The sequence below is a fragment of the Ochotona curzoniae genome, unplaced genomic scaffold, assembly GCF_017591425.1.
Source record: "Ochotona curzoniae isolate NIBS_2020 unplaced genomic scaffold, NIBS_Ocur_1.0 contig_3643, whole genome shotgun sequence".
NCBI classification, from domain to species: domain Eukaryota; kingdom Metazoa; phylum Chordata; class Mammalia; order Lagomorpha; family Ochotonidae; genus Ochotona; species Ochotona curzoniae.
The window spans coordinates 3753643-3967443 of NW_024465933.1; the positions used below are offsets into that span (position 1 = coordinate 3753643).

Sequence of the window (213801 nt, forward strand, 5' to 3'; positions counted from 1 at the left end):
TAGATCTGGCAAACAGATTCCAGTCTGCCGGCCTCTGACGTAGTGTACCATGAGCAAGACTAGACATGGCATTGTAAATCAAGAAGATGGATCGAAAAGGGGCTTATAGGTAAATACAGAATCGGCACAAAGTAACAACTTACAACCATAAGAATGATGAGAGTGTCTCCAGGAAGAGGAGTTAGGCAACTTAAGCAACTGACAAAGGACCTGTGGAAGTAAGAACGCATGTGCTCTTGTTTTTCTTCCAAGGTACTATGACCACCCAAAATAGAACGAAACTAACTTCAGAACGTTCTGGATCATTATCTTCTTTAAAGGCTTCTGTAAGAAAGGCTGCACAGCACTCTTCTGAATGGAAACACAGAAGGAGAAAAGAGAGAAGACTATACCTCCAAAAGAAAAAGAGGAAGATGACCGGTGTTGGAGGGAGGAGGGGAGGGGATGGAAAGGAACTGCAGGGAAAGCTTAACATTGCTGGAGGTCTCGCGAGCCTTAATTCACCTCCCCTCAACAGTTCCCATACCATCCTATTTCTGGATTCTTTTTATTCAAATGACCACATTTTTGGGGTTTTTCTTTTTATACCAAATGTGGTTTCTACAGTCCTAAAGCTATGCAAGATTTAGAGAGTCCTGTATTAAGGTTCTCGGGGAAGGCTCCTTTCCATATTTATGACAGGAATATTACAAACAAAAGCCGCAAAATGTGCCATAGATGCCACATCTCAGATCCCAGTGGTTACCCTTCTGAATGCCAGCATTAAAATGAAATGAGCAACCCAGAGAGCTTGAATTTCAAGGGTATTTTTAAAAAGATACCATCTGCTTTCGAAAAGCAAAACAGAAGCAGAAATAGTTCTCGCTTTTGCTAGTAACAGCAACCCAAAATATTAGATCATCCAGTGGCCAAGGTATCAACAATTTTGTGGTGTTTCTTGTTGGATTTTGTGACACTAGCCAAGTTTTAGTCCATCTGGAATAATTCACTATCCTTACAATAATTTCAAGTCAACTTTAAACACCATCAAAGGGCCTGGTGGAATGGCTCAACAGCTAAATCCTCACCTTGCAAGCACCAGGATGCCATATGGGCACCAGTTTGTGTCCTGGCTGCTCCACTTCTCATCCAACTCCCTGCTTGTGGCCTGGGAAAAGCAGTCAAGGACAGCTCAAAGCCTTGAGCCCCTCCTTCCCTAAGGGAGATCAGGAAGAAGCTCCTGGCTCCTGGCTTCAGATAGGTTCAGCTCCGGCTGTTGCGGCCATTTGGGGAGTGAACCAACAGATGGAAGATCTTTCTGTCTCTCCTACTCTCTGTAAATTTGCCTTTCTAAAAATATATATATATATATATTTTTTTTCTTTAAAAATGATCTAAAAAGGATTCTGGATAAATGCATGATTTACAGAAGCTCTGGCTTTTGAATTAAACTTTCGTTTAGCAATACCCAAGATGTTGCTGTATCCTGCTTTGGGCCAATCACAAAGTGGTCAGAGTTTCAAAGTTTCAATCAATATTATCTCAATAAAATGAAAATCTCTACGCAGAACTCCGTGTTTCCTGCCAAATGACGGAAAGCAGTGCCCGGATGGACTTAACCCGAACCATTCAGTCCAAGAATCCATTTTAGGATTCCTCGCCCTTTTTTGTTTCCTACATAATATTCTGCATTTGCTCTTGCCTCCTTAGTAAATGTGTTCCAGAAATAGTGCCAAATTATCACTAGAAGGATGGGTCACAGTTAGGCTTTTGTAAATATGAACTCCTAAGTGGTTATACAAAGTCCCCTGTAAGCCTAAAACATACATCATCCGTTTCAATAAAGACCAGGAGATAAAAGGAGAGCAAATGAATGATGATGCTATTACTGATCCTAGAAAGTGAAGTTACAGGATAGCACAGTGACAGGAACCACTGTATCAGTCCATGACAGAAGTGCAGTACGATGTGCCTCCCGTGTCGGCAACCGTCGAGAGCTCAGCTATCTGAGTAACTAGAAGCTAGTGAGTCGTCACGCTGCTTTCTCTGTAGGAGCACGCACCAAGAGATGCCAAGGAACAGTTAGTTACCTGAGGGTACAATGGCACACAAGCACACCTACGTGATCATGGCAGGGATGCTACCAGGACTGCACTTAGAAGAATTCTTTCACATAAACTTCTTTTTCTAGTTATTTCTCTTCAGAACCAAGAAAATCTGCAAGTACTTGCACCTCCCTCACTCTGCATTACCTCTCATTATAAATTCACCAATTCAAAGTTCTATCTATCCGCTCAAACTTACTCTTCAGAAAATACACCTTTTAGTTAAAATGGGAACTACATGTAAGACTTCACATGTTTATTGATCAGAAAGCAGCATACTCTTCATGAATGACTGTTGTCAGCAACTTTCTATAGAGGATGCTTGCTCTCTCTCTCTCTCTCTCTCTCTCTCTCTGCAGGTTCCCCCAAGACTAGCGCAACGCCAGTTATAAGGGCCAGGAGGACTACCTACTGCAGCCCTGTGGAAAGCCAACAGTTCATTTACGTTTCCCACAAATTGGCAAATATCACTCTCCATCCTGATGAGTGTTCTTAATCAATCACTGAACGGAAATGGCCCTTCTTGGGCTACCAGAGTGAGGTATACTGGCTGTATCACTTATCTTATTCAACAACTGGCCTTGCAGCTTTGCAGCAAAAAGAAACTACAGCTTCGAGTGGGTAAAAATCTGGGAGAAGAAGGCAAAGCCCTCCCAGACTCTGTGCTGTCACTGCTATAAGAGAAATTCATCGGATGCTTTCATTAGCTGAACATGACAGGGACCAGAAAGAGGTCACTTGACAAAACAAATCTGATAAAAACATGGACAAAATTTCCTACTACAAATAAATTAGCTGAAATTGTATGTTGGAACACAAAAATGAAACATAGGAAAAAGTCTATTTCACCTCACATTTAACAAAATAAAAATGTTAATTGCATCTCCTGGCAAAGTTTTCAAATGAACAAAGTTTAGCTGGCTATTGGTTTGGGGCATTATTTTTCCTTTTTTTTCTTAAGGGTTCAATTCCTGCTTGGATGTTACAGAACAATCCTAAGAGGACCATTCCTGTAGAAACAGCCACTGATTTTTATCAATTTTCCCTAGGCCCCCTCTCGGTGCTGTAATGTTTTTTATCATGTTTTTAGAAGTACTTCAGTAGTATTTGTTTCTTCCAAAGTTGACTCCTGTCATTTTGCTAGATCCTTTCATGTTTACCACGTGGAAGGCAGCAGCTCTCCAACATCTCAATGACCAACTTCATGAGACACTGCACATTGTGCAAAATGTACATTTCCAACATGGAACAAATCTGACAAAGGAACAGTCACCGGTGCTCAACACAGCAAGCTACAAGAAAGGAGGACAACCCTAGTTGTAGGCAACTGCCTATGTTGCCTTGTGCCTAGGTAAGTGGTACGCTGCTGAGAGAAAAGCAGCCAACAGATGGCAGGCACTCGGGGCCTCATTAGTACCAAATTTGTGTTAACTATACCAGCATGCCAGCATAGTTACCTACTCTTTCCTTTTTTTTTTTTTTTTAAGCTATGTGGCAAGGGCAGAGAATGCTGGGCCTGGACATATCCATCCTGGCCCCCAGGCGGTGGGAGGTAGGAAGGGAAGTGGAGCTGTCTGTAGATTTCCCAGCGAAAGGGTTCTGGGGACACACTGGAGTGGAAACAGCGGAGGGAATGTTTGACAAGAGAAGAATGACTTCTGGAATCTTCCACGCACCAGCCCACTGCACTTGCAGGCAGGTAAGGGAACTGAGTCACAGTGGTTTAGAGAGAAGCTAGAGAGCTTGTCTGGGTCAGGCCAAGGCACCTGCCCCCATGGAAAACCTGGGTTAGGCTAAATAGCATCACCCACTGCCCACTGGCACATACAAAACCCAGGGCTGGGGGGCATGCCTGGCAGAGTTTGGCCATCGCACCTATCCATGAATGTTTAAGCCAAGGCTGGGCCACGTCCATCTGGGTCACAGCACCCATCTGAACACGAGAGAACCAGGTGTGGGGCAGATTCTGTAATTTTCTTGTGTGCCTCCGTAGGACTGCAGCACCAAAATAAGCTTGTGCAGAGAACTGGAGACGGTGATGGGCTGAGCTAGGCTAGACCAGAGAACTCACCTTACATCCGAGGGAGGCAGGCTAGAAGGGGGCTAGGTTGGACTAGGTTGTAGCACCCACCAGCAAGACCCAGAATGGGTGTGGGTCAGAGCAGGCCATAGTAGCCACCAGTGAATGCCAAGACTGGGCACAGGTCATGTCAGGCTGGGCTCAGCACCCACTGGTTCAAGAGAGAGCCAGAATGAGGTGAAGGCCAGACTGGCTTGGATGCTGCACTCAGAGGTAAGAGCTGAAACTGGGGCAGGCTGGGCTGAGCCAGGCTGTAGCAACTGCTGAGAAAAGCTCTGCAACATGTTTCTTGGCCTGGGCATGCATTAAGGTGGGTTTGATCAGCAAAGGAAATTGGAAAGATTTTTCTCAACTCTGGTGCAATGAAGTCAACAACTGCTCAGCACTATCAAAACCACTCAAGTAACCCTTGGTATAGGAACAATCTTCCCCACATCAGGGTCCCTAAGGTCTCATCAAAGCACCATCCCCAAACCCAGATGCTGAGGTATATCACAGCAAGAAGTATCCCTCTCCTTCCCCTGAGTTTAGGGACAAGAAAAAAAAAAACTGAAGCACTTGTCCCACCCACCTTTCCCCATGCCTGACCTTACCCCATCCTAACCAGAGACCCACACGAGTGTGCATCCCTCCCAACTATGTACGCAATATAGAATTAAATTATTAAACTTTAAAAAGAAGGGAGAATATTTAGAAGTATTTAGTTCATTAGTGGATATTTTAAAAACTCTTACTTCCCTACTACGTCCTTTAATGGCAGGAACTCGGATCATGAAGATCTCTCCCCAACCTTACCCACCCCCCACGCCACACACAGTGAGTGGGATTTGGTTTCATCAACATGCTAAGTTGCATCCCCCTTGAAAGCAGTGGAGGCAGCCAGAGCAGCCCCAAACAGCCACAATCACAGAATTAACACCTGAGAGCAAATGGCAGGATCAGAAACATTGCTGAAGTTAATTCAGCCATTAAACTTTGCTAGGAAGAAGGTAAAAATCAAGTTTTAAGAACAAACAATAAAAGTCAAAACGAACTCACTCTATTTGACTGATGCCATATGGTTTCACTCAGGGTTTTAAATGTTACCCCCAAATGTTCTGAAATGTAGGTGTAAAGCAGACTAGAATCTAGCATACAGGAAGATTAAAGGATTAAAAGGAACTAATACTGTACTTCCTAAAATATACAGGCTTCCACACAGTGCCAGTCAGCTGGCAGCCAAGTGTTATCAGCACGGCTAAATTTGGACCTCATAACCTCAAAAACACTTAAGATAAAAAGGAGAATTATAATACGTGCAAGTCATAATGAGGGCCAATAAGTGAACAGGTCATGTCAGGCGACTTGGTTTTGGAAAACAAGAAGGACAAACTCAAGAGATTAAAAAATTGGGTAAAATTATGTATGGGCAGAATATTAAGGGTTTAAAACAAGGATGCTATCTCTAAAGGATTTGCTTTAGCTATTCTTTATGGAAGATTGAGATTCAAGCTTAAGGAATCCACGCATATCTGTACTGTAAGGAATGTATCAAGGGTTATCACATATATGGCCAAGCAGCTCACAGAGTCTGGAACTAGAACTAAACCACGTGTAACATTCCAAAAGCTTGGTTTGGTCAGGAAGCATCTCAGGCTGTTGATGAAATCTCCACGAGGAACCCTGCAACATTCCTGGGTGATGCTGAATTCAAATCTACAAAAATCCAGGTCACAGCGGCTTTAGGTACTATGGAAGAGGTCTCTGCTGAAAATGAAGGCGCGCCTATGGGATCCCGGCACATGCAAGACAAAGCCATTAGTCACCAGGCTTCCATCCTTTCTTTATGGTTTTCTGACTCTATACTACATTTGTTTACTTGGTAATAATTTGTCACTTCCATTACACTAATATATACCCAAAAGAAGATAGAAACCCAATATTCTGCCTGACTCGCTCAGTGTCTCTGTCTTCCAAAAACTGTATCTTGGGTAACTGATAAGCTTCCATAGGCAAACATTTGTGAAAATGAGTGGGTAAAAGTATATTTGATGCAATTTAGCCAAATATATTCTATGAAATATTTTTTTTAAATAAACAAGCAATCTCCAGTAAGCCTAAAAGAAATTAAACCAAAGCAAAAGGGCTAACCAAAGACTTAAATGTTCATGGATTACAGACTGCACAAAGTGCTACGTGGTGATACCACTTTGTGGACACCCCTGTATCTGCTAACCTTAAAATCCATTCACTCCTGGCTATTATTAAGCCAACATGGATGCCCTAGGAAATCACCAGGATCTTGATTGTTCCTTAAATTCATCAGCGTTGACTGAGGCAATAGAAACAGAACCCTCTATGATTCATTCTCCAATAACATCATAATACTTGTTTGCCTAACAGGACCTCTTACTTTCAATGTATGCAATGTAACCTTATTTAACATACTTTAACATGGTGTATGCAACTAGACTAATGATGGGATTCCAGAAACTGGTAACAGAATTCTTATTCAATATTATCACCATCACTAAATCACGCTGTGATCATGAATATGCTCCTAAAGTGCAAAGATAATATTCCATGAATTGGACATAGAAATGAGTTATGGGAATGCAGTGCAATGGAAAATAGCCAATCCATCAGACAGAGCTCTGCTGAGGAGTGTCTCTGGCAATGCAAACATGGACAAAGAACACTGAACACAATGGCTTCAAATAATCAGTCATCTTCAAGGAAAAGAAAGTTTAAGCGAGACTTTGAGAAGCATCCTCTGGAAGCAAATTGGTACAAGGAAGATCAGACAAAATCAGCAGGCACTCAGTCCCTATCTAACCACACGCCATCTCTGGTCCTTTCCGTGCAATCACTCAGTCCATGCAGGACAGACCTAGACACACAGGTTTCATTTCAGGCTTCCTAAGAAGGCTCAGGAGACATTTCATTGGGAGTTCTACCCAAAAAGCAGTAGTTTGTCAACATGCTGCTAAAACATCAACGTAGTCAAGCAAAGCTGCCTTTCAGGACTGATAACTGAAAAGACCCTAGTCATTATCTGTTTTTTATCTTTTCTTGTTGTTGTTGTTTATTCTATCATGGAACAGTTATATGGTCTGTAACAATTACTTAAAATCTCAAGTTCTGAATCTGTTTATCTGCAGAAAGAACACATTGAGCTTTCTTGTTGTTCAGAGAACATTCAGCTCTGGCATTTTTCTTAATAAATCCAAGAAACACATACAACTTGCATAATCCTCTCTCTAAGAAGAGAAAAATAGCAAAATAACTATCTCTGGGCAATTGTGAAGCATTAGCTACGGTCAACGGCTCTCTCTAAAATTGTTCTACACCTCCACTTCTCTTCAGCCTTCCTTTTGCCTCTCTTTCTTTTCTAGTTCCATTTTTTTTTTTTTAACGATGTAGTCAAATGAACTGAAACAATTTTGGAATAGAAATGAACACAGTGAGTCATTAAGTAACTGGCTAAGGCCACACATGCCATCACAGGCAAGGGAACCCAACTCTAAACTATTCAGCTGCAGCCACATTGCACCCTATCATCATTGCTTCTCCCCAAAACCTTTGTGATCTTAATAAACACAAATTCAGACCAAAGAGTTCACACTGATGTAGCCAACTTCCTCCAACAAAATAGGGTAAACTCTAAAAGCACATGAAGCACCAGCAACACTCTCCAAGTTATTCTAGAATGGTGAGATGGTTAATAACACCAAGAGGTGTTACTCTTTCTCAATCTTCAAAGGTTCCTTTCATTGACACAAACAGAATGTTGCACTTAGAGTCTGTAACCAACCTCAAAGAGCTGATCTGTTCTATTTACTAAGTGAACAAACAGGTGAGTCATGCTGTTGGCTTCCATCTATCTACCCATCTCTTCAAGATGGTCGCCCTTCTGCTGGTGCAGTTTTGCCACAGAAGTTGAGAGTCAAGAACAGAAATGTTTAGCAACAAGAATTCTGTAGCAAAAAAACATTCAGGGATACCCAGTAATACTTTCATTTCCCTATTTCACATATAATTAAATCCACAGGAACTATAAAATGTATGTGCATGCCTCCTTTTAAAAATACGTATTTCAGCCTTTAATCCTGATTTATACTTAAGCTTGTAAAATAATTTAGTTCACTTGTAGGACTTCATTATTTCTATGCCACGTTAAATACAACCCAGTTTCTTAGAATCTGACAGTACTGCATATTCATGCTCCGTGAACTTGAGTCAACACTGATGCATCTTTTCAGGCACTCAGTCAGAATACACTCTTGCAGCCAGGAAATGTAGGAAGGTGACTCAATTTGAAAAATATTTTTAATAAGGAACATAAACCAAAGCACCCTTGTGCGCTAAGGGAGAAAGGAGAGTTGGTGGGCTTTAACTCAATTCAGTACAAACTGTAGGCTTGAAAGACAATTCAGTTTATACCTGCACATTCCTATTCGCTATCATTCGATCTTGAGCATAACACTATAAGACAGACTGGAAAACACGACTACCTCCTCTCTAGTTTTATAAACCAGAACACCAGCTCAAAGAAGGACAAGTCTCAGGAGGTGGCAGAATAAAACTCAAGGTATACAACTCATATCTGTCTTCTTGTCCATTCTGCCATGGCTCTATTCTGCCATTCAACCCTCCACTTAACCGGCGATCGAGCCTTGCATTACAAAATTTATATAATCGATATCACCCATACACAACAGATAAAGACAAGGCATGATTGACCTGTAGTGTACAATTTTTCTCTTTGCCATGCAAACACAGTAAGCAGAAAATGAAAAGGTCGATGGTGTTGGTGAATCCTCTTCCCTCCTCCTGCCAACACCCCACCTCCTTTGTAAAATTTCTAATCCTCTTAAAAGATGATTACAAGAGATCTTGGGATCAGGAAAGCAGAGCTGAAACCTAAAGCTTATCACACTGATAAGGATACTTAGGCGGGAAGCAATGAGCTACCACTGCTTCCTGTTTTAAGTATTCTTATCTGCAGGACACTAAATTTTTTTTTCACCATAGAACCTTACATTTAGGACACTTCCCAGAATAGCTTCCTGTGATCTTCAGCTGTCAGCTGAAGCTGCTTCATAAATAGCCCAGCATATGTACTCTGGAGGGTTGGTGACACTCAATGTGTAAATATAGTCCAGGAATACCAATTCCTTTTTCTACACTGAAGGCAGTATGGAATGCGCACAATCAAGCAGTCACAGAAATTTGGTAGATGAAAGCGTAAATGCCTGGAGCTAATGACCTCTAGAACTCTCCTTGGACTATTGCTGGAAACTTTGAAGTTAAGGCCATTAGCAGATATACACATTTATCCCTATTTTTAGTATACAGCTCACAATGGAACATATGATTTGTTTGAGGTCCGTTAATGTTTAAACAGTTTGGAAAGCAAAAGCAACCTTAATGCAGAGATTCATTTTGATGAAACAGATGTGTGTGCAAAAACCTCCGGGTGCTCCTCTGAAACAGCTTCTCTGGAGGCTTTCACAGTCAACAAGTACAGACAGCAAAACTGATTATAAGAGAACGTGTTTGAAAAATTACACATGTAACTCAAGGTGAGATATACAGAGAACACACACATCCACAGGTATAAAAGAAGCCAAGCCATAATCTGTATGATCTAGTATGTCAGGAATTTTACTGCCAGAATTACACAACAAGCCGAGACAATTTCAGAGGAGGCAGAAAGAAATCAATGTTGTTTTTAAACGGAAAGAAGACATGGAGTAGGACCAGAGAGCGTCAGAGACCTGAACCTTGCTTTTTTCTTCTGTGTCCCAGGACTTGAACAAAATATGCACATCTTCTTGACCTGCTTCTCCTCCCCAAGCACGTGTACACCAGCAGGGACACAGAAGGGGATCTGCTCTGGGTCTGGGCACCAACCCTGGAGTAACCGAAAGGTTAGCTAACAATCCTGTGCAGCCCACCGAGGAAAGCCCTGTCCTCAGACTATAGATCGGGATGAGGACACAGCTTGTGGCCAACTCACATGTGCCACTTTGTGCCCAGAGCAGGTGGGAGGTCAATGCCAGATTCCTGCTGGATATCCAAAGTAGAAATGACCAAGCTCAAAGGAATTTGACTGACTTGATTCCCTGAGGCCTGGGAGTCCAGTTTGGTAAGGAAGAAGTGCATTACTATAAATATTTATACTAAGTTGAAAAGCATACAGTATGTTCTCAAATTTTTCTCATTTACTTCTTTTCTTTAATTTTACTATTATTGCTATTGAAAATACACAGAGCTGGAGATCTTCCTTTGGCTGGTTCACTCCCCAAGTGGCCACAATGACCAGGGATACGTTGTTTGAATCAGCATTTTACCTGCTTCAAGTTCACACGTGCCTCTTATGCCTTCTTTGTAATTTATTCTTATAGCCTTACAGATACTTCAAATTTATTAAAATTCATTTTCATTTTAATTAAAAGGTAGAAGGAGATCTTTAATCTACTGGCTGATTTCCCCAAAATGCCAGTGACAGCCAGGACTGGGCTAAGCCAAAACCAAAAGCCTGGAACTCAAGCCAGGGCTACCACCCATGGCAGGGAACCCAAGTACTTGAGCCATCACTTGCTGTATCCCGTGATGTGCACTGGCAGCAAGCTGGGTGAGGAGTGGAGCAGAAACACTCTGAGAAGAAATGCAGATGTCCTAGGCTGTGACTCAGTCACTACAAGGATGTGAAACCTCTTAAGGATCATCATTTGCCACCACTACAAAAATCAGAACAAGGAAAATGCTCTCACTGAGGATGGAAAGGCTTGAATTGCCTCACTCTAAGTTTGTGAAATTTCTTCCTCCAACGTACAGATTTAACATGAAGATTCTGAGCTGTAAAATATACAGTGGCATCAAAATTGAATTTTGCTATGTAAGAGCATTTTCAAGATATTTGTTTATCTCCCCTTTTTGTTAGGAAAAATATATATACCAAATATTTGTCTAACAAGAATTTCAAATAAAATTTTGAGATAGAAAGTTTACTACGTACACATTGCTAGTTTTGTCTAGTTGTCTTAAAAGAAGAGCTGTTATCTAGTAAAAATAACTAATATCCAAGGCCGAAAAATAAGCTGTTTTCTACCATATCCACACACACACACACACACAGCGGCCCAATGCATTTCTGGTCAAACTTCTGGAGACACCACGTACTCCCCACACCCTTCCTCCAGTCCCGGTGACCTCCACTCGCAAGGTCTTCACTTACGATACTCTCTCCCTACCAGACCACACTGAGTCAATTTCCACCCATCCTTTTCTTTTACACACTGACCTACTACGTCATTTGTGTGTCACAAGGTCACCTTCACCATGATAAAGCCGCAAGGGGGGCCCATGGCGTACTTCCATCCAAACAGAAGGAGGTCCTGAGTTTTTAGTGAAGTTAAACACAGACATCAGCCTCGGCCCCTTTCAGTCCATGAAGGGGATGAGGAATCTCTCACCACTTCTCTCAGTGGTTCGCATTTGTTCCCTGACCTACTTGGTTATTTATAGTCTTCCCACTTAACCAATTCACAAAACAGGAAGGTCTCGAGGGGCTTGAAATTTTTTTCTAAATCTGTATATGTGAAATATATGAAATTTGCTCATCTTATATAATTTTTTTTCAGAAACAACACCATAAAAATATAAACAAATGGGAAAAATCTAGTTAAAGAAAGAAAAAGAAAACTGCCATGGCTCTGTTCTATGTGACTTGAGATGCTGGTATGTTTCCCATGCTATTCTCTAAAAATGGATGGTCTGGGAGTATGCATTGTGGCAAAACAGGGCAAACCCCAACACGGGACACCCAAACTCCATGCCAGAGTATTTGGGACTGGCACTTACTTTCACATTCCTGTCATTTTCCTGCTATTACACCTGGAAAGAAACAAGATAATCCAAGAATTTGGGTTCTGTCAGCTAACAGGAGACTCAAATGAAGTACCTACCTCCTGGCTTCCATTTAGCCCCAGCCTGGCTGGTTGTAGGATTTAGGGAGTGAACAGCAGAAGGAAGATATATTTCTCTATCTATCCATCCATCTATGCATCATCTATATTTCCCTCTATCTTCTGTATCACTCTTTCAAAAATAAACTAACACAATAGTCCCAGTGTTTACTATATGTAAAACTGCCAGAGTCCTGTTTTAGTTCAACATTCAAAAGAGCAAGAAGAGCTGTAATAGCTGACAAACTAGTTTAGAATGCATTTTTCTATTATTTTGGCTATCCCTCTCGCTCAGTCTAATACAAGTGCAGAACATAAGGGAGTGCAGGTAAAAAAACCTCGAATTTTAGCAATTAGGTTCCATTGTGTAGACCAAGGTAGCATTTTAGCAGAGTAGCTAACAAATACCACACTGGCAAAACTGCCTCATTTCAATTTAATTCCTTTCCCAGACTTTACCCCGCACATCAGTACAAGGGCTAATTAGCAACAAAATACCCAAGAGGAGAAAAAGAAATGAGCAGAGGGACATTTGGGGCGGGAGGGCAGGGGGAGCTCTAGGAATCACAAACTTAATAACTGGCCTCTTTTTAAAAATAGAGGTAAGTATGATATAATTGTTATCTTTCAAATAATTGTTTCATTGCTTTTGATATCTTAAACCTCAGTGCAAATACTGTGCTATGACCCAAATCAGTAAGCTACAATTAACATCAGAAGAGTTATATTTGCAGAGTAAAAGTTGATGAGCTACTGTTGAGAGAAGAGAAATAAATCTTGTCAAAACACAGCAACATTCCTGTCAGTCTTGGAAAGGATGGTTTAGGGGAACAGAGGAAGTATCCAAGACTTACAGGTCCGCTGGTATTTCTGACCAGTGAATGGTAACTGGCTCAATAATTTTATCCAAGTTTTCATGTACAGTTGTACAATATCATGGAAGTTTTTCAATTAATCATGCTTGCTTTTAATATGCCTGATATTATTAAATACACATTTAATTTTTGAAATACTTAATGAAGAAAATGATCAGAGGTACCCAAAATGTGTCCCCAGTATTGTTTGTTTGGGACTTTCCTAAAGGTGTCCTTCATCCGAGGATTTTACACTGAGCTGTTGATAAACACGTTGTTTGCAATGTACCAAGTGTTTTGTGAGCACCAACTGGGAAGACATCCTGTAACCACTCACATTTAGGAAGAAAACAGGTCCCTATGCCGAGGACACAGCTTTCCATCCTCCTTGAGGAAAAGGTGAGCCTTCAGAAGGAAAGACAGCCCAGATCCTCGGAAAACTTCAACCCAGCTAATGAAAGACTCAGGTGTTTTCCTTGGCACTTTTCGTCTATGTATTTTACATTGTAAATACAAAGTTACTTATTTATGCTGGAAACCCATTCAGAACCTTCTAGAGTTGAAAGCGCCTCTTAATTACCCTTTGTCGCATTTTCAAAAACAGCTTTGCCCCTGCTGCAAAAAAAGAGATGAGGGGAAAAAAAATCCCCTAGAGTTCCTATCTAGTGAGTAGCAATAAATCCTTTTGCGGAGGGAGGGGAAGAGACTCTGCTCTTCGAGAGGAGGCATTAATTAAAAATCCACCCAAAAGGAGCCAATGAATTAGATCGAATTGGGTGGCATGGGTTTTTGTTGTGTACTTGATAATGCAAAGACGCTTTCCAAGAGCCCATCTAATACGGCGTGGTGGGAAGCAGGCTTTGAAGGCACAATAACATTCCTCAGGCGAATTTCAAGCTGGAGGCTAAAAGCCCCAGTCATTCATTTTTCCATCCTGAGACACATTCTTCACTCAGTTCAAAGGCCCCGAGAAACAACAAGCCTGCACATTTGCTCAAAGTCGTCCCTTGCAGGGACTTGCGAGGGACCAGAGGCTCAGGCTGCAAAATATTTTTAAAGGCCTAGTTTTAGGAATGTAACCTTTATTGGACTGTAATTTCCACCCCGTAACCCGCCTCCCCAGTACCAAACACACACACACACACACACACACACACACACAGAGTGCTCTCATATGGGAAAGTTTAAGCGAAAGGGAAAGTTTTAATTATACTCCCAATAACTTCCAGGGTACCCTCCTAGTGAAACTAAAATATTTCAGACACTAATTCATTACCCTTTTTTTTTAAATGCAATATTTATATTCCTTAATCTAGCTAGAGAGAACAGGATCCGCTTTGAAAGAAATGTATTGTCTAGCTGTGGTTCAAAGACTGAGCTGGAATTGGGAGGGGGCAGACAGGCAGGTTCTTGTGGGGGGTGGGCATGGACTAGATGGTGGAGGGGAACTGCCAAGATCAAACACAAATATCACTGCTCAACTCGCCTTCCAGAGCCTTTATACAGCATCCCATTTTGTTTTGTTCTGTAATGACAAGGACATTTAAAGCATTTGAGATTCTGGTAAAAGAAAAATGCCATGAGGCTAGCATTGTGGAGCAATAGGTTAAACCACTGCTTGCGATGCCAGCACGCCAAACTCCAGCACTGGCTCATGTCCCAGTTGCCCTGCTTTTAAAAATAAGATGTACTTTTTTTTTTTTTTTTTTTTTTTAGTGGAAAGAATTTAAAGAGAGGAGGGAGATACAGAAAAATTTTTCATCCTCTGGTTCACTCCTCATGTGGCCACATCTGCCAAAAGTGAGCTAATCCAAAGCCAGGAGCTTCTTCCCAGGTCTCCCATGTGGGTTCAGGGTTCCAAGGCTTTGGGCCATCCTCTGCTGTTTTCACTGGCTAGAAGCTGAGAGCTAGATGGGAAGTAGAGCAGCCAGGACTCGAACCAGCACCCATTGGGATGCTAGCACTCCAAGCTGCTGGACTAGCCAATTGAGCTGTCTCCCTGGGCTGGATGCCCTGCTTCTTATACAGCTCCCTACTGTTGTACCTATGAAGCAGCTCAAGTGCTTTGGCCCCTGTCACCTATGTGGGAGACCTGACTTAGGGGAGTAAAATCAGGGCATAGAAGATCTTTATCTCTCTGTCTCACTGTGTCCCGCAGGTAAATAAATAAATCTTATCTGAAAAATGTAAATAACTGGCTGAAAGAGCCAACAAAAAGAACCACCCATTTCAGTTTGGAATGCAGTGTTGCACACCATTGGTGTTAGTTTCCAGTCATCAGCAAGCAGTTGGACTCTGACGATTCCCCTGCAGCACTTGTTTCTGCCTCTCTTGGCTGAAATGTCTCGCAGCCAGACCTCATGGGCCCCACTTGTTGTGCAAAGGGAAGGACAATCACTACGAAGCAGCAATGAGATCACATCCCTGGCTCTGCATTCCCCTCCATGTCTCCTTTGCTCTAGCTGCTACATAAGCCTGAGGATGCTGCAAAGTGTAACCCACCAGCCCATTTACCAGTGGAACAGAAGACACAAACAGCCACTGCTGCTAGCTACCTCAGTTGTAATCATCACTCCGTGTTCAGCTTTGAGATGAGCCTTCAGCCTTCACTCATCCAATACAAGGTATTCTCAAGAAGGTGCTCTAACTCTTCAAAACCTAAGTGGGTACCCAGCACACAGAACATGGAATATAAAAATATTTATCTCCCTTTTGTAAATCCGAATGATAGAATGTTCTTCTATATTCTCGAGTTTTCTGCTCCTACACTTCAAGTGGTTCCCATTATTTCACATTACAGAGACCTCACTTGTCCTTAACCCTTCACTATGCTTTGTAGTAAAATCCTCTGCTGTGTCACAAAGAGAAGATCCCGTCCGTTTCAGTCCCTACAACCTGGCTCACAGTTTGAACTGAACAGAGATGTACTCCCAGGACTCTTAGCATCTATGTTTTTCCAAAAAAAAAAAAAGATGAAAGAAATGATAGCATTCCTGAATGAAGGAGATCACTTGTATGCCAAAGTGTTTTATCCAACCAAGAAGTGGCATCTACTTTTTTTCCTCCTTGCAGATGAACATGACTACGTGAACAGTTTAAGCAGTGTGTTAATAAGAAGATGGGACAGAAGCAGAGACTCATAAACTGAAAAACTTTCATATTCATTGCTTCCCCCTCTCTTTTGCTGAGAACCCACCCAGAACTGTGAAATGTGGGCTAGCTTTCTCAGTCAATGACAAGCACCACGTGAGAGCAATATCATCCACCAGCCACATGAGGAAAGGCACCCTAAACAACCAGTCCCTCGTCGACCCTCCAGCTGACTGCAAACAGATTACATACCCACATAAAACAGGCAGAAGAACCACCCAGCTGAACCCACCTCAAAGCAACAACCCACAGAATTATAATCTAATAAATGCAAGATGCTGTGAAACACAGTTTTTTTTTTCACATCAAAAACAAAGTGATGTGTAAACCTTAGAAACTAGCCACCATATTTCATATATAAAATGGTTTATTAAAAGTTTCTTTAGAATGACAAATTTCATTCTTCCTTGATCTTGATGGTCTAGTAGAAAATGGGTAGTATTGCTTTGGCACATACTTAATGTCAAGTCATAAAAAATAAGCCAACATTGGTCATTTTGATTTAGATATTTATGTTATATTTCATGGAAATTTCTATTTTATAGGAAGAGCTACCCCACTCCAATAACCCTAGGACCTTACAGCCATGTGGAAGAGACCTAGAAGAAGTTCTAGGCTTAGGATCAGTACAGCTCCAGCTGTTGAGGCCGTTTGGGGAGTGAACCAGCAGATGGAAAATCTTTCTCTCCCTTTTTCTGTCTGTAAATTGGCCTTTCCAATAAAAATAAATCTTTTAAGAAGAGAGAAAAAAGAAAGAATGATTCAGGTCAGCAGGGGCTCAGGGAATTCCTGAAGACTGCCATGACTGAACAGAGAAAGACGAAAGAGCAGTGAGGCTAATAGAGGGAGTGTTTGAAAAATTAAATACATCCCCTTCGTTAATGTGCACAAACACTTAGAAACTTGAACTATAAATGATTTCCTAAACAATATTTTTCCCTTCCACTAAATTACTCTGTGGCAACTTTTGAACTCAAGGATTCAAAAGAGGCAAAATATATAGCACTTTTTTTTTTTTTAATGAAAAAGCAGTAACTCTGTTTTATCTGCCCTGCCGCTCCATCTCTGAAACGTGGGATCTGAACACGTTATTCCATAGAAGACTCAAAGCAGTTGGGCATGGAACCAACTTTCTATTACTAACATTCGGAATTTATGATCAGTCCTTCTCTGAAAATATAAGCAACAACCCAGCAATGATGATGGGCTTTGAGAAGGGGCGGCTAGGCAACAACACGGAAACAGCCCTATTTTTTGCTTTGTCACTTTGTGTCTTTAAAAGCACTTGAAAATTTTATCATGTATCACAAAAATGAAGAAAATAACCAGCATAGATACCTCCAAAAATACACAATAAAATTTAGTGGTCTAAACAAATGTCTTTAATATTTCAGAAAAAGCTATTCTAACTTAAAAGCAACTGTAACTGCACATCACCAAAGCAGAGAGAGAAGTGAAGGGGAGGCAATGACGAACTCTCCTTCGAGAGTTCACTGCCCCCAAGCACAGTTAGAACATTTCAAAAACTTAGATTGTCATCGGCGCTGCAATTTAGATGGAACATGGATGCCCGATGGACCACAGGAGGCCCTACGTTCAAGGCGGGTCTCCATGCCCCATTTCAGCTTCCTGGAAAGTACAGTTGACGACTCCACTGGGTCCCTGTCACACACATGAACACCTAGATTGAGTTGCAAGCTCCTGGCTTCCACAGCACCAGCTGTTACAGGCATTTGGGAGTAAATCAATACATGAGATTCTCTTCCGCCCAAGCAGTTGGATCATCTTCCACTGCTCTCCCAGGTATATTTGCAGGAAGTTGAATTGGAAGTGGAGTAGCTGGGATTCAAACCCATTTGGGATTCAGCACTGCTGCCTGTCGCTTCATCTACTGCACCACAGGGTCGGCTCCCTAGATACTACCCTTGCTAAAAGCAAGAATCACGACTTCTGTGCCAAGTATAATTTGTTGGCCACACTACATACATCTGAAAAAAATATTGCTGCTTTGAGCATTTTCATTAACATAACACATCTGTGAACATTTCAAGATCACACGATTCTGGGCAGCAACAAGATCAGAGAACTCAGATACAAGTACTTTTATGTTCAAACAATAAAAAGGGCAGGATTCACAGAAAACATGTAATAGGAAAAACTTAGAACAGTAAAAGAAACATGGCGAATGTCACCCAGCTTAATCAGGGCAGGATTTAAGGTAATGTAACGAAATCCGCACATCTCCTCACCAACTGAAGATAAATACAACCAAAACCATCCTGTGACCCACAGGTTCACCTCCACTGCTACCACGAATGAAGATCCCAAAAAAGGGTTGAACAAAGAAATGGAGCCTTTCCAACATAACAACATCACTGTTACAAGCTCTGTCATCCAGAGAGCACGACTCGTTGAAGGAGCACAAATAACATTTCTCCAACCAAACGTATTTTAAACAGTAGGTTACAGCAGAGCCTGCAGCAAGAATGTTATTAAAATGGAAAGTGTTTTTCCCACTATGGATGGCAGTACTTTATATTGATCTCATCAGTCTTCCTCATTTTTTGGTGAATTAAGAATGGGATATTAAAAATGATACCACCAGTCCATAAGACAAAACAGAACGAAAGTGCACACTAGCCCACCAGCTATACAAGCCTTACAGGAACTTCTGGTAACTATTCCATATCAGTTTTAAGTAAGTATATTAATATCATGATACTAAACTAATACTAAGATGTAATTCTGTTTAACTAAAATTCAATTTTATCACACGTTCTGAACATGTTTCCATAGCATTTTTAAAGGGGTTTTAAAGTCTGTCACATAGCTATTGGCTCATAAATAAAATGATAAGTCAACTACTTAATTATACATCTTAAATGTAAAAAAAAAGTACTAGGATAACAAAAGTTACAGAATCCTGAGCTTTGAACTGACTTCCAAACGAAATTCACAAAATACACATATTTTCCTGTAATACAATTTCCAGTAACTCTCTAACATGAGGAAATAATTGAGGAAATGGTTTTCTTTAAAAACCAAACCAAACCTTAAGATTGTGAAGCGTTCCATTATACTAAATTACCAACCAACCCACCAAGTAAAAGGGACCATTTCATTCGCTTTTCAACTAAGAAGTCTGACCACATAGTAGGAGGACTGGAAGAGGGAAAGTCAATAGAGCCGTGAATGAAAAGTTCTTGGACTATTCTCATGACTTATGCACCTCACATAGAGGTGTGACAACCGCAAGACAACTCCACAGCCATCGTGACACCACGGCAGGAGCGTTCACGGAACTCATCCACATTCCTGAATTACCAAAACGCCAGACAACACTCATTCCATCAGCAAGTGATGCACTCAGCCGTTTACACAGAGGAAAGCAAAACTAAACCAAATATCGTGTAAGACTTCCAATAGTTCTCAGCTGGCTTCTCAGCTTTCCTCTCCCACTAGTGGTATCTTGAGGGACCAACGAGGGACAGGATCCCTGAAGAGACCAGCCAACACAAAGGTGTGAGTTGGAATGCAGTAGACAGAGTAACCCCAGACACGCACTGGTGAGGCCTGCTCTGCCACGTGGGCCGGGATGCTTCTGACAGCTGGCCTCGGGGTGCCAGGGCTGGCAGCAGACACGTATGCACACATGACTTTTATTTTTCACAACTGGGAAGTAGAGAATGAGTCCAAACAGAGGCTGAGCAAGTCAGAAAGGTTTGTCTCGTGGCCTGTTAAAACCAAGAAGCCCCTTCCAAGCAGGATAGTTGAAAACTCAAGATGGTTTTCCTTCCAGATCCCAGTCTGTCCAGAAATACTTTCTGGATCCAGTGGCTCACACTAGGCAAAATGGGAGATTTCCGATGCAGGGTTTTTTTTTTTTTTTTTAATACCAAGCCAGGTCAACAGATTCTTCAGAAAGAATCCTCATTACAACTGACCCATTAAAGCGCACCTGTCATTTTCTCCAAAACATTCCTATGTTTAGAGCTGCAAAGGAGGTTAGAACAATTTAGAACAAAGCTCTCAAGTTACTGAGGAGGAAATAGGTCCAGGGAAACTCAGACACTGGCCCAAGGTCACTGGGTGGGAGAAGGGCACAGGCTGCATTGGAACCCCAGATCTCCTGCTTTTTCCATTGCATCATGCAAGATTGCACAAAGCTGTTTTCCAGGAATTTGATAACACCCTCCTTTTCCTCTCTACCTAGCCCCAGACGTGAAGGCCCTTCCTGGAAGGCAATTCTGTGGGTAGTATTTATTTATGGGGCACTCTGATAAATCATTACCAGGGCTGTATTTTTTTACACATAGAAAAGCTACCTAAACAGTGGCACAAAATTAAGATTGTTAGACGCTCCGAATTTTCTAGATCAAAGGCTCTCCGAGAAAGTCCCAGTTGGCACCCCCAGAAGTAAGCGCCGCCTAGGAAGGTCGGCTGGTTCGAAAGGCTTCTTCCGGCACAAAGGCATGGAGACAGCACGGCCTGAGCAGCAGTTCTGTCCTATTATTTGAAGGGACCAATCCGAACACCTTTTGCATCCCTGGGTAGTAACATCCCTTGCCTAATTTTGGTTATGAGAGGTGTCCAGGCATCAGACAGTGTTTCCTGCCTCCCTGGGGTCTTGGTCGTGGAAGGCTTGGATGTCCAGGGCTGGCAAGCCAAAGCCCTATAGCCCGCCTTTTGACTCGTCTGTAAAGGTCCTCTCGGCCTACGAGGCCCCTGTTTCCCGGGTGTTTATCAAACTGCAGGTGTGCACAAGAAAATTTTAGGAGCCAAGGGTTTTTTGTTTGTTTGTTTGTTTGTTTGTTTGTTTTGGCTAGAAGGACTTCCCAGCCAGCGCTTGGCCTCTTGGCACCTGCGCTGCCACCGTCCTCTCCCTGGTGCAAGCACGTGCTGCTAGCAGACGCAGGGGCAGGGAGAGGAAGGAACGTGGCATCATAGTAAACCCTAGTAGAGACCAGAGGCAAACAAAATGGGGCGCGTCACATGGCCGCGGCCTGGATTTTTCTCAATTAGAAAGCAGAAGTGAGCGTTTCCGGCCTCCGTCAGCAGAGCTGGTTGGGATTTGGTCATTCTTGGGATTCTGCTCCGGAGGCACGAACGGGGCTCCAGTGCACAACATCCTGTCGGGGGGCCGGGCGCGGGGAGGCCTTGGCTCGGGAGGCACCGGGCGCTGCGCCCACCCCGGCCCGCCCACTCCCCGCGCCCATTGGCTCCGGCCGAGGCCAGTCACGGCCCCTCGGCCCCCCGAAAGCTCCGGGGCGGCCGGGCCGGGGGGCTCCCGGGAGGGAGGAATGCAGGAAACGGAGGTGACCCGGAGAAGGAGAACGCGCCAGGGCCGAGAGGGTCTGCGCCAGCTCGGAAAGGCCACAGGGCGAGGGGAAGGGGTAGGTGGTCGTGCACGTCTGGAATGCCCGAGACCGGAGAAGGGAGGCCGGCTCGGGAGCAAGAGACAGGGCCAGATGCCTCTTGTTTTGAAGAGGGGCGGGCATCACAAAAAGAAGGAAAAAAAAAAAAAAAAAAAAGGATGGCTCGGGTCTGTCTTCCAGAGCCTGCTGGATCTATCCCCGCTAGCTGCAGTTTCAAAATTAGAAAGGCAGATTTTGAGATAAATGCTGGTTTACACTAAGCCTGACAGGCCCCCCTTTTCCCTTCCTCCTAAGACTCTCAGCAGCTTACTCCCTTTCAGAGGGTGGACCGTGAGGACTCTGCTGGGGAAACCTTAAAAGAGGGCGGGGGAGCAGCCAGTGCCCGGAAGGAGGGGGAACGAGGTGGAAAACAAAGGGACCAGTGGGGAGCAATCTGGCGCTCAGAGCCAAGTTGGAGGAGACACGCGGAGGCTGGCGGGCAGGAGAGAACCAGAGCAGGCCGGCGGGCAGAGTGCGCACCCCAAGAAGAGGAGAGGCCGGCAGAAGATGGACTCCTCCCGGCGCCCCTTCGGGGTCTGCACGAGGCAAACAGCAATTTGCTAAGGAAGTGAGGGAAATGGTGCTTTTGCAAAGTCACAGTCCTAGCAGAAGCTGCCTGCCAGTGACAGTGGGACCTCTTTCTGTGCCACGTGACAAGCAATCAAAAAACATCTTTACACTCTTCAGGGCAAAGGCCAGCAGGCAGAAGAACTTAAAACACACCCACTGTTTTACAAATACACCTTGTGTTTTTCTGGCACGCAGCCGTCAACGCATGGTCCATTGCTACTCCAGGATTATTAGGAATGTGGTTGTAAGATCACTCCAAAATGTCACATTTCCCCTAAGAAACTGGAAGGCCTGCGATGAGGGCCCAGGGGAAGGTCTGGTTTGGTTTTTGATGTCTTCTCTACATGAGGAAGTGTTTAGTTCAAACCCTTTTACTAGGACAATTCTATGTGGCCATTGGTTTTCTTCACAGCCAACGTGATTCATTCTACACTATAGAAGAAACCTGCGCGGTGTTTAAAAACAGGGAAGAAATGCTTGTTAGTTGCTTCAGTCATCAGACCTTTAATTATGTTAGGTTTGGTTCCTTCAGAGTCTCACAACTTTATAACAAGCACTTTACAATGCAAACGGTTAGTGTCACAAGGATCCCAATCACCAAACATATCATGGACAGTAACGCAAAGCTTTCCTGCTGACATTCACACAAGCAGTGACCTCTCGTGAATGATGAAAGCAAATGTTGACATACTGTTCAAACAGATGCATTTTATAACATAACGACCTAAAAAGCTTAGTATGTGTCCCTTATTCTACAAAGAAAAAGGTAGATGTATTATACCGTTTTATAAATAGAAATCAAGCAGACCATGACCAGATAAACAACAAATGCCTATTGAGAGGAACCCAAGGCACAACTTCATTTCTTATGAATGGACACATAGTAAGAAGAATAAATGCTTTCATAAGCTCATTCTGCAAAGTATATACAAAATTCACAACGAAATCAGTTTGTCAGAATAAAGTATTTCCAAATGCTGGAATCTTCTAGAATGCCAACTCATCACATTATTTGCAAATTGTTCTCGTCTCTTCTTCCCACAGTTAGGAAGACAGGCTCAACGCAAGGAATGACAGGCTAACGTCCTGTGAGGAGTGTTTTTTTTTGTTTTTGAAAGAAGCCTGAGCCGCAGGAGACCTAAAAGCCAACTCTGACCCTTCACTGTGACATCAGCACCGGAACTTCAAGGAATGCAAGGGAAAAGGACAAGGGTTAGCTCCTGCATCTGATTCAAAACAACCCGATCTCCGACCCCTGACGGCACGTGCTTTCTCTTCAACACAAACATGACCATGGAATTGTACAGTAGTACCCAAAGGCACAGCGTCTCAGTGCGAGAGAGGGCGGTAAGGGACATGCTGAGGTGAACTTCTGTAACTCTTAACTCATGATGGGTCCCAGGTGCGTGCATGCACCCACATGAGAGCGGCCGTGGCAGTGAGATGGTGGACCCACGCGTGAACATGGCTGTAGGAGTCCTGCTCCAGGGACAAAAAGAATGCGTCACCCGAAGTTTACCATGAGAAGGACATAAGTCTTTCTCCCCAAACATGCAAGTTCACAAAGTTCTGATTCCTGAGTAGGGCAAAGTGAATTAAAATGTGATGCTTCCTACTGCCGTTTGGACTGCCTGGGTGTTGTGAAACCACAGACCAAAAGCACGCTGAGCCAAGTCGATAAGATCAGCCCCAAGAGCACCGGGGACTCTCTTCAATCTTAGCCCTTACATGAACACATGATTTGTACCACTGCTCCTTGGAGAAGCTGACCCAAACACACAGTCAAAAGCAAATCTCACCCAGGAAGACATGAAAGGTTTTCATATGGATGTCACCAACCTCAGAAGTGGTATTCTAGAACCCTAAGTGTTTAAAACACTACTGGAAGTACTGCCCTTGGGAACTGGCGGCTGGAAAAGCCCTCCTGTGGCTGTTTAGACACATTTGGCTCACTGTGTGCCAGGTGTCACTTGGAGGCGAGCATCTGTGTGCCCTGGTTATCCCTCCCCCGACTCACCCCTCCCTAAAGGGCTTCCCCACCCCCCCAAGGAAACAGTGGGAAGAAACAGCCAAGGGCAGAAGCCAAGAAGAAAATGCAGGTGCAAGAGTCAAAGCCGCTCTGTCTTCTGACTCTGACACCCTGAAACGCACCTGCTATGATGTCCAGTTGAGCTACTGGCGGTCCTCTGGCTGCTTCTGGAAACTGATGCTGGCATAGGTGCTTAAATCCTCACTGGGGCGGCTGGTGGAGCAGTTCTCGCTGCTGCCCGGGCGCTGGTGAGGATGAGGGGGCGCGGGCGGAGGAGGCTGCGGCTGAGGGGGACGCTGCTGAGGCCGCTGCTTGACGTCCTTGACCAAATCCAGGTCTATGTAGTTCAGACCATTCTCCAAGGCCCCTGTGGGCCCACACACTTGGCCTGTCTCCTTGGGGGCTCCCACGAGCTCCCCAGGCCTCAGCCACACATTCTCAAAGGAAGCAGAGCTGTGGCGTTTCACCTCCTCGCTGCCGCTGCCACCACCACTGCCCCCTCCTGCGGCACCCCCTCCGAAGGACACAGTGTTGCCCGCCCTGGTGGCACTAGGTGTAGAGGAGAAGGTCTCGGAGCTGTGCCTCCTCCGGCACCCCTGTGGGTCTGCACGGATCACTTTGGCACTCTGGTTGCGGCTGGGACTGAGGGTTACCCGGGTGAAGGCACTCACGCCCCCAGCTCCTTGAGGCGCCCCCAGCAGGGAAGAGCGGGTCACCACTTCGGCGGCTCCTTGAGGTGCAGTGGGAGAAGAGGCAGCCGAGGCTGGGGAAGGAGCAGCCCCAGGGGCCGGGGGCAGGCTGGCCTCCTGGGCAGCAATGCCTGTCCGCATGTCAGCGTAGCAGACAGGGGCGGCTGGGGAGGTATCCACATAGCTCTGGCGGGAACAGCCCATCTGCATGGTCATATAGTCCCCTCGGCTGCTGGGCACTGCCCGGGTTGGCCTGCACACGCTAGCAGCCCCAGGAGGGGCAGGGCCCACTCTGCCTGTCTCAGCCCCGGCACTCTCCTGCCAAGTGGCCCTCCGGCCAGGCCCCAGATCCATGTTCATGTACTCCTCATTGGCTGTCTCCTCCTGTCTGGGGGCTGGCTGGAACTGCGGAGGGCACCTGATAGAGGGAGAGCTGTGGGGAGCCACAGGCCCTGACAAGTAACCAGGCTGATCACTCCCAAATTCAATATTCACATATTCCCCTGGGCTCTTGGGCTCCGAAGGGTGCAGCAGTGGCTGCTGCTGCTTCTGCTGCTGCTGCTGCGGCTGCTGCTCTCGGACCCGAGGCAAGGTGCTGGCCTTGGGATCCCCCAGGGACAGCCTCGTGGGCCGAGCCAGGCGACTGTTGGTCTGAGCAGCTGTGTCCACCTTTCGGGGCAGGTGGGGCTGCAAGACATGATGGTGGGGATGTGGGAGGCCAGACTGCGGCCTGGCTCCACAGTAGCCACCTCCCAGGCTGTCACTGCTGGTGGAGGATGAAGAATCTTCAGCGGTTGCAGCATAGAGAAGGCGACCAGAGCTGGAGGAAAGGCGGAGATGCTGGGGCCGGGCACTTTCCTCCAGCTCCCCTGGACGCTGGGTGTGCTTAAAGGACCTTGGCAATGAATAGTAGGAGAGGGCTGGCTTGTGCTGGGGGTCCTCGGGGCCGTAGTAGCAGTCGGAGGGGCTGCTGGTGTTGGAGTCACCCACTGGCGACATGTTCATGTATTCACCTGTGCAAGGTAAGAGCTTGCCACCACTGCTCTCCACGGCGGGTTTAGGGGAAGGCAGAGCATGGGGGTGGTGGCCCGCCACCCCATTGGTCCACAGCTTGCCATAGCTGCTCCCAGAAGCAGGAGCACTGGTGTTGCCGGTTCCACCGCCACCACTGCTGCTGCTGCTGCTGCTGGGCCCACCTGCAACATCCGGGGAGCAGCTGCCACTGGGGGACATCATCATGTAACCATTCGGGTCCACTCGCTGGGGATGGCGTCTGATGGCATTGATGATCTGCTGAGGGGCAGACACGCTCTTGGGGCTCATGGGCATGTAGTCTCCGCTGCCCTTGCGGCTGCCCGGCACCGGGGCCACACCAGGGGACATGGGCATGTAGCCATCATCAGTGTCCTGCCGGTGGGGGGGCCCGCGGCGCTCCAGGGGGTGCATTTCCAGACCCTCCTCCGGGTAGGAGTGGGTGGGCACGAAGGCGGAGTGCCGGCAGCCGGGTAGCCGGCCTCCACTGCCACCTCCTGGTGGGTAGGCTGGCATCATCTCCGTGTACTCCTCAATGGAGGCCACCGAGGACTGCGACGGGGTCTTCTGGTGAGAAATGGTAGGGGAGGTGCCCGCCGAGTGGGTTCTCTTCCGGAAGCGATTATCCAGGTCCGCAGCCCCGGCTGTCTCATCCACAGCCAAGGCGGGGCTGGTACCCAGGCCCGTCCCGGGGATGTAGCGGTGGCCATTGCCTCCCCTAGGCAAAATATAGTGGCCATTGGGGGCGGCCAGGGTGGAGGCCCCTTTGCCGCCCATGCAAATGTAGTTGCTGAGCTCCTCCTCGCTGCGGGCCGGTGGGGTGTGGCCCAAGGAATCCGGAGTGACACTGCGGAAAGAACTTCGGAAGTCGCAAGGGCTGGAGCCATACTCGTCCGAGGAGATGAAGCCGCCATCGCTGGGTGAACCGGACACGGAGGCACTCGACCGCCGCGGAAAGAGGCAGTCCGAGGTGGAGCCATGGCCACTGGTACTGCTGGACGACAGGCTGACCGGACTGGTGGCCGAAGGCGAGCAGCGAGAAGAAGGCATGGGTATGGAGCGGCTGTGGTTGAGCGGTGGGTGCAGCCGAGAGCTGCCCCGGTGCCGGTGGGCGTGGGTCCTGTTGGTGCTGGGGCTCACGGGGCTGCCGTCCACCGAGGCCGGGCGTGACATAGTGCCCTCCCCGTCGCTGGAGGCGCGGACCCGGAAGGAGCCTGGTTTGCCGCCCACCATGCTGGCCGGGGAGGTGGCGGTGATGCTCTCGGTGCGTGAGCGGCGCGTCAGCCCCACCTGGCTGGGCGGGGGGTTGTTGAGGTGGTGACGGCGCAGGGGCACGCTGATGGGGTTGGAACAGTTGGACGAGGACTGGCTCTTGCTGCGAGGGCGGAACTCGTCGCTCATGGCCCTCATGGCCTCCAGAATGGTCTCGTGCATGTTCTGGGCCACCACGGAGTCATCCACCTGCATCCAGAACTCGCCTGGCCCAGTCACGGCGGAGCGGCCCACCTCGATGAAGAAGAAGTTCTCGGAGTGGCCGCAACGTCGGATGTTCATGAGCTGGAGCACCACAGCGGCGGCCTCCGAGTTCAGCTTCACGAAGCTGATGGTCTTGCTGGTCAGGCACAGGCGGTAGATGCCGATCAGATTCTTTGTCTGACCCAGACCCTTGGGTTTCAGGATCACTTGCCAGACCTCCTTGAAGGCCGGGGGCATGTCTCCGTAGCTCAGGTCCTCCCCAGCCTCGCCCACGCCAGAGCTGCCGCTGCAACTGCCCCCGGCACCTCCCGCCCCAGAGCCGGAGGCCCCATCGTGGTGGGCCTTGGCACGGCTGTGCAGCTGCAGGAGGGCCTGGTACCAGCTGTCCTGCTCGGCCTCGCTGTCGGCCGCAATGGCAAAGTGCTCGTCCCGGGTGTAGAGAGCCACCAGGTGCTTGTTTTTGGAGTCAGCCCGCTTGTTGATGTTGAAACAGCTCTCCAGGGGGATCGAGCGTTTGGGGGCGCTCGACTTGTGCCGCCACTTCTTTTCGTTCTCGTAGTACTCGAGGCGCGCGGGGCCCCCCGCCTCGCTGGCCGCCCGCAGCACGAAGAAGCGCTTGTGCATGCTCTTGGGTTTGCGCAGGTAGCCCACCTTGCGCACGTCCGAAAAGCCTTCGGTCTCCGTAGGGCTCGCCATGCTGCCGCCGCCACCGCTGCCGCCGCGGAGGAGAGGCAGGCGCGGAAAAACAACTGGGTGGGGGGCGGAGGCTCCTCGCCGCGGCCCCGCACAAGCAAACAGGGCTGGAGGCGCAAAAACCCCCGACTCCGAAATCCACGTCGTCCCCCGCGCCGGGGAGGGGAGGCCAGAGAAGGACGCAGTGGCTGCGCCAAGGAGATAGCCCGACCCGAGTTCACAGGCGTTTCATGCCCAGGGGTGAGGCAGTGAGTCCGGGGTAGGGGTAGCCCTGATCCTCCGAGATCCGAGTGGTCCACTCGGCCCAGCAGCAGCCAAGATGCATCGCTCGCTGGCCGGGCTGAAGTCGGGCGCAGCGAGGCAGCCGCGGCCAGGGGGTCCCTGCCTTGCCCCTGCAGGCGCGCGCGCGCCTTCCCTCCCGAGTTCCCCTCTGGAAGTAGCGATTCCCGAGGCAAATTAAATATCCTTGGGCAGGGGGAGGCGGGCTGCCAAGTCCCAACGTTGCACAGGGTTCTCCCTCCTCCTTCGCCTCCTCCTCCTCCTCCTCCTCCCACCGCTACCCCCCTCCTCCCCAACCGTCCCCGCCGCCACCAGCCGCCCAAATACCAGCTCAGGCGCAGAGACCGCGGCGCTGCGGCTGTTGCTGCTGCTGCCGCTGCCGCCGCCCGCGGACGCGTCCTCTGCAGCCCGCACTCGAGCCCATCCCGGCGGGCGGAGAAAGTGGTTTTTCCACGCCAAGCGCTACCCCGCAGCCGGGGGAGCCGAGGATGGTCCGGAGGGCCGGGCTCATCCCTGCCCCTCGCTCCAGTCTGCAGGGGAGGCTGGGAGGGGACTGGGGCGGGCGGCGAGGCGGGGAGATTTGGGAAGGATTCGGGGGGGCGGGGGGAGCCGCCTGTGCCCTGCGAGGCGCTGTCGCCGCAGTTCTCCCCTCCTCCCTCCTTCCTCCTCCCTCCTCCTCCTCCTCCTCCTCCTCCGAGAGTTGCCGAGAGCCCCAACCAAAACAAGCGGCAGCGTCTGGCTCTGCGCTCCGGCCCCCTCCGACCGCGCCGCCGTCTCCCTCGGAGGAGAAAAAACACGTGACGGAGCCTCCGCGCCCGGCAGCCCGGCCCCGCCGCCGCCACCGCCGGGAGGCTCCCGCCCGGGTCTCTACATTCCGGGCCGAGCCCGCCCCGCGCCCGCCCCTCCCCGCCCCCGGGGCCGTGCCGCAGCGGCGCCCGCGCCCGGCCTCCGCGCTGCGCCCCGCCAGCGCCCGCCAGCGCCCCGCCAGCGCCCCTGCGCGGCCGGCCGCCCCGCCGCTGCGCTCCCCGCCCGCGCGCCGCCCAGGGCGCCCCCGGGCCGCAGGAATCCCCGCGGCGGGCGCGGGCGGGGGGTGTTTGGGTGGCTCCCCGGCCGCGCGCGCGAGGGGAGTCTGGGAAAACGGGAGGGGGGCGAGCTCGGGAAGACGCAGGAGTGAGGGTGGGGGACGGCGGGAGGGGGGGACACTGCGGCTCCCGAGCCCCGCGTGGGAGGGCCGGGGAGGAGGGGGCGCAGGGGCTGGGCTGGATCTTACCTAACAGGTAAGATCGACCCCTTGGGTGGGAGTGGGGGGCGCGCCGGGGGTTGGGAAGGGGAGGGGGTCCTTCGCAAAGCTTTTTCCACACGGGGAATAGAAAGAGCTGGATTTCCATTTCGGGGTGATAGGCCATGGTGATAACATGTGAATTTCTCTAACGTGAGCTGGGGGACTTTGCGGCCAGCCTCCCACCTTGGAATCCCCGGATTGGCTGCTAGGAGGTACCTCGAAAGGACAGAGGGACACCCAATGACAACGAGTAGAGAATTACGGTCACTCCGAAGGGCGAAGGGGTTCCCGGGAAGCACTGCGCCTTCCACTGCGGATCAATTAGGGACAGAAACGTCCGTGCCAGTGTCCCCTGGCCCAGGGGCGGGGAAGGGGGGGGGCATGGTCACACCTGGGGCGAGGAATTGGAGAGGGCGACTGCGGGACTGGGGGGATGCCCTTATACTCTGCAGTTCACTGTGATTAAAAAAAAAATTATTAGGGGCCTTTAGAAGGCTTTCAAGACCAAAACACTGCGGTGCCCTATTGGCTGAAAGGTTTCACACAGTCTTCCACACCCGCTGAACCAACCACCCCATGTGTTTTTCACCTTGACCACAAGAACAATCGGTAGAAAACGAGGATGGTGTCAGTTCAAGTGTACAGGAAAATGGGTAGCTCGGGAGAAAGTAGAGAGCCCTCACTTGGTTAGTGACGGTGCTTGCTTTCCCATAAAGATGACGCTCCCCGAAGTTGGGGGAGGGGGGCGTGTTCCAATCGGACCCACAAGATAGCATTTTGTCCCTCTTTGCCCAGACCTATGAAGATGACGCTTGGCTCTGTTTAATGCCTGCTTGTTTTCCCCCTCTCTTCCTGGCATGTTTGGCGTCCTGCCTCCGTGCTATGCCTGGGACGCTCTGCAGCTTCCAGGTCTCCGGCGCTGCAAGGTGAGCGCAGAAAAACTCAGGGCTCCACCAGCGCGGTGTGCTCAATGGCAGGGACCCGCTGGGCACCGGGGAGGCGCGTCTGGTCCTAATGCGGGAGTGAGAGGCGGGGCGAGTTTCCTGGGGCAATCTGCGGATTGGCGGGGATCCCTGTCTCTCCAGCGGTGGCGGCGAGAGAGGGTGAGGGTACCAAGGTAGGTTGTGAGGCGTAGTTTAAAAAATAAGAAGAAAAAGAACCGCAGGAGCCATTCGGCCGCGTGCGTTCCGTGAATTGGGGGATCTCGCCTCTGCAGAGAAGCTACCCCCAGCCGAAGCCCTGCGCACCTCTACTCTCTCACCTTCGCCTTTCCTGCAGTGGCGCAGCCTCTTCTGCCCTGGTTCATCTATAATTCGAGGACACATGTTGAGCGGAGAGTCCTCCCTTCCTTGCGTCTGACAGCTTGGTGATGTGGGCATACGTGCCCACTACAGCAGAGCTATAAATAGCAGATATTTGGGGAGGGTAAGGAGGCTGCAGTAACAGGCGGAAATCCTGGACCTATCAGGTGTCTCTAGGGGCAGTGAAGGGGACCCCGCAGTTGGTGGGCAAGTGAGAGAGCGGTTCATCCTAGGCCAGAAAATGAAAGATAGCCAGAGGGGTGTTTTTGCAGATTTTGTGCATGAGTTGGGAGGGGGGTGGGAAGAGTCCCACATTTTGTAGGGAAACGGTTCGAATCCACAGGCTTTTCCAAAGGACCACCTTCCTTATTCCCCAGAAGGCCGGACGGATGAACAGCACGTTCAGACAAACAAGCTACTCTTTCCTTTAAGGAAAGGGAAAGAGGCACTGGAAAATCCGTTGAATTTGAAAATATTTTGCAATAATCTTCACAGAAACGTTATGATTTTGATCTATAAAGCTAATTGTTATTGCAACGGCCCTTAAAAAATCTCTCTCTCGGAGGCAAAAGATTTCTGCTTCAAAAACATAACTTAGAAGGCTAAAATATTCTGTAGAAATCATGGATTAAACCGAACTGCTGTTCATCCGTAGACAAATTGTACCTGGGTTTCCTTTGAAAGAACAGTCACTGCTGTTCGGATGCTCCTGCCAGCTTTTGCTTCTGACTGGCATTTTTCTACCAATGTTCTAACTGTAGTGAATACTTATTCAGTTACAGTAAGCCCTCGACTTGTTCTGCTATTGAGTTAACTAGAAATGCAAATTCACGTTTGCTTCATACACAAAATGAAAAAAAAGAGACTTTCCTGGAATCTAGCTGAGAAAAAGCTAATCAGGTGCAGGTATTATCCTGTCATCTTATGCCAAATTAGCTCGTGCTGTATTGTAATAAAATACACAGAACCAAAAAACTCCTCCCTGGCTGAAAATTCACAAGACAGAAAAGCAGCCGACCTCCGAAATATGCTGCTGACTGCTGCCACCTATCGGACGGTTAGAGATTATTTATTCAATACCCACAAGTGCTTTTTTTTTTTTTTTTTTTCCCCCAAGGAATGAAATGGTTTATCAAAACGTTGAGAACGACTGTGTGGCTATCACAGGTAAAGTCATGATTTGAGGCGTTAACGCTCTCCCTTCTAGGCATTCACTTCTGTGCAAGACGTCTGCAATTGTCTTCAAAATGGAAATGTGTGGTGATTTTAGTGAAATCACACAAAATTTAAAAGACAGGACTGGAGACAGAACTGACCCAGCAATTGCAACCACAAGCATAAGCGTAGGCCGATTGGGGCAACGGTCTGTATCGGATCCTCAGACAAAGTCTCTTTGGGGTTCTCCCTGCCAACTAAACTGTTGGACTCGGAACCCCAACCACGATGAGAACTACAGGTTCCATGGTCCGACGGTGGAGTGCGCGTGTCAGTGCTGGGCCTCCTCAGTTACTTAGAGCAGTGGCCAGCATATCCAGGTGCACATGGAAGATCTGGCAGTCCATCGGAAGCTGCAGAGGACACCCTGACAGAGGATAGAACAAACTGATCAACCACGCCAGCCAAGTGTGGGCAGTGCACAACTGGGCAAACGGAGACTCTAAGGTGGACTGTGACAGCGGTGGATTCTGGAGAGATTTCATCATGCTTAGAATAGCGAGATTGGCAGCAATTCAGAACTGCTGAACTATCAAAACCAATTGAGCAATGCCCTCAGAGCATGCCCAACATCTGGGACCCTGGGGTGGTTGGGATGCTGGGTGTGGCTTCTGCCTTTGTCTCCCCACTTCTGCCAGATACAGGAAGGAAAAAAGAGAATGTGGAAGTCATGGTCTTACCCGCTTTCCTGTAGCCCAAGACCCTTTGGTGCCCTAATCAACTATGTAAAGATCATTAAAATAAAATAATAACAATGTAACAATATTTTTCATGTTTTCCAAAAATATAGTACACTGAATTACCACAGAAATGAAATAATTCATTAAAAAATGGTACAATTTGGGATACGTGAGCACAAGTTTGAATAGACACCTATGGCCAAGCTCTCTAGTACCTTCTTGGAACCTGCAGCTTCTCTTTCTGCTCTGTGAACTATCCACAAGTTTTTTAGTGATGATCTCCCACTGTTGCCCCACATGTCAATTTTATGTATGCTAGCTTCATCTGAGTTTTGTAGCTTGCAGTTGCCTGTGTAATCTAATGTAGATAGGTCGATTTTTAACACACAAAAGAGAAGATTCTAAAGGATGTTAAGCAAAGAGATGGGCATGTCGCTTGGATTTTTCTGGAGCAGTTGAGAAAACTGGCTTAGAAAACTGAGTGGTTTGTAAGGACCGTATTTAAATAACTTCTCTGTATTACAACAAGGTAGAAGTACCAATTCTCTCAGCCTCTTCAGAGGTGGTTGAAGCAGAGCTAAGAAATTTCAAATGCATGTGGCACCTAACCCAGTGATTCCATTCCTAGAAATGAATTCTGCAGCAATCCTTATACAAAAATATTCAGTGATAGGCTATTTGTCATATAAAATGAATGCAAGCAACCACTGGGGCTGGTGTTGTGGTGTAACACATAAAGACACCACCTACACGGCCGGTATCCCATGTGGGTTACTGGTTCGAGTTCTGGCTGTTCAACTTCCAATCCAACTCCCTGCTGATGATCCTAGGGAAAGCAACTGAAGGTAGCCCACATACTTGGGCCCTTGCATGCATATGGAAGACCTTGAATAAGTTCCTGGCTCTAGATTCAACCTGGTAACCCAAGATTGCAGCTATCTACCAGAAAGAAAATATCCTTTCTCTCTCTCTCCCTCTCTCTCTCTTTCTCTCCTTCCCCATCCTGTCTCTTTTTGTAACTCTAATTTTCTAATACATACTATTCAAAAAGATGAAAACTTAATAAATAATGTGTGCTACATGTGCATAATAAAGTATTGTATAGCCATTAGAGATGACTCAAGAAATCTCAATGTATTAATAGGGAATAATCCTCACAGGGAAAAGGCGAAAAATGAAGTGCAGAATTCTGTGAAAAGTATTCCCTGTGTTTTTTTTTTAAGATCCATATATATATAGAAAAATCCTATGAGGCTGGCATGCTGGTTATCAAGCTAATCCTCCACCTACACGTGCCAGCATCCCATATGGGTTCCAGTTTGGGTTCTGGTTGCTCCACTTCCATTCCAGCTCCCTGTTAATGGCCTGGGAAAGCAATGAGAATGGCTTAGGATGGCCCAAAGCCTTAGGTCCCTACATCCATATGAGAGACCCACAAGAAGCTCCTGGTTCCCAGATCTGGACCAGCTCAGTTCTGGCCATTGTGGCTACTTGGGGAGTGAGCCAGCAGATGGAAAATTTTTTCTCCTTCCCCTTCTCCCTTTCTCCCTCCGTAACTCTGACTTTCCAATAAAATAGATTCTAGTAATAGAGACTGTGTCCCCCAAGTCTCCCGATCAGGAATTCACTAGGCACATGTGGCCTCTGTACAAAGGGCCCAGGCTCCGGCTGTAGTTATGATATATGGCTTTTTTACAGGAAAAATAAAGTGAATTGAGCCTTTCTTTAAAGAAATTGCTGTGTTAGTGCTGTGTTAAACCCTCTCCATATATCATTTCATTCACTTGTCACCAGCAACTTTAACAGGGAGACATTATCCTCCAATTGCAAGCAAGGCTGCAGCAGATGAGACCACTGAAGCTAAGAGAACAATAATACTAAAATTCCAAAGTCTGGCTCAGAGACTTGGTGTCTAATCGGCCTTCCATTTGCATCCCTGCACTGAACTGACTTGCTGTAATACTCATTAGGAGGAAATTCTGTAGATAAAAGCTAAATTTCCAGGGCTGGTGCCCAGATGTATTAAGCTAAACTTCCGACTGTGGTGTTGATGTCATATGGGTGCGGGTTTGTATCCAGGTTGCTCCACTTCCTATCCAGCCCCCTACTTATGGCCTGGAAAAACAGTGGAGAATGGCTCAAGTCTTTGGGCATCTGAACACAAGCAGGAGACCTGGAAGAAGCTCATGGCTTCTGGCTTCAGATAGGTTCAGTTCCAGCCACTATGGCCAATTGTAGAGTAAGCAAGTGGATGAAAGACTTTGTCTCTCTCTCTCTCTCTCTTTCTTTCCCCCTCTCTCTTTCCTTCTCTTTATAACTGCCTTTCAAATAAAAATAAAACAAATATTTTTAAAAACCTAATTTTCCTTGCAACCATCTATCAGTGACCTCCAACAAAGTATTCTTTTTGTTGTACTCAATAAAGCAAGTCACTAAATAAACTCTTCTTCCTTTATTGGGTACAGGTTGGGTGTAGAAAGTTCTTTAAGTGATGGTGAAGGCAAATACCATCTCTTTAATTCCACAAGAGCCAAGTACCTAGCAGTAGGTTCCCTCTCCAGCAGTGGGAGTCACTGAGTCAGGACAAGGACACAGTTCATGCTTTGGAGATCACACTTGCAGTTCTCAAGGCTGCATTGAGAACAAGGGAGGTTGGAGGCAATGAGGTTTTTGACATGCAAATTTGTGGGACACTTACCCAGCATCCATCTTTTTTCCTGTCTTTTCCTGTGAGTATTCTGATACCCTTTAAGTCAACTCTAGGATGGAGATTAGTTTAGAGCTTCCATTGGCTCTAACACTGCATCATTGTAAATGTAGACAATTTGCGTAATCACCGTCATGCTTCCAATTCAGTATCATGGGAATAATAAACTACTATAATATGAATTAAATGAATTATTGTGGGTTATAATAATAGGAAAAGAATGATGAAACATTACAGTGTGATTTTAAACACAGAACACTTTTATTGACTCTGCTCAATGAATCTTAGCAGTCATCAGCATTATTGAACCCAGCACATGCTTTTGAATGGAGTTAGTCTCATCATTCCTCATCTCTCCTTGGTCTCCCACTCCACTGCAGGACAGGACCTGGTATATAGAGGTAACGATCATTAAACAATTTTATTGAGATTTCATTCCTAAGAAAGGGGCACAATTACCCAACTTATCTCTCCTCTTAACCTACATTCTCTTTCTTTCGTTTAAGCATATCAACAGGTAGGTTTTATATTTACTTGTTCTCTGAGAGTACAGAATTTGTCTGACTTCCTCTCTGCTGTCTTTGAATGAATGATGAACATATGCCAAATAAAGCACATATCTGAAGCCTAACCATGATAGGAAAGAAAAAGAGGGAGAATACACAGGTCTCCCAGGTGTCCAGCGTACAAAGCACATGAAGTTGTAGCTATAAAATGGAGTGAGGTCTTTAAAACCTTCTGTAATTGGGAACCATCATGATAGTCATTACAAGAAGTGATAACTGAAGTACTGCAGAGGAAAGCTGAGAGGCATTCAGACAATCTAACACCACCAGTACTATATCCCAGACACTCAGGATGGCATTATCATTAATAACATGGTTATTAAAGAACTGTGAGCTCCCATGTAGATAACTTTGAATTCAAACAAAAGTTTAGGATTTGTTTTGTCAATAAAGAACAACCTTTGGTATGATCAACACAGGAAGTAACATAAGCCAGTGTGGGAAATATAATCAAACAAAATCTTTGACAAAGTTAAGTTCATTAGGAGTGTGATTCATGAATGTCTCAGACTTATGGCATGGAAATAAAGAGGAAGGAAAATGCCCAGGAAAGGAAGCTGAAAAGAAGACTCAATACACTGTGTAACCAGATTCAGTACTTGGGACAATCAGAAGAGAAAAGTAGAAAATAGTTTAAATTTTTGTCCTGAATAATGGGAAGGCTCATGGGACACCTAATCATGTGTCTCCCCCACCCAGCAAAGGATGGAAGATTTTATTTCATACATTAAAATGTAGGTGTTGGAAGTCAACGTGTTTGGGCAACTCCCTGTCTGAGTCCACAGGGATGATGTAGGGTGCCAATATGGATGCTATAGACACACTGAAGAGTAGTATAGAAAAGGAACCCTGGGCCAGAGGTCCAGCCAACAGCAGACATGGCAGCTAGTCACATGCATCCCTCCACTCAGCTATTCCCTAAGGAGTAGGCAGCTCCCACATATCATGCTGTGACACTAAGACTGAGGTAGTGTCTTCTGTAACCAACTGCAGCAGCTACTCTGTACCGCGAGGTGGATTAGCCTGCACTTTTAGCCAAGAATTTTCAGAGACTGACACTCCTTCTGACACCGTTCTTTTAAAGTTCATGCAGCTGATCACTTTTAAGGTACAACTTATTTGCATTTTGTATCTTTACCTATGTCTAATCTAATGATTTTTTCTTTCCACAAACCTTACTTTTAAGCTTCAGCTGTTTACAAATTCAAGCACATTGATTGTCTTAATGTTATTTCCAACCAGAAATTAAGTGGCAATCTCTGAAATGAGTTTAGTTCACATTACTTTCCTAACATCTACAATATTCAGGCTCCAGTACCATAGTAATAATGAAGAATCTCAACATTTCACTCTCATCAATGAACAGCTGAACAAAGCAACAACAGAGCTAATTTACACTGCTCACCAAATGGACCCAATAAATATGTACAGAACATTCTGCCCCACAGCTATAGAACACACAATCTCTTCCTCAGTGCATGGAACATTTTCTAGTGTAGACCATAGGCTAGGCTATAAAGCAAGTCTCAACCAATTCAAAACAATTAACTTATACCATGTATCTTTTCTGACCACCATGGAATGAAGCTAGAAATGAACAATTTGAAAAGCTCTAGAAAATATTTGAACACATGTCTTTGATTAAACATGCCTCTGAACAAACAGTGGGCCATACTACATATTACAAGGGAAATAAAAAATTCCTAGAAATAACAGTGGCAACACCATATATTAAAACTTAAGGGGTACAGCAAAGTCAATGTTAAGAGGTAAGCTTATCACAGTTAACACCTATATCAAGAAATTGGAAAGTGTTAAATAAATGATCTAACAATGTATCTCAAGTGCCTAGAAAAGCAAGAACAAACCGAATCTAAAATCAGTGGAAGGAAAAAAATAATTAAAATTTGAGGAAAAAAAAGAAACACATTTGTTTTTAAAATCAGTGAAATCAAAGATTTTTTAAAATAAACAAAATTGAAATATTATTGGCCCAATTAACTAAAAAATGGAGAGGTGGAGTAGAGATTCAAATTAATAAAATCAAAGATTTAAAAAGAGATTCAAGAGTTAAGATGGCCAAAAACCAAAAGGTTGATGTAGTGGAGACTGCAGAGAGAGAGGGACAGAATTAAACAGAGGAGCGAACAGGAAGTATAGAATTGCAGGGAAAGATGTCTGAAGATCCGTGCATCCTGCGGAACCAAGAGGATTCACACAACTCAGAACAGCAACCCATCAAAAAGAGAAGGAAAAGCCCCTGAAGACAGCGACCCGCACCCAGAGCTGCCAGAGGGGTATACCACTAGAGAACTCGAAACTTGGTGAGTCACGAATCCAGGCAGAGAAAAAGCCTGCAAGAGCCTCAGCTGACCCACAGGAGATGGAGGGAGCTACAAAGACCTTTAGAACTGCCCAGTGGCCCCAGTAGAGCCTCAGCAGCGGTGGCAATCATAACCACAGGGTGGCCCTGGCGGAGGCCTCGGTGGCTGCAGCAAGAGACCTCAAAGGCTACCCTGGCAGAGGCGACAGCCATGACAGTCCTGACAGCCTTCTCCCAGAGAAGGGAACGGCTTTGGGGAAGGAGTAGCAGGGAAGTGAAACACTCAGGTTAGAGCCCTGGGGAGAGTGCCCCAACCTACTCCCACCTGAGGGCACTCAGGCCTAAGTCCTGTGGAGGGGCGCCCAGGTCCCCTCAGAACAGAGACATGGGACCCCCAGGCTACAAAGTTTCTCTCGTGGACTCGACCCCTGAAGGCGCACTTGGGTCAGTGCCATAGCCAACAGACTACAGGGGAACCCAACCATGCAGGTACACAAAACCACCCAACCCCCATAGAGCATGGAGGATCATGCTGCTGTCCGCACACTGTGTGGCTGTAGCTGGACCATGCCTGCTGTAGACTACTGCCCTGAGATCATAGCCTGTGGACAAGCCGCTGACAGCGAACCTGTGTAAAACCCCTCTCCCATCTGAGGCTGGGAAATGCATCAGCTGAGGAGAGAGAAACCACTGGTTGCCCACAGGGTGGCAGCAGCTGACAAACACCCTGGCAACTGGGCAGACTGACGGCCCCAATAACCCACAGAGTGACAGATAGATACAATGGTCCCAGAAACCCCCAAAACCAAGTGAGAGACTAAGATTCCAAAACGACAAGAAACCACAGTGCAATGAGGAGAAGCATCAGAAAAAGTAAATATTCAGAGGCAAGAACCAGCACTTCCCCTCAAAACTACCAAAAACCAATCTCAATCTCTGAGTTGCAAAATGAAGACATTGAGGAGCTACCAGATAAGGAATATAAAAAAAATCATAAAATTCATCAGAGACAGTAAGAAGCTCTGGGAAGAGCTCAAGGAATTCAAAAATAACGTTATCACATAAATTAAGCAGGTCCAACATGAAATTTAATAGCTGAAAGCACGGTGGAAAGCTTAACAAATAGAATGACCATGGCAGAGGAAAGAATTTCAGACACAGAGGATATCCAAGCCCACAGCAAACCAGCCCAAGAATCATTCCTTGGTAGTAAGCTGAACTCAGAAAAATAGAAGCGGATTGGAAGCAAAATGGCAAAGAGGAAGATCTTCACAATAAATCACACAAAGGAAACGCTATACGGAGACACCAACACACACACACAATCATGACCAGGCTAAATTGCAACCTGTCAACCCTAACTATGAACACAAATGGCCTAAACTCCTCAATCAAAAGATGTAGATTAGCAGAATGGACCAAAAAGCAAGACCCAACTATCTGCTGCCTACAGGAGACACACCTAATCAGCAAAGATGCAAAGAAGCTGAAAGTGAGAGGATGGAAAAAGACATTTCACGTCAGTGGAAAGGAAAAAAAGAACAGGTGTAGCTGTTCTAATCTCAGATGAAACAGATTTCATCGTAAGAGATATCAAGAGGGACAAAAACAGATACTTCATGATGATAAAGGGAGTCATCCACCAACAAGAAATAACGATAATAAATGCTTACACGCCAAGCACAAGAGCACCCAGCTATATGAAGTAATTATTAACTGATTTAATAGAAGACACTGATGCCAACACATTCATTGCAGGAGACTTTAACACCCCATTAACACCCCTACCTAGATAGATCAACAAAACAGAAACTCAAAAAAGAAACAAGAGAACTCACACAGACAGTAGAACAAATGGACTTAATCAATATATATAGAACTCTCCATCCCATGGACACAGAGTACACATTTTTTTTCCTCCTGCTGTGCATGGTACCTTCTCCAGGATTGACCACATGATACGGCATAAAACAAGTCTTACTGAATTCAAGAACATAGAAATCATACCATGCATCTTTTCAGACCATCACGGAATAAAATTGGAAATCAACAAATCAAAACACCCCGGGAAATACATAAGCTCTTGGAAGATGAACAAAATTCTCCTAAATGAACAATGAGTCAGAGAAGAAATTGAAGAAGAAATCAAAAAAATTCCTTGAAATCAACAATGACTCAAGTACAACATACCAAAATTTATATGATACTGCCAAGACAGTATTAAGAGGTGAATTTATTGCAATGGAAGCCCATGTCAAGAAACAGGAGCGACAACAAATATATGAGCTCAATACACACCTGAAGGATTTAGAAGATCAACAATAAAAAAAATCCTCAAAATAACATAAAACTTGAAATTATCAAAATAAGGGAAGAAATTAATCAAATAGAGACCAAAAAAACCATACACATAATCAGTGAATCAAAACGTTGATTCTATGAAGCAATAAACAAAATAGACACCCCAGTGGCCCAACTGATGAAGCAAAAGGGGGAGAAAACAAGAATTAATAGCATCAAAGATGAAAAAGGGAACATCACAACAGAAACCATAGGCATACAAAGAATAATTAGAAGTTACTACACATAACTATGAAATACTTAGGATAAACCTAACAAAGGATGTGGAAGACCTATACGAGGTAAACTACAAAACATTAAAACAGGAAATAGAAAAAGACTCCCAAATGGATGAGCAGAGTAAACATCATCAAAATGGCCATATTACCAAAAGCAATATATACATTCAGTGTGATTTCAGTTAAAATGCCAGAAACATACTTCACAGAGCTGGAAAAATGATGCAAAGGCTCATCTGGAAACACACAAAAAAAAACCATGAATAGCCAGAACTATCCCGAAGAATAAAAACCTAGCAGGAGAGATCACAATCCCAGATCTCCAGACATGTTATAGAGCAGTGGTGATCTAAACAGCCTGGCACTGGTACAGAAACAGAGAGGTAGATCAATGGAGTAAAATAGAAAACCCAGACAGGAACCCACATATATACAACCACCTAATCTCTGACAAGAAAACAGAAAACAATCCTGGAAAAAAGTAAGGTCTCTTCAATTGATGCTGTTGGGACAACTGGCTAATAGCATGTAGAAATAAGAAGCAAGACCCACACCTTTCACCATACACAAAGATCAAATTTAGATGGAGTAAAGATCTAAACCTACACCCAGAGACCATCAAACGTTTGGAAGAAAAAGTTGGACATACTCTGCAAGATATAGGTGTGGGCAAAAACTTCCTAGAAAAAAAACAAAAAGCAAAAGAAGACAAGACCACAATAAACAAATGGGACTACATTAAGTTAAGAAGTTTCTGCACAGCAAATTTGGAAATAATCAACAAAATAAATAACAAACCAATAGAATGGGAGAAGACATTTGCACACTACACAGAAGATAAATGGCTAATTTCCAGAATACACAGAGAGCTCCAGAACAACAATAACATCAAAACAAACCAGTTAAGAAATGGGCACTTTACAAAGGAGCAAACCCAAATGGCTAACAAACACACAGAAAAATGCTCAAGCTCTCTGGAAATAAGGAAAATTCAAACAAAAACAACACCGAGGTTCCACCTAACACCTGAAGAATTGCCAATATACAGAAAACTACCAACAACACCTGCTGGTGAGGTTGCGGAGAAAAGGGACCCCTGCTTCACTGCTGGTGGGAATGCAGGCTAGTGCAGCCACTATGGAAGTCAGTATGGAGAACACTTAGGCAATTACAAATTCACCTATCATATGACCCAGCAATACCACTTCTAAGACTATATCCGAAAAACTTGTTCTATGACAAAGCAACATGCACTCTGATGTTTATTGTGGCACAATCAACAATGGCAAGAACTTGGAAACAACCTAAATGCCCATCAACAGAGGACTGGATAAAGAAAATGTGGTTCATCTACACTATAGAATACTGTTCGGCGATTTAAAAAAAATGCATTAGTAAGGTCCCAGGATACAAGAATTAACCTACAACTAAGTTGTTCTCCTATATGGCTGGGAGACATTCCAATGGAAGCATGATGGACTTGGCAAAATTCACTATGGACATACATTATGAACCTAGAGGGGAGAACGGAGGGGAAGGGAGGGGAGGGAATTTGGGGAAGAGGGAGGGGAGAATACACTGCCAACTAAATTGTATCAAAAAAACAATTTCAAAAGAGATTCTATAATAAATAACACCGGAAAAATATGAAGGATTACTACAAACTGCTATATGCCAACAAACTTGCACATCTAGAAGAAATTAACAAATTTCCGGACAATTACAACCTCCCAAAAGTGAGTCATGAAGACACAGAAAACCTAAATAACCCAAATAACCAAGACAGAGCTGAACTAAGTAATACAGACCCTCCAACAAAGAAAAACTCAGTGCTGGATGGCTTCACTGCTGAGCTCTAACAAACCTTCAAGAACTAACTCTAATGATTCTAAAACTATTCAAAGCCATTGAAAGATGGAAAATCCCCCTCAGACATTTTCTAGAAGGCCAGCATCACCTTAATTCCAAAACCAAAAAAAAAAAAAAAAAAGACACACAGGGAATGCTAGAACAATATTTCTGATGAACATTGATATAGAAGTCCTCAAAAAATTGTTAGCTAATTAGGAGCAGTGAGATGTTCAGCAGCATGACCTTCTGCTCGCTAGTACTGGCACCTCATATGGTGCTGGTTCTAGCCCCGGCTGCTCCACTTCCCATCCAGCTCCCTGTGTACGCACTGCAGCCTCCTGGGGAGTAAAGCTGCCAAAGAAAGACCTCTCTGCATATCTCTACTTCTGTCTGCAAATCTACCTTTCAAATTAAAATATATAAACCCGAAAATACTAGCTAACATAATCCAACAAAAAAGACAGGGTAGTTCAACTTATACAAATAAATAAATGCAATAGATCATATCAAGAAATGAAAAATAAAACAGATATAATTATCTCAATTAATGCAAAGAAAGCATTTGGTAGAAACACAACATCCTTTCACAGTAAAAAAAAAAAAAAAAATCCAAGCAAATGTGGTAAAGAAGGGACATTCCTCAACATGATCCAGGCATTTCAAAAGCTGGCATCATAGTGAATGGGGAAACGTTGAAGCATTTCCACCAAGATTCAGAACCAGACAAGGATGCTCACTTTCACCATTGCTATTCAATACAGAAATTTCACACAAAGGCATTAGACAAGCAAACGAAATGAAAAGTCAAAAGATCAAAAGAATACAAATTGAAAAGGAGGAAGTGAAAGTATCCCTGTTTCCAAAAAGAGACTATAGCAACTCTGTTAAGAGTTAAGAGTTTGTTAAGCTTCCAGGATGCAAAATCAACACGCAAAAATCAATAGCCTGCGAATACATAAACAATGTTGTGGTGCAGAAAGAACTTGTAAGCTCAGTTTCGTTCACAATAACTACCCCAAAATTCGAGAGCCTTGGAATAAATCTAAGCAAGGATGTGAAAGATCTCTACACTGAAAACTATAAAACATTAAAGAAAGTAATTAAAGAAATTAAGTAATCAAGAAATTAAAGAAAAAAACAGAAATGGAAAAATTTTCTATTTTCATTGATTGGAAAATACTATGTCAAAATATCCAAACTATTCAAATGTAATCCCAATCAAAATAGCAAAAGCATTCTTCTCAGTTCTAGATAAAACAATGTTATAATTCATATGAAAATTAAAGAAATCCTGAACAATTTAAGCAAAGCCAGAATCACTGCAATACCATATTTCAAGGCATCCTGCAGAGCAGTTATAATCAAAATAGCCTGTACTGGCACAAAAACAAACATGTGAACCAATGGACCAGAATAGAAACTCCAGAAATTAATCCACACATCTACAACGAATTAATCTTCGACAAATGAGCTAAGATCGATCCCTAAAGAAAGGAGAATCTCTCCATCATAATGAGTTGAGAAAATGCCATCTAAGCTTGCAAAGCTAATGTTTTATTTTATGCAAAAATAAATTCACAATGGATCAACGGTCTAAAATATCCAATGACCAGATAGCCTTATTACCAGATAAAAAAATATATATAAAGAAACTTTGCAAGACATTGAAATAGGCAAAAAATAATTATTGGAAAAGATCCCATAAATATAGGCAGAAAACAGACAAATAAACAATTGGGGGCACAATAAGCTAAGAAGCTCCTTCACTGCAGAGGAAACCCTCAACCAAGTAAACAGAAAACTGACACAACTGGAGAATATGTTTGCAAACTATGAAACTGATAAATGGTCAATATCCAGCATGTATAAAGAGTTAAAGAACATCAGCAACATTAAAACAAATAATTTGGCTAAGAAATCGGTAAAAGACATGAATACACATTTTTCAAATGATGAAATATAAATGACCAACAGACATATGAAAACATGTTCTGATTTACGAGCCACCAGGCAAATGCAAGCCAAAGCCAGTCACAAATGCTATCATCCAAAAATGTAAAAGAGAGAGAAGAGAAAGAAGCAAAAGAAGGAAGGATGGAAGGGAGAAGGGAGGGGAGGAGAAATAAAAGGAGGAAGGGCGGGTGCAAGTGAGGATGTGGATGAGCAGGTACCCTAATATACTATTGGCGGGACTGTAAACTGGCACAGCCATTATGGAAGATAGTATAGAGTCATCCGAAATCTGAAAATAGGTACCTTTGAAGTAGCCTAGTGACTAAATCATCATCTTGCATGCTCCAGGGTCCCCTATAGGTGCCAGTTTATGTCCCAGCCACTCTCCTTCCCATGTAGCTGTTGGCCTGTGGCCTGGGAAAACAGCAGAGGATGGCCCAAAGCCTTGTGACCTTGCCCCTGGAGGAATGTCCAGGCTCCTGGCTTCGGAATGGCTCAGCTCCAGCTATTGTGGCCACTTGAGAAGTGAACCAGTGGATGGAAGATCTTTGTCTCTTCTTCTCTCTGTATATCTGCCTTTCCACTAGTAAATTTAAAAAAAGAAGAAGAAAGAAATCTGATTTACCATGACCCAGCCATCTCATGCATAAGGATTTACTCAAAAGAAATGCAATCTGCATATGAGAGAATTATTTGTACACCCATGTTTATTGCAGCTAAATTCACAATAACTAAGAGATGGAATCAACCCAGAGGTCTGTCAGCCTATGATTGGATTAAAAAGATGTGGGCAATATACACAATAGAATGCTACTCAGCTATAAAACCAAGAATTGCTTAGCAGACTAAACTAGTACACTACAGACAAATGTCATGTGTTTCCTCTGCTATATAGTAGCTCACATACAATATAAAAAATGTACAACAACTAAACAGACAACTTGAGATTTGGTATTTTCAACCCCTTGTGGGGTTATGGTGGAACTGGGGTTTTTGTAAATTTGTCACTTGTTGAATATTATGACACATGAATCCTGTAATTAGAGTGGAATAAAAACTATGTATTTCCAGAAATTAAAACAAGAAGAAACAAGAAGGAGGGAAGGAAGCGTGATTATTGCCTCTTTTCTTACGATTGTGACCTATGAGATACATGAAATCTATTCTCTTTGCACTAATGGAACTTTTCAAAGTTCTATCTTTGTCAGGAAAGTTTTCCTCAAATCTGCCTCTGGAATCTCACTTCTCATCCAGTGTGGAGATTCTTTTTCTAAACTAAAGGTCAGAATATAAAACAATACAGTTACTTCACATTCATCTTAACTTTAAAATGCATGGAATGTTTTTCCTTCTTAATTCCTCTGGTGACACAGAAGTTTTTAGAAAGATTTTTTTATTATATTAATCAAAGCATATGAAAGTTGATGCGTTTCTAAACATCAAAAGAGAAGATTCAAAAGAGAAGGCAAAAGCAAACAATAAAACTGGCACTTGTGAGTCCATCCTATTCATTCTAGCTTCAGCTATATTTGTTAAATATGTACTGTACAGGAAAGAAATACTTCAAGAGTTGTCACTGTTTTTGTTACTAGTTCGAGTCTGTTATTCCAGTTCTTTAACAAATAGAAGACTTCATTTTCCAGAAGTTCTTTAAAGTACAATTTTTTAGAAGGACTCGGAATCTCAAAGGTTAATTCATCTCTGAGTTTATAACGTATTTATGGATCCCTTAGACATTAAAATAAAGGCCAGCAATTTGGAGTTGGGGAGTAGAAAATGAGAAATCATTTATGACTTTCAGTCTTTTTAAAATGAATTTCCCCTTGCTGTGGGTCTCTACTTCGTGACATGTAGCATTAGTGTGCAAGTGGAAAAGTCTTTGTCAAGGCTGCTGGCTTCAATTTACAGCTGGATGCAACAATATTATGCTGACTCGCAGGATACAAGCCCCTGATTAAAGGTCATTGCATCTGGTGCCTGATTTGAAATCAGTAGCTGACCTTCTTTTCACCTTCTTCCCCACGGACTTCATAACTTAGTTTTCCTAAGGATATTATACAGTACCATCTTGCTGACTTAGACCAAGCAGTGACAAATTCAATGTTACTTCTCCTCTGCTAGGACAAATGTAAGAACCATCCCTGTACCCAGAAATCCAGCAGCATATCTAGATATTTCGAATGGTCAGCCCAGTTGCATTGACTAGAACAGTATGTAAATGACAAAACAAGACAACTTTTGCAAAATATTAGCAGTTTACCATACAGGGAAAGTTGTCTCAGAGGTCATACTTTCTTTTATTTAAAGATACTCAGAAAAAAATAAAAGATGCTTGAAACAGCTTAAGAAGTAGTCTATAGCCTAGGTAAAGGCAGGAAAAACATTTTATTCTATGCCCTACATCCAAGACTATTTTGTTTGTGAGGCATGAACACAAGATAGAAAACACTAGTCCAATGCTTTTTACTAATTTTTATATTTTTAAAGAACATCATGTACCTTTAGTTCATTTTTCACTGAAGCAAAATAACAATTTGAATTCCAATTGTGGGGTTTTTCTCCGAGGATATATTTAAGTATGTAGTTGTTTAAACATGTCAGTCTATCAGCATTTTTCCACAGCTCTTGTTTCCTGACTCCTAATTGTGTGTTATGTACACACTATCCATGGTATTGTTCTTTTTTCTTTTTTAAGATTTATTCATTTTTATTGGAAAGGCGGATATACAGAGGAGGAGAGACAGAGAGGAAGATTTTCTGTCCACTGATTCACTCCCCAAGCAACCACAAGGGCTGGAACCCTCTGCCAGTCTGAAGCCAGGAGCTCTTCCAGGCCTCCCACGTGGGTGCAGGGTCCCAAAGCTTTGTGCTGTCCTCACCTGCTTTCCCAGCAGGGAGCTGGATGAGAAGCGGGGCCTCCTCTGGAATTAGAACCGGAGACCATATGGGATCCCAGCGCGAGCAAGGCGAGGACTTTAGCCACCACGCTATAACGCTGGGCCCGATATTGTTCTTTTCTTATATAAGAGTGCATAAGCAGTTTTGTATCCCCAGTGATCGGCTAACTTCATGAATGGAAGAATAAACAACGCCAGAAATTAAATTAGTTATTTGAGGATGGAGTCTTCCAGTCAGTCTTATCAAATAATTTTCTGAAAACTAATAATTAGTCCACTTACTAACCTCACTCAAACACCTGGCTGGTTATAATAAATGATTGTTCAGTTCAGTCACAGACAGTTGATCTTCTAGGCCTGGCTGATGTGTTCAATTTAATGGATTAAGATAGATTATCAAAAATCATTTACTGGACATGATGCTCAGTGGGCAGCCAAGAGGAAATATACTGCTAAGAAATAGCTACACGAATACACATAAAATGGAAGCCAATGAAGTAAGAATCTGTCATCATGAAGTATCAAGATGGGACCTTGTAACTCACCTACACACATAGATGTGTTCTGGATCACTCAACCAAGCAGGTGGCCAAAAGAATCCACAACTTAACCGCTAGCAATCAGAGCTGGCTCTGCCTGGGAGAATACACAGAATACCGAAGCCAAGGCAGCTAAGTAACAAAAAAAAAAAAAAAAAAGAAAAAGGAAGAAATTCAATATTCATATTTGTATTATAATCGTCTAGAAAATGGGGTCATATATACAAAGTCTGATTCTAAAACCCACTAAATGCAAAGTTGGCATGCAGCTTTTTTAACAAGTTCTTCAGCCCATTCTGAATTAGGTGGTACACAGCTTCATACATTGATAAATATCCCCTTTGTTCAGTATATTATAAGTATTTTTTTAAAATCACCTAAAGGATATTTTTGGAGGTAAAATAATTCTGAATGATAAAGGTGATTTTAGGTATCATTTCTTTCTGTCTTATTTCCCTAAACCAGAAATTGTAAAAAGGTGGGTGGCCTGCTGTCCAGATGAGGTTGGACCATGGCTATCTTTTCAAATGATCCGAACCATAATTTTTAAAGATTAACTTCCAGCATTAGGCATTTGAAAATAACATACCAGTACCTAAAATTCTATTTTGTCTTTTAAAATCACAGGATTTGAGAGCAGTACCCCATCTCTCCCCATCATGGCCTAAGTCAGCTAAAACGGAAAAGCAGCAGACCTTTTGAGTGACCAGTTTGCTATAATCCTATGACTTGGCGTCATCTCTCTGACACCACGGCCAAGTGTCAGGTGCCACCGGTCACCAAGAGGTTACAGACGTTCTCTTCTACCTGGCCCACTTGACTCATTTAGATCACCTGCCTCAATATTCCAGGCACTTGAGTTTATGACCCCTGTCTTAAGAGTGCTTCAAAACCAATTGCTTTGGATGATGAAGACAGATATCCCACGTTCAGCTTTGTTCCACTACATTCCCCTGGGATGCCCACACGCTGCTCCTCAGCAGAATCGAGGCTAATTCATTGAAGGAAAGCCCATTAATCAAAAGAAGGCACAACCTAAGTCTCTCTAAAAGCCTGCACAATTTGCCACATCCACGCGATGTGCATATTTTTTCCAGTATTTTCTACACCAAGATCATAGAGATTATTTTTAATCCTCATTTTTTTCTTTACAGAAAGCATAGCTGTTTACAACATTTTATTTTAAAATATAGTCATTTTAAAGCCATCTTAAAGGACTCACCCGTGGGAACTGTTACGTGTCTGGGTAGATTTGTCAATGGTTTAAATGTACCCAATGGTGGGGATATTGATGAAACAGAAAGCTGTGCACACATGAGGGCAAGGAATACACAGGGGAATTTCCACATCTCATCCTGTCCAAGAGGAGCGATGCTTTAAAGTGTTATATCAAACACACATGCTTACTAGTTCAAGAAATTTCAATGGACAAAATAGCCTACATTTCTTCCATTTTACAAAAATACTTCATATAATTTCTCAGCAAAGCTTTGGGAATTAAACAACATAATGCCTTTTGGAAGATCAAATATAACCAGACACTGGAAAAATAAGCCTCTTTCATTGTTTTTACTCTCCTGATTATTTGCACTGAAAATAAACCTTAAAGAAACTCAAGACTAGGGCCCGGCGCGGTGGCACAGTGGTTAAGGTCCTCACCTTGCACGCCCAGGATCCCATATGGGCGCTGGTTCTATCCCGGCAGCCCCGCTTCCCTTCCAGCTCCCTGCCTGTGGCCCGGGAAAGCAGTCGAGGACGGCCCAAAGCTTTGGGACCCTGCACCCGCATGGGAGACCCGGAAGAGGCTCCTGGCTTCGGATCCACATAGCATCGGCCGTTGCGCTCACTTGGGGAGTGAATCATCGGACGGAAGATCTTCCTCTCTGTCTCTCCTCTCTGTATATTCGCCTTTCCAATAAAAAAAATAATAAAAATAAATCTTAAAAAAAAAAAGAAACTCAAGACTAAAAGCCTGCAAACACAACGTAAAGTCAAGATGTAGGTTTGAATACCACACGGTACAGCATTGCATTTCTCCTGCGATTCAGGTCTCCTTTGAAGTGAGGGTCGCTGAACATGTGCGGATAAAGTCACAATGACATATGGTTAGTTTTTAAGGCAATCACTTTTGGGCTGTGTGACCTTCCTCTATACACTGTTTCTGACGTCTGGCTACTAAAATGGGATAATAATTCTGACGCATAGAGTAATTAAGAGGAAATCTGTTTTTTACAGATAAAATGCATAGCATGGATTCAGTAAATGATGCCCCCTTTATTTTGATTGGTGAGGGGTAAATTTCTTAGCTGAACTGACTACGAGGTCATAAGCCTGTCTCTCAGTTTCTGTTCGAGGCATCTCTATTCACCCCGTGGAAAGAGAGGCACACAGATCTCTCCTCCACAACAGAGCACTGTTCGCAGTAGTCACTGCTTTCTAACTGGGAACTTGTCTCACTCAGCCTTAGATGTTATTCTTTCAATTTTATGCAGTAGCAAAACTTTAATAAAATCTATGGATTTTAAATATAAAAATTATAGCAACTTCTTATTTCCACTTCAAAATTTTACCTTTAAATTGGTTCAGGAACTCATTTCTCATGTCATCTTAATACCTAATTGTTCTCTTTGATTTTCTAACTTGCTAGCTACTGCTTCTTCTAAATCTTATAAAAATACTTAAGATAGAAGAGACTTTAGAAATAAGCTCATGTTCTTGCATCATCTTCAGGGGTTTTGAATGACCTATTCAAAGCCACAGAGCTAGCGGTCAAGTTGAAAATCATACTTTTCACTATTCAATTTTTTATGCTTTCTTGCTCATTGTAAACCAAAATTATTAGTAACAAAAAGTTTTATTAGGCTCCCAGTGGCTTTATAGCTTTGGGTAACCCTAAGTTTTATCGTAGCTTATTAGACTCTTATATCTCTTTCATCCAGTTCTATAACTTGTATCCTTTTGACTTAAACTATATTCAACTAATTTGAAGGCTTTGGGCTATTATTTAGTTAAATGACTTCAATTCTATTTGGATGCTTGTTCTTTTGTGCATATGAAGAAAGCCATGTCAGTGGTTCAGCTCAAAGAGTCTGCTTTGATCTGAATGGCTATGTCCTTCCCAAATTGCTCGGTTGAAATCTCATTCCCAATATACTAACGTCAGAGTGAGGTTTTCGAGATGTGACTGAGTCACGAGTGGAGTCCTGTGAATTGGATTAGTGTACATGTACTAAACGCTTCAGGAAACTTCTCTGGCCCTTTCTGCCCTCTGCCACAAGAGGACACAGCAAGAGGATACCAGCTCTGGGGCAGAGAGCCCTCCCTGGGCACTGAGATTGTTGGCACCTTCATCTTGCTCCTAGCTTTTGTTAAATTATCCAGACTAAGATATTTTGTCACACAAATTAAGTCAATTTGTATTTTGTTTTTCAAAATAAAGTTTGTGGGACCATCACCATGGAGTCATATATGGGCCCTGGTTCGCATCCCAGTGATGCCACTTCCATTCCAGCTGCTGTGGGTTGGAAAAGCAGCAGAGGATGGCCCAAGTCCTTTGGACCCTGCAACTGTGTGGGAGCCCAGAAGATTCCGTTCCTGGTTCCCAGCTTCAGACTTGCCCAGCTCCGTCCATTGGGGCCATTTGGGGAGTAAATCAGTGGGTGGAAAATCTCTGTCTCTTTGCCTCTCCTCTCTATGTAAATCTGCTTTTGCAATAAAATTTTAAAAAACAATAAATCTTTTTAAAACTTCAGTTTTATTGTATTTAATATTTGAATGTGTGATCAAGGTTTCCCCATAACTGCCTAGCTTGACACATGGACACTGGCAACTTAAAATGGGTAGAATAGATGAATACCTTTCTGTTAATAATATAATATCTTTGTTCTCTTTACAGAAAATACTAGTACGTACTGAAGTAAAGGGGCATCGTGTATGCAACCTTCAAACGATTCAGAAAAAAAACTGTATGTGTATGTGTGTGTGTGTTCATCCATAGGGAAACTTCAAAAAGTTGATGGACTTTTGCATTTTTCACAAACTGATTGAAGATTTCTTGTATAGTTAGCTCTCATTTAACAGACCCTTAGGGAAATGAATGCTTTTGCCAGAAGCTGGACATATTGAATTAAAACAAGAAAAAGTGAAGTTAACTTGGATTACAGCAGCATCAAAAAGTCTCCATACCTCTACTCTATGGCATGTTTGTATTTTCTCTAGCCCTATTCTAGAAATTTGAGTAGGAGCTGAACAATAATTCAGAAATTTTTTGGTATCATATCTTTTGTGATAGCCTATCTCCACCCAGAATCCTTTGCCTTCAGTTCTTACTAGTCATACTCAGGGCAATCTTTTGTCTGTGGGCCCACTGACTTTGAATTGACACGTGTTCTTTCTTAAGGATTTCCTAATATCCTACATTTTAAATATATTAGATGTAATTGTGGATGGAAAGACCTTTTTAGAGAACCATTCATTAACAGCAAGCAGTGGAAGAGATACAGCTGTATTTATGTGCTCAAATGCTTCAAGGACATCCTACTCTCACTCTCAGATCACATCTACACTCGAAAGTTAAACTTGGCCAATGTCGTAGCCTAGTGGCTGAAGTTCTTACTTTCCATCAGCCAGGCCCTGCCTGTGACCTGGAAAAGCAGTAGGGCATAGCCTGAAACCTTGTAACCCTGCATCCATGTGGGAGACCTGGAGGGAGACCTGGAGGAAGCTCCTGGATCCTGGCTTCTGGCTTTGGATCAGCTTAGTTCCAGCCACTTGAGGAATGGAACCAGCAGACAGAACATCTTTCTCTGTGTTTCTCTCTTTCTCTTTGTAAGTCTGGTTTTCAAAATAATTTAAAACTAAATCTTAAACAATTTTTTAAAAAGAAAGTTAACCTCAAATGCATGAGACTATCATTATGGCTTGATTTCCCAAGCTCTTTTTAAAGCATCTTTTCCTAGGATAACATTCATAGGGCCTGGCACAGTAGCCTAGCAGCTAAAGTCCTCGCCTTGAACGCACCATGATCCCATATGGGTGCTGGTTCTAATCCCAGCAGCCCTGCTTCCCATCCAGCTCCCTGCTTGTGGCCTGGGAAGGCAGTTGAGGATCACCCAAGGCCTTGGGACCCTGCACCCACGTGGGAGACCCAGAGGAGGCTTCTGGCTCCTGACTTCAGACTGGCTCAGCTCCAGCCATTGCATATGAATGAAACGGGCATGTTATTGTGCTCAATTTTTTTTTTCAGACAGAGAAGTTTTATTTGCAATGTTACCAGTTGAATGGGGAGAGAAGAGGAAAGGAGAAAGCACCTCTTAAGAGGGAGCCAGGAGTTGGGGTGCCTCTGAAAAGGAGAGAGGCAGAAACACCAAAAGTTTGAAGAATGATCTTGAGATTTTAAATGTTCTCTGATACCTGCTGCATGGGCAGGAACCTACAGGTAAAAGGTTCCCAACTGGTGGTCTTTTAACCATTTAGGAAATTGGTGGGCAATGCTTGTGCCACCCACTTGAAGGTGTAGTCAAAACTTCACCTGACTTGAATGGTCAGACCACCCTGCCCCTGGGAACCCTACTTCCCACTTCTGTAAGGGTAAAGAGTGAAAATGTCTTCTAGCTGCTTGATGCTGGAATAGGGCATCGTTTGCATTTAGGACCTCTGGAAGTGTGGGACCCACAGAGCGATCAGTGGTCTGGGCCATCCAAGCTGCTGTGAGACAAGTTGATAGTCGTACAATATTGCATGTTTAGGGCCATCTGCAGTCTGAAGATCCCTAATTAGGAAACAAAGAACACAGGGCAATTCAGAGTACAGGGTCCAAATAGAGCAGACTTTTGGATACCATTCCAACTAAGCACTTATACAAGACATTAAGGGTATCTATTCTGGGGAGTGGAAGCTGTCCTCAAATGTGACTGATATATTTGATTGTAGCCCTACAATAAGCAATTCTTGCCCATGGAACCAACATTTTGGTTGTTAAACTTATTTGGCGGGTGCCTTTCTGAAACGCAGCTTCAAATCCTCCAGCGTTCCACAGGTTGGTTCTGGAGAACCTGGTTGAGTGGAAGTGCTGAGAGCAGGCTGTAGAGTCAATATCTACGTCAGAGAGGGAAAACAGCCTTGCACATCGGGGGTAAGACTAAGCCTACAAGGACCTTTGCAATATATCTCATCCCAGTTAAAGGAGCAAGTGTCTCAGGAATAACAAGGAAAGGTTGGTGAAAATGGAGACCTCTCCAAGTGCAAGCCAATGGCTGGGTGAAACACCTTTTGAGAAGCTGGCACAGATGCTTGAATAGTTAACAGGCAAAAAAAAATCAAACACCTGTGTCTAATAAGAAATTGACCTGAGAACCCACGAACAGGGAGACATGAGGCTCCTCAGTATGAACCCGGGTGGTTGGAGACTGGATAGGAGAGCCCAGGACCCATCACTGGGGTTCCTGGGCAGCAGATACTGGCTCCCTCCAGAGCTTGGGGCATTTTGATTTCCAATGATCCCCCTTGCAGATGGGGAATGATCGTCCAAAAAACTCCTGGCCTTTGGTTTCAGGAATTTCCTCCTAAAATGGCCTGGCTCCCCACAGCTGTAGCAGCACCGTGGGGTCTTGTTTTTTTGAGCTGGACGCACTCACTGTGTCCAACGTCTGACTATGTCGCCCACCTTTCTACCTTTCCTTCTTTTAAGTTTTAAACATAGTAAATGGCATTGGCTGCCTGGATCAATTGGTCCAAGGAGGAATTATTAGGGTCTGCCACAAGCATGGAGCTTTCTCCAGATATCTGGGGGCAGACTGTACAAGGAACTTGTCCTTAAGGATAGCTCCATCCTTCACTGTGTCTGAGTCCAAATTAGTGAACTTTACGACCACCCCCTTGAGGAGTTTTAGAAAGGTCATTGGTGGTTTAGTCTCTCCCTACTGAACAGTGGGGAGCTGGCTATATTCAGAGCTTAACTTTTGTCTTTCTTAATCCCTCTGAAGACAAGAAATGAAGTGATTTCATTCCCACTCCTGTCTTTCATGCTTGGGTCCCAGTTGGGATTTTTTGTATACATCACCTCTGCTTCAATGGGGATATTCAGTTTGTCCCTCAGGGTTTTCCCCTGGGCTGTATAATAACTGTACCCAGCCTCACGAGCCTTTCCTGTTTCTAAGGAGGTCAGAGTGTTGTCTACCAGTAACATCACATCATTCCAAGCCAGGTCATATACCGACTGGAGTCATTCAAAGGTTTGTATGTGTTGATCAGGATTGTCAGTATAACTGCTCACATCATTTCTGATTTCTTTTAATTCTCCAGGAGGAAAAGGCTTATAATCAATCTGTGCACCAACTTCCCGTACCCCTGCTGCTTGAAGAGGTAGCATTGCTTCTCTCTGCATGCCAGCATAAGCTTTGGAAGCCTTTTTCTCTGAGGAATTGGGACAAGGAGGGCAGGGCTCCTCTGGGTGAGAGGAGGTCTCAGGTCCCTATGGGGGATGGGGAGCAGAAGGAGGCCTTTCAGGTGATTCCTTCAAAGAGGGAGGAGAGTCTTTTTTGGCTACATGCAAATTATCCTCCTCTTGTGAATCAAAAAGTGCCACCTCCCCAGTTGCCTAAGTTGTTACTACTATTATCATTGTTACTATGATGATGATGCTGCCCTTAAGGTGGGTCCTGAAATGGAAAAACATCTGGGCATAAAGAACTTCTGCCCACTTTCTCCAATGCTTACAGATGGTGAGTATGCAGCTAATTGAAAAATCAGAGCTTAGAAGCCACACATACCCTCTCCCCACCCCACCCTCAAGTATGTGGTCCTTTCTGCCCATCTGTGACATTCACTTATCATTATCAGGAACCTGAGAGGGGGCAGTATTGTGTTGTTGCTTAACTACTCCCCTTGCAAGCCCCCATAAGGCCCATCATAGGGAGGGGCTTTCTCTCTCTTGGCCATGTGCTTCCCTCGCCCTGGAACCCCCAACTCTTGGCCTCCACATATCTCTTTGCTCTCTGGCTTCCCACAGACAGACTCCAATGACATATATCCCCTGAACATGGTCCCTGAATGTTTGTATTCCTCACCCTCTGTTCACTGTTTGGGTGGAATAGTACAGACATTAATGCCAAGATGCTTTGTATCTCTTCTCTCTCTCTAAAAACATTGATGATGTTTACAGTTGGTCAGGGTGGAATGGCTCAAAAAATCAGGGCATAGTTTGATTATATGTTTGCTTCTTCTTCCCATATATGGGGGAGATGGGGTTACAAGAGAAGAAACCATGCCCAGCTTCCGAAATGTCGCGCTACTCCAGGGATTGGGAACTGCCACCTAATGTCATCACAAGTCCCCCAATGTGGAATGTTTTCAGAGGGTTCTGCTCATGTGGTTTTGATAGTATGAGATGCTGTTGATATTGCCACTCCAAGAATGAGGAAATCCTTCCAAGGTCAATTGGCTGACATAGTCCACCTCAGAGTCTCCATTTGTGCCTAAGTTGGGAGTCAAGCTTCACTGGGGTAGTTAATCAATTTGTTCTACCCTCCTTCCTCTGCAAACCAGTGGGTGCTGCAACGCAGCCAAGCCCTGCCCACCACACACTCAGCCCTCATGCACACCAGGGGAAGCTTCAGCCCAGTCAGTGTGACCCATACCATAACCCCCACTGGACCAGCTCCCAGCTCTGGTTCCTGTGCCTGCCAGCATGTGCAGTGGACTGGTCTGGTCTGCCCCACATCCCATTCAAATCTCATATACATCATTAGACATTGAAGCCTAACTCAACCCAACCAGTTCCACTCTCCAGCACACACTCATGCCAGTGGGTGCCACCATCTGTCCAGCCAGGTTCACCCCAGTCCTGGTTCTCGTGCTCACCAGTGGGAGTTGTAACACATCAGAGAGGAATCCACAACTTTCCTATTGGACCCACTCCCTGTCCTGGGTCTTGCACTCTCCAGGTGGTTCTGAGGTCTAGCTTGACAAGACTTGCCCCTTATTTCCAGCACTTTGCCCAGCACATGCTGCGACAAAGCCTAACCCGCCTGTCCTTATTCTGGCTCATGCCTGTACCAGTTGATACAATCGGTCACCCAGCCTGGCTCTTCCCCAACTGAGTTCACATGTAGGCCAACAGGTGTTGTAGCCCTGCCTAGCCTAGTCGGCCCCCAGTCCCAGCTATTTCACTCACCAGCAGGAGCAGTGGCCCAGTACTGGAATCCCTACTACTCCCCTACCAGGCTCACACACCTCTGCCCACCCCCCACTCCTGGTCTCGTGTGTGCTGGTGGGTGCTACAGCTCAGTCTGTCATGGCCCATCTCAACTCAGCATTTGCCGACTGGTGCTGTAGCCTGGCCTGGCCTGGTCTTCCCCTATTCCAGCTTGCACCAGTGGGTGCTGCCACCCAACCCGGTGCAGTCAGCTCCCACTCCTGGCCCTACTGTGGACTGGCTTGTGCAGCAACCTGACCCAGTCTGGCTTCCATGCCATTCTGATTCTCAGATCTGCCGGTGGGTGTTATGAACTGCTCCAGCCTGACCTGCCCCCATACCTGAGTCACACATATGTCTGTGGATACTGTGATCTGACCTGGTTTAGGCTGCTCCTAGGCTTGATTCTTGTGCTCACCTGCAGGGATTGATCCTCTACAAAGGAGTCCTCCAGTCTCCTCTATTGGGTCCCCTCTCAGCTGCAGATCTTGCTCACACCAAGGGTGCTTGTTCCGGGCTGACTTAGTCCATCTCCTGTCCTGGGAGGAATAGTGGCCTGTCCAACTGGTCTATTCCCAATCTGGTTGTTACTGTTGGGTGTTACAGTCCAGCCAGACCTGGTCCATGCTCTAACACAGCTCTCATGTGGCCCAGTGGGAGCAGAAATTAGCCTATCCTCTCCTATACCCACTCTGGCTCTCATGAACACCAGAGGATACTGGAATCTAGCCTAGTCTGGCATTGCCCAGATACAGTCCATGCCCATACCGAGGGACATTGCAGCTATGTCCAACCCAGACCACCACCCCCATTCTGGCTCTCACACTCACCACTGCGTACCACAATCTAGCTTATGTGTCCCTTAAATTCCCCAACAAGGTCTGTTCCGAATCCCAGATGTAGGAGTGTGCCAGTGTTTGCTTTAACTCAGCTCTGCATACCCCATCCCGTGTCTTTGCCTTTGTCATAGGATGCTTCAGCCTTGCCTGTCTTGGCCTACATCTAGTTCCAAAAAACTCACTGACGAGTGCTACTGTATGGCCATGCCCAGTCAATTCCCATCCATGCAGACCAGTAATTTAACAACCTAGCCAGGTATACCCCACATTCCATCCTGGCTCCTGTACTTGCCAGTGAGTTAACATTGGCCTGGCCCTGCCTGGTCCATCCCCTTCTCAAACCACCCCACATGTGTGCGGATGGGTTCCTGCCCAGTCTAATCAACACCCAGGCCTGAGTCGCATGCTCAAGAGCAAGAGCAATGGCCACAGAGAAGTTGCCCTAGTTCCCCACTAGACCCTCTCCCATACACATACTTCACATGTGCCAGGGGGTGCTAGGCCCTTACTGGTCATAGACTACCCCTGCATCCTGCCTATGTATGAGAAGTAGATGCTGTGGCCTGGCACACCCCACACCCTTTTCTTGGGTCTGTCTGCAAGTGTTGCAGCCTCAAACAACCAGCCTGTACCCAACACCAGCACCCATGAGTGTCATGTGGTTCCATAGTCATTGCTAGCTCAGTCTGTCATCACCCTCAGCTGATCATGGGTCATGGATGGGAATTGACTGGGCATGGCCATACTGTAGCACTCATCAGTGAGTTTTCTGGAACTAGACGCAAGCCAAGACAGGCAAGGCTGAAGCATCCTATGGCAAACCAGTTGAAATTGCAGCTCAAAGGGGGTGGGCTCACACATCCCCCAAAATCTGCCATCAGACCCAGTTTTGCATGCTGGTTAGTGCCATGGCCCAGCCCAACATTACCCATCCGCTGTTTCGACTCTTGTTGGCGAGCACTGTGATCTAACCCTGCTAGGTACACCACCAGCCCTGGCTTTACTAGTGGGTGGTATTTGGCATTGGTCAATACTAACTACCCCAGTTCTGTTATCCTTCTAGGGCTGTTCTGTTGGTCTGAACCTTAAAGGTCCATGTAATCCCCCCACTCAAGATCTCAACACTGGGTGGCCTGGGTGCCAAAGGCACTGGGCAATGGCCTCGGGGCAACCTGGCCCGAACCCTGCCGCCTGGGAGTTCATAGCCGAGGTTAGTTGGCCTATTTTATCTCCTAGCAGTTGACAGGTCAATCAGCTCAAGCCTCCCTCCAGACCTTTGACCCACCCCTGGGGTAAATCCATCTGGCCCTGAGCCAGGTAGGCCAACAGATCCAGGTCTCCATCCAGACCCAAGCCACATCCAGGAACAATCCGACCCACCTGGCTGCAAGCCCATGGCTGGCAGAAAGACATGGGCCATCTAACCTGAACCATTTTGGCTGGGAGTTCAGAGCAAGGGGATTGGAGAGGGGCTAGCCAGCCCCCTCCAGCTCCTGCTTTGTATTTCTAATTCATGTATTTCCCAGAGTTTCAGGAGAGATGAAGCTTAGCAGTTATGGAACATGGGCAGAGAATCCAGGAAGCTTTGGGTGTCCAGGTTGTTCGCTGCATGTTTCTTAGGATAACTTATATTGCGAGGGAAGCTGGTACATTGGCATTCAGTGTAATGGATGGACTTCAAGGAAATGACCACTTGTTCCTCTCAGGGTTTGGATTCAGACTGGATTACCATATGAACTGGCTGTTTTCTAGCTTCTAGCTGGCCCTGTTTTCACAAAGCTTGGTTAATAGACTCCTCAATACACCCTAGACTTGTGAAGTTTGATCTCACACCCAGTAGCCCTACAATATAAGTCCAGTTGTAAGACAGTATTCTAATTAAGGCTCCCTGTGGAAGACCAGGTTTCACCATCAGCAAGGGAGTATTTGGACTGGGCTTTCATGTAGAAGATTAAGTCCGTTTAGCTCAAGAGCTGAGCATCAAACAGGTTCCAATTTTTAAGGATACAAGAGCAGCCCAGGAATCCACTCATGAATTCTGAGATCCCATCTAAGTAGCAAAGTAGACACAATGAAGAGGCTACAGAGAAAGACTTGTCCCCTTCTCCATTTTCTAGCCTGGACCCGAAGCTTATGTCAGAACCGGGGGTCAGTCCAGTCTGACCCTGTGCACAGCCATTGCAGGAGTGGCCCTGCTGTCCATCAGGACAGGATCCATGACCACGGGGACTGCCACGATTACCTCTGCCTCACCACCACTTTCCCCTGACCATTGTCGTATCCCATAGGGAGGCTCTGAACTATTGGTAACCCTTACTTTGATGTGATTTTTTTTCTCTGAAAGTTTAAAACAGCCTCTGGAATTACGGAGCATAACTGCTGCTGCTTGGATTTTTGTCTCAGCATGATCAAAACGAGTGGAAAAGGCCCACAGACTTTTGTGTGATCCTAATCTAGCTCGAAATTCAGACATCTACGAGACAGAATCAAGGCAACGTGCCCTGTAACAGGCTTGAGGACGCTCCATTCCAAGGAAAGCCAACTTGCTTCTCAAAATGACTTGGGAAGTGGAAAAGTTTCTTAATTGTTCCCCTAGCTTGTTTGGAGTTCTCTGCTTCCTCAATAATTTATAGGTAAGAATCACCATGAGGGCAGGAACAGAGCGAAGGCCCTAAATACCTCAAAGACTGTAAAAGTCCAAAATGCTCCTCCGTTTTCCATGGCTGCTCTCCGTTTTGGAAGCAGCTAGCCTTTGGGGTGATAGGATTTTGAAAACAGCAACAATGCAGACGGGGACAAAGCCTAACTGCAGGTCTCATCGTAAAGACTCTCCATGGCTCTTGGAGCTTCTAAGGGCCAGGCCCCTGCAGTGCAGCTGCAAACACGCCCCTCTGCTAGGGTCTCGGGCAGAAAACCACGTGGGAATGGAAACAACAGATAAGTATATAAACCATGGGGCTAATAAATTTTAATTACAATTCCATTTTTGATAATAAAAATATAAGCTATTAACATGATTTAGACATGATAAGGATCTTTCCTTTGAGCCTTTATATTAAAATGTGTACTTCAGATCCAGAATCATTTTTCATTGATGTGAAAGAAAACAGATGGATCTTTGGCTTACTGTTGAAGCAGTCTGACAGGGCATCCCATGTTAATGTGTTCCAGTATGAATGCCAGCTCTACTCCCAACTCCACTTACCCAGGACTATCCAGTGTCAGCTCCTCCTAACAATGTTCTCTCTCCAGCTCCAATTAGTTCCCTAGTCCACTAGCTTAATTCAAATTCCTTTAAAATAGTGTAAGGCTGTACTCTTCAAATGACTATTTCTGTTGCAACACCTGTTATTCAATGTTTTTATTTCATTTAGTTCTAAGCACTTTCTAATTTCCTTTGTTACTTCTCTGGTCTAAAAGCAATTGTTTAATTTCAAATATTTACAAGTATTTTAATTTTCAAATGTTTTCATGTTGGTTCCTAGCACTCGTCTCTGGTTCTAGAACTCTCACAGAACACATGACTCTAGTCATTTCTGACTTGTTCTCTGGCTTACATTGCGGATACATGGGACATGCTAGAAAACATACTTCTTGAAAGAATTTAGATTTTGTTGACATTAAGTACAGGGAGTGACGTATTCATATCAGTTCTGTTGATAGTGCTGTCCAAAGATTCTGCTTAGTGACTTTCTGTTAAGTGATTTTCTTCATTAGTAGGCAGAGTACTGAAATATAAAACCACCATTGTTTCATTTGTCAATTTCTGCATCATGAATTTAGGCGGTTGTTGAGTGTATATAAATGGTTATATCTCTCTGAAATATTAATACTCATCACTATTAAGCACCTCTTTGTCTCTAGCAATACCTCTTGGGTCTACTTAGTCTGTTATTATGCAGCTACTACCTGTTTGGCGATCAAAACCTGCACGGTCTATTGCCGTTGTTTCGTTGGCCTCATCATCATCATCACGCACAATGTATAGTTCTTAAGTCATTCTTGAATTAAATTTCAACCTTTTCCATAGCAAGAAAGCTGTAAATTCTTTGATCAGCTATGCATGTCTCTTGGTGCAGTCTGGAGTCTAACAATAAATACGGGATGTGCTGAAGCAATGAGACCACACGCAAGAAGCCCTTCTCTTGAAAGGGGAATCAGGTGTGTTTCTTGCTTGGTGGTGGTACCTGTGTCTCCTTAGCCTCACGCTGAGTTTTGTAAATTGAGAAGGCTTAGCTGTCTGCTTAGCTATTGGTTTCAATCTTGGATTCGTAATACTGCACAGAGCTTGTTGCCACAACGTTTTTGTAGCCAATACCACATGTGAGAAATACCCAGGTAAGCCAAACAGCTGAACCCTGCGTTATACACAATGTGCACAACTCCTATGGTGTGCATTTTGTCATAATAAACACTCACACTTCAGGGTTTGGGGGAGTTCGTTTACAAGGCAATGCTTACATAAGAGTGAAGTATTGATTCTTGGATATTTTTAAGCCTTATTCAGTGAAAGTACATTGCTGACTACCTCATATGTTAAAGATATGCCATCATGGCCCAAGTCACGATTATCACTTTAGATGGGACTTGAGCATAATACAACATGCTCGTTTCAGTAGGAGTTAAAAAAAAATAAACCCACCGTGCACAAAAAATCACTTAGGACAGCAGAGGTCATTTTCAAAAAGGTGTACCTTTTGTCTTTTTAAATGTGAAATTTTCAACTGGTAACATTTGAACCAGAATTATTTGATTATGCTTTTAATCATTATAGATATAATTAAATTTTTGAGATTACTGTATTGTGGCTTTTTGACTAGTGGCGTCCTTAAAATTACCCTGTATTTGATGTATTGATAACGGAGAGAAAACTACGCAATGGCAGAAGGGTGTACTCAGTGGTGGAGAAGTGAAAGGTAGAGTTAGTGTGAACTGAATGCCTGCACAGGATCATGGATCAGCAGGATAAACGGAGATCCCACTGCTTCGGGAGAAAAATGTAAAAGGGCAATTTACTTTTTTTTTAAATTACTCATTTGCTGTTTTCTTTTCCAAGAATACAGTTTCTCACTGCCGGTCAAGCTTAACATATTTGAGATTTCTTCTTTGTCACCGGAGAGTCTGATAATACATACATAGTTGGGTACATATCCTTTCGTCCATGTATTGACTTACACACCCCGTACAGGAGTCAATTTTTCATTTACCTTCCAAATTTCAAAAACACAATGACAAAAGAGCAGCTTTACGCAGCTGCTGTTTGGGTAGCTCCACTGGGGCTGCTGTTGGGAATGGTCAGTAAGTGAGGAACGGCAAGAACCCGCACACTGTGGCCTTCCTGGACAAAGCGCACCTGCCCACAATTAACTGTAAGCACAAGTTTCTCATTCCTGCACGAAATAAACACAGCACTACGATACTTGACTCCTACCACGGGCCACAAATGTTGTTCTAGAATAAAAGGGGAAGCAATGCAGTCCATTCACTGGCAGTATCTGTACTAACACTGAAAGTTAAACGGCTGGTGGGGGAGCCGGGAACACCGAGATAAGCAGGTGTGGCTCCCGGTGGGGAACTCCTTAGGGTGGGCCTCTGTCTCCCCTACCCCTAGGTCAAGGGGCAACTTCTATGATGCAAGTCGCACCCAAAGGCACCTGCTTGCTGCCAGCTGCCCCCACACCCACCCCAGGGCACTCAGGCCGCTGGCTTGCTTTATGCACGGTGGGTGACTAGCGGTTATTTAGCTCAGTCAGGACTGCTGTCCACGTCTCACTCGGGGCCGGAGGAGGGTGCACGCGCTACTCCTCGCGGCCGCGGCCACAGTACAACCCTGGACGCGCACAACCGAGCATGCGCCTCAGCCGGGTCTCCCGACCCACCCCGGTCCGTCCCCGGCTCACCCCGGGCCTTCCGCTGGGCGAGAGCCGCCTCCCCGGCCCGCCCCGGCCCCACGGCCGCCTCCCCGGGCCCACCCCGGCCCCACGGCCGCCTCCCGTCCCCACCGCCGCCTCCCCGGGCCCGCCCTGGCCCCACGGCCGCCTCCCGTCCCCACGGCCGCCTCCCGTCCCCACCGCCGCCTCCCCGGGCCCGCCCTGGCCCCACGGCCGCCTCCCCGCGCCCGCCCCGCTTCCTCCTCCTGGGGACCTGCGAGCGTCCGGGATTGGGCGAGCTGCGTGATGACGTAGAGGCGCACGACGACGTGGGGACGCGGGTCGGCCGCAGAGAGCGTGAGTGTCCGCGTCTGTGAGGCCGCCGAGGCGACGTCTCCGCGGCGCCGGCTTTGTGTCCCTGTAGCCGCGCTGCGGGCGCCGGCGTGTGGGCAGCCGGTCGGGGCGAGGGGCCAGGGGTCCCGGGCCAGGGCGGGATTGAGGCGTGGCCTGCGCACGGTGGGCGCCCGCGCGGCCGGGGCAGCAGAGAGGGCGTTTCCTGCTTCTGCTCTGCCCGGGTTCGTCCTCCTCAGGCCGAGCTGGGCGGCTGGAACCGGCCTTCTCCCGGGGGAAGCGCGTCCCCTGGGGCTGCAGCCGGGAGAGGCGCGTCCCCTCGGGCTTCACCTCGAGGCGGGGCGGCTTTGGCCCCCAGGCAGCTTTGCAGGATTCGTTTTTTTGAAAACGAAAGTGTCGCCGCTTTCGGTTTCCAGAGTTCTTGGAACAGTAACTTTTTTCTCCCCCTTTGAAATTGCTCTTTAAAACATACTTAGCCCCTTAATTTTTCAAGCTTATACGTCTTTTCGGCTGGCACCAATAAACTTGAGAGACGTGTCCTCTTTTTAAAGGCGTTGCTTTAAAGCAGCCGCAGCTGGGGCTGACGGGGGCGGGAAGACGCAGCTATGGCCAGTGATTGGGCAGGCTTTCTCCCGCGTCTGTCTACAGGCTTTGGACCTCACAAGAGCCCGGGATGATGATGCGTAAATCTCATGAAACATTCCCCATGAAAGGGCAGGAGCACCTGCTCACAGAGCAGATAAAGATGCCATGTTATGGGCTTGGTAATACTGCACAAAGTAATAACACTGGAAGGATTGCTTATTGGGTTACATGGGGTTGAAATGCTGGGTGTTTTGACCACTACTCACAGTGTGTGTTTTTATCTTTTTACTTCTGGGTTTTCAACTAAAGAGATGTAGTTAAAAGTTGGGGCAGTATACCTGACACAATGCCATTATGGCTATAGTGTTTTTATAGGAATAGCATTAGTGAGGGTGCGTTTAATTTGGGGTCCTGGTTTCTTCATCGTAGTTACACCCCGTTTGACCCAGCGTCTGTTAAAGACAAAGAGCTAAACGGTAGCTTTAAGAGTTGAGAAACATTGTGAAGCAGTGGTATGTAAACGCAGGCTGAAGGTATTTCTGTCTTTATCTGTGTTTTCCATATGTGACACATTGCGGTGACAACACGAAGGGTCCCCTGTTCGCTCCACACCTCTGCCGGGTGCGGATCTCTGACCTTGTAGGATACAATGTGTTTTTCCTTTTCTGGGCAGGGCTGGGAGTCTGTAGGAGGAGAAGGAAATATTCAGTGTTTGAAGCAGCTGCCATGAAGCCCAGAAGGGCCTTCCATGGAGCCCACTGTGGCGATTCCTGGGACCACTGAGCATCAGCTTCCTTTAAAGAGCCCCACCAGCAGATTCATACTGACTCATTGTGATACATTTTTGGAAAGGGCTGAGTGTTTTCTTGTTCTGTGTGTCATTGAGGCAGGGCTACAACCATGGTTTTGCCTCAGGCAAGTCCTGTAGCATAGTTGCACCCTAGATTTGAAGAAAACACTTGTAGAAAATGAGAACTGTGAACATGATGGGAAAACACTGTTCTTATTTTGTTACCATGTCAGAAAAACTTTGGCAGGTTGCCTGGGGAGTTTCCTAGAAGGCCAGGGTCAGACAGTAATTCAGTATCTTCTTTAGTTTGTTGATGGAGACTACCAGATGTACAAGACAGATTGTATTGGAGATCTTATTGAAAATATACATTTAGGGGCCTGGCGTGGTAGCCACGTCCTCACCCATGTGGATGCTGGTTCCTGTCCTGGCTGCTCCACTTTCCATCCAGCTCCCTGCTTGTGACCTGGGAAAGCAGTGAAGAATGGCCCAAAGCCAGGGACCCTACACCCATGTGGCAGACCCGAAGACGCTCCTGGCTTCTGGCTTCAGATCAGCTTAGCTCTGGCTATTGCAGCCACTTGGGAAGTGAACCAGCAGACAGATCTTTTTCTGTCTCTGCTTCTCTGTAGAACTACCTTTGCAGTGAAAAATAAATCTTCAGCTTTGTGGTATTTTAGGCTAAACTTCCACCTGTGGTACTGGCATCTGAAATGGTGCCTGTTTGAGCCTGGGCCACTCCACTTTCTATCAAGCTCCCTGCTAAGGTACCTGGGAAAGCAACAGAAAATGGTGCTAGTGCTTAGGCCCCTGCAGCCACAAAGGAGACCCAGATGTAACTCCTGGCTTCAGACTGGCTCAGCTGCAGCCGTGTGCCCATCTGAGGAGTGAATGGACAGAATGGAAGAGCTCTCTCCTTCTCTAACTCAAAATAAATCTTTAAAAATATCTACTAAAGAAAATTGGGCCCGGCACGGTGGCGCAAGTGGTTAAAGGTCCTCGCCTTGCACGCCCGGGATCCCATATGGGCACCAGTTCTAATCCCGGCAGCCCCGCTTCCCTTCCAGCTCCCTGCCTGTGGCCTGGGAAAGCAGTCGAGGATGGCCCAAAGCCTTGGGAACCTGCACCCACGTGGGAGACCCGGAAGAGGCTCCTGGCTTCGGATCGGCATAGTATCGGCCCGTTGTGGTCACTTGGGGAGTGAATCATCGGACGGAAGATCTTTCTCTCTGTCTCTCCTCTCTGTATATCCGCCTTTCCAATAAAAAAATAATAAAAATAAATCTTAAAAAAAAAAAAAAGAAAATACTGTTAGTTCTGAAATAGTCATAGTTAATGTTTTCCAACCATTAGTAGCATAGTATAAAACTTTCTTTTGTTTTTTAGGAATAGAATCTTGTGTATTTTATGTATATATTGTGTATGAATATAAACAGAAAATACTTGACAGGATTTATATTAGATGATACTTTGTTTATATGTATTTTGATGCGATGGGGTGAAGTATAAATGGAAATCTTCATTTACGTAAAATTAGGTATGTGCACTTTTGAATATTTTAAAAGGATAGAAGTGATCCCTTAAAGGCATAGATTTTCTCAAGTGCCACTTACAATCTTGAGGGCAGCGGTTCTCGGATGTCTGTAGGCGAGAGTGGCCTTATACAAAATCTTACCTTAAAATCACTGAGCTGAGGAAGTCTCAGTGCTGTGTGGTGGAAGGGCACAGACTCTTGACTCCTGACCTCAAAAATACTGTCGGGACCACTTCGCTGGGCGAGGTTGCCAGCTTGCTCTACAGTCGGTTCCTAGGGTTCTTTGTCTGCAGTGCCCACATTCGCGTGGCTTTTCATCCAGCGGAGTAAGTTAGTAGCAGCCTTCAGTCTCGCCAGCTTTACAAACTCGGATCTGTGCACATCATGAGAACCGATCTTAAAAACAGTCTGAAGTTGTGACAGCTGTGTGACGATTAAAAGCCCTTTAGTGTTTTAACTGACTATTGTTTAGCATTGCAAATGATTCAGGACAAGAGAAACAAAGAGTCAAATATACAGTATTACTTGTGTGTATCATGCTAGGTTTTCTGTTGTATAAAACCAGCTGGCTTGCGTTTGTATGGTAAAGTGTTTTTTTTTTTTTTTTTTAAAGGACTGGTTTTTAGGCAATAACGAGCTTTCGTCGGAAAAATAATTTCAAGTGCTAAACATTTGTTATGTTGTTATTAGTAATGGTAGTGGTGATATTACTTCGTCTTTCTCACACATTGAGGGTTTCCTGGTGACAGCTGGAGTGTCGGGGAGGGGGAGCCACTTTCAACCAGCTGCTCTGTACAGCATCATGATGGTGATATGTCAAAGCCCAAGGATAATTTTGGCTGAATTGAGAAAAGGAAAGGTATCCGATTTCTGGGATGCAATAGATAGTGTGCAAGCGTCCCTTGGGATCTAGATGGCGGCCTGCTGACGATGTGTGCATTCAGGCTTGCATGTCGGTGTTATTTACCATCTAGTTTTTTGGACACTGTTACATGTGCATCATAATTGCAAAGCAATCAAATCTAGGTCCATGGGGATCGCCCAAGGAGGGGGGTTTATTGCTTTATGAAGAGGAGAATGAAAAGCGAACTTCAGCAATATGCTGCAAGCTTTCCTGTAACCTGTGATTTGATTCAGTGTTCACGAGAACTCCAGGAGGCAAGGGGAATTTTCCCCATCCATATGTGAAGAAAGCCCAGCAGAATTGCGTGCATAATTTGCTCAAGCCTATGTACTTACGTGCTACCACATATTCTTCCAGAAATATTGTCCTTATGCCAACAGCTGTTTCTCCATGGTACTGTTACATATTTTTTTAACCCAAAGTTATGATACTATGATAGTAATGAATGAAATTTTTACACATAGTACAGTGACTTCAAAATCAGTGACTTCAAATCATAGTGTGATTTGTGGCTCTGTTATTTGTGTTTTCCACCTTGTGAGAAAAGTCTCTAGAGCCACCTCGTGAGAGAGGTTGCGTCACCATCTTTTGTTAGTACCAGCAAGTTTGCGTTTCCGTGTACTGTAATGCATAAGTTGCATCTGAATTTGAATAAATGTGGAAGTAGATGTTGTGTGCACTGACCATGTAGTCCCTTTCTTCATGTCGGTTTACCAAAGGGGAATTCCTCTTTTTACTTCAAAGCATAAGGAAACCTGTAGGCTTGTAAATTTGCACCAATTGATGACATAGATAAATGTGTCTTGTTTTCAAGGCAGGTAGAACGAACACACGCACACACACGCACACACATGCACACACGGAGAGCCTGTTTGCTGGTTCCTCAGTGCCCGTAAGGCACCCAGTCACTGGCCTGTCACTGCTGCCTCCCCAGTCCTGTGTTAGCGGGAAGCTAGCTTCAGGAGCCAGAGCCAGGAATTGAACCAAGGTACTCCAGTGAGGAAGGCAGACACCTTAACCCCTGGACCGGACGCTTGCCCTGGTTCTCCTGATTCTGAGGATGTGTTGGTTTTTGTTTTTTTTTTTTCTGTTTCATTTTTTAAAATTTTTCATGATACAGTTCCTTAGGCCCAGGGTTTTACCTAGGATGTGATTTCAAGAATCATTTCATCTTCCTCGTTGCCTACAGGCTAATAGCTATTCTGTGGGTTTCTTTCCCTTCTGTTCCCCTACCTCCTACATTCATTACATATAAAACTTTAAAACAATGTATTTGTGTTTAGCTGTTTCCTGAACATCACATGTACCTTTCCATTCAGGCCTCGTACGGTCCCTCGCGTGGTTGTGTTGCTCTTGGTCTTTCTCTTGCTCTCTCTAGGCTACGTCCTCCTTAAAGGACTGACTGTCACGTGGTAGATACATGTTTACTAAATGAAAGATCTAGAAATCATGTGCTTAATGCTAGAGTTTCACATCTATTCATTTACTTCTCTGGACTTTTTTTTGGAGAAACATGATAACATGTTTGTTTAGGAATTGTGTGTTGGTGACAAAATGGAAGGACTGAATTTCACTATAGGAAAGTTTACAGAACATTTTCTTTGTTTTTGCCAACAATAAACAGTTGGAATTTTAACATTATATTTACTATCTGATTTTTTATGTTGATGTGGCATTAATATAAGGAGAACAGAGTCAGGATAGGTCACAGAATTCTGAGAATGTGATATCTTCTCCCTCCCCTCTATTTCTTACTTTCAGAGAACGCTGTCATATTCCTGCCTGGACTGTAAGCATATGACTGAGGGACTTTGCCTTACTTATGCATAACCTTGCTTACACTTATTTCTTTAGGAATAGAGGACTATTGAGACAGACTATATAACCTCCGCATTTGGGTTTTTCTGTGGCCTGCAGCATTGAGCTCAATAGAAAACAGGAGTTGAGTTTGAAAGAAACTGTCAACTCTTTGCAAAGACCCTAGTATTCTTTGTAGGGCTCTTTGATGACGAACAGCAGAAATTATCTACGTTACTAAGTTACCCAGATGACTTAGCAATAAGAAATGTATTGGAAATATACGGACAAGCATGGAGAATCAGCAGAAAGACCAGAGCAGCAGCTGTGAGGAGGGTCAGCAGCTACCTGCATTCTTGAGGCGTGCTACACTTGGTAGGTTAGGATAGATCAGGTCAGTGCTCCGAGCATTGACTCCGGAAGTTGCCGACTGTACTCTCTGTACGTGTTTTGTGTTCTGGGGAGAGGGCTGTACTCTGCCTTCGATCACTTCTGAATCAGTTTTGGAAAGGGCACTTTGCATTGACACTGCTGCTTGGTCCTCCCAGCAGTGGGAGGCAGACCTCTGTTACTGAAGGAATGAGGTACTAGTCACCGGCAAGTAAGAACCACTAAGCTGCCCCCGAGCACCTCGTGTGCTTTGTGGGAACATGACATACCTTAGAAGTCTGCTCTGCTCTTCTCCTTCTTGACCAGTTCTTGTGCAGGGAGGATTTCAGTTACATCAATAATTTACAAACAAGTGAAGCCCAGCACCAAAAGTTATTTTAAATGGGTCGGGGTGGTGGCTCACTTTTACACGGACGGGGTAGACCAATCTGCTGTGGGGCAAGCACACCTGAGGATAGAGTTACTGAAGTCCTGAAGGGAGTGATCCGGGGTGCTGGCCTTGATGCTCCTGTGTGCCTGCTAGTTTAAAAGCCTCAGTCTGAGTGGCTGTCAGTTGGAAGACCTTAATGAGCCCTCATTACACTAACACTGGTGGTCTGGGAGAGGAGGGCCAGGCTTAGCATTGATATTGGAAATCCTAAGTGATGATGGGTCAGAATTGGAATTGACACGTAATTCACTTAGCTGTGGAGTAAAATCCAAGACCACATACCAAGTCTAGTTATTTCATTTTCCTAGCCGTTACCTTTTATGTGTAAAATATGCTTTAATTTATGTTAAGACTGTAACACTTTAGAAAGAAGAGGGAAATCACAATTTTGCCAGCTGACATATTAAGGATTTTTTTTTTTAAACCTGAGATGGGGACTCATTAAATTCTGAAATCCTTAAACACTCTTGAGATTTTACTGTATAATTCATTTCAATTGTAGAAGAAATTTCTGGTTTTATTTTCCTTACACAAACCCCATTTTACTGTTTTTTTTTTAAGTATGACAGTTAAAAATTGCAGGATCATGGGAAATCCTAGAAATGCTAATTTATTACTATGTTATAAAAATGCAACTGTTGGAAGTTTTAACCTCATTTTAATTTGTGTATATGAAAACACTGTCATTTCAGGTTACGATTGTGTGTGTGTGTATAGTTAATCTCATCTAATCCTAAAAAGTAATCAAACAAGCCTGCATCACCTCCCGTTACGGGTGAGGCACCGCGGGTTCACCTCCCTTTGGTTTACTGCATGGTATGTGGTGGAGCACTTAGTGAGGACCAACCCCTGTTCTGTGCGTTATAGTGCAAGGTAATATTGCCAGCCCTGGGTGGGATCTGAACAAAAAGCAATGGGGCATTTCTTTTCCCAGAGCCTATCTGTTTACTGGTAGTTCCCTGACAAGCTCTTTATGTTCTGGAACTACCAAAATGTGTTCTGTTATCCATCATCTTGTGCTTCTGTTGCTGTGAGTGTGGCAACAGCTCCTCTACGGCAACGCTGTGTCCTGGCAAGTCTTTTGTCCTTCGTGTCCTAGTGAAGCCTGACAGCCTTTCATGTTGCATTCAGCGAGACTGCTTTCCATTGAACAGAGCCGAACGTTGCTTTCTAGGTGAAAAATAATTAAATGCTTTTAAAGATGTATTTGATTAACAGGAAGCTGATCTGTGTAAATTAATTGTAACTGTAATGATGTCATAGCCTTGTCTTTTGTTATTAACCAGGTAATTGACCAGAAGTTTAGAAGCTTATTGTGACTGACAGTTAGGAGTTTGACCTTGCATGCTGTCTGGAAGGGAAACATGCAGAATGAATGTAAATGTGTTTTGCTCATTGAGCTGTGTGCTGTCAGGATGTCTGATCTTAGGTTCTGATTCTTATTCTTCCATTGCTTTGTGGAAGTCGGTGATCAGGTTTATATACTTAGACCAAATGCTTGCTGCTTCTGCTTTTAGTCGTCTACGTCCTTGAATCACTAATCAGATGTGATGCCTTGGCACATTTAGCAATGCAAATAAACAAATGCCAAACCAAGATGAATCTTGTTTGTAAAGTCGGTATGAAGGAAATTAAGAAAAAATTTCTATACTAAAGTCATAAAAAAAGGAAAAACAGGGGTGGTTTAATAGGTTGGGAGAGAGTTTATCCTTTCTGGACCCGTTTGTGTGAGAAAGTTGAAGGCGTCAGGTGTCTTGAATAGAAGAAGGACGAGGACCTTTAACTTTGGTAAGTGTAGTTGAAGGCTGCGAGAGTGAAGGTAAGCTAATCACGATGAGTAATTGACAGCTCCCAGGTCGAGGCCGGCCTTCTTCTGTACACTCTATACCTGTGGAAGAGTCAGCCCTAATAAGAGGTGTCATGCACGTGCCTGGAAACCATCACACTGCATAATATGATGGTTTCACCTCAGGGAGACCAGAGCTTTTGGGCAAACACTATGAAAAGCATAGCACCTTTCTGTCAGTGGCACATACAATTATTTTTTTTTAAGTATTTGAAGCTAGTAGCATGGTGACACAGTTTTACACATGTGAAATGGTTAAGTAATGCGTGACTACTACATTAAAAATGGCACGTCACCCTCACAAAGTTTAGACATTTGCTTGGGAAAGTGGCTGTCAGAGCAACTGCAGCTAGTGAATCATTGCCAACTGGCGGAAGGAGGTTTGTCTGAAATTGGGCAGGAAGATGTAATTGCAGGTGTGGGTGGAGGTAGCTCAAATTGTCTGCGCTGATCTGACGATGCAGGCAGATATTTGAAGAGTACATATTTTTCCATACACGTGAGATTTGAAACTTGTGTTATGCTCAAATTGTTCCCTAATATGAGTTGCATTTGAACAAATTTGTTTATTTGGGAATTGGAATTCTAGCAACACTACCCAGACTAAAATACACTTTCCCCAATAGCACTGCATGTTCATGCCTTAACGCCAGCCGTACATGAATCTTCCTCTCTATAAAACTCCTTCCCTTTTCTACACTTTCTGTCTTTTTAAAGCCGGGTTTGGGTGATAAAGTTTTCCCAAGAGCTTCTCTAAATTGCCCTGACTTCATTTTTCTGTATTGACACATTTTTGTAAAGAACTTACCCATTTCTGAAAAAAAAGTTTTACATTATATAAAACACGACTTGTAGTAAAGGGATAAACACCTAAATCCAAGTGACTGGCTAGCTCGGGGCAGAAAAAAGCACTTCCATTTGGTAACTGAGCCTGTTTATGAAGTTCTGACGCGGCTGACACGAGAAACAGTAAGTCTGACTGGTGCTTAAACAACCTTCAAATGATTCTTCGGGTGAGACCTGTATCAAAACCTCCAGTAAAATAAAGGTGCATTTCTGCAGAGGTCATTCTTCAAAGACGAGGTCATGAGAACTGACCACTTGGCTTGTGGTGATCTGACAAAGGGCTGGAAGTTTGGGTGGTAATCCTGTGTATCAGTAGTTCTTGGAAGAGACGCAGTTTCCGCCTCTCCGTGGTTTCCTGCTCAGATCAGGCAGTGCTCAGAGGGTGATATGATAGGTGCCCAACCTCCCCCCGCCTCTGCAGTGGGAACGCTGGCCTGGCCGGAGGGCTAGCCTGCTCCATACCGGACTGCAACTGCACAAAGTCCAAGAAAGCCTGTTCTTCAGCTTCTCTTGTGGAGCATATCTGATAAGACGAGGAAAATGACACGTTGTCATTACCCTTTGTTTTGCACTTCCTTGGTGTGTCTGGCTACTCCTCCACCAGGTGGAATGGTTATATTCCCTGTTGGAAGTACACAGATCTGAATCCCGGCTTTGCCCCTGGTTTCAGCTTCCTGTCGGTGGGGACTCTAGGAGGCAGTGGGTGATGGCCCGAGTCATTGGGTCCATGCCGCTCGTGTAGGAGGACACTGGCTTGTGCCTGGCCAGTCCTGGATGTCATGGACAGTTGGGCAATAAGCTGTGGGAAGGAGCCCCCTCTGCCCTCCCCCGCTTTTTCCTCTACCTCATTTCACTCCCTCTGCCTTTCAAATATGTAAATAAAAATTTAACGATTCTTTTTTTGCAGACTGAGCCACATTTTACTTTGACAGCAGTGACTCTGGACCTAGGTCATTTTGACTAAAAATCCCTGCTGTCTATAGAATGGGCAGTAATAACTGTGTCATGAAGTTCAGAGAATGAGTGGGAAAATTGTACCCTTAAAGGAGCATCACCACGTGAAGCTAAGAGTGTAAGTTTGTAATTATAATGTGACTTTTAAAAAAAAATTCTGTCTTACTTTGATGATTTATTTGAAAGGCAAAACTACAGAAAAGATCTTCCATCTCTTAGTTTAGTCACCGAATAAATACAATAGCCAAGGCTGAACAAGACATAGGAGCCTGGAATTTCATTTAGGTCTCCCTCATGGGTGGCAGTGGCTGAGAATGTGGCCGTCCTTGTGGGCTTCCCGAGGACATTAGCAGGACACAGGACCCTGCATCAGAAGCAGAGAACCTGGGACCTGAATAACAGTGCTCTGTGGGATACCAGCATCACAAGTGGTAAATCCACCTGCTGAGCCACAGCTCCAGCACCTAGAGCTCTAATTTAGAACAATCAGACTGTAGTTAATATCTTTCAGTATTTAAAACCATAGATATGATTGAGTGACCATTTATCATGGGCCTGGTATTATTCTAAGAACTTTATTGTCTTAAGCCAAGGGTGGGGAACATCTTACCTGTGGGCTGTATAAGGTTTGTGAAATCACTGGGCTTGTCTGCCAAGGCAAGTATTGGTTGCATCCAGAATTTAGCTAATGTGTAGCAGGCTAATTTTGAAGTTTTAGTATGGCTGACAAATAATTTTGTAAATATCTAAATGATGCTTGGCAGAAAAATGATTATTCATTGTTGTAAGCCATTTAGTTTTTACAACACCTCTGGAATTGATTTAACTATTATTACCTCATTTTGTGTAACAGACAACTGAGGCCTAGGTTAAAGGACTCGCACAAGGTCACACAACTTTTAACAGCACCAACTGACGTGCCAGAGTGTGTGCTGTCAGACCCCAGTGTATACCTGCAAGTTCTCTGATGACATCTGGTTGGCGCTGCTGGAAGAGGCAATCCTGCAAGCATTTGAAAGATGAGTCAGTGGTGACATGGCCAGGAAGTCTGTGAGCACAGAGGCAGGGCAGGAGGTGGAGGGCATATGAGGGCATATGTCCTGGCACAGGACGGGGAATGCTGGTGGTTGTTCCCGCTGAGGCCTGTCCATGCCCACTGCCCTTGGAGTGTTTCCAGAGCCTATTGCCCACAGTCTCTGCAGTTCTTTGTTTAATTTATTTTTTTAAAGACTTAATTTATCACTTGTATTGCAAAGGCAGATATACAGAGAGAAAGATCTTCCTTCTGCTGGTTCACACCCTCCCTCCCACCCTCCAAGCGGCTGCTACATTCGCAGCTGAGCTAATCTGAAGCCAGGAGCCCGGAGCCTCTTCCTTGTCTCCCATATGGGTACAGGGTCTCAAGGCCTTGGGCTGTCCTTGACTGCTTTCCTAGGCCACAGCAGGATGGGAAGGGAGGAGCTGGGATATGAGCCGGCACCCATATGGGATCCCAGTGCGCGCAAAGTGAGGACTTTAGCCACTAGGCTTCCATACCGGGCCCTATTTTTATTTTTATTTTTATTTTTATTTTTATTTTTGATGTTTATATAGTTGATCAGGGTGGGAAGGATCAAGGGTTGGGGAAGTGGGTGAGATCATTGTTTCCAAATTTTCTTTTTCTTCTTCCTATATCTGTGGGAAGGGGGTGATAAGGGGAGAAGTCACACCCAGCCTCCAACCTGCCCATTACCCATGGGAAACAGCTCTCTGATATCAGTCCAGGGTCCCCGATGTGAAGCATCTTCTGCGGGTTCTGCTTAAGTGGTTTCAGTAGTTCTGAAGTGCTGTCAATCTCGCCAATCCAGTAATGAGGAAATCCTTCCAATGTCTATTGGCTGACACAGTCCACCTTAGCATCTCCGTTTGCCCAGATATTTGCTGTCATTGCTTGATTGTGGTAGTTGTCCAATTTATTCTGCCCTCCTTCCTCTACTGTGGTACCAGATGTCCTCTGCAGGCCCCAATGACCTGTCATATCCTCCATGTGCTTGCCATCTGGGTCTGTCAGAGCCACTGAGGAGGTCCAGTTCTGACACATGCATTTCACAATCAGACCACCAATCCTAGATGTGAGCCCTCACGTCCCTGCACACCCCCACTTGTGTCATCTCCCAGACCCCCTGCAAGCCCAAATACCATGCCTCTGCAAGCACGCTGCTGGACAGCCAGTGGGCCTTTCCCCGTGCCACCACCACCCTGGGCCTTGCCGGAACCCTCACTACTGGGGCTCGTGGACCTGGCACCCACCATACAGACGGGCCTAAAGACCCAGACTGGAATATCTGGGTCCTGCTGCACCCCCTGTCTCCAGGGCTCACATACCCAGCACCCCCTCACGACCCCCCGCAACACACATATCTTTAGAATAAAAAATGGACTAGGTGACTGTGCTGGCACATTGGTATGATTAACACAGATTTGGCATTAACCACACCCAGAATGCCCACCAGCTATTCCTGCTTTTCTTCTGACAGAGTAACAGTTACCTAGGTACAATGCAACCTAGCCATTTGCCCACAGCTGGATTGTTCATTTTCTCTCTTCTCTCTGCCTCTTTCCTTTCCCCTCCCTTCCCCTCACTGAACACTCCCAACCCCAGGGTTTGTGTGTGCCAGTGGGTCGGGGGCTAGGCTATTTAACCCAGCCTAGTTTTCCCACTTGGGCTGGTGCCTTGGCCTGACCCAGACATGCCCTCCAGGGTCCCCCCTCTAAACCACTCTGTCTTAGCTCCCTCACCTATCTGTGAGTGCAGCAACTGGGCCTATGGAAGACCCCAGAAATCATTCCTCCCTTGTCAAAAATATCTTCAGCCACTCCCACTCCAGTATGTCCCTAGACCCCTTCCCCAGGGTGATTTACAGACCCCCTCCCCCACCTAGGACCTGGGATGGAGTGCGCTGGCCAGACATTCCCTGCCTTCCTCACTTTTTTGTAAGATTTATTTTTATTGGAAAGTCAGTCTTACAGAGAAAGATTTTTCATTCGCTGATTCATTCCCCAAGTGATGGCTGGAGCTGAGCTGATCTGAAGCCAGGAATCAGAAGCTTCTTCCAGGTCTCCCACATGAGTGCAGGGTCCCAAGGCTTTGGGTTATCCTCCACTGCTTTCCCAGGCCACAGGCATTGGGGCTGTATGGGAAGTGGAGCAGCTGGGACATGAACTAGCAATGATATGGGATCTCAGTGCATGCAAGGGGAGGATTTAACCACTAGGCTATCACGCAGGGGCCCTTCCTCACATATCTTAAAAAATAGAATAGGCAACTATGCTGGCACACTGGTGTAGTTAACACAAATTTGGCATTAACCAGGTGCAAAATGCCTGCCAAATATTGGCTGCTTTTCTCCCAGCTGTGTAACACTTGCTTAGGAACAAGGCAACTTGGTAGTTGCCTGCAGCTGGGTTTTTGTTTTTTACTTTCGAATGCTTTCTCTGACCCTTGTAGTCCTTGGTGTACTTTGGCAAGGTGGAAGTGAGAGGGAGTTAGCCCTTTGCAGGGAAGGCACTGAGGCCTGCCTGTATCTGTGCCAATTCATACAGTGCTATTAAGTTCCAGGTAGCCACAGTGATGGCTGTACTGATAATACATAAACTTTTTCTGCCTTGCCTTCTCTGTTTTACTTTCCTCTTCCTCTGTCAGTGCATTGATCACCTCCCAGATAAATGACTTCCTTTGATTTAGCATCTGCTTCTGGGTCGAGCTCAAACTCTTAACAGTAATGCACAATAATGTCAGCAGCAAAGTGTTCATGAAGAGAACGTTAATGAAGTTCTGTTCCTCATCATTCTATAGATAGAGAAACAGAAATGAGTTGAGGTCATTTGCCCAAGTAGCTAAAATAACTTACACTTTAGCCAGATGGAGTGGAGTTAAAGAGTGATTTGATCCAACACAGCCTCCTTAACCATCACTTGGCATTGAGTTCACAAGCAAAGGCAAACACAATCCTGGTGGGGCAACAGGAATAGATGAGTAACAAATAAGGCTGTTTACTCCATGTTTTGAGTTTAGTTTCTGGGGAATCAGAAATGACTTTGAATAAAGGAAGGGTCTCTTGTTCTGCTTAAGCTTTCAACTGCTCCCCTCCACCCTCCCCCCCCCCCTTTTTTTTTTAGCAGTTAGTTGGGTTGGATTTATGAAATAAGAATATCCCCCTCCAATCTGTGCTGTTAAATGTCAGGGAGATACAGACGGGAGCAAGCCCTTGCCCCCTTCCAGGTTGGTGTCACCTTCATCTTTCAGGTGGATATACACGACTTGTGGTTGGTGTCTGTAGAGTAGAAGTTCTTTGTACCATGCCCTTCTTGTGCAATCTAATCCCTGGGAAATCCAGGACAAGGTCATTAAAGAAGTACTGTGCCAGTGTATGGTTTTTTGAATACCCTCCCTAAAACGTGTAACAGTATATGAATAAAAATGTCTGTATTCATTAAAGATCACCTGTAGGCTGCAGACACTTCTGTTGTAATTCCTCGGTGGCCATGAGGGACGAGGGAATAGTTATATACTGTTTTAATTGCACACTCTCTCCCTCCCTTCCTTCATCCCTCCCTCCCTCCCTTCCTTCCTTTTTCCTTTCCCCCTTCCTTTCCTTTTTTCTTCCCTTCCCTTCCCTCTTTCCTTCTTTGCTTTTATAAAAAGATTGTTGTATTGATTTGAAAGTCATAGTTACACAGAAAGAAGAAAGTGGAGAGAGAACATGAAAGCATGCGATTGAGAAATAGCATGACAACTTGCATTAAGAAGTTCTGCAATGTCCAGGGCTGGACCAGACCAAAGCTGTCTCAGGGTTCGGGTTGGAGGAAGTTTCCGTCTTCTGATTAGACTTAAGTTTCTTGAGCTTGGTGAGTAGCAAAGAAGTCCCATGATCAACTCGCTCTGAGGAAGTGGCCGTTGAGGGTGTTGAAATTCTTGCCCACCCTGACCGCGGAGCTGGGAACCAACTCAGGATGGGCATCAGGCAAAATCAGAGAAGGAAGCAACACCTGCTGCGGCAGTAGTCGCTCCAGTGTTTTGTATCCCTTTACATTTTTATTTTTATTTATTTGAAAGAAGTACTCAGGGTCGTGAATTTTGTTGAATTTGTGGGATAGCAGTAGTTGATGACCTAGTCATGACTTGACCGTTTCTTTTGATGATTTTTTTTTTTACTACTGTGGACAAATAGAAGAGGTCATTGTATCCTGTGAAGCACCTTTCCCATTTTAAAGTTCTCTCTTCATACCCACCATCTTGATTCTGCCTCAGTAATTTTTGTTTTAAAAATAAATTTTATAAAAATGTCTACATACAATGGAAGGGAGTTCTTTAAATTCAAGAAGATCCAAAGTGATGATACTACAGGGTGGTGGAACTAGCAACTATAGAAGTGATTAGGTCATAAGGCCATTCCATGTGGCTTTAATTGTTCTTGAAGTTAGCGCATGTTCTTTTTTCACAGCTAATCTTGATCATCAGAATGTAATTCACCTGACGTACTTAGATTAGGGCCTGCATAACCACTGTAGGTTTTCTCCTCGCCACCATTATGTTACGGAGTTCTGCTTTGCTTCCACAGGAACTATAGTAGTTTCCTACATTGGTTCTGGAGGAATTACTTCTGTCTGGTTATAAGCCACTTCCTGTAATGTACAGGAGATTAGTGAAATTTTTGACTTGTTTAATCACTTCTTTTCTCATTATAGTTTTTTTTTTTTCCAAGATGTAACTTGAAGAGGCAGAAAAAGGGAGGGGAGAGAGGGAAAGAGAGAAAGAAGAGAGGAGGGGGTAGAGAGAGAGACAGAGAGATCTTTCTTGCACTAGTTTGGCGTTTGCTGCACAAATGCCCGAATGACCAGGGTTGGGCCAGAGGCCAGGATGTAGCGACTCATCTAGATCTTCCACATGGATGGCAGGAGCCCTAGTGCTTAAGCCGTCTTCCACGGCTGTGCTAGGAACATTATCAGGGAGCCGGATTGGAACTGGAGCTGCAGGGACACAGTATTGGGTGGTCCAACATGGGATACCAGTGTTGAAGCCACAGTGTCGTCCTCATTCATGAGGTTGTAACTAAATTTATGCTGTATATTACGAATAGAAATCCTGTATTATGACTAGAGGTTGTGTTTAAAATGAAACATTATTTTGATTCTTTTTAGTACTTTAAAATATTGTCACAAACTTCAGTTTCTCTTTCAATACGCATTTGTGTGGTAGAAAAATAAGTGGTATTTTTTAAGAATTTTAAGCTTAGTCTTATGATATAAGCTTTGAAATAGTAGCTCTGTCTATGCCTGCAATGTCATGATACACCTAACTAGATGGATGATGGGCTTGTGACTTGAAGGACTCTACTGTTGTTAGGATATAGGAGAAAACAGAGAGAGGAGGGATGAAAGAGAAAATCCATGAGCCTAAGGAACTGTATCATGAAAAAAGAAACAAAAGAAGGGAATGTTAGCGTGAAACAGGGTAGATCACAGCTGGGAATTTGAATGTGCGTGTACGTACCACACACATCAGTATCTGCAGCATTTGTTAACCTCTCTAGAAAGGCAGGGAATAGATTTGGGTTTCGATTTGATCTTCTGGAGTGATGAGCGAGGCAGGCTGCTGGGGCCTCTTGCGCACATGGCTGGTAGCTGCGAGAGACATGAGTGGAAGTGCTAGCCCGAAGAGCAGCAGTGTGCAGTAGGAAGCACTGGATCTGAGTTCAGTCATTCCAAATATGGGGATTGTCATCCTGCCAAGAAGAATGAATTTTCTCTCTTACACTTTTACACCAAAGTTGCTGAAAACATATCCATTAGCTGAGGCACTTGTTTGGTATAGTAAACATTAAATATAGGCTTTGTATATAAACAATGAAACTGTGAAATTCACTTTGGTGATCTCTGGTGGTGGGAGAACTGGTGGGACCAACCATTTGTGCAGATGGTCTCGTTAAGTACCTTGGACAGAGAAACCTGGGCCAGGACCTTTCTACATCCTTAGAAATTCTCAAAGGAAGATGTTCCATTAAGTTACTTCTCTTATAGGGAATGCTAGGACATGTTTCAAAGACAGTAACTGGGAAGTTACAGGATTTTCTTGGCACCTACTGCCAGACCAACTTGTACATGAACCAAAACAAATTTTGTCTTCCTAAGATTGTAAAAATTAAATGAAACATTATATATAATTACTTTTAAAAAATGATCCAGTCATTTATCAGGGATCTACTGTATTTTACAGAGACCGAAAGTAATATAAAGTCCCAGTATAAAAAACAAAAATTCCAAATTCATCTTCTTATAGTGCATTGTATAGTTGCAAATGCGTCCCAACCAATTCCTTGGAATCTGTGCTTGGCATCAGCTGAAATAAAAAATATTTTATGGATTGCTTTCAGTTGTTTCAGCTATCTTCCATATTCACTGTTCTTGTTTTTTTAGTATTACAATGAGAATATTTGTTACAAGCTGTCTAAACTTGAGAGCGTACTATTTCTTATTATTTTAAGCATCTCTATTTTGATATAAAATGATTTGATTAAAAAATAAAGAGTCAATATGCAAAACTACTTTTTAGCAATAATTTAGATTTTTTTTTTTTTTTTGGTAAGTCTGATGAGTACCAAGCCTTGATTCTTATGCAAATAGCTTCAAGTTGGTCAGATGATGGCGACCAAGATGTATTGTCAGCCCATGTCTGGCTCTCTCAGGTTCAGGCATTGTTGTCAGGTTTTCTACATAGTCTGATCATCAATAGCCTTTTGAGGCAGGTGTTATTATTACTTTGTGTCTGTTTTATAAATGAGGTCAAGTAGGCACGCATGAGTAGAGGGCTTATCTTATGTTTAACTGTTCCTGAATAATTAAGGATTTGAAACTGGAAGGTGTTTGGCTCTAGAGTTCTTTCCGTATGGACAGTATTCAGTCTTTCGATGATGAAGCATAGAAAGGTGTTTGATGAATTTCAGGAAAAGAGAATAACATAGTGAAAAGGGAAACCACGAGTCAGACATTGTGTGAGTGAATTGGTGTAGAATACCAGGTGTTGAAGGCCTGGAATTGGGTGGGATCCGGGGGTCCATAGCGCATGCCCTTATTCATGGTCTCCCCTATCTGAAGAAGTGTAGTTATGTCTCTTTGCTTGCCTGCAATCCTCTTTCCACAGCTCATATTTCCTGTTTGTGTATGCCTTTTACATGGGTAGCATTGATACTAGAGCAGGCTGTTGTGAAAAGTAGCTGGACATTGTCCTCACTATATTTAATGCTCATTTTAGACAGCGATGGGATGAAGGAATGAGAAATGAAGAACTTTTATGTCTTAGAAATTACTTCAGCTAACTTAAAGCCAGAAAGGGGCCCGGTGTGATAGCCTAGCAGCTAAAGTCCTTGCCTCACATGCACCAGGATCCTATATGGGCTCTGGTCATAATCCAGGCAGCTCTGCTTCCCATCCAGCTCCCTGCATGTGGTCTGGGAAAGCAGTCAAGAACAGCCCAGAGCGTTGGGACCTTTCACCCTCATGGGAGACCTGGAAGAAGCTCTTGGCACCTGGCTTCAGATTGACTCAGCTCTGACCATTGAGGCCTCTTGGGGAGTGAATCATTGGATGGAAGAGCTTCCTTTCTGTCTCTCCTCCTCTCTGTATATCTGACTTTCCAATAAAAATAAAAAAATCTTAAAAAAGAAGAAACCAGAAAGATTTAGTCACTTGGAATCAGAGAAGTAGTCTAGTGGTTATGTTGAGACAGTTTCTTAATATGATTTGTTAAAAATTACTAGTTGTTTTGATGATATTTACATAGTTGATGAGGTGGGTGAGATCACCATTTCCACATTCTCTTTTTTTCCTTCCTGTATCTGGGGGAAAGGGAGAGACAAGGAGAGTAGCCATACTTGCCTCCCAAACTCCTCTGTACCCTAGGGTGGAGAACAGCCACCCGGCAGTCATACCAGGGTTCCTGATGTGGGGCATGTTCTGATGACCCTGCTCAAGAGGTTTTGGCAGTTCAACAGTTCTGCATTAGTGCGATCTTGCCACTCCAAGCACAATGAAAGCTCTCTAGAATCCACTGGCTGACATAGTCCACCTTAAAGTCTCCATTTGACCAGTTATTCACTGCTCACACTTGGCTGGGCTAGTTGATCGATTTGATCTATCCCCCATCCTCTGTTGTGGTTCCAGATGTCCTCTGCAGGTTCTGATGGACTGCCATATTCTCCATGTGCTCCTGGATATGCTGTCCACTGCTCTGTCTGAATCACTGAGAAGGCCCAGCTCTGACACCTACATTCCATGGTCAGACCATGAAACCTGCACTTCTCTCTTCATGGTTGGGGCTCTGAGTCCAGCAATTGAGTTGGGGGGATCCCCATAGAAACTTTGTCTGAGAAGATCCCAGACCTGATTCTTGTGTGTGCTTGTCAATATAGGGTCCAGCACAGTCTGTCACCTGTCAACATATGCATATGCTCGTGGTTGCAATTTCTGGGTCAGTTCTGTCTCCAGCTCTGTCTTCTACACAAACCAATGGGTGTGCAGTCCAGCCCAATCCTGCCTACCAGACACTCTGCCCTCATGCAAACCAATGGGAGCTGCAGCCTAGTCAGAGCAACCCATAGTAACCCCCCACCACTCTTGCCCCCTATCCTGGTTCCCATGCTTGCCAGTATGTACAGCAGATTGATCCAGTCTGTCCCACATCCCATTTCAGCTCTCACACATGTTAATGGGCATTGAAGCCTAATTCAACCCAACCGGCCCCACTATCCAGCCCACACATGTTCCGGTGGGTGCCATTCTGTCTAGTCATGCCTGTCCCCGACATAGTTCTTATGTTTATCAATGGGTATGATAACCCAAGAGGAAGGTTCCCACTATTTCCCTGCTGGACTCACTCCCACTCCCAGATCTAGCACTCTCCAGGTGGTTCTGCAGTTTAACTTGACAGAATTTGCCCCCCATACTGTCATCTGCCAGCTGATGTTGTGGCAAAGCCCAACCAACCCACATTCACTCTGATATGCATGTACCAGTAGAAATAGTCAACGCATCCTTACTTTCTGCAGATCCAGCCCATATGAAGCCAACAGATGTAGCCCTGCCCAGTCTGGTCTGCCCCCATCCCGGTTCATGCTCTCCAGTGGGAGAATCATAATATCATTATAATATTATAATATTATAATATCTCCTCCAGCCCAGATACAGGAAAAAGAAAAAGAAAATGTGTAAGCAAGGGTTTCATCCACTTTCTTCTGATCCTTGACCTGTCCCAACCCAATCAACTATGTAAGCATCATCAAAAATAAAATAAAAAAAAAAACTTTATGGTATTGTTTCATGGTCCGGATACATCACATTTAGCTTCTCCATTCATCATCTGAAAGAAAAAAAGAATATATGCACCTAAGTGCAATTTACCAAAGGTTTAGAACATAGCAATATTGGCATGAGTAGCAATAATCTTCCTCATATATGTAATAATAAATTATTGTTGAGTCTTTAAAGCAAAACTAATGTAGTTTAACAAGATTTTAAAAGACAACTTTAGATTTCAGTGCATTCACAGTAATGGAAGCCTCAGTGTCAGAGCAGCAGTTTTTGGGTTCTGTACACATAGGCAGCATTTTTGGGGTACCATCGAGGCTGCAGTTTCTTTCTTTCTTGTAGAATTAATGTGGTTAATATCACACTCCAAACTGGAAACAAAATTTACCACTGGTATGTGTTCCTGGGAGTTAATGGTCTCAATTCTCATTTAACATTTAAATTTGAAAATTGAGATATGTACTGCTTTGGATTGCTTTGGAAAATGATGATGAAATCATTTTTGCTGTGTAAGTAGAATTTAAAAAATCACTGTAATTATTTTCTTTTTCCATTTTGCTCCATTCTCTTCTCCTTGAGATACATAGGTTTTCTAAGATATGAGTTCTGTTTCTTTTGTTTGTTCTAGCTGCTTAGTTTTTCTTATTACATACCTGTTTAATTTTTAATTTCTCATTAAAAAGAAATATGGCTAATTTTTCTATAAACATTTCAAGAAGTCTTACATTTTTCTCTGCCACAAACTTGATATAATACTGCCTGGCGTATAGTACTACATAATTAAAATGCAATTTTTTGGTAAAGTAGTTCTGGCCATACAAATTATTAGTACATTTTAAATGGTATAGAGATTTACTTTTAAGAAATTGAGATAAATATTGTGAACACTGTTCGGGACCTGAAAATGGAAAGTGGAGAAATAGTTGTTACAATTGTGGGGAAATTGCATAAAGATGGTTATATAATAGTAATCAGGGCTTAATCAGTCTCATTTATGTGTAATGTAGATACATTAAAAACACCAGTCTGGAGTCATTTGGGAATTATTTAGTAAGCACAGACCATATGCTAGCCACTGTGTGTTTAGGCTGCTCAAGCAGAGGCTTGGGGGCATGGTGATTAAAGCAGACAAGGTGATTGCCACTGTCAGCTGGGAGTGCGGCACTCATGGCGCTCCTGATGTGGGGATCATGTGTGTGTCTGGGCATGGGAACTCGGGGAGACCCTGGCATGAGATGAGACTAGGGGTGCTTGCTGGGCACTGTTGAGAGCAAGTGGATCATTATGCTACAAAGTTTGGCTTAGTTCTTACTGCAATGATGCACCATCAGTCTAATACAAGATATGTCGAAGGACTGGTGGAAAATGACGAGTAGGCATCAGAGGAGAGAAGTAGAGAGGCCAGTTAAAGAGTTTATTGCAGTGGGGCCTTTTATGCTGGTGGCTTGCACCACAGTCGTGGCCCTGGGACTTTGAAGTAGATTGATAAGAGCTCAGTTTGGAAGTAGAAATGGAAGAGTTGAACTTGAGTGTATATTTTGGATGTATTCAGTTGAAGAATTTTGTTGCCTGGATAATTGTACTAAAACATACTAAATCCAAGTCAAAATATTATATTGGTCAAAAGAAAATAGTTTTGTTAAATAAAGAGAACATCATATTAGCTGAGGGGAAATTGTATAGATACGTAGTAAAAGGAAATTCAAAGCACTGTTTCCAAACTGATTGTAGGTCATACATTTGGCCAAATATGAGTCTAATGTATTTCATAATCTCAGATTTGTTCCAGCTGATTGCAGTATTTTCATTATGTAAACCAAGAGGTTACATGAAACAGAAGATGGGTTCGTTATGGTCAGCTTGATAATGTCAGAAACCAAGGAGAGAGTGACTGAAGGCAGCCCATGGGTTGGCATGAGTGGTAGAACTGGGATGAACTAAATATTGCAAAATAGGCAGCAAAGTTTTGTTGGAACAGTTACCAACTGCTTCCTAATAACCAATAGCATGTTTTTGGGTAGAACTCCTCATGTGGGGAACTCTTACTTCCCTTGAAACAGCTAAAAACATGCCTGCTTTGGAGGCTAATGTAGGACTCATTGATTAGCAATAGTGACCTGAGATAGCAAATTCACGTGGAGAATGAACAAAACTTGATGTGTAGGATTTGAGCATAACCAGGGTGATGACAAAAGTGAGATACATTTCAAGGACAATTTGCATCTTTGGCTCGACAAACCGGATTAATGGAGATCTTCCATGTCTGGAGATGGGGAATGTGGCAAAGGGATGGATTTGGAGTGTTCATCTTGAGCCTATTGAGCTTGTGGAGAAGGATGTATTTAAGGGGTGTAAGGGTCAGAGTACAGGGACTTTCCCGATTTTTGGGCCCTGGTGACTGGTTAAGGCTTGGACACAAGTTAGAGTACAGAAATCAATATCAAAACCAGACTGTGTAAGTTTAAAGTTCATAGATAAATTGTTATAATTAGTCATGTTTTTGAGACCTTTCATTCAACACAACACTCTAAATATATCTGTGCTGATGGGAAGGACATTAACAGTATTCATTTATAGTCTCTCATTGTGGTCATCTTCCTTGGTGCAGCCTGACCTGCAAGGTCAAGTTACAGATTTGATCTTCACATAGAGCTAGTGAGTTTCAGAGTTACCTTGTGAGTGCTGTCATCCTTCATACAGGATGGCTGCATCAGGAAAGTGATTACCTTGTGAGAACACCTCCCCATGCCAGTGGCCCAAGGAAATCCCTCTTGGCCCATCTCTTGAAGATTCCACCACCTCCTAATGTCACCATGCTGGGCACCAAACCTCTGATCCTGTGACTCTTTGGGATGATGCAATTCAGCTGTATCCAAACTGTAGCAATTATTTATGAGCTGGGATTAAACATTATTTTTTTGCTATAACTCTTTTGCTTGATGTAGGGACTGGCATGTATTTGACACTTGACAGATGTTAAGTATTTCTTGATGAGTGATAGAACGAATGGCTGAATCATCATTCTGTGAGAGAGGATAGTTCAGTTTTTAGAAATCAAGCAAATAGTAGATTGTACCAGTGAGTTATTACCTGGTTAGAGACCAAAACTAAATCCATAGAGAACATAGAAGGCATTCTATGAAAGTTTTAAACCCCCTATGTACTCCCACATTTGCCTAATTACCCATATCTATCCTAAAATGTCTTTCTTCTTTCTGCTATAAGGAAATGGTTCTTCTTTCTAATTACTTGAATCTTAATTTATCTTCTGGATGGTTAGTGTTCTCGTTTCCCTCCTAACTGGCTTCTCTTTATGAGCATAACCCTATCCCTCTGCAAAACGAATGTTTTCTGTAGTAGTCTTTGCTGTGTAATAAATCACTTGGTGAAGTAAATCAAGAGCAATTTATGTACCTCACTCTTCTGCGAATCAGCAAATTATTCTGGACTCAACTGGAATCATTTATGTGCCTGTGGTCAGCTGGACAGGTTTTCTTTTGAGGGATGGGTTAGCCAATGGCTAGGATCATTAAGGTGAATAAAACTGGTGATGGTATTTTTTCATCTAGCAGGCCAACACAGACTTATCTCTATGGTTGGTGGGGGTTTCCTGCAAGTCAACGTGAGTTGATTCCAGTTGAATCCTCCAATTCACCTTTTAAAACTGTAGTTGGAGCCTTGCCATGCTGTAATACACTGGGCCTCTGACTCTTATCCACAATCTTGGCTGTGGGGACCAGTTTGTGTTCCAACTGCTGCGTTTTCTATCTGGCTTCTTGCAAAAATGGCTCATCTCTGGGCCCCTGCATCTGTAGGAGATTTGGAATAAGCTGGTGGCTCCTGCTTCGAAACAGCCCAGTTTAGGCCACTGTAGCCATCTGGGGAGTAGACCAGCAGATAGATGAGCCCCCTCTCTCTGTAACTCTTCAAACAGTTAAAAAAAATTAAATTAAAATAAAAATGACTCTGGTAATATCAGCATCCAGGCCTGATGCCATGTCAGACTTTCTCCCTACTGCATTTAGAGTATTATGTGTCAGTTGTTGGCTTAATTATTGGAAAATGAGATCCTTAAAACCAGGGAATGTGTTTGGCTTTGACATGTAAATAGATCATTTTTAGAAGCTAAAATTTTTGTGAAAATAAAGCATTCAGGCAATCAATATCTGGAAATGTGGCAGTTGAGATTAGAAGATAATGATTATATCTTTTTTTTTTTTTTTTATCCAAGAAGCATTTGCGTTTTCTTCATCCACGTGCTGGTTATTCAGTGGTACATCTTTCAACTCCATGGTGCTGTAAATTTTTTGTTTTAACTTCATACCTGTTGCTGACTTTGTTTTGTGGCTTCTCATTTAAGGGAATGGATAGTGATGGTGTAATAGAGACTACCATATTCAGATGTGAAGATACAATGCAGTATGCATCCCTACTTCCAAATCAAAGATTGACTCCCAATGAAACTGTTGGAATGAATATATTTTTTTTTTATAAAAAGATATTTATTTTTATTGGAAAGGCAGATTTACAACGAGAAGGAGAGACAGAGAGAAAGATCTTCCATATGTTAGTTTACTTCCTAAGTGGCCACAATGGTCAAGACTGAGCTGATCTGAAGCCAGGAGCCAGGAGCTTTGTCCGGGTCCTATGTGGGCACAGGGTCCCAAGGCTTTAGGTCATCCTCTACTGCTTTCCCAGACCACAGGCAGGGAGCTATAAGGAAAGTGGACCAACTGGGATATGAACCAGCACCCATAGGGATTGTGTGGTACATGCAAGGTGAGGACTTGAGCCACTAGGCTACCAGCTATCATGCTGAGCCCAGATAATGTTTACATTTTAAAACTTGTTTATTTTTTCACCCACATCAATGCCAGCAGGTGTTGTTAGTAGATTTCTGAATGTAGGCCAATCTCACTGGAGTTAGGTAGAATCCCAATGCGTTTTTATTTTTATTTCCCTAATAACTAGAGAGCCTGAGTATGTTTTCTTTTAAGACTTATTTTATTTTATTTGAAAGTCGGATATACAGAGAGGAGGAGAGACAAAGAAAAAAGTCTTACGTCAGCTGATTCACTCCCCAAGTAGCCCGCAATGGCTGGAGCTGAGCCAATCCAAAGCCAGGAACCAGGAGCCCCTTCCAGGCCTCCCACTCAGGTGTAGGGCCCCAAGGTTCTGGGCTGTTCTTGACTGCTTTCCCAGAGCACAAGCCGGGAGCTGGGTGGGTGCGGGGCCCTGGGATACAAACCAGTGTTCATATGGGATTGCGATGTGTGCAAGGTGAGAACTTGAGCGGGTTAGGCTCCCAGGCCAGGCCCCTCATCATTCTTTCATGTATCTATTAGCGCTTTGAATTTGTTCTTTCAAAATATGGCTGCTCATTTCCTTTACCCATTTCACAAAAGGGTTATTTGTTTTGCTGTCATTGAGTTTCTGAAGCTCTTTATAAATCCTGGATACTAGTCACCTATTGGCTGTGTAGTGTGCAAATATTTTCTCTCATTCTGTCGCTTCTTGATCATTTCCTTTGCTGTACAAAAAGTTTAGTTTGATGTCATCTCATTTGTTTGTTATTTTTAAGGACCTGCGTTTTTGATAACTTTTCTAAAAAGTCTTTGCCAATGCATGTATCTTATAGAGTATTTCACTCCATTGTTGGTCTGAATATAGGCAAGTACAACAACTGTGGTAGTCAGTATGGGGAATGCTGAGACAATTGAAAACTGATCTATATGACCTGGCTATCTTACTGTTGGGAATGTATGCAAAGGAAATGGGATATGCAGATGAGAAAATGACCTGCAACTCTATATAGCAGCACAATCCACAGCAGTAAAGACAGGGAAACAACCCACATGCCTGTCAGAAGAGGAATGAATAAAGAAATTGTGGTAGATCTACTCTATGGAATACTGCTCAGCCATTAAAAAGGGTAGAATTGCACCATTTACAACAAAATGGTCTCAAGTGAAGAGTGTTATGCTCAGTGAAATAAGCCAATCCAAAAAGGATAAATATCATATGTTCTCTCTGGTATAAGGAAACATATAAGCAAAATATAAAGCAAGTAGATATATAGGTGAATAAGTGTGTGAATAAATGTATATATATAACATATATACATACACATATAAGTTTTATATATATGTATATATATGTATGTTTTTCTCTAAAATAAACTGTGTAATGGAGGCTAGCAATGTGCATTTCTATTCCCGATTAAAGGGAGGACTCCCTATGTTCATTGCAGCACAATCAGTAATTGCAAAAACATGGAAGCAACCAAAATGCCCATCAGCAGAAGATTGGATAAGAAAGCTTTGGTTCATCTACTCCATGGAATACTACTCAGCTATTAAAAAAAAACAAAATGCAGTTCTTTGTGGCTAAATGGGCACAACTGGAAACTATAATGCTAAGGAAAATGAGTGAATCCCAAAAGATTAGATACCACATGTTTGCCTTGATTTAACCTGTAATTTTTTGTTTGGTTGTTTGTTATTTTTTGAACCTGTCATTGATATTGTCTCAACCCAGATGTTTCGAAGAATGGAACTTGCATTATTTTTAACATATTGTTTACCCAATACTATGTCAATTAATTACATAATGTTGTATATTGATACTGAGGCCTTGTTGGGGTTTTTAACTGACCGGATCTTTACTCTGTTAGACCTATCTTCAGACCATAGAAGGTCTCCCCAAGAGGCCACTGAACTTATCTGGACAATAAGACGCTGAACTTTACGCTAGGCATGTGTTTGCAAGCAATGAATCTCAACTGAACTTGAACTATGGTTATGCAACAAGGTGGAGGAATCCACCATGGGGGGAGGGGTATGGGAGGGGTGGGGGGAATCCCCAGCGCCTATAAAACTGTACTACATAATACAATGTAAGCAACAATAAAAAAAAAAAAAGGGAGGACTCTCAATGAAACTGTTAAATATACGTCAGTAACATGATGCTAGATTTTCTGCCTTTGTCTCTACCTGTAATGGCTTGGTGCATGTGGGAAGCAGAGTGCTGGAGTTAGAGCTGCTGCCAGAGGACTGAACTGCCGTGATGGTTGTGGAGGGAGGTAGTGGAAGGGAAGAGGAGGGGGCTGGCATTGTGGGAAATGGTAAAAATGGTTAAAATTTTAAAATTTGTTGATTGATGCTTAAAAACCTGATACATGCTCATTTTACTATATCAAAACTGAATATTTTTCTAAAGAATGAAGAATATAAAAGAAACCTTGTTTGGATTTCAGATATAAACCATTCTTTAATTTTTTTATTACTTCCATAGGTCTCTCATTAGGTTACAGATTTATTTATAAGGAAGGATATTTATAATATCATGACATATTTATCAGAGAAAGCATGCCTGTTCATTAACTGATCTCTTGGGATTTGAGCTAAACTTTGTATTTCAGAATGTGAAGTGAAGCAACAATATCAGCTAGCGTTCTAGATGTTACACCCTGGAAACACTGAGCATGCAGCTTTCTGTTGGAATGGGAAGGGGAATTCAGCCGATGATGGTTCATCTCTGAGTCAGTGTCTTTTCAATGTGCCTCTCCACTTTTGATGGATCCTCTTGTGTCTTTTTTGTTTTAGGCTCAGCTGTCTGCACACCTTGCCGGAGTTGTGAACTTGACCACGCCTTCCCATCAGTGGGCTGTTTTCTTTATACCTAACCATGCAGCGGAGATCACGGGGGATTAATGCTGGGCTTATTCTTCTCTGTTCTCAAATATTCCGTGTTGGACTCAACAATATTCCACCTGTCACCCTCGCCACCTTGGGTCTCAACGTCTGGTTTTTCTTGAACCCCCTGAAGCCTCTGTACAGCTCCTGCATCAGTGTGGAGAGCTGTTACCAGCAGAAGGACTGGCAGCGCTTGCTGCTTTCTCCCCTTCACCATGCCGACGACTGGCATTTGTATTTCAATATGGTGTCCATGCTCTTTAAAGGATTCAATCTGGAAAGAAGACTGGGAAGTAAATGGTTTGCCTACATCATCGCCACATTTTCTGTACTCACAGGAGTGGTGTATATGCTGTTGCAGTTTGTTTTTGCTGAATTAATGAACGAACCTGACCTCAGAAGGAACTGTGCTGTAGGCTTCTCAGGTAAGTCCTGTGTGCTGCTGATGTAGCCTGAGAGGGAGGTGTGCTTTGCGGGTTCATGGTTGGTAAGGGGTCTGAGTTCTGAGAGGGGAGGGCTGCTGCCGCTTGCACCCTGAAGGGGAGCTTCAGGGGGAAATCAGTTTGTGCTCAGGCACATCCAACTCTTTGCTTGCAGGGTGTTTTGGGTGAGACGTAAGCCTGGCCACATGCGCTTTGGCCCCATCGTGGTCAGTCAGTGAGGGATCCATGAGTGTATTTGTGATTAGGAGTTCTTGAAAACAGATGCCTGTGCCGGCGAAGCAACTTCTCCGTGCGCTGGTTGTCAGCGTATCTCAGTCCAGTGGGACCAGACATCCGTCCGTGAAAGATCAGGTGGTCAGCAAGAGAAACAAGAAGCCTGACGTTCATTTTGAATCGATGTCGCAAGGCTCTGAGAGCTACCGGAGGCAGGTGGAGTGCCTGCTTTCCCAGAGGACAGACCCAGAAGACACCCTGCCCTGGGCTATGTCGCCGAGGCTCTCATGAATCCCTGCGCAGAGCTTTGAGGGACAGCCCATTCCAGGACGAGCAGAGCACAGTCCTCCCGGCCAGCTGCTGCTTCCTCTCCAGGTGTCATGGTTCCAGCACATTTTACCATTGTACTTGAGAACTCCAAGTAGGAAAAGGGAAGAATTGGAGTATTCAAGGTGCTTGGAGAGCTGAATGACATCTGCTTCTCCATTGTGTCATTGCAGTAGAGGTAACAGCTCTGCCATTGCAAACTCACCAGGCTTTTTTTCTTTTTTTCTTTTTTTTCCCCCATTTTTTTGGACAATCTTTACATAGTTAATTAGGGCACAAAGGTTCAAGGGCTATAGGAAAGTGGGTAAAACTATTATTTCCACATTTTTTTTCCCTATATAGGGTAAAGGGGGAGGTAAAGGGTGAAGTCCCACCCAGTCTCCCACCCATCCCAGGTCCCTGATGTGGGGCATGCTCCAAGGGTCTTGCTCAAGTGGTTTTGATCATCCAATAGTTATGAATTACTGCCAATATTGCCATTCCAAGCACGATGAGCTCACCCTCCATGACTCATCCCATTTAGTTCATACAGCAGGTGCGTGGGGAGATGATGCTTTTTGCTTTTGTAGATGGGGAAGCTAAAATCCAGGAATGTCAAGTAAGTAGTTTAAGGTTAAAAAGCTAAGTAAGTGGAAGTGTTAGCCTTGAAGCCAGTGTTCATGTTTATATAGTCCGTTGTCTCTCACTTTTCCACAAGTATGCATGAGATGGAACTGTCATTGGCAGTTAAACTAGTTGTTGTACATACTGGAATGTGAGCAGAAGAAGGGAAGTGGTCCTAAGCTAAGGAAGTCTAGTTCTTCCCTCATTTTCCGTGCCTTTTTGCTTCCCTGTAGATAGATCGTTATGCAGCTGACTGTGGGAGATGAAAACAGACCCTGCCCTCACAGATATTTCTTTAGAGATTGGAAAAACATGTTACTGATTATTTTTGTATTTAGTTTAAGTTAAGATAGAATAAAGCCAACTGTTGAAGCCCAGATTCACTGGCATTTAATGCTGTAACTGATGTTTCATTCCTGTTTGACGTGTTGTGTATTTAGCAGCATCTAGTGCAAGTCAGTATGGCCTGCGGTGTGAAGGCGCAGCAGAGCCTGCAGTGCCCGGGAGCTTTTCTTTGTAGCAGTTGCTGAGTTGTAAGGATCGGAGTATATGCCAGAGCAAGAAGCTGGGCATCATCGCACAATCACTTTCAGTTTTAATTAGTTTCCTTTGTAAATGTTGATTCTCCACACATGTGCTTTGCTAATACTTATGTGTTTTTTTATTTTTCAGGAGTTTTGTTTGCTCTGAAAGTTCTTCACAACCACTATTTCCCTGGAGGCTTTGTCATGGTGTTAGGCTTCCCGGTCCCGAACAGATTTGCCTGTTGGGCAGAACTTGTGGCTATTCATTTCTTCACACCAGGGTAAGTGTTCGCGTTTAGGAAGTGAAAAATGAAGAACTTGATGTTCTATGGACAAAGAATTCAAATAGTAATGAAGTTCCCCACCCCTTTTTCTTAAACAGGAAAGTTTATTCTTCAAAGAGAGTTCCAGGTTTAGATGTTCTTGGGTGTTTATCATGTCAGTTATTGACCCATGTCATATTGAGGTGCATGTCATTTTAGAGTTTCCTTCCGCACTGTCGACATGGTAATAAGAGAACCTGTATCAGTAATTCAGAGAGGCACACAAAACCCATATATTAACAAAGGAAAAAACCACAAGGTGTTTTTGTTCTAATGCTTTTCAGCCATGTTAGCTGTGACTTTGTCATGTTAATAGGACTTTTTAATCAGAAAGCATGTTAATCAGAACCCAACACACAATATAGGTCAGCTTTGCTGGAGCTGGGCTGACAAGAAGGGTGGAACCCTCTCGCAGGTTGTAGCTGCCTCCGAGGCTTCACCCGCACAGCGCCTGGAGTTCCAAGGCCCACAGTTTCAGAACTGCAGATTCCAAAACCCTTTCCTTTACACATGTTGACATTAAACAGCTCCTGGTGGACACTAGACCTTGCCCGTTCAGCTGCACTTTTCCCCTGCTTAGTTCCTTCTCTGCCTTTTCTTTGGAAAAGAGAGGGTGAATTGTGCCACTCTCTCCACCTCTAACACTGGTTTCACGTTGCTTAGTCTGTGTAACTGGACATGCATTCTTTGTTTGTTCTGATTGGGGGGACCATGTTGGGAGAAGCAGCAGATTCAGAAAGGAATAAGGATTTGTTTCTTACTGCTCCTCCCCACCGCCCCCCCAAACAGTACTTTTTTTGATTTTGATTTGTGTGTTTGTTGATTTGAGAGTGTTCTCCTTGGGCTGTGTGTCAGCCCGGTAACCTCTAGTCCTTCTTTAATGCTAATCCCTCAACATGGGCAGCCATTGGCAGCTGGTCTATAAGTGGCAGTAATGTGGCCACTGAACACCACTCATTTACAATGGTTTTGTTCCTCATGACAGCCCAACAAAGAAAGCCTAACAAAATCTTCAAAGTTTTCTTTGTAAAACATTCCAGTAATGTCTGTCCCTTATCTGAACAGCCCTCTCTATACCTTGTCACTCACAGCTCCCCTGACTTGCTTGATGTGACTTGGTTCCCTGTGTAGACGATGGGTTCTTCTGTATGACTGGCAACACCCAACATTCATATGAAAATCACTCCCTCTGCTACTTGAACTTTTATTCTATATTAAATCCATTGAATAACTGCCCTCTGATATTCTCGTTCAACTATTTCTGAAGAGCTCATCGTGCATTTTATTTATGTATTTATTTTTTAGGCTCCCCCTTTTATATGGGGAAGGCACAGTGCATGCATTTTTGTATGGTATTCTTATTCTGAATGGAAGGAGCTGATATTCTGAGCCTGGAAATTAAATGAGATTTTCTGTCTTTGAAGTTTGAAAGGATAGATTTTTTGGTTTTCAAGATTTGACTACTGTGGACGATAAACTTCTAATATCTAAGCATCTACTTAAGCATGTGACCAAATAAAGATTGAGCTCAATTCTGGTCCGGGAGACCTAAAGAGCGAGTGCTTCTTTGAGATGGATCTTGGAAGAATGGGGGAGACTGGAGCCTCTTTGCTTTGTATTGTTAGTATCCCAGTGGTTGTCAATTAGAATTTTCATTGGGAAAACACTGTAAATCTTTAGAACAAAACATGCTTTATCATAGGACTACATGGGCTACGCTTTGAGAGAAAAAAATAAGTCTGCCAAAGCAAACACTGGGTGGAGCTCTGTGTTTCATGAAAGCCATGGAATTGGTAATTCCCCTCCGCCCTCCCCTGCCTCAGTTGGAGAGTTCTGTGAGGGACAGCCACGCCAAGTAGGCAGTGGGCGAGGCATGCGGGTCTGAGGGGAACTGTGCACGTGGCCCTTTCCCTTCTCACACACCTGTGTACACTTCTTTTCAGTGCTGCCCTGCATCACACCTGCCATTTCCCTCAGGCCGCTTCCATCCTCATCCGGGTTCTGCCTTCTTCCCACTTTCCTGCCCTCACTAAGATTCAGTTGATGGAAGGGAGGGTACTGTGCCCTCATTGTACTAATTCCTGGCCTAAATTAGGAGCAGGTGCAATTGCTCATGTGCGCCTTAGGCCATCTAGGCAGGAACTTGAAGCTCAGAAAAATGAATGTCCCAAGAGTTATAGGACAGTGGCCAAGTGTGAGAGGACAAGGGCTTGCACACCAGTCGAGGAAGGAAGGCACACAAGCTAGTCTGCTGGCTGCTTTTCCCTCATCTGTGAAATAGAAAAGATAACTCATATCAGAATGCTTTATAACATGGTAAAAGTCACTGGAAATGTGCACTTTCCTTACAAAGAATTAAATGTAACTTCCCTTTCTTTCTAAACCCAGTATAAGTCAGCCATTATTGTTTTAAACATTTATTTATCTTGTATTGAAATGTCAAAAATACAGAGAGGAGGAGAGACAGAGAGGAAGATCTTCTGTACACTGATTCACTCCCTAAGTAGCCCGTAACAGCCAGAGTACAGCCAACACAAAGCCAGAAGCCTGGAGCCTCTTCCAGGTCTCCTGTGCAAAGCAGGGTCCCAAGGTCTTGGACCATCCTCAGCTGCCTTCCCAGGCCACAGGCAGGGAGCTGGACAGGAAGAGGGGCTGTCAGGATCAGAACCGGCGCCTGTACGCAATCCAGGTGCCCATATGGGATTGTGGTGCATGCAAAGGGAGGACTTCAGCTGCTATGTTACCTTGCCGGGTTGTCAGCCATTATTTACTTTTGTAAAGTAAAGTGCCTGTAGCTTCCTCATCAACATTTAACAGGACCTGACTGTGTGGGAGTCCTGGGGGAGTCTTGGTGCATTGCAGCACTTCTGGAAACACAGACCCCTTAGGTTGGGGTACTGTCTTGTTGCTAATGTTTGGCAAGGGTGCTTTCTTTGATTCTGTTGAAAACTTTTTGATTAGGTTGATCAAATGAGAGGAAAATATGTTTATCTTTGTGACAATTTTTTTTTCATTAGAAGAAATTTTAAGGATGAGGGCAAATTGCAAGACCATTTTGATGTTATCATAGCTGTGTCATTACAAATTTCCACATGTAGCTGCTAAAATATTCTTTCTCATAACCACATTCTTAGTGCCTTCTGTATTTTGAATTGATGCCTCTGTTTTCGTAATACTTACAGACACCTTGTGATAAAGTGAGAGTGTATGTAATGTGCAATGATCCAAGCCAGGATAACTAGCATTCGCGTTCTCTACAACATGTATCATTTATATGTATTGGAAACCTTTGGTCTTTATAGTTACTTTGAAATGCATCATTAATTATTGTAGACTGTAGTCACTATATTGCAGATTGGCTAAAACTAATTACTGTAGTCTCACTGAGTTTTGTTACTTGTTATCTAACCTATCATTGTACTGAAGAAAATGGACCTAACTCCCCAACATTATCTAGTAATTGAAGCATATTCAGATTTCTCTAGTGTCAACATGTCTTACATAGCTGTGTTGGCAGGGAATTGGGGGTGAGGCAGGACCAGGGACCAGAGCTCACATATTGAATTTTATTATTATATTTCTTTGTTATCACTTACTCTAGAAAAATCGTGATGCTGTTTATTTTTTCATGGTATTTTTAAGAGATCTGGTCTCGTTTTATATTTTGTTGACCTGTGTTTTCGATCTATCTGCTTGTTTCTGGTGGAGTTATTTAGCTTGTCCCTCTGCTCTTGCATTTCTGGAGCCTGGGAGTTAGGTGTGAAGGCTTGATTCATTTTAGACTGAGTTGGAGGCAGCAAGAACATCCCATAAAGGTGACATGCGCTCTACTTGGGTCGCGTCAGACAGAATATACACATTGGTTTCTCCCTCTATTAGGAAGGATGTGTTGACTCACTTGCTCAAGATGGTCTCCATTGTAAGGGCACATTTATGCCATTGCAGTTAGCAAGTAATCTATAATGTGACACTGGGAGAGCATATAGAGAGTTTGCAGTAACCTTATATCTCTTGGTGTTAGCATGAGGTCTTGCCTAAACGGGTCTTTGGTTGGAGTTGTGAAAGCCTGTTTTTCAGTTCTGGTATTCTTTTGCTCCATTGCCAGAAGGAGCAAACCTGTAGTTGAGGATTAAAACTCGAAAACAAGGAGTTCAGAAAGATGAGAATTCTATGAAGGACAGATCTTGGCTTTGTGGGAATTCAAGCTTATCGGACTTTGGGATTCCTCCTTAAGAGATCGTACAAAATTGAACCAAAAATAAAAAATTATAGGTGAGAAAAAGCACAACAATTGACATGTTTCCAATATTAACAGACGTCTCACTCATTATGTGGCCCTTACCGCTCATGTAGTCTTAATTCCTTGGCTTGCCTTGACATTATGAGCCTTTGTAAAGCTTTACTCTGCGTTTTTTGATCTTTGCTTCATGTGGAAATAGTTTGGTGATAGAATTTCCACAGAGCAGAGATTACAGTGTATCAACATTAGTTTTTTTGTTCTGAGATTTATTTCATTTTTATTGGAAAGTCAAATATGCAGAGAGGAGGAGAGACAGAGAAGATCTTCTATCCATTGATTTCACTGCTCAAGTGGCTGTACTGGCTGGAACTGAGTTGATCCTAAGCTAGGAGCCCGGAGCCTCTTCTGGGTTTCCCACACAGGTGCAGGCTCCCTGCTTTTCCAAGCCACAAGCAGGGAGCTAGATGAGAAGCGAGGCTACCAGGATTAGAACCGGTGCCCATATGGGATCCTGGCGTTTGCAAGACAAGGACTTTAGCTGCAAGGCTACTGTTTCAGGCCCAACATTAGTTTTTGTTACTGAGATTTTAGAAAAAGCTTCTTTGATAACCCAATATGTAATTTGATAACCCAACAATCATTTTGGAATGATTGTCCAACTTCAGAAAGCCTCTGATAAAGCATGCAAGCTATAAAATATGTGGACTTTTAAATGTTCTTGTGCAGAATTGATTTAAATGTTGCTAGTGACCTTGAGTGGTACAGCCTGAGATGTTTGATTTCTTCACTGATAATAATACTATGTGTTGCATCAGTGTGTAGTACTAGCTGCTTATTTTTTTGTTCTTATGATTTACTTAGATTCATTAATGACAGTATCGGAAATGTTTGATGTGATCTGAAAAAGCATCTTGAGAATTACTAGCCTAAGAATTCTAGTACAGTTTATTTTTTTAAAGATTTATTTATTTCTGTCAGAAAGACAAAATTTACAGAGAGTAGAAGAGACAGAAAGAAAGCTCTTCACTCCCCAAGTGGTCCTATGGCTCATGCTCAGTCAATGCAAAGCCAGCAGCCAGGAGCTTCTTCCGGGTCTCCCACATGGATGCAGGATCCCAAGGCTTTGGGCCGTCTTCCACTGCTTTCCCAGACAAGCAGGGAGCTGAATTGGAAGTGAAGAAGCTGGGCCATGAACCGGTTCCGATATGGGATCCCAGTGCTTGCAAGGGAGAGGGGCATTTAGCCACTGAGTCATCACACTGGACCCTCTAGTGAAGTGTATTTTGCGTGATTCTTAAAACAGAAAGGAGGACCATTACATTCATAATTTTATGTGATACATGATAAAGTGCATTCCTGACAAAGGGTAATTTCTGACTCATGCTTAACTTTGATTCTGTACTAATGAGAAGTGAATTCTCTGATTCTTTTTTAATTTTGTGATTGGATGCATTTTTGCACCCTGGATTCTCACTCCAGCACACTGTTTAGGCTATTGCTCAGGCTGCCTGTGAAGGCCTGCGAGCTTTCCCTGTGGGGCTTTGCTCCTGAGTCTGCTGTTAAAGCCAGGGGAGGACTATTGGTGGGACCACAAGCACTTCTGGCAGTCAGTTCAGTGCTGGAGTGGCTAGCAGTGAGAGTGGGATGGCTACTATTTGTACTCTACTAAAACCAGACTGTAAAGTGTCTTCAGCTCCATTTCCCTTTAGCTGAATCCCGGAAAGTGTCTGTGGCCTATGATTGCCTCCTGGCATGGGAGGAGGTTTGGTGGAGGGAAGTTAGAGTGAAAACAACCTGCGGTGTTGACTGCTGTGGTTAGAGTAGCTTGCCTCACCAGTGTGTCCAGGCTGGGGATCTCAGGGTAGTGGGTGGACTGATGCTCCACCAGCTTCATGGCTCATTTGCAAGACATCTGGTGAGTGTTAGCTGTGGAAGTGGGAAAGAGCTGCTGAAGAGAACTGTGTACAGTGCAAAGTGGAGAAATTAAGAGAAGAGGTTTTGTCAGGTTTTGTTAGAGAAAAATCCAAGAGAATGGGACTTAGTTGTCAGAAGACAGGATGTTAGAGTTTTTGTTTTGTTTTAAATCAGATTTAGAGAGAGAAGGACAGACAGAGAGAAAGATCCATTGGTTTACTCCCCAAGTGGGCTGCAATGGCTGGAGCTGAGTTGATCTGAAGCCAGGAGCTTCTTCTTGGTGTCCCATGCTGGTGTAGGGTCCCAAGGCTTTGGGTCATCCTCTACTGCTTTCCCAGGCCACTCGCAGGAAGCTGGATGGGAAAAGGTGCAGCCAGGGCATGAACCTGCACCCATGAGGGATCCTGGCATTTGCAAGGGAGAGATTTATCTAGTTGAGCCATCATGCTGAGCCCAGAGCTTGTTGGCCCGGAGTGTGTTGTGATGGTTCTTGTGAAACTGAGGAAGACTAGGAGACAAGGTCCCTGGGGTTGATGAGATGTCCAGGGTCTAGGCAGATTATCTTCGCGGTCAGTGGACTTGGCTCTGGACAGATGTGGGAGGTAGGCTGGGTAGAGATGAACACTGGAGCTGTTCCAGATTCTGAGTGTTCGCAAGTGACGTAGGGGTAGGGAAAATTGTTCTGTTGCTTCTCTCATGAATTAGCATAAACTTGGCGACTTAGACTAGTAGGACTTTTCTTCTCCCACTTTGGGAAGCTGCAGTTGGAGACCAGTTTCCCTGTGCTAGAGGTGTGGTCTGCAGTGTGGAGAATCCCTGTTCCACCTGTTTATGTGCATGCTGGGATGCTTTACTTTGGCTGCAACACTTCTTTTTCAGCCTCTCTTATCCTTCTACACTGCCTTCTCTTCTATTGCTATCAGTTCCCACTGGATATTCTTACATATTCACTCATGAGTGCATGCAGGAGGCACTCTGATCATCCAGAATAGTCTTCCTGTCTCAAGATCTTGAATTTAATTGCCTTTGCTAAACCCTCACCATGTAAAATTATATTCACCGGACTCAGGGAATAGGATGTGAATACCTATTACAGGTCGATGTTCAGCTAACAACATTAGCACAGCTTACTGAAAGGTAGAGAAGCAAACTGCCAACCATGTGTTCTGGCCTGAAGGCATTGCCTCTTTCTAGCATGTCCTTTACTCCTTTCTCATGTAACTCCTGGGTATTCAAAGACCTGCAGCCTGATCCTCAGGGCCATTTTGGAGTAAGCCAGTGAGTGAAAAATCTCTGTCTCTTGTCCTCACCTTCTGTCACTTTGCCTTTCAACAAATAAAAAAGTAAATCCTTTTTATCTCTTCTGTATGGACTCCTGATTTCTTTTTCCCCAATTCCTCCAGGCAGAGTCAATTGTTTCTCTGTCTTTGCTCATGTAGAGTTTGCAGATTTCTGTACCATAAACACTATTTTAATGTGTCTTTATTTTTCACTGTGTACTAAGTTGCTGGCTTCTTAACGGTGAATGCTGCACATGCATCTGTATATCTTTACCATCCGCTGACATATGGTAGATATTTAATGTAGTTGAACACACGTGAGTCAAACATCCCTGAAAGAACTGATAATTCCCAACATTGCCTTTTGGCCTAAAATCTTGCTGAGTTTCCTGGTGGCCTCTGGCAGGCATTTTTAGTTTATTCTTTCCAGTGAGCTGATATCTCATTCACTTGGAACTCAAATATTTCACTGACATGTAAGGATAGAGTCTTGAGAGTTTTGAATCACGTCATTAGTAGAAGAAGAATATTTATTTGCTCTGTACCTGTGAGTTAGGGGTACAGATCAGGTGTTGACTTAAATCACTCTGCTATTCCTATCATCCTAAGGACCTCAGGGTCTGGCCAGTGAAACACTAACTACTAAAACAAATCTAAAAATGAGAATTTTAGATCAATGAAAGTGCAAAGAAAGGTAACTAACTGATTTGAGCAGTGAAGAGGTTTTGCAGAGGAGAAGGGTGTGGTATGTACTGAGCATCAGCATGATGCTGAAGACTTCCCTTTGCAGTGGGAACAGAAGTAACATAATCAGGATGCATGGTAGAATCAGGACTACAAATATACTGTCTGCAAATGCTGGGAGACAGTCGTTTGCCCCCAGATGTGTTCCTTGAGGTGCTTCCTGGAACTGGACTCCTAGGTCAGCGAACAAAGCATGTATAATGGCCTGTGGTCAGTGCCCGTGGGTTCTGAAAGATACTGAGAGAGAGGAGAGAGGCTAGCTAATAAGTTTCTCAGGTTTGTTGATAGGACTACCATGGAGCAGTCTTTAGAACAAGTGTTCTATAACATGCATTTTGTAAACAGGATGGATCCAGATTATAGAGGATAATTAACTTGGGCCTCGCTTGTGGACAGAATAGACATACAGCTTTGTTGTCTGAGGAGAAAAAGCTAGAAACCAAGTTACAGTTAGGAAGAGGAGGCCAGGAGGAGTGTGAAGACTTGAGGATTTGGTTGAAGGAGTCTACTTAATTTGCTGACACAGACTAGAGAAGAAACTGAAGACTAGAACTACTACCGTGCTTGAGGGAAGGGAGCAGGAACAGATATTTGGGAGGGAGGTTCCCACGACCCAGTACACAGTTCAAAGGTAGCTGTAACAGTGACCCATGCCAAGAGCCTTGGTAAGCTCTTGATAATGTTTTGCCTCTTATCATCCTTACAGGTGTTTTGTGAAGGAGGAATAATTATTTCTTCCATTTAAAAGATGCAGAAACTGACATCTAGAAAGTTTTAAACACCTTGCCATAGGTGTTCGTACATCAACTAGCATGTGGGATGGCCACCATTTAGATGTCAGCACGTACTTCTCCCATTCATTCTCTAAATGAGGATTTTTCTAAACTTTTGATCATGAGACCATTGTAAAGTTTGAAAAATTACTGAGAACTTCAGAGAGATCAATATATCTATCAGTATTTATCATATTGGAAATAAAAATGGAGAGTTTTAAAAGAAATTGATATGAAATTAATTTGTTCATAGTATCATTAATAATTCATTAAAATAAAATGGCAAGCCTAACATGTGTTACATAAATAATAGTTTCTATGGAGAAAACATTGTCAAATAACCATAAAATGACAATAGTATTCTAAAATTCTACGTAGTTCAGTTTTTAAAAAATCAGTTCTTATACTTGCCTTCGTAGTTAATCCATTGAGATCTGTGTTTTTTGGTGAAAGACAGTGCGGTGTCATACAGGTGTGCTCTTGGGGAAGGTAGGAGGGGGTATTTCTATATCCATTTCAGATAATTGTTGATCTTATCTGTTCTCATACTACATAAAAAGTTGCCAGATGTTAGTTTCTTACAGGCCAGTTTCTTTTCTTTTTACTGTAGTTCACCATTTACTTATATTTCTTTTAAACATTGTTTTCATAGCAAAATAGTTAGTTTTTAAAGATTCCTAATGGAGGTTAAGGGATGTAGATTACAGACCCATTGTGGGTCTCTAGTATGAGAGAAGGTCAGGGAGGGGTGAGAGATGTGTGCATGGCAGGCGAGGGAGGGTCTGACACTCCTTGTCACACGGAGTTAGCGGCACACAATAATCTCTGTTGATCCCAACCTCAGGGGTCATGGAGTGGGGGAGTATGTCCCTGGGGGTATTACTACAAGGTGTAACATAATTGTGTAAGGTCCTCCCCGGGACTCTTCCTTGTCCTGTCTGGGTAAGTTCTAAGACCTGCTGGTTTTCCTTGTCTGCCTCAGAGTGTCCACAAGCCGAGGTGCTTGCTGTATACCTTGGCCTGAAGTGCCACTCGCTGTCCTCTCCACCCTTTGAAGCCATATCCGAAGTCTTCTATTGAATCAGAGGACCCAGTTTAACCTTCATCCGTTCTCTGCAGTCAGCCGCAGGGTTAGCCTGATCCCACAAACTGTGCTCTGTGGTCAGACCACATATCCAGGGGTCCTGTCGGTGGAAGGTATTCGTGCAGTTCAGGGGCCCACTTCTGACCAGGTCCCTGGTTCTCACCTTCATCCAGGGGTGCTACAATTGGACCTGCACCATGACCAGGCCTGTTTCTTTTTTTTTTTTTTTTATTATTGTTATTATTTTATGTTGATGATCTTTATGTAGTTGATTAGGGAACAAAGGGTCAAGGGCTACAGGAAAGTGGGTGAGACCGTAGTTTCCACATTCTGTCTGTCTGTCTGTCTGTCTGTCTCTTTTTTTCTGTATCTGGGGGATGAAGGGAGATAAAGGGAGAACTCCCACCCAGAAGCCATCCCAGGGTCCCTGATGTGGGACATGCTCCAAGGGCACTGCTCAAGTGGTTTTGATAGTTCAATTCTGATTTGGTTCCAACCTCACCGCTTCAAGCATGATGAAATGTCTCCAGAATCCACTGGCTGAAATAGTCCACCTTAGAGTTTCTGTTTGCCCAGATTCTCACGGACACACTTGGCTGAGGTAGTTGTCCATTGGTTCTGCCCTCTGTTGTGGTACCAGGTCTCCTCTGCGGGTTCCAATGGACTGCCATATCCTCCATGTGCACCTGGATATGCTGTCCACTGCTCTGTCTGAACAACTGAGAAAGCTCAGCTTTGACACATGCAGTCCATGGTCAGACTCTGGAACCTGCACTTCTCTTCATGGTCAGGGATTGCAGTCCAGCCCAATCCTGCCCACCACACACTCGGCCCTCATGCAAACCAGTGGGAGCTGCAGCCTAGTCAGAGTGACCCGCAATAACCCCTACCAATCTTGCCCCCCTGCTCTGGTTCCCATGCTTGCCAGTATGTACAGTGGGTCCAGTCTGTCTTACTTCCCCTACAGCACTCATGCAGGCCTGCATGTCAATGGGCATTGAAGGCTAGTTCAACCCAACCGGCCTCACTATCCAGACCACACAACCACCAGTGGGTGCCCCAGTTTTGGTTCGCATGCTTACCGGTGGGAGTGGTAACCCAAGAAGGAGGTACCTACTGTTTCCCTATGGACTCACTCCCACTCCTGGATCTTGCACTCTCCAGGTGGTTCTGCAGTTTAACTTGACAGAATTAGCCCTCAGTGCCAGCATCTACCAGCTAGCTGATGCTGCAGCAAAGCCCAACCAACCCACATCCACTCTGACTTAAGCTTGTACTGATAGGAATAGACAACCTAGTCTAACTTTCCCTAATCTAGCTCATATGAGGTCAACAGGTGTTAGTTACAGCCCTGCCTATCCTTGTCTATCCCCATTCCAACTTATGCTCTGCAGTGGAAGTAGTGGTCAGGCAGGAGAGCCTCATGCAGCCCCCCTACCAGGTTTGCCCCTGCCCCCTTAGTTTTCACATGTGCTGCGGCCCAGTTTGGCATAGCTTACCTAACCTCGGCATTTGCCAGTAGGTGCTGTAGCCTTGGCTGGGCCCAATCCACCCCCAATTCCAGAACACACTGGTGAGGACTACAGCCTGGTGCAGCCCAGCTGGCACCTAGTCTGGTATGTGTTGCGATCAAACATGGCCCAACCCACACTGTATTCTGGGGCTTGATTCACCAGTAAATGATATGAACTGGCCCAGCCAGATCTGCACCCAACCTGCACCAAATGTGTGCTGGTGGGTGCCGTTCCCTGTCCTGGATTGGGCTGCTCTCGTGGTTCTTTCACTCACCTGCAGGGACTGTGTCCCTACATAGGTGTTTCCGGGCTCTTCCTTCAGAACCTCTTCCGGTGCCAGATATCGCACATACTGATTGGTTCATGGGCCAGCCCTATTTTGTCCACTTCCTGTCCTAGCAGAAACAGTGGCCTTTCCTGACTGGCCTTCAACCCATTCTGATTCTTAATGTTGGGTATTTCAGCCCAGCCAAGCATGGTCCACACCCAGACACAGCTCACACTTGGCTCAACAGGGTCAGAGACCTAGCCTAGCCCATCCTACACCTACCCTGGTTCTCATGAGCACCAGTGGGTGTTGGAGTCTAGCCCAGTCTGGTACACCCAGCCCCAGTCCACTTGTGCTGAGGGACACTGTAGCCATAGCCAGATCAGAATGCAGCTCCCACTCCAGCCCCTGCACTCACCAGTGGGAACCACACTGCCAACTACCTTAGCTCTCCAACCAGGCCGTTCCCAGGCCTAGATCCTGTTTATGGCAGTGGTTGCTTTGACCCAGCTTGGCATAATCCCTCCTCTGTCATGACCTTTGCATTTGGATGCTATAGCCTGGCATGACCCAGCTTGCCAGCAGTCCAGACTTGCTGGCGGGTGCTGTAACCTGGCCTTGTTCAGTCACCTCACATCCCTGTCTCATGCAAACCAGAAGGTTTAGCAGCCTATCCTGACATGACCTCTGCTCCAGCCTGGTTTCTGCTCTTGCTGGAGAGCTAAGGTTTGGTCACCATGCCTGTTTCAATGTGGGCATTGAACCTTCTTGTTTTCTGTGGTATGATCCATTCTATCTTGAGCTTGGAGAGGACTTTTTTTTTTTTTTAAGCTCATGTGTGACCTTATCAAACCATACATTGGTCATCTGGCAGTACTGGTTTTACTGATTAAGATGACTCTGTAAATTTGAAAAATTTCATTATACAGTATCAAAGGTTGTTGTCATTGGTTTCACTTCCCGTGTCATGAAGTTACCAGGCATACAGTGGTAGATGCACATTTTTCAGAATTATAGTTTTCATTTGGAAGATTGAATTTTATAATTGGTAATAAAGAAGCAAAAGTTACTTGCCATAAAGCCTCACTTGGTTTATATTTGAGAAACTCTGTGACATTCTCCGTGGTGGGATTCCTTAGAAACGGTGCTGAAACAACCATGCACATGCTTCCCTGGACACACACGCTTGCTTCACGCATGTGTTATGTTTCATCACATAGTTCATCAAGAAGATGCGCACTGATATTTATGTGTAAAAATTAAGAATTTTACTACTTCCTAGGAATATTCTCCCATAACCCATTATGACAACTTTGAGTGAATGACCATAAAGTATATGACTTTTGTTTTTAAAGATTTATTTAGATCAGTTTACAGAGAGAAGGTGAGACAAGGGTTCTGCATCTGCTGATTTACTCCCCAAGTGGCTGCAGTGGCCACTGAGCTGATCTAAATTCAAGGGGCAGGAGATTCCTTTGGGTCCCTTATGCTGGTGTAGCTTCTCAAGAGTTCGGACCATCCTCTACTGCTTTCCCGGGAAGGCCACACGCCGGGAGTTGGATGGGAAGTGGAGCAGCCAGGACATGACCCAGTGCCCATATGGGATTCTAGTGCTTGCACGATGGCCTGTGACAACTCTTGATATGATTTGGGACTCTATCCTTTCTCCTTTGGTTCAATGTAAAAGTATCAGCAATTGTCCTCACCATTTATTTATGCCATTAATGCAGATAGCAATACTGTAAGCACGACACTGTCCTCAAGGTGTCAGGAATATAGGTTTGACTTCCTGGACCTCTAGAGCAGCTGTTCCTTTCGGGGGCATGGGGCACAGTTTGAGAATCATTGCTGTACATGCCTGTGATACCTTTCTGGTTAGTTACTGGAAGGTTCCTTAGCTTGGAAGAAAGGAAAGAAAAATGTGGGCAGTGAACAGACTTTGCCCAAGGAAGCTTCACATATTCAGGGATGGAGGGAGAGGAAAAGCAGTGACTGTTACATGGAAGCACTGCTGGTGCTCCTGTCAGTGTCTGGGAGGGTGGCTGCTCATACCCGCTATTATTGACTTTGTCTCAGAAAGGACAGAAATCCTCAGACCAGGTGAGTCTGCCAGGCTGCTTTGAGTTCTCCCATTGTGTCTGCTTCCATTTTGTGATGAAAGTTCTGTCTTTCCCTGCAATACTGCAATGGGGACCCATAAGAGGATAGGGATAAGTTCAGTTGGATCGTGATATGTGAAGGGTCAATCGAGCCACACAGAAGTTTGAATCTTTGCTTCTGAAATTTGCGGTGAGGTTGCAGAAGCAGCTATCTGGAGGAAAACTCAACACCATCATCTAGAACTCCATCCTTCGGAAGTCAGTAAGTGCTCTCAGATCAGGTGACTCTGTGACTCGCTGTGACTAATAGAATCCCACGTTAGTATCATACTGATGCTCAGGCAGGACGTTTCTCCCCTTGGGAGCTGAAACTTTTGTCTCTCCAGCCCAAGGAAGAAATGCAACTTCCTTGCTCCCACCCGCTGTGGAGGAAGGCCAGGTCTTCGGGGGTGTCAGGGCCAGACGTGTGAGAGCATGGCCACGAGACACGGCCACTGAAGCCTCCCCGCCTTGAGTTTCCCCGCAGAGGTTACACATGTTGTGGAGCAGAGATCAGCCACGTCTGACTGGTCCTTCTGAGTTCCTGACCCCCACGTCTGGGAGTCTGCGAAAGTTGGGGCGATTTCTGTCACTCTATCCAGGGAGATCTTCTCTGCTGAGGTCGTGACAACAAGTAGACTGGCACAAAGGCAGTGGGCAGTTCTGGAGTCAGCCAAGGGAGTGTAAAAAGTGAAGGGAATGAAGGACGTGGGGACAAGTCCATCCTGAATGTGGTGGCCCTGTGAGGGACGGCACATCACCCCTGCAGCAGTGCTTTAAAGCTGTGCCTTTCAGCTTCATGGCTCCCATGCACAATGATCATGAAATCAACTGAGTAGTTCACATTCAGCTTGCCAAAAAAAAAAAAAAAAAAGACACAGAATTGCTAGTATTGCATAGTATTGCATATAGTAAGAAAAGATAGGGGAATATGCCAGTTCAGTTCTCAATGAATACTATGTGGGTACAATCCAGAGAGTTCGTAGCCTGGACAGAAATATTCATATGTGAGATCAGCATTACCTTCTGTATTACCTTCTGTGGAAGGAAGCATTAGGTTTTCAGGACTTTGCTGGAAATGAGAACAGGCTGTGATCATGGGTTTGTGCACATTGCTATCTTTCAATAGAATAAGCACTGTTGGTTTTATGAGACATACTGCTGTGTCCTAACCAGTCAGCTCTCCAGAGAGAGTGGTCTGCATATGGAAATGCGCTCTAACAGAGTCGGACATCGCTTAAACCAGAACTGCCAGTGACAGTTTTGGGTTATAAAGTTATTAGCCAACCCCATGGAAGTTCTAGAACAGAGGGAATAGTGAGATATAAAGGTTAACACATCTCCCCAAATGAAAGCATGACATTCTTTCCTAAGCTTTTTAGGAATCTAACAGTATTTCTGACAACTTAGTAGAAAGTAAAACCAGTTGAGATAGGGTTATGATATACATGGGCAGTTTGTAGAGATTAATGAGTAATTGATGACTTTGGAAATTTAGTGATATCCAGATTAATCCTAGGTGGGTGGGAGACAAGCTACTTTTAACAGAAATGTCTTGATAGTTGAAAGCTCAACGAGACCATTGTCTTCACAGTGTTTTCACTGTGGGAGCTCACAGGACTGAGGGCTGCTGTCTGCCCGTCACCTATATAAGGATGGCTTATATTTTTTTTTCTACAAGTGACGTCAACTTACTGTGTCATTTGAGCACAGATGGGCCTGTGTGAATGTGTGTGTGTGCTTACATATGTGCATCTGTATTTATTTATTACCCAGGATGAGCATTTTTTTTTTGAAGCACTGTTTTCTGTCTGTATTGCGGAATCACATTTTTGTATCTATGAGGACTTATGCATTTTTGTTGTTTTATGCATTTTTCTAATAAACTTGGATGCCAAACATACATACAGTGACACACTCTATTTCTGTTCATGGAAGCATGTTTTTCTAGCCTGTTAAGAGTGCAGTCCAAGGCAACATTCCAGCACTGTCCTGAGAAAATTTGTGAAGTAACAGAGATTGTTCTGCATTCCTGGGATGGCTGTTTGTGTGTTTCCACCCTTTTTCTCTATTGACTCCCGGAAGGAAAGTTATCTGAGGTTAGTTCATTTGTCCTGCCTCCCAGGAGGGCTTGCAGATGAACAGAATGCAAGGTGAGAGCCATAGTTATTCCCAAACAGTGATTCCCCGGAGTTCAGTTTTATGAGATGAGAATGAGAAATTTCGAGGCAGGGAACTTTCCTTTGCACTGCAGTTGGAGCTCGTTAAGGGAGAAAGGGGTGTATAAATCATCTTTCTGGCTCTGTAGTCTGAGCCCATGGAGAGAACAAAACCCAGGCCTGTCCCAGCCAACTGGACTTAGTGATCCTCGCACTCTTCCGGCCCAGGAAGAATCACTCAGCTGAGCAGGAGGAGTGTGAAGAATAGAACAAAACAATTTTATTTGACTGCTAAGTTTCTTTCAGTCATTCTTTCTCCCTCTTTAGGATTTATTATTTGTTTGTAAGGTAGAGTGACAGCAAGAAGGACAGAGCTTCTGTCTGCTGGTTGACTCAAATGGCTACGACAGCCCAGGACGGGGCAGGCTGAAGCCTGGGGCCTGGAGCCCCCTGAATTCTTCGATATAATTGAAACGGACTCATGTGGTTGAGCCATCACGGCTGTCTCCTAGGCACATTCGCAGAGAGCTGGATTGGAAATGGAAGCTAGGACTCGGATCATTGCTTTGACGTGAAATGCTGGGGTTGTGGGCGGCGGTTTATCCCACTGTCATGCCCTAGTTCTTCTTTAAGAGGCTTAGTGTAATCTTTTCTTTTTAAATTGATTACATAAATATTTTAACTGAAAGGACACAGTGGGTAAGTGCAAAAGTATCTTATTTCCCAGCTCTAAATTGAAAGAATAACATGTTGTTCATTGAAGAAAGTTGAAAACATATACATTAATGATAAAAAAATCACTTCTAATCTAATAATGATTACTGTTTTCATTATTGTCATATATCCCTAACCTAGTACAAAGTTGTAGTTTCTACTTTTTCATTTGCCGTACTGTAAGGATAGATCTTCAAAAGCTTACATTCAATGGCTACTCCTTTGGTGGTTCCCTGATTTGTTTCCTCATTCATTAATTTTACGTACTAACATTGCCACCTGATCATTCAGCTTACAAGTGAGGTAGTCTTAGAGAACATCATTTGCAAGTTTTGGTCCTCAGTTCTCAGTGTGTCTTTGGAAAACTAGCAAGGACGGAGCCACGTCCAGGCCCTGTGCAGTGTCCCTTGGCGCGTCGAAGCTTGCTGTTGTTCCTAGTCCAGCAACAGAACATAAAGTGCTTGCTTCCCACTTGCTTGCCAGCTTGAACAGTCTCCTTCAGGTTTTTGTTGTTGTTTAAGCTTGATACGTAACAATAGTTATTTAATTAGTTTTATTTTAAATTCTTTCATTAGCAAATCGGGGCCCTTACTTTAGTCTATTATACTTTCTTGTTTTGTTTGGTCTGTTTCTACCTGCAACTTATTTTCAAAGAGTTGATTGTTCAGTGTTAATGTGTGGTGATAATAAATAGCTAGTGGTCATTCCAATTTTTTTAAAAAAGATTTATTATTCATTTGGGAGGCAGAATTACAGACAGAGGGAAATATAGAGTGAGAGACAGGGATAGAGATCTCATCTGCTGGTTTGCTGCCCAAATGCCTACAATGGCCAACATTGGCTTGGCCAAAACCAGGAGCCTGGAGCTCTCTCTGGCTCTTCGCAGCTTCCATTGCTTTCTCAGACAGATGAGCATGGAGCTGGATCAGAAGCACAGCAATCAGGCTTTAAATAGCTGCTCATACAGGGTGCTGGTGCTACAGGTAGAGGCTTAATCCACAGTGCCACAACTAGCTGCCCAAATGGTCACTCTTTATTAGGTTATGTATGCTTAGAGACCTTAGCTCCTCAGTAAAATGCACATTTCCACAAATAACAGCTTAACGCTTATGAATTTTTTTTTTTTGCTGACTTTAATAGGTATTTATTTTAAATCAACTAAGAATAGAAAGGCTTTTTTTTTTTTTTGAGTTAGAGATAAATGAAGTTCCTGTCTTCTGCTTTACTTCCCTAAATCCTGCAATTGCCAGGACTGGGCTGGGCTGAAGCTAAGAGCCAAGAAATCCATCCAGGTCTTCCCACGTGAATCCTGTGTTGCCTCCCAGGATCTGCACTAGCCAGAAGTTGGAATCAGAACCAGTACTCAAACCAGGCATTCCAATGTGGGATGAGCACCTTAACCCCTAAGCCATACACCACTCTTCCCCGAAATTCCTGTATAGTAAAAATAGAAATGATGTCATGTATTGTGGGTTATTTTGGAGGTTGAAGATATACACTTTATTTGTTTTACTCATGTTTTGTTTATAATATGTGTATAAAATATATATTACAGCATAGCTATATAGAGGGAGTAGTATATAAGATGAGGAGAGGGGTGGGGGAAGAGAGGGAGTGGGAATAGAGACAGAGAACACAGCCTCTTTGGTGTCAGCAGCTCTGCCGTCCCCTTCTCCAGCATAGACCTGGTCTAACCCTGACATCTCCCGAGGGCCTCCCCTTCATCCGCCGTCACCACGGGGGTCTGGAGCTTCCACACTGTCATCAGCACCTAGTGCCCGGTGTTGGTTGTGATGTTGGTTTTATTTATTGTTAACAGAGAGTTAACAAAGCGGCATTCCTGATGGCTTGTGTGTATCCACAGTAACTGTTTGCCCTCATGTGATTCCAAGGCAATCTTCAATGAGCCCTATTGCAAGATTGCTAAAGAAAAGTTTTGATTTAGGTGCGGGCACACGTATCCTGTAATTGGACAGTCCTGCTGTGGTTCCATTTGAAAGTGTACACATCATATACAGAGGTGGAATTGAACCATATGGATGAGAGAAATTAGCATAGCAACAAGAGTGCACCAGCCTTGGAGACCTCCTGCAGTCTGTAAATTAGTCAGCCCTTGTTCAGGGCCTGTTTTGCCCAATTGACCAGCTCAGAATAACGGAGCAGAGCCATCTTAGAAACGAGGAAGCAGCTGTTTCCCTAGTTAAACACAGACTTGTCTGGAATAAGGTTCACTGCCAGGTTGAAACTAATTGGCTATCACGCTGTGATATAATTGTGGGTATGTGGATGGTAACACCTACCTAATGTGTACTTAACTAACCAGGCTTGTTAATGATCAATAATGGTGACTTGGGGACAGGTGCAAGACTTGAATGTACGGTGTTGAATGTCTCAAATAATGGTGTCTGCAAGTTGGTTTTATTATTCAATTGTTTAAAAATTTGGAAAAAATCGTATTCCTGTTTCAATAGATGGTATCAGCTGTGCTTATAATTAAATTGATGAGCCTCATGTAGCATACAGAAAAAGATGTTTTTAATCTGAAAATTAAGTCACATGTGTACTGCTTATTTTGCTCCTTTTTTTCTTACCTATTTTTTTTTTTCATTAAAAAAAAGTGAGGCCTGCAAAGTCTATGTAATGTCTTTAGAATTTTTGGAAATCTGCAGTTTGGCCTGCTTGGAAATGTTTTCCAGAAGATGCTATTGGAGAGAAATGTTACAAAATTAAATATTCCTTTTCATTAATAAGGTAATAAGTCATATCACTGGAGATTTCTGACATATGTACATAATTCTTCCCATTTAAATTTGAGGAGAAATGTTGTAAGATAGAGAGTTCTTTATATTTGCCATTTCCCCTTGCTTCTGTAATATCAAGTGATTCTAAAGTGAGTAAACTAGGTAAGAGGGCTGTTTTCCGTTTCCGTTCAGATTTGCCTCACATTATGCACAGGGAAGACTGGGTGCTATGAAGGAAACCATTAGTGCCTCAGTTATTCAGCTGTAACCAGCTGAGAGCAGCTTGCAGTATGTGTAAACATTCCTTCCATTTAAAGTGGGCTTCTTTACTGGCCGCACAGCTAAATGGCTCAATCCTCACCTTGCCTGTGTCTGTACGGGCGCCCATTTGTGTCCTGGCTGCTCCACTTCCCATCCAAGTCCCTACTTGTGGCCTGGGAAAGCAGCAGAGGATAGCTCAGGTCCTGGGGCCTGCCACACTCAAGTAGAGACCCAGATGAAACTCCTGGCTCCTGGCTTCTCATCAGCTCAACTCTGGCCATTGTAGCCATTTGGTGAATGAATTAGCACATGGGAGATCTCTTTCTCTCCTTCTGTCTGTAAATCTGTCTTTCTAATTTAAAAAATCTTTAATAAAAAGAATAAATGGGCTTCTCATTAGCTTATATGAGAGAGAAAAGAATTTGATTCTAATTTTTCTGTCTTTAAATGGACAATGTTCCCTTCCAAATTCTAGAGGAAGGCATTTCGCTTTCACAATCATGTATAAAATACAGGTTAAGTAAATAACAAGTTTTATATCTAACTATAGATATAACTTCTATAATTTATATTATCTTAGTTTTTTGGTTCTAAGGCACATCTTTTAAAGATGTGATCGTCACAAAGATGACATCAAAAATCAGTAGGGAAAATAAGGGCTACTTGATAAAATCATGCTTGATTTTTTTTTATAATCATTCAAAATTGAAGTTATGCTTTCTTTTGCCTTATCATGTGTAGAATATTTCCATCCTGCACAATGTGTGAGAATAGGTGAGGAAAGTGTACGTTCCTGAGCTTGGAAGCCAAGGATGCAATTACAAATGAGGTTAAATGGCCCATTTCCTATGGTGCAAATGCAGTTTGAAGCAAAACAAAAGGCTAAGTAAAGGAAAAAAGATTACAATTTATGGTAAACCATAATGGCTGAAAAGAAAAAGGATAGAAAACTGAAAAAGACCCTCCATAAAAGTCATGGAAAAATGCTAGCAACTAATAAATGTGTAATACAAAATTCATTGATAATTAGGTGAAAATTAAAATATTCTATTTTTCATTAAATTAGCAAGATTAAAAAACTTATTGATTGATATGCTAATTGCTCTAAGCTGGCCATTACATAGTATTTACATGTAATGAGATGTCACAGTATGCTCATATATAGCATTATTATGTGTTAATTAGAAACAAAAATAGATTTTTAAAAAGACATTTTAGGGACCAGCGTCGTAGTGGAACAGATGGTTCCAAAGCCTGAGCCAGTGGCAAACCAAACAGTGCCATGCCCCACTGCTCCACTTCCGATCCAGTTCCTTGCTGTCGCGCATTGGAAAGCAACAGCGGCTGAGTCACGTGCTTGGATCCTGCACTCACATGGGAGGCCTGCATGGAGCTCCAGGCTCCTGGCTTCATCCTGCCCACACCTTGCTGTGGCAGCCAGACTGGGGAATGAGCCAGAAGCTGGACCTTCTGTGTGTGTGCATGTGTGTGTGTGTGTGTGTGCGTGTGCGTGTGCGTGTGTGTGTGTGTGTGTGTGTGTGTGTGTGTGTGCAGCTCTGCCTTCAACTAAATCAATGAGCTTCTCTAAACTTGCAGTGGAACTGTACATTGGTGCAAACATTCTGGAAAGCACTTTGATGCTGAGTATCAAGATCTGTCCAAATTACAAGTAAACAGAAATACAGAAAATAATTAGCAGTACATTTATTTCTCACAAAGTTTTAGAATATGGAGAGGCACTTAAACAAAAGCAGGCTGATAGCTCAGTAAATCATGGTGTTACAGAACATTATACAGCCATCAAAATGGAATTGTGAGAGGTTATTTTAATGGAGCTTGAAAATATTCCTGATACATTAAGGGTAGAATGAATATAACATTACTTAATTTGTTTTATTTTCAAACTTTTAAAAATTAGAATAGTGATTCAAAGAGCTAGTGAGAAACATTAAAATAGTAGTGGTTATTATAGGGTTGTAGAATGATGTAAAATGACTGAGATAATCATTTTTTTCTTCAAGTTTATTTATTTTTTTGTTGCCACAATCTCTGTCATAAGCTGATATTCTTTTTAAAGATTTGTTTATTTTTATTGCAAAGTCAAATATACAGAAAGGAGGAGAGACAGAGAGGAAGATCTGTCCGATGATTCACTCCCCAAGCAGCTCCAGTAGCCGGAGCTGTGTCATTCTGAAGCTAGGAGCCTGGGGCCACTTCCAGGTCTCCCACGTGGGTCCCAAGGCTTTGAGCTGTCCTTGACTGCTTTCCCAGGCCACAGGCATGGAGCTGGATGGAAAGTGGGGCGGCTGGGCTACAAACCGGCTCCCATATGGGATACTGGCACATTCAAGGCGAGGACCTTTGCCACCAGGTAACTGCTCCAGGCCCAAGCAGATATTCTTTATCATGGAACAACTGAGTGATGCACAGTATGTGTTTATGTTATAAAACAGGATGTGTTTATTGTTATGAATCACAGCCTGTTTTTCCCTTCCAACTTCCAGGGGCAGTAATACTGTCTACCTGCCTTGTCCTCTGCTTCCTTTCTACCTGCTGATTGGTCCATGATATTTACTCAGAATGCTCGTTGAATAAAGGCAGAAATCAGCATGGCTGGTCCAACCAAAGAATAAAGATGAAGTATAAAGGGCTGAGTTAGCTACCCTCATTCATGTCTCTACAACGCACAGTGAGAAAAGATCCCAAGTGCAGAAGAGGACATGCACATGAGAAAGGGAAGATAGAGGATTCAGAAGATATGAAAATGCTCTGAGCAGTTGGGCTAGGTGCAAGCCCCTCTGTGCCCGGGACCCACCTCATCTCGCTGAGACATGGGGGTCAGGCTGCGGGGCAGCGACAGTCTTCTACACTTTGTTGGATGTCTCCTCTGGTCGTAAGCTCATAAAGTCAAAATAATGACTTTCAAAACTAAATAGGAACAAAGAATAAAGCAGTAGGCGTAATCACTTAAATGCTCTGATTTTGAAGAAAACTTTTCAACAAATCTATTTATTTGAAAGTCAGAGCAAATGAGTGAGAGAGAGCTGGTTCATTCTGCAACAGACCATAGTGGCAAGAGCTGGGCCAGTCCAAAGCCAGCAGATAGGAGCTTCCCCTACATCCCCCCGTGGGTGTGGCAGCCGAAGCACTTGGGCCATCTTCCCCTGCTTTCCTTACTTCTTAGCTTTTTAGCATTAGCTAATTATCAACAAGGAGCTGGATAAAAGTGGAGCATCCAGGACTGGAACTGGTACCCATATAGTAGTAAGTGAACACAGCAGACAGTGGCTTTTCCAACTATGCCACATTTGGTTGCCCAAGGTGAAAACTTTTTAGATTTTGGAAATGAATTGTACACGGTGTGTCAGACCTCTGGGTTATGGCACACTCTTACAGGGTTTTTTTTTTTTTAACAGGAAAAAAAATAGTGGCTTAATCCATTGCATCACAAACTCTGCTGCTCACTTCTTAAAAGCTTACACTGTGTGTGTATATATATGTATGTATATACACACACACTACTGATAGATAAAGGGCCATCTCTTAAGACAAACCAGTCAGACAAGGTTATGGCAGGTTTAATCAAGAAATTGGAAAACATGTAACGGTAGATCTGAAAAAGGAGATGTTACTTACTGCAGAGTGAATGTTTTTGAGGAAATAATTTTTTAAATTTTAAGGCAACTTAAAAAGAGTCACTATTGTGTTAAATTTTACTCCTTTTTTTTTTTGATGTTTTGGATCAAGAGTATTAAAGCTTTATTTTTGCTGGACAATGTCGCTGAGATTTTGTGATCAAAGCAGTGTTTAGTATATAATTTCAAAGAAGTCCTTCAGTCTCCCTGATGTGATGTTTTAACTGCTGTGTGTCACGTTTGAAGTTGTACATCTTTCTGATGGATTCTTACCTGGAGAACATTAGAGTATAATGTTTGGTAAGGGTTTGTGATTGCATAACTCTTGAGAAACGACCCTCCAGCACAACTCACGTTGTAGAGGTTTTGATGGACCTGTTAATTTTACTGAGAGAGTGTTATAAGTTCAATGGGAGATGTGTTTTATTAATTTGAACTCTGAACAGACGGTCCCATTTCCTGTTAATTCTCTCAGGCAGTTTTGTGAAGTGTGAGGCACCAGTGGATAAAAATACTGCAGAACTTGCTAATGAAAGACAGTGTGTGTAGAATCTGCCTCTCTGGCACGTATCTTTATAGACGTTGGAAACGCTATTGTCAGGCAGTGTTTCAGAAGCTGTCAGATGTGTGGGTTTCAGGTGAGTTTTAAATAATTCAGTACTAATGCAAGCACCAGAGAAAAACGACTTTATAAACTTGCAGTGCTCTTTTGTCATGAATATACAAGTAGAGCCCATGAATTAAAAATGAAACTATGCAATTGAGCTCTTTGCTAATATTTAGCATAGCAGTGGTGGAAACTGCTGGTTTCTGCTTTTTTCTTGGCATTTTCCCACCAGAAAAGCATTGCAAAGTCATTTCAACAGAAATAACCTGTGTGCTGGTGGCAAAACAGGTTTCCAACAACAAGCCTTGCCTGGTTTGTCTGGTCTGATGACCAGCTGGTGGCTGACTCCATGCCTTTCCTTCCCACCTGTCCTGCTGAATCAGAAGTGAGGATGGAGCGCACATGGAAGACAGCTCCCCCTGAGTGATCCCGGCTCCCTCGTACATCGAATGCTACTTCGGAGTTGGTGAGAAGTGTTAGCAGAATATGAAAAGCCCTTTTCTGAACTCAGTAGTCCAATCGGGAGTGAAACACGAAGAATCAGAGATTACCGTGTGTCAGAGTCTTTTTCTCATTAAATCATTACTTGTGATTCTCATCTTTTTCCTGATCTTCCTGTTCCCAGTTTCATTTCATTTCATTTCATTTTTCTTTCTATTCTCCTCTTCCCTCTTGCCCCTTTCCCTTCCTCCCTCTTTTCTTGTTCTTTTGTTGTTGTGTTGTTGGGGAGCGCCAGAGGGCAGCTTGCTTTTCCTGAAAATGTTAAACAGAATGTATAGCATCACTTTATAATACAAGTCCTCTTTATCATCATTCTTCTTGTGACAGTTATTTGGATGTGTTTGCACATGCTGGTATTTCACATGAAAGTTAACGATAGTAGCCGCATCCAAAAGTTGTCAAATTTGAAATGAATGACTTATATGGCAAAACATTTTTGGTGTATTACAAGTGTGGGGAAATACCTAAAATTATAGTCAGAGAGAAAATTGTAGTTAAGCCAGCGAGATAGCAAAAGGTGAAAATGCCTGTCTTGGAAAATGAGTTTAAAAATTTGCCCTAAGAAACTAAAAGTTCATTTAAAATTCATGAATTCCACTGCAGTGCCCACATATGTTGCGTGGCTGCTGTCAGCTGAGTGTATACTGTTTGACACTCATGTGAAATGATGTTCCTCCTGCTGCAGACCTGATTTGTTCTGGTTGTTCAGTCTGAGAGGACTCGGAGCTACTGGATCCCACGGGGAGAGGTAGGCTGCCCAGTGCATGGGAGAGATGGCCTGATGTGCCACACATTATTTCAAAATCCTCGTTGGGTCTTCTCTATGGTGATGGTTTGAGCTTTCCTTTTGGTCTGTATTCCATAGATTTTTTTTTTTTTTTTTGCATGATAGCATCAACAGCTTTCTTACGTTTCAGTTAAGAATCCACTGTCATAACAATGATTGGATGCGGAAAGGGCAGCAATAGGTCTTGGGAATTAAATTTCCTTTTAGTAGACTGGGCAAAGGCACACATTGTTTTTTGAGACTTTTTATTGAGGAATGCAAATTGGAAGAGTAGATAGGAGTATCTTTCTCAAAATGTAGCCCATTATATTGCTAGATGTATGTTGCATGATTAATTAACTGGCTGCTCTCAGGTTCTTCATTGCAGGTTAGAAATCCTAACGATGCTTGTCCAAACACACGGAAGCTATCAAAGGCCAGGGAAGATGCATTCGGTAGAGAGGAGGTTCTGAATCCTCTGTCTCAACACAACTTCGTGGTGTACCGTGCCACGTCCTCCTGGACCCTGGGTTTAGAAACTTTGCTGAGTTTCAGTTCCTAATCTGTAAAATGGGTTCCTCACATGGGGATTGTTGAGCAAATTAAAAGGTTAGCAGAGGGAAAATACTTAAATCATTGTCTGCATGATTGGAAGGCTACCGGCACTTGAGGGTCCCTCGGTGGTTGTTCCAGGGTAAAAGTGGAGTGCCTGAAAAGCTCCAGTCGGTTCGATTGGATCGAAGTCTTCTGAAGCTAGGTCAATCACGTAAACCCCACTCAAAGTATTTACCGACAACTCATTGCATAAAATATCTGTGAGTCTCAAGCAGCTTGCTAGTAAAGATGACAAGGACTTAAAATTTCTGATTTTGGGGCAGGCATTTGACGCAGCATTGTCACTTGGGATATCCACGTCCATATCCGAGTGTCCAGGTCTAAGCTCAGAAAATGCTGCTTCTACTTCCAGCCCCCAGATAATGTATATTCTGGGAGACAGAAGGCAATGACTCCAATATTTGGGTTCCTGCTGGTGGGGGCAGGGGTGGGGAGAGATAGGGACTAAGCTCCCAGCTCCTGGCTCCAGTGTGGTCCAGCCTCAGCTATTGAGATCATTTGGGGGAGTGAACCAGTAGATGGAAAGCCTCTCTCTCTCTCTGTCTTTCAAATAAATTAAATTTTACATTTAAAAAAATAAAAATTGTGTGTCTGGGGTGGGCATTGGTGCAGTGGTTAGTGTTCTGCTTGGAATGCCCACATCCCATATTGGAGTGCCCAGGTCCCAGGGAAGTTCCGGACCCTGTATTCCTGCTGATGGACTGTTCTGGGAGGTGGCAGGTAGTGCTCACATAGTCGGGTTCCTACCTCTCTTGCAGAGAAGCACCCTGAGATCTGCTTCCTGGCTCCAGCCTGGCCTGCACTGACTGTTGTGGGCATTTAGGGGGTCAACCCTCTCCCCAGCTAAATAGTTCTTCTCTTTAAAACAAAGAGAAATATTGTTTTTTGACTCACTTTTGTGACGTTTAGAATGTGTCAGGTTTTGTACAGGGTTCTCTTACATGTATGTTCTCCTTTCATTCTGCAATGGTTTTATTATCTGCTCATGAAGAAAGGAACTGTATAGAAGAATTATGGGAATGAATTCAGTGATGTGGCCCTCTCATTGAAGATGATGATCTTCAATGTGGTAAGAGGTTTGAGTCTTTCAGTAAGACCATCAAGTTTTCTATTTCACCTGCGGTCGTATCCTGCCCTGGAACTGACAGATAGCGTCTAACAATTCTGTTTGGGATTTTCAAGCCTGCTGATTCTTAAATGCCTTTGTCATTTGTGACACTGTAGTCAGATTCTTTTGGTTATCATTTAAAGAAACCCAGATCCAGAGAGCCCGATTAAAGAAAAGGACATCTACTGGCCTACATACTTAAACTTTTCAGTGGTGTACTCCCAAGTTGCAGTACATGCAGATGTAATAGGATTCAAGGCCTGAAACAGTGTTGTCAGGATTATTCTATTTCTGTCTCCTGACTGTTCCCCTGCGTACCCATCCCCTATGTCTTGTTTTCCTTCTGTACAACTTGTATACTGCTTTGTTACAAGTGATATAAACTCTGGTGGCTAAAAACAGCATATAATTATTTTCTAAAAGTTTTTGTGGATCAAAAGTCTGGGCCTGGCTAATCCAGGTATTTGTCTTATAGCTTTCCATCTAGACTGCAGAAAAGGTGTCAGTCAATACTGAGGTTATCTGACATGGTTGTTGAAAGAAACCAGTTCCTTTTATGTTTTGGGCTTTGGACTAAACTTCGTGGACAACTGGAGGCTGTCCTTAGTTCCTGGCCACTTGAATGGCTCATGATATGGTAACTTCCTTCATCAGAGTCAGCTGGCAAGGTAGAAACTATAGTTGGAGATAATGTAATCAAGAAGAAACCTGCTGAAATGTGTTGATTAGAAACAAGTTCTGGATGTCTCCCCTCCTCCTACCCTTCCATGGTCAGAGTGAAGGGATTTTCCAGGGCATCTGTACCAGGAATTAGGGATCACCCGGGTTCACGTTACATTTTGGCAGTGACTGCTTTTTTTCTAGGTGAGTTTCCTCTCACAGTGTGATGGAATTGGCCACCAACAACCTTTGTTTTACATCCTCTTATGGATAATAATCCTGGAGAAAGAACCACCATCTGCTTGTCTTCTGTATGTGTACTTGGATCCTTTCAGTAGACTTTTGGCTTGATGGTCAGAGAATTGAACCTAGGCAAACTTAGTCACAAAACGGCTTATTGGAAGGAAATCATGTGGCTTCTAGGATTGTTGAGAATATTGAAGAACCAGTCTTGAACAACTTGCTCACAGTGGCTAGACACATGTTGCTGTCAGCTCTTGCTTCTTTGGACTGTCAACTTTCAATTCTCAACACTAGCTAGACCTGGTGTTTGTGACTGTCCACATGTGGGTCACATGCCTGTGCTCTGGGGCTCCAGGGAAAGTGGGACTATGTTTCTTTGTGACATTGCTCTGAGATGATTTTATGGCTTCTTTAGGCTCCCTTTTGTCCACAGATCTTCAACCTAGCATATTATATTGCATAAACAGATTGTACGAACAGCTCTAATGGACTGTTTCCAGAATGTTGTGGCTGGTGTTTCCATGCTCATATTTAACTATGTCTTACGTACCAGTGAAGCTGCTACAGAAATAGTGTGTGATGTTGATGGCACGTTCAGATCTCTTAGTCATGTACTAGATGGGCCATTTCTATTTTTGCAGTCAGAAGTTTGATTCACACCAGATTTAATCATAAACAGAATTTACTTTTTCTGAAATTATAGGCTGACTTTTTGAATCCAGTTTTGTTTTCGAATCTCTGTGTTCAATCTAGGGATTCAAAAATTTTCTTAACCCGTTACTACCTAACGTTGGCCATGTGTATATGATTTTTTGGGTGGGAGCTGTGGGTGCAGTAGTTTAAGGTACAAGGTTTTTAAGAAAGCAAAGGATGTAAAAATCTTTTAAAACAAGTTCTGTGTTTCTTACATGCGTTTTCACTTCTGTGCTGTGCCCTTCCACCCATGCCACATTCAGATCTTCAGGCAGAACCACCCGTTAAGGGAACCGGGTGTCCCTACCTTGGGCTAGTTTGCAAGCTGCAGAATCTTGCCTACTCTCGGAATGTTTCTTAGGGTTTGTCCTAACATGACAGCTTTAGTCTCGTTGTTAGGATTTGAATACTGAGCTCAGGTTAGTACCTTTAGCCTGCACACATTAAGATCATTTGGAGATTTAAAAACAGCAACAAAAGGTAAATAAACAAAGCAAAGCGATGTTAAAGTCCTGTGCTTCAGTACTGCAGATGCACCAAGAAGCAGAGCCGTCTGACATAGTTAAGGGATTCCCATATGCAGCTGGTGTTGAGTGAGACTCAGCAGTTCAGGTGAAGACCTGGGAGGGGCGGGTATATTGTCGTTAAAGAAACCAAAATCCATTCACAGAGTTCCACACTTCAGACTGATACCTGCCGTTCCTGTGCTTTGTGTATTTTTGTGATGAACTCTCACTAATGGAGATCAACTGAGTCAGTGTTTACCTGGAAACTTAAAGGACACAACTCCCATAGGGACCTCAGGATTTCCAGTTAAGGCACTGTTTCTGAAAACACCTCCAAGAAACTACTCACAAGAATGCTTGCTGTTTCATAACAGTAGCACATGTGAGACTATACACAGTCCAGCTTCTCTTTCGTTTTATATTTACTTTCTGGAGGTGATATGCAAATAATCATTCATGTGGTACCGTGCAACGTGTTTGTCTATAGTAATAGCAGATGGCAGAGTATTGTTCATGTTCCAACTTGTATTTATTCTACCACGGTGCAATATGGAAGTGATCGTGGTCTCTTTCAAATATTCTAACTCCCCATGTGCATTTCACTTGTGGTGGGATGTTTTCTTGGATATCAGTTCAATATGTTGTAGATTTACATGGAATCCTTGGAATTTGTGCATAGTGTAGTCATGTGAGAAGTGCTTTGAAAAGAAGTATTTTTGAGGCCCCATGATTAATAAAGGTCACCAATTCAACAAACATTTAATAAGCATATTCTGTATGCTAACCCAGTGGTTTTCCACTGAGATGGTGGCTTTGTCCTCGGGGGGTATTGTGCAAATCCACTGGCTTGTTTTTAGTTATGACAATGATGAGTGGAGGCACTACTGCTGTTTGGTATGCAGAAGCCAAAGGAACTAGCTTTGTTGCAGCTGGTAGGACAGTCCTCTAGGACAACATGGCTCTACATTTGTTCACCACCCCAAATGTGTGTAAGGGATATTCATAAAAAACAGTCTTTTACAGTTATCTGAACTTAGACCCTAATTGTGTTTTTCATTAAATGAAAGGGTTTTTTGGTGATGTTTTAATACATAGTGGCTTTTCCAGGAAAACTATAAATTGAATTGCAAATGAGGGAACTTTGCTTTCGTGTCACCAGCGGAAGGCTCAGGGAACCCTCTGTAACCGCCTGCATCTGTGGTTCCGTTTTCACATGGATTCCATGCACGGTACAGACTAAGGTCTGCTGCTGCAGTGCCTAAGCATGTATAACTCAATCATTATGCTAATGCCCTTTTGTTTTTATCTTACTTTTAGTATTATGTGAGGTTGGGATTCATATCGTCTATGTTTTTAAAGGTAGGTGTGTAAAACATGTTACTTAGAAATGTTATTTCAAGGAAACCGAAGGAGTATTACAAAATATTTGTGTAGTAAGGGAACATTGGTTGCGATGGGATTGGAAGCGGGTTGATGATGGTCAGGTCACAGAAAGGCACTCCAGAGGCTAGCCGCAGCAGGAACCACAGCCCTGGCCACCCTCTGCCAAGCTGCCACCACCTGTCACCCTGCCTGTCTCCTGCCTTTCTGGAGTCTGTCCTCCCAACAGCAGAATACACCACTTTGGAAAATCTTGTTTCCAACCCTCTAGTGGCCCTCGATTGTATTTAGAAAACATCCCACAAAGCCTCCATGCATACGAGGTCTGTGTGACCTAATGTGTGCACATATTTTACAGCTGCATCTCCTGGAGTACCCTGTGGACACTGCTTCAGCCAGCTGCATTCTTCCCGCAGACCATGCCGTGTGTGCTTGTCCTTGCCTCTGGGATGTACAGTGTTGCTCTGAATGACAGCTCCGTAAGGAACCATCCCAGAGCATTCAGGGGGAAAGTGCAGTCATTTTCAGTTACCGCAGTTGGTAGTGTGTGCGTGTGTGTGTGTGTTCATGCACTGTCTACATCACCCGCTCCTAGATTACAAGCTCCAGGAGGCAGAGCTCACGCTTGGCTTGCTCACGTAGTAGTCATTCACTGGGTATTTAAGTGAATTAGTGAATGCAGCCTGCTCACACCAGCTTAGGAAATCATCTTCTTAGCCCCATGTCTACAATTGATGTCTTATTTAATGATCCCACATGGAGAGTAGAGGATACATTGATAGTGTAGATACCTCTGAAGAAATAATACTGGAAGGTGTATAAGTTTTATTTCCAAGACCAGAGGTGATGGGAGTGGGAGAGCATGTTGACTGAGTCTCTCCCAAACCAACAAGAGACATGCCAGCAGAGGGCAGCGGGTGAAAAGTGCACCAGGAGCAGCAGCTATCTCTTCAAGTACTTTAGTAGGGGCACTGATGTTTAAGACTTGGAAAGTTCTCACAGAATTCTTTTAATGTACTGCTGTTGTGGGCTGTTTATTAAGATCCCGAAACTCCAGAGCTTCTGATGGGCTCAGTTTCTGGCTGTTCTCACAGGAGGGGATTAAGGAACGTACAATGGTGCTTAATAGTGCTTTTTTTTTTTAAACAGCAGTACTGGGGTAACAGTTGTTATCCCAACTGTTCCACTTCTGATCCAAGGAAAGGAGTGGAGGAGGGCCGAAGTGTTTGAGCCCTTGAAATCTACGTGGGAGGGATGGACAAAGCTCCTTGCTCCTGGGTTTGCCTTTGTAGTCATTTGGAGTGAACCAACAGATGGAAACTTTTTTATTCTGTCTCTCTCCCTCTCTCTCTGTAACTCTGACTCTTACCTAAAATAATAAATCTTAAAAAGACAAAACACTGGAAAGTAGAAACATTTTGCATAACCACATAGCCCAGCCTTATAAGCAGGCTCTTCCAAGGGTGAAGACCAGTGTATGCCCATTTACTAGCAGAGAACACCTTCGATTGGGATTAATAATATCTGTATTTAATTTGAACAACTGAAATTTACAATGGTAACTTAATCTTAGTTTTGCTCCCAATTTTCTTTTCTAGCATCACTGTCTCTTATAAACACTGGGTAGCAGCATTGATTTGATTTTAACTATTTTATCTTTAAACATTTATTGAGGCTCCTCTGTGTCTGAGGAAATACACAAGTGCTATGTCTTTCTGACACCAAAAGACAGAAAATTGTGACTGAAGCCTTTTCAGGATTGTAGAAAAGCATCTGACCTCACATCAAGAAGCACAGTGAATCTCAAGCTAAGTACGTCTACGAGCTCCATGATTGTGGTATGGCAGTACACCCCGAATAGAATCTTAAAATCAGACAGGAAGGCAGATTAAACTGCCTGCCAAGGAATGACCATCTCGTCAACTATGCAGAGGAACCTATTCCCATCATCAGAATTGGATGCTGAAATGACTATTTTTTAAGACATAGATGAGGAGAATTTTTTTTCACCCTCTCACATTAAATGAAAGAATTCAAATTTTAGCAAGGAGGAAACTGAATCCAGTAGTAGGTTATGCCACTGCAGCAGAAACGGCCCAGCGATGAGCTGGGATAGTGTGCTGATGAAAAGCAGCGTGAGCCAGTGGCAACCTCTGGGCGGTGGCTGGAGGAACAGGGAGATGTTTTCCCAGCTGAAGGTCTGACTGCTTTGCCTAGGTGCTGCAGTCTGGAATCCTGTGTTTGTGATGAACTGTTTCACATGAGGCCTTAGGTGTCTGCTCCCATGAGTAACTACGAACATAGTGAAGCCTTGCAGGCTTACTCTGATTCTAAATTTCTGTTGAGCATGTGTAATTACTATGGTCACAGCAACACACTCTGTCACATGTGAAGGTTGAACGCAGCCGCTGCTGAGGGCACTCAGATGCCTTCCTGCCCTGAAGCCTGGGCTTCCGTGGCCTCTGTAGCACCCTGGGTTCAAGTGCTCACCCTGGACATCTGGGGACAACTCTGCCCATTCAGCTCTCCAACTTCTGAGGGTCTTTCATTTCTCAGATCAAAGGTGTCCATCTTTAGGTGAAGGAAACGAATTTGTCCAGTGGTTACCAATGGCATGGTAAAAGTTAAAGGTATATCCTTTAAAAAAAAGGCAACAAAAAATATTGATTCGAAAGAAGTCAAAATTACACGAGGAGAAAGAGAGAGAAAAGGAGAGAAAGAGAGAAGCATTATCCTTCCACTTGTTAATTCCCTAAATGGCTGCAATGACCAGAGGTGAGCCAGGCAAAAGCCAGACTTCTGAGGCTTCTTCCAGATCTCCCATGTGGCTACAGAAGCCCAAGCACCTGCACCATAATCCTCTGCAGGTAGCTGGATCCAAACTGGAACAGCTGATCCCAGTATGTCTTTTGTTTTCAATGGAATCCTCTCCATTTTTTTTTTTTTGTATAATATTCAGAGACACTCAGTTTTGACTGAAGAAGATGATGATACTCCCTTGTCATCGTTTTAAAAAAAAGGAATGCATCTCTGGAACTTGAATGAAATCATCAGGACTGTTGCATTTCCACTTTGTGGAAAATGCTGCTGTGGGGAACAGTGCAGTATTTTCTCCAGAGTGATTCCCCAACTTCACTAGTTACTTGTATTTCAATTAGGGAGATGAGCTGGTATCACAAACTTATGAAAACTCATTTAAGATCAGAAATTCATTTCTGTATATTGTAATCTAAATTAAAAATGACATTTATACTTGTGCTTCTTGGTTTGCATATTATATCTCAATAAAACGTTTCTAAATTTGTAGATGACATTCAAGCTTGACTAATAGGTTGGGGATCCAAGCTAAAATTTTCTTCCATGAATCTAAGTAATTCACCATGAAGGTTGGCTTTGGGAGTTTTAAAAATGGGCTGGCATTGTAGTGTACCTTGTAAAGCTACTGCCTGTGGCTCCAGCATCACATATGCGTACTGGTTTGAGTCCCTGATGTGCCACTTTTGATCCAGCTCCCTGTTAATATTGCTGGGAAATGAGCAGAGGATGGGCTAGAGGCCTGTGCCCCTGCACTGAGGAACTTCAAAGGAGCTCCTGGCATCTGGCTTCAGACCAGCCATTTGGGGAGAGAACCAGCAAGTGGGAGATCTCTCTCTCTCTCTCTTTTTGTCTCTCTCACTCTGCTCCTCTCTCTAGAATTCTGCCTTTCAAGGAAATGAATAAATCTTCTTTTTTTTTTAAATACTGCTATTTCATTCTTTTCATTTAAATTGAAGTTACTTTTTTTTTAATTGAATCTGGCCTCTTTACATCTTTAAAACTGCCATTTTCCTTGCCATTTCTAAAACTGAGTGAAAGAAATATTATTTAATGTGAACATAATATAGAATGAAAATTTTAGGGCAAGAACAGGAAAAGAAAAGCATGGTTCTTACAATTTTCCGAGGAAATTGGAAACCATTTATCTACTCCCCACCACCCCTTTTTTGTAGATACTGTGAGAGTTTGGCTTTCGACAGTGCGTAGGATAGTAGGTGCGTGGGGTTTGCGTGCACATTCACCCTTGGTGGCTGTGCCTTCCTCTTTATGGAGTGCGAGGTGCCTTGTTGGAGTCATGGTGTCCTTTATCTGGCCCATGGGAGCAAGGAGCAGTGCTGTTGTGTCTGTATAAGACTTGCGCTCATCTCTACCTCCCAACTGTGCTCCCTTATGGCCTCTGTGTGTGCCGAGAGCCAAGCCTTTGTGAGGGCTGCCTGGGCCTCCCCTGGTGTGGTGTCTCGGGGCCTCCTCCCCTCTAGGGTGCTGCTGCCTTGGTGCAGAGCAGTGGCCTGGGCCTCTTGGATAGATAACTGAGCGCCCCGTCCTCAGCTCTGTGACTGCCGGATCTCAGTGAGCTCTTAAAGTGAAAGAACTAAAGTATTTTGCTGCCTCCAGATGCTGTTGAGAATACAGTCCTGCCATACTTGAGTCAGGTGATACATGTCTGAGTATCTGTCAAGTGCTCGGCATTGACCTCGCTCTTTGGAATAAATCAATGAAACTCTCCATGCTTTTGGAATTGATATCAGCCCCTCGAGAACTCACTCGCCCTGCTCTGGACTGAAGGACCTCCTCCTCCAAGCATGGAGGTATATTCAGTTGCTTAGATTTTATTTTGGTTTTTTTTTTTTTTTGAGCTTTTAATTTTGAAGAAATTCTAACTAAGACGCCATTGCTGCCCTCAGGGTGTGTGTGTGTGCTTGTGCATGCAGGTGACAGGCAGACAGACATCCACCAAAACACTGCTGGCCACCCAGAGGCCTGGACACCTGCTCCAGTGAAGGATGAGGCAGTGGCCCTCAGGGAAGGCAGAAGGAAGGGGTGCTGCATGACAGATGTGGTTCAGCTTCGCCTCTGGTGATGTGTGCTTGGGGTGTGAGGGGATATGTGCAGCAGATGATAAGGTGGAGGGAGGACACAGTCAAGGCCACGTGCTAGAGCTGGAATGCGCACTGGCTTATTTGTAAGCAGACCCAGCCAATTCCGGAAGATGGCAATGTGTGTTGGGGGACAACTGATGACAACAGGTGGGATGTACTGCGGGACAAGAGCCGGGTTGCAAAGATATTAGCTCTGTGAGTTCCTCTATTTCATGCTTTACTCACTCATCATAGATTCTTTGGGGGTCTAGCCTGGTACCTAATGCTCTGCTTTTCAGAAGTGTCTTGGCAGATACCAGAGAGGACTAAAAACATAATTGTTGGAGTAGGAATGGAAAGAGGAGGGCTTGGCAGGTGGGATGGAGCGAGACCCCAGAGAGGCTGGTACAGGCGTGGATAGACGTGGATGGCAGGAGGCAACTAGAAATTGAGGCCAGTGCTTAGGAAGCAACACATTTTCTAGGTCCTGTGTTTGTAGTAACACGTGAAGATTGTTACTAGAATCCCAAATATTTTTCTAACCCTTTGGCTAGGAGGTCATTTAGCCTGTGAACTCCATAGCAGTTTTCCAGCCTAAAACCATCCTGGTTCCCAAAGTGGGACACCATGTGGAGATGTACATTTAAATCTCAGAAGCAGTTGCCAGTCTTGGATGCTGATTTAAGAAGAATGGATTCAGTTAGGTGCCCTAACTCATGGTCCAAGTTTAAAGCTTATGTCTTTGCTTTTGCTGAGTGACTGAAAGGTGTAGAAGATGATAACTTTGGGAGACTCAGGTCACCGTCTCGGAGTCCTTTGCCGAGTCCCACTTACTCTGACTCCACTTGTCGGCACTGTATACAGTGCAACTCTCTGCTCCGAACCCCAAGAGATGTCATGTGGCAAAGGACATCAGAATGGCTTGGGAAGTCCAAATATATTCTGGATGAAGAATAGTTCCATTGATGGTTTGTGATAAGAAGCACCGATAGAAACTGCAAGTAGTTTAATTGTTTGCATGGACCAAGGCTCTCATGTGCTGGAACTGAACTCCTCCCTGTGTGGGAAGGGCCCTGGATTATTCAGTGTGCGTTTTTCTCCTCGTGTAAGGTATGAGAGATGTCCTTTGGACTGAGTTAAATGCTGCTCAGCATAAAAGACACGCGAAGCCTGTGGGTTGTGACTGATTGGAATGCAGTGGGCTAATGAGACAGACACTCACGCGGCATGCCTTCCGTCCTAGGTCCTCCTTCACTGGGCACCTGGCTGGGATTCTTGTCGGACTGATGTACACCGAAGGGCCACTGAAGAAGGTGATGAAGGCATGTGCAGGTACACAACGGAACTCCTTTGGCATCCCAGCAAATTGGAAGCACATCTTAATTTTAACGTGAACAGAAACACTCCCATTTCTTCCATGGTGCAGCTTAGGAATTCATTAAGATAGGGATTTTTCTTTTTGAACCAAGAGGTGGACAGCCCGTGCAATTCCTCATAGTGTTCCATGGGAGACGAAGCAAACTCAAACCTTAAGTGTAAGGCTTTTGAGGAAGACAAACATCACTACAGCTCTATACTCTTTACTGCTCATAGTGCCCACAGAAAATCACATATTTCCTCAAATCCTAGAAAAATAAAGCACATCTAAAATAAGTAATCCTTTCATGTTATTCTTCAAATTAATATATGTGGACAGCAAAGTTAAAAAAGGAAGCCAGACCAGAAGGAAGTTCAAGATCAGTATTTGAAAGACTTGAGAATGACTGCTGGGTCCTTGAGGGTCCAGACAGACACTCAGGCATTCCCTCGACACCTGGCTCCTGGGGTCTTTTGTTTTTTGTTTTTGTTTTCCCCCTTCTTCTTTGTTTTTCCTTCCATGCTGATGCCAGAAGGAAATATTTTATCTTGAAATATATGCACTTTTTTTAGTCTTCTTAATTTAAAATGCTATATTGGCTTTGACTTGTAAGGAAACTGTTTTGCAAGTACATGTTTCATAGACTGTGCCGGTTTCAATATTTCATCTTTTATTCATAGGAAGTCTTCAGAGACTATTTTACCTTTTCTTGAACCATAAATAATTTGTTTTCACAGTTTGTGCCAGGGACTGGTATTCTTGTGAACCATATAATATTCATGCCATTAGACAACTTTGCACACCACCCCAGCATGTTGGTTAGCACGCTGTGTTGCCTTGCGGCTGCTTTGTGCAGCCTGTGTGTGCTCTGTCTGCACTGGCTGCTACTCTGCCTCTCACACATGTGCTCAGAGGAAGCAGCAAAAGCTCCACTTGGTAGAAATGTCCAGTTTTATTACATTTTAAATACTTTCATTATGGGAGTCTAGTAATGTATACCATAGAAGTGAAAACATGACTCAGGAGTTCAGTGCTTTGTTTCTCTTCTGTGTGTATCTCAAAATTAATGGCTAGTAAAGCTTTCTAAAGATATGCTATGAAATTTCAGCAGATACTTTAATTTCTGAAGAGAGCTTTTCTCTCAAGTTTGGCATTTAAAACTCAGTTTTCCTCTTTAAAGCCTTCCCTGTTTTCTGGAGCCATTTGCTCAGTAACACACTGGAAAATGAGCTGTGGGAGATTGAAGGAAACATTCAATGTGATTTGCCAGCAAGCTGCATACTCTCTGCCTTTCCTCCCGGTGAAGGCAAGCAAAGGGTTGAGTGAGCTGAGACGGAAATGACACAGGAGCCCCATGGAAAATGTCCTGAGCTCATGGAAACTGCTGCCTGCTGCCTCCTGGGAAGGAAGGTCGGGGTTAGACACAGCGTGTCTCCTACCTGGTCCTCTCTCCCTTCATTTTACAGTGGGCAGTGTCCACTGTCTTCTGTGGGGATAAGAAAGCATACAGTCCCTTGGTGGAAAGAACATTGCTCTCCTGATGTCCTTGCTGGGACAAGGTTCTTTTTTTAGCCCGAGAGTCTCTGCTCGTACACATGTATGGAAACCCCAGTTTTGGAGGCCAAGTCTATGTTAAAACAGGAACACTTACATGACTTTGGGGAGCTTATGTTACACTTTTCTTGTTCCTCACACACATATTTTCTCCTCTAGGTGTGGCCTCCAAACAGTTGGTTAGAAATGGTTTTAAATGACCCTGGATATTTTTTCTTGAAGATCCTAAAAGTTTGAAAAATTTGTGGAACTCAAAGGCTGCCATTAAATCACCTGTTTTCCTTCATCTTTAGGCATGTTTTCCTCCAGCGGTGGTTACCCGGGACAGCACTACTACTTTAACAATTCAGGTGAGCATCTTGATTCCTTTAATAAATTGAAATTTATTTTGAACATTAGAAGTCACCACTGTAGAGCTGCTTAAAGATAAAACTGGTGCGTGTTGTGGTAGGGAAATTCGTAATTGTGCCTGCAGCATGCCTACAAGGCAGACTGAGGGGTCGGCTAGAGAGTGGGTGCATCAATGAAGAAGGCAAGGGGAACAGTGCTAACATGAGCAGTTGTCTGCTGGTGTGAGGTCTCTGGCGCGTAAGGAGGTTAACCCTTGTTTCTCAAGTTGTGACTGTACTGCTGACCAGCACTAGGATTTCAAGTGCACAGTTCTCCATAGACCGCCTCCCTCATGTATTCAGGAGGGTGGATGCTTACTCCAAGACCCTGAAGTAGGCCTTCCTCTGATATTCACTGTACGACTTAAAGAGGGAGAATGTGTTTCTCTCCATGTCTGTGTACAAAGGCAAAGGGACTTTGTATTAAAAGCTTAAGTCCCTGGTTAAAGGCTTTACATTCCAGCCTTGGGGCAGCGACATAGTAGTATCCTGGGCTGTGGGGAGCAGGGTGCTAAAGCCACTCCTGGGATTGGGAAGGGCTGTTGCAAGATGGCAGCTGGCCCAGGGCCAGGAGGCGGGGTTGGTCGTGCCAGCAGGTAAACAGGAAGTCACGGGGATAGGCTAATGCCCTCGCTGCAATTATGTCATTGCTACTGGCCTATCATGTAGTGCGAAGTGGACCCACGGGGAGAAGTGGTTGGTGGAGAACGATATAAAAGTAGCTGGTAAAAGTAAGGAGGAGGGACTAGGACACATGGACGGACAGACAGGCAGGCAGACAGACGACGATGGAGAAAGATGGGAAGAAGAGTGGCGGAGAGAGGGCTGGAAAAGAGGGATACAAAAGCGGTAGAGAAGTAGTAAGACCTAAGTTTGGGGACAAGAATGGAAAAATGCAGCAGAAATCAGGGACAAGAACAAAGAAGGGTGGTGGAGAGAGGGCTGGAGAAGCGGCAGAGGAAAGCTAAGGCCAATGGGAAGAGGGGCAGCGGAGAAAAGGGTTGAAACGCCGCCACTTTTGGCAGTGAGGGGTCTGGTTGTGGTTCCAGCTTTTCCCAGATCCTCAAGAGTGTGCCTCCTCTTTTTAGTGTCACTGCTGGGATGGTGACACTGGGCCAGCGCTAGCAGATGGATATTAGAGAAGGCATAGGCTGTGGAGCTGAAAATGCACACTATCTCACACCACGACCCGAGTTCTTCCTGTATTGACATTCCAAACACTGATGTGATGGCATTAAGCATGGAGCCCTTGGGAAGGATCATATAGGTGGAGGCCTCAGAACTGGAAGGTGTGCCCTTTGTAACTGCAACACTCAGCCATGTGAGGATGCCATGGACAGTCAGAGCCTGGGACCAGAGGAGGACTCCCAACAGAACCGGCTGTGCCAGTTTCCGGGTCTTGCACCATGAAAAATCTCCTCTAGCACCGCGAGACCTCAGCATGTTTGTTGTTTGAGCTGCCCAGTCTGAGATTGTTTATTCAGCCCAGATGGACTAAGTCAGTTGCTTAACTTGCACTGGAAGCCAGCAGCTTCTTCTGTAATGGGAAATATAATTGGTGTTTTAGGTTCCAAAAGCTTTGTTGGCCCCCGGTCTCTGCCACAGCTATTCAGTCTGTCTTTGTAGCGTGTTAAACAAATGGGCATTGTCATGTTCCAATAAAACCCTGTTCATAAAATGGGCAACAGGTTATGTTTGAAACAAAAATGGTGGCTTGTTGACCCCTGGCTTAAAAAAAACACAAGTATAGAATTTTTATTAAAAACTTATATTACTTTTTGCTGAATTTTCCTCACTAGGGTACTTAGCCACAGAGTAGTTTACACAGCAGCATTTGTTTAGTGTTTCTTTTGAGAGTACCAGAGCTGCCATTGTAGGAAGGAAGAAGAAGAACCACTGATCCTGTTCTGAGAGTTTAGAATCCTGGGGCAGGAGTGTGGGCATAGCCATATGTTTGAAAATACCAAACAATAAAACAAATAGCACTCATTAGGTTGCGGGAAACAGTGAAGATACATGATATAGGTTGTTGTCAAATAATGGGATAACAGCTGATGATGCTAGCGTGATTTTGTTTCTCCTGTTTCTCCTTATGTCGGTCTCCTGCCATCCTACCCATCCCCACCAACCCCCTCACCACCACTCACAGTCCTCCCCTGAAACTTCTTAAGTCAGGGACCTGCTATGCTCTGCTGTGTTCCTGCTTCCTGCTTTGTAACCTGGAAACTAACTCCAGGCTCACTTCCTTTATTTCCTGACTCAAGGATCAAAACTCTGAATTCTGTCTACAGTGTGTGAAAAATTGCTTCCCATGTTTTTGCATGCCTTCTGCTTAATCTGGGCAAGTGGGCTGGTTCAGTCCTGCTTGTTCCTTCCTGACCAGCAGGAATCCAATCTAGCAGCATGAGCACCATGGGAAACAGGAGGTGCTACAGTGGAGTGCTGCTCTTGATGGATGAGTAGACGCTGTGGAAAGCATGGGAGGAAAAGACTTTCCAGGGGGAATTTGAGATTGTCAAACTGGGCTGGAGAAGTACTGATGGATTACCTCCATTTTCTACAAAGCTCTAAAGTCTTGAGTCATGATTACCAACCCTGACTGGATACAGGAATCACCTGAGCTGCTCCTCCAGCATATCTGTGCCTTGAATTCACTACAGACCACTGATAGTTGATGAGGGTAGAAGCAGGGACTTGTTGTTTAGTCTCCAGGTGATTAGAATGGATGAGAAACTGAAGCCATAGCCTGAAGTGATGGGAGTTTCCTAGGCTTGGGGACCTTAGAGATCAACGTGATGGCTGCTGCCAGAGCAGTCTCCACTTGTGAGGATTTCACTTCCGACTGGACGCGTACAATCCTAGAAACAGCAGAGATTCAGGTGTTGGACAGTGCCAGCTCAGCTTGCTTCTACCTCTGGAGCCATTTGGTCTCTGGCTATAAGGACTAGTTCACTCCAGCTGGATAACTGAAATGCTCTCCAGCTTATTTAAGTGGTAGCAAAAGCTGAGTAGGACAGGAAGGCTGTGGGGATTCTATCACCTATCTGGTTTCTGTCTTCCTGTTGATTATTTTCTCCCTAAAGCAAAGAATGTAGCATCTAATAACAAAGTTATTAGATGAAAAATAATTTATAAAAAGGTTTTCACCTCTCCAGGTGAAAACTTTAAGATGCTAGGAACAAATAGATTTTCTGGAAAAAGAAAGGGGTAGGAGAGTCCCTATTTACTCATGGATTATCCGATCCTGTCAACCTGTGTGAGTGTGGGTTACACATCCCGTCAACCTGTGTGACTGTGGATTACCTGATCCTGTCAACCTGACTGTGGATTACCCATTGTGTCAACCTGTGTGACTGTGGATTACCTGATCATGTCAACCTGAGTGACTGTGGATTACCTGATCACGTCAACCTCTGTGACTGTGGATTACCCATCCTGTCAACCTGTGTGGCTGTGGATTACCTGATCCTGTCAACCTGTGTGACTGTGGATTACCCGATCTTGTCAACCTGTATGGTCGTGGATTACCCATCCTGTCAACCTGTGTGACTGTGGATTACCCATCCTGTCAACCTGTGTGACCGTGGATTACCCATCCTGTCAACCTGTGTGACCGTTGATTACCTGATCCTGTCAACCTGTGTGACTGTGGATTACCCATCCTGTCAACCTGTGTGACTGTGGATTACCCGATCCTGTCAACCTGTATGGTCGTGGATTACCCATCCTGTCAACTTGTGTGACTGTGGATTTCACATCCTGTCAACCTGTATGGTCGTGGATTACACATCCTGTCAACCTGTGTAGCTGTGGATTACCTGATCCTGTCAACCTGTGTAGCTGTGGATTACACATCCTGTCAACCTGTTTGACCATGGATTACCTGATCCTGTCAACCTGTGTGACTGTGGAGAAACTGAGATCGAGGACAGCGAAGTCTTTGCTGAAGTGATAGAAGTGGGACAAGATGATTCCTAGTGCTTGCATTTTCTGCTGTGCAGATAGTAGATGGGCCCTGTTCCAATTTAACCTTACAGAATGGGGAAGTTTCCTTCTTTCTCTCTTGTCTCTTCATTTATTCAGAAAGAGGAAGGGAAATGTGTTCCTTATGAATCACACTGGCCACAGAATAAAAGACAAAAATGAAAGTGTCTTTTACCTTCTTATCCTCTGTGCAGTGACCACATTTATATTCCTTCCTCCGAAGTGATTGGATTTCTTCAAAGGCAGAGCTACATGAGGCCAGGTGGCCATGCTAATGGTCATCTAGGGAACTTTTACGAGAGCATATGTATCCCTTACAAGTAATGATTTATTCTTAACATGACTGTCCCTAGCTGAAAAGTCTTTATAGGTCAAAGAGCCTCATGAATGTTTAAAGAGCTGTTACCAATCTTTCTAATCTCACTGGTGTTTCTTGATCTCCTTTGCCATCAGATCCTGTTATGTGTAGGAGAAACAGATGGAGCAGTTAACAGAATAATGATAAGCAGAATTTCTTTTACTGCAGAGCCAACATATATAGCGAAAAAAGGAACTTTAAACTAGTGTTCGTCGCAATATATAATTTAAACCTTTTTCTGAATTGTTTGATTGTTAGGTTTTTTCCCAAGAATGTTTATTATGAAGATTAAAAGCCTCTGATTGGGCCAGAGGAACAGCTGCAGAAAATGTTTCATCCTAGGAGGCCTCTTCTCATCCTAATAGATATTGATGGGGTCTTTGGGCTCGTTGATGATTTATGATTGATGATATGGAACCTCTAACCACACCAGTCTTTTTTGACTTAAGTCCCCCAAACTTGCCCCTTTTCTGTCTGCATGGTTTGTCTGACAAGTACCAAATCAGATTTTATAGTGTTCAGATGTTTAGAGTTCTCAGCTTTATTCCATTAAAGCACTGCTACGTTGCTTTTAAGTAAGAAATAACATGAAGGAAAATGTTTTTCTGTATCAGGAAAACGTTGCCTCAAGACACGGCCAATATTCTTGGCAGTTAAAACTCTATAGATATGGATGAGCATGCAGAAGCTTTGAATTATTTTGTGTTTTCAATTAGCTGCGTATTTTGGGCCATGGATGGGTGGAAGTACTGCTTCCTTAGCAGAGTGACTCTCCACTGGGGTTTGGGAGTGATAATGAGCCATGTGGGAAATTTCCCAAGATGCTTCCTGTGTTGCTGTGAGATAATTGGCCCTCTCAGGGAATTGGGCAGTGTCTCTAGTCAGAGACCGCTCAGGCATCCCCTGATATTAACTGACTTCCCCATAAATATTCTGTTAGTGTTTGGGAATGGTTGCCTGTTTCTTTTGTTCGTTGTGAAGTAGATCTGTTAATTTTTTTTTTTTTTGACCAGTCCCTCTCATGTGAAAGACCATTTCTTGGAAGAGAGACTAGAAGGCAGTATCTGTAACACTGCCACAGCTCCTTTACTCAAGGAAAGAAACTTGCTGGTCGTATACCCCAACTGAGCAGTGAGAGCTCAGGTTTTCTATGAGTTCTGTTGGGGAGAAACTAATCGCAGAAGGATTGTGCGTATTGAAATTGTTTTCCAGATTCTTATTTTGTCCTAAACCATTGCAAAAATTGAGAAAATTTACTTATCTCATTCTCCTATTCCAAATATCAGCATTCTGATACTCTGACATGGCAAATTAAAGAGGGAATATGGGATTTGGTTATTGGAAATGGTTCATAAATTCTAATTTAGGCCCCAACACAGCAGCCTAGTTGCTAAAGTCCTCACATTGCATGTCTGGGGTCCCATATGGGCGACAATTTGTATCCTGGATGCTTCACTTGCCTTTCAGCTCCCTGATTGTGACTGGGGAAAGCAGTGGAGGACGGCCCAAAGCCTTGGGACCCTGTTCTTGTGTGGGAGACCCAGAAGAAGCTCCTGGCTCTTGACTTTGGATCGATTCAGCTCTGGCCATTATGACTACTTGGGAAGTGGACCAGTGGATGAAAGATCTTTCTGTCTCCTTCTCTCTATAAAATCTGCCTTTCAAACAAAACTAAATAAATCTTTTTAAAAATTCTCGCTAATTTTTACTGCATTAGGGAAAAGACTTCTCACAATTAGCTTCCAAAATCTGTAATAATTTTATAGAATGTTTACTTTTAAAATGTGCTACTTTCAAGAGCATTCAGTAAAATAGAAGCAATCTGGAAGGGTATTGTAGTAATCAATATGAATGAGCAATGTATTTAAATAGACATTTTTCCAAAGAAGATACATTAAAACTGATAAGTCAGGACCTTTATATGCTGCCTTTTGAAATGTAAAATGGTACAATCACTTTGCAAAATCATTCTGGTAATTCCACAAATGGTTAAACAAAATTACCGTGTGATCAAGAAGTCCTACTTGCAAGTTTATAATCAGGAGAAATGAAAACATATGTGCATATGAAAACTTCCCCACAATTGTTTGTGACAGCATTATTGAAAATGCTCAAAAGGTACAGAGATCCCAAAATGTCTAACAAGCAATGAGTAGGTAAAATGTGGAATTATATGCAGTGGAATGGTATTTGGCCTTAGAAAGAAATACTGATTTATGACACACCATTGAAAAATCTTGAAAATGTGCTAAGTAAAAGGAATCACACATAAAACACATATTATTTAATTCTATTTTACTTAATTTTTAAGAGATTTACTTTATTGGAAAGGCAGATCAGATATGCTGAGAGAAGGTGAGTTAGAGAGCTCTTCCATCCGTTGGTTCACTCCCCCCCAAAGGGCCACAAGGCCAAAACTAAGCTGATCTGAAGCCAGGAGCTGGGTTCTTCTTCTGGGTTCCCTACATGAGTTCAGGGTCTCAAGGCCACAGGCAGGGAGCTGGATGGGAAGTGGAGTAGCCGGGACATGAACTGGCACCCACATGGGATCCTGGGCTTGAAGAATGAGGATTTTAGCCACTTGGCTGTCACATTGGGCCTTATTTAATTTATTTATAAGAATGATCCAAAATGGGCACCTTTATTGAAATAGAGAGTAAAGGTAGTTATTTCCTAGCACTGGACGATAGAGGAGTATTAACTAAAGGGTACACATTTCTTTTCTGGGATGATGAAAATGCTAATACTTGATTGTGCTGATGATAGCACAGCTGTGTGACCAAACCAAAACTCGTTGAGTCATACATTTAAAATTGGTAAATTGTTTGGTTTTCTGATGTTTTGGTCTGTTTTCTGTTGCTATAACAGAAATTGTATGGTTTTCCAATGTTTCGGTCTGTTTTCTGTTGCCATAACAGAAAACTTAAAGCTGGATAATTCATGAACAGCAAGGGTTTTTCAGCTCATGCTACTCAAGAGTATGGTAAGGGCGTCTTGCCAGGCCTGATGAAGGTCCTCTTGCCGCATCCCAACAGGTGTGAGGAGCAGAGTGAATGTGGCAGCATGGAGCTCTCTTGCTATTCTTTCTTACAAGGCACTAGTCCATCATGGCTCTCACTTGGATGGCCTGGTGTATTTCCAGTTAACCTCCAAAGGGCCTCATGACCAAGGAATATCAGTGTAGGACTTTGGGGATTAAATTTCTGTCACATGAGTTGTGAAGACATGCTCACCAGTGCTGCTGTAAAAACATCACCAGGAGACAGAAATAATTTATGTAAATGTATAATTATGTTAGCTTCTTTTCGAAAACTCATGTTTTATTGCCAGTTCATTGCTTCTCTGAGATTGAAGATTGGAATGCTGAAAATAAGCTGTTTTTCTTTTAATCTTATATCAAGGAACTATTTTATTCATGACCAGTACGAAGATTCTGAATATGAAATCTCAGCTAGGTGCTGTTTTGCAGTGTTCCTGCTCTGGATTTGATTATGCTTTTTTTTTCCCCTGTAGTTTTATTAAAGCTATAACTCAGTCATATACTATGTCTGTTGATACCGAGATACGTGACACAGTGCGGTAAAGGTTAGGAATTTTCATCAATAGCAAAAACCACATTAAACATTTGAAATATCATCTTCATAGGCTATGATATTGACAAGAGAGAAAATAAACAGACCATAACCTCTCTCATTATGCCAGGATGAGATTGATCATCTTACACTGGAGAAAATTCCTTTCTGAAACTGATTCTACAGCTTGGCAGTTTGCCTCAAATTGATAGAAATATTTGATGGCATTATTTTGCAAAAGTGTACTGTGCAAGATGTCTCTGTTTGGAGCATAAAACTTTAATGATCAGGCTATTTCTTCACTTTTATCTAGCAGATCTAAGCATTTATTTACTGATTGATTGATTGATTGATAGATTGGTTGATGTGGGGAGTGGTAAGAAGAGGGAGAGGCAGAACCCTGGCTGGTAAGTTAGTCAAGTTGTTCAGTGTTCAACACGGTTTCCCGTGTGAGTAGTAGGAATCCAGTTATACTCCTGCCTCCCAGGAGCTGCTTTATCAAGACATCAGTCAGGAGTGGAACTGAGCGTAGAACCCAGCTACTCCGAGTTTTAGAAAGTGCTGTTCAGGGACCTGGACTTGTGGCAGAGCAGTCTAAAGTGTGCTTGAAAGGCTGTCATCATCTACGGGCGTGCCAAGTTCAAGCCCAAGCTGCTCTGCCTCTGATCCAGCTCCCTGTTAGTGCACCAGGGAAAGCACAGATGATAGCCCAGTTATTTGGCCCCTGCCACCCAAGAGGGAGGCCCAGATGGATTTCCTAGATTCTGTCTTGTGTCTGACCTAGCCCTGACTATTGGGTCCATTTGGGGAGTGAACCATCGATATGAGATCTCTCCCCCACCTCCCTACCTTCTATAATTCAGATTTTCATATACATATATTTATATATATAATTTATATATATTTATATATATTTAATTGCAGTGTTATTGATAGAAACTGCGATATCTGATATAGAATTGTGATTTGTGGTTGCGGAGAAATTGGCTAGTCCACCACAATCTTGTATTACTCTGTGAAGTATGACTACTCACACAGAAATTCTGTAGTGTTTGTATTAAACACTGATCTACCTCTTCATTGCATGGGTCCACAAGAGTAAGGATTTAACTGCTACAGTTTTTAGTATTTTCTTGGCTTAAATCAGGACTTAATAAAAAGTGCTCTGAGTATTAGGCACCTCTAAGTTGAAAGAGTTCCCTCTGTTTGTTGTTAGCACCCTCTAGTCCTTTCCAGAACTCTGCCTGCCTTCTGAGTTAGTATGTGCTCTTCTTATTAGTCAGTAAAAAGCTGTCCCTCTTAGTCCCCACATGGAACCCTGACGATGGAATAGTGACAGTATCATTGCCCACAGTCATGTACACATTTTCCCCATGTCATCTTTTCTTACTTTGAGCATTTTTATACTCAGTGACTTGAATTATTTTGAGCATTTATATACTCAGTGACTTGAATGTTTTTACCTGCCAAAAATAGGGAGCATGAAATAGAAGGGAAGTCTACAGCTGTGTTCTCTTAAGTGGTTCATTGTGCCTCCAGGCTACTCTGGGTACCAGGACCATTCTCCGTACTCCAGGCCCGGCTCCCATGAACGAGCACCCAACAACTACGACATGTACACAGCTGGACTGAGCGAAGAGGAGCAGCTGGAGAGAGCCTTAAGGGCCAGCCTCTGGGACCGAGGTAGGAGTCTCATGCCCTTCACTTATTTTAAAGCATACCTCACATGGTGTTATGGCCTGTGGGACTATTTCTAGCAAACTGAATGTTAGTTTGTAAAAAGGATACATCAGTGAAAAAAAAAATGTATGCTCATTGTGATTACAGAGAATGGAATGTGATGCCGTATTCCCAGCAACCTAAGCCAATAAGGTGCCAGACTGCTTATGTGTTGTTGAAATGGTCCTTTATATATCCACTCAGTGCCTTGATATGGAAGTTAAGGAACTTAGAAAAAGTAATAAAAACCTTAAATGCATGCAAAAAGGTGATTACGTTGCAGTTTGTGGCTATGAAGTCTTCTGCATGTCAGCATACATCAAAACGTTGTACATAAACTTCCCAGAGATCTCTAAGTAACAGTGAGAGTTCAGATTAACTTTTGGGTTCTTTAGAACAAATATTCCAAGATAAATTCCTGTTAATGTGTGTGTGTGTGTGTGTGTGTTTTGTTAGTGGAGAATTATTCTTTTTAAATGTATTTGAAAGGAACGAATTTCATGTATTTCATATCTACGGTTTTAAGAATATAATAATACTTCTCAGGCTACCTTCCCTCCCAATTTCTGCCTTCCCTCTTCATTTCTTTCTTATTTTTAATTTTTGCAGTGACATATTTTCAGTTTACTTTATAATCACAGGCTTATGTCTCCATTCAGTAAAGAAACTAAACAGTTATTTAGAAAAAAAAAAAACCCACTATTCCTCGGGAATCTAAACAATTGCTGTAAGTAGCAATCAACTCTCAAAATGTCAGTTTGCTCATAGTCTGATTTTTCTTTATTGAGTGTGTTAATTCCAGAAATCAAGAAAAACATTGAGTATTTGTTTTCACAGCTAGTTTATTTGACTGGTGATCATGGTGGCCTGTTCTATTAATTTTGTTGCAGAAGACAGGGTTTCATTGTTTTTATGCTTAAGTAGAATACCATAGAGTGTGTATGTGTTTATACACCACATTTCCTTTGTTCAGTCATCCATGGAACATCTCGGTTGATTCTATATCTTAAATTGAGCTGCAGTATATCTGCATGTGTAAATAACTCTGTCACGCTGATTCCATTTTCTTTGTGTAAGTTCCCAGGAGTGGGATGGCAGGGTCATACAAGTTGACGTTCACATCAGCAGTGGATTAGAACACCTTCTCCCCACAACCTTGCTAGAATTTATTATTTTGGATCACTAGATGATAGCCATTATAACTGGAGTGAGGTGAAACGTCATTGTAGTTTTCAGTATCTCCCTGATGCATTAATATGTTCCTGAGCATTTCTTCATATGTCTGTGAATACTTCATCCTTTGAAAATTGCCTATTTCTTAACTGGATTGTTTGTTTTGTTCTTGTTAAGTTTCTTGAGCTCTTTTTTAGATACTGGATATTGTTTCAGTAATGGTTGCATAATTTATGTAGACTTTCTTCCATTCTGTTGGTTGCATCTTCGCTTTGCTGAGTTTCTTTGCTGTGTAGACGCTTCCAACCTGACCTAATCTCATTTGTCTGTTTTTGCCTTTCTTGTCTGTGCTTCTGGCATCTTATCCAAGAAGTTCTTTCAAATGACCATTTTTTTTTACATTTCTTCTACATTTTCTTCTACTAATTTGATCAAATAATGTCTTTGGTTTACATCCCTGGACCATTATAATTTGATTTTTATATAGTTGTAAGATTAACATCTTGCTCTATTTTTCCACAAGGAGAGATCTAATTTTCCCAACACTATTTGTTGAGGAAAATGTTCAGAAGCAATTTTAGCTCATTTGTCAAAGATGTGTTGGTTGTAGATGCGTGTATTAATTTCTGAAGTCTCTTCCCACTTCCTTTAATGCACATGTCTATTCATGTATCAGTACTAGGCTGTTTACGACTACCCTGTGATAATTCTGGAAACATGATGCTGTTAAACCTCCATCGTTATTTTCATTGGTTACAATCACTTTTTCTAGTCAGAGTCTTGTGATTTCATATGAATTTTTCAGTCATTTTTCTCTGGGTCTGAAAAGAATGTCTTTAATATTTTGATTGGGCACTCACTGAATCTGTAGATTGCTTTGGGTGACATGGATATCTTGATATTCATTCTTTTAATACAAGAACATGGAAGATTTTTCTATATTTTGTGTCTTCTACTGATTTCGTTCATGTTTTATAATTTTCATTGTAGAGCTCTTTAACGTGCTTGGTTGAATTTATCACAGGGTATTTAACAATTTTCATAGCTATTTTAACAGAATTAATCTTACAAATTCTCAGTTAGGGCAGGTAAAATGTCTCAATTGGCTAATGCTCCTCCACTTGCAAGCACTGCCATCCCAAACAGGTCCTGCTGTGTGTCCTGGCTGCTCCCTGTTGGTCACCAGAAAGGCAGGGGAGGATGGCCTGAGCCCCTGCACCCACGTGGGAAACCAGGAAGAAACTCCTGATTCCTGGCTTTGGATTGGCTCAGCTCTGGCCATTGAGGCCATGTGGGAAGTAAGCCAGCAGCTGCAAGATCTTTCTCTGTGTCCTTCTCTCTGTAAAATCTGACTTTCCAGGCTGTACATGGAGTAGCTAGTAGTGGTGCAGGTATCTTTCTGAGAAACAGAGAGAAAATGACAGAAAGTGTGTTAATCTTTGTGTCTCTAGAGGTAAACATGAGAGATCTGAAAAGGGAAACCTCTTCTGACGGCTGCTTTTGGAGCCTTTTTGAGGTTTATAAACATCTCAGAAGATGAGTCTTTTGGAGCAGGAGTTAGCACACATTTCTAAGACTGTCTGCTAAAAAAATGCTTTTAGTAAGTTAGTCTAATTAGTGGACATTATTTTCTCTTACCTCAAAATAAAATATATGGGAATTTTTGTAACAGACAATTAAAAAAAGTCGCACACATACCATCTTGAACAAGGAAGTGATCTGAGAGTGCTGTTGACTTTTTATCATTTATAAGCTTAATCTTGGGTCCATGGTAGTAGCCTAGAGGCTAAAGTCCTCACCTTGCTTGCTCCAGGATCCCATACTGGCACCAGTTCGTACCCTAGCTCCTGTACTTCCCACCCGGCTCTCTGCTTGTGGCCTGGGAAAGCAGTTGAGGACGGCCCAAAGCCTTGGGACCCTGTACCCACATGGGAGAACCAGAAGAAACTCCTGGCTCTTGACTTCAGATCAGCTCAGCTCTGGCTGTTACAATCAGTTTAGGAGTGAACCAGTGGAGAAAAAAAAGGAGTGAACCAGTGGATACAAGATCTTTCTTTCTGTCTCTGCCTTTCCAATAAAAATAATTCTTTAAAAAAATCTTATTCTTTAAGAAAATTGGAATAATGTACTGAGTAGCAGTAGGAATGAAAGTTTTTCTGCTACATTGGTTTTACATCATTTTTATGATCTTATAAATCGTGTTAAAATATTTCAGTATAGTTAAGAAAAAAAATTGTTTGTAAAACAAAACAGCTTCAGAGGGGGACATTTGAGCTGGCATGTCAGGGTAAGTAGCTGGGGCTGCCTGAGTTTGGATATCAGCTCTGCTTCCTGGCCTGCTGTCCCCAGAAGGCACCCAGTGATGGCTGAAGTGGTTGAGTTCTTGCCTCTTCTTGGGAAAGGTGGATCACATTCTAGCCTCTCAGATTGGGCCTAACCTTTGGGGAGTGAACCCGTAGGTAAGCAGGCTGGTTGTTTTGTTTTTGGTTTTGTTTCTCTCTCTGTCTCTCTGTTCCTGCTCCTCCCCTCCAAATAAATAAAATCAGGAAATATTTTTAAAAACATATTTAAACATTAGAGGCAATAAGACCTACCTAGTATTATTGTGGCAGTGTTGATTTTGTTTGTATTTTTGCTGGGGTTTGGTCTGGAGAAATCAGGCTTCTGCTTGATGAGAATGGAGTGAATTTCTAATTCTTTGTAGAGTAAAACTGCTAAGATGAAGATACCCATGGGCTTCACAGCTTTACTAAATCGTTTCCACCATTTACATTTCGTTGTAGCTGACCTCCCTTCCCTTCTTCCTGTCCTTCTCTGGGTATATTTGCAGGACCGAGTGCATTTGTGACATTTGTCATTGAAATAATCACCTGGTACATCTGTGACATTGTGCCTTGGTCAGAATTTTATGTGATAGTCAGCTAAACTATTCTATAAACGCATCCAATATTTTTCTAAAGGAGTAAAAAAGAAACTAATTGTTGAGTAAATTATGTTGGGGTGAAGTTGGTTTGATCTTCATCACACCATCTACTCATATTCTAAACTAATTGGGTGAAATGTAGAAAGAATACTTTTGTTTGTTCATTATGATTTTATTTGTCATTTTACAGTTCCATAGGCTCAGGGATTTCCCCTTCAACCCTCCCCGTTCCCCTATATTGTTACAATAATATAGTCCTTGAGCAGCAGTCACAAAATAGTCATTCTTCGATTAAAGCACACCATGATGTTGTAGGTGTAGTAAGATAGGAAGTCCAACATTCTCTTGCCAAGATATACTTAACAGTTTCATCAGGAGCCCGTCTTTCATCGGGAGTAGAGATGCATACTGCAATGTGGGTCCTGCACAATGTCTTAATTGGATAATCTTCCCCTCTGCAAGTGTGGCAATCCCACATGGGCACCAGTTCGTGTTCCAGCTGCTCCACTTCCCTTCCAGCTCCTTGCTTACGGCATGGGAAGGCAATTGAGGAAGGCTCAAAGCCTTCGGACCCTGCACCCAAGGGAGATCTAGAAGAAGCTCCGGGCCCCTGGCTTTGGATCAGCTCAGCTCTGGACATTGTGGCCACTTGAGATATGAACCCGCAGATGGAAGATCTTTCTCTTTGTCTCTCTTTCTCTCTGTAAAAATCTGCTCTTCCAATAGAAATAAATAAATCTTTTAAGGAAGAAGTCATGAAAAGAATAAATTCGGATCACTAAATTATTGATTAGGACTTCTATATAGAGCAGAAGAAAAGTACAGGAGACAAGAATAGATTTTCTAACAAAAATTTGATAATATATTAAGAACCCATATAATGTAATAATTAACAGTGCTATTATGAAAATACCAATTTGAACATGCAATGTTAAAAAAACTAAAAATGATCAATATGTATCTGGAAGTGATTTTCCATACATTAGTAGAGTTACCTCATTGCATTCACTGCTACTAATTATACAGGAATTTTGATTTGTTGCAGATGAAAACTGCCACATAAGGCTTAAGGAAAACAGACTGGAAATGTGTACTCCACTGGCTTCCTTTATGCTGGGTCCTGTGATGTAAAATTTGGGTACAAATTATTTATTTCATAATTACATATGCAATCATAAACGTAATTAGGTTGAAATTTGCATAACAATGTGAAAAAGGCTTAAATCGGTCAATATTTAATTGTGAAAATGAAATCCATTTGTTACAAACAATATATTTAAGCAATTTCATGTTGTAAAAATAAAATTATTGAATGAAAAATCAAAGTGCAAAATAGCATATGCCTTATGACCAGAATTTTATAAAACAACCAAACTCAGCTCAAACATTTTTCCATAGGATAAAAGACTGAAAAATAATGGAGTCTATTAGAAAATATGTCCTTGCTTTCTTATACTTAAGGCATTTATAAGCTATTTTAAGAAAAATAAAATTTGGTTACTCAGTGGCTTGTTGTTGTTGTTGTGGCTGTTGTTCTAATTCATGCCAGTTGTTGACCTCATTTCATGGCTTCTCATTTATGGCAATGTATTGTGATGGAGTACTGGGGTCTGTCATATCCAGATGTGGGGGTACAATGCAACATGCGCTCAAAAGATGGGCTCCCAGTGAAACTGTTGGAAATGTGCAGACAATGGGATGCCCACCTGTCTGACACTGCACCAGCAATGTCGGGGCACGCATAAATAAGAGACTGATGGAATTATGACTTCTTATGAAGGACTATACTATTGTAACAACATGAAGAAAGTCTTTTGGAGGGTGGGAGTTTGAGGGGGAATCCCAAATAACATTAAAAAATTTGAATTAATAAAGCAATTTTAAAACTACTTTCTTTGCTATCTGCTGTTGCATAATGTGCTTTAAAGAAGTTTCTTTTTTGGTTAAATTTTCTTGAAACATTTCAGTACCACATTGAGAATACTCCTTTTTCTCCATTGGGATTTTTCTTATACCTTTGTCCAATAACAGTGACTCTGTGAATCTGTTACTGGCCCTGTATCTCTTTGTCTTGATCTGTGTGAAAATGTCTGTTCACCAGTGCTATACTCCGATTTCATTAACTTTAAAATCAGCTAATGTAATCCTTGGATTTTTTTTTTCAAGTTGCTACAATTATTCTAGTTTTTCTGTCTTTCCACCAGAATTTGGGAAAGAACATGTATATCATGTATATATCTATTAAAATTTTGATCCTGTAGATCAATTTGGGAAGAACAGACATTGGTGAATTTTCTGTTTCATGTTTAAGGTTTCTGTTGATTTCTTCAACCAGCGTTGTATAGTTCTGAACATATGGATCATGGATCCTCCATGTATTTTCTTGATGTGCTAATTCAAGCGGTACTGTGAAAAAAAATTTTCCTATATTTATTGAGATAATTACATTTCCTCTTGTAGCCTGTTAACCTACTAAATTACTTTGATTTTAAAAATTGGAACAAATTTGCGTGATATATTATGGCACATCCTGATAAAGCTAAATAGACCTGATAGTGTGTATGTTCTGCTGTTGTTGTGTGGAATGTTCTATACATGTCAGTCGGATGAAACTAGTTGATTATCTTGTTCCAGCTGTTCTATGCAAGGTCTCCAAAAAGTTTATGGAAAGTGGATGTTGTAGTGTGTGTTATGAAAAAACTTATGGAGTGGATTTCCAAAATTCTTTTTTAATCTAAAAATTACATTTTATTAAAGTTTGAAGCTTTGGTTACTCCAAAATACCACTTATCTTTAGAAAACTATGTTCTTACTGATTTTTGTGGCGGGGGGGGGTGGATTTTTTTTTCCCCATGATTTTCATACCTTGGTTTTATATATTCAGTGTCTTTTTCATTTTTGCCAAGTTCAAACTTGGATTTTGAAAATTTTTACACCAAGTAAATAAACTTGAATTGTGTTTTCCTTGAACTCGTCATTTGAGACAACAAGAGCATGCAGATGCGCTCTGTCACTGGGTCGGGCCTGAACCCAGGAGCCAGGAACAGAACTCACAGGGCTCCCCCCAGCAGAGGTAGGAGCCCCGTAACTGGAACCGTGATCCCTGCTTCCTGGGGTCTGCCTTAGCTGGCAGCCAGAGCCAGGCTTGGCTGGATGTTCTGATAGAGCAGATGAGTGTTGCACAGGGATCTGCAATACTAGGTGATATGCCCAGCCTCCCTGGAGCTCTCTGGAGCGTCCTGTGTATCTTTTCCGACTACAATCCACTTCTTTCATTGAATGCTTTATTTTGAATTATATAGAAGTACTGCAATATTGACTACATGTTGTTGCCGTGGTTACCCTGGGTTCGCCAGCACCTTTCGCATGCCTCTCTTGTTACCTTTGTTTGTGGATAGGGCTGATTTCCAGAGCTTTCCCTGATTCCTGCTTCATCTGGAGTTGCAGATCCTCATTTCGTGCTGTGACTTGGGTATGCTGTGTGCCCAGCCTCCAGGCCCTTCCCTGTGAGTGTTCTGTGCTTTGGTCGGCTGGTAGAGAGCAAATGGGAGTATGTTCTGGTCAAGTGTTGGTCTTGGAGTTTCATTTGCCTGACGTTTGCTGGGATGGCCATCTCAGCTTTCTGCTGCTGTATGTTTCTCAGGAGTGGAGTGGAATGACCAGTGATGCTTTTTCTGGACTCTTGCCAGTCCTTGCCACCCTACATCCCAAGAAGAACCTGAAAAAGCAGTTGTGAATTCCTTTACATCATTGCCCCCAGAGGTTTCATGTTCTCTAGCCAGCCCTTAAGCAGCCTTTACCGATCTGACTACGGCAGAATTTCTTTCATTGGTGTCTGGCAAAGTCGATCTCCCCTTACTGAGCAAGTGCTCCTGTGTCAGTTTAGATGTCAGGTTAACTGATTACCACCTGAGGCTTGAGTGGGCTCAAGAAAACTTGCACTTACTAACAGGATGGCAGCAGTACTGTTTCCAGCTGTCCATGTGCAGAGTGGAAGATGGGCGCATTCCTTATTCTTCACTGGGGTTTGAATCTCTTGTCCACTATGCACTGGTTTAGTAGCTGTTTCACTTTTTTAAAGGGGTGCCTTTCTCAGCAAGTGGATGGAAGTTGTAGTCTCTTTTATAAAAGCTGGATAAAATTTTAATTTTTTCTTTCCCAATTTTCATATGAAGATGTAAGTGAAATAGTTGTCAGTATTATTGAATTTTGAAAAGACTAGTGGTCAAAAATGAATTTTGTACAAAGAATACAAGTCTTGGAAGAAGCCTTCAACCCTGATGGTTTTCAGAGAATTCTTTAGTTAGCTATACTGAAAGGGTAGATTAAAGTGTCACGGTAGCAGCTGTTTAGCCTCAGAATGTGCTAGTATCATATATCTTAATAGTACCTAGCCAGCATTGTAAGTTCCTACGCTTAGGCTAAGAATTATAAAAGCAAAATAGTGTCTATAGAAGAAATACTGAAATTCCTGTCATTTCAATGGCCTTGCATAGCTTGTCTCATTCTGCTGACAGTCTCAGCTTTTATAAATGAGTCCAAGAGGCAGCTGATACTACAGTCCTAGACATTTTTTGGAAAAAAGCCATCTCTTTCTCTGAGTCAAAAGGCAGATGCCAACTGGAAGCATGAACTCACTGCATTGTTTCCTCTCACTTCTTCCCATTCCCCTGCTATCCTCCCATTCCCCTGCTATCCTCCCATTCCCCTGCTATCCTCCCATTCCCCTGCTATCCTCAGCCCCTTTTAGTAGTGTGCCACCTAGGTCAGCCGGCACTGAGTACAAAGCTTTTGCTTTTCAACATCTTATCTGCCAGCCAGAAACATATGTACTGATTAATGCAGGAAATCCTTACTGACACGTGCAGTAAATTGTACTGTTCTTAGACTCTTCTGAAAGGCAAATGGTCACAATCACACTTTGGCTGTCTTGTGAAAATCAGGCAGAGTTGTTATTCTCCTACCTACCCTGTACCATTAGGGCTGCTGACTGATCGTATGGGAAACTGGGTGCGTGGGAGTGCTATGGGGTGCATGTCACCCGCCTACTCTGTGTCATTGGGATGCATGTCACAGAGGCCTGGGCTTGTAAGGAGATTGCTGCTTTGTTTCTTAGTGTTCAAATGACATCTTACTGAAGCCATTTTTGAAAGGAATATTTAGTTTCCAAAATAATATGTAGTGCTTCTGTTCATAAAAGATTATTTATGTTTTGAATTATTTATTTATTTACTTACTTATTTAGGAAGCAGAGAGATACAGAGAGCACCTGTGCTGGTTTACTCCCAGGCTGTCCGTACCAGGTGGGGCTGGACCAGGCTGAAGCCAGCGGCTGGGAAATCTGTCCCGGTCTCCCATGTGGACACAGGGGCGTCACTTGTTGGGCTGTCAGTTGCCACCTTATTACGGAAGTTGCAATCAGGAGGCAATATTATAGATCTGAACAACCCAAGTGGCATCTGAGCCAGTAAGTCCAGTGCCAACCCCTAGTGAAATCTCCAACTTCGCTAAGTGTCGTGCTATCATAATAATTCATTGAGATATACATTACATTAATGATAGTGTGGGACGGTCATTCAGTGCAGCATTCGAGAGCCTGGGGTGCCCATATCCAATTACCCAGCTACCACTGTATCTTCCTGCTCTTGCACGAGGGCGGCAGCAAGTGAAGGCTCAACTACTTGAGTCGCAGTGACCCCTTGAGATATGCCAGTGGAGATCCCAATCCTGGCTCCTGGCTCCTAGTTCCTGGCTCCAGGCTTCTGGCTCCTGTTTCCTAGCTCCGGGCTTCAGCCTGACCCCTGGCTCCTGGCCCTTGGTCCCTGGCCCCTGGCCCCTGGCCCCTAACTCCTGGCTCCTGGGTCCGGGCTTCAGCCTGGCCCCTGGTCCCTGGCTACCGGCTCCTGGCCCCTGGCTCCTGGCCCCTTGCTCCTGGCTCCTGGCCCCTGGCCCCTGGCTTCAGCCTGGCCCCTGGATCCTGGCCCCTGGATCCTACCTCTGGGCTTCAGCCTGGCCTTACCCTGCGTATTGTTAGACTTGAGGGATTGAATGAGCAGATGGCTGATCTCTGTCTCTTCCTCTCTCTTTCTCTCTCACTCTGCCCACCTTTAAAATGAAAATAAATAAATACCAATTGAAACAATTATTTTAATTAAGTTGCTGAAGAAATTAAGGATATTAAGACAGACTAGCATTTGTCTTATTTCATTACTAGTACATGGGAGTTTCTTAGAAAATTATTGTGTTCATGTTCTTTGCTAATAAAGTTCAAAGAGGAAATACTGTGCTGTTTTCTGCCCTTGTGTGTTCACAACTTTGTAGGTGATAAGTTTACGTCTGTATATGATATATTGTCATTTGTTTATAATGAGGATGGTGAGTTGGATGCTCTCCAACTCCTTCCAGTTCTGTTAGTTTGCATGGGTAGCAGGTGGTACACAGAGATTTGGGAAAATATTGGGTTTTGACACCTCAGTCTCAGGACTTCTGAATGAATGATTACTGGAAGACAAAGTTACATAATTGTACAAGAAAGACCTAAATAAAATTGATCCTTTCCAACCTTCGCTGGCAGCACCTTACTCAATTGCATGGCCTGATGAGCTCTTTGGTCCCAGTAGGCGTATGTCCTTGGCAGATTTTTCACATGTACAGACTTGTGCTGCTGTTTTGCTTGATTTACCCAGAGCAGTGCCTCCAGAATGGAGAGGGAAAGCTCCTATGTCTAACTTCACTTTCCTTTGATTTTTTTTTTCTTTCTTTAATAAGTAATTTGCTATAATTCCCCTATGAAACCTTTCTACCAAATAAATACTATCTTCCAGAGTGTCTAAAAGCAACCAATGCACAAAGACTCTTGCTTTAGATTTCTGACATTCCTTGTTACTCTACTGAAAATGTTGATTTCAACCAAGTAAGTTTGCTCTTTGAGACTGGGCATAGAGTGAAATTGTGCAGATCAAGAAATTTTAAGTTCTGTACAGAAATATAAAAACTAAGATAACATGTTAATATTTCAGCCATACTAGAGTACACCTGAGTTTTGTTTAAGGGTCTGTTGGGTAGAAGCATGCTTCTATTAAGGTTCCTGTTTAAGTTCCATGGTTAAAAATATTAACTGTATTCCAGATGTTACTTTAACTTGAAAAAGAGTGGCAAGGGAAATTTAAACAGGCTTCAGAAGTTGACATTAATATCATGTGACTGACTTTATCATTTTTCCTTTGTCACTTCCAGTAACAATCACTATTTATGTAAAAGCACATTCATATGCTAATAAGTACTTTTAACAATAAAAATACAAAGAAAACTGCAGTGAATTCATTCTATTCACTGTCTTCCCCCCCCCCCCCCCCACACACACATACATTCATACAATTTGGGGGACTATCAGATCTTAATAGTTTCAGAAATTGCATAGTCATGATGGTATTTTTCTGTTACTCAGCAAATCTGTAAATGACTCCTTGTGTCAGCATTGTAAGCTACAGAAGTGAATTAATCTTGTTCTTGGCTATCAAGGAAAAATACTGTTAGTTATGCCAAACAATAGGAGGTTTAAGTGATAATTCATCTCATTTTGGAAAGACATTGAGTAACTTTTGACTTTGATTGAGATGACCACCAGTCTGTGGAATTCTTCACTTTACCAATTATGGCACCCTTTGATATGTAAGAAGTTATTGAATGTACAGTATGTTGGCATGGTGATTTGGAAAATCAAATTATTGGTGCAAATTTTAATATCAGAATTTATTGATGTGTATCTTCATTGTTTTAGAAGATTAAGTATAGCTGTAAAAATATTATAGTAGCTCTAATTTAGGAACTCTTGTCATATTTCTAAAAAGACATAGATTTGAAAAATATATGATAGCATGAAATTGTCATGTATCTTACATTCATACTACAAGGGTGTAAAGCAATGAGATGATAATCTTATTTTTTTTTAAAAATGAAAGCATGAAATTTGGTTTTCTCTTCAGTAGCTGATAATTCTCAGTGATTTTGAGCTTTCAGTGAATTTGAACTTCTCTCACTCCTATCTAAGCATTTTAAATGCACTTCCGAAGTGTCAATAGTGTGCTCTTGGCTGTATCCTAGTATCATATTTTCAGCTAAGTGTGTGGGCTTCATAAAGAGCCACACCGCTAGCAGTATCTAGTGTGTCAACACAAGGGTTTACGTCTTGGGGAGGGATAGAGTTCCGTGACTTTCTTAATTTCTTTAGATACATATAACATCACTGAGTTCCCTATAATTATATATGACCATGATTTGTGATATATATATATATATATATGTATGTATATGTTTTTCTGAAGTAGGTGATGGAGAAAGAAACAGGTAGCACCATTTTTCAACTAAACTGAAATTCACTTCAAGAGAGTAATATTGGACATGTTGATTTTAAACCATGAGGGAACAGAGATGCCAAGAGGCATAGTCCCCTTGACAGCCTGTGTGTCTGTTGGCTTTGAGCACGGTGACTGCTGGCAGTATCTGCTCTGGGCAGAAAGGGCTCCCGGAGCAGGCTTATGCAGAACCTGGGAGCCAGAGCTTCCCTGGACGGCACTAGATTGGACTCCTGTGAGTTTGCCTAGATTGAACCAATAAGTGAACAACGTTGGCATCATTCTTCAGCCTTCCAAGTGTGGCTGTTGTTTCCCCAGCCGGTAGACCAAATGCACCCATTCTTCGGAGGTGAGAGAAGCAGATGGAGTGTGAGCAATGATTCTGAGGTCTGTGTGTTGGGACTGTTGTGTGACTCAGCCGTTGTCTGTCGGGGGGATAGGTGCCGGTCAGCTGGACGTCTGGCTTGAATCCCACATGTCCCTAAGGTACACGATGCTGACAGCCTGACACAGATGATCAGGGATGTTGGAGCTCATCGCTTAGGGTCTTTTTTTTTTTTTTATTGTTGCTTACATTATATTATGTAGTACAGTTTTATAGGCGCTGGGGATCCCCCCCACCCCTCCCATACCCCTCCCCCCATGGTGGATTCCTCCACCTTGTTGCATAACCATAGTTCAAGTTCAGTTGAGATTCATTGCTTGCAAACACATGCCTAGCATAAAGTTCAGCGTCTTATTGTCCAGATAAATTCAGTGGCCTCTTGGGGAGACCTTCTATGGTCTGAAGATAGGTCTAACAGAGTAAAGATCCAGTCAGTTAAAAGCCCCAACAAGGCCTCAGTATCATTATACAACATTATGGAATTAATTGACATAGTATTGGGTAAACAATATGTTAAAAATAATGCAAGTTCCATTCTTCGAAACATCTGGGTTGAGACAGTATCAATGACAGGTTCAAAAAATAACAAACAACCAAACAAAAAATTACAGGTTAAATCAAGGCAAACGTGGTATCTAATCTTTTGGGATTCACTCATTTCCCTTAGCATTATAGTTTCCAGTTGTGCCCATTTAGCCACAAAGAACTGCATTTTGTTTTTTTTTTAATAGCTGAGTAGTATTCCATGGAGTAGATGAACCAAAGCTTTCTTATCCAATCTTCTGCTGATGGGCATTTCGGTTGCTTCCATGTTTTCGCAATTACTGATTGTGCTGCAATGAACATAGGGATGCATGTTGGTTTGTCGTAAAACAGGTGTTTTGGATATATTCCTAGGAGTGCTATTGCTGGGTCATATGGTATGCAGATTTTGAGTTGTTTGAGTGTTCTCCAGACTGATTTCCATAAAGGCTGTACCAATTTGCAGCTCCACCAGCAGTGGAGTAGGGTTCCCTTTTCCCCGCATCCTCGCCAGCAAGCGTCGTTGGTGTTCTTGTTTATGTGGGCCAATCTTACTGGTGTTAGGTGGTACCTCATCGATGTTTTAATTTGGATTTCCCTTATTGCTAGGGAGCTGGAACATTTTTTCATATGTTTGTTTGCCATTTGGACTTGTTCCTTTGTGAAATGTTTGCCCATTTCCCATGCCCATTTCTTGAGTGGCTTGTTTGTTTTGGTTTTTTGGTTGTTTTGAAGTTCTTTGTATATCCTGGAAATTAGCCCCCTATCGCCTATATCGTGTGCAAAGATCTTCTCCCACTCTGTGGGTTGCTTTTTTACTTTGTTGATTGTTTCCCTTGCTGTACAGAAGCTTCTTAGTTTGATGAGGTCCCATTTGTTTATTCTGTTCTCAACTGCTATTGCTTTTGGTGTCCTTCTTAGAAAGTCGGTACCTACTCCTAGGTCTTGCAAGGTATTTCCTACATTTTCTTGCAAGAGTTTGAAGGTTTCTGGATGGAGGTTTAGGTCTTTTATCCATGTAGATTGGATCTTAGTGTATGGTGATAGATGTGGGTCTATCTTTTTGTTTCTACAGGCTATCAGCCAGTTGTCCCAACAACATTTACTAAAGAGTCCTTCCCACTTGCTTAAGCTGTCATTGGTCTTTTTGTCAAAGATTAATTGGCTGTATCTGTGTGGATTCCCTTTTGGTGCTTCTATTCTATTCCATTGATCTTCCTTTCTGTCTTTGTGCCAGTACCAGGCTGTTTTGATAACCACTGCTCTATAGTATGTCCAGAGGTCCGGGATTGTGATTCCCCCTGCTAAATTCTTATTTTTCAGGATGGTTCTAGCTATTCGTGGTTTTTTGTGTTTCCAGATGAACTTTTGAATCATTGTATCCAGTTCCGTGAAGAATGTTTTGGGCAATTTGATTGGAATTGCGTTGAAAATGTATATTGCTTGTGGTAGTATAGACATTTTAATGATATTGATTTTGCCTATCCAGGAGCACGGGATGTTATTCCATCTTTTGAGGTTTTGTTCAATTTCCTTTTTAAATAGTTTGTAGTTTTCTTCGAATAGGTCTCCTACACTTTTGGTTAGATTTATTCCCAAATACTTCATACTTCTCTCTGCTATTTTGAATGGTATCCTGTTGGTTAGATCTTCTTCCATCTTGGTGTTATTTGCGTACACTATGGCTGTTGATTTTCGTTTGTTAATTTTGTACCCCGCCACTCTGCCAAACTCTCGTATAAGTTCTAGCAGTTTCTGTATTGAGTCTCCTGGTTTTTCTATGTATAGGATTATGTCATCTGCTTATAGTGAAAGCTTGACTTCTTCGTTTCCTATACGTATGCCTTTGATTTCTTTTTCTTGTCTTATGGCCTCTGCAAGTACCTCTAGGACTATGTTGAATAGCAGTGGTGATAGTGGGCACCCTTGTCTTGTTCCAGATCTCAGTGGGAAGGGTTCTAGCTTTTCTCCATTCAGTATGATACTGGCGTTGGGTTTTTCATAAATTGCTTTAATTATGTTGTGGATTTTCCCATCTATGCCTACTTTGGCTAGAGTTTTTAGCATGAAGAGGTGTTGGATTTTGTCGAAAGCTTTTTCTGCATCTATTGAAACTATTATGTGGTTCTTGTTTTGCAGTTTTTGGATATGGTTTATAACATTTATGGATTTCCGAATGTTGAACCATCCCTGCATTCCAGGGATGAATCCTACTTGATCCGGATGAATGATCTGTCTGATGATTTTTTGAATTCTATTGGCTAGGATTTTGTTGAGAATTTTAGCATCAATGTTCATCAGAGAAATAGGTCTGTAGTTTTCCTTCTCTGATGGTTCTCTATCCGGTTTTGGGATTAAGGTGATGTTGGCTTCATAGAATGAGTTTGGGAGGGTTGCTTCCTCCTCTATTGTTTTGAAGAGCTTGTAGAGGATTGGGGTTAGTTCTGTTCGGAATGTTTTGTAGAATTCTGTAGTGAAGCCGTCTGGGCCTGGGCTTTTTTTCGTTGGGAGATCCTTGATGACTGTTTCAATCTCTACCTCGGTTATGGGTTTATTTAATTCTGCAGTTGCCTCCGGACTGAGTTTTGGTAAATGGTGGGAGTCCAAGAACTTTTCTATTTCTTGGTGGTCCTCAAATTTGTGGGAGTACAGTTCTTTGTAGTAATTTCTAATTATTTTCTTAATGATTGCAGTGTCTGTTGTTATGTTGCCTTTTTCATCTTTAATGCTGTTGATTCTCACTTTCTCTTGTTTTTTTTTTTTTGGTCAATCGGGCCAGTGGAGTGTCTATTTTGTTTATTTTCTCAAAAAACCAACTTTTTGATTTGTTGATTTTATGTATAGTTTTTTTGATTTCTATTTGGTTTATCTCCTCCCTTGTTTTGATGATTTCTTGTTTCCTATTGTGCGTGGGACTCTTCTGCTGCTGTTTTTCCAGATCCTGGAGGTGTGTGGTTAGTTCCTGTATTTGGCGTCTTTCTTGGGCCTTGACATGGGCTCCGATTGCGATGAATCTACCTCGTAGCACTGCTTTGGCGGTGTCCCACAAGTTTTGGAATGTAGTATCAGAGTTTTCATTGGTTTCCATGAATTTTTTGATCTCATCTTTAATTTCTTCTCTGACCCATTGTTCGTTTAATAGCATATTGTTCAATTTCCAAGAGTGCCTATACTTCCTGGGGAGTTTTGAGTTGTTGATTTCCAGTTTCATCCCATGGTGGTCTGAGAGGGTACATGGTATGATACTAATGTTTTGGAAGTTGTTTAGATTCGCTTTATGTCCTATCATGTGGTCGATTCTGGAGAAGGTGCCATGCACCGCTGAGAAGAATGTATAGTCTGTGGCCTTAGGATAAAAAGTTCTATATATGTCTACTAAGTCCAGTTGTTCTATTGTTTGTGTGAGCTCTGTTGTTTCTTTGTTGAGTTTTTGTTTCGTAGACCGGTCCATTGTTGTTAGAGGTGTGTTGAGATCGCCTACAAGAATTGTGCGGGTGTCTATGTCTTCCCTTAAGTCTGTAAGTAATTGCTTTACGTAACTAGGTGCATTAAGATTCGGTGCATAAACATTAATGATGGTGATTGCTTCTTGATGGATCATTCCTTTCACCAGTATAAAATGGCCTTCCCTGTCTCTTTTGATGTTAGTTAGAATGAAATCTATTTCGTCTGAAATTAGGATAGCTACCCCAGCTTTTTTTTCTCGTCTATTGGCGTGAAATATCTTTTTCCATCCCTTCACTTTCAGTTTCTTTGCATCCTTTCTGGTTAGATGCGTTTCTTGTAGGCAACAGATGGTTGGGTCTTGTTTGATGATCCATTCTATTAATCTCTGTCGTTTGATTGGTGAATTTAGACCATTTGTGTTGAGAGTTAAAATTGAGAGGTTGCAATTTTGCCCTGCCATGTGATTGTGTTGTGTGTGTGTTGTTGCCTATGTAATTGTCTTGTTTGTGTGGCCTTTAGTTTGGAGACCTTCTTATTTGCCAACTTTGTTTGTGATTTGCCTCCTTTTTGTCCGGGACTAGCGCATTTCTAAGGAGACTTTGCAGAGCTGGTTTTGTGTAGACATATTCTTCTAGTTTTTCTTTGCTATTGAAGTATCTGATTTCGTTCTCATATACAAATGAGATCTTTGCTGGGTAGATTATTTTTGGTTGACAGTTGTTTTGTTTCAGGACTTGGAAGATCTTTGTCCATTCTCTCCTTGCTTGTAGGGTCTCTTCGGAGAAGTCAGCAGTGATTCTGATGGGTTTTCCCCTGTATGTGATCTTTTCTCTACTTCGTACTTGTCTCAGGATTCCTTCTTTGTCTTCATTGGAGTAGAACTTGAGCACCGTGCGTCTGGGTGAAGATCTCTTTGGGTCATGTCTGTTGGGAGTTCTCTGTCCGTCCTGTATGCGGGGTGGATTTGTGTTCCAAGTGTTTTGGAAGTTTTCCTGTATAATTTCATCAAGCACTGCTTGCATCCCAGATTCTCTTTCTACTCCCTCGGGGAGGCCGATGATCCGAATATTCAGTTTTCTAAGGTAATCTTTCATCTCTTGCATCATTTTATTAGTTTTGCTGAGGTTTGTCTCCAGCTGTTTAATTCGCTGGACACCTTCATTTTGTGTGTCTTCTGTTTCAGAGATCCTTTCCTCTGCCGCATTTATTCTGTTGATGAGGCTTTCAATTTTATTCTCTTGGGCATCCAGTTTGGTTTTGATTTGTTGTATTTCAGTGATTATGCGGTTCTGGAGGTCTTCCAGCTTTGTGTCCACGTCTCTGAGAGATTTTAGCATTATTTTCATCAATTCCTTTGTTGGTAACACTTCCATGTCTTCATCTCGCATCGCCGATATTGATAATGGCTTTTGGCCCTTGTTTGGTGGGGTGCTGGCTCTTTCATCTGGAGCACAACTCTTTCTGGTGGTTTTTCCCATTGCATTGGTGTATTCTGGTGGGGCAAATGGACCCGTGTGTTGAGGGGCTGTCAGGTGCTTTCCTGTAGAGATTGGAGCCTGCAGGCGTGGTGTTGCCGGGCGTGGTAATTTTCAAGGCACCGTTGGTGCGTTCTCAGGGCCCGGGGCTGTAGAGCACCACCTTGGGGGCCCAGTGGATTCCAGGCACACTCTGGGCACCTCTTCTACAGGTGTGACACCCCAGGGCGTGGAGGGATGGAGGCGCTCTCTGGGTGTGCCCCCTGTGCGGGAATCCCCAGGGCTTAGAAGGTTTTATGTGCTTTCTCCCTGCGTTCTCCATGTCAGGGACTGCAGGGTTTTTCAGGGCCCACCTGTTGCGTCTCCCACACACGGAACTGTGGGTGAGGCACTTTCCAGGCGTGGCTCTTGTGCAGTGAATCCACCACTCGTGGTGTGTGGGTGTTCAGAGCCCCTGCTCCCGTGTGGCTCCCCCACACAGGCCCTTAGCGGAGGAGTGACCCAGGCGCCCTGTTATAATGACTTCACGGCAGGTTCTCACCATGTCAGTGTGATGCAGGAGTTTTCAGAGCTCTCCTGGTGGGTCGCCCACGCTCAGAACTGCGGGGTGGGAGGCTAGGAGTGAGCAGTTCACCCTATGGGAGTGGTACCTGCGTGCCAGGGACACACAGCGCTACACTTCCCAAAACTGGGAGCTCTCCTGACACCTGACACCTGACACCTGTGCTGCGGAGGCGGCTGCTGCAGGCAGCGATCAGAATCCTCCTGGTGTTCTCGTGCATCCACCAGGCAGGATGTGGGGGACTCCAGATCCTCGCCAGCAGCCTCTGCGCACCGAGACGCACTGGCCCCCCTCAGCGCAGGAACATCCGAGGCGCCTTCCCTCACCACCAACACCACTGCGCGTAGTTCCCAAGGCACAGACCCAACCGTTTCAGGCTGCCTACCCCGCCTTCTCAGAGGCTGGAACCTCAGTAGGGGGCGAGGAATGCGGAGGCTGCCACGTCAACCCCCCCCCCCCCCCCCCCCCGCTCACCAAAGGTCCGGCTGCTGCAGTCTGCCTCCGCCGCTGTCAAAGGCTTCCCGCCGGCGACGATCCACCTGATCTCCCTGCCTCCGAGCTGGCCGCGTCTCCCGTCAGGCCGTTTTCAAAAGTGACTCTGCAGGTCTGGAGTGGGATGTCGGTTTCTCTACCTTTGTCCTGCTCCGTTCTCGTTGTTCTTCCGAGTTGTGTGGATCTTTTTGGCTCCACACTGTCCCAGGGAGCTTCACAGACCTCTCCCTGCGGTTCCCTGCTGTTCCTCTTTGCTGCTTCTGTAGCGTTTTATCCCTATCTCGCTGAACGCTCCCTCACAGCCTTCCTCCTACGTCGGCCATCTTAAAACCCCGCTTAGGGTCTTTTAAATCTGGGTAGCATTTGTTGTTCTGGTTGTGAAAAGAAATGCATCTTTGTTGCAGAAAACACAAATCATCAAAAAAGTTAAACTAAAGTGATCTCTATTCCCACTACCCAGAGAAGAACCACTTAACATTTGGAATATGTCTTGCAGCTGCTGATGAGGGAGGCATACAGAAGAAATCACTAAAACATTCTAGTGAAATTTCCTTGTGGTTGATGAACATCAAGCTGCGATTCCTGTGCCAGAAAGGTTCACACTCAAACGGAACTCTACAAAATTAACATTACGTATTTTCCTTGTTACTGTGAAACAGCAGCAACAGAGAAAGTAAATGATTTGCACAGAATCACATTTTAGGTAGTAAACATCACAGGGCCAGTGTTCTCTATTCCCACTCAGAAGGACACTTCACATTATATGTAACAACCTCTTCAGAACAGTAGGTCCAGGCTGCCACTGAATCCTCGTTTCAAGTAGAGATTGACATGGTTTTCTTGTAGGGCTGTAACCCTCAAGTACTCAGTCCAACAACTGAGCCGCAGGATGTATCTGTTCTCAGAGTGGGACTGCTAAGAATAATGACCTTAAATTCAAAACACTGGGAACCCTGAGCTATGTGCAGCCACAAGAGTCAGATCCTCACTAAACTGAAATGACTTTTGCAGAGCGAACAGTGGCCTTTCTCTTTATGCTTGTCTTCACTGTTGCTATCAGGGGATGGGGCTTATCCCTGCCGGACCTCATGTTGACATTTTATTCCCTGCGCAATGTTGTTGTGATGTGGTGTGGCCTTCAGGAGGTGAGTAGGTCTCTAGGAGAGATGAGCTCCATTCTCACTGCAGTGAGCTTTCACTCTCCAGAAACTGGGAGCGCTGGTGGTTGTAAAACATGGCTGCCCCTTGCTTTGTGCATTTCCTGCTTGCCCTCTGCTTTCTGCCATGAGCTGCCCAGGGCATAGCCCTCAGCAGCCCCATGCCATGGGCTTCCCAGCATGCAGAGCCATTTGATGAAGGACCCATGCAAATTACCCAGCTTCAAATACCCTAGGATAACAAGAGTAAGACACCAATTGTTATGTTTGGCTATGTTTTAACTACAAACAATTAAAGCCATTGTTTTAATATAATGTACATAGTGGTGTTTGAATTAAGTAGCTTTGCATTAGTAAATTAAACAGCACTCAGTATATCCTCAACAGCTTTCCTTTTAGAAAAGAAATGATTAAAAAAAAAAGAAGAAGAATAGACTTGCAGTAAGTATATGTTAACATGTTGGAAGTTTTTAGAAGATTTTTTATTTTATTTTATTTCTGTTTGAAAGTCAGAGTTAGAGAGGGGAAGAGAGCATTCTCCTCTGTCTGCTTCGTCACTCCCTAGATAGCCACCATAACCAGAGCTGGGCTACTCTGAAGTCCAAAGCTAACAGTTTCCTCCAAGTCTGCCAGGTGGGTGCAGGAGCCCACGTGCTTCAACCATGCTCTGCTGCTGTCCCAGGTAACTTAACAGAGAACAGGATCAGAAATGGAGCAGCTGGGCCTGACCCGGTGCCCATATGGGATGCTGGTGGTGCAGGTAGCAGTTTTATGCAGATGCCACAATGGGCAGCGTTTTCCACAGTGCTAGATGCTCTTCGTGCACTGCAGTGTATAGTGCTGCTAGTGAGGAAAACCAGTAATCAGAGGTTGGTTTCCATTTGGTGTGGAATCACTAATAGCTTTCCGAGTGATCTAGTTTCATCATGTGACAGTCATGCAAAATATATTTTAAATCTTAGTAAGCATAGACCTTCCCCATCACATCTGTGTTGCTTACATCTGCTCTTGTTTTAAAATACCATTCAGATTGTCAAATGTTATTGTTATAAATATTAAGCTGATTAAAATTACATTGTAACAAGCATTTGCTAATATGATATTCGTGCAGTGATAGGAGACAGGTTAACTAAGTCACAAAATGGAATGAACCTGTGCAGCTGGAAGTACAAACCAGGAAAACAGGATTACTTTTTTTTTAAGAAGCCCAGTATTCCTAATAGAAACTTAATAAATGTACTATTGAAAAGGTCAGAATAACATTTTTAAAAATGCCATAAATTGCTCGTTATTCTTATTTCTCAGAAATAAGCTTATGATTACTTCCATTTGTCTTGTTTGGCTCAGCTTGGATTTCTAAAATTTCATTAAAATCATGCGAAACATTTATGTAGAGAAAATGTATCAAAAGCAGCAGCTATTAGATTTTGCTGTGTTGATTTAAAGTGCCAACCCACTGAAGGCATGAAGTAGTGTTTTGTAGTGAAATGTAGGGGAAGCCATCTAGGGGAAGCCACACCTCACCTGTTTATCTGCAGCCTAATGAGGAGCCCAGGGAATCTAAACCGAGATCTGCCCAGAACCTGGCTCCCCTCTTCCTGGTAGAGCGATCCTTCCTTACTGTTATCATGTCTACTTGGCTAGCCGTTTGTTTCTGTTGTTGGCAGCTGGCTTTCACTGGTCACCACCATGCTTGGCCTTTGCCTTGCTTTCTTTTTCGTAATTTCTTTTTCTGTTGTTGTTAAAGAAAAAGTTTTTAAATGCATGAAATTCTGACATATAGCTCAATTTTTAAAAATGTCTGTGGCCATATAACTACTTCAATCTACAGTAAATAATATTTTTTTTATTTTTGCCATTATAGATTATTTTATTTGTTTAAATTGATCAGAGAAATGCAAAAATTAAAACCACTTCACCGCCATCAGAATTGTTAAAACACGAGACTAATATAATGCCGACAGCTGGTAGGAGTGAAAAGCAAGTGGAAGTCTCACACACTGCTGGTGGGAGTGTAAAGTGGCACAACTAACCAGAACCCCCAGCAGTTTCTATGGAAGTTGAATGCAGACCCTACTGTCTTGGTGGTTATTTCACTAAGAGATGAAAATACTAAGTCTACACGCAAAAAAAAAAAATGTTGACAGTAGCTTTGTTGTTAATATCCTCAACCTGGAGGAACACAATTGATTTCTTTCTTGAAGTCTCCTAGTTTTAGGCTGCTCCGGCCTACCATTTGGGAACCCTGGTATTGTTCCATTTTCCTTACTGTGCACACTATTTGAAGTTATACAAGTGTTATTAAATGTGGTCCTATGATCTTCACTCCAGTTGATCTCAGCAAAAGTTTACGTGGAATGATTGGAACTCAGAGCATCAGGTTGCCAAGGGAGAAAGTCTGACAAGCTTTCTAGGAAAGAACATTTTTGTATTGCAAAATACAGTTTGTATTAATAGAAAGCAATTTGTTTTGACACTTACAATTTTACATATGTAGAATTCTTTGCAAATCAAATCAAAACAACCCAAACCTTGGTACTTTGTAATTTTCAGGTCAGTGGGACTGAACAGAAACCATTTGCTGCTGGCTAGCATGCCGCTGAAATAAAACTGTAGTTACTCCATGGACATTAAGAGAGAGAAAGTGTTTAATAAGGGTTTTCTAGAAGAAGTGACAGCTGTAGGGAACACCTGCTGCCTTCATTATATGTTTAAATGAGCTGCATCTCTGGGGGTTAGCTGGGCCCTCTTTTTGGCACACTGCACTGTGACAAAGATAAATCTGAAGTCTCAAGTAATTGGCTATTGTGCAGAGGATGCTTTTTGGTGAAGAAAGAGATAATACAGTAGGCCCATTTGAGCCTAACCTGGAAGACTGACATATTGTCAGGTCATGACATTGCTGTTACTCCTTTGTGGCCCTCAGTGTTCACAATCTTTTAATTTTATGTTTTGTGTACTGCAGAAGTGCCTCCGCAGTGCTTACTGATAACACAGATATAGCTTTCAGTGGAATTTTGGATTTCTTTGTGTGCTATGAGGTAGGGTCCCGAGTGGCCACTGAGCAGTGCCTGTGTTAACAGCTCATTTCTGCTCATTATGTTTCTGCAAGTTGTAGGGGTAGGAGTAGGGGAAGTGAAGGAAAGCCAGTGAAAGTGCTTCTCTGTGGGTGCCTTTCAGACAGTTGTCCTTTGGGCAGGTTACAGTTAAACCAGGAATGATTTTCATAAGCAGTGGCTGAGGGAAACCTTGTGGCTCTAGAATAAAATATTTCATCAGCAGTGTGGTTCATCTCATTGGTCTGGGGAGATAATATCTCACCACCGAATTCTGTCCTGTCATAGATGAATTTTTCTTGAACCCCCAGATAGAAACATCTGCTGTGTTGTAGCTATTTGAACCTCACACTTTGTCCCCCTAAAGACCAGCTATTGTGCCATTGCTGAGTTCTCTGTATCTGCTAAGCTTGTGATGCCAGACAAGGGGAACATGAGCAGAGTCAGTGAGCAATTGGAACATTCTTCTCTGTCAGTTAACTACCAGAATAATGAGAGCAAATAAGCGCTGTCCTCCGACCCAGCAAGACTGGTGTCTCCTATAAAACATGGCTTTCTCTGCAACTCGAAGATACATGCCTAGAAAAACTACACTAAAAACAGAAAATAGAAATTATATCAAACAGCGACGGTATCCAAATGGGGCATCATTTACTCTAAAGTCTGAATTCCCAAGTGATTAGGATGGCATTTGTTTTTTTTTTTTAAAGATTTATTTTTATTATTTTGTTATTGGAAAGGCGGATGTACAGAGAGGAGAGACAGAGAGGAAGATCTTCCATCCGATGATTCACTCCCCAAGTGAGCACAACGGGCCGATACTATGCCGATCCGAAGCCAGGAGCCTCTTTCGGGTCTCCCACGCGGGTGCAGGTTCCCAAAGCTTTGGGCCGTCCTCGACTGCTTTCCCAGGCCACAAGCAGGGAGCTGGAAGGGAAGCGGGGCTGCCGGGATTAGAACCGGCGCCCATATGGGATCCCGGGCGTGCAAGGCGAGGACCTTTAACCACTTGCGCCACCGCGCCGGGCCCAGGATGGCATTTGTTAAAAGAATAATATATCAGATTTTTAGCTAAGATCCATTCTTGTGTATATAACAATATAAATCCTTACTCTAGCTATTCGTCTTAAATTTGAATTAATGAGTTTCTAACCAATGCCCATTTATGGTGAAGTGAGATTAAGATCTAATATTATTATTCTGCGTGCACACAACCTCACTTTAATCCAATCATGTCAAAATGCACATTTTCAGATATTAGGGGTTAGGGCTTCAACGTAAGATTTTAGAGAAGATATAATTCAATCCGTAACAACATGTTAACACTGATAATACTAGTGTTCTACTGAATGCTATTAATTCCACTATTTTAGTTCACTTAAGTTTTTTGTATTTGTATTCATTTTTCCTGGGACAAAAATCAGAAAATTCAGTAAATTTGGTGAATTTTTTTGGTAAAGTATTTATCAAGAGTTTCAAATGAATCTCTTCAAGTAGTAATTGTTAGATGTCTTCTTGCTCAACTTGAAACTTCGTATGGGAATTTCAGCAGATTTGATAGTTTAGTATTTTCAGGATCTTCAGCAGATACTTGGAAAGTTTAGGGAAAATGAAACCTCAAAATATTTTCTAATCCACAGGCAAAATATTCAGTAAACTATAGATATAATCTTCAGATTTAATGAAAGGGTAAATTTTTAGTATGATGGAATTATAATTCAATTAATAACTTGATTTGATTAACGCCACATATGGTATTAATGAGATTAGTGGACCCTGACAAAAGAGACAGCCCACTCACATCAGGAACTAACTATATTTATAGTTTCAATGGTCTCAATTTCCGATTGACTTTTCTTGCCTAGTGTGTTTGAGCATTGTGTTATGCTAAATGGGAGATGCCACTCACACCGTGGATACTGTCCTGAAGCTGGTCAAGCCTTCTCTTACCATACCAGCTGGTACCGCATCAATGCCAGTTCAAGACCTGGCTGCTGTGCTTCCAATTCCGTTTGCTGCGACTGTGCTTGGAAAAGCAACAGCTGATGGCTTAAGTGCTTCTTGCCGTCATAGATATTAGGGAATGGAGCAGGTGATGGGACGTGTCTTTCTAATGAATGTATGCTCTCACTCTTTCTAATGAGTAAGTAAATCTTAAAAAATGTGTGAAAAAAATTATATGATTTTATTCATTTGAAAGGCCTGCAGAAGGCAGTTTCTAGAGATGGTGGTTAATGGTTCCTGGGCCTGGGCAGGAGTGGAGCAAGTGAAGGAGGGAATAGGAAGTAATTGCTGGTGGGTTTGAAATTTCTTTTTGCGGTGTTGAAGATTTCTAAAACTGATAGTGGTCCTGGTTACACAGCTCTGAAAATGCGAAAGTTACCTAATCGTCAACTCTAAATGGGCAAATTATATGACATAGGAATTAAGTTTCCTTTAAGCTTTTTTGTTAAACTTGCCTTCCCAATTTTTTTTTTTATTATTATTGGTCAGGTTTTTCAATATCTAGCTAGCCTCCAAAGCCAGAACAGTTGTTTCTCTGTTCATCTTTGCTAAGCATTTGCGTTGTTTCCAGTTTGGACTATTACAAATGAAGCAACTATTCAGATTCATCTGTATTTTTATGGACAGATGCTCTCATTTCTCCTGGATAAATACCTAGGAGTAGAATGACTAGATCACAGGAAAAGTGCGTTCACTTTTATGAAAAGCTGCCAAACCATTTCCCAAAGTATTTCCTTGCCCCACCCCAGCACTGTGTGGGGGGTTCCATACTCTCCCCCTTTTTCCCAATACTTGCTATGGTCAGTCTTTTTAATTTCAACCAGTCAGATGTACATGTTGTACCATCTCATTGTGATTTTCAATGCATTCCCCAATAAATAATGCTGTTGAACATATGCTGTTGTGTGTGTACATCTGCTACTTTGGCATTATGGCATTCCAGTCTACTCTATAGAAAGGAATGTCTCAAATTGTGTGCCTGTCGAGAGAAGTACTTACCAGGGTTTCTTTAGAATTTTCTACTGCCAGTGGATTTTCTGTTACTTTGTCTTTAACTGGATACTCAGGAAAATATCCTGAGTTAAATTACATTTTTATTTGATAGAGTATCTTATTGCTATTCAGTTTTGGCTGGGTTGATTGTTATGGTGTTGTTTGATTGTTGAAGGCAGAATTAGGGACCATCAACTTACATTTTCCACATTCTTTCACTTAATGTTCCTACAACATTTTTTTAAATTGAAATCCTCTCTAATATTTATGTCATGTTATATCTAGAAATGTTGGGTCTTTGAACGGAGGGGGCCCTTCATGGATACTCTCTGCGGCCTCCCCAGAAAGGAGCATCTTCCTACTGTCAGAAAGCGGATCTCTGACTCCCCCGTGACAGCCTCCTCCTTCGTCCAACCTGCCTTTACATAAGCCTTTATGCACGTGTATGTTTCTGGCTAGCTTCGAGCCAGTGAGAAACCAGCTGCCTGTGGTTTCCCCTCTGCTGGATTCTCCTCTGTTCATGTGTTAGTAAATGCATGTGCTTTTCCTTCTGTGTGTATAAAAAAAAGAAATGTGGATATGTGGAAGGACTTCCCAAAATAAAACTCGGACAAGAACGATTCTGTCATTGGTAGACTATTTGTCTAACTGTTCCTTAAAGGGATTGAAATTGCCATGGCTTGATTAACTGACCTCAGTTGTAAATGTTTTTGTGGTTGTTGGCCTATAGTATTTATCAGGTGAAATGTATCCAACCTGCTGTAATACTCTACCAGAAGTTGGTTGCTCTGTTTTTAAATTGACGTAACGGGCGAAACTAGTCAGAAGGAGCTTGGAGTCTCTGTGCGGTCCATCCGTGTGTGATTCGGCCTCTGCAAGCCTTGCTCATCCAAGCCCCCTCCAGCGCCATCTTCCCAGCAAGCCAGTCCTAGTAGGAATCTAGCTCTGTCTCCATGCTCACACAGCAGAGAGATAAGGGACTTATGGGGAACTTTTGGTTAGGGAGCTCTGATGCCTGCCTGACATGGGGCTCCTGGTACCAGAAGATACTCAGAGTAGCTCCTCTTCCCTCTCCAGGTGCCTGTCTCTAGTGGCACATGTCCTGCTAAAATGTTTCATTCTGCTTCCATTTCAACCAATTCAAGGGCTTTTTCCCCCAAAAAGATCATAACGGTGAGGGATACTTTAGTGCAAAATTTAGCAAATCCCTTTCATGGATCGGGTGTAGCAAATACATGTCATGCTGTTTAAAAACGGATGCTTCTAACAAGAATCTGTGAAGTAGGGAGGAAATGAGGCTTATAAGAAATTAAATAAATGGGGACACCAAGTGTGAATGTAGGCCTGACTCTAAAGGCTAATTCTGGGAATGTGGGATTCTCCATGTTCTTGCCCCATCCTAGATGATGATAAAAACAGAAATAGCTGGGGCATGCGTCGTGCCAGATGCTGCTTTACCCCTGTGCAATATATGAGTATTATCTCTTACAGAGTGAATCACAGCTCTTTTTCAATTGTATTGCTACCCACATTTTTTAGATGAGTTAAAAGGTACAGTAAGTTGGAATAGGGGGTGGGCCGGGCCCAGCCAGACTACAGCACTTTCTAGAAAATGTTGAGGAGAGGCAAGCCATTCCAGACTGGGCCACAGCACCCCACAAGCATACCTGAGACCCAGTGGGAGGGGTCGAAGTCAGACCATGGAGGGTTTCCCTACTGGACTACCATTCCCACTGCAGAGCATGAGTTGGGATGGGGGCAGACCAGGCTGGGCAGAGCTACAACACCTGTTGGCCTCATGTGGGCTGGATCAGGCGAAAGCCAGGCTGGATTGACTCTTCCTACCAGTGCATGCCTAAGTCAGAGTGAGTGTGGGTTGGATGGGCTTTAATGCAGCATCAGCTTACAGATGCTGGCATGGGGCGAGGGGTGCAAATTCTGTCAAGTTAAACTGCAGAACCACTTGGAGAGTGCAAGATCCGGGAGTGGCAGTGGGCCCAGTGGAGAAACAGTGGGCAGCTTCCTCTTGGGTTGCCACTCAGACTGATAAGCATGAGAACCAGGGCTAGGATAGGCATGACTAGACAGAGAGTGTCACTTGCCAGTACATGTGTGAGCTGGATAGTGGGGCTGGTTGGATTGAACTAAACTACAATGCCCATTGACATATATGAGAGCTGAATGGGAAGTGGGACAGATTGGACCGGTCTGCTATACACACTGGCAAGCACAGGAACCAGAGGAGGGGACAAGACTGGTAGTGGTTATTGCGGGTTGTTCCGACAAGGCTACAACTCCCACTAGTGTATGTGAAGGCCAAGTGTGTGGGCTGGACTGCAACACCCATTAGTTTGTGTAAAAGACAGGACTGGAAACAAAATGACCCAGCAATTGCTACCACCAGCATGTATATAAGCTGATTGGGTTGACAGACAATGCCAGACCCTGTATAGGCAAGCACACGCAAGAATCAGGTCTGGGATCACCTCAAACAAAGTTTTTTTTTTATATTGTTAATAACATTGTATTATGTGATACAGTTTTGTAGGCACTGGGATTCCCCAACTCCTCCCATAACCCTCCCCCCATGGTGGATTCCTCCCCCTTGCTGCATAACCACAATTTAAGTTGAGATTCCTTCATTGCAAGCATATACCTAGCATAGAGTCCAAACAAAGTTTTTATGGGGATCCCCTCAACTCAGCTGCTGGACTCAGAGCCCCAACCATGAAGAGAATTGCAGGTTCCATGGTCTGACAGTGGAGTGCATGTGTCAGAGCTGGGCCTCCTCAGTGGCTTAGAGCAGTGGGCAGCATATCCAGATGCACATGGAGGATATGGCAGTACTTTGGAGTCTGCAGAGGACACCCAGTAGCACAACAGAGGACAGAGGACAGAACATATCGATCAATTACCCCAGCCAAGTGTGGGCAGTGAATTACTGGGCAAACACTTTAAGGTGGACTGGCAGCCAGTGGATTTTGGAGAGATTTCATCGTGCTTGGAGTGGCAAGATCAACAATAATTGGGAACCTTTGAACTATCAAAACCTTATGAGCTGGACCCTCAGAGCACGCCCCCACATCAGAGACACTGATGGTGTCAGGTGGCTGTCCTCTATCCCAGGGTGCAGAGGCATTTGGGGGTCTGGTTGTGGCTTCTCTCTTTGTCTCCCCGCTTCCCCCAGATACAGGAAGGAAAAAATAATATGTAAATGGTGATCTCAGCCATCTTCCTGTAGCCCTTGACCCTAATCAGCCTAATCAACTATGTAAAAATCATAAAAAATAAAAATAATTAATAATTTTAAAAGGTACAGTGAGGTTGAATAACTTCTACTTACCAAAGATCTTGCAGAGTTAGAATTAATATTCAAAGTCTGATTCTTAACCCTCTAGCAGTCTTGTCCCTCTAACACCTCACTTGAGCAGTTATAATTTATTTCACAATCTGACGTGACTTCCCTCTCAGTTTGGACATGCCAGCTGCTCTCTCCAGTTTTCTAGTAACCTACAGGATCCTTTCCCTGTATTTTCTGTTGTCCTTCAGATGTCTTTTGGGTATTTTATCCAAAGACTGATCGGGGACAGATATTGAAATAAGGAAGAGCAAATAGTAAATTCATTAAGCAGGACTCTATTTACAGTCAATTCCCAAAGCTCATTGTGCAGGCAGTGCTTCTGCATCATTTAGAGTTGCCAATAAATGAAAGACTTTGCATCTCTGTAAGTGTCTTGATATTTACAAGTCTCGTGTTTTACCACAGGAAGCAGCTTCCACAAGCATGTTCATGTGTGACAGTTCTAATTAATACAAGTAATTAGCCCTGACAGTAGAACTGTGAAAAGAAGACCCATTCATAAATTTGCTAATTGTGTCACTCTGCTCAGAATTTAATTGTATTCTAGGCTTTAATCATTTCTTTGTAGGAGGAAAGGGCCAGTTTTCTGAATTCTTCAGACATTTCTGTTGACTTCTGACAAAGGAATTCCATTGAAACTAGTTTAAGCTTGGAACATAATTTTTACTTTGTAGAAACTGATGGAGAACAGAGATGTGATAATCTTATTTGGTGAAAAGTAAAAGAAAATGGAAGAAATCTTGTACTTTTATGTGTGTTTATCTTTTATGCTTTGTTAAAAACTAAGGTAGTTGTATTTATGCTTCTGGTGGGTTTGTGGTACAGGAGACAGTTGGTTTCTGTGATCCGGTGAGGTCGTTTACTTTTCCAGCTACTTTTGTTCTGGAGTAGGGGTTCACAGCCTTGGCACTGTGGACAGTTCCTTTTTTGTGTCAGTGCCCTTTGACAGGTAGTGCATTGCATTACACCACCAGCCTCATCCCAAGTGACTCCTGGGATGCAGAATTGATCCTGAGAAAGACTATGCTAAAGAGTAACTCAAGATTAAAAAGTCAGGAGCTGGTGTTGTGGTGCACTGAATCATGCTGTTGCCTGTGACACCGGTATCCCGTGTTGGCTCTGGATAATATCTTAGCTGCTCCACTCCAGATCCAGAGAAAGCGCTGAGAAACTGCCAAGGGTTTGCCTCCTGTTACCGTAGGGGAGCCCAGAGGAAGCTCCTGGCTTCAGCTTGGCTCAGCTCTGGCCTTTGTGACTAGGGAGTAAACTAGTGGATGAAAGATTCTCTTGTCTTTTTCTTCAGTTCTGCAACTTTCAAAGTAAGTAAATCTTTAAAAAAAAAAAAAGACTTTAAAAAATCAGTCAAGTCTTATGCATAGGACATTTTTATAGGATCAGATATAGAAAAGAACAAAAAACAAATACAAAATACAATTTTGCAATGGCAGTTCTTCAATTATAATACCTTTCTTTTTTTCAACGCCAAGGTTCCTTTATCCTGATGAATGGAGAATGGCGTTGAGGTTGGTAATAAAATGATTGGATCTCAAACCCCTTTACAACTCCTACAGCATGAGCGGTATTTCAGATTTGAATGACTCAAAGGTGATCCTGAGGTTCTTTGTCTTCCTTTCCAGTTCATCGATTCTCTCCCTGCTTCGATTTCTGGTCTCTTGTTTCGTATAATTTTATGCAAACCCTTTCCACCCATCTGGAAACCCCCAGACATGTGTGAGCCTGGCTGAGAAGCTGGTGGAGCCGTGGATTTACCAGCTGAGCCCTATTGGAGAAGAGATTGCGATGAGTGCATGATAAAATGCATGCCAGCATCTCAACTACTCCACTTATCTCAAAGAAAAACCACCTGGAGGTGATGCCCTCTGCCTCATAGCATGAAAACTATAAATCTGCCTGCATGATTTCTGCCCTCACAGTTAACCCCTGCCTTCTGGCAACCGGACAAGGCATCTTTCCTCTTGTCTTGGCTGCTCAGAAAAGTATTTTGTTACTGAACATCCCTCTGCCTGTGTCTTCAGTCTTTCAGTCTCTGTTGGATCCTCTACATCAGCATTTACAGGAGCACTTTGTCTCTCTCCTCTCTCGTCCCAAGGAAGAAAGACACCAAAACCCACAACTGCCATTCAGTTAACATTCTTGTCCTTGACATTTTACTCTCAAGAGTTGTCTTACTGTTTGCACTTCTTCAACTTTGAGTCTCACTGCCCCTACCTCAGTGGCATTGCTGCCACATTGCTGTAACTGAGAGGAAACAAGCCCGCCAAGTTCCTCTGTGACTGCAGTCTCTCTCTGACCTGAGGCCACTCTCCTGCTTGGGACTTAGAAAACACGTGGTAGTTAACCCCTGCTTCCTTCTTGAAATCATCGCTTGCTTTCTCAGGTGCTCTTTGCCTTCATTTCCGGTTCATTGATCCCTTCTCTGCTTTGCTTACTGGTGTCTTGTTCCATTTGCTTTCTTATCACCTGTGTGAGCTCACGCCATACTTTTTTGGTTATCCCTACTACTGCTCTCTTTTGCATGCCTTCACCTTTTACCTGTGAACTTTGGCTTCCTAATAACTTCATTCTAAGCCTTTTATTCTGCCAGGACATTCATTTAGATTCCAAAAAGTTCCAAATTTGTCTCCTTAGCCCAGATCTCTTTCTGAGCTTCTAAAATTATATATAAACTCATTCAAGGGAAGCTCACATGCAGCAAGTGAAAAACTAAATTTGTAATTTCTTTTTCACCTTCTGAACTAATTGGTTGTCAGGTGTTGCATTCTGGATGTAGTCCCTTACCATGCGCCTTCGATGTCTTCAGTCTCCAATCCTTCCATGTGTTTCCATCTGCACTATTCAGAACCACAGCTACTTATGACTGGCTGAAGGAGAGGAAAGAGAATAAACCTAGACCACCTGGAGCCCTTTAAGCCTATCTAGGCATCCTGTGTCGTCTCTGAGTTACATGGCAGCCATTAGATGGCCTTAGCAGAGGAGTAGCAAAATTCAACATGCATTTAGAAAGGATCACTCTAGGGTCCAGCACAGTAGCATAGCAGTTAAAGTCCTTGCCTTAAACGCGCCAGGATTCCATATAGGTGCAGGTTATTTTTTTTTTTTTAAGATTTATTTATTTATTGGAAAGTCAGATATACAGAGAGGAGGAGAGACAGAGAGGAAGATCTTCCATCTGATGATTCACTCCCCAAGTGAGCGCAACGGCCGATGCTATGCCGATCCGAACCCAGGATCCAGGAACTTCTTCCGAGTATCCCACATGGGTGCACGGTCCCAAAGCTTTGGGCCGTCCTCACCTGCTTTCCCTGGCCACAAGCAGGGAGCTGGATGGAAAATGGAGCTGCTGGGATTAGAACCGGCGCCCATATGGGATCCCTGGGTGTTCAAGGTGAGGACTTTAACCGCTAGGCCACACCGCTGGGCCCAGGTGCAGATTCTTATCCCAGCAGCCCAGTTCCTTCCCATCCATCTCCCTGCTGTGGCCTGGAAAGCAGTTGAGGATGGCCCAAAGCCTTGGGACCCTGCACCCACATGGGAGACCCAGAAGAGGCTCCAGGTTCCAGGCTCCAGGCTTCTGGCTTCTGATTAGCTCAGCTCCATCCATGTGGTCACTTGGGGAGTGAATCAGTGGATGGAAGATCTTCCTCTCTGTCTCTTCTCTCTCTGTATATGTGATTTTGCAATAAAAATAAGTATGTCTTTACTTTTTCAAATAATCACTCCAACTTATGTGTTAAAATTGATCTATGGAGCAGTACAGTGGATTGAGTGGTGTCTCGTAGGAGAGATGTCTACCCAGAACCCTGGAATGGGGTGTTACTTGGAGCAAGGGTTTTTTGTAGATGTAACTGAGGAACTCGGGTGAGGTCATCCTGGATTATGCTGGGTCCTGAGACAGCATAATCTGTCTCTATAAGAAAGAGGGCATGCCTTGGGCTGTAGCTGGTTAAGCTTCTGCTTGTGATGCTGGCATCTCATATTGGGGTGCTGATTCAACTCCCAGTTACTCCATGTCTTATCTAGCTCCCCCACTTTTTTCTTTAACTCTGCTTTAAAATTATCTTAAATGATGTTTACATAGTTGATCAGGGTGGGAAGGATCTAGGATTAGGGAGAAGTACGTGTGATCATTGTTTCCATTGTATTTCATTGTATTTCTTCTTCCCATGTCTTGGGGGAGGGAAGAGATAAAGAGAGAGGCTATGCCTAGCCTCACGACCATCCCAGTAGCTGAGGATGGGGATCGGCCACCTGATATCAACCCAGGCTAACAATGGGACGCGTGCTCTGCAAGTTCTGTCCAGGTAGATATGACAATTCGGAAACGCTGTCAATCTTGCCGATCTATGCATGAGGAACCTTCCAATGTCCACTGGCTGATATAGTCGACCTTGGCGTTTCCCTTTGCCCAGATATTTGCTGTCATCATTTGACTGGGGTGGCTGTCCATATAGTCTGTTCTCCATTCTCTGCTATAGCACCAAATATCCTCTACAGGCCCCAATGTGTTGCCATACTGTCCATGTGCACTGTGATTTGCTGTCCACCATTCCATCCTTTACACTGAGGAGGACCAGTTCTCACAGGTGAGCTCATGGACTCAGGCCCAGCCAGACTCCCAACCCTAAGGCTCACAGACCTGCCACTCACCACACAGGTGAGCCCTAGGAACTGGGCCAGGCACCCTGGGCTCCTCCATAACCTCCACCCCTGGGCTCTCAGATCAAGCACCAACTATTCAGGCAGGCCCAAGGTCCTGGGCCATGCAACCCAGATCCTGCTCAACCTCCAGCACCAGGGCTCATGAACTTGGCACACAATATGCAGGCAGACCCAGCAACCTGGGGCAGAAGACCCAGGCTTCTCTGGAACACCCACCCCTGGGGCTCATGGATCCAGCACCTACCACACAGGCAGGCCCAAGGACCTGGGCCAGGGGACCCAGGCCCTGCCAGACACCCCATGCCCTGGCTTGTGGACCTGACACCCACCACATGGGTAGGCCCTAGGACCTGGGCGAGGAGACCCAGGCCACACCAGGTCCCCATCTCTGGGGCTAACACGCACCACTGAGGTAGGCCCCAGGACTGGACCAGTGAGACTCAGGCTCTGCCAGGGTCCCCAGATCTAGCACCCACCTCACATGTGGACTAAAGGGCCTCTCCATATCCTTGGGCTCATGGACCTAGCACCCACTGCTCCCAGACTGGCATGGCTCATCTCACCTTGGCATCCACAAATAGGTGCTTCATCCTACTCAATCCAACTTGCCCCCAGTTCCAACTTATGTTGGTTGATCTATCCATCTCCCTTCTAATGTGCTATGGAAGCCATGGAAAGCATCCCAAGCATTTGGGTCCCTATAACCCATGTGTGAGACACAAATGGAGGTCCAGGCTCCTAGCTTCAGCTTGCCCCAAATCAGACTGTTATGATCATTTGAGGACTGAACTGCCAGATTGAAAATTTTTCTGTCTCGTGCATACCATCTCACTACTTAACCTTTCAAATAAATAAAGAAATCTTTTTTTTAAAGATTTATTTTTATTATTTTTTATTGGAAAGGCGGATATACAGAGAGGAGAGACACAGAGGAAGATCTTCCGTCCGATGATTCACTCCCCAAGTGAGCGCAACGGCCGATGCTATGCCGATCCAAAGCCAGGAGCCTCTTCCGGGTCTCCCACATGGGTGCAGGTTCCCAAAGCCTTGGGCCGTCCTCAACTGCTTTCCCGGGCCACAGGCAGGGAGCTGGAAGGGAAGCGGGGCTGCCAGGGTTAGAACCGGCGCCCATATGGGATCCTGGGCGTGCAAGGTGAGGACCTTAACCACTGCACCACCACACCGGGCCCAGAAAGAAATATTTTAAAGAGAGGGAGGGAGAGACAGAAAAGGACAGGACACAGTATAACAGGACACATGTAAAGATGAGGACTGAGCTGGATTGCAGTCAGCAAGCCAAAGGTTGCCTGCAGCTACGAGAGGCTAGGAAAGACACACGGAATGGATTCCGCATCAGAGCCTCCAGAGGGAATCAGCTCTGCTTCTCCTCACGTCTGAATTCCCAAACTGGGAGAGAGTGAGCTGCTGCTGTTTTAATCCATGCAGTTTGTGATTGTTTGTTAGGCTGCCCCAGCAAGCTGATAGCATCAGCAGAAGTAGAAGCAGGAAGACCAGACAGGAGGCCACTGCAGTCACATATGCAAAAGAGGGCTGTCATTCCTACTCCAGAGCAGCCATGGCACACGTGCAAAGGGCCTGCTGCTGGACGAGTTGAAAGTACAGAAAAAGGGCTTTTGATAGAATAGTTGTGGCTTTGAGCAAAAGCAAAGGGACGCAGCATTTTGGTCAAGGTTGCTGGAAAGTTGGTGGCACTATTAACCTGCACACAGAGATATGACAGATTTGCAGGAGAGAATTAGCATCGAGGCCCAGAGACCAGATCTGGCAGTTCAGATGCCCCTCATCTGTACTGCAGTGCCTGAGGCCGCTGTCTAGTTCTGCTTCCAGATTTCTCATTCCAGTTTCTGCAGACCTGAGAGGCATCAGGTGGTAGCTCAGGTGGTTGCGTCCCTCCAACCCGTGAAAGACACTGGAATTGAGTATCCAGCTCTGACTTCAGTTCTGGACCAATCCTAGGCATTATGGGCATCTCAGGTACTCTCTTTAGAATAATGATAGTAATCATAATAACAATAATCATGGAGTTCAATCTTAGAGTTGTGTGCATGAAGAGGCTTGTTAGAGCGTCATGTGTAGATGGAGAGTAGGTGATATAAAATCGCCAAAAGGAGGTAGCCTAGAAATATGTATCTGGAAGTTATTAGAATGGGGCAAATGGTATTTCAACTCCTAGAACAAGATGAAAGTGTGTGGACATAGAGGAAGAAATGAAGATCTGAGTGCTGGAGCCCCTAGTGCTAGGAGTTTAGGAAGAAAAGGAGGTATGAGCAAAGGAATTGAGAGAAAGGGAACAGTGAGAAGAGAATATAAGGTCCCTTTTCCAACAAGGAGTGTTTGTGCCACATGCCCCTGCAGTCCTAATGAGATATAGACTGAGCGGTGATTAATGAATGTAGCAGTGTAAGTCTCAGTAGTCACCTTCACAAGATCCATTTCAGGAAATAGACATTTCTTATTTCAATATTGACATCTAGTTTTTATTCTTATTTCACCACAGAGGCTTTCGGTTTTCAGTCCTCCCCACTTCCACCCCCCATTAAAGAACACAGAGAAGAAATATAATGACTAAAGAAGGCTAAATTGCTACCACCAGCTTCCCTGGCTTGGTTAGTAGGAGAGTAGTTACCTGATGTCACATGAGCAGAGTCCTGATGGTGCTTAGCCTAGATCTATGGAGAGTTATGCAGGTGGAAAGCAAATTAATCACAGCAGTGTCCATGATGGGAATCACCTGTTCTTGTCCCCCACCTGTAAGGGTGATATTTGAATTCATCATCTTCTCTGCCTGTGATACCTGACTATATGGAAGGTGCTTGCCAAGTGATCCTGTTCAGTAGCTCTGTACAGCTGCTGGCCAATAGGACATTCTACAGTGACAGGCATGTTTTTCTTAGTTTTCCCCCAATAGTGTAACCAATAACTACAAGCACTGCATGTTTTTAATATATTCAGTATGATTAAAGAACCGAGTTTTAATTTTTACTTTATTTCAATTCTTTTAAGTTGAAATATGCATGTGGACCTAGTGGACATTGTACCAACGTGGTTCTTGAGTGTTTGTTCACAAAATGTAGCCTGGAAACAAGCTACAAATGCGAATTTTTAGACTCTGGGCTGGACCCACTGCACATGAAACTGGGTGAGACCCAGGACACTCTGACTTACCCAACTGCAGTGTCCCTTTATGCATTAACAATTGAGAACTGGTCCCGGCACCTCTCCCTCAGAGTTCCTGACTCAGTGTGTCTGCAGTGGAGTCTGAGAATTTTACTTTCCAGCAGATTCCTGGAGGGTGTTCTGGTACTAGTCTGGGAATCACTGACAGAGAAGGAGGGCCCCCTCTTCATGAGTTGGCCTTCCAAGTCAGGATATCCCAAAACTCCCCATACTCTGTTGGATTTTTTCCCCACCTGATTGAACAATTGATCGATTTTCACAGTATAGATGCATACTCTGAACATTGTTTTGCCTGTTCCCTCATGATCTGATGGCGAATTATACTAGGCTAGTAGGAAGGCTCTTAATTATTTGTTGAATTAATTAAGGCATTTGTATAAATCAGCCTCAATAAAATGTCTGAAGTTCAGAATTCTTACTCCTGTACCTTTCTGGGATCCATAATTCTGCAATTCCTGGTAAGTCATTTTTTATTGTACAGCTGGCTACATTGTAATGGTTATAATGCTAAGAAGACAGTTTTTATTCCAGATGAGTTAGTGTGCACCCTGGGATGCATTAGGAACTGTGTGAGTCATGGGATCTTTATCATGGGAAAGGAGCCAGGGGACAGATGGTTTGGTTGACACTGGATGTGTGGGGACCCGGAACACTGGATACCCTGCCTGCGCAGGACTGTCCTGAGCAACCGAGAGGGACAGTAGACTGTCAGTGCTGTCAGTGGGTCACAGTGACTCTCTTGGCACAGTGGCCTCTGAGGCCATGATTATCCGTTGCTAATTGTATTTCCCTGTGAGCATTCTGTAGGAGCTTTACTTATCTCACAGAAGTGTGAGGTACTTGTGCAGCATAATTTAGTCCTGCCAACAAATATTTATTCATATGTACCGCTAAGTGCTAGTTGGTTTACAAAGATGTCTGGGACATGAGCTTGCCTACAAAGAATTATCAGCAATAAGCTAGAAAAGGCTTGAGAATTATGTAAACCATGGAAGCAGATGCATTACCTGGTCTATCAGAGTTCTAGGAAAAAGTACTAGATGGAGGTATAAAATAATGTTTTGAAAGCTCATCAGAAGTGGAATTAAAAAGTGCATCTGTTTAAGTAAAAAACAATTTTGAAATCATATAGAAGAAGAGTCTTCAAAGAGTTTATATAAGCTATGTATTATTTTTTGAAAGACTGACCTTTTTTATTTTTAAGGTTTATTTATTTTTATCTGAAAGGCATATTTACAGACGGAAGGAGAGCAGAGAGAAGATTTCCACTCTTTGGTTTCCTCCCCAAATGGATACAATGGCTGGAGCTTAAGCCAGGAGTTTCTGCTGGGTCTCCCACACAGGTGCAGGGACTCAAGGATTTGGATCACCTTCCACTGCTTTCCCAGATGCTTTGGCAGGGACCTAGATTGGAAGTGGAGCTGCAGAGACTTGAACTAGTGCCCATATGGGATGTTGGCTTTGCAGGCTGAGGTTTAACGTGCTCTGCCATGTACTGGCCCCAGAAGTTATGCACTATTTAGAAACTAAGCATGGGGTGGAGGAGTGTATTGCAGCACAGTGATATGGACTCCAGCTCTGTATTTGGAAAAGCAGCAGAAAATGGTCTGATTATCTTGGCTCTTAGCATCCACATGGGAGACCGAGTGAAGGTTCTGGTTCTGTGCTTTAGCCTGGCCCAGACCTGCCCATTGCAGCCATTTGTGGCATGAATCAGCAGATGGAAGGTCTTTCTCTTTCTCTCTCTCTCTCTGCTCTTCCTCCCCTTGTTCCCTCCCTCCCTGTGTCTCTCCTTCCCTCTTCATTTCTGTAGCTCTGCCTTTCAAAAAGTAAATAAATCTTAAAGGAAAAGAAACTATACATAGATTTCAACATTTTTTGTAATCATTTTCATATTAATGATGTTGTGGTGCTGATTCAACAAATTGAAAGTGCCCAGGGCAGACCATCAGCAAGGGCAGTTGGAACCCTCGGGTAGGGCTGATGCTTCAGTCCCTGGGTGAAATGTGTCCTTTAGGGAAGCCCCAGCTGTTTATGTATTTATCTGTACTCACACATGCATTTATTTACGTAGATTGATTTACTTGTTCGAAAGAATTACAAAAAGAAAGAGAGATTGTTCAGACACTGGTTCACTTTCCAAAAGGCCACAACAGCTGAGGCTGGGCTGGGACAAAGCCAGGAGTTTCTCTCAGGTCTCCAATGTGGGTGGCAGGAGCCCAATAACTCGGGCCATCTTCCACTGCTTTCCCCTGGCTGTCAACAGGGAATGGACAGGAAGTGGAGTAGCCTGGACTAGAATCAGCGCCTGAAAGGGATGCTGACATCAGAGTTCTTCATACTGTACCACAGTGCCAGTCCCATCCCAGCTGATCTGAAGCCCTTTCAACTGGCTAAATCAGACCCACTCGTGTTATCTGGCATACAGGAGAACTGTCGTATTTGCACTTACAGACTTTGTATTCAAAAGTTATATTCTGAATGATGTGGCATTGATTATACAAGTAGGACAATGGGAGGTTTCTTAAGTAAGGAGGAAGCATTGTAAAGAATGTAACTATTAAAAAATAGCCAACACAAACAATAAAATATCTCAAGGCAGGAAAGTGCGATAGGTGTATGCGGCATGACTAGTAGCTGCTTCACCTTTGGACCCGAGTTTTCAACTTCTTCCTGTAAGGATGAGTCCAGTACTACTCAGAACGATGCCCCAAGGTGTGGGCATAGTGAGATGACACTGAGGACGCCTTGTAGAAGCAGCACGATGAATACTAAGATGATTTATTATAACACCAGCGGTGGCATTAATGTGAAGTTAGTCTGGTGAAAAAGAAAAAGGCTGGGCACATAAAAGAGGTTATCTGTCGTAGGCTTTGTCAGTTTCACACCTTTGACTTTAAAAATGTATAATTGCCTTGATTCTAATTCCTGGTAAGTAGAGGCAAATGAGAAATGTCCTTATGTGGGTCCGTATTTGATTATTTCAGAGATTTGGTAGCCATTTGCTGTGAGCTAAAAGCAGCTCAACTCTTTTTTCTTAATATCTGTAGAAGTAAACTCTGGTTTTGAAAATGCAGGTATTGGAGGTGAGAGGATCATTTATTATAAAGTTAGTGAATTCTTGGCCTAAATAAGGAAAATGGGTTAACATTTCCAAGGAAATTGTTCCAAGTTTCTTTGCTAATAGCTAAGTCAGCTCGGGCACCGAAGAAACCACCTGGTTCCTGAAGGGTGAGGGTTGGGGGAGGGGAGAAAGTGCTGCAGTGAGTACAGTGTAATGAACTTCATTTTTTCAGAACTGTGCTCCACACACTAAGCTAATTTTGCCAAGCAAGTTGCCCCAATTTTCAAAGTCACATGCATTTTGAAGGAAATCCAATCCATATGTCCCTTAGTCACTTATGACTCAGTAGAAAGTTATTTTATAAATGTGACTTCATGTTTGAAGTGATTTAAACTATTTTTAGTAGATTTTCATTCTTCCTGGTGCTAAATTCTTCATTTGTTGGCTTGCTTTGTTGAAACACTGTGTATCATCTTAACACATCCTATGGGGAGGCACAAGGGAACGGCGAGTCCGGAACGAGGACCTGGGACACTACAGTAACACACTAGAAGCAGTCCGTTTCTGCTTGCATGAGGTTGTATCTGTTTGCCTGTCTTCGTTTCTAATGTCATATCCTAGGCTCCTTTTAGCCAAATTGAATGAGTATATGTTGGACAATACATGGAAAAAAGTGGAATTAGTATGTCATCTGTAGTTCTCAGTGCGAACCCATGAAGTCCAAGGCACTTTTGTAAGCAGGGATGCTCTACGAGGAGAACTTAGGCCCTCATGCACTTCTTAACTGCAGAAAGGTAGATGCCCTTTAAGATTAGGGAGCAAAAGAAATCTCTGCAGAAGCCTAATCCCTCGTGACTTCCCATCGGCGCTCCCATAAAACGGCCCTCTGTTCCTAAGAAGAGTGCGTGGAAACACTGCTGTGAAGAACGACTGTGAGGGCAAGACTTCTGGGCATTTTTCTGCAGAAACGTTCCTCTTCCATTCAGTAGGTATCAGAAAGTGTGCAAAGCAGATGCTGTAAGGATCCTTACCGTGGCCGTGATTCTGATCTTGACTGGTCCGCTTTTTGCCTTGGCTGGACCACTTCCACCGCCTCTGGTAGACCTTGCTTTGGTCACACTGCATCTTCAGGATCTTCCTGGCAAAGCTGTATTTCCTCTCCTGTTAGAATTCTTCAAGGAAATTCTTCAGGATTTTTTTTTTAATTACATATTATTTTAAAGGGGTTTGAGAGAAAGGGAAGGTGCGGGGAACACACACCCATCGGCTAATTCACTCCCAGCATGCTTGCAATAGCCTGAGTCTGGGAACAAAGGACTCAATTTATATGGTTGGGAGGAGCCCGACTATTTGAGCTGTCACTACAACACCCCAGAGACTACAGGAAACTAGAATCAGGAGCCAGAACTGTGAGTGAGCCCAGGGACTCCAAGCTAGAATGTGGGCATCCTAATTCATGTCTTGACACTAGGCCAGAGACACCCACCCCTGCTACAGGATCTTGATCCCTGGTTTTGAAATTCTCATTGAAAACTCTGTTCTTATTGACAGCTGGGAAGAATGCAACATCAAGTTTTGGCACAAAGCTAATAGAAAGCTTGCTTGCGTTTAATGGCCAGTCAGAACTGTGTAAGGAGAATCAATTGAGATGTGTGTGATATCGGTGTTGTTGGCTATCATATCCGCCGTAATCTTCAGTCCTCTTGAATTAAGATAGAGACAGGATTCACTGTTCTTGAATTCATGTGGATAGTCTGCTGTCACAGCCTTCACAGGGCATTATGTTGTCACTTCTTAAAACAATTTGTAAGCTGCCGATTTCTTGGGGGCATTTCCATATCAGCTTTTTGTAAAGCATCAGTGATTCTACCATCCTTACACCTAAGCTTTGCCCTGTGTTTGCCCGTTTCAGTTGTAGTGGAATTCATGTTACTGGTATAGAAGCTCATTTCAAACAGGCTTTCCTATACACATATATTAATGCAAGTTTATTTGTTTACAAAAATTGAAATGCATGCATAGTTATTTTCATAATACATGTTTGCCGCAGATCCCTGAAAATCCCCCTTGTTACCACCCGGTCCTCTCCCAGTGTGCTGCTCAAATGGGAAAGAGAAAGGACAGAGCAAAGACAAAATGCCTCGTAGGAAAGATTTCTCTGCATTGCCTCATGGTCTGTTTACAAAATCGTGTTCATTAACTATTACTTTTGCCAACTGGGAAGATTAACATGTTTTATAAAGTGTCTACAAAAGAGAGAAATAAAATTGAATTTTAGAGCTGTCCCCAGCTGCTGATTCATATGATAAGTAGATGCTAGTATAAGCTCAGGGATGGAGTTAATTGAAAAATAGTTTCTTTTTCTCTCTCTCTTTACTAAAACACTTGTTTGTTTTTTATCCCCTCTTTGGAGTCTCATCCTATGGACCAAGTCTTATCTCTACATGAGACCTCTTGGTTCTCTGTGAGTTTGTCCACCAGAAGCCTCTGTTGGTGACAGAAGTGGGGTTCCACAGCAGCCTTCTCCTGTGCCACATCCCAGCCTAGGGGTTTGTTCTGTGCTGAGCACCTGGGCTGCAAGGCAGCAGCTGCAAGAGCGGGGAGAAGCACTCACCTCCCATGGAGCCAAGATTTAAGGAGTTGACACTTTTCGTTTTCCTCTCTGTCAGTTTCCTGATTTGGTTCTCTGAACTGCTGCCCTGAGGGATGTGGTTTTGAAATTTTGTTATTCTTTACTCTTATAGAGGAAAATGAGGCTCAGAGATGTTACTTTCCTCAATATTTCTTTGTCTCCAACAGACCATAAATTCCACAAGAATAGAAATGTTCTGCCTACCCCGTGGGTGCATATGAGTACCTTGGTGGACTTGTACTTTTGGAAGCTCCACCTCATGTATTAAATGTATTAAAACATATGCAGTTTCCTCCATACTATTTAAATATACATTTAAATAAATCAATATAAATGCAGTAATATTTATAAATATATGATATAATTTACTATGCATAAGTTCAATGGTTGAATGTTTACATTTCATAGACATTAACTATTTTAAATTTTGCAGTTCTTTTATCAATTTGGATTTTTTACGTTTTTTATTTTATTTTCAGTATTGTTTATACAACTGAGAGGAATGCCTGCCCATGTGGGCCTTCAGTTAGGGTTGGGAAAATTGAGGTGTAAAGGAAGGTGGATGAGCTAAATGTCTCAGTTCTTTGTATTCCTCCTGTGTCCATACAGGAGTGAGAGGGAAACCTGTACCATTCTGTCAAACTGCATTAGTGCCCTGGGATGGAAACAATCATTTGATGTCATCTTCAAAGACCCTGATGTTGGGAATGATCCAGAGATGCTGCTTACGTGGCGTTGCTAGTTCTTAGTTGTTGTTGGTTTTGTTGGACTGTCTGTGGGCTGACCAAATTTGTTTTGGTGTATCCACAGATCTAGGCCTTTGCTGCAAAGCCTGGCCTGGAGAGTTGTTCAATCTGTTCCCCTTTTAGTCTTTTGGTGAGGCACTTGATGTCTTCTGTCGGCTTAGATGAGCTGGTTGTCTTGTCTTTCGTGTGCGCCTGGGTATGTTCTCTATTGCACACATACCAGAAACCGTGGAGGGCGAGTCCTGATACAAATATTCCAAAGTCAGACCACATATCTTGTGATTTCCCCTGAGGCCAGAGTTAAAGTTTAGCTGGAGAGGTCCCCCTGAAACCTCACCACCTGGGGGTGACCTCACACTTGATTCTTGTATGCACCACCTAGTGCAGGGTCAGATTTGGTCCATCACCTGCACAGTCAACATACATACCAGCGGATGCAGCTGCCTCATCGGTTCTGCCCACAGTCCCGTGTCTCATGGGAACCAGTGGGTGCTGTGGCCTAGCTAGCCCAGCCCATGTCCCATCTGACTCTTCTATGCACTCATGGGTGCCGCAGCCTAACTCAGCCAGGTCTGTCCCCAGAGCTAGCCAGCACACGTGCCAATGGGTGCTGCAACCTTGTCCAGCCTGGCCTGCTTCCAGTGCTGGCTGTTGTGCTCACCAACAGGAGTTGCAGCCTAGCAGGGGAGTCTGTCACTTTGGATCCAGTTGTTGAGCCCTGGAGCGCTGTTACTGCAGTGGACAAAGCTACCCCCCCCACACACACACACACCAGCCTTACACACACACACCAGCCTTTCACTCACTCCTTTGTCCGTCACATCTGTGAGAGCCCGGGAAAATGCCTAGTCAAAATCTGTTAGTGAATGAGGAAGTCAAAGAATGAATAATAATAAAAAACTTAACAAAGGAGTTAGCCCCTAAACTAGCATGTGGTTAAGTCTGCCATGAAAGCACATTCTTTATAAATGTCTTTCTCTTGCACCACCACCATATGAAGCGGAAGCAGCATCACCCCACCTGTGCATTCATAATGTATCCCTTGATGTCCTGCCTTTGTGGAGAAGGGGCCTTTCTGGTTGCATGCCCTTGTGCTCAAAATGAGGAAGCTCAGGCCTGGGGGCCACGGAGCAGCACTGCACTCTGTGTCTCTCCTTCCTCCGCCTGCACGCTGCCTGCCCACCTGCTTTGCTTTGTCCTGTATTGCACTGATCGCAGCCTTGCCTTCATGCCTGCTGCCTCCTTTTCTCTGTCAAGATTCATATGAAGTGTATTTGCCTCACTTTTAGCCTCGCCCGCCCCCTGTGTGTCCAAAATAGCCGACTGGCATTCCTAAGACTATTAATGTCTTCAGATGTTTATAATCCAAAAGAATCCCTTATGGTTTCTTATAATAAAATGACTTGGATGCTGGTATTTTGTGCTGGAAAGGCGAGCCAAGTTCACAGTACAGCAATTACAATGCAATGCATTATGTATAATTTGTAGCCTTCCCCAGGAGTGATGGTGAACTGAAAAACACTGTCCTGGCCATACAACATAAGTAGGGGGATCAAACGCTGCTGGTGGAGAAGCACAATGGTTGTCATCTAAGGTAAAGAAAAGGAAAGTTCTGATAAAAGCAGCGCAGTCTGCATTATACAATGAGCAGTCCTTCCATCAGGCTGTAAATATGTCAGGAGTCTTCACTGCTAATTGAAGAAATCTTTTTAGGTTTTGCAGCCCATAAACTCACACTGGGAATCGCCTTATTGTTCTGAGATTGTTAAGTCTTGTCTTTGAAATTTAACAGTTGTACTTTCAAATTGTGTGCCTCCAATAGTGCCATTGTAAACACGGAGGGTTTGCATTATAACATAAATTTGAACAATGTGGTTTTAAAAGAGTCTACCACATCAAAGAGAACTGTTTGGGCATGTTTTGTAAATTCTTTTCTCCATAGTGTTTAATGCTACACATGACTCATAAGAGTGGCTTCCATTTAGACCAGTCGTGTTTGTATAGCTTCCCACTGGAACTTTCACTCTCCCTGTTCTTTCTACCAGTAAGAAAGTTATCTGGAAGCAGATCTGGGACTTTCGCTACTGTCCTTAATGTACAGAGACAGTTCTGGAAACACTGCTACACTTGATCTAACCAGCAGTAAATGCTGTGTCTTTTTGTAGTCATGTATCTTTTAAATTCAGATATCATATCAATTTACAGAGTCTTTCTCCATACACCAATTATGACTCCTCATAGTCATATACTTTAAGAAGTAAGCACTTTTTTATTTTGAAATTTTATTATTTATTGTTTGGTTTTGCTGAGCCATGGTTGAGGTGTGGATGTTGTTCCCAAAGTAATACGATGGACTATTCAGGGCCCTAGGCTTAGATCTGAGCCCTGGGTGTTTGGGGCTGTGAAACTCAGGAAGCCACCTTCCTGGAGCACCATCCTCATCGGTAAATTGGGAATGGTAGTTAGCATTCTACGCCTGCTTCTCTTCCTTCCATCCCTGCATTTGCTTGTTCCTTTATTCATCCCTAGGGATGGAAGATGAACACACAGCCTTTCTGTTCCTGTCTGCTGCACAGTACATAACCTAACAAGGACGCACATGATTAAGATAATCAGATTCACTAACTACAGCTTCCTGCACTTTGAAGGGAGGAGACCCTGGGGGAGCCTAGGGCAGAGGACCCTCACTAGTGACCAGGAAACCCATCACCCTCCCGGGAATGTGGTGTTAGAGCTGAGAGTTGAGGGAGCTAAAGCGGAAGAGAGGGGAGCCCAGGAAATGGAGGTGAAGGAAGAATGGGGAACAGCCGGTCTGGAGAGGAAGCCCCAGTCCCATTGCCCAGAGCTTACTGGGCAGGGTAGCACATTTTACTTTTTGTCTTAAAGCAAAAGGATCCCTTTGGTTGGGGGTGGGGGACGTGGTTAGAAGACAGAGAAAGTTGTTTTTGAAGAGTGTCCCAGCTCTTCTGTGGAGAACAGCTGTCAGGAATGCTGTAGCATGTGCAGAGCTCAGGGTGAAATCTACACTCACAGCACAGGTGGCTCTGAAGGACAGGAAATGGCCACCTTAAGGACACCTCTGGTATGGGATCAGTGGCAGGGCAGCAGTGAGTGGCACTGAATGAGGTGTCCAAGATGGAGCTTGGATCTGCTGACATTCCCCAAGGTGGGGCCGCCAGGAAAGGGAACCATACGTGTAACAGGGAGTACCATTGAGCCTTGACCTTGGTTGCTTTGACCCAGCGGGTGGTATGCTTTACTTCCTTTGATCCTCGTGGCACATCCATGATATGCATAGATTTCTGCCTTGTCCAGATAAGACAAGTGAGAATCTGTAAGTAATGAAATTCCTTGCTCTGTAATAGAACCCCAGAGCTGTCCTTACAACCACAACTAGGCCAGTCCGTGTTTGACTTTTTCTGTACCCCAAGCACACAGCTGTCCAAATCTGTCTAGAAATAACATTTCCCTTCTCTCTCATCTGTGTCTTCCATTGCCCCAGGTGAGCCCAATTCCAGGGTCCTCACTTGGAACTTAAGACTCAAAATTTTTCTCTGAGACCACCCCTTCTTTTCATAGAGTAAGTTTTGTACTACTAGAAATTATTAGCAGATGCTTGGGAATAACTCACTCTTGTTGTTGAATACCTCCCCATAGGCTGAGAGTCACCTTTGACCTTAATGCTAAGCTGACTTCCAACAGTCAGAATCGAGCTGTTTCAGGGCTGTCACACTTCTTCCAGGAAGCCCTGGATCTTCCCAAACCTGGCCAGGCTTGTGTGTAAGAGGTGTTATGTGTCTGTCTCAGCAGTTCCTTTTGCCCCTGAAGGTCAGCACATGCCTGCACATGGAAGCACATGGATGTGTATACACATGTGAACACATATAAGTACACACAATCACTAATGAGGCGCAAGATGGAATTTAGAGGAGGGTGAATTAATAACAGGCGGCCTACCAACAAATACCGAAACAGTAATGTATAAAATGATCATATATTCCCGGGATAGTTTATCCTGTCCCCAGTAGCTAGCCGTGCGGCCATCACACTGCTAAGCCAATGCTGACCTCTCGTGAGAATGTCTCCATTCTGAGAAGCAAAGTGCAAGGCCAAGCTTGTTTGGTTGCTCAGGCCACTCATCACACCAGCTTGCTTTTCTGAAAGGGGACGAAGCCAGACTGCCCTGTCCTTCTGAATCACCTGGGCCATACTAGAGGACCCCACATCTACAGGGAAGCCATGCCAGGTGGTTTAGCTAGAATAAGGGCTTTGAACCACCCAGGTCTGCTTGACCACTAAGAATCACAGGGGCAGTTTTCTAGGGCAAGAGTGGTCTTTATGTATTGATATCAGAACTTCTGTGCTTACATACTAGCCAGCCCTGTGCTCTTGAAGAAGAGATGGTCTTTGAAAGCCTCTAAGGCAGGTTTCAGTGTAGGTGAATGTCATTCATCTCCTATATCAGCCTATTTATAGCAATCAAACATTCTCTAATGTATGTGAGACCCAAGAGCCAGGCAACCCTCATGAACTTCACACAAGATCAGGAAACCAAAGTGTACTCTGAAATCTGTGGATTTGTACCTACCCCTACCTGCCCCTCGGCCATTTGCGAATCAGAATCTGGGAGCATTTCTGTGGCTGAGGCCCTCAGCTCCGACATGCCTCTACTTGGTGGTATCTATCAGTATCTTCTAGTCTCACTGTCCCAACCTAGCTTATTTGCTCTGTCCTCTCTTCTGCCTTGTCCTGGTGGCATTTTAGTTGGTTTGACTCACACATCACTCATTTATGCTGCCCCTGCCATGTAGCAGACACCAAGGATTCAGAAATGGATCACTTTGTTCCTGATCAAGGGAGTGACACCTGTCAGGCTCAAGTACTCTGATATTTGAAGTTCCAGATCAAGTGTATGACCATGCTTGTTGCATTCTTCAGGAGAGCTCATTGCACTGGCCTCTTTTAACATCTGTATCATCTGGGATTGAGTAATAGTGCAACCTGGAAAATTATCAGACTCCCTGGCACGTGGCGTACGTGACCTAAATTCTACTTATGCAAACCTAAATGCTATCCTGGTGCTGATAATAAATGCCTGCTATAATCCCAGACTTGCATTTCATAATCAGACTCAGATTTATTGAGGTGTTTGTTTCAAGTGCAGGTCCCGGGGTCCCACCATAGGCATTGATCTGGACTCTCCCTCTGGGGCCTCAGTATCTGCAACATTCCATCCATGTCGGCTTTGACAATCACCATCGAGATGAGGATTGTTACCCTTTGAGCTGTATGATGGGCAGGAGTGTAGCACAGAAGCTTTGGGTGGTATGGGACCTCTTACATGATTCACATTATTTGCTGCCAGTTCAGTCCAGCCAGCTTGCCAAGGCCGTAGCCATTCCATTGGCATGCCCTTTCTGGGTGCCACAGCCTTGTCTTTCTAGACTCCTGCCAGAACCACTTGGTCTCAGAAAGCTGAGGATACTTGTGCTCAGCAGAAGTTGCCAGAACCTGCTTCATTTCCAAAGTTATCTTCCCCTGTCATCCTTTGTTTTTTCCCATACTGCACGTTTCCTTGGCATAATGTCTACTTGTAATATTTTCTTTTTACATACAAAGGTTAAAAGGTATTTTTAAAAGATTGGGATTTCTAAGGGAAATACTGGCCTATTTCAAATGTTCTGTGATTTCAAAAGCTGATGCAAACATTACCTTGATCCTTTGCCTAATGAACCAAAAATTGAGTCATCTGTTTGAAATTCAATTGGAAGGCAGTGATTAAAAAAAAAAAGAAAAAAAGAAAATGAAACGAAAGAAAAAAAAAAAAAACAGGTCTAAATGTGATCATAAATGGTTCTTTAAATCACATATGAGCAAGAGCGTGAGAACCCTGCCTTTGGTTGGGGGGTTGTGTTATTTGGGAGTAAAGGCCCTGACTGCTCATGGCAGAGTGTGGGCTCTGTGACCGGCATTCTATTGCTCAGAACACCACTGTCTCTAACCCCTTGGGATAAGGCCTTATGCACTCAGAAGTGCATCTGTGCATCCCTCAAATCACCAGGGCCTGCCACAAAGCTGTGACAGCCGGAAATGGTGGAACCTCCAGTTGCCAAGCCACCTGCTTCGGAGAGCCTGTCTCAGTCAGCTGGGGCTGCCTCAAACAAAGTTAAAGCTGTGTTACAACAGCAACACAAATGTGTTTCTTACAGTTATGGAGTCAGGAAGCCCCAGTTGCCAGGATGATTTTGTTCTAATAACTCTGTGCAGCTTGCGGTCTTCTTGCTGTGTCCCTACATGGCAGAGAGGGTAAACTGTGGTCTCTCTATCCACTTGACTGCCACTTTCGTCACGCAGACCACCCTTTGTGACTTTGTCTAATCCTGATAGCGTCCCAGAAGCCAAATTTCCAAATTCCATACATTCCTGATTAGAACATCAACTTATGGACTTGTGTTATGAATACATTTGGTCCATAGAAGTTGCCCCTAGACACTCCCTGAGCCTGGGATGATCTGGCAGGACTCCTTTGGTTTATAGGGGAAGGAGTTCGAAATTTTCTCCTGAAAGAAACCATTGGTTCTGGAGGCCATCACAGATTTCCTGCACTCAGAGCCCTAGACTCAGTACCAAGCCAGAGAGAGCTCCAGGTCAGAGCAAGCTCTGTCATCAGACTCCTGTCCGTACAGAACCATTGCATCAGGCGAACTCCAAATGAATGCTAGGTCACCTCCTGGTCTCTCTTCCCTCCATGTCTCACAAGGAGAAGGGACAGAAGCACATGATGGCGAGGGGCAAGTACTTGAAGTGGAATGTCAATGTGAACAGGAAACAACCACTTTGATGAGTCCTCCACAAGTCATTTTTAGTATCACTGCAACCAGGATTGATTTTCCTGCTGCCACAGATTACATGTGTTTATCCCTTCTAATTTGGAGTGAGCATGGTAAACAGGCTGCACATCATTCCAGTAAAAGCAGTCAGTAACACAAGGTCGTGTGTACAACAGCACAAATAAATTCTGAATTTAAAAGTGGCTAAAAGATCTTTATTCATGTCTCCAGTTCTTTCCCAGTGCTCTGCAAGAATTCTGATATGACATAGAAACTGCTAGATGCTGGCAAGTAATCCCTGAGTTTCAGACCATCTAGACAATAAACAACTCCATCATATTCAGTGCCGTAGCTTCTGTAGAGCCCATCTGTTTCAAAATAACCCTAATTGTGCTTACCATGCGGAATGCTTTGTTGACTGGAATTTGTCCTAGTTGCCTCCATCAGACTGAGTGTCACAGGCCTCTGGTTCCACCTGCTGGCCAATGCAGATAAACCCGTAGTGCATATTGTCAGTTGATAACCTGGAATCTCCTAAGATAGCCTAGTAGCTAAAATCCTTGCCTTACATGCACTGGAATCTCATGGGCACTGGTTTGTACCCTGGCTGCTCCACTTCCCTTCCAGCTCCCTGCTTGTGGCCTGAAAAAGTAGTAGAAGATGTCCCAGAGCCCTGTGACTCTGCACACATGTGGGAAATCTGGGGGAAGCTCCTACCTCCTGGCTCCTGGCTTCTGGCTTTGGCTCAGCTCAGCTCTGGCCATTGTGACCATCTGGGGAGTGAACCAACAGATGAATTATCTTTCTCCTCTGTCTCTCCTTCTCTCTGTATATCTTTCCAATAAAAATAAATAAATCTTAAAAAAAAATTTACAGTGGCATGAGCTCCATGACAAGCCTACCCTACCCAGAAACATTTTCTTAAATAACCCTACTGGTGATCCACACACTTCTCCCAGTGTAAGAGAAAAACTTCACCTGGGATTCAGGGATGTGGATGCCAGCAGAACTGAACGCTCCTGCTTTCAGCTGCTCCCCTGTTTGGGGTATCCACACACCCTCCTCTCATTTATTCTGGTAGCATTATTCCCTTAGAAATCAAAAAAGTTTGTAAAGCGCAGAGAGATATAGCAAAAAAAAAAAAGTGTGTTCAAGGTAATGATGCCCTAGGATAAGGCATGCTAATGGTCTCTACCTCCACCGTGTGACAGACTGGGAATTTGCTGCCATCGTAGCCATCCGCATCCCGTCTCCCTCATCTAATCCTGAAGATAAACATCAGCAAACCAGACGGAGTATCTGGCCATACTACTCAGAACTCTCAAGGTCATGGGAGAAAGGACTGAGAAACTACCCTTGGAAAAAAGAAACCAGAGATTTGGTGACTGAATCTCCTGTGATCAAATGTGTGAAAAATTCCCGTGTTATCCAAATGCAGTTGATTTAAAGGTTTCCTTCCTTGCTTCCTTCCTTTCTCCCTAATCCCAGTATTCAGGTATAGGAAGAACGTCTGGTGCTGAGCAAGACCAAATGAGTTTGAATATGTTGCCATGGAGCACAGCATGGCCAGATCTCTGCCCAGCTCAAAGGTCATGGGCATGCTGACCAATAGTGCCAGTGGCACCCTCAAATGGAGCTGACAGCTGATGAGGCTGGTTCCTGGTCTGACACATTCCCATGCGTGGACCAACCAAACCCTGAGATCTCACTGATAGCTCTGGGATGGAAGCAGCAGGTGTCCAGTCCAGCACATGTTGTATCCAGATGAGGAGGCTGAGACCCAAGGTCCTGCTGGAGCCAAGCAGGGAATCCACATCTGTTGATGTGTCTCTTTTCCCACAGCAGTTCATATTAATTTAATACATCATCTGCAACAGTACCACATGGGTGCTCATTAAAACACAGCTTCCTGACCTTAAACCACCCTTAATGAACCAGAGTATCTGGTGATGGGACCCAGCAACCTGTGTCTTTGAAGTTTCTTTCCTCTGTACAGTTTAATATTGAGGACCACAGTGGCAGATGGGCAGCCCGCCTCTACCCAGACCTCTTACATTTTAAACTGTGGAAGGGTCAGAACTCCAATTCTCACATCCCACCTTCACCTTGGTTACTCTTTGATGGAAGTTCCTATGCACAGGACCAGGACTGCTCCAGCCATGCAAGGAGATTTCAGCCACAGTCACTCTTTCGGGACCAAGGCAACAGACAGCAGTTGACCCAGGACCCAACACATCTCTGGATGAAACCATCATTTTTTTTATCCTTTTGAACTCACTTTATTGCAGCTTAAATCCTCTCTCCTTTGATACCTTCTGCTTTTTTTAGATAATGAATTAAAAATGTAAAGACACCTCAAGGGCGAAAAACAAGAGAGAAAAAGCTTGGCCCCTGGAGCAGGCCACTGAAAGTTCTGTCTGCCTATCCCTCCCTGGAATGGCATCAGACCTCTATGCCCTCGGGAAGTAAAGGCCAGAGGGCTCCATAGGTCCCAGCTGGCTAAGATGTCCAGTGTGGTGAGCAGCTCAGAGTTGGGAGAAGGTTCGGACTGCAGAGCTGAGCAAGATGCAGGCCTGGCAGGGAATAAGGAGCAGCCCATGTCCTCATGCAGCCTACCTGAGTCAGTGTGGAAGCTGCACCCAAAATAGCAGGAGAGCCTGCAGCCAGAGCTGCCCCTGCAAGCTGCGTTAGGCGCAGTGCCTGGAGCGTCGGACAGGAATGGGACTTTAATACCACAGAAGGCCTTCATCCTTTTGCTAGCATTTTTAAAACTCATGTATTTGTATCTTTGATCACAGTTCTGCCCACCCCACAATGACTACTGGGGAAAGTTCCCAAATGAATTTGAATTGAACATAAAATATGGATATAGTCCCAAAGTTCATCAACATGGAAGAAGATTTTAAGCCTCTTTTTAATCTTCTGTCAGCTGATATAGTTAAGTAAACTGAGGCACCTTCCAAAATGTTGACCACAGGTGTTCTAGTTTAGATCTAGCAAATTTGAATTATCATAGGGCATCATTAACGTTTATAAAAGTGTTTTGAAAATCATTTCCAGTCTTATAAGTGCTGAGGTGGTAATAAAGTTTAGAAAGCATTTAAGACAGATTTAAGAAAAAAAAAAAAAAAGGAATTTCCCGTGCGTGAAAATCCACATCTATTGCAGTCATAGTTTCTGTCCAAGGGTCTCTGAGGCAGAAGATACCTTGTCTCTGCTTTCTTTTAAACAGATCCTGTCTTCAGGGAACACTTGGGGTGATGATATTTCTCAGACTTCTAGATTCTAGTGCAGAGTTGAAGAAGACAACAGTATACGCCTTATGTCTGAAGCGGGATAGAGAGAGATTTGGGTTTGGATCATGGCTCGGCCACCAGCCAGCTGTGTGACTGTCAAGTTACAAAAACTTTCAGTTTCTCATCTGTGAAACAGACAAAGAAATTCTACCCTGAGTAGGATAAAAACCACTTATGTAACAATATGAATAGATCATGTAACATAATGTAAAATTAAGCCACTCACAGCAAGTACATATTGTAGGAATCCATTATGGATCCTTTTATGGACAGAATATTCCTATTCTTGACAAGAATAGGAAAAACAAATCTATATTGATACAACTCGGGGCTGTGCCTGGAAGAGCATAACTTGGGGTTTATGAGTTCTGGGAATATTCTGTATTTTGACCCAGATCTGGTTCATGGAAATTAACCAAGCACATACATCAGAGGCACAGCGAGTGGGTAGCAGACAGCACGAGCAAACCTTTGTCTCCTCTATACTTTATTTTGTGTATCCTTGTTTGTTTTTGTGTGTTTGGTTGGCAACTCTAGATTTCGGATTATAGCCCAAGAAACACTAGACCTCGCATAGTAGATCCAACATTTTCATGAGCTTGGACTGCTGACCAGGTTGATGCTAACTCAGAAGTGTCCATTGAAGGTCTTCCAAATTAACCAGCTGGCAGAAGCAGAAAGTAAAACAGATAAAGACTGTCTGCATTGTAAAGCTGTTTATCGGGGGTCCTCCCGTCCCGCGGAAGAAATCACCCGACACTTGAGAGAGTCTCCAAGGCGCTTTTTATTCTGCTCCTCCGTCCCGCCGTGACCGTTGTCCGTGTCCGTTATGACCGTTATATCCGTTACGCTCCAGCCCCTCCCCCGCCAAGCCCCCGGCTTAACTGTCAAACTTGACCAATCAACTTAAAGAGAACCAAGGCACACCAATCAGGGCAAAGGGCCAATCACAGGGCAGGAAATGGTCAGTGCCCCCAACAGCTCCCCCTTCTTGTTTTATTAAGCAAGGGACCGTGCCTGTCTTAGGTGTTCCGAGTTCAGGCTCCCCTTACCCATCATGGGCTAACCACGTGGCTAGGAACGTGGCACCTGTCTTAGGTTGGTGAAGCCATATCGGATACTTACCCGTCTCTGGCTACCGGTCCAGCATGCCTAGCCACACTTTTAGGGATTATCTGCTGTGAAGGGCAAGCACAGCTTGCACTAGCAGCTGCTGTTACTGCTGCTGACGCTGTGCTCAAGGATGAAGCATCCACAGACCCCAAAGAATGATATAAGGCCCATGGCTACTATACCAGCCCATTGGTGTGCAAAGGAAAGATCCTTTAGTATGCAATTTGTCCATTGCTTTACTGTGGCAATCTCTACTTTTGTCGTATGGACCAGCTTCCACTAGGGGATAGCGTAGCGGATAATTCTCTGGACAAATTCAGTGCTCGGGAACCATTGGTGACAATAGAGGGAGTGACACACATTCCAGGTAGACTAAGCACACAGGAGGTCCCCATATGATGGAAATAAGTTGTGGAATGCGTACCAGCACCACAGTGCCAGAGCCATTCCAACACTGGTTAAGGGCTCACTTAACTACAGAGCAATTAACAATAAACATAAATGGAGCTTGTACACATACATAAATAGCATTATAGATAACATAACAACTGCAATTAACTTTAACATTTTCTTCCCATATTCTAGAACTACTACTACTATAATTACAATTTCTTATCACTACCTTATCAATAAATGCAAAAGCTGATATATCTGAACACCCACCCCTATTAGTGCAAAGTACCCAGACATTCCAAGACTGAGCAGAAACAGATTGAACAGGGTTACCATATATATAGTTATACCCCACAAAGGCACAATTTGAACAGGTAGGAAATAAATTGGTCACAGCAAGATCAGGTGCTACTCTTCTAGGAGTCACAGTACTTTGACAGCAGTCCATTCTGGGGGCCATTTCCAAGGCCCTAGACAGCGAGTCAATATTTGCTGCACACCTTTTATGGTGCAGTTTTAGCTGGAGATTCTGGTTGTCTCCTCTCGGTATCTGAATGAACATCAGGCTGGTCAGCATCCACCACGTCCACAGGTTCATCTTGCTCCGGCTTTCTTATCACTCGCGTCAAACGTTCTGGCACCCACACCGGTCCATCAGAATCCTGTGGAAAAACACAAACCGCTCCTCGCGTCCGTCGTAAGACAGGATGCGGGCCCATCCATTGTTTTGTTAAAACATCCTTCCACATCACCCAATCTTTGCAGGGGCCTGCGCCAACAGTGTGGCGTTCGGCAGCAGAATGGCCATCCAAATCCAGAATCAAAAAGTTAAAAATATAAGTAACTAAAGCCAATTGATGTTTAGGACTTTTGGGATATAGGGTGGCTCCTACTCCCCCTTTTTGTTTTATTAATAATGCTTTGAGAGTTGCATGGGCACGCTCTACCACAGCCTGGCCTGTGGGATTATATGGGATGCCAGTAGAGTGTTTAATTGCAAATTCAGAACAAAATTTATCAAATGCTTTGGCTGCATAGGCAGGTCCATTATCAGTCTTATAACACTGGGGGACTCCCCAGGCTGCAAAAGCCTGAAGGCAGTGAGATATAACATCTTGAACCTTTTCCCCTGTATGAGCTGAGGCATAAAGAACCCCAGAGCAGGTATCAATAGAGACATGAACAAAAGAAAGGCGACCAAAACTGGGAACATGGGTAACATCCATCTGCCATATATGATTAGGCATAAGACCACGGGGATTAACCCCAAAGCAAGGCTGGGATAAAAATGGGACACAATTTTGGCATTGTCTAATAATACAAAAATATGGTCAGATCCAATTAGTATACTCCAATACCTGTTGGAAATCATTAAGAGTCTTTAAACCATCTATTCTGATTTTTTTTTTTTTTTTTTTGCGTTTCCATAAGACTTTCTCACCTTCCTGTATACGTCCTCTGAATTTATCAGTGCCATCTGTCAGGCAAGACTTAATCAATGTCCAGAACCTGACCATTCCTGGAGGGATGGGCTCCTGCTGTTCTGCCCTAGCTAAGTCTCTGCCTAAGTGTTCCCATTGTGGCAGGATCAAAAGATCCTCCTCCAGAAACCACAGCACAATCCTCTGCACAGTTTGCAAAAACAACAGCACTGTCAGCAGTTTCTGCAATAAAGGTTGCATGTGCACTGAAAAAGTTAAATTGGCCATATTTCTAACACCGCTGATCGTCGCTAACCTGCAAACTTGACCGATTGTCAAATGGTGAAATTGATCTGATCCTTAACTGCTAACTTGAATGGGCGCTAGATCGCAATCCTGAATGGCGGTAAACTGCGATCCTGAATGGCGGTAAACCACGATCCTGTATGGCGGTAAACTGCGATCGTGAATAGCGGCAAACCGCGATCGTGAATGGCGGCAAACCCCGATCGTGAATGGCGGCAAACCACGATCGTGAATGGCGGTAAACCGCGATCGTGAATGGCGGTAAACCGCGATGGTGAATGGCGGCAAACCGCGATGGTGAATGGCGGCAAACCACGATCGTGAATGGCGGCAAACCACGATCGTGAATGGCGGTAAACCCAGCTTTAATGGTCGCTACCCGCAAACTGGACTAACTCGACTCGTCGCTACCCGCGAACTTGACTAACTCGACTCGTCGCTACCCTGCGAACTTGGCTCGTCGCTAATCCGCGAACTTGACGTGCACGTCCCCGCTGCTATCAGCGGCTCCCTGAGGTAACCTGAAACCTCAGCTTAAATGGGCCCCCCGCTGCTGCGGCTTCCTGAGCAAAAAGCTCAGTTGTAAACTAATTCCCCGCTCTAAGCGGCTCCCTGAGCGATCTGCTCAGCTTACCTTCCTGGCGTTCACCAGCTGACTTCTATCGATTCACAGCGCCAGTTATCTTCTTTCTATCCGAGTCACAGCACGGCACCAGATATATTCTATCCGAGTCACGGCACCAAATATCGGGGGTCCTCCCGTCCCGCGGAAGAAATCACCCGACACTTGAGAGAGTCTCCAAGGCGCTTTTTATTCTGCTCCTCCGTCCCGCCGTGACCGTTGTCCGTGTCCGTTATGACCGTTATATCCGTTACGCTCCAGCCCCTCCCCCGCCAAGCCCCCGGCTTAACTGTCAAACTTGACCAATCAACTTAAAGAGAACCAAGGCACACCAATCAGGGCAAAGGGCCAATCACAGGGCAGGAAATGGTCAGTGCCCCCAACAGCTGTTCATTTTGACATTCCAGATGATGTTTTTGGAATTGGCAAATTTCCATTGTTGCTAGTGTTGTTGGTGTATTTTCTGTCCTCAGTAACCCCTAAAGGATCTATTCTTGTAAATCATCATGAAATTGCCATTTGTGTTTAAGTTGTGTTAGGTGAATTTCAGATGAATTTTGAGGAGCTATAAGATGTAACTAGTGTATCGAAATGTAAGACTATCTCCTGTCCTTTTCAAAGAACATCTGGATGTCCTCAGACCTGGGATTTCCTGCAGGCCTTTTTCGCCTTTCTCAGAAAATGACAGCAAGCCATCCTTTGGAGAGGCGTTTTGGAAGCTTTCCATTTCATAGGATTCTGACAAAGTCACATGCATGTAAGGGAGGATCGGGGCCTGTTTCTGCAGCCCTCAGTGACAAAGGAAATCCCAAAGAATGCCACTGATTTATGTAGAGGCTTTAAAGAAAGGGGGAAAAAGCGACTTCCTCTTCAGTTTCCTAATTTAAGGGAAAGATATTATGCCATCCTGCAACTTCACTGAGTGATATAGAGTGCTCATCAGATCATGGGCAGGATCCATGAATACCAGCAAATTAAACATCTCTATTCACACGGATGGTGAACAGTAGGGAAAATGGTTGTCAACTCATGGTGCTCTTTTTAGCAATTCTCATCTGAATGAAATTGCTTCTCTTCCCATGGATATAAAATGCAGAGGATACTGCATTATACATAAGGGTGGAAACACTGAAAAATTTTCCATCAAGATCCACAAATCAATATATCATATGATCACCCCACTGCTGTTATAATTGAGCCAGATCATCTTAACCCAGCAGTGTTCCTGAGGTTCCACGAAGCACGCTCATTGTTCTCCTGACTAAAATCGAGGGTTGACCTCCATTTACAGCAACAAAGAGGTGAATCTCGGAACAGAACAGGCTGATTTCACCCAGGCCTGTAAGTGCCCATTGTGCGATTTAACTACTCCAAGCCAAGAAGGTCTTGGCTGAGCGTGCTGGCTTTCCCAGTGACCCCAAAGCTCTTCTGTGTCATGAAAGCATGCCGCTCAATGAAGGTTATCAATTACCTTGTTTAGTATGGATTTCCTAGCAGGCAGTTCAGCACTGCTCAAATAGTCTGTAAACAGAATTGGGCTGTGTCTTTTAAGAAATCTTTGGCTCTGTTACTTTATGAAAATCAGAGTTTGCCAGCGATACAAATAGACATTTAACACCTGACCCGTGATGGTAGAGATCAAAAGCCCTTTCCTATGCATGTAACACTTTGCTAAGCGTTTTTTTTTTTTTCACACCTGCTTTTTGAATGCTCTCAACAACTCTGAAAGGAAGCTACTCTTAGTAATCCCATCTTATAGATAAGGAAACCAAGAACAAGAGAAAGTAACTTCCTTTGTCAAAGATTTACAGCTAAACAGTGGCAGTGGCAGGATTTTGTCCCAGAAGAGTCCCAGAGTGGTGGAACGCCCTCTGGCATCACCTTTTTAGCAATGCCTGCTTTACGCTTGAACCAACCTGCACCTGCCAAAATATAGTCTTGTCTAGTAAGCCCATCTCCCTGTTTGCTGCAGCAGCTTCCATCAAGCCTCTGGGCTTGGAGTTTCTAGCACTCACTGAAGCCTGCTCAGACCCTGCACCCACCGTACTTAACAGAAGTCCATACGGCAGACATGAGAACACCCTTGTAGAAGTGCCTGTAGGGGGCACTGGACGCGATGGAAAGCAGTAAAAATACCTCATGGTGGAAACCCTGGGAAAGGTTTTAAAAACACGTTCAGGAGCAGTGTTTGACTCAGCTAAGACGCTGCTCGGGATGCCTCCATCCTATATCTGAGTTCCTAATTCAAATCGCAGCTCTTCTGCTTCCTGCCCAGCTTCCTGTAATGTGAACACCAGAGGCAGAGAGTATGATGCCCAGATCCTTGGAGCCCTGCCACCCTCATAGGAGACCAACACTGAGTTCTGGGCTCCTGTCCAACCCTGGCTGTGGCAGTCATCTCTGTCTTTTCACTGATTTTCAAGTGAAAAGAAAAATAATAAGTATTTTATAAATAAAAATGAATGCAAAGGTAGGTAACTGGAAGGCAGAACTTAGCTGAGACTCAGTGGATAGACAGGGCCCTGGACCCTGGCCTGGCAGACACCCAATGAGCACATACGGCAGACAGTACGGGTAAGCAGCTCATAACATGAAATTGTATTTCTCCTTAAGATATCAAAAAATAAATTACCTTTAAGGACACTCCCCCCCAAATTGGACTCAGGGTGATGTAGAGGGCAGAACCTGAAGTGAAGCAGTTCATTCTTCGGTCACTAGGATAGCTTTGATATCATTAGAAAGACTATGTTAAAAGGAACACAAGTACATCTGACCTGAATGTAAATTGTGCGTGGCAGTAATAGCAATGCTGGCAGTTGAGGTACTGCTGGGTTGTCTGATCCAGGAACCTTTGGTGCTCCCCAAAATCCAACTTCCAAGAGAATTTAAGAGAACTCACGATGGAACTTTTAAAGTCATATCTTTCTTCTTTAAGATATATTAATTTTATTAGAAAGACGGATATACAGAAAGGAGAAGAGACGGAGAGGAAGATCTTCTGTCCAATGATTCACTCCACAAGTGACAGCAACAGCTGGAACTGAGCTGATCTGAAGTCAGGAGCCAGAAGCTTCTTCCCGATCTCCCACGCAGATACAGGGTCCCAAGGCTTTGGGCTGTCCTCGACTGCTTTCCCAGGCCACAAGCAGGGAGCTGGATGGGAAGTAGGACCACTAGAATATGAATTGGTGCCCACGTAGGATTCCAGTGTGTTCAAGGTGAGTACTTAAGCTGCTATGCTACTGCACCAGGCCCCTTTTAACATTTCTTTATGATGAGATGCTTGGACCTCTTGCATTTATTAATAAAATAGTGACTGAGTATGTGCTGTAGTCATCTTACTGTGCTGTGTAACACTAGGAACTTATTTCTACAATCTAATGTTCATTTTGTACCCATTTTCCAAACTCCCAGCCAGTAGTAATGACTATTCTGTGTTCAGTCTGAGTTGTGTTGTGTTGAGTTGTGTTGTGTTGAGTTGTGTTGTGTTGAGTTGTGTTGTGTTGTGTTGTGTTGGGTTGTGTTGTGTTGAGTTGTGTTGTGTTGTGTTGTGTTGAGTTGTGTTGTGTTGCGTTGTGTTGTGTTGTGTTGAGTTGTGTTGTGTTGTGTTGTGTTGCATTGTGTTGTGTTGTGTTGTGTTGTGTTGTGTTTGTTTTAGCTTCGCATACAAGAAGGAAGATGGTGTGGTGTTTCTGTGTCTGGTGCTCGTTTCACTGCCTATAGTGTCCTCCCATGTCACATGTCTTGCCGCAAATAACAGGATTTCATTCTTTTAAGACCAAATAACACCGCATGCTGTACAGGCACAGCATTGTTTCGTTATTCTCCTGGTGCATACCCTAGTTGAGTCCATATCTTGGCTGTTGAGAATAGCACTACAGTAAATATGGTGGAACCGATACTTGTTTGCCATAATGGTTGAGTCTCTCTTAGATGGCTCCCCAGGACTTGGACTGTCCAGTGATACTGTTTTCCATCCTAGTTGGATTCCTTTAGATTCCCTCCTCCGTGCGTGCAGGACTTCTCCTTTCTCTGCAGCCTCGCCAGCAAGTGTCGTTTTCTGTCTTGATGATAGCCAGTCTGACAGGGCTGAGGTGTTATCTCAGTGCGGTTTTGATCTTCAGTTCCCTGGATGCTACTGAGCTTTTTTGTTTGTTTTGGTTGACTGCATATGCTTCTTTAAAGAACTCTGTTCAGGGCCTTTGCCCTTTTCTTAACTGGACTGCTGGTTGTTGCTGTTGTTTCTGAATGCCTTGCGTTCATGTTATGAATCCTTTGTTGTTTATTTTGCTGTAAAGAAGCTACGGAGTTGGGTACAATCTCATCTATCTTGTTTTTGCTTTTGTGGATCTGTTATTTTTCTATTTTCATTTATCTGTGAGTTCCCCACATATCCATGAAGAAAGTGATGCTCCGAATTTTGGTGGGAAGGTAGGAGACACAGTGTTGACACTGACACATGCAGGGCAGAAACAATGGTGGCCACGTAGGGAAGTGGGCAGCCACAAAGTCTAGGTTGAATGTTTGCTTTCTCTCATGCTAGGAACCCCAGATGGCATCATTAACTCTCTCCAGGTCTGTTTATTCTCTCACTAGAATTCAGGATGATTAGATTGAAAGTAAAAGCTCAGTGTGGCAGGATACCTTAAGTGACCTGGATGAGTGAAAGCGTAAACACTGATGGGAGTTTCCTGTCTCCGCATGTGGCATTTCTTCTACTGGCTCAGCACTGGTTTTCCTCCAGTGTCCTAACTGCGAATGGGTCCCAGGGGCATGTGGGCCAGCCACTCATTTTAAGAGCTGGATATCAGAGCCTGGTGTGATGACTCACTGGCTAAATCCTCACCTTGCAAGAGCTGGGATCCCATTTGGTCACTGGTTCATGTCCCAGCTGCTCCAATTCCCATCCAACTCCCTGCTTATGGTCTAGGAAAGCAGGAAAGGATGGCCCAAAGCCTTGGGACTCTGCACCCTGTGGGAGACCTGGCAGAGGCTCCTGGATCCAGCTGTTGCTGCCATTTGGGGAGTGAACCAGCAGATGGAAGATTTCTCTTTTTCTGTCTTTCCTTCTCTCTGTAAAGCTGATTGCCTTTCCAATAAAAATAAATGAAACTTTAAAAAAGTAAAAGGGCTGGGGCTGGATATGAGAAACCTTCTGATGCTACCTCTTCTAAACCCTCCCTACATCCTCCTCCTACCTCGCCCCTGTGGGAACCTTAATCCTTCTTACTGTTATCTGTTCAGGAAGAGCTAAAGGAATCAGCAAAGCACACTGTGTTTCCCTTTGGGAGTCTGCGTGTTCTTGCAGTTCCCATGGGCTCCTGTCCCTGGGCCTGAATCAAACTGCCACACCCAGATTGCTGCAGGGTCTGCCCGGAGTCAGTTCTGACAGATCCCCTGCCCAGCTGGAACGGGGAGTCCCATTCTGGCCTGCACCCCTCACCTCAGCACAATTAGTAATAACGCAGCTGCTAAAGGCAAAGGAGAAATTGGGTCTCATCGTACAAAATAATTTCAAGCAATAAACTAATGGTGATTTGATTTATGAGTTTGTGATTTCAAATCATGGACTATTTTGAACAAAGAGAATTCCTTTACAAACACACATGGCCAAGACCAATTCCAGTAAGACTTTTAATTTTTACTGTACACATAAAGTCACTTTTGTGGAACTCTGAACAAGCCTAAAGTATATTTGAATCTCATCTTTAGTGCAGGCTAATAAATTGACATATTTCACTGTATCAAAACGTTTGGGAAGTAGAGGTTTACCACGCCGGAGTGGGTGTGGGGGCAGGCCGGCCTCAGTCATTAGTCAGCAAGGGCTGCAGGGTGTCAGGCGGTGTGATTGGTCCAAGATCTGGCAGGAAGCAGGAACCACTCCTGAGTAGACATCAGGGTTGCATTCACAGTGGGGAGACAAAAACATGAAAAGAGATCACCTGTTGACTACCTTTTTGCATTTCTCTTTGTTTGACAACTAGAATTCCAGTTGTGGATTGAAGGAGGCACTTAGTTCCCAAATGTTTCTTGCTGCTTTCTCTAATAGCTCCTCATTACAACCTTCGCAACAGTCCTGTGAATATAAACATTAAGTGAAAATGTATTTATAAAGATTCCACTCTTGGAGAGTTAGCAGAAGAGATCAACTGTTGGACCCAGTGCAATAGCTCAGTGGCTAAATCCTCACCTTGCAAGCACCAGGATTTCATATGGGTGCCAGTTTGTGTCCAAGCTGCTCCACTTCACATTCAACTCCCTGCTTGTGGCCTGGTGAAGCAGTGGAGGATGGCCCAAAACTTTGAGACTCCTGTACATGCCTGGTAGACCTGGAAGAAGCTCCTGGCTTCAGAATACTTCAGCTCCAACCATTATGGCCACTGGGAGTGAATCAGTGGATTGAAGATCTTTCAGTCTGTTTCTCCTTCTCTCTGTAAATCTGCCTTTCCTATAAAAATAAATAAATAAATCTTAAAATAAAATGATCAACTGCTCACTCATTTTCTCTCCTGGCTCAAAGTCCACTCTTGGCCAGTACAACCAGAAGAGTAAGCCAGAGTCCCTCAGATCGCAACCCCAAGGGATACTCTGTGTGTGTTTGAATGTCATGGGCAGTCATCAAGTGTGAGTACTTACTGAACAGTGTGTTCAGACTATAGAGAAAGATGGAGAGATGTTAATACCCTCTACCATTTAAGGACTTACAGTCCTAGATGGGGAGCTAGAGGAGCATGCAGATATCATCTGTGTCAGGCAAGATGGCAAGATGTGCACCTGCTCGACAAGGAAAACTAACAGGAAGGGAGTGAAAGCTACATTTGATGTGAGAGTCAAGTCTTCTCTCGTCTCGAAGTAGACCTTACAAGACTTTGAATGTTAAAGCTGTTGTCACTAGGTTTATGTTGCTGATTTCTTGAGTTCACAGGCCATATGTTTCTTCTTTCCTTAGTCCCTGCAGTGCCCATGCGGATATTCGTGCAGGAGTTGAGGTACTTCTATCATTACAAGCTGTAGTCTTTGGTATGTTAGAAAGTGAGGCCTGCCCACCTGCCCACTGAATGGTGTACCCCGCCCCTGACCTCTGCTCCATAATGCCTATGGATACTGTGTGTTTGCCGTTGGGTGTGACTTGTGTTGCTGAAGGTGCAGGAGTCGGGGTTATGAGAAAGGTAGGGGAGGTCTCCAGGGCAGATCAGAAAAGGCCAGGCAGCAGAGCTGATGGAAGTTAGTAGAGAGAGTGACAAGTTATAACTGAACATGTTCGAAATGCAAAACACTAAGCCTTTAAGACATTTTGGAAGTGGAAATGATGCACATTTTGGAGCCTGCTAGAAGGAAAATTCAAAGTGGGAGGATCATCAAACTCTGGAATGACCATATTATAAGTTCATGGACAAAACCACGCTAAAAATACTTACTGGATGTTGAGTTATATTTATCCTGTTTTATTTTCTGGTAGACTAAAGATGACACCAACGCTGTGGTTATATTCCCCTGGAACCCTAGTTTGCACAGTGCCTTGTGCCTGCCAAAAATTAGATAGGCAGCTTTTGATATTTTTTTTTCCTCTTGGCTTTCTCACCACAGGAAACAACAGAAATGGCCCTCCACCCTACGGGTTCCGTCTCTCACCGGAAGAAGAAATGCGGAGACAGCGGCTTCACAGATTTGACAATCAGTGACGTGGCCTGCCACCTTCGGAGGACGTGATCTAACTGGGGAATTACCGCCCATTTGGCTCCTTCCTCAAGCCCAGAATAATTTTCAGGTCAAAGCAGAATGCTCCCCATGGAGTGCTCACGTGTGCCTGGGGCCCTCAGCCCTCCGACTCCTGCAGGTGCCACTCCGACATGTATGGACTCCAGGCTTCTGGAAGGTAGCACTCAGCTCTCCAGAAGTGACCCTTCTCCTGGCCTTGTTCTCTGTGACAAAGCAAATGTCCTTTCCATGGGGCAGGCACCATATTCCATGTCTCCTTCCTCTGACTGCTGCACCTGCCTTGTTTTGCTCTTGGAAGCTCAGACTTTGCCAGGAAGTTTTGTTTGCTGGTTGAAAGCATCAGTCCCTTATTCTACCTGTTGTCTTTGGGTTTCACTGAGTAGGAGGCAACAAGTCATCCCTTTATGCTCCATGAACATTGCCGTGGGGATGATCCAGGCCCCGGGTGGCAGCCACCTTTGCACTTCTCCCATACCTCAGTAGGCACGCAGGCTCCTCAGGCCCTGCATCCATATGGCATCTCTGGGTATTTGTGGTGCGCTTACTAGCCCACCTTTGAGGAATGCTTGACTGAAAATGTGGCAGACGGACCTCAGGAGGGGAAGACACCTGACATTCCATCACTGACAAGTATCACCAGCATCGTGGACTCCCAGCCATCACTCCAGTGGCAACAGTGTACCCAGACACACCATGGGACTACTCAGTGAGCAACAGCAAGAGCCATACAAAAGAAAGGCAAGGGTCTTCAGTGCCTTGGTCACTCAAAATCCTTGCAAGAAGCTTACTTCCTCAAAAAAGTGCCTCTACACTGGCCGCTGTACTAGCTGCTTGTGTTGGACAAATATAAGCTGTAGATTATCTATCTGACTCATTTAAGGCATTTTCTGGTGCTTGTATTTTTTTTAATAAAACATCAAAGGCAAAAAATCACTGATATATTTATGGTCAAATGATCATGGAGATTTTATTGTTATGGGGAGTTAGGTATAGTTTTCCAGTTTTATCTTGCTGTCTTTTTTTTTTTTTTTAAGATTTATTTTCATTGGAAAGGCAGGTTTACAGAGAGGAACGATAAAGAGAAAGATCTTCATTCACTAGTTCACTCCCCAAAAAGCCACAGTGGCTAGAGCTGAGCCAATCCAAAGCTAGGAGCCAGGAGCCAGGAGCTTTGTCGAGATCTCCCGTGCAGGTACAGGGTCCCAAGGTTTGGGGCGGTCCTCCACTGCTTTCTCAGGCCACAATAAGAAGCTGGATGGAAAATAGAGGAGCCAGGACATGAACCAACACCCATATGGCATCCTGGTATATGGAAGTAGAGAATTAGCCAACTGAGCCATTGGGCCTGGCCCAGGTTGCTGTCTTTAAAAAGTGTCTTTGTGTTGGGGGGAGGTCTGCTATATTGGCAACAAGGAAAATCGATTTGTACAGTTACAAATGAAGAAATATATAATTATAAAAGCAAACTTAAAAAGAAGTACTATATTAAGAAAATTAATATATGTAAAAATAACTACAGGCATAATTTTAAAATCACCTCTCTTCCAACCACTCGGAAATACCCAGTATGAACAATTTAGGAATGTTGCTTTTTTTATTTTTTCTTCACAGACGTTTGTGAACTTTGGAACATTTGGACCTTGAGGTTTGTGTCTATTTCCTAATATGAATTTACCTGCAGGAAACATTGATACTTGGGTGCGCAACTGAGCTAAGGAAAGTACTGGCATCTGGGAAGTGCTTTGACCTGAGCGCCTTGGGTTAATTCATAATTGACGTATAACTACAGCCTATCTGTAGTATCAGTTGTGTCTGGTGGACTTATTCAAATTTACATGTTCAGGCTGTCATTCCTCTCTGTGCACTTGACTCCCACTACACTAACTAGCTAACCTCTTTTATACAAGCCATCTTTGCCTAGCACACAGCCATTCAGTATAACACTGAGTTTTGCTCTGACTGTGCACAGCTACCTGACGACATGCTTCCTACATGAGAGTGGAGATGGGACATGACTGCACTCGGGCCTGCCTTTTATTTCTGCACCAACAGGCTCCCCACCCTTTTCTCCTCCCTTCATATTAATTTCCAACCAAAGTAGTTTTTAAATTGCATTAGAAGTCTAATTGCTGTCTATGAAATTATTCTAATTTTTATCTATGTGTTGCAGGAGGAATATCTCCTTATTTGACTTGTCAGATATAAAAACATTAGAATTAGCAGTGAATGTTTGACATGGCTCTTAAGACATGGGCCGGTAGTCCTACGTGCCTTACCAGAACACCCAAGTCCCAGTCCTAGCTCTAGTTTCAATCCCAGCTTCCTGGGGATTGAAATAATAAAATTTCTAAAAGATTAGAATTGTATTTTGGATGGTATAACCAATCACACAATGTTTATAGAATGAAATAATCACAACTTCTAGACATGTATAAGAAGTCATTTTATAAATCTTATAAAATGTCGTGTCTTTGTTTAATAGTAGTTTCCTGATTGTATGTGGAGCATCCAGTTCCCACAGTTTGGTGCCTTCAGTCAACTGAAGAGACATGTTACTCTTGAACCTTTGCTGGGTGCTAGCAGGAAGGTGTAGTTTCATTTGCCACCTCATAGAGCCTTGAAATGTATCACACATAATGTCCAGACCTCCTGAATCCTTTTACACTGCCTGCTGGTAAAGCTGAAGCTAAGTAGTCAGTAACTCCTGGTGCCGTGGGGCTACTGTGCACATTTGGCATACTATGTTGCCTGGGGAATAAAATAAAGGGAGAAAGACCTACTCTCCCATGCCAAAGGAGGCTCTAATGTGGGAGGTGTGCATGAGGAGGTGGCAGAGCCAGTTCTAAGTCTTGCCTTCTCTTGAGATTCCATTTAAAAAAAAATGCATTCAACCTGCCGTAAAAAGAATCCTATACATTCCCTTTCCCTTTTGCATGGATCACTGCAGTCCTTTAGTCTGTGCTCCTGCATGCTTACTCTCTCTCTCAGCCCCTAATATTTTGTTTTAGAATCACAGGCTCTTAGCTTAGAAGGGCCTTAAAATCCCTTAATTCTTTGTTCTGCTCAATAGTTAAAATACCTCTTCACTCAGTTTACCTAACTCAGCCAGTTTCCAAAATTCCCTTTATGATGCCACTTACCTCTTACTTTTGATTCTGTCTCTGTTGCCGAAACATAAAAGTCTTACAGCCAGCAGCCCCACTCAACAGCGGAGCTTGAGCTAGACGCTGACAGGGTCTGCTGATGGGTTTTACTAGCTAGGCAGTGCACGTTTCTGAGCCTCTTATCATTTGTATGCTATGGCCTTTCCCCTTCTCAGTCCATCCAGGTCCCTTCCACCTGACCCTGTGGCTAAGATCTTGACTGGACCACTGTCTGGGATAACCTTTCCCCTATCAGCTACGCTATTGTCTCTCCATGCCACATGGCATGGCTTGTTCTACTGCACAGGGAATATTTTTCTGTAGATCATAAGCTTCACAAGAATAGCGACCATGGCCATGCTTCTGCATGCTTTCTGCAGTTCTTTGGACATCAGAGCCAGTAAAGATTTGAGAATTTAAACAGAGTTCACTTATGCTGTCACAAGTAGCACAGATAAACATAAATGCTAGTTGTATATTGATATTGTTGTAGAATGTTCTTTTTTTTAATCACATCAGGAAAAAATGTGAAGGCAGGCATTTGCCTGTAGGAACATTCATTTGGAACCTTTCCTAAGTGACATGTTGACAATCAGCTAAGGTGGAGGTATTGCCAACTGCATGTATCAGTCTGCAGATACATCCCACTTCATCAGATGCTGTGACGTAGGAGACAACACCTAAAACACCAGCGCCACTGAGTTTTTCCCATGGATCCCCGAGGACAGCACCAGCTCCGGCCATTGTGCCTCACATAGGTCTATGTTTGATATGCCTGTGCTTGCATTTTTCCTCTTGCAACAATGGAGAGTAAAGGATCCACCCCACCCCTTTTTGGAGATTTATTTGAAAGGCAGAGTTAAAGAAGAGATCTTCCATCTGCACATGCATTCCGCAAACGGCTGCAGTGGCCGCGGCTGGCCAGCCTGAAGCCCGGAACCAGGAGCCTTATCTGTGATTCCCATGTGGCAGGTACTTCGATAAACTTCTCTGCTTGCTCAGATGCATTAGCTGGGAGTTGGATGAGGAGTTCAGTGAGATTGACACCTACACTCGTGCGAGTTGATCTGCTTGCTGAAACACCCACCCCACCCCTTGACGGCAAGCTTCCTTCAGCTGCCCAGAGTGTTGACATCCTGTGATAATGACTTGCGTGCTTTTTGCATATTAACTTGCTATCCCATAATAGTAGCCTGTGAAAGCCACTGAGCTAGCTCTTTAGGATCTCCAATGAAATCCTACAGGACCACATGTGGCCAAAATTACACCTGGAGCTCATGCAGACCACTTCAGGTGACAGTGATGTGACGTGTCACCTCTGATGATGTTCCTGAAGTCCTCAGCGTATGTTTAGTGTGTGCAGGCCTGAT

General features: G+C 43.8%; 2 protein-coding genes across 5 annotated transcripts; one reads left to right on the forward strand and one right to left on the reverse strand.

Moving 5' to 3' along the window:
* Positions 1-24270: 24270 nt before the first annotated feature.
* IRS1 (insulin receptor substrate 1) lies at positions 24271-28026 on the reverse strand. The gene has a single exon (XM_040982820.1). It carries the CDS (start codon positions 28024-28026, stop codon positions 24277-24279), a length of 3750 nt encoding a protein of 1249 aa, XP_040838754.1. The 3' UTR covers positions 24271-24276.
* Positions 28027-64422: 36396 nt separating this feature from the next.
* On the forward strand, positions 64423-210299 carry RHBDD1 (rhomboid domain containing 1). 4 transcript variants are annotated; one of them, XM_040982821.1, is made up of 8 exons: positions 71145-71751; positions 74478-74642; positions 92470-92984; positions 94818-94950; positions 131675-131763; positions 133636-133692; positions 143185-143328; positions 209157-210299. In XM_040982821.1, exons 3-8 carry the CDS (start codon positions 92552-92554, stop codon positions 209249-209251), a joined length of 951 nt encoding a protein of 316 aa, XP_040838755.1. In that variant the 5' UTR covers positions 71145-71751; positions 74478-74642; positions 92470-92551; the 3' UTR covers positions 209252-210299. The 4 variants fall into 4 exon arrangements, with proteins under 4 accessions (XP_040838757.1, XP_040838755.1, XP_040838756.1 ...); XM_040982823.1 differs by lacking the exons at positions 71145-71751; positions 74478-74642 and adding an exon at positions 64423-64454; XM_040982822.1 differs by lacking the exon at positions 74478-74642.
* The last annotated feature ends 3502 nt before the right edge of the window (positions 210300-213801 follow it).

Bases quoted from the DNA above. Each gene is read 5' to 3' on its own strand.
- RHBDD1 (XM_040982823.1), top strand. From the start codon at position 92,552: ATGCAGCGGAGATCACGGGGGATTAATGCTGGGCTTATTCTTCTCTGT. The intron at 92,985-94,817 runs GTAAGTCCTGTG...TTTATTTTTCAG, and splicing joins CTGTGCTGTAGGCTTCTCAG to GAGTTTTGTTTGCTCTGAAA. The intron at 94,951-131,674 runs GTAAGTGTTCGC...CTTCCGTCCTAG, and splicing joins ATTCATTTCTTCACACCAGG to GTCCTCCTTCACTGGGCACC.
- IRS1 (XM_040982820.1), bottom strand. From the start codon at position 28,026: ATGGCGAGCCCTACGGAGACCGAAGGCTTTTCGGACGTGCGCAAGGTG.